The sequence below is a fragment of the Aplidium turbinatum genome, chromosome 10 (genome assembly GCF_918807975.1).
Source record: "Aplidium turbinatum chromosome 10, kaAplTurb1.1, whole genome shotgun sequence".
In the NCBI taxonomy this organism is placed as follows: domain Eukaryota; kingdom Metazoa; phylum Chordata; class Ascidiacea; order Aplousobranchia; family Polyclinidae; genus Aplidium; species Aplidium turbinatum.
The window spans coordinates 12211217-12499574 of record NC_137481.1 but is presented as its reverse complement, the minus strand read 5'-3'; the positions used below and the strand labels follow the sequence as shown (position 1 = coordinate 12499574).

Genomic DNA, 288358 nt, shown 5'->3' with positions numbered 1-288358 from the left:
GAAAGCAACAGAATTTCTTTGCTTACATTCATTAGTTACTTTAGCAATTATGTTTACTAACCCAACTAAAGTGATTGCACCTGCATCTGCACCTGCAAAAATGTATAGGCTACATTAATCAAAGTAAATCCAAAAGTGCCAGTGCATCAAAATCTTCTTCTGGCTTTGTTTTTACTTTTTTTCCTTATGACGTGACACAATCATTTAAGGCAGCGGTTCCCAACCTTTTTCTCTCACAGACAGGCTTTAAAGTGAAAATAGCCTTGATTGATTGATTCAAATGATTGATTGATATAGTGTAAATATAGCCACAGCCATCTTTCTAACATAAAACATTTTCAACACATACTGTTGTTTGTCGTATCTAGGCTTACACCTGGTGGTTGAAGATTTAGACTAAGTGGACGGGAAGGCAACGAAGCCAATCTTCATGTCCACCTTCAGGCATGGCTTTAAGTGTCCTGCCAAAGACACAGCCGCATGCTCTTGAGCGGTGTCGAACCGGCGCCCTTTCGATTGCTGTTCCAGCGCTCTCACCACTCGGCTATGCAGTCGACAACATATTATACTGCTACAGTGCTACTGCAGTAAACAATAAATTAAAACATGCAACAAGCAAAAGTAATCATCAGATTTAAAAAAACTATGATCTTGACACCAACTCAGTGCTTCCACTTTTACAAAGCTAGATTACCACTTGTATTACCACATTTGTCCTCAGATTACCACATTTTTTGCTGTGATTTTCTTCCCGATTTTAACCGTATTTCGACTTACTTTTACATTAACAAAGTGGCTATTTTTACCCACTTGTTGCCATGGTCACAATCAGGTATTGCCAGAGTTAGGATTAAAGTTACGAAGGGTTAAGGTAATGATTAGACTTAGGAATCAGGTTAGGGTTTTGATCTTTACTCAGAACTAAAAAAAAATTCCAAAATGCAAGTTTTTGTTTTCAACAGCTTTAAACTTTTCTCAAATTATGACAGAATTCCTTATCTGGCAACGCTATTATTTGGCTATATTTACACTATATAGTGTGAAATAAGGTCTAAAACAACTAGCCTACTCAATTTATTAACAGTAGCCTACCGGTTATTAACAGCTATTAAAACGTCCGAAATAAGTAAGCAAAGTACTGTACCGGTACTTGACACCGCAGCTAGAATCTGAAAGACATCTTGACTATGAATATGGTTACCCTACGTTCAAAGTCAAAATTCAGGATGCATTCCAAAATCAAACCGAAAACAGCGGAACATGCTATTATAAGTAGTTTTTTGCATATCTGTTCGATTTCGGAAGACAACAGTTTAAATGCTCTTATTTATTGATAGTATTTTATGTCAAATGTTCAAAATTTACAATTTTCACATTTTGGCAACATTTCCACACAAAATTTCTATATTACCACAAATTTTTCATTACCACATTTTTACCACAAGCATGATGAAAATTCCACAATTGTGGTAATTACTAGGGTTGCCAGAGGTTAATATAAAAAAGAGCCCAAGCTTATGCAAAAAGTAGCCCAAAAGTAGCCCAATTTTTTTGGGGGTTTTAAAATAGAGCCCAAATTGGAGCCCAAGCAAAGAAATAGGCTATTATACAAAATTCTTCAAGAACGCTTGATCATCAGTCCCAAATTATAAGTGTTTTTCCAGTTCTTCACATCTTTCAGACAGATTGGCATCCATTCAACTGTTTGTTAAAATAACTACAAACAAGTACCGGTTCCACACCAAGCAACACAAAAAATGGTTTACTTGCTTTTCGTGATGAGCTAACGCAGTGGTTCTTAACCTTTTTTTCCCCAGCGCCCCTTTTCAGAGATTTCCATAGTCTGGCGCCCACCATAATATAAGGGCTGTAGCCTACTAATGACATTTTCTTCCAAGACTATAAGGCTAGCCTACAGCCAGTAGTAATTAGTTATTAGTTAGTAAGAAAAAACTAGTTTAAGCCGATGTTAGTTTTAATACTAAAAAATCAGCACAGATGTGCCTTAAGGCTCTTAACTTAAAAGTCTTAAGGCACATCTCTGCTGATTTTTTAGTAGTTAGTAAGAGTTACACTAATAACCATTATTGACTGACTATTATTATGACCAGTCCTTATGGTTTGCTTGCACTGCCTGCCCGCTGTCCCTGCCAAAAGCTGACCACAAAATGCCATTTACTTACTACAAGGAAAGGGAAACAATGCCCATTATCAACAACAAAGGCCATGCACAACACCATCCGACGTCCACGCTTGTCGGATGGTGTTGTGCATTGTGCTGTATAGGCCAACATAGAATGCTCTGAGAGAGAATCACTACTTCCCTTGTTAAACACAATCTCTATACTGTATATAGCTATTCATCCTCGGTGGATTCTCGTACCCCCAGCAGAACTACTAAAGCAAATTTGCAGTGAGGAAAATATCGTTACACCTTCTGAATGTAGCGCCCCCTATAACGCCCCCTGAATATTTCCGCCCCTCTAAAAGTTAACAGCGCCCACTAGGGGGCGGTAGCGCCCAGGTTAAGAACCACTGAGCTAACGCATCAAGAGTGTTCCCCTCAAGACCATCAACAGTTTTGATAACCCACTTTGGTCGATTAACATACGGTAGAAACTATCTTTTTTTTTACTCAGATAAATTGTTAAAAAAAATTTCACTAGCCTTTCTTTTGTCATCTTTCTACATTTGTAAAAACTTTATTAAGGTGTTGCGACCATGCCATAACTGATTGTCCTGCTTTGGCGTCATGCACGTTATAGCGTCCGTGTTTTGTTGCTTCTACCTTTTTCTAGACCCTTGCTATGTTTGAAATATATTGTTTTTCGTTGTGATTGTCAGAAATAAAAACAAGCTGAACTGATGACCACTGCATTTTCATGAAAACCTGGATCACTCAAGTTGCCAGGATTGCCAGATATTAAAGCCTAAACATGCACATTTTTGAAAATTAGCATTTTTATACGTACCAAATTGGTAACCCTGCCTGACCGAGGCCTCCAAAAACGCTACTCCTCAATGAAATAACTATGAATTAGGTAAAAATCTTAAACATGATACAATTTTTACATAAAAAGTTATATTATATTTGTAAAAAAAGTAGCCCAATTTGGCGCCAACCAAAAAAGCGCGCCCAACGCGAATTTTTGGCGCCTGGAGAAATTAAAAGTAGCCCAATTGGGCGTAAAAGCGCCCAATCTGGCAACTCTAGTAATTACCACAAAAATAGAAGCGCTGCACCACAGACATCTTATTATAACTAGACTGCGCTTCTCGTATTTCGATTGAAGAAATTGAAAAAAGGCGGCGGCCATTGTTAGTGTCTCAAACTCGCGTGAAAGCTGCGCTGTTAACGATAACATTTCTGAGCTGGTTGCGCTTCTGCAGAAAACTAACTTGTTAACTATAATTTAGAACTTTGGTGTAATAGAGGTTTTATTCATCTATGAAATGAATAAAAGCATGTGTTAAATTGCACAGAATTATACATACAGTCTATAATATAAAGCAAAAACACTGCGATGCGAGAGCACGTATACGATACACTGAATGCATCATTTCCAGCAGTTCAGCAGAACTCTTACCGTATTCAATTTGGCGTTACAGCTGAGCTGATGATTAGCCTATTGTAAAAACAGCAACAAACAGTGTATTACATCAAACCTAAGCAAATGATACGCTATATTATAGCGGCTATAACGTAGGCCTATAGCTCAACAAAATCAAAACAAATTAAATATTCACCAATACTGATGTGATGTCGAAAGGAAGTAGTTTATTGGTGTTTGAAAAGTACTGTTTTGTTAAGCGTTTTACGAACCAATTTGCCTTGTATTTGCTTGCAGGTTTCCTTACCAATGTGGTAAAACCTAATTTTTAAATAACATTTGGACACAGTTTTGACTAGCGTAAAAATGTGATTATCGGTAACGGTGCATTCAAACACAAGATCCGTGAGATTAGTAAATATCTTGGAATGGTTTATATTTCCAAGCACAGCTACCGCAATAGCTTCCACAATGCCTGGATGAAGAGGTAATCTCCCAGCTGTGGTAGTTAGTAACCGTTTAATGCATAATTCAGTTTCTTCACAAATATATACAACACTGAAAGAAGGTTTAAAAAGTCCACTTCTATCTTTAAATGATAAGAAGCTGGGTTGAACAGGTAAAGTGTGTGAACTCAGTTCAAAGCGGCACCTTGCACATAACGTTATCTTTGCGCACATTTTGGCAGCATAAATTAACAAATTCTAACAATATGTTTGCGATTGTAGAACAGCAAAGGTGAAATCATATAAAGATTTCGTCATACTAGGTGAATTGCGGAGATATTTATTAGTTGTTATTTCACAGCAACTTGAAACTGAAGCTATTTCTTTAAAAGTTATTGTTGATGAAATCACACGAATTTACGTCATAATGCAACGTTTTGCTACAACGGAGAAAATCGAAAGCCATCAATCTCTATTGAACAGAATCCTGGTAAAAGCTGCGGTTGTGTTGTTGCATAGAAAACTATTTGTTTTGTCAATTATTTGTTCACAACAACTGAGTTTTTTAAGAAACGCAAATATTATAGGAGAATTACATTTTGTAGAAAGTTAAGTTGTGTTCAGTCGTGTTCTCATTGCTTTAAGAATTGGCGCTCCAGTTGTTTCAGGAACGAGGAGGCGACTGATTCTTAACTAATTAATTCATCTACTTCTACTTGTTTTAAAGTATCAGGTTTGGTGGCCGTGCTTAACTACTGTATATTTATCGATTCATATACCGCAATATTAAATCCGTTCATGCACGTCTTAAACCATAATAGTTTTGCCACCTTTTCCTTTTGTTGGTTTTGTTCCTGTATTTCTTTTTCACAATATCATTTGTTTTGCATTCTGACAAGGAAAAATAAATTGAATTGAATTCAAAACAATGAAAATTCATTACGGGTCCCTACAAAAGCATTGGCAAACGCGCGGAATAGGTACACTAATAATGGCTGACGTCTGAACCTGCTTTCTTCAAAAATCGTAAACGAGAGAAGTGACGATGCGCGGTCTAGTTATAATAAGATGTCTATGCGCTGCACCAACTTCGATTCGATCCGACCAAAATTTCAGTGTTGCCACAAACACAATGGTTCAAACCAGTGGCGAGTGGCGCAACCACAAAAAAGAATTAGGGTGGGGGCTAATGCAGAAATGTCGGTTAAATGATTTGCGACAACAGTGACAGTGACAATAGGCCAATGCCCATCCCTTTTATTATTATTTAAAGGCAGTCACGGCCCACAACCCACCGGTTTCCGATACATCAAGATTCGTTCTCTCAATCAAATTAGAAGTTGGCCTAGTGAACCCCATGCTACTAGCACCATCAGCATGGTCATCCCCACGTCCACTCTCGCAATCTTCTATAGATTTCGACTTTTTCGTCATGTATGACAAAATAGAATTAGCTTTCCATTTGCCAACACAAATAAATGCGAAAACAACAACTAGCACAAAATCAGTTTGAAACAAAACACTAATTTTGTAAACAGTAAATTTGATGTGGACATTTTTCCTACTTACAAAACATTCAAAATTAGTTCGTATTTTCAACTAAAGTCCCAGACGCCTTCGTCTCTCTGGTCACATGTCAAACACAGTTTTACATGTCCGTGTTATTCGGCATTGACGTACGGTACGTCGATATGTCCACCAGACATTTGATTGTCACATTGAGTGTATATTGTACATTGGCACAGAAAAGAACACTTTTGGGCAGGATGGTGGCTAGATGTTATCAGGACACGATGTTCTTCGCTATTGATTCGTTTATTGATTCATTCCAAAATAATAAGCTTGACGTTTAACGACAGAATCCAGGCAACAAGAACACCAAATGAAAAACGAACGACAGTCCCACCTCTAGAAATTAACACAACACTCTGTCGTCCTACATTACCAACTTGAATTCGAAAATTAAGAGTTCTTCTTGAGTGAGTGAGAATGAGAAAAAGACTCAGAAATCATGGTTGTGGTTACTTTTTATGTGTGATTGTAATATGGACCATCTTGAGTCTGATGCAAATAAATAAAATAAAATAAATAAACTTAAAAAGACCCTAATAATGGAATGATTGGAGGCTTCATTCTGACAGCAGTTGACATTCACGTCTAGCTTGCACAGTTATTTCATTGTTCACAGACTGGCATTTTTATGTCGCTTTATATGTAATCATGTCAATCCCCAGGTAGCTTATGCAGCATTTTATCCGCTTCGATAATTAATCACTTACGTTTTGCGTTAATGACGAAAAATAAAATGATTGACTGGTGTCCGACTCTGGAGTGAGAACATCGATCATGACCAGTGGCGTAGCCAAGGGAGGGGGGGTTTTGGGGGTTACAACCCCCCCCCCCCTTTGGCACGCGTGTGACGTCACGATATTGAGAATGATGCTTTCAGTCTAAAAAAAATTGCCTAATTTTATACAAAATTGCATTAAAAGAGCGAGTTTTGCCAATACCAAACATTCAAACATCTCAGCCAGGAATTAGCAACAAGAAAACATAGAGACTTAGCTTTATTTCCGAAAAATGGCGAAGAAAACATGATCTTATCCTTTTGCTATGCCACCGGACAGCACCATTTTACAGGAATATTCATACCCACATTTTTGTTGAAAATGCTCTCAGAATGCACTAAATTCAAAGTAATTTTTCAAAATTTTCTGGGGGAGGCCCCCCAGACCTCCCGCCGCTGGGTTGTCAAAACTCCCCCCCTTTCAAAATTCCTGGTTACGCTACTGATCAAGACCATTCACGAATCAAATAATCATGGATCATATAGGTTTTGTTTTTGCTGCTTTTTGCGCATTACGTTGATAAGTTATCTTGAAATAGACAACGAAAGATTGTCTTTCACGATATCAGTCAGCCTGTGGTTTTCGCCAGTAATTTTTGAACTTCTTCTTCATCGTGTGCAGTAGCCCAGAGCAACACGCAAGAACTGAATGAGACGATGTGAGAATAACTGTCTCGCGCGAATGCTCAAGTCAAGCGGGAACTTTAGGATGTGGTTTTTCTATTTTATTTTCGGAATTTCTGTTACCGGTATGTGGCCTAGTGCTGACTGCTGAGTGAGTTGTGTTTGATGCGACGGAGTAGCCCTATGTTGAAATAAATGTGATCAAATTTTTTGATTATTTTTTTATGTCTGGCTGTAGCGTCGGCCTTACTACTTTTTACATACTTTTGCAGTATAATTTTTTATGGTAGACTGCTTCAGTGCATCAGTTTGGAATATAATTGTTAAAACATGGTTGTTGATACAGTTTTAAACCCTGATCTTAAAGTTGAGGAAGAAAACACTTCTGAAAGGTAAGTAATCTATGTTTTGCTTTTTGTTGTGATTTTGAAGTTATCCCATTTAGTTATATGGTTTGCAGCAGAGGCGGATCCAGAGGGGGGCGATCGCCCCCCTAAAACCTAAGAAAGTAACTTTATTCTTCATTTATATGCGTACGATTTGGAAAACAACATATCGAAAGCGATGCGGAATAAGTCTTTCGCCATGTTTGAAGATTAGGTTAGGCTAAGGTAGGCTATAATAATAATATAGGCCTAGTGCAAAGCTATTATTTCGTCACAGAGTCTAATTACCAAACAAAAATACTAAAATTTAAAAAGTTTCTAAACTTTTTGCCGGCACTGTAGAGCATAGCTATAAATCCCTTAGCCTAGATAAGTTTGTCATAAGAGGATGTGAACGTGTTTGCCAAACGACGCAAAAATGTAATGCGTTGTTTGGCAAACGCGGTCACATCCTCTTATGACGAACGGAAAATTATCCAGAGAAACTCTCAAATTCAAGAAAATTAAAAAACTCTGACTTTATTACTCATAATAATAATAATAATGTTAGTTTTTATATAGGCAGTGGCTATTTGACCGGCTCCGGTCTTTGAATCTGAAACACTATTTGACCGGTCATGACGTCACTACATAAGCGCTTTTTTCTTTTTCTCTTTCAAAGCAAAAGACGAGAAACGCCGATATAAGTTCTAAATTCAACACGTTTTCTTCTACTAAGTCCGTGGCGCGTAGGTTACATCTCCGACTGCCATTCGAGAGGGGATGTGTTCGATACTATATGGTAATGGTAAAACCATTTTTTAAAGAAGTATTGTATATAACTAACTTGAAGGCAAAAATGTAATTGGTCGTTCGGCAAACACGGTCACTTATGACGATCGGAAAATTACCAAAAGAAATTCTCAAATTCCAGCAAATTAAAAAAACTCTAATTTTATTACTCACATTTGAAAAGACATAAAAAAATGGGCTGTAGGCTACTCAAATTAAAAATTGACCACAAAAATGCGCTTCGGGTCAAAATTTAGATAAAAAAAAAAGAATGCTTCCGAATAGTATCGAACTCATCCCCTCTAGAATGGCAGTCGGAAACGTAACCTACGCGCCACGGACTGAGTAGAAGAAAACGTGTTGAATTTAGAACTTATATCGGCGTTTCTCGTCTTTTGCTTTGAAAGAGAAAAAGAAAAAAGCGCTTATGTAGTGACGTCATGACCGGTCAAATAGTGTTTCAGATTCAAAGACCGGAGCCGGTCAAATAGCCACTGCCTTTTATATAGCGCTGTATCCATCGCAGAATGCGTTGCTCCTCAGCGCTTTACAAAGCAGACAGTGTCAATGCAGCCGTATAGAGGTGCAACTGAGTATATTATTACCCGAATCCACTCCATTACTCAGTGCCAAGCAGAAATTAGATTCAGTACCATTTTTAAAAAGTCTTTGGTATGACCCGACAAGGTATCGAACCCATGCCTACCGATTCAGAGGCGGGCGCACTAACCACTAAGCCACCGAGCCGGTTCATAGTTATAAAAGTTGAAAAGACATAAAAAATTGGGCTGTAGGCTTCTGAAATTAAAAATTGACCACAAAAATGCAGCAGCCTAACGATTGAGTCACTTCGGGTCAAAATTTAGTTAAAACTTAAAAAAAAAAAACGCTTCCGCATAGTATCGAACTTATTCCCTCTGGAACACCAACCGGAGACGTAACCCACGCGCCACCCAATCAGTCGAACATAATAGTCGAATTTAGAACTTATATAGGCACTCTTCTCGTCTTTTGCTTTGAAAAAGAAAAAGAAAGAAGCCACTGCCTATATAGTGACGTCATGACCGGTCAAATAGTGTTTCAGATTCAAAGACCGACGCTGGTCAAATAGGCTAGCCACTGCCTTCTTTCTTTGTCTGGTGCAGCAATAAAAATTTACAATCGAAAGCTAGCTTATAGTGGCGATTCTACGGGGAGTGAAGCATGACCCAGTGTTTTGACCTGGCCCCCACTGTTGTTGATCATTATGTTGAATGTATATTCATAACCTTTCCTCATTGCTCTTTATAACAATTCAAAACTTGTGAGAGGAATAAAACCTCGAAGTTATACAGTAAGTCTATAACAACCTCAATGTCTGTATCAATATTATGCTGTGACATTGGGAAAACAGAATTACGTGTTATTATCTTTCCGTGGTCAATTTTTAAATTGCTTTCAGGGGTCGACCTTAACTTTTTTTCGCACTGGCCAACCGGACCAGTGGCTCACCATTTGCACTGGTCCGCACGAGATCGCACTGGTCCGTCCCGTTTATTGATAAAAACAAGATTGTCGCGGGAAGCACGAGGCCAACCCAGGGAAAACGACAATAATGAATCAGGCCTCGAAATTTGTACTTTTTTTCGGCGGTCAAGCATGTCCTACTGGACTTGCCCTTTCAGCGGACATTTAATATCTCAACCAGACATTTTTTTGCATGTAGATTTTGCACAAAATCACACTACAGTATTGTGTAGTCGTGTTTGTAGAAGAAGATTTTCTACAACAGAATAACTCTGCATTGGTTGATTGGCGATGGCTTAATTAACTGACCCTGAAGTACACTGGAGCAGATTGCTTGCAAATAAATCAGTGCGTTAATGAGTCGTTTAATGACGCAATAAACATAATTGAAAACAACAATCCAAATTTCAAGACAAATGTGTCTAACCCTTCTGTGCAGAAATACTATTTCTATCAGTATCAGCGTGAATAAGGTCGCCACATTCGCCTAAGCACGTGCGGAACCCAGCTGAGACTTGCTTTTCTGTGACGTTTCTTTTCAACAAACGATCAATGTAACGCAATAATCCTCATTGTTGCCGAAAAGTTCAGACATCTTTATTTCAAGGCAACATTGCAAGGCGTTCAATGATGTAAAAATGGCTACTTTTGCCATCAGCTCGTTAACCACGCCACTCTAATGTGATCTTTAAAGCAATCGCCTGTACTATTATTGCTTCAGCTCTGTATTTTTTTGCGTTAAACAAACAATTGTAACAATTCAAATTTAAAATGTATTTTTGCTGCATTAGCTTTATTTTTGTCAAGAATTTTGCGGCGGTCATTTATGACCGACCAATGAGTCGGCTTCGGCAGACATTCGAGTTCATTCCGGAGGTCATGACCGCCGGATATTTCGAGGCCTGACGAATGGTGGCAATAACATGGAAATATACAATGGCAATAACAGTAACTTCACGTGTTGTTGCGATTCCCCTTTTTCTTTCGATTTAATATCGTCACGTGATGTTGCGATTGCTTTTTTTTTTATGATTTAACACGTGATGTTGCTGCCTTTTTACAGTTTAACACGCATGGATCACGTGTTTTCTTGTTTGAATAGAAGCGCAAACGAGAACCACGCACTAAACGATCAAACGACATAATGCGATGATATTTTCGCACTGGACAGTCGGACCAGTGCAAAACGATTCGTACTGGTTCGCGGGGAACTCACACTAGACATTGGCCAGAGGACCAGCGCTAAGATCCGCGGGAAACTCGCACTAGACATTGGCCAGAGGACCAGCGCTAAGATCGAACCCTGGCTTTGAAACAATCAAGAGTGAAACCTTCAGTCTCAACTATAAATGCAGCTAGATTGTTCAGGCTTCAACTTAACATGGCAAGGGCACATCAGCTCTTCATCCCTCCCTTTGTTAAACAACAGCATTGTTGAGGGTTTTTCAAGTTATAGAATTTCTCATAATTTGTGTTCGAAATGCTCTCAGAACGTACCAAATTCAATCTAATTTTTCTAGGGGAGACCCCCTGTCGTTGTTTGTGCCGGGCTGATCACTTGCCTAAATGTCAATGACATCGCCCCCCCTAACGTTAATACCTGGATCCGCCCCTGGTTTGCAGTGGCTTTCTCACTATATGTTATGAACATAGGCACCTAACTATTTTTTTGGACGTGGGGGCGAAAGCGTGTTTCATCAGCAGCAACGTAAATTCAGCGAAATGTCACGCAGATGGATGACGTAATTACAGTATGTCGTCACACTAGGATTGCTTTTATTGCCACACTCGGAGTTATCGCTAGGTTTGACCTACCGTTAATTATTATAAACAAAACTCGACTAAAACACATGCTATGCGTCTGCGTTGGCTAGCGGTTGATGGACTGCGACTCTTTAAGCTAAGCACAATATAAAGTTTACCAACGAACTAGATTTATTAGCATGAAACAAGAGACGAAAAGGTTTACTAAAAGGTGTACTGTAAATGGAATGAAAATACTAACTTGATCATACGCTTGAAAATATAGGCTACCTGTTGAAAGTAAAATCATTCATGTTTACATCAATTCAACAGCACGTCACCTTGAATAAATTTAAAAGTTTCTGACATCCGTAAACAGCCCTTGAAAAATAGTTACGGAGAGACGTTTGATTAAGTTTTTTTTTGTTTGTTTGATTAAATTTTTCGACTTGACATTGCTCCCTTTTCACTACAATATCGCAACTTATGGCTGACCAGCTTTCAAGTTTCAATTCGCCATAATACACCCGTTTTCGTGTTGCAGATGAAACAAAAAATGCGCATATTCCCCGCCTTTGATCGGGTTTCTATGGCAACGGTCGTGTGCGCCATGCAGTTTGCGCGAGTCCGTTGTTGTGTTGATTATGCCGCGTGTGCGCAATGCGGTTTGTACCAGCCCTTGTTACGTTGGTTAGTGGCATGGCGCCCTCTTTTATAGCTCGCCGCCAGTGGTTAGTGGTAACCTCGGGCCGAGACTTCAAGTTCATTTTCACAGCAAGCGATTCACTGCCGCGACAATTCTCTGCAGAGGTTTCGACTTTCGAAAGCGACATCGAGTCTGTTTGCGAGCGCAGCTAAACGCACGCTGCGTCAACTAGCAAATTATGTTGTTTTTGGGTGCATTCAACATTTGATGACATTGAATCGACGCAAAGTGGTAGATTTTTGCTATGTCTCAGGCAGCAAAATCAGTCATTTTTACATTGATTCAACGTCTGCAGACGTTAAATCAATGTAAAAATGACAGATTTTGTTGTCTGGGGTGGGATTGTAGCATCGCTACTCGCTCTAGTGATTATTTATCGCGAAGCTGTTGCGGTTTGCATTTAAAAATGTTTTCCTGCTGCCGATCGCTAGTTCATCTATTGTTTTATGTATCAATGCAGCATAAAAAGTTGCCCCCACACAGAAATATGCGTGGGGGCCTGGCCCCCACGGCTTAGGCGCCTATGGTTATGAATATTGTCTCTGATGTAATATGCAGATGTCCACTCAAGCATGACGTATGGTATGCTTTTCTTTTACCTCTTTTAAAACAAAAAACAAGAGAAAAACAGCTATAAAAAAGTGCACATATAACAAGTTTTTTCAATTGAATTGGTCGCTCATGCCTTGTTGAGTTGAGATTCCGAAAAATATTGATTGATTGAATCTTTATCTTCAGACTGGGAAAGCATTTCGCAGAGCTTAATCCTGGTCACGCGATATCAGTTCGATATGGCCATGAAATGCTTTTTTACACTAAATTCTAATTATTAAAGGGATGTAAGGATTTGTAAAGTGATTAAGACTCCAAACGAAAATGGTAGATGCCATACTCAAGTTTCACCCTTGTTTTGGATCATCAGTGGCACATATCCATGTATCTTAAGCCAGAATCGATCTTCTAAGTTCATAAATTCAAAGTGACTCAATGGTTCGGTTTTTTGTGGTTCACTTGAGAAGCCTACAACCCAAATTTTATGTCTTTTCTAATATGAGTAATAAAGTGTGAATAATAAAAACAAACCTGCATGTGATGTATGTTTGTTTTGACGCATTGCATTTTTGCTGCAAACAAGTTAATTTGGTGGCTGTAAAAAGTAACAATAGCCTACTTGTTTAAAGAAAATAGTTTTATCAATATTCAGTTCAGTTTTTTTTTCGTTTTTTTTTTTTTTATTTCTGACCATTACAACAAAAACAATATATGCCAAACATTACAAATATCTAGAAAAAGTTATAGAAGCAACAAAACGTGGACGTTATAATGTGCTTGATATCAAAACAGGACAATTAGGTGTAAATATGGCATGGTCACAACAGCTAATATGTATAATTTAATAGTTTTAGTTTTGCAATTTGTTTTGTTTTATTGCTGCCGCCTTCATATGTTTATTATGTATGCACGACTTGACCCAAAGTTACGGAGCCGATGTACAGCATGCCTGAGCGCATATTGAGGTCAAACGTCATGCTCAACTACCATGTGCATAATAGCCTCAGAGGCTCTATTCACAATATATGGTAAATATTATAGCCTCTGCAGATATTCATCATCATCATAATCCATCGTCGGTTTGTTCCCCACTAGTGGGGGTGGCCGATTGTTTCCGCGCAGCAATTGTCTTCATCCCTTTTTTCCATTTCACCCCGTCCCTTGCATCTTCCTCCTTCCGATATTGTTTAATGTTTTGTGACATTTAATTTTTGAAGTTTTGTTGAATTTAGCTAAACGTAAACTTTTTTATGTGATTGTTTCCATTCAAGTTTAGTGAAAAATCAAAATGGCTATTATTTTCACACATGTTGCCATGGTTGTGACTTGTGATCTAAAAGCATTGCTTTGTGACAGGTGTTGCCAGAGTTAGGATTAAGGTAAGGGTTAAGATTTTTTTTCTGAGATTACAATTCTTGAGATTTTTCCTAAGATAAAATTTTAGGGGAAAATAGCCTCCCCACGTCCCTGGCACTAATTAATCATTGTAATGTTCAGTGAGCCAGATTTGGAACATGATTACAACATCAACATGTCAAATGGCAAAAAAAATTTGTTGTGCAATGATTTTCCTGAAGCTGTGTCATGTTTTCAAGCTGCATGTTCATCGCAGTGAGTATTATTTTGTTTCTCATTAAATAATGCAATATTTTTGATTGGTTACAACTTACAAGCAGCCATAATTATGGATTTTTCCTATTTTGTCTAGTTTACTGATGTAGAATTGCATATTGTAAGCATGTTTTTTTATCCAAATACCCACGGAAAAGATTTGTCTGACTTTTCCAAAGTTAGGCAAAAATAAGGTTAGTTAAACAACTATGTTTTTGCGATTTTATCAATTCATAAATAGATAAATCCAATTTTTATATGACTATACCGGTAGTAGCCTAAACTTAGCCCTACGTTACTTACAATCAAATGGAGGTTTGGATATAGTGTAACTGTGGGTTGTAGACCTATTAAAAGTTAATACACTAATACTACCTGCGTTAGATTTTCATCAGGGTTAAAGCTGTATACTACTTTAGCTTATTTAATGGCCTTTGTACCCATTGCTACAAAGAACCTTCCCTCTCCACTATTGTCAAGCTGTAGTTGCAACTTCATATAACAATTAGCAATACCGGTTCGATGCAAATATATTCTGCGGTCATGAATGAGAATTTTACTTGCTATAATAAGTATGTTTCATTGTCTATTGTCCTTAATCCTATGTAATGTTTGTATTAAAGGTCTGAGAGATTTGGTGACACTTCAGCAGAATGTGCTGAACCTTTCTTTTACTACGGAAGAGCTTTGTTGGAGCTAGCACGTGTGGAAAATGGAGTGTTAGGCAATGCTTTGAAAGGAGGTAGCTTTGCTGCAATCTTGGCTGAGAGTCATTTATAAATCGTACAAATCGACAGTTGTAATTATTACTAGCGCTCTGTACGATATAATCTTTGCTAAATAGTTAAATTCTTCTTTTTATGACTGTTTTTCCTCAGTACCTGAAACGGAAGATTCTGATTCTGACACTGGAGAACAATTTGAAAAGGCTGATAAATTACCAGGTTAGAACATACTTAACATGGTGCAATCATTATGTAGGAATTGTAGTCGAGATAACGCAATAAGAATGTTGGCTTTGTGTAGGAGTTTTATGCAGTAAAAACTAATTGTATCTTCTGATAAAAATCATCAATATTCATCATGTCTTTCAAATGAAACATATATTGTGTATATGAGATAATTTTTGCAGTGTTGGCAAGATACATGCAAAGTTGGCACCATTTGAGAATGAGTGTGTGTGAAATGTTATTATTTATCATTTGAGATCATGAACGGGAGCAGCTGAGGCAAGACGTTGCAGCTGCAATGGCAAAAGAAGAGGATAAAGACGCACAGGAGGAGGATCTTCCTGACAAAGAAAATGTAGAACAGATACATGACGGTGAGCATGGCTCAGCACTGGATTTTCTCAAACGTGGCGAAATGCCCTATTAATACGATTAAACTTATTAAAATTGCTTGTCTATGCTTGTCATCTGCAAGGTGAACAGAAAGTCCTTGGACCAACTTATGAACGATTTATTAATAGAAAATTAATATAATTTCATCAAAAAGGTATCACAATGAGAGCTTACAATATTAGGAATAAATTTCTTAATTAGTTTCAATGTGGCCGCCCTTCACTTGGATAACTCTCTCAATTCTTTGTTGAAAGTCTTTGACCGTGGCACTTAGCTCATCCTGGGGAATTTAGGCCCATTCCCGCATTAGTGATTGCTTCAGAGCATCAACACTTGGCTCTGGGTGAGCAACACAACAGGCCTTTGCCTCCAATAACAAGAACACACAAAAGTCCATGAGATTCAAATCACACCATGAGGGAGGCCACATTTCCTTGCTCCAGAATTTTGAAAGTTGACGTGAGCATCAGTCCTGAGTTTCTTGACTCTTGAGGTGTGGGATGGTGCACCACCTTGTTGGAATGTGAAGGGCTGGCGTTAGCAGTGTGTTTTCATCTCTTCAAGGGTTGGAACCAAAATATCGTTGATGTGGCGATCTGAATTGATTTTAACTCCTTGTTCCACGAAAATCAGAGGAGTCTTTCAAGTTTTGGAGATAAGCGGCCCACACCATGACAGAAGACGGTTTTTGTCGACGGTAAACTGTTCTCACAGAATCTTTAATATCTGCTGAAGACTTTGCATAAATTCTATCATTCTGATTATTGAACTGAGCTTTAATTGTGAAGAGTTTTTCGTCTTCAAAAATGATCTCTTGCTCTACCATGCCTGCCTTCAGTTCACAAAGATCCTTTTCCACAATGGTTCTCATTGAGGTGTTGCTTACATTTATGTCTTTGGCCATTTGACAGATGGATCTGCATGGGTTTCTTTTCACCCTTTCTCAGACAGCCGCCCTTAACCACTTTCTTTGTTCGAGCAGTGCGAGGGCTTACACTCCTAGGACTCTCTTCAGATGTACCAAATTCCTTAAATCTATTCACAACATGGTAAACAGTGGATTTGGCAACTTTTAAGAGCTTAATGATCTTAGAGTTGGTTTTCCCCGCGTGATGAAGCTGAATGATGGCTTCTCTGGCTCATTTTAGACCTTACAATTAGTGCTTACAATTAGGCCTAAATTTTAGAGAATTTGGCAAGATCTTTAGCATATTAAAAGGCATATAAGTGACAGAATATGTTTAATCATAAAATGAAAAAAGTTCAAGGACTTTCTGTTCATCCTGTAAAGAGATGTAAGAGGAAATTAGCAATGTACAATTGTACATTGGTGGTTTGACTAACAATGAATTACACCCGACCCGACCATAGTTCGTTTCTAATACTCAGTCATGTCTACGTTCGAGTTTGCATTGCAATTGATAAACTCTCCTACCTTCATGAGAACGTTTCACTTGGTTGTTTTTTTTTCGTTTCCTTGCTGCTACCAACAATTTGATAATTTAGTTGCCCGAATTATTCCCTCCCTACTTTATTCAAGCGTTTCAGATTGAAACTACCAAGATTAAGTTTCAAGACAGGCTCTCTCAGTCTAAAGATGTGGTAGATAGTTTCAAACCATCTTTCAAGCTATGTTACTGAAAAATTTCCAAAATGTGACGCAAGTGTTGATTTCGTAGAAATAATTTGTTGAGGTCAAGTGCAATTCATTGCGAACATGATGATCTGTAAAACGTTTAAGCTTTTGATGTTTAGATGTAAAAGATAAAACAATCGAAGGAGAAAGCAGAATGTTAAAAGAAAGTAAAGTACAACCAGGTGCGTTGAGAAATGAGAAAGCGTCATTAAGTTTGTCAGAATGGCAATGCAAGGAGTGAAGTTGCCATTCCTGCTTCAGCGTTCAAGAGGAATTTGATAACTAACCAAAATTAATGCAAAGATCTAAGAAACAGAGATGTAGCTACGGGGGAGGGGGTTTGGAGAGAACTGGATTTTTTCAACCGTGGCAAAGGACCCTGTAGAATTGTAGATACTTTAAACTTATTAAAATTGTCTATGTTTGTCATCAAAAGAAAAATTCTACCAGCATTGTAATCAATTACCGTAGTTGCTAAAATTACTTCCTGCTCTATTCAAACCTTATCGCACCGAAAACTCCTCTCCTCATCTACTGTGTGCAATTGCTATAAGTTACGCGGGAGTTTCAGATTGAAACTACCAAGATTACAGTGAGCTTCTACAGAGGCTCTCTCAGTTTATAGATAACCATTTTTTTAACCATCTTTCAAGCGATTTTACTGAAAAATTTCCAAAATGTGACGCGGGTGTTGGTTTCGTCGTAATAGCTTGTTGAGGTCAAGTACAATTCAAAGCTAACAAACTGTCTTGTAAAACGTTTGGTCTTTTGATGTTTAGATGTAAAAGATGAAACAAGTGAAGAAGGCACAAAGTTAGAAGAAAGTAAAGTACCAGGTGCGTTTACAAATCGTCATATAGTTCGTTAGGTTGGTAATGCAAAGAGTGTAGTTGCGATTCCTAGCCTACTTAAGCATTCATAAGTAATTCGGTATCTAAGCAAAAATAATGCAATCATATAAAAGAGAAGTGGCTGAAGATTTCTTTTTTTACTGGCTCCATTTAACTACTTCACTACCAAGTTTTGCTGTATAAAAATGAGAATAATTTAATTCACACCAGTTGGGTGCAAGATAGCGCCTGTTTAACGTTTCGTAATTTTCCTTTTGATAGCTACCTGCTGGTGATTGGCCCTACTGTTTTGCTGTATGATAAATGACTTCTTTTGTTATGCCGAAGCATTTCACCGTGGCTATGAGATTATTACATGCACTCTGCAGAATCTAACAGTGACGAACCATCTACAAGCACTGGAGTAGTGAGCCATGAAGAAGTCGGGGAAGAAAATATAGAAGATCCGGATGAAATTTCCAACATGCAACTGGCATGGGAAATGTTAGAACTTGCTAAAGTTTTATATGCCAAGTAAGTTTCTGTTTTATATAAGAAGTGAAAATGTGTGAATGTTGCACAGAAAATACCAAGTTACTTTCTGTGAAACGTTAAAGTCACGGAATAGTAATTCAATTGAAGCAATATATTGTGCAATGTTTTGGCACCTAAAGTTTAATGAGGTATATTTTTTCAGAAAGCCGAAATCGGAAGAAAATAGTTTGATGACTGCACAATGTTTGTTGAAACTGGGCGAGCTTAGTCTTGAAATCGAAAATTACACTCAAGCGATATCTGATTTCCTTGAAAGTCTGACAATACACACAGTGAGTGTTTTTCTTTAATCCAAATTGAAAGTGATCCTTTTGAATTTAAATTCAAGTTCAACGTAATACTTCGAGCGCTTGGGTTTGACTGTGTAATAACTTACTGTTTTTTCTCCATATTTTTGTTTAGGAATTTCTTTCTGCACACGACAGACGCATTGCGGAAACACACTATAACTTGGGACTGGCTTATAGTTTTACAAAACAACACGACAATGCCATTAAGCACTACCAAGCTGCGCTTGCTGTACTAGAAAGTAGAATTGGTGGGTACATTGAGGTATTTTAGCACAGAACATCTTTTCTCATCAGTGTTAACTTGTATATTTCTCTGTATTGCTGTGATCTTTTGTGCAAAGGAATCTCTTTTATTTTGAAAGATTTCTTGAACGAATTAATCGACGAAAATGATCAAAAGAAAGAAAAGGAGGAAGATGTAATGCAAGAATGTGCAGAAGTTGGAGAGCTGAAAAATTTAATTCCAGACATCAACTCTAAGGTCTATTTGTGATTCCATTGTTTATCAAAATCATTCTATTGTGTAATACTGCATAGTGCATAGTGTATATAAACAATAATTAAACATGATTTTTGAAGTTGTCCTTTTATCAGTTTTTTTTTTTTGTTTGTTTGCTATGACAGTTTTGATCATTAATTGTTGCCATTCATCAGATTGAAGATGTGATCATGATGAAAAGACAAGAGGCAAGATTATCCCACTCCCCCATTGCTCAAAAAGGTGAAACATCAACCGGCTTCGGATCTACCCCAGCAATCTCACCAATGGCTACAGTGGTAATCGTGCATTGCTTTTTACACATCTTTTGTTCACCCTGAATTCTTATATTTAGACGGGGGTGGTGAGTTAACAATTGCGGAAGTTGTTTTTCATTTGCATAGTAATTTGTAATGTTACAGAGATATATTGGCAAATCAGTCCTTGTTCGTATTGACGTGGGATCAATATAAATAGGTCAGATACGACAACAACAAAAATTGTTATGTCGAGTTTCTACTGTAAAAGAGGTAACAAAAATAAAAAAAGTAACTCGCAAGCTAGAGTAGTCTTATGAACGAACAACATGCGTCTGGAGAGCAACGAAAGCGCTCCCGTGATTGTAATATTGTCGTTGCAGTCAGTGACGTAGCTGGAAAGAAAATTTTAGCGGGGAAAAAGCAGCTGTTGTGGAGGCAAACGTCATTCAACGTAAATTACAATGATATTGAAACTTTATTGTATAAAAACATATATTTGTTTGCGGTAGGCGCTGTTCCGAGAAAACTTAATCTAAAAAAAATAGGAATTTACTGATATGAACAGATTTTGTATATAATTTTTGAATTCAGATTTCTGTTCGTAAAGAAAGCAGCGGTTCCTCTACTTCGCCAGCACCGTCTGCTACGGCATCGAGTGATATTTCTCATTTGCTTCGTCGCAAGGTAAGACTGTGACAGTTGCAGAAATGCAATAGACGATGAACAGCTGGGTGTAAACATATCTCCATTTCAGCGACCACCTTCCAGCGAGGAAGAAACAGCAAACAAGAAAATAAAGTGCGAGCAGAGTGTGGCTACAAAGTCCAGTGACAGCGGCGGAGAACTGTGCCTGAAAAATGGTTCAGCCAATACGGTATGTGATAATTGCGGAGGGACTTCGATATTCTAGATTTGTATCATTATATTTACAATTTGAAAATGTGAGCCTATATCTGATATCTTTTAAGTGGGAGAATAAGATCTTTGTTCTTTGTCCCCATGACTTTGTAATATCAGAAAACATTGTTGTGTCAGGGAGTCATTCACTTTAATAGAACAGTAAAACTATTAAACTCAAAACCAACTTACTTTGATGAGTTCTGATTTTAATGTTTTAGGAAGGTTCTACAAAAGAAAAAGCTGCTGGAATTGAAAACCAGCCGCCGGAAATCCAATCTTGAGCTCATTGCCACAATCTGTATCCTTACAATTCTGGCAACTTTTCCTTTATTCTACATTAGTTGTTGCAATGGGATATTTTTGAAGCAAAGGCTTTTCTTACGTTTTCAATCATTGACCGAACTGTGCTTGTAGACTCGTCCGTCACGATAAGATCGATCGACGAAAACGTACCAGCTGTTAGAGTTATTGAACTGCACCGTCTTTCTGATGACAGGCACTGCCCCTTGTTTACATTGTCGTTAAATAAACGCTTACTTTTTTGTAACAGCCATGTTTGTGACACGTGGGTTATTAACGTTAGTTACGGCTACAAGCTTGAAAATAAACTTTCACATCAAAAATATTTGTGCTGTAGTTCTGGCAGCGTAGAGGCTACTACTTTTCACAATCGACGCAAAGATCTGGTGGTTCTCATCTCTTTCTGGATCGAGGCACACTTTTAAAAGTCAACAGTTGTAATCAGTTTACAGTGAAAACGTTTGTTTTCACAACATATTGTGAATGTGCTCGCTTTGTAAGTGACGCTTCGTATTAGATCTAAACGGCGATAACGAGGCAAATAAAGACCCCCCCCCCCGTTCGTATGCGTCAACTTTCAATCAGTAAAGCAAAGTCAGTCACACACTTGATTTTTAAGAGATGAGAAATGGTTTTTATTATTCTCTAAGCCTTTGGTACTAACGAAAGAGGGATTGCTAGTTTGTTTTCGGCCGCTTTTTTTCACTACGCCCACCCAATTTATTTCACCCTGGTAGAAGTGAGCACTTTGTGACAGCGCAAAAGAAAGTTTTGATCTATCTTCGAAAAATTACGTGCGCCTCAAAAAAGCGAGCATGCAAATATCCCGTTTTCGCAAAGTTTTCTTGCTTAATTATATTGCATTAACGTAAACGGTGTTTAAATCCACAACGTATAGAACGAATAGAGCTTTAGTTTGTGCCTTCAGCAACTGGAAAAGTGCAGTATTCGGAAGTTAAGACATTGCTTACTCAAATATATCAAGTTTAACAATGAAAACTGATATTTTTCATTCAAACCTTTACTTTTATAGTGTTCCTTCTTTCCGAAATTCTGCATCGTCGGAAACTACTGTAGCCTATATGGTTTCCATGTCATTAAGATCCGCAATTGAGGGCCAATGCTATAATTGTTATGGGCCGCCGTTATATCGTTATGTTAATACCCAGGGAGTATGACTTTTAAACTGTTTGTAAAACAAAGCTGATGTACCCAGACAACCATCTCTTGTCACACCAATAGCATTGCAAACGACGTTTACTTTTGTAGTAATTGCTCTGCCAAAGTAATGCACGTAACGACAATACTAACTTATTTCACGACTTCGGCAGATGAAAAAAGGCTATTGCAAGTAATAAAAACATTTAAGCGATAAGCAGAAGATAAACACCACTTATAACAATAAAATTGACCAATATTGATTTTTAGTTAGCTGATGGTGATACAGTATAACGAAAGTTACCTTACATCGACAATTAGCCCTTTGCCTTTTCGTCGAATCAATACAGGTAGATTTAATCATTATTTTTTTTTTAAATGGAAATACATTGTTGGCTATGCCAATTCTCAATTGCAAGTAATAAAATTATTGCTAACTGTACAACAAGCATGCAAAATCCACAGTGATTTAAAATAACCAGTACATACACACACGATAGCACACGTTTATAAAAAATGAAAAAACTTATCACGTACTAAAACCACAACACCCTTGACCTAGCCAAACAGTTTTTAGAACAAGTTCATAAAAGCTAAACCCCGGTTCCTCAAAGAAATTGAAAAAAGTTTCTTTGTGAGTATTTTCAATCTATTATCATGGGAGCATTAACTTCAATTCTTGTTTCAAAATGCTTTCCAAACAGCAACGATTAAAAAAAAAAGTATTCGTCATTTACCGCACACCAACGCAAAGTAATGCACTCTAATACGACTTTGCTGAAGACCATCGCTTTCAATTGAGGAAAACTTGGAATCCTTAAAAAAAGTAGATAAAAGATACACGAAGTGAAATTAGTCAGATCTAAACTATCCTACGTGTGGTTTGACTACTCTGCAACACCCTACCCGCTGGAGTTTGTAAACTCCATTGCAAACAATGCTAGCTGATTGATACTACATTGAAATCACATCAAAACGTATTAGCACTTCTCGTGTCTAAAATAATACCCCAGACATCAAATATGAATTCTTGAGGAAATCCAAAATCACCCAACTGATTGTTGAGAGTAGTTATGAATTCATCAGGATTTCGTTTATCTTTTCCACTCTCCCACACGGTGCTAGCTGCAGTGAAAACGTCATACGTCAGGATTGAGATAAATGAAGAAATTTGCCAAGCTTCGATCAAAAGTGAAAATTACACAACTCTACGCCAATTGCTGTTGTGATTTGACAGTGGAGGAGAAAATATTAAATCACAGAAAGATAGTGTTAAAAGCAGGGTTATTTTTTTGACGTTTTTTCGGCATGATTTTAAGTTTTGGTGAACAGAATTTAGTTGAACGTTACTACAGGTAGTTGCGGTACACAACTTTCGAAAACTTCGTCACATTCTGTCATTAGAATTCGAGAAAAATCTCAGATTTAATTGCATTAGGGTACGTACGTGACTTTCGAAACAAGCACAAAGTGATATTTTTCCATTTAACTATGTTAGCATTTTTATCAAGAAAATAAAGCACAACTTTTGAATGAAAACAACTTATTTAAAAAGCGTATCGACATTTTAATAACTACACACAAATGTGCATAAATACAGTAGTTGTTCGCACGTAAATTTTAATGAGACAAAATTTTGACTTACGTTGACCCAAAAAACGTGTTCAATCGAGTTATTAGCAACAAAAAAGGAAGTTTAATATACGTTAGATGACGCAAGAAAGCTATGAAAAAATATTGACTTCAATAACTTTAGCGGGTCTTAATTGTAACGATATGTGCATCAATACTCACACAACTCCATGTCACGAATACCCAGGAAATTGTCCAGCAAATCATCAATCTTTTTCACGGCCCTGTCTTCGCTTTCAGTTGGCTGATGATATTATCATTGTTAATATATTTCATACATACGTCTATAGAATAGTCTAGCTAGAATAGTAAATATGGTCATATAGTGAATAATGTTTAATAGAACAGTATGGTCATATGGAAAATAAGATTTATTGACGAATATACTCTTTAGCTCATGGAGCACAACGAAAGAAGGGCATTCAAACACGGCTTTGGGTTGAACAAAACTTATAACGTAGCTTACCATTGCTTCCAAGGTAGCCGGTCCTTGGGATCTCAACCTAAGGGTAGATTTTCCTGTTCCCACATTGCTGTTCGATACTGGTGCATTTACCCCACTTCTTTGTGAAATCATATCTGAAATATACTTGCTTTATAAATTAAACGTATGCAGAAAACAGAGCTTGAAGAATGGTCAGCAATTCGCCAGAGGATGCTATGAAATACTCAGCCTGCAAAAATTGCTATTGTAACATCGTTTCAATATCTAGGGACGTTGAAATGATGTAAAGATGGTAATTTTCGCTGGTTGTTCTGACAAATCCGCCCGGATAGCTCAGTTGGTTAGCGCATGACTTTGTAAACGAAGAAGCTTCAAGATCAAGCGGCGCTGATTTGACTCTCGGGGAGTGCGCTTGAACAACGCACGTTAAGGACTGCTCTCCATTCACCGGCATCTAATAGATGGAATAATTCCTCAGCAACAACGCTTTAACAATCGGAAACTTCACTCTGTCAATCTCGCTGACCTTGGTCCTGCGCCAGTGGTCCAAAGCCTCTACAAGTATGCGAAACTGCCAGGAATACGCTCCCAAAGAAGCTTTCCCAGTCCGAGGATCAAGTTTCAATTAAAGCTGCAAAGAACATAAAATGATGAAAAACGATATTAGTATTTTAATATAAAATGTTCCATATAGCAATATCGAGTGGTAAATAGAGGTGAGAGTTATTTTTCTGCGATTGTTTCGTTTTAAGAAAAAGCGTAGGCTATGAAAAACGATAATTTTTTGATAAAGCAATACAAAAAGTTGTAGGCATATTTCAGAAAAATTTAAATGTTGAGAATTTTGAACTCAATGCCGAATAAACCAGACATGTATAAAATAACCTGTATCGAGCTATTCAATTGCAGACTTTCCATAGAATATTGGTAACTTTCCAAACAAAACAAAGCATTATTAAATGTTTAAATACATCACCTCCGAGTTACAACAACTCACCAAATGCTTTTTTAGGTTCAACAAGTTTCATAGTGAATGTTGTTCCAAGTGGAATATTTTTAAGGAGCTTTGCTATTTGGAAGTGTCGGCAATTGACTGTGATTTGTTGATCAATTGCTTCAATGTGATCACCGACTTTTACAATCCCAGTGTTTGCAATTATTGAATTTTCCTGTTTACAAATGTTTCTTGTGTAGGTTAGTGATGTAAAAAATTTTATGGAAAAAAATTACCGTTGCTATATACTTGACAAACATTTTGCATTTCACCAATCTTCAAATAGCCTACACGAAAATACTGCAGGACAGTCACTTGCGAAGCACATGCAACATTTTCATGGTATAATTTATAACCCTGTGTGAAAAATTAGAACTGATGAAAAAGCGAAACGGATATATGACAATGATTGATGCAAAATAAAAAAGCTTTCAAATTCGGATACACGACTTTATGCCGCGGTCCGAATGACGCCATCCCAAGGCCGCATTGCATGAATGACGCGAGATTTAATTATTTCTTACTAAAATTTATTGTTCTTTTGAATACCGTACGGTAGTAATTTCATTTGTCACGGCAGAAATTTTCATTTTTTATAAAAATAAAACAAAAATATGAAAACTGTTTTTTGCACTTAACAAAATAAAGATGAGACTTGGTTATTTTTCACTAAAACCAATTGTTTTTTTTGTTTTTTTTTATACGGTAGTAGTTTTATTTGCATAGTAGAAATAATAAATAGTAGTAGAGGTAAAACTATGGCTTTCTCAGATTGATTTATCTATTTTTCTTTATCAGCGACAACATTAATTACACCTCCAGACCTAATCGCTCTTTGAAAACAAAAGAGTGTAACTGTACTCCTGTGTTCTTCTTGAAGCAGCGAGGAACGAGATTAACTGGGGGAAGCCAGACTTAGCCTACACTTCGAGTTCGCCAAACGTCCTGATTAGTGAAAGTTTCATGCAGACGTGTCCACTAAAATTGAAAAAAAAAAATAGTGGCAGCTTCGTCTTTATTTAGTTAAGTGGAAAAATTTGAAATTGCTCCCGAGGCAAACGACATTACTACCGTATTAAAAAAATAAACAACAATTAGTTAAACAACAACAATAACAATAAATAACAACAATAAACAACTAACAACAATAAACAACAACAATTAGTATTTTGTTTGAGCGAGGCAGTTTCTCAAATGTTTAGATTTGACCATATTTTTGCTGTGATACTATATGATTCTTTAGCATTTCTTTTAATAATGTATTTTTTCTTATAGGCTTGAAAAGGGCTATATGACTAGCCGAAAACGTTCGCTTGCTGTTTTTTGTTTTTATAATGTTAAATGTAGTGTTGTTGCTTAGTTATGTCTGTTTATGGTTTAAAAGAGTTACCTCTCTACCCAAATTGTACAATTAGTTTTAGTGAGAAATAACCAAGTCTCCTCTTTATTTTGTTAAGTGCAAAAAACAATTTTTTATATTTTTGTTTGTGTACAAAATGAAAATTGAAATTGTTATTGGGACAAATGAAATTACTACCCAATTCAGTTAATAATTAGTACGAAATAATCAAATCTCGCGCATTAGTAGATTGCGTCATTCGGGCCTTGCGTTATTCGTGCATTGCGACCAAGGGATCGCGGGATAAAGTCGTAGACCATTCAAATTCAGCAGCATCATCAACTTACTTTCATGCGTTTCACAAATGGGTATTCAATTCCATTGTCAGTGATAGTGAGGCCTAAAGCAGGCTCAGTTTTTGTCATTGTGACTGTCTTTTTTTCGCCTAAAAAGCAAACAGTCTATTTTAATGGTGTATTTGCAGTTTACTTGTTGACAATTCTCCGCGACAGCATTACCTGTGAACTTGGTTATTGTGATTATTACTTGTATCGCTTTTTCTTGTTTTTTTGCATGTTGGCTAGTAAATATGGACCTATTGGTCCGATGCAAATAAATAAATAGGCAAAATGAAAATATTGCAAACATATGCTGCTGCGCAAACCTGTCCATGCAAAAAATACAGTTGATGCTTGATTACAGGTACTTTTTAATTTTTAAACTATGTTTGTTGGCATAGTTTTCATGATTAATATAATAACAGTTAAAAAAATAGCTTCATTAATCATCATGTTATGTATGGCTCATTAGGCAATTAACAAAGTGCAGTGATTAAGCTTCAATGCATCAGTGTAACGCCCTTGCTAGCTAAATTGTTTGAGGTAACAATCAAAAAATATATCTGGAAAAGTGCTTGATAAAGACTGTTGAAATGCACAAAAGCAGACTAGGCTATGCTAAAAAGGTTAGGCTATGGTTAGGGATGCCCAAAGTAGAATTTCGAATCCTTGAGATTCGAATCCATCCAGATTCGAATCTAAAAACCGCTTTTTTATCGGGTAATTGGATTCGGAAATAATACGGAGAAAAGAAAAAATTATAAAAAAAAAAAAAATTTGAAAAAATACGCTTGCAAGTCTTGCAACAAAGCAGACTTCCCACTTTTGCACAATTTAGCTGCAAAATACCTGGCCATTCCAGCGGCAGCAACATCAGCTTCTTTGGAACAATCGTTTTCAAGCGCTGGGCTGACTGTTGGAAAACTCAAAACAAGGCTGACAGGGCAGCATCTGGAGGAGATAAACGTTCTACATTGCAATTCATCACTGTTGTGAACGATTGAGAACTTGTTAAAATGATGGCTTTGCAAAGCTTCTTTTTCATGCCGTTATGTGTATTTTCTCAATAAAAAGAAAAGGTTAAAATTTACGCCGAGGATTCTAGAATAGGATTCGAAATTCTAGATCCGAAAATAAATCCTAGAATAGGCAATTATTCTAGTTTGGGCATCCCTAGCTATGGTATGCACAAGGCTCTCTTTTACTTGCCTTTAACATGGACAAATATGAAATCCTCCAAACCTATCTGCCCTCCAAGTAAACGTTCCATGTCACACTTGTGAGTGTTTAAAGTACAAAAAATTATCTGCAATGCAAAACATACAGTATTACGGTACATTGGAGTGAAGTACATTTACAGTGTACAACTGTACATTTACGGTGAAGTACATTTATGGTACGGTACATTTTGAGTGAAGTATGAAATTACGGTACATTTGAGTAAAGTAGTAAACTGTGTCATATCAAAGGAAGCCAGAAGTACATCATTGTTATTATACATAACTGAACAGGGTACCATAAACTGTGCAATCATATAAAAATCACACATACAAACAACAGTTTAGCAAAACTTTAACTTGGTTGGAAACAAGTATTTGACAGTACCTCAGAGGATGGTATGTTAAAAGTATGAGCTATTTTTGCATACAACTCTCGAACATTTGAGAATCCACCAATTTTAGCAGTGGGGCTTCCATGTGCCAGCTGAGCAACAAAAAAAAATATATATTTATATATACAATCAATACTGAGAAGTATCAAAAAATACAGCAAAGTTTAAGAGAATATACATTCCCAAGCCTAATACCTCAACAATTCAACTGTGACAATATGGTGCTTTCGATGATTCAAGTTTTATCAACTAGGCCTACAGCAAAACATCTGGTTTAAAGACATGTAGGGTGATGCATTATTGCAGGCAATGCAAATATTTCCTTTCACAGGTTATATATGTTGTTAATAAACAACTTATGACCACAATTTCTCAACAATATAAAATATGAAGCAAAGAATAAAACTCTATTTCAACCAATTCGATACTTTTAAAAATATATGTCTGTCTGGACAAAACTACACACATCACTCGTTTGCTACTGTTTTGTGTAAGTGTGTTATTTTACAGAGCTAAACAAAAAATACAATGAAATGTACCTGCACATGAAAAAATAATGGTGTTTTTGGCTCTTCACTTTGTACTTTAGACATTTCATTATGAAGCACTGGTTCAGCATTGTGTTGGTCTAGCGGTGTTTCACGGTCGGTAAGTACAGACTTTTCTTTTTTTCCACGACGAAAGGGATTTGAAAAGGGCATTTTCGTAATAGCACAAAGACTGAATATGTAAACTCTGTATAAAAAGATGTACAAAACTTTTAACAGCAATTGATATAAAATATATAATAAGCCTGCATAGGCAATACGATGGTTTGATTATATCATATAGATAACTTTTAACCACAGTTCAAAATTGCCTTTGGGAATATTAGCCTACCATTTGTGACTTCAGGAAAGTGAAGTCAGGCTGCCCTCATAGCTCAGTTATCACATGACTTCATGAACGAAGAAACTTCAAGACCAAGCGGTGCTGGTTCGACTCTAGGGGTGTACGCTTGAGCAACGCATTCTAAGAAATGTTCTCCATTCAGCGGCACCTAATGGATGGAATAATACCCCAGCAACAACACTTCATTAATCAGAAAACTTCCCTCTGTCAATCTCGGTAACCGGCTCTGTGTTAAAAGCCCCTACACTACAAGTATGCAAAACTATCAGGGATAACCTATCAAGGCTTTATCACTCCAAGGATTCAAAACCAAACCAATCAGGTGCTAACCAACTGAGCTATCAGGGCAGACAGAGTAAAACCAAGGCCCACATGTAACGTAGTCTGGCTGTGCGGTTAATGGTAATGTTCTAATTCTTAAATCAGTATTAAAATCCCTTAACTAAAAATTAAAACTAATGCAAACACATCCCCAACTCTTCTGGACATAGGCATAGCCAGGGGGGCAAAAGGGGCTATGGCCACCCTCTAAACCTTCAAAGTTTGGATTCCGAAGTAGACCCTTTTGTTGAAAATATAATAAATAATATCGTTTTCGAAGACATCTGGCTATTAACACCCCCCAGAACTTGTTTTAGACACACAGAAAGACACCAACAATTTTTTTAAAAACAAATGAACAAAGTATTTTTAAGTCAAATTCCGGCTTTTTGCCGATTGTGTCATTTTACTATCGGTCCTAACTCCTGAAACCTGCAAATTTAACTTAAAAATTAAAATGTAGTTGCATGTTACAAGAAACAATTATTATGGTTAGATTGCTGGTTTATGTCTTTTCAATCAATTCAAGGTCATATCTTAAAAGTTTTCTTTGCTGCTTTTGGCGTACGTGACTTTAACATGTTTTTGAATTTTAAGCCATCTTCTTTTTGTTGTATGTTTGGATGGTTTATATCAAAAATATTAGGCTGTGGCTATATTTACACTATATAGTGTAATAATAGGCCTCAATAGTGTTGTCAGATAAGGAATTCAGCCCTAATTTGAGAAAAGTTTAAAGCTGTTGAAAATAAAAACTTGTAGCCTATTTTGAAAAACTTTTTTAGTCTTGGGCCAAGAGCAAAACCCTAATCTTATTCCTAACTCTAACCCTTACCTTAACCCTTCCTAACTTTAATCCTAACTCTGGCAACACCTGATTGTAACCATGGCATCAAGTGTGGAAAAATAGCCACTTCCAAAATATTAATGGGTTTCACCAGTTAATTTTTTTTTCTGCGCTTTCAACGTAATATGTATTAGTGTTTGTGCTGCGCGATCTGAAATGTGGTGGTGGTACCTAATTTTGTTTGCATGATTTTCCATAATTCTTTTTATATGAACTGTGCGTCTGAATTGAACAACCAATTACTTGACAAAAGCTTGGCACAGCGCCACAGCTTACTGTATTTTGCCTACTAATCAACCCTTGTAACTTTTTGCGTCTATAGGCTTCTAAATTAGGTGACAGTGTCTTAAAAGAAACACTGTGTAGTTCCGTTGAACTATTTCCCTCCTCCCACAATTTTTTTTCTGGCTACGCCACTGGCTCTGGACATACCGTACTAGGCTGCAACTTGGGCTGTGCCTGTGGCGACTGGTTGGTATCGTTGTGGGTAGCAACTGGCTAGTGAAGGTTTGGGCATGACCATAGACTTAACAAAGAAACAAAAGCATGATCTGCAAGGAAATGCAAAGAGTGGTTTTTCCTTTCTACTTATTATTCTCTTTCTAAAATGTTAGTCTTACAGTTTAGTTTCTCGTTTGCGTAAACTACTTTCTTATTTTCCTTAGACAACGTATGCTTCTTTAAATCTATGGTCATGTCCTAACCTTTACTATGCCTTTACCCAACTCAAGTAGCCAGTGTTGCCAGACGCCAATAAACGAATTTCCTACAGCCGCATCGGCAATTCTTTTTGGCAAACCAGGTTTTCAAGGGAAAAGTAGGAAACCAGTAACCACTCACCCGGAATCACTCCTGACTAAAAATTTACCCTTCCTAAATATTTCCCTGTTGATTTTATTTTTCTTCCGCAGACATTATTGAGTCTACGAACAAAGTATAAATTTTTACGCATTTTTATTGTAGACTATCGCACATTTGGTTGGTTTAGTTTTGATCATCGGACTGAGAAATCTTTTGAAAGATTATTCAGACCAGTAGTTTCGCCTGCTTGTAGAGACTTTTAACCACTAACGCAGGCCTGATCATCTTGTTGTTTGTGAATTATTTATCCACTGTGTCACACTGAAAAGAGAATTGTTCTAAAAACGCGTTGTTCAAGCGCAGCACACCTCGAGACAGAAGTTTGCAGTACAACTGTAGCCTAGAGGGTCTGAATCGGATTTTTCCAGGATCTTTCTGTTTTTCATGAGATTTGGTTCCTGTTTGTATGATAGAAGCCAGGTCCAAATCCTACATTTGCAGGACTTTTTTATTATTTTGAACATAAAAATGTAAATTTCAAATAAGCTTCTGGCAACATTTCCAAACCTAGAGAAAGTTTTGGTTTTAGCATGGAGTTTGGTTTGAGATAACTGTTAACTGGGCACTATTTTTAGAGGAACCCGAATTACACGATTTTTAGCCTACTTAGGCTCCCGGTAAATTAGTTCAAACAAAACCTTTATGTTTCACGTTCCTCAATCTCAATAAACAGGAATTTTATTGAATTTCCAAATTTCCAATACCGTACAAGCAAAACAGCCTATCAAATCAGCTTTAGACTAATTTGTTGAGATTTTGGCTTGTATGGTATATTGTAATAAGTGAAAATCAGCTTTTTGTTGGTTGAAACAATTTTTTTTCACATACATAAAAAATTGCTGACCCCAGATTTAGTTGACAAGTTTTGGTTTAATGTTCCTGTTACTGACAAATAAAACATTGATTGATTGATTTAAAGTTTATAATATTTTGTGGTGCAGTAGCCTTTATAATAAATGACTGAATGTCGATTAGCAACTTTGTCAAATAAAATTTTATTTATTAGACAAGTGGATTAGCAATTATTGATTTAAATTGCAGTTAAAGTTATTTTCTATCAATTTAACATGGATGATGAGGCTGAAACATACAAACTATGGAGGATACGTAAAACTGTAATGCAGGCAAGACCGTATAATATTTATAAATGTTAGATAGATATCAGTCATATGACTATTGACTATGATATCTACGTGGCCTATTTTGTGCAGTAGCCTATTGTATATATAATTTTGGTAGAGAGGTGGTTTTCTTGAACCATAGAAAAATAAAACCTAACAACCACACGGCATTTAACATAATATAAATGATAACATAAAAATGTAACTAAAAATTACATTTCGGCCATACTTACTCATGTTAGCCCTTTTCAAGTAACCAACTGACTAATGTTTTACATATAGACAGTGGCTATTTGACCGGCGCCGGTCTTTGAATCTGAAACACTATTTGACCGTTCATGACGTCACTATACAGGCACTTTTTTCTTTTTCTCTTTGAAAGCAAAAGACGAGAAGCGCGTATATAAGTTCTAAATTAGACAATTTTATTCAACTCGATCCGTGGCGCGTGCGATACTTCGCTGGCTTCTATTCTAGAGGGAATGAGTTCGATACTACCCGAAAGTGTTATTTTTTCTTTTTTTTAAATTAAATTTTGACCCGAAGTGCATTTTTGTAGTCAATTTTTAATTTGAGTTGCCTACAGCCCAATTTTTTATGTCTTTTCAAATGTGAGTAATAAAGTTAGAGTTTTTTTAATTTGCTGGAATTTGAGAATTTCTCTGGTTAATTTTTCGTTTGTGGCCGTGCTAACTACTGATATAATATATCTATATCTATATTATAGCCTACTACATAACTTTTCATTCAGGCACGTTTTAAACCTTTCAAGGTTTTGCCACCTTTTCCCATTCATTAACGTGCTGGTAGGTCTATATCGATTTTTCTAGTTAGTATCTTTTTCGTCCCGGACGTGTTAATGAAAAAAAATAAAATGATTGATTGATGTGACCGTGTTTGCCGAACGAAGCATTACATTTTTGCTCGCAACATGTTAGTTACATATATACAATGCTTCTTTTAAAAAAATGGTAATGGTATGTAAATGTAATGCAACTCAAATTAAAAATTGACTACAAAAATGCACTTCGGATCAAAATTTAGTTAAAAAAAAAAAAAAAGAACGCCTCCGGGTAGTATCGAACTCATACCCTCTAGAATAGGAGCCGGCGAAGTATCGCACGCGCCACGGATCGAGTTGAATAAAATTGTCTAGTTTAGAACTTATATACGCGCTCCTCGTCTTTTGCTTTGAAAGAGAAAAAGAAAAAAAGTGACTGCATAGTGATGTCAAGACCGGTCAAATAGTGTATCAGGTTCAAAGACCGGCGCCGGTCAAATAGCCACTGCTTTACATATATGAACAATTGAACATGATCTTATATAGAACATCAATCAGTTGAATACCTGAACATGATGGGTCTGTTACTATTCGGCGAGTCCGATTCGGAGAGTTCCCTATTCGGAGACAGCCTTTTTCGGAGAGTTCCATATTCGGAGATTTTTTGAAATTTTTTTTAAAAATTATTATATATTAATTATTATTAATTTTAAAAATTAATTACTTAAAAATTATAGGTTTACTCTAAACTGCCACTTAGGTTTTAACTTCATCTTTTATGGCAAACGCTATTTGGCAACTGTCTTTTTTTAGTTGACACGTTTTCGCTGGGACTTTATCTCATTAACCCCTATTGTTAATCATGAAAACTGTTGTTTTGATGTAAAGCACATATTTTGAACAAACCCAGACAACAAAAGTCATCATTTTTACATTGATTCGAACCTGGTTTTTTTTTTCGCTGAGACTTTTCGGTCATTTGTCCGAAATGACTTGAAAAAATTCGGTCATTTTTTATTTATTTCGGTAATTTTTTCTGATGAATATACTTCCTTTTAAGTAGCTGATACAAAAAAAAATTGCACTTCCTGACTAGCTACAACATTAAGTTTCGCTGAGAAACGTTGTCGTGTTTTATCTGAGAAAAGTTAGAACAGACAAACGTATCTTCAACGCTCATCAGCGAAACTCAACCTTGCAACACCCGGCCGCAGACATCTTTTATTGCACACCAGCACACGTTCAAAAATAACGCAAAACAAAAATACAGTACAACGGAAAGGAATAAAACAAGTAAGAATGACCAAATAAAAAAACACGTTACGCTCTAATGGTTCGCAATTACAAAGTGAATTAACTCCTCAATAATTTCACCGCTCATGTTGTAGCGTGCTGGCTTCGTGTTGTTGTGCCAGTGCGCGTATGCCACGTCATAATTGAATGTTTTGTATGATGCAGCATTTAACCTCAAACACATAAGTTCACTGGTATCTGCAGTTGAACAACGCAAGCGATTTCTTGTTGGAGTTTGCAACCGAGAAAGCAAACTGAATCCACGTTGTACGGTTGCGTTCTCTGCATTAAAAGTCAGCAAAGCATTAGCAATAGCTGCCAAACTTGGCCAATCCATGCCACGTTTCGTAGCTATTGTTAAAACTTTCCGCCAATTGTCACCTGGTTCGCAATCAATAATGTTAACAATTCAAGCATAGACAGTGTGTATTGTGATTTATGCGTGCTTTGACTGCTTTCTAATCCTTTGTGATTATAAGTGGCAAAGTACTTTATTCACAAGACCGCTTGCGTAAAATTTTCTCGAAACTTCATGGCGGACAAATGCGGCTGACGGATGTGCGAGACCTAGCGGACAAATATCGGTTTTTGTAGGTTAATCGCGGCCATGTTTGCGATGGCCGCCTTCAGTGTCGTGGCCTGAGTTGGAAGCTGTTTTAATTCGTATTCAGGTTAAGAAATTACGAAATCGTTTTACTGAAAAATATCATCTCTTTTTTCAATTTTGACAGGGTTTGAGGCTTCCCTTGCTTCCATTGAGGATTCGCCCCTGAGGCTACTCAATACTTACCAAAAACGAAAAAATTCCAGCTAAATTGAAATGATTTCCCACCTGCTCATTAAAAAGTTATAAACAGTTATATTTTTGTAGGGCTTTTTGCGTCTACTCAATGGAGTACGACGTTGCAAAAATCATCACACAAAATCATTATCTATCGATGTGGAGTCAAACATTTCACAGACGTTATCACCAGCTCCAAAGTTAACAACATTATGCAATATGCTGGGATAATTTCCCGACTGACAGATCAATTTTTTCCACAATTTGAAGGAAAGATTTGAAAACACAGTGGCATTTTTAGAAAGTTGAAGTCTTTGAGTGTGTTATTTTCATGTTTGCGTTTATCACAAGCAATGAGACATTGGATCAACGTACAAAGGGATACTTCGTTGTTTATCGAGGTCTAGTCAATAACATTTCAAAAGGGTTGACCACCAGCTCAAAAATTGATAATATTAATATATGCAACATGCTGAGAAAATGTCCCGATTGACAGAACAGACCAATCAATCTCTACCAAGCGGTTTGACCTTTCCAAGGCAACGCAACATTGCGTCACACTTGAAAGCACCACGTCAGTCACGTTTGGGAAATGTTACTTCTGTATTTACGTTATCACATACAATACGACATTGGATCAATGTTCAAACACTAAGTCTACGTCTTGTATTTCCGACTGACAAAAAATCGTAGAGTGGCGCAAGAAGCTTTTTTGCAATCACTGAAATCGATTTGCGTGCGTACATATTTTTTCTGACATTTTGACCGAATTGACTATATATTTTTTCGGACATTTTGACCGAATTGACTATATTTTTTTCGGACATTTTGCTAAAAAATTGGTCAATGACCGATAAATGACCGAAAAAAAAAACCCAGATTCGAACGTCTGCAGACGTTGAATCAATGTAAAAATGACGGATTTTGTCGTCTGGGAAGGCACTCAAAGGTAAACACTGGATAAAATGCAAGAATGCAAAAGAAACGATATTGTGGAATAAAGTACAAAATTCTCTAAATAAACAGAAGAATCTGACATACATCTCTCTGTTATCATTTTTAATGTAAAAATTCCTTTTTGTGGTCCCTTTGTCTGGAACAAATAAAAACTGTGCTGTTGAAATTTCCGATTGTAGTTTTGGTCTCAATCTCATCATCATGATTCGGAGTAAGATGTTTGTTAGGTGATTCACAAGGCTAATTGTTCTGTGGAGTGAGCATTCTTTTACTCCGTTTTTTTTTGGTAAAGTTATGAATATGGAACGTACCATATCACTAGGGTCTTTCCGGTGTCATAAATATGATTTAAGATCTCAGTGGTTAGGTCTAAACCCCACACATCTAAAGCTTCGAGAATTTCAATTATAAAAGAAACAATATTGTGGAATAAAATACAAAATTTTCTACTGTAAATAAACAGAAGGCGTCGTTGGATTTAGAATTTTGTAATAGTTGAGGATTCTAATATCTTCTAAGTTTGCATGCAGAAGGCGACGCAGGATACATGTCAATTTTATCTGAGCAAACATTAATAGTTCAAAAATAAATTTAATTTGCTTTTTAGTTTTAAGATCTCAATGGTTAGGTCTAAACCCCACTCATCTAAAGCTTCGATAGTTTCAACTATAAAAGAAACGATATTGTGGAATATCCTAGTATGCGTATCCTAGTCAGCTAAAGTTCTCTTTTCTACAAGATTTCAACATTTAGCGACGTTAAAACGATGTAGAAACAGCAATTTCTGCTGGTCGGGATAACTAGGCTACGGTATTTCAACGTTTAGCGACGTTAAAACGATAGGGCACACATTTGGTTATCTGTAACTACAATGTAAAAATGAACTGTTAGGCTAACTGGGTTCTTGGAACAAATTTTTAATGGTCGGGATAACTAGGCTACGGTACCCGATAATTTTCTTTCAATTCAAGCTGTAGGCCACACATTTGTTGATCCAAACTACCGGTAATCATTTTAACAATTCAAAAGTACTAACTTATAGACATAAACATGATTTTTTTTTTGTAACATCTTTTTTTTATTTTCCCTTCATAGCTTAAATTTTTCTGAAGGTGTTGCGGCCGTGCCAAATTTCTTTCAACCCAATCACTTACTTCGGTCACAAGCACGTTTTAACGTTTGCGTTTTGTCGCTTCTACCTTTTTCTCGACCTTTGCTATGTTGACGTGTATTGGTTTTGATATGATAGTCACAAATAAAAACAACTCAACTGAACTGACATGACGAATTTTCATTTAATTGTTCAAACATTTTATTTCTATTTTCTCTGCACGATTTCAACGTTTAGCGACGTTGAAGCGATGTAAAAACGGCAATGATAAATAGGCTACGATACCCGATAATTTTCTATTTTATTCTGCACGATTTCAACGTTTAGAGACGTTAAAACGATGTAAAAACGACAATGATAATTAGGCTACGGCACCCGATAATTTTTAAAAAAATTCCGAATAGGGAACTCTCCAAAAAAGGCTGTCTCCGAATAGGGAACTCTCCGAATAGGACTCGCCGAAACGGGCCATTCCGGAACATGATGTAATGTAGAACATCAGTCAGTTGGTTACCTGAAAAAGGCTAACATGAGTATGGTCAAAAACGTTTGTAGTTTTTAGTTTATTTTCATGTTATTATATTATGTTAAATGACGTGTGCTTAAATTCTTGAGTGACATTGATGTTATACAAGCCACGCATTTGAATGTTTCAATGAAGTCACCTGGGTCATTCTATTATAATACAGTCAAAATTTTGAAATTTTGTAACCCATCCTCTCAGAATTTCTTCATTTTTTAATATGTTAGAGCTACTGGGAAAAGATGAAGATTGGCATTTACGCTGTCAAAATCCATCCAGCGGTTTTCAAGATATCGACAGTTACATTTTTGCCACTAGAGGCGCTGTTTTCGCATCACAAAAACAAAAATGGCTTATAATTCTTATTTTATAAGATACAGAAATAATGAAAATATGTATTCTTATAGTTTTTGGGGCAAGGAATTCAAATATGTTATTACATTTGTGAAAAAAGCAAAGGGAAACACTTTATTTTATTGAACAAAAGTTTTGGGGTGCTTCATTTCAATGCCCCATATCTCAAATCTGCAAAAAGATTTTTTCCCCCAACCAATGCTAAACTGTCAAGAAAAGCTACCTGCTTCATGTGCAGAAGTATGATAAATACGTTTTGTTTCAAACTTCTGCAATTGACAAAAATGTTTCATTGCTACATTCACAATGTTTTCAATCAATAGACTTGAAGTGTAATACATGATCACATTTTATTCTATTTGAATTAAGGCACTAATGATACTCTACAGTATCTACTTCATCTTATATTCAACAGAGCATGGCCTTCTTTTCTGATGACCTGAATCATAATACAAGTTTTGTGTTTGCAATGCAAGAAGGATTGGCTCACTATTTGAAACAAAACTATCCATTCATTCAACCCATCGAGTAGGCTATGTACTTTTCAAATGGGTGTGCTGGGCAATACAAAAAACTTCAAAACTTTTTCAAGTCTGACCTATCATCAACAGGTCTTTGGATTTTCTGCAAATTGGAATTTCTTCGTTACAAGTCATGACAAGACTTCTTGTGATGGACTTGGTGGGGCAATTAAGCGAAAACTTTTCCACAAAAGTTTAGCTCAGCCATGCCAAAGTCAAATTCTGACAGCGAAAGATGCTTACAGTTATTGCAAATCAGCTAGATGCATTCAATCAGTTTTTATTTTTTATCCAAAGAAAAGCTCATTGATATTCGACTGGCTTTAAATAAAAGATACATACAAGGCCACACAATACCAGGCACCAGAAGCTATCATTTGTTTTCCTCATAATGTATTGCAAGCATCAGGTTTAAATTCACAGCAGAGGATCATTTGTTTGCAGGTTGTTTCAAATTTTTTGATAGCCATCAGCAAACTGAAAACTTCAATGTTGAGGAGTATGTTGCAGTGAAATACGACCAGGCATGGTGGATTGGTATTATCTTGAATGATACAGCAGCTGATGAAGAACTTTTAGTCAAGTTCATGCATCCCAGTGGGCCACGTCAAACGTTTCAATGGCCAAAACATGATATTTTATATGTTCCTAAGACAAAAGTTATATCAAAAGTTGCTGCACCGAGCATCAGCAGAGCTGGACGTGTTTATCAAATTACTGATGCAGAGTTTGCGTTTTTATCTTAGCGGAAGCTGTAATTTTCTATTCATCATCATTGAGTGCCCTCTCTTTATTTGAGGGTTGGCTGCCACTGTACTAATTAGCGAGAAATCTTTGTTAAACTATCGAATCAGGGTAGATCTCTAAGTGGTCAAAACTGGTTTTGACCACTAAGCGGTTTAAACCTGGTTTTAACTGGTGAAAACTAGGTTTAAACCGGTCAAAACCCAGAATAATATTTTTATGTAGTGAATGGTCGGCTACCTGGACTATGGGCTATTTAGGAAATATAAAAGCAGTTGTGACCATTTTGATATGCAGGCCTCGAAATAGCTGCGGCCATGGCCGCCTGAACTTTCATTAATGGCCGCCAATACCGACCTGTCAGGCAGTCACAGATGGCTGCCTGTAAAATTGGTACGAAAGATTATATTTATCTTGGATTTTTCTCTTGTTTCAGCACCGCCAAAAACAAGACATCAAACAGCGTTAAGACTACTACCTTAATTACATGTCGTGCTACGTCTTATGTGCTACGCAACGGGAGGGCAAATGTTGCACAAATTTTATGGCAAATATTTTTCATAAAAAAAAAAACAATGTTGGAATAAATTCTTGTACTTCAGTTGGCTGTGCAAATGGTTCATCGTTCTACCAAGCATTTTTTGGTTCATCAGAAACTTATTTTTAGAATTTGAATTTTCTCGATAACTAAAATAGTCACGCAATTGAGATATCAATAAGTAAAATACCAACTGGATGAAATATTAAAAATAAACAGAGAAATTGAATATTTTTTGTTCCAAATCCAGCATTTAGGTTATTGTTGATCAAAACAAAATATAGTTGAACATCATTACTAAAGATGGAGGGTAATATTTTTAATTCAATTAAAAAGCAACTTGATTCATACACTAAAGGGGTTTTAACCAGTAATAGGTAGTCAAAACTGCCCGGTTTAAACCGATCAACCCTGCGAAATCTTGCACTCATTATTTTGGTTTCCCCTTGACTTATTACTGGCAGTTTTTAATCCTGATTTATTGCAGTTTTGTGTATGCTCTGCATTCAATCTACATATCAAATCATAGATAGCATCACTAACTAGTGTGTACTGTGTAGAAGTGTATTTTGAAGTATATACCCATAAAATGTTGTTTTGTCTAATATTGTTTTTTTTTTCATGACAATTGCAAAATTTTGCAACAAATTACATTTATCTTACTTTTACACATAAAACAGATAGCCTGGATATCTTGTCACTCCAGAGCATTTACTATGATTGACATCATAATGCATATTGCAGATGCTGTGTGATCATGTATTTTTTATTAAAAGTGCATAGAGAATCAGCAGAGCCCTATTTATGGCATATGCATTTCGCTCTGCTACTGTAGAGCATCATTAGTGCCTTATTCAAATAGAATAAAATGTGATCATGTATTACACTTCAAGTCTATTGATTGAAAACATTGTGAATGTAGCAATGAAACATTTTTGTCAATTGCAGAAGTTTGAAACAAAACGTATTTATCATACTTCTGCACATGAAGCAGGTAGCTTTTCTTGACAGTTTAGCATTGGTTGGGGGAAAAAACCTTTTTGCAGATTTGAGATATGGGGCATTGAAATGAAGCACCCCAAAACTTTTGTTCAATAAAATAAAGTGTTTCCCTTTGCTTTTTTCACAAATGTAATAACATATTTGAATTCCTTGCCCCAAAAACTATAAGAATACATATTTTCATTATTTCTGTATCTTATAAAATAAGAATTATAAGCCATTTTTGTTTTTGTGATGCGAAAACAGCGCCTCTAGTGGCAAAAATGTAACTGTCGATATCTTGAAAACCGCTTGATGGATTTTGACAGCGTAAATGCCAATCTTCATCTTTTCCCAGTAGCTCTAACATATTAAAAAATGAAGAAATTCTGAGAGGATGGGTTACACAGTGTGACTGTATTATAATAGAATGACCCACCTCAGAGTTTTCTGTATTCAATGGTTGGCAGACCAAGTTTTTGTAGCCTTTCTGGATAGGATAACTCTCGAAATCCATAAACAAGTTATTTACTGTATTCTTTGTTTAGTTATGTCATGATCGGGGCTATCTGGTCACACAGCACGAACTGGATCAGTCATTAGATGAGTTTAAAGAAGAGTTTGGAGATAAACCAAGTGAGCGTAAGCCTGGTAGACAAGACCTCACAATACTGGTTGCTCACAACGATGACCCCACAGACCAAATGTTTGTCTTTTTTCCAGGTACAGTTGGTTTGGTTTTTCTAGATAGATTTAGTCTACTAACATAATTTACATTTTTAAACTGAATCACATGCACGATCCTTATCGCCTTTTCTGCTGGTCTTATATTTCACAATGTAGATATTAATGACCTGTTTTAGCCGGGTGCTGCGATTTCACTATGGTAATAGTGAATTGCACTAGCTTTCAGAAAACTGTTCCCCAGTCATGTGCTATGACGAATGGTGTTGAAGTCAGTGAGTCATTGTTTAATGTGGCTCTTTTGTTTGGCTTGAGACTGCTAAAGTAAGCAACCATCATGCTGCTAAAGGGGAAACTCAATCTATTGCTTAAAGTTTTTTAATTTATGTAAAAATGATGTTAAATCATGATTGTCCATTGTATTCGTGTGTTGTAGATATTTAAAAACGTACTAGGCTATGTTGTTTCAAGAACCACTTCACTGGTTTCGTAAGATGTTGCATGACTAACTAGCTAGCATATCTGTCTGGTGTAATGGTACAAGAGTTACCGTGGTCCAGAAGTTACTGTAACTTTCAGACTGCATATATGCAGTCCAGAACTCCAGTCCAGAACCCAACGAAGGTTGCCAGATTTGATGGTTGCAGCAGCTTCAACAAAAATACGATATAAGTTAAAATAAAACTTTGTGACAAAAATCATTGTTGTGTTCGAATAAAAAAATGTTTGAAACAAGGCATCACTTAGAATGTTTGAATCATGGCAGTTTTCTATACAGATCTCAGTCCTCAATAATACATCGTCCTGTGAACAAAATATGTCTGCAAATCTTCAACCATTTGCGGACAGTAGCTATTTTTATTTCGCTTAGCCTACGGGACTGGATTAATTTCAGAGAAAATTAACATTTTTCCTGTAATTTTGTTTTTGAATTGATGTTCTGTTTCGCGGTTTCCCCAATGCAAAACATAATAATGTTGCCCATAAAATAAAGAATTGCATGTTTCACCGTCGTCCGTTTTTTTGTCAAAAGTCAAAATGTGTGTTATGCGTCATCTGTCTTCTTACAAAAGTTTTCTTGCGTGCGTATATACGTCATCCATCCACAAGTGGTTAAACTTCTCCACATTGCCAATCACTTTAACAGCCATAGTTTTGCAATTTATTCTGAAGCCAATTAAGTTATAACTTATAGTATGCAAAAAATAGTTTCAACTGCATAATATTTTACCTATTTGCAAGCTTTCTCAAACCAATTTCGAAACAGCATGTCCCCTTGCAATAGCAGTAACTTCTGGACTGTTACAGCGGAGTGACAGTGCAGAAGTGATTGCCAAACCAGAAGTTACAAGGGCTGCCAGGTACCTCGGAAAAGGATATAAAAACAAAGATTTTGGAATTAAGTTAGATTAACTTGTTGCGCTCAAACTAATGCATAATTTTTCAAGTAAAATTAATCGATGTTTAAAACTGTCACTGTGACGTTTTAAAGGGTTAGAAATTTCATTATTTTTCAAAAAATAATAATATAAATTTGGTAACCCTGCTCACTTCTGGACTGGTGCTCAAACAGTGTTTGGTTGTATGTCTCCCTGTTTTGAAGACATTCATGACACTCTAGGTTAGACACAAGGGTTATCTACCTTGATTCTCGTGCATTAGCTCAAATCTGCACCAAATGTGAGGCTGGATCCAATTTATACCACAAAAATATTAAAATCCTAAATAAAAAACTTCTTATTTGCAGAGGAGCCTAAGGTTGGCGTGAAAACAATTAAGACTTATTGCCAGCGAATGCAAGACGAAAACATACAGCGAGCCGTGATTGTTGTCCAACAGAGCATGACTCCTTCTGCAAAGCAATCTCTTTTTGACATGGCTCCGAAGTACATCCTTGAACAGTTTCTCGAACAAGAATTGCTCATCAACATCACAGAACATGAGGTTAATAGCACCAAACTTAAGTTGATTATGATCTTCCTGGAAGTTTACTTTTATTGTGGAAAACTTTTAAACTGTGTGTCTTAAGCTTTTGAATATGGTATTTTTTGTGAATAAACGTTTAGTAAGAAAAAAATGGCCATAATTTTAACTTCATTTTGTTATTCTTGTATTTCAGCTAGTTCCTGAACATGTGGTTTTAACACCGGAAGAGAAAGCTGAACTATTAACACGATACAAACTAAAGGACCATCAATTGCCTCGTATTCAAGCTGGTGATCCAGTGGCGAGATATTTTGGACTAAAGCGCGGACAAGTTGTGAAGATTGTTCGGCCAAGTGAAACTGCTGGGCGATATGTAACATACAGGCTTGTGCAATGAATCATTGGATACCGTTTGCGATTCTTACAGCCTGTGGAGTTATCGGTGATTCCGAATGGATGCAAATCACTTTTGTAGATTACCCTTATGGCATCACTTGAAGAGACACTGGTATTCGTGGTGTGTTACTGCCTACCGTGCATGGTTTTAGAAGAAAAAAGTTTTATAATCAAAAGAATCAGATTGCAATAATGACGTCACATTTCCGTATGAACTAAATTTCAGTGTATCAACGACACAGCAAAACAGAAAGCACAAATTGGAGATTTCAAATTATTATCACAAGCATGCGATGCAAGGATTATATTTGTAACGTTCTTGTTCTGTTTTGAGCGATAAGTCATTTAAGCGGCCGGCTGTCGGATGACGTGGGGTTTGCAATTTTATTTACATTTAAAAATACACATAACTTCATAAACTGGCTGTTGTCGAGACAACATTTCGTTTGCACAAGTCAAGACTTAGAGCTGGATGGATGTGCATTGTGCAATCCTGGTTCAACACCTGGATAGACAGGAGGTTATATGATTGAAACTTGTTATACATGTGCATTGTGCAGGCGCGGATCTAGGAGTTCTTTTCGGGGGGGGGGGGGCAGAAAATTTGAAAATCAATTAAAAAGAAAGAGATAAAACAGGTATGAACAATAATACGACGACATATTATACGATATGTTATAAAATATACATTAAAACAGCCATTTTCATCAATTGTGAAAGTTTAAAACATACATTTTTCTTGAATATAAATTGCTATGCATGCAAAGTAAACTTGAAATCTGGTTTAAAACCCTGTATGCAGTGTCCATAACCAATTGGACATTTGTATGTTTGCAGGCATATACGGCAATTGATTGGAATTATAATGAAGATTAAAAACTAGGCTATAAAACAACCATTCAAGGTTTCAAATTGTTTCAACCGACGTCATTTGATTCAGCGTTGGTTTCAGCTGAGTCAGCAACAAATGTTGCTATTAAATTGTATTTGCAGTTGTATGAAAGAAAATAACGGAGTCTGATCGATGGATAATTTCAACCATAATAATAAAAAAATTATTTCTCATCCCCCCCCCCCCCCCCCCCCCTGGAATAAGTTAAGTCCGCCGTGGGACTAATATCAGCTGTTTAAAGCACATCAAACCATTTGATGGGGAAACGTACAATTTCAACAACTCCTCACAAAATTTCGGGGGGGCCCGCCTCCCCCCCATAAATCCGCGCCTGTACGTGTGGTAGGGTGCTGGAAACAAAATTCGCTTCTATTGGGCTTTTGTTGAGTTTAAGGAATGTCATACTTTACGTGTTCGAAACGAAGGTGAATTATCGGCTACCAGAATCTCTCAAAGCGCCTTGTATTCAAAGTACGTGCTCCTTGGCTATGTTCTTTGAAACAAGAGTGTGAGCTTGCTTGGAATTTTTGGAGAAGTGCAAAGTTCTCGAACGGCTTAAGATACACAAGTGGTGTAAAGTTCTTGGGTTGTTTTCGTGTTCAATAGGTCCATGGTTCTGCGCGTGGAGACACTGGTTTGTAAAATTGGTGTAGCTCCATTATTTCACAAAGCAGAAGGACTGTGTTGGCCTTTATGCGAAAGTTTAGATCTATTTTACCCAGCACCTGACCAGTGAACTAACCGTTACTTTTTCACTAAAATACAAGATCGTAATATCATTGCAAGCAAAGGTAAAACTAAAATCTTTTTTAAAAAGCGAACATTTACAATTTTACATGTGTTGCTTTGCACTGATAGGCCGACTCGGAATGAACACAATACACTGCTTTTTTTAATTCTTATTTTGCCTCAGCACCTCAGCAGCCTAACCTGACTGTTTTCTAAATAGGCCAGTAGGCTGAGCTTATGCTGGCTTCACATAAGTTATAAAAACAAAACACGATTCTATTGTGACTTTTTTATATACTTTTTTATGTTTATGAAAATCAATGCTTAAAAAGACTTTTTTTTTCAAAGTTGCTATAAGTTATTTGGTGGTCATCCAAATTGTTGTGATTTAATGAGATATTTTCTCGATTCAATTAGCTTATAATAATGTTTCTTCCAGTTGACAATTTACTGACCTAACACCAAGATGTGTTGTTTTGAAATGATTTGATTAGTTGTATTTTTTGTCACGAACCAATGAACAAGTTCTCTCAAAAATATATAAAATAAAAAAATGGGTAATTTGTAAAAAAAAAAAACTGATTAATAGCCTTACTTGATGCGGTAGGCACTTACACATAGGCGTAGCCAGGGGGGGGGGGGGCGAAAGGGGCCATGTCCCCCCGCCCCAAATTTTACAAGTTTGGATTCTGAAGTTGAGCCCTTTGTTGAAAATGTAATAAAATTTGTAGAAATTTATATCGTTTTCCAAGAATCTGGTTATTAACACCTTCAAGGACTTGTTTTAGACACACAGAAAGACACCAATAAATTTTGCAAATCATAAATCGCGCAAAATTTACGCGATTTACGTTTCTTTGAACTAATTTGTGGAAGCAATTTCAGAATGGCTAACTCTGTTGGGTTTTTGTGTAGTTATTGAGTTTTTATGTAGCTGCGTTTTTGGTGTTCTCTAATTTTAGCCGCAGTTTTTGCCTGTTCGTGTGTAAAAGCTACCTTTAATAAGTTAATAGCTGTTTATCTGCTAATAAATTTCATACAAATATTACCCTAAAAGTGTTTCCAGAAAGCGCTGTAATCAATTATTTGAGTGTAATTTTTCAAAGGTTTTCCGGAGGAGCATGCCCCCGGACCCCCCTATAATACGCGTGCCTTCGGCACGCTCTATCCCCCGCAGGTTTTATTGCTTTCCTTTCTCAACCCACCAGGATACGCCACTGCACATCAAATGGAGATGGGTTAAATCAAGCACTTTATTGTTCTCTTCAATTCATCAAATATTTGCCCCCCCCCCAAATTTTTTTCTGGCTACGCCACTGCACTTACACATAAAAAGTTTTGTAAGACAAATGAATCATTGGACTGGACCAATCAGAAGTTACACGAAAAGCGTTTAAACCAATCAGAAGTAGCAGGAAAACAGAGAAAAAGCGCAAACATTTGTGATATAAAGTAAATTACGTCAACGTTTCGTCGTCCACAGGTTGGCGTAGAAGGTTAAAAGGCAGCAGTACCGGTAGTCATTTCGATGACGTGTGATCGATTCCACCCAAACCATGACTGTTTTTTCCAGGGATATCTAGAGAAGGGGATATGAAGGCTCGCAGCCAGAGGTGGGCACCCGCTACTTTCAAAGTAGCGCGCTACCGCTACTTGGGCCAAAGTAGCGCGCGCTACCGCTACCAATTTACAAAAGTAGCGCGCTACCGCTACTCGGACCAAAGTAGCGCGCGCTACCGCTACTTTTGTCTAAAATGACACTAGGAACACTCAAGTCTCTAGTGACGCAAAAATTACCTTGAAAACGAATGTTATCATTCGTTTAGGGAACGTTCAAATATTACGTAACGCCTTCGAGGGGGAGGGGGGGGGTTATGCAAAGCGTTACGTTAGCGTCACATCGGGGGGGAGGGGGTTCAAGCAAAACGTTACGTAACGCTTTCGAGTACGGAATGGTAGTTTTTTGTGCTGAATTCATAGTGAAAAAGCGTTACATGGGGGAGGGGGGATTGAAAAAAGCGTTACGTTGGCGTTACATGGGGGGAGGGGGGGTTAAAAATTCGGAAAAAAGCGTTACGTAATATTTGAACGTTCCCTTACGCTGTCATTTTAACGTCGTTATAGAAAACACATTCTAAGGAAAATTAATTGTTACGCATTTCTTTCAAAAACACGAGCATTTCAAAATGAGAGTCACTAAGTCCTGCCCGCTTTCGCTTAAGCACATCTTTTCCAACAGAGAAAAGTCTCTTCACCGCAGCACTGGAAGGAATGAGAGTGTTGTATTTAATGAACAGATGTTTTAACTCGGTATTCGAAAAGCTCAAGGACTTGCTCTTGTCCAAAAAAAAGGCGTCCACAATAATTGCTGTTTTCTTCTGCACCGACGTTTCACGGGATGGCGCAAACACTCCAAAAAATACATCCTCGGAGTCATGACTGGTGTTGGTGTCACTCTTCTCGATATCAACCTGGCTTGATGTCTCCCGCAACAGTCGAATTACATCTGTCTTGACTTTTTCTCGCAGTGCGTCAGCATCATCCGTGTAAACGTGGTGCAGAAATTGTAGCCACGACGTCTTGAAGGAGAGATGAAGACATGATGCCATAACGCATTTCATGTTGTTGAAGCACTTGTTGAATCGTTTCTTCACCCCTTCAAGGACTTTCACTTTCAACTCCTCACAGGTCACAAGATCACTGATCTCGGTCAACTTCTTCCCGCAAATTGTGATGGTTGGAAGCAAGACTCCGTAATATGCCTTAGACTCGCCCTGGAGAATGTCTAAAGCCTGGCAGATAGGCTTCATCACACGGAGATATTCGTCGAAGAAGTTAACATCAGCTAGAAAAGACCGAAACTTTGCAACCAAGCCGATTATACAGCTGCTTGACCACGCCAGTATTGCAAAAAAAAAGCATTTTTTTCAATTTAAATTAAAAAGTAGCGGGTAGCGGGAGTGCGAGTGAAAAAAAGTAGCGTCTCTCCCGCTACCGCTACTTTGGAAAAAAATAGCGCCGCTACTGCAGACGCTACTCCAATTAAAAAGTAGCGCGCTACCGTTACTTTTACTAAAAAAGTAGCACCGCTAGTAGCGCCACTACAAAAGTAGCGCGCTACTGCCCACCTCTGCTCGCAGCGATTGCCTTATTCTCGTGACACTACCAGGGCGGTAGTTTGTGGTGCTTTAAACATGTGGTTTTTTTTTAAATCGTAGAAAGTTTTGTAGTGCAGCTGGTACAATGAGCTACAGTAAACAGTTAGCAAATGTTACGTAGAGCATATTTAAAGAATACTTGTTCACAAAGACAGCTAAAAAGTTACCAGTAAGCTGTTTTTTTTTAACAAAGCCTTTGCAGTAGGCTAGATTTAAAGCAAGTATACGGGTAGTTGAATTAACAAGCAACCATGAGCATGCTGTGAATATCCAGGCCTGATGCTAATAGCGCAATGCAAGTTATTATAACAAGATTTATTAAACTATTATCGGTGCCAATTGTCATTTTACGATAAACACAGGTTATTTACGATAAACAAAAGCCCTTCTATTGTCAGACGTAATAAAAGTTTTCGTATTCCCTTCTTTAGATAGGTTATCCCTGATTTTTTCTTCTGTAATTACCAAACAAAGTTGGATCAACTTTCTGTCTGAATTTTAGAAGGGTCACAATTTGAACGGTAGTCACACATATTCTGATTGGTTGGCGCTGTCATACTCATCAGGTCTTACAGGGATGGTCACAACGGTAAACCATAATCTCTTCGTGGGAAAATTGTAACATAAATTTCCCGGATTCGTTCGTCTGTATGCAATGATCGAAAGAAACACTCTTCTGAAAACGTCTATTCAAGAATTCTATTTCTGTAAAAATAGCCCCAAGGCTGTCGAAGAATGGAGGAAACACCGTACCCGCTAAAACTTGTCACTACAATACAAATTACTGAGATAAAGACGGAAATTTCGTCTAGTTGGTAAACACAAACAAAACCGTTTTAATATGCGGCCAACTTTTCAAGCAACAATTTTAAGAATGAGAGAATAGATTACACTACGATATTTCAAACACACGTAACCATCTTCTGTGACGTAATAATTATAAGCATTATGAAGCTATTCAAGCACCTGCTAAATTTGGCTAACACCATATCTCGTAATTCAAGATTTAACGATCATGTAATGTTTCACAGGTGTGACAAAGGTGATGCAATCTTTGCTTATTTCTAGCAACAGTCCATGACGTAAGACGTCAGGTTCAGTAGACAACGGTTCTATGTGACGCTTGATTTGAAGATTGTCCGTAACAAGGGAATTGTCATGTTTAAGTGGCTACCACTTATGCATTGTTAACTGATTTGATCTTTGTCCTCGGACTGACAAAGCTTCTTTGTGAGCTTAATCCTGGCAGTTTCGCATACCTGTAGAGGCTTTGAACCACTGACGCAGATTCCATCACCAAGATTAAAGTGCCTCTGACAGGTAAATAAATTCGCTAAATTTACCTAACTAAAAAGATGATACTAACAAACTTCCTTGACCAGCAAATCGTAAAAAATATCAACAGGCTACTAAGTTACACGCTTGCAAACTTTCGTTGACATCGGCGAATCTGGCACTCATTCAATTGCGAAAATAAAAACGGCAACACCGCTGTGACGTCACCGTAAGCGAGAAGGATACATTCCTTCTCTGTGGTGACTTGGTAAGGTATAGCACGGCTACTGCAAAACGTGAATGTGTGGGGCTCTGTTGGTCTAAAGCATGTGCAGATTAAGAATTATCGAAATGAAAAAGTGAATTTATTATTACTATCAGGTTTCGATCAAATAGGTTGAGTTTATTTTTATCAAACAGCATCTCAATTCAATTGAAATTGCAGTTTCATAGGGCTACAATTTTGATACTTTTTTATTTGTCCTAATCTGGCTATAGCCATTTGCAGTGTAACAACAGTATCTCACAAACAGTACCTTTAATTTATGGTTGAGGCAATGCCTACAAATTGCTGTTTAGTGACAGTGTCAGCAGTGTTGGGCGCGATAACTCATTTTTCAGTTAAGCGATAACGATAATCGATAAACGAAAAATGCCTAAAGCGATAACGATAAACAATAAATCAAAAAAAGTTAAGCGATAACGATAAACGATAAATTATCGCCGATAATGTCCGATAACGATATTTTTTTTTTCTTGATTAGCGCTCCCCCATCCCATGCAGCACGAACTGTTTTCATCAACATGCCGAAAAATCGAACATAATATACTGTAAAGGGACAAAACTTTTTGTAAGTTATGCATAAATAGAATCGCAATAGCGGCAGTGGGTATCGAATCTTCAACCTCTTGATCCAGAATCAAACCAGCACTGAGGTAACCTGCGTGCAGGCGCGGATCTATAGGGGGGCCCAAGGGGCCCGGGCCCCCCCCAAGAAATTTTGTGAGAAATTGTTGAATGGTTTGATATGCTTCTAAACAGCTGATGTTAGTCCCACAGCGGGCTTAACTTATCTCGGAAGGGGGGGAATTATTTTTTGTTATTATTAAGGTTGAAATTATCCATCGATTATACATTTTAATAGCAACATTTGTTGGAGCTGGCTCAGCTGAAACCAACACTGGGCAAAATGACGTCAGTTGAAACAATCTGAAACCTGAATCGTTTTATAGTTTTTAGTCTTCATCATAATTTCAATCAATTACCGTAGGCTATATGTCTGCAAACATACAAATATCCAATTGGTCATGGACACTGCATACATGGTTTTAAATCAGATTTCAAGTTTACTTTGCATGCTTAGCAATTTTTATTCCAGCAAAATTTATTGATGAACATGGCTGTTTTAATGTCTATTTTATAGCATATCGTATATGTCGTAGTATCATTGTTCACAGTGGCGTAGCCAAGGCCCTTTGGCACGCGTGTGACGTCACGATATTGAGAATGATGCTTTCAGTCTCTATGTCTCTAAAACAAAGTTTGCCTAATTTTAAGCGAAACTGCATTAAAAGAGCGAGTTTTGCCAATATCAAACATTCAAACATCTCAGCCAGGAATTAGCAACAAGAAAACATAGAGACTTAGCTTTATTACCAAAAAAATGCCGAAGAAAACATGATCTTATCCTTTTGCTATGCCACCTGACAGCACCATTTTACAGGAATATTTATGCCCATATTTTTGTTGAAAATGCTCTCAGAATGCACAAATTCAAAGTAATTTTTCAAAATTTTCTGGGGGAGGCCCCCCAGTCCCCCCGCTGCTGGGTGTCGCCTTTGGCGAACACGCCGTCGGGCTCCGCCCGCCGGCCGTCAAAACCCCCCAAATTCCTGACTACGCCACTGATTGTTCATATCTGTTTTATCTTTTTCTTACTTTTTAATTCATTTTCAAATTTTGTGGCCCCCCCCCCAAAAAAAAACTCCTAGATCCGCGCCCGCCTGCGTGCTTATAATTATACCTTCAGATACCATTCGGATGCTTTTATCAATTGAGTTACACTGCCGCTTACGTGCAGTAGGCAAAATAATTAAATCAAATGAAAACACCATAAAAAATTCCAAACTTTTGTATTTTGCTTTCTGCTAGGGCTGTTTACAGCAAAGTCAGCAATAATTGAAAAAATTCCCAAAAACGCAAAATGCTTGAAAATTTATCAGTAATCTTAAGCGTTGTTGGTAGTAAAAATGTGCATACTGTGAAATCCATCAAGCTTGTCAAATTAGCCGTGTTTGTTTAAGAACAATAACATAATTATCGTAATTTACTGATAATTTCAGATATTTTTTTTTTGTTTTTTTTGTGAACACCATCATTAAAGCAATGGCAGAACGCTGAGTTGTTGAGATAAGAATTACAATGCCTAAGCACTGTATTAGTGGGAATAAAAATATTTGATTGAGGTAGGCTATGTCGCATAGGTAGGCTACAGTAAATGAGAAAGGTTGTACTGTATTTAGCATAATTTTACCACGCAACTCGATCCGCCTATTGTCATGCAAAAACTACTACAAGATGCAAAAAAATGTGATGTCGGTCTGCATGTCAAATGCTTCAAGCAATATCATATTCCGCAATGACTTGTTTCAGTGATGTTGTGTTACTTTGCTAATTTTCATCTTCATATTTTTTGAACTTTCATTTCAATAAAATGCTCGATGACAATAATGACATGACAAGACATGAACAAGACATTTCCCGTTTATCACTTTGAGCGATAAGTAAAATGTAATAACGCGCATTACGCACAAGAAACTTGTGAAATTTGATAACGGATTTGCCTAGCGTCTTATATATAGAACGGCTTTTTTCTCAAAAAGTACAAACACAATTAGGAAAAAAATAATTGTGATATGTTTTTTAGGTCATAATTATGCAATATTTAAATTTTCCGAAAATTTTTGAAGTACTTTCACTTTCGGCACAAGTGGGTTAACTTTTTAAGTTAAATGGCACTTATGCATTTGGTTATTATTTTTGGATTAAAGTTATATCACCAAGCTAGAAAAAAATCGATCTTACAGTCTATAACCGATCTTGTGTTGTTATTGTGTGTGAATTTTGTCTTTTAATCTGAGTTTGTGACGTAACCGCACGTCTCAAGGCAAGTTCTTGCAATTTTAGTTAATCTACTCATCTAAAGATTTAATGCGCTTAAAACAGTAAGTTTCATGTTTTGACGAGAGAGATTTTATTTTTTTACGACAATTACTAAAAACTAACACTTCCAACGAAAAAAGAAAACACAAGAAAAAAATAGTTGATCGTGAGGTGGCGCGAAAGACCATGTTTTCGATGTAAAAGCGGCCTCGTATTGCGACACTTTCACAAACCACTTGCCAATTTCTTTCGCTTCGCTTCAAAGGAAGTTTTTCCGCCTGTGCGCTTACATTTTAATTGTAAAATTCACTCGCGATTGCCCATTGCAGCAAAACAACAAGAGACTTGTTGCATGCATTTCATTGCATTGCAATTTGCAACTCTAAAAATTATTGTGTTGTCAGGGCCGTCGCTGCAGGGGGGCGTGCCCCCTCCCCTGATAACGACCTGTGCACACACACTTCAGGCACTGCAGAAGAACTGGTTTTAATTTTAGTTTCATTAACTAGGTGGCTAGTAAAAATATTACTTTTCATGATCTTTCCACTTGTGTGTTGATCCAAAATAAAATTTATCGGCGATTAATTATCGGCGATAATCACATATTGCCTTTGGCGATAACGATAAACGATAACTGAAAAAATAATTAAGCGATAACGATAAGCGATAAAAATTTATCGCCGATAATTATCGCCGATGAATTATCGCCGATAATGCCCATCACTGAGTGTCAGTGACAAAGACCGTGTGCTTTCTTTTCACGCTTTCCCACAAAACAAGGTGCTGAGAAGAAAATGGTCAAAGTTTTCTTTAGTGTTCGAAAGTGGGATTTTTTTTTTTATTTATTTCTCGCGCAACGCTCAGAGTTCAAGATGGATACCAAAGTGGGATGGGCCATGCAAAACTAGTCGTAGCCTATATGTTCTCTTCACTTCACTGAAGATGATTTTGGTAGTGCGTTTGCCACAAATGCGAGTCTATGCCCCAGCCCAATGAATGTGTATGTTGCCATGAAGTGCCACAGACGAATAAACTTTTAAAGAAGGACGCTTCTAGTTGTGTTACAAATTTGACCGATTTTGAGGCACACTTACATCCTGCAGTTCTGACGACTTTTTTATGAGGAGCAGGAAGAACTGGAGGAAAAACAATAAACCGAAAGGAGAAAACGGAGACCTATCCAAAGAATAAGGATGCTACATTAGGTTAAAAATACCCTAAACGCTAAAGAATACACACTAAAAGAAGTGATTTTATTTCCGTGCAGGCAGTATCAGTTAGCTGCTTACAGGCATGTGTTGGAGTGGATACCGTATTACAAGGTGATGCTCTCGGAAGCAACAATCGGATTGTGCTGCCGTCATGCATTGTTTGGGAAATCCGAAACAATTTTCCAGATCCAGATGGCCGTTACACTGGATTTCAATGGCCAGCTGAAGACACATTATGAGAGAGAGAGAGAGAACTTTTATTTATTTTTAAGTAGTGATGATGAATTAAATATGAATGATGATTCGTACTATTTCTTAATTTTTCACTTCAAGTATATTTTAAGTTTTGTAGGAACGTATTCAGTACAGTTTTATTAAACTGCAAAAAACAATAAATCTTTGAAAAAAGCAACCGCTTGTACCAACTCCGACCAAACTGTGATCCACCAATTACATCTCGGAAACGTTTGTTTCATCTGTCGCTAACGACGCCCACTTAGAATGATGTAATACCACCAAAGTCGTCCCAGAGCAGTGAAATATGGAGTTTCGCCTGTGGTGGCGCTGCGGAGCAGGCGTTTGATATAAATTACGCTCTAACCAGTCGAGCTACAAGGTTAAGATAAAAAATTTCGCTAAGTATAATTCTGCGCTAGAAAATGCTTTAAAAAGTTACTATACTTGGATCCAACCTGTCAGGGGCACTTTAATAGAGTGAAGTTTCTGCTTGTATTAAAGACTTCAAGTGCTGTTGTGTGTGAATTACTTTATATACTAGGTGACGCTGAATGGAGAGCAGTCCTGAAATACGTTGCTCAAGCGTAGCCTACATCCCAAGAACCGAACCATCTCCACTTTTTCTTGAATCGAGCGCGTATTTCAAACAACGCTAATTAGACCTTTTAACAATTAATTTGTAAATTTTTGAAATATAAGACGCAATGCATCGTAGGCCTAGCCTATAGTTTGAACTTTGCAAAGTTTTTTCACATATTTTGCGTTTTTTTTTTTATGCAAAATGCTTTCTGCTGATTTTGTTGTATTTCGAATTATGTTTCTTGATGTAGATCTTTGTTTTGCTTCATTTCGACTAAAAAATCTTTTAAAACCGCAGCAGGCTCAGCCACAGCCAAGACAAATTGCTTAATTTTAAACCAAAATTTATCAGCAATCTCAATTTGAACTAAGCTAATGCCCATAAAGTTTAGAGAGAGAGATAGAGAAATAACTTTATTTGCCAATCCGGCTCCACTACAATACCACGGTACACAATAAACTTACATCACAATAACATACAATTCATAAACAAAGAAGAACGCTTAGTGTTTAATAATATTCTATTTGATTAGCTTGGAGCAGCGAGATATTTATTGTTATTTCATTTGATAGTATTTTGAAACACTTCTTAGGAACAACCCAACTGCTCTGGTCAAATAGGTTGGGACTTTTTGCAAAAAGGTCACACATCAATGATTGCAAACATTGCTGTGCAGAGAGCGTGACTGCTCACTGCTTTGCTTGGAGAAGTGCTGCTGCTCAGCTGCTGATATGATATAGGTCATAAATTAATTTCTTGCATTTTGACACATCGTCACAGGTGACTTTTTGACTTGGTTGTAGGGTACGGTACCCTCGTATCGGGAACTATGCGATAAGGATAGCTTTTTCTGGTGCAACAGACAGATTTCTGACATCAGCACTTGGCAGCGTTTGACTGCAAACTTTAACAGCTAACCTTGTCTTAAGAATTGTTGGCAAGAAGTTGCAAGAACATGATCGCCTATAATTGTATAGTTTTAAAATTTGCTACTGTTAACCTAACCCATAGAATTTCTGATAAAGATTATTCAGCAAAGATCATTGTGCTACATGCATGCACACAATATCAAGCCATTGATCAGACAGTTTTTCTTTTAAGCATCAACTGCTTGCTAGAATGATTTTGTTATTTTCTGAGATTATATTTATATTGAATAAAATTTTTGGAGTCCATCATGGAAAAACCTCGGTCAAAAATTTGGAAGACCATTTATCAGTAAGACTGTCCAGCATTTTTTTCAAATTTAATTAATTTATTAGTATTTGTAGAGCATGAAAGAGATACTTAAGTTTTTTATCTTTGTGAAACTTTCATGGTAAGCAAATAGCAGTATCATTTACGTATTTTGCAAGACTTTATTTCTTGCAGAACCGGTTTTCCTCCATTAGGACTCCTCAGTACAATTTAAAAACGAAATACATTGCCGTAATTATATCTTTAACCTTTAAAAACACAGTGAACAGTTGTAAATATGCAATACACCATCATGCATAAGTTTACAAATAAATTGGCCAGAGTTTATGCATTCAGTGTGGTGGAGAATGGTAACAAAGATATCGCCCATTTCGAGGAAGTGTCAGATCTTCTTAGTGTTTGTCTATATAATATTTGTATCTGTAGAATGAGTTTTCTGAGTTTTCTGTGAAGGTTGGTGTACACCAGGGATCAGTTTTGTCACCTCTGATATTTGCTATTGTGGTTGACGTTGTAACTGATGGAGTGAGGGAGGGCTTATTGAGTGAAATTTTGTATGCAGACGACCTGGTCTTGACAAGTAATAGTATGGAGGGAATGGAGAGAAAGTTTGAGAAATGGAAAGAAGCATTTGAAACCAAGGGTATGAAGGTGAATCTTGAAAAAACAAAAGTGATGGTGAGTGGAGCAGAAGGAACAGTTGTTGAGAGCAAAGTAGATCCCTGTGGAATATGTGGCAAGAGAGTGATGAGAAATTCAATGCAATGCAAGGAATGTGGAAAGTGGGTACATGCAAGATGTGCTAATGTCAAGAGAGCCGCAACAAGATTGGCGAAGTGTTTTGTTTGTGGGAAATGCAGTAAAGGAAGGAATGAAGTGGAAGGCCATGATGATGAGTTCTTCCATGGCATCGAAACAGTGACAGACTTCTGTTATCTGGGTGATCGGATAAATGGAAGTGGTGGATGTGAAGCAGCGGTGACAACAAGGGCAAGATTGGGCTGGGCAAAGTTCAGGGAATGTGGGGAAATGTTGCATGGCAGAAAATTTTCACTAAGGATGAAAGGAAAAGTATATCGGAGCTGTGTGCGGCCTGCAATGCTATATGGTAGCGAGATATGGGTATTGAGAGAGAGTGAACTGGCAATCCTGAGAAGAACGGAAAGGTCAATGGTGAGAGCAATGTGTGGGGTGAAAACGAGAAGGGAAAAAAGGACTGAAGAATTGTTGGATATGCTAGAGATGAGAAAGACCATAGACCAACTGGCAAGGGCAAATGGAGTAAGATGGTATGGACATGTGATAAGGAGGGAGGAAGGAAGTTTTCTTAGAAAGGCACTAGATCTAAAGGTGGATGGGAAGAGGAAACGCGGTCGTCCAAGAAGAACGTGGAAACAACAAGTGAAGGATGAGTTTAAAAAAGTCGGACTGAAGGAGGAAGATGCAAGGGACAGGGTGAAATGGAGAAAAGGGATTAAGACAATTGCTGCGCGGAAACAATCGGCCACCCCCACTAGTGGGGAACAAACCGACGATGGATTATGATGATGATGAGAATATGACTCATTTGAAAAGCTAGTACCTTAATTAAAGTTTCAGCTGTTGCATTCACTAACTCCAAACCATGCTGCAAATGTGCACTATGTGGTAACCATGAAACGCATAAGCCTATGACAAAAGAATGCACCTCTATTAAATGTAAGACCAACAAAAACTTCAGTCTCAAACATAAGTTAACGTGCTAAAATTATGGGATATACATTGCAAAGTGCATTATATGTCACAAACATTATGTAGGACAAACCATAACAAAGTTTTCCAAATGTTGGGCCGCACATTAGGGTGTTGCAGGCGCCCCGACCCTCTCGGATTTTGCTTACCTTTTTTGTGGTACTGTGTTTAGATCAGTAGACCACAAATATGAAGTTTCATAAATTTTCATCGACGTTTACCTCCACCGCCGAGGCCATTTTGAGGCCCACTTTTTGAATTTTTTTATGTTTTTTGCCACTAGAGGGCAGTGTATAAGTTTTGCAATATTGGGGGTATATTTAAAAGATGCTCTATGATGTTCTGAATAATGTTTAAAAAAAATTGGAGAAATGGGATAAGCATATCCAAAAATATTTAAGTTTTGTCACTAATTTTCTGCACAATACTGCCCCTAGTGGTGAAAAGAAAAATTAAAATATCTTAAAAACTACTCATCATATTGTAATGGAACTTGCATGCACCCCCCCATTTTCGTGGGTAAGGAATTTGATTTTAGCAATATTTTTGCAAAATATTACCACTAGAGGGCGGTAGTTCTAATTTTGAACTATTTTTCTGTAAAAAGGCGATATTGTTGCATTTCTTGAGCTATGCTATCTGAAGAATACAATTTCATGGCTTATGCCACAAAATTTATTCAATTGTAAAGAAACTGCATGCATGCATGTACTATATCAATACATCCAAACAGGCAATGTGAGTCTTAGTTAACACAATTTACGCAAAGGCAGTTGTGCATCTTCATTGTGTTAATAAACGACGTTTTCTAAGATTTGGTATCTTTCTTCGATCCTCCTCCACCACTTGAATATAGTTTTGCAGATTTTTTTCTTGCTTTGCTAGATGAAGAAAGTCGGATACTAGGTTTACCCCTCTCTCTGCTGAATCATTGCAGACTCTGAGTGCACTTATGATACCATTAGCACAAGCATAGCCATCATCTATTTCCCACTCTTTCGAGTGTTTGGCAAGAAAAGTTGTTGAAATGTGCAAAAGTTCAAAAAACATTTTGCTGCTGGCATTTGCATAGGAGCACAATGAGTTATCATTAACAATGTCTGCCAGCTCTGACTTACCATATCCATTACCAAACCTGTTTGTAACCTGGTCATGGAAACTTGCATTTAAACGCAGAGAGTTCTAGCCAAAGCTTCGTTTTCATCCATAGTGACTTTTTTGTCCCATAGAACTAAGGGGATCAGCTCTCCAGTTACATACCATGTGTGCCTATCTAAAGCTTTTAAAGCAGCAACACTGATAATTTTGTCTACTGCATCATAGCTTTTGATGTCACTTACCAGTTGCAAATCTTCTCCGGGTGCTGATGCAGCAATTGGACAGTTAAACCACCATCCATTAAATTAATACAAAAGTGCAAAAGTCAACAAATCGCTCTATTTTTTGTATTTGTGACTTGGAAATGATTCCTTGTGGTAGAAAGTCTTGCAGCATTACTATCTTATACCAATAGAGCTGCTTTCCCACCCACCTTGCTCGATGGACTGCACCACATTTTCCAATATGTTTTCTGCATGCTAGGCAGAGAAGTGGTTTGTCTAGCTTTATTTGAAGAGAAGTGCATGCAGCATAGTGATGGCCAGAAAAAAAAAATTTAAAACAATACCCAAAACATTTTTCAAGCCATCTCTCTGCTGCATTTTTTCTTCAAATAAAGCTAGACAAACCACTTCTCTGCCTAGCATGCAGAAAACGTACTGGAGAAGTTATACTTTCTCATGTGTGGGAAGCCCTGAAAGTCGAAACGTCAAGATCTCCAGACATTGAACTATTCAAAAGATTCCGGAACAAAGGATTCAATGCAACCCCACATGCTGCAGCTGTACTGCATACCAAAGATCCTCAAGAGTTGGGAGAATTTGTAACAACCCAAAGCAGAAAAGTGGAAGCACTTATAAATTTTGAGAGATATGCAAAATTATCAGAGGGGTGACTACAAAAAACTTTTAGACCTGATGGCGGTGTACATTGGAATCAACAGTGGACAGTACAACTTCATGAACTGTGGTGCAGTCCATCGAGCAAGGTGGATGGGAAAGCAGCTCTATTGCTATAAGATAGTAATGCTGCAAGACTTTCTACCACAAGGAATCATTTCCAAGTCACAAATACAAAAATTAGAGCGATTTGTTGACTTTTGTATTTAATGGATGGTGGTTCAACTGTCCAATTGCTGCATCAGCACCCCAAAAAGATTTGCAACTGGTAAGTGACATCAAAAGCTATGATGCAGTAGACAAAATTAAAAGCTTTAGGTAGGCACACATGGTATGTAACTGGGGAGTTGATCCGCTTAGCTCTATGGGACGAACAAGTCACTATGGATGAAAAGGAAGCTTTGGCTAGAACTCTGCTGCGTTTAAATGCAAGTTTCCAAGACCAGGTTACAAACATGTTTGGTAATGGATACGGTAAGCCAGAGCTGCCAGACATTGTTAATGATAACTCATTGTCATTGTGCTCCTATGCAAATGCCAGCAGCAAAATGTTTTTTGAACTTTTGCAAACTTCAACAACTTTTCTTGCCAAACACTCGAAAGAGTGGGAAATAGATGATGGCTATGCTTCTGCTAATGGTATCATAAGTGGGGTCTGCTACTATTCGGTGAATCCGATTCGGTGAGTTCCTAACCTCTAACCCTAACCTTAAAACGGCAATGATAATTAGGCTACGGTACCCGATAATTTAAAAAAAAAATTGAAAAAATCCCCCGTTAAGAAATCGGACTCACCGAATCCGACTCACCAAATCGGACTCACCGAAACGGGCCATTCTGTCATAAGTGCACTCAGAGTCTGCAGTGATTCAGCAGAGAGAGGGGTAAAACTAGTATCCGACTTTCTTCATCTAGCAAAACAAGAAAAAATCTGCAAAACTATATTCAAGCGGTGGAGGAAGATCGAAGAAAGATACCAAATCTTAGAAAACGTCATTTATCAACACAGCGAAGATGTACAACTGCCTTTGCGTAAATTGTGTTAACTAAGACTCACATGGCCTGTTTAGATGTATTGATATAGTACATGCATGCATGCAGTTTCTTTACAATTGAATAAATTTTGTTGTGCATAAGCCATGAAATTGTATTCTTTAGATAGCATAGCTCAAGAAATGCAACAATATCGCCTTTTTACAGAAAAATAGTTCAAAATTAGAATTACCGCCCTCTAGTGGTAATATTTTGCAAAAATATTGCTAAAATCAAATTCCTTACCCACGAAAATGGGGGGGTACATGCAAGTTCCATAAAAATATGATGAGTAGTTTTTAAGATATTTTAATTTTTCTTTTCACCACTAGGGGCAGTATTGTGCAGAAAATTAGTGACAAAACTTGAATATTTTTGGATATACTTATCCCATTTCTCCAATTTTTTTTTTTAACAATTCAGGACATCATAGTGCATCCTTTAAATATACCCCCAATATTGCAAAATTTATACACTGCCCTCTAGTGGCAAAAAACATAAAAAAATTCAAAAAGTGGGCCTCAAAATGGCCTCGGCGGTGGAGGTAAACGTCGACGAAAATTTATGAAACTTCATATTTGTGGTCTACTGATCTAAACACAGTACCACAAAAAAGGTAAGCATGGTGAAACCAAGATTTAAATTTCATGGGGCGCCTGCAACACCCTACCGCACATAGATTTATTTGGAACAGCTTTATAACTCTGATAAATCCACTGACAAAGCAGCATTAGTGAAACATACAAAATTCCACAACATTTAACTGAAAAAGAATCCAGCCCTGGCACACTACTTTGTTGTTATTTTCACCGAACAACCTAACAAACAATATTTACATATTGCTGAAGATAAATGGCTTCATAAAATCAAAGTCACCATTAATATACAGAAATTGATTCGACCAACCGCTTAGTGTGTTTTGTTACTCGCATGTCATCAGCAACCTCCGACCCCTGCAGTGTAGACTCTTCAACCATGCCAATTCACACTTTATTCCTTTTGACATTGTATCGATGTAAAGTTATTGCAATGGAATGTAAATTAAATTGTGTTTTTCTTTGTATTTGTCTTATTAAACTGTTATATACTTGATGGATGATATATGTTCATGTAGTTCTTGAATTTTGTACCAGTATATTGTTGGAAATCATGGCAGAACACCAGTTTAAGATTTAGGCTTGCAGCTTTTGATTTTAATATTATGTAACCATCTATTTAAAATTGAATTTTTATGCGTGTTGATAATATCGGAGTTTGCTTTATTTGTTTATTTTACATATTTTTCAATTTTTCTTTTTACATGTGCTAGCTGAAGATGCTATTACTATAGTGACTTCAATTGTTAATAAATTACACTAAAAGGTTAGATTCTTATGCAAATGCTAGCATTTGATGAATGCAAAATTGCAGTATCAGACTCAATTTAATTGTTTTTTTTAACAATGTATTGTGACATTTTTTCAGGAAGCAGTGCTGCAATTATGGAACGTGACAAGTATAAAAGAACTTATTGAACTTATCAAGGAGACTTTTTTAAGTTGTTCTACATGTGTAAGTGAATCTCAACATTTTATGCTATTTCAGCAGATTAATCTATTAGGTGCACATAATAACCTTAATTATTCTAGCACGTATATTTTTACATCTAGTAGATACGTCGCTAACTCGCTAACCATGAAGGAAATATCAATGATATGATTCATATGCTGCATGAAAAGGAGACAATAAAAAGACCACAAAAGGTTATCAAGTTAGCCGCCAACTTCAATATATAAGTAAAATAAAGAGAAAAAAATAACAAAAACACATTAAAACAAAGCGAATTAGTGTTAACAATTAAAAACAAATGCAGAAAAAAGCAACAAAAATATGCTAATCCAGTGTCAGCTACACTACAAAACTTTTAAATTTTTGTATTGACTAATCACAAACAATACCTTGCACAATAAAATAACCATGCTTTGCTCTAAGATAGCTTGTACACTGTACATTGCTTTTTAAACAAGATATAAACAAGATATAAAAAAATATATATATAAGATAATTTTTTTTACCTTTTTACGTTCTTTCATCTTTTACATTTTACATCCACTCTATATAGTTGAATTTTTCTTACATATATAGTTGTTTTTTATAGCTCTTTATGAAAAATACTACTTCAATTGATTTAAAATTGACTAAAAACATATAATTCAACAAACTTTATTTTGCAGAAGTATGTTCACTGCTTTACTATCACAAAGAATGGGACTGTGGTTGATTTCTTGTCTGGTAAAAACATTGATCATTCTATAATAAGGTATGTTTAGATTTGAAGTGATGTATATATATATCATAGGCATTAAGCATTTTATGATTATAAATGTTTAGCTTTGTGCATTACATATTTCCAGATTGTATAAATTTTTCAATTAGGCTATTTAATATTCTTACTTTTAGACTGTAATTTTTTGTTTGTGACATAATTTAATTTGACAACAACATTTTTATGTTTATACGTTTCAGTCTCATATTAGCCTGACTAACATTCAATAAAATGTTGATATCAAACTAATGTCAGTTTTTGTGAAAGTTTTATATATTATATAATGCATATTGCATATGTAGTTCATTGTAAACTTGGCTTGTCGATGTCACCTGCATAGTCGTTTGATGAGAGCATTGATGTGATGCTTGAAGGGTGGAAAGGGGTTCAGTTATACACTGCTCAAGAGCATGCGGCAGTGTCTTTGGCAGGACACTTAAAAGTGATGGTAGACTTGACACTTGGCTTCCTCGCCTACTCGTCCATTTAATCTAAATTTTCAGACTTTATCACTGCCTGCCGAAAGCCTGGAACAACAAAAACATTGTGAACTGACTGTGTTATGTTCTGCTACACCAAATTGCTGTTACAACTTTGTGTATGTCATTATAAAGTTCCTATCTTATTGTGAGATATTTTTCTTTACTCATTTCAGCAATGGAAATACTTTCCTTCATCGTAATTTCTTTGAAATGAAGTCACAAAACAGTAAAGATTGGCTTTTTGCAAACAGCTACATTTCACAAAATGAGCAAGGTATCATTAATTTTATTATTTGATATGTAAATAAATCTTGCTGTGTTGATCAATGATCACCTACAGTGAAAAAGTTACATTGTTGCATGGTTAACATTATCTCTAATTACAGGGTGAACAGAAATGTTTGGACTTTTTTTTCATTTTGTGCTTAAATATATTGAATGTCACTTAAATCAAATATAGTTATTACTATATTTGATTTAATTCGCTTTGCTTTGCTTTTTTGCTTGGCATTGAGCACTTTTTGTAGTATTAATAGTTTTTATTGTTTTTTGAATGTCACCTATATGCCATTTAATATGCTGAATATCTTACTAAACTCTCTAAAATTTAGGTCTAGTTGTAAGCATCAAAAAAGGTCTAAAATGAGCCAAAGACAAGTTCAGCTCCATTGCTCGGGGAAGCCCGTTGCCAAATCCACCGTTTACCACGTTGTGGATATATTTAAGGAACTTGGTTTCCTACATCTGAAGATCGTCCTAGGAGTAGAAGATCTCGCATTGCTCGAACAAAGAAAGTGGTTAATTAAGACTGTCTGAGAAAATGTGAGGAGAAACCTCAACAGATCCATTTGTCTAATGGCCAAAGACATGAATGTGAGCAACACTTCAATTCTAAAGAGCCATTGTGGAAAAGGATCCTCAGTTGTTTCCTTACAAGATGAGAAAACGGCAGTTCCTTACACCTGTACAAAAGCAAAAAAGACTTAAAAGAGCACAGATTTTTCTCAGAGAAGTGAATGCAGGCATGGCAGGGCAAGAGATCATTTTTTCAGACGAAAACTCTTCACAATGAATTGAAGCTCAGTTCAATAATCAGAATGATAGAATTTATGCAAAGTTTTTAGCAGATATTAAAGATTCTATGAGAACAGTTTACCGCCGTCAAAAACCGTCTTCTGTCATGGTGTTAGCCAATAGCCATCACCCATCATCTCCAAAATTTGGAAGACTCCTCTGATTTTTGTGGCACAAGGGTTAAAATCAATTCAGATCGCTACATCAACGATATTTTGGTTCCAACCCTTGAAGGGATGAAAAAGCACTACAAAGGTCAGACCTTCGCAAGTTCACATTCCAACAAGATGGTGCACCCACAGGCCACACCTCAAGAAAGACTCACGACGTGCTCGCATCAACTTCCAAAGATTCTGGGGCAAGGAAATGTGGCCTCCCTCATGGCCTGGTTTAAATCCCATGGACTTTTGTGTGTGGTTGTTATTGGAGGCAAAGGCCTGTTCCGTTGCTTACCCAAGTGTTGATGCTCTGAAGTAATCACTCCTGTGGGAATAGGCCAAAAAACCCAAGATGAGCTACGTGCCTCAGTCAAAAACTTCCGACAAAGAATTGAGAAAGTTATCCAAGTGAAGGGCGGCCACATTAAAAATAAATAAATAAATTTATTCCTAGTATTGTAAGACCTTATTGTGATACCTTTTCGATAAAATTTTATTTATTTTCTATTAATGAATCGTTTATAAGTTGGTCCAAGGACTCTGTTCACCCTGTATTACTTCAGCGCTTTTAAGTTTTTAATTTTTTTTTAGTGTACATAGCACGCATCGATCATAGCAATCAAGGTGACAAAGCCGGTTTGTTATTTTTGGTAAGTCAGCCAGTGGTGTCATGTCTTTTTTGGTATTTAATAAATTGCCTTGTTTGTTCAGTGATTGTTGTACTTGCACATATATCATACTACTTTTGATTATTTTCACATTTTTCAGATATGTGGCAGCAGCATATATTTCGACACTGCCAGATTTGACACTTTCCTTTGTCATGTGAGTTACGATACATACAGTACCGGTACCTGAGTATATGAGTATAGTAGTTAAAATCTTTTGTGCATGATTATTTAAATGTTACATATGAAATCTAATATTGACATGCATCCCAAGATTATGTAAAGCTGATAGTATCATTATATCATGTTTTTCTCAGGTAAACATAGTTTTTCAGCACCATTTTTTAAATATAAGAAAAGTTGAGTCAATCTACCAGCAGGATATATTTAAATTATTTAGTAATGAATAAACATCACTTTGTCTGTGACGTTTCATGCTTACGATCACTTGGTATTGTTGCAAGTTCTAGTATTCTGGCCATCTTCGGAAACGAAGGGCGAACATCATTGTTGCAAGTATAAAACTATGCCGGAATGCTGTTTCATAGTTAAAGAAGCATGAGCCATCTGATGCGTCAAGTTTCTGTTCAGTGTTTGAAAGCTAACACTCGCTTCGACTTCTTGTCCACTTTTTAGGAGTCAAATGTCTTTGCAATGTGCCATCATTTTCTAAAGACCGGCTGCATAGCCGAGTGGTGAGAACCCTGGAACGGCAATCGAAAGGGCGCCGGTTCGACACCGCTCAAGAGCATGCGGCTGTGTCTGTGGCAGGACACTTAAAGGCATGCCTGAAGGTGGACACGGAGATTGGCTTCCTTGCCTTCCCGTCCACTTAATCTAAATCTTCAACCACCGGGTGTAAGCCTGAATACGACAAACAAAACATTTTCTAAAGCACAGTTCGAGAAATACTGAGTCAAACTATCACACCCATTTCAAGATTTTTTTTATCTTTTTTACCTGTAGCCATTGTTTCTGCATTGGTGTCATTCACAGAAATCATCCCCTCAAAATGAACAGTTTATTGACTTTATATTAGATTCTTAAAATTATCCTTATTCCTGCTCTTTTGAAGCAGTAGGCCATGTGCTTCATTTTAAAGTTTTGTTAGGTTGTTTTATCGCATCGAGTTGATAAGCATGATTTGTCAAAGTATTACTTTCCTCGTCCAGGCATCAGGGTGTTACGCACGTATTGTCCAATCCAAATCTTCAGAAGGAGACTGTGTTGATAAAGATATTCCAGGTGAGAGCCGTTTAGTCGCAAAATCTGTTAAATTCAGTTTACCATGTGACAGTCACTTACTAGTCTGTACATTATGTCATTGCTTGATGTCTTTGTAACTGCAGTAACAACTCGTAGAACCGTTAGCAAATAATTTTTTATGCATTTTGTTTAATAATAATTTGGATCACAGGCATTCAGACAATTGTTCCAATATATTTTATATCTGTAAGTTTTGTTGCAATATCAAAAGAATTTAATTTTAACGTGGTTTATTTTTTCTGTTTGTAGTCGATTTTAGTCGCTGTGCTGACGCAATTTCTATAGAAAAGAAGCTCAATCAATATGTAAGTTGTATGTTTCTAAAGGTTTGTAAAAGGCGGTTTGACTCATTTCCTGTTTTTATCATAGTCATTCGTACAGACCAAAGAAAACTATCCTTCCTTGTATCTCTTGCCTTTCTTGAAAGATTATTTACTTTTGGCTAGTTTTATGTAATCTTTATTTTAAATTGTGATTCATTTAATGGGTTTGCCGAATTCCGTAACGTTTTGTCATTTAATTTTGCTTGAATACTGTAATTTACTGTTACCATATTGATGCTAGAGTGTTTACCAGTTGACATGTAGAAGCATTTTTTCCAAAATGGTTTGTTTTTTTGCCCGTCATCAAATCCAGTGTTAATTCGTATTGTAGCACACATCGTTTATCCAGGAGTAGCAAACTTTTCCACACAGTGAACTGCCTGCTCGAGTTACCACCGTCACGACAGAGCACTGTTTATATTTTTAGCTGTCCAATGAAACTTCATCCGAGAGTTGCTGTTACATGCATGTGTCGTATGACATAAAGCAGATTGTATGTCATGTTGTCGGTGAAACCATTTTGGATTTTCAAGTGCATCATCCGGTAGGAAACTTTAATAAATGCGTTTTCAGTTAAATAGCATCAAATTTAATTTCAGTTTGTGTGGATTAAGGAAGACAATTCTATCTGTTTGTGGCATAAGCACGACGTCATATTGTTTAATCGGTGGTCATTGCTTACTTATGGCAAGAGCTTCGACACGGAATGCGTTTTACACTGAAACTTTTTGCAAACGATTGGCTTTCTGTAGTAGTCTTCTTTGCAACTTAAATAAAAATTTGTGCTTTTCTGAAATGAATGGTTATACAGCACTACATCAATATGAAGACAACAGCAGTCATGTGAATTCTCAATAGCTTTAATCTATCTCTAGGTAGATGGCGGATTATTCAGCAAGGTATGCAATGATGCCAAGACTTTATATCTGAACGATCCGACTCCGGTGAGTTGCACAGCTGTTGTGGGAACAATTTATCGAAATAGACTGGATGCTGCCCATGCGATAGTAATTATGGACTGTCTTGTGGTTTCCATGGGCTGCGAGTATTAACTAATTATTTATAAGAGTTGAAATCTACAGTCTTGGTTCATTCCAGTTTACTTTTTGCCATAATTTATTGGGTTAGACTTTCAGTACACTTTCTTTATCAATTAAGAAATCAGTGGAAGACTATATGACCAAACCCCAGCACACATCCGATTGAAGATAAAAAGTTTCCTTGCTTCAGTTGTCCCACTGGGTCAAGATGAGGTCGCCGCCTATGTGCGGATCCAACTGTGGAAGAAGGATCTGGCAGCCGTGCTGACACCAGCCACCATTGAGCTTTCTCCCACAGAAGGCTTCCTCCCATAAAGCGTGAACCCTGGAAGTATTGGCGATGCCTCAACCGCTTAAGAACTGGTATTGAAAGATGTAAGACGTTGATGCGACACTGGGGGTATTCTTTGGGAAGCACAAGTTATAACTGTGGACAGGAGCAAACGATGCAACATCTACTAGAATGCTTTGTCCTAAAATCAAGATGCTCTGCACAGGATTTAGCCGAGTTCAACGATAGAGCAAGAGTTTGTGTGATGCTCTGGGCTGCGGCCGTGTGACACAGGATGAAGAAATGGAAGACTGCGTAGATCAAGCGCTGAAGACGTTTGGCATGCATTACATGGCATACGATATTATTAATGCGTCATTCCTGTATGCTTGGGCATTCTCAGATAGTAATTTATTTCTTTACTGCAGCGTCTGCAGATTTTGAATCAGTGTGAGAAAAACACTTATTTGCTAATTGGAAATCGGCTATTCTATGCAGCTTCAAAGCATTCATATATTTCAGTGCTGAAGATATTAAGTTACAAACTAAGATATCGATTATTAAAAGAATAGACAATTTTTTGTTGTTGATTTGTAATTCCTGATGAGGACACAAGTATGTGTCGAAAATGTTAGAGTTCATTTTATTTTAATTATGTTATATTTTTTTGTGTGTGATACATTATGTTAAACCCGTTAAAGTTGCTTTGTTTTGTCTGTCCATGGTTCAACAAAGCAAAATTTCCACCAAAGTTTTATCGATTAAACGAAAGTGTGCAATCCAAAACCGCTAATCAATAAATCTGATTGACACAAATGCATAACCTGTAAATGCCGAATCGCCATTAGTCACTTTGAATCTGCATTAAAGGTTTGAAGCAAATGTCTAGTTGTCTACTCATTGTGTTTTGAACGAAGTGTGAAGAGTACGTTAGGGCGTCACTTAAGCTCGTACTTCGTGAAGTGACCTGACATTTGCCACGATGCCTGTGATTAACTACGAACGTGCGTGTTTATATCTGCAGACTGATAAAGCACAGTTGAAATCCCTGTTTTGTGTTGATGTGAAATCGGCTCTTTGTGTTCCCATCGTTGACGAAATGAATCGAAAAACTCAGGGCATCATTTGTTTATGCAACAAAGCCAGCAACAGCGGGTATGCTAGTGACAATCCCAAACGGCACATAACATGTTTTTTACAGTGATTCAACGTGTTGAATCATTGTAAAAACGACTGGTTTGCTGTCTAGGAATCACTTAAAGACTTTAAAACTATGTAAATAGAACGGATTTTGCTCGCTTAGATACTGTTTTATGGTGGTTAGTGTTGTGGTATATAACTTTTTCAACGTTGCAATTAAAATTTGAAAATGTTTGCCGCTGCAAGCGAAAAATTGTAGAAAGCTCCACGTAAGCTAAGTCTTCAGAAGTAATCTTGACTAGAAGCTTTTAATTTTTCAAAATGCTTTAATGACTTTTTATTTGACGTAGAAGATGATATCGTTTTTAACGACTGTAAAAATAATTTGAACTGCTAAGTTGCATGGAAGTATTCATTATGCAAGCTAACACAGGGTTTCCCAAATAACTCAAATAAGCTAACACAGGCTATGACAGGGTTTCCCAAAGTGTGGTCCGCGGACCATCGGTGGTCCGCGACGACTGCACAGGTGGTCCGTGGCGATATGACAAGAAATTAAAAAGTCACACATATACGTTGTACAGTACTTACCCTGTCAAAGATAATTGCCGAAGTTCTTTACAACTTAAATGATTTCGAAAGCTTTTGCTATCCAGTAGAGATGTACCGATACCAATATTTTGGCCGATACCGATCCCGATACCGATATCACTTTTTTAGGCCGATACCGATACTGATACCGATATTTTGGCCGATACTTTGGTGTTACAAAAAGATGCAATTTTGGTACTTGCAAGGAATTATATCAAATGCTAAGTTTTACCTTATTTGCATAAAACTATTAAAAAAAGCTTTCAATTGGCGTAATTTATTAAAGATTCAAGAATCCAATCTCAACCGCATTTTTGTGTCATTATAGTAGGTTTTAGTAATGAAAGGCCACCATAATTGAGGACTGGGGTATAAGGGAGAAACATTACATCATAATTGGGATTTCTGAAAAATTAAATAAAGTGTTTGCGCAAACTCTCCAAATAGGCTATCATAATTGATAATAAGATGTAAAATGTAAACCAAGTGATTTGTGTAGTCGTAGCTACAAAAACTATTCGACAAGTAATGTGCAACCTAAGGGCGCTTGTCGTTTGGTTGAAAAGCTTTTGCCAGGCCAAGACCACCCAGGCAGCAAAAATGCACAATCCCGCATCGCCCCCACGCTGCTAAACGTCCAAAAAAACTGTGCAACCCGGCTGCCCCCAGCAAGCCGGCTCCACCAGTCCGCTACCCAACTTCCACCCCTCGCTGCAACAAACCCACCAAGCCCAAACAATGCCACAGCAGAACTAGCAGGTCCAAAACGAAAGCAATAGAACCACGAATCCTCACCAAACCAATCAAAACGGTCCGGCCGCGCCCAAGACGACAACCCCACCGCGAAGAAAGGAGCGCCCCTCCCGGCCACCAGCACAGCGAGCAACCGTGACCCGCCAATCACAACGGTGCAGCTTCCACACTAGCCATTTCAATTCTTGTCAATGTCAATTCTTGCTACAAAACAGCTGCCGAGAAACATATAGTTGATTGGATGGTCTAAATGGCTAGCGTGGAAGCCACACCGCTATGGCCAACGAACTGCAACAGCCCGCCGCACCAGTGAGCGCCCAGCCCCGCGCCGACAGCCGGGAAAAACGCTCCCCCCCCACAACGAGGCCGCCATTCCAGGTGCAACAAGACCACTTATTGACCAGCCCAGCGAGGATCCGCAGTCCCACCGCTCCCACCCACTCCGCCACGACATTGCCCAAGCTTGGCGAGTCCACCACAACGAAAGGCGGAAACCAAATCACAAACCAAAAACAACCAAGTTACATGGGTCCCCCAAACGTCCAGCAACGCAAAAACGATGCAAAATTACACATTTCCGCCACCTGGGCAGTCATGGCCTGGTTTTATCCTCTGTTGAGAGTAAAAAAGAAACACAAATGATAAATATTGGAGAAATTGAGTCTCCTTCACAACGTAAGAATCGAACAACGCAAAACTGCTGAAACAAAACGTTTTGTTTGAGTGAAAGAATCACTGTAAGCAAACAATGCCAAAAGGTGCGCGCATGAAGTCATGGGAGTGTGAGGTATCAAAAATTTGAACAGGTTTTTATTTTTCTACATCAATGTGACGTCAGCTACTACTTTAAAAAATCTATATCTTTGCTTCTGCAGAAAATCCGCAGCAAACGCCTTTTTTTACATGTTTAGTATCGGCCACAGTATCGGCCAAATTTTACCGATACCGATGCCGATACCGATACTAAAAAAATGGCCGATATCACCGATGCCGATACCGATATATCGGTACATCTCTACTATCCAGTATCGTAAATCTTACTTGTTGCACCTTCGTTGCAGTTAAAAAGTTGTTTACGAAAAATTAGTGGTCCATGGCCCAAAAAAATCCACAATTAATGGTCCGTGGCCCAAAAAGTTTGGGAAACCCTGTTCTATATCATTTTGCTATCTACTTAGGCTATACATTGAAAGGACTGTGGAGCTATGCTAATAGCTATGCTAAACAAACTTGATTGATTGACTACTGTGCAGCTGTTGCTCTTGAAGCATTAGATGCTTTTTGAAGAATTCGGGAAGTGACCAATGTAAGTTCAATGTACTCTTCCTCCAGGTATAACTTGTGGGACGTGACGAAGGTGGTAAGTACCATGCAGAAATGCTGGAATCGACTGTCAACCTTAATCTCCTTGCAAGAAGAAAAGCGATTGCGCGAAGGATCAGAGACGATGTTGACGATTGCAAAAAACTTGTTCATCCATCTTGGTTTGTTCAAGCTCGTGTTGATTTGTGGTGGATTAAGTAACTTTTACGGAGGTCTCGATTTCTTCTGTAAACACGTTGTATGTTGCTTTATTAAACAGATTGTCGATGCGTGCTTCCGTCCGTGATCTCAACGGCCTGTCGAAGCAACGAGTTATACTGCATGATCACAAACTCTCTGGAGTTAAGCTATTCAAATGAGAATCTGTTTATTCTGTATAGTGTATATACTTGATTTTTCAACATACCTTCCTGTCTTTCTTGCACACTTTTAAGTGATTTTCATAACTTTCAAGGAAAATTATTAACCCTATTTGAAACAAACAAGTTGTAGTTCATTCTCAGATGATGTTGGAATACTTTTGGGAGAAATCATTCAGGAGGCTCGGAATCTCACCAACGCTGAGAGATGCTCTGTGTTTCTTGTCCACAATGACACACAGGAACTGGTAGCGAAAGTATTTGACGGCATTGTCACAGGTGATGAGGTGAGTGACGTGCAAATCAACTTGCCATGTGGTGGGCTGTTGTAAGTTGATTTTTCTGCCACCTCACCATATGGAGCATGGCCTGATTGACGTTTGTTCATTGGTAGTTACTTGCTTTTATGCTGAGTTGAAGTTCTGAGTTAAGTTGTTGATGTTTTATAATTAACCCAGCTTGCAAATTTTATGATTGCGACGTCACGCCGACAGTCGATTGTGAAATTGGTGAGCCGGGAAACCTTTTATTCCAGCATGACTTTAAATTGCTATTTTCGTTCACAAGAATTATTGCAAATTTCCTGCAAGTGGATTTTGATCAGTTTCCAACTTATTTCAGTCACTGGACCCAAGACAGTATGATTTTGAGGTATTTTTGTGTTTAATTTTTCTTTGATTATTTTTGCATGCTTGTTTTAAGTTTCGGTGTTAATGCACTTACTTTGTAGTAGTCTACACATAAAATCATTGTGGCCGTACATATGTTGAAGAGAGTGAACAGGAAATTCGTTTGGTTGTCTTTCTACAAAACTGGGCGTGTGTGAAGCGTCAACGTTTCAAGGAAATGCGATAAGATGCATAACAAACTAAAACTCTTTATTCAATCAATATATTACGTCACAGAACATGAACGAAGTCAGGATTCCGCTCACGCAAGGAATTGCTGGTCACGTGGCCACGACAGGTAGGTAGTGCCGCCCCAGACAGCAAAGTCCGTCATTTTTACATCGATTCAATATCTAAAAGACGTTGAATCAATGCAAAAGTGACAGATTTTGCTGTCTGGAGTCTTCGTTGTGACTACAATTGCTGTGACTCGATAATGATGACACGCTATAACCCTTTTTTAACAGGCAAGATACTAAACATCAAAGATGCGTATTCCCACCCTCTCTTCTACCGTGGCATCGATGACACTACGGGATTTAAAACCAGGTGATTTTCAAGGTTATGCTCTTGTTGTTTACATGTGTTTTGTCTACTCGAAAATATAAAACCTTCAATAAGCAGACTCCACACTGTCTGTCAACTGAATTTTTATGCGGATAAAAAAAAATTGAAGCTTTCAAAATTACGATAAAAAAAATACGTTTTGGGATAAATAAGTCCAAGACTTGGCAACGGTTCAAGAGTTTGCAGTTTCACTATTGTATTAAGTTCAACATTGCAGGAGGCATCTGTCGTTTTCTGATAGGCATTAGGCAGTTTATGTTAAATGTGTTCAATCGCAATAATTTTGCATTAGTGACATTGCTTTCAACTCTTTTGATCCTGCAGTGCTGCAAGATTTTCACTTGACAAATGCTATATGCTCGTCAATGTTTGCACTTGTGCTTGTGCATAATACAAAATTGCACTCTGCTACGGTGGTGTGGCGAAACCTATCTAAAATTATACGCACTCGTTTTAACGTATTCACACCTCACGCACGTTAATTTGTAAAAACAATTTGCAACGGAACTCGTATTTGTCAATTTAGTTTTTCCACAGCAAAATAGAAGATGTAGCCTTGGACGACGTAGGGCTGTACCGCTGATTGCAGCGTTGGTGGCTGTGTGATTGGTTTCCTTATGTTTCAGGAACATTCTTTGTTTTCCGATCAAAGACCACAATGGAGGTGCGTCTTGCGTGATATCGATTTTGTTGTTTCCGTTTGTAAATCAATAACGACCGAACCCTTTTAGATCATGATGGGATTGAGCGAACTGTGGAAATCACGACAGAGTCAATAAACCGATAAATCTCTAACTCTATTACAAAAATACTACTAATAATCCATATTTTAAACAAATCTAAGTGCGTTACTGGGTAACAGGTAACGTGTTGCATAATTGCGCATGCCCGCTAGCGTATGTGTAACCTGCAGGTCGCTGCAGCAAATGGAGTGTTTTCACCAATCAGAAGGCAGGATTTAACGCGGCAGAAAAAATATCGCTGGAAAAAGTGTAACAAATCAGGTTTCCCACAACATTTGCCTTTAATGTTGAATTTTTCATACACATGCCAGCAACACATTTTGATAAACCTGACAAGCAGCTATATGAAAAGTTAGCATTCGAAAATTTGTACGCGAAGCTCATTTGCTAAAGTTCGGTTGCATTTTTTTTAAACTTGTCTTCTGATTCTTCCCTAAATCTATTTTTACTCGCTATAGACTTGTCGTGCTTTTACAGTGCTCCTTACGGCAACACTGGAGCGGTCGCTTCTGCTTTTTGTGATGTGTATATTTTGTCTGGTCAATTCTTCGTCAGTGCTTCCATTCTGTTATAATCGAATCTTAAACTTTTTGCGAATCTTTTTATGCAGTTGTTGTTGGGGTGTCGGAACTTTGCAACAAAATCAAAGGTAACATTTTTATCAACTTGAAGTTTCTTGAGTTTGAAATTATTATCCACTGGAATAGTATTAAAATGAATGCAAGTTGTCATTTACAAGTCTTGTAATATTTTTCATTCGAGTCAGTTCAATCCTGTATTTCGTGATTCGATTTAATTTAAAGATAATATCTTCGGTCAAACTAGACACAAAAGCTTTTTCACCCAGACGGCAAAGCAATCGCTTTTTACATTGTAAATAATTGTGCATTGTAAATATGTAAAAAAACGATTGATTTGCTGGCTGGGCGCTGACCCGAGAGAAAGTAATGTTGTTTTTGCATTCGTTTAACGTCATGTTTTTGATCAAAAGTCATTAACATTCGAGGCATTCTAGTAACTCATTTGCTCAATTGGCATGAAATGACCCATTCCCAATCTGTGCTTTTCTTCCCCAAGGTCCTTACTTCACTTCCTACGACGAAGAACTCGCTGAAAAGTTTTCAATTTTTTCCGGAATATCGATTTCTCACGTAAGTTGTACAACCCACTCTTGTCCGATCCATGATATTGACACTGACCATAAAGCACGTAATCTGAACTGAAATCTATGACGACAAGCTCTTTGTAATTCATCGCATCGATTGCTTCTTTATGTCGCTGCGGCATCAAAGTTTTGTGAAAACGCGAAATCCCAGACAGCAAAATGTTTTATTTTTACATTGATGTAACGTTTGTAAACGTTGAATCTGCAGACGTCTGTAGACGTTGAATCAATATAATGACGGATTTTTCTGTCTGGCATGACGTTCGTGCGGTTACGCTACAAAACACATGCGCTTCCTTCGTTGCAGTCGCTTCTTTACAAAGCAGTGGAGGAATCCGGATCGCGGAATAGCCTCGCCAATGAGCTTGTTACTTATCATATGAAGGTATGTGATGGTTTCTAAGACTCTGACGTGTTTCCTGTTTTTTCTTTGGTGTGAAGTTCTACAGAATGGCTTCAAACATTTTCTCACCTGCTCGCTAAGGTGTTAGTCCACTTAAATTCTTTTTTGCAACTGACTATTTTTAAGAATATTACTTCAAAATACAGTTCAACTGCATTGCCTATGCTCGATGATTGTAATAGAACAGAAACAGATAATTTTATTTTATTGTTGAAGCCATAGATACCATGTGACAGTCCTTCAGAGGCCAGTTGAATTATACTGCACGTGTCTAATTGTACATAAAACCAAACAACTACACGGCATTCAACATGATATGCAGAAATAGGGAACGCTGAAAAAACTACAAACTGAGCATCTAGTTCATCAAAGGCCACATCGGCTATGATACTGTGGTAGTAGTAGCAAAAATTAACTAAAAATTACAAACGTTTTCGGCTGTAATACATGTTAGCCCTTGTCTTATTGTATGCATAGCCAAAAACATTTTCAATTTTTGTTTCTTTCTGTAAATCATGTTAAATTCCGTGTCGTTGCTTGATTTTATCTGCTTATGGTTTAACAAAGTTATCTCTCTACCGAAATTGTGTCCAACGTTTCACAAATTATCATTTTTAATTTTTTTGGATTGAGGAAAAACTTCATTGTCGATGTTTATTATAAACAGACTCAATCTACACGAATATGTCACGTTTGAAGAATCAAACTCTGAGCTGATCAAATTCTTTAACTGTTTTCTCGATGTTAATTTTGTTGTTGGTTTATTCTGAGTTGAAATAATGTCCAGGTCGATAATTATGACATCGACAACAACATCCCTACGGTTGAAGTGACCATTGAGGAAATTGGGCCACATTTCGATGAATTCATTTTCTTACCAAGACTTGTAGACGACGATTTGAAAATCAAGGTAAGAAAAGTCGATGTAAACTAGATACTCTTACCGAGATACTTTGTGACCTTCATAAAAATATTTACGTAATAAACTTTAATCGATATGTTTGTGTTGTGCAGGCATGTATACTGATGTACCGCGATCTTGGTCTTATTTCTGCCTTCCGCATTCCAATGCGCACGCTCGTTCATTTCTTATTAATGGTACGGAAAGGCTACCGTGACCCTCCTTACCATAACTGGGACCACGCATTTTCTGTCATGCACCACGCCTACCTTCTTGCTAAAAACCTTCAACTAAGTAAAAAGTTGAGGTAACTCTCATGTAACACCCATTATGCTTTTTAAACAATCTTTTATTTAACAGCATGCTTGGTGTAAGCGAAAATTTCTGTATGTTCATATTCCAGCATTAACCTGCAACACTGTGTTCCAATAACTGTTGGTCAAATCTTCTTGGGTGTAAAAACATTAAATTGTTGTGCTCCGGCGTATGGAAGTCATCGATCCTCATCACCGAAGAATGGAAGAGTCTCGGACATAGCTGCTTGCAAACTTGTTTCAATTCGCAACAGTTTGTGGATCTACACTCTACAGGCCCAACAAAACCAGAAGTTTACCTCCAGGGAGTAAAAGTTTCTCTTTTTCATCGGTTCAATGTCTGGCCATGTTGAAAGAGGATGTAAAAGGGACGGCTTTTGCTATCTGTACTAAGGTTACGCGATCCAGTGCGGTTTTCGTTCTCTCGTGATGGCAAATTACCAATCCGCTATAAACATTGCTGAATGCATGTATGTTTTTATCCATATGTCATTTTGAGTAAAACTCTAGCTTGGATTATATCGGACGTATCCTCAGAAGATAGGTTCTGCGCTGTATGAATTTGTACCAAACTGCGATTTACTTAATTCACATGGTTAACACAGAACCGAATCACCGGGTGTTCTCAGAAAGAAATCGTTTCATTCGAAAGATTTCATGTCCATTATTGCACCGCAAGCTGCAACAAGACTGGCTGCGAATCGCGTTCATTCTGTCATCTACTAACCTTGTTTGAATGAGATGCCGACATTTGCATGAAGTCTCGTACAATAGATTTGTCCCATTGGCGTGAACAACATGTCATATTTCTTCGTTTCCTGTGCACTTCTACCCAGACAGCAAATCTGTTGTTTTTTTACATTGATTTATTGTCTGCAGACGTTGAATCAATGTCAAAAACGACTGATTTGTTGACTGGGTAGCTATGCGCTGAAGATTTCTTGGCGGACAAGGCACACTCGTATTTTTCATCTCAACACTAGCTTGACTTATGCGCCATTGCCACTTCCCTTGACAATGCAAAGGTTAAGGTGAATTGTCTCTAAGCTGCTTCTGGTTCATGTTGTGCTTCTGTACCTCGTGTTGTGCGTATCATGGGCCCGCAGCAAACAGGATGTGGATTGTCTAACATTAATTAAGCTGCTTTCTTAGTCAAGATAGGCTCTCAAAAACGTGTGACTGACATACTGCTGTATGGTTGGCACGGGGATTCTGCATTTTGCAATATTATGTATTTTTCAGCGACTTGGAAGTCATTTCCCTTCTTACAGCTTCTGTTTGCCATGACTTGGACCATAGAGGAACTAACAATGCCTTTCAAATCGACACGGTACATTGCATTTGAAATCTAATTTGTTTTTTTGCAGGGGTTGTTAGTTCGCGATTAATTGTCTTACAAATAATTAGTTTTAGTTTTTATATTCCAATAAAAGCTGCAATATATCGTGGTATGTTAAGAAAACACATTTTTATTGCAATGATTCTCAAACTATAAAGTTTGTCTTTGTTACGAATCTATCGACTGATAAGTCACAGTAGTGGCAAGTGCAACAATTTTTTTAACCTGTGCGCTGTAGACAATATATTGGTTGACGACTTTCCTTGTTCAAATTTTGTGCTGTGTTTTGTTTAATTTTTTGGTTTAAAAAATGATGAGAGGAGCAAAAGGCCACCAGCCGAGGGAGTTCGAGAACATTCTGCTTTGTGGTGTTTCCTCGTACGTTTAGATAGTCAGCTAGCAAAACCCGTCCTTTGTACATTGGTTGAAAGTCTGCAGACCTAACAAGAATAGAATTCTGCTGGCTATCAAAGTATGAGGAGACACTGACACCTCGTGATCACAGCTGCGCGAATAATCACGTTTTGTTTTCCAGCGAAGCGCATTAGCAAATCTCTACAGCTCAGAAGGTTCAGTCATGGAGGTAAGACCGCATTTCTGTTAATTTGTTATCATTTCGTGTATTGTTCTTATATTGCTAGCGTTGACATGGTGTGGCTGCGCGTTTACTTCAAGTTGTTTTGGTGTGCTAACCGCCACGGTTGTTTCAGAGACACCATTTTGCTCAAGCAGTCTGCATTTTGAGCACATCTGGCTGCAACATCTTTGAAAACATGAAACGAAAGGTATTTTATTATAGTTTGGCGATTTCATCACGTTCGTGACGTAGTGCCAGCTAAAACCCGGCATGGTTTATTGAAGTAACAAGAAAAAAATGTAAATACAGTATTATGTTATGTTATATGTTTGAGTAGACAGTTAGATGCCACAGTACTTCAGCGTTTAATGTTATTTTAACATTAAGCCTACCAAACGAGTGGGAAACTCCATAAAAAGTAAATTCTGATACATTTCTATTTTTGTTTTGTATGTGTGTGAATGAAATATAATGTTTACTGCCAAAAACTAAAAGTGACATTTGAAACTAAACTTTAATCTTTCGTGTAAAAATTTGAAGTTCTAATATTCTTACTTTTTATTCAGCATTTTACTCAAGCTCTCGACCAAATAAAGCAAATCATATTATCAACGGATATAGCGAGTCATCTGCAGATAATTCCTCAGTTGGAGAAAATGGTCGAGTGTGGAATGAACCTGTCAGACTCTAACGACCGAAACCACCTGCTTGCTCTCTGTATGACAGCCTCCGATCTCTCGGACCAAACGAAAGATTGGAACACGACGAAAGACACATCAGTACGTGCTACCGTGCCTTGTGCCGCGAAATATCGGTAACTCTTACTGGCACATCATAACGCTTATCGACATGACATAAAAGCGGTCACCATGCCTCATCTTTGCTTTTTATATTCTAAATACACAACTCACTTTAGGTAATACATTATGTATTGTGTTTCATTACAGAAATTAATCTACAAGGAGTTTTTCTGCCAAGGTGATTTGGTAAGTGTCGATTGGCCAAGTTTGTTTATAGATTAATGCAAATGCTTATGATTAATTGAATCTTTACCCTCGTACTGAGAAAGTTCTTTCTTCGAGTTATCCTGACAGTTTCGCATACTTATAGAGGCTTTGAACCACTAACGCAAGACCGGTTACCGAGATTGACAGAGTGAAGTTCGAAGTTATTCCATTCATTGTGTGCCGCTGAATTGAGAGCAGTCCTTGGAATGAGTTGCGCAAGCGCACACCCTGAGAGTCGAATCAGCGCTACTTCATCATGAAGTCAGACGCTTAACCATAACCAACCAATATCGTCACATAACCGTGCAAGTTTAGGAAGTCGCATAGACAGTTTGTACAGAGGTCCCATATCACAATATCATTTTTGCTTGCTGGAAATCTGACAAGACTATACTCTGCAGGAGAAACGAATGGGAAACAGACCGGCCATTATAAACGATCGTGAGAAGGCCTGTGTGCCGCAACTACAGATTAATTTCATGGTTCATGTCGCGCTACCAGTGTACAGGTTTGTTTGAATGTAGTTTTTAGTTTCTCTACGCCAGAGGGGTACGAAGTCCATTCGATTCTGAGTGATGTGTGGTTATCCTTGTTATCGTTTTGTAGGATCCTTTCTGCTCTCTTCCCTGAGTACGAGGAAGTTCACAAGCGAGTGGAGGAGAACATCGAGCGGTGGAAGAAAGTAGACGAGGAGTTCCGTTGCAGCAACCTCCCAATTACGGACTCGCTTAACTTTCTACCCGTCGATGTTGACACTTAGCAAAAAGCGGCAAGGATTTCCTTCTTGAACAAAGTTGGTCCATGAGACGCCGAGAAGCACTCCAAACACACAGCTACCTGTTTTGTACATTTTCTGCCTCGACTGTGACGTTAACTTTTCTAAGCCATAATGAAGTTGGTATTGCAGCTGAACGATGTAACAAAAAGTTATGTTTTGGTCGATTTTGTAAGCTGTCTATGTTCGCGTTGTTCTTGCATGCTCCTCAATATCTATGTTCACGTTCAGAGAATTATATCTTACTCAAGACATTTGATTGTGTTGCAAAATACCTTGAGCCTTTCTCAGCTAGCAACCAAGACAAAAACCCATCATTGATCATTAAGATTCAAACAGTGCCATTTCAACGTGACCTACTGATGCGCGTGGAAGGTTCACCTTGACTTTATAGTGGTTGAGAGCAGACCAATTGAACTGTAAGCCAACGACTACATTGAAACCAGACGAGTATGCTTGCAGCCAAAAGGCTGATTAGCTTTATATCACCACAACACTCGAAAAACAAAATTAAACACACAACCAATAGAATAGCGACAGGTTTAGCAAGTAGATTTTCAACCTACTGTCGATTAATTAAATACAAGATACCACACAGATTGTATCTCATACATGTTTCGCTTCGTAGACGGAGAGTCCGCCAACGCAAGAGGTGGTTTACTGGCAAAAATAATTAGGAGGAACTTAAACACAAATGTAGCGTCGTTTCTCAGTTTCACAGACGCTTCGTAATTCTGTCCACGTACAGCATCGGCTTGTTACTGAACACTTTTGATCGGCTGCAGGGTTTTCAACACCATGTACGGGTTCACCACTTTGTTGCACTTGTTGCAAGTCTGCTTGACATAAACCTACCCACAAAACAGAGATTTCTACGACTTGTCACGAAATTGATATTCATGTGATTAACAGTAAACATTTAAAATATACCAAGAGTAAAGATGCTGCTACAACATAAGGAAGTTCAACTTTGTAGGCTACTTACCCTGCTGGTTCCTCGAACGCACCACACGTTTCTACTCGACCAACCACGCAAGCAACGTGGACAGAAGAACTGACCAGTTTTTCTTTGCAAATCGTTTTCTTCCTTGGGTTCGTTCAAAACCACAACAACAGAATCGTCGTCGCCACTGGATAATGCGTGGTTCTTGATCTGCAGGGATAAGGTAGACATAATTGAAAGCGTGAATCCAAGGGCCCATTTTTTACAAAAAGTGTTCGACCAAAATAATCAAAACGCATACGGTATATCTCAGTTACATTTGTGGTGGAACTTCGATAATGATGGTATGCTTATGTATAGGCTAGTGGTAAAAAGTTATGCCTGAAAATTTCACTCGATGAAGATTCTGTGGGTAGGCTAAAGCCCAATTGCTGGAGTTGGGTTCTTTGTAAAATCAATGGAAACATTGACGAGCATTTTTTATGTGTAGGCTTTAAAGATTTGGTCGTTTTTTTCATGTTTCATCCAAGACCCTATCATTTAGAAGACACTGAAACAAATCGAAAAAGTGAAATTTGAACTTTTTTAAATTCACATATTCCATTTGACGTAGGCCTAGTGGTTGTATTCGACCCTTTTAGTGGTTTGTAATGTCAGGCTTTTTATTTACACCATAGCCTACTTCCAAGGGCGTCCGCAGGTTTTCGGTTAGGGGGGGTCAAGGAGGGTTCACTCTGCCCTTTCGGCCGGATGTAAAAAAATTTTGAAAATTTGACCATTACACCATCCAGACAATTTATTATTTTTATCAGTGTTTACATTTCTACGGATTTTTATCAAAATTGGCCAGAGCAAAAATTATCAGAGTTATATAATCGTTTTATTGCATACTATTATCGTGCTCAAGTGAACCTTGCGTAAGGTGTAATAATTATATACATTTGGGCTAATAATGCACTTTGTTTTGTCATAACTGTGTGGTTTCCGCAGCGACCGACTGCTAGTAGTTTCAAGAAGAGAAAGTAAAAAAAGATAACAGAGAAAAAGAAGCATTTCAATTACGCGATGGTATTTGGGAGTCTATAATCTTTAAAACCATAGCCTACACAGAAAAAAGTTATGAGTTGTGATTATATCACAACAAATTTGAAAATTAGCGTCAAGTATTCAGAGCAAATACTGGTGGCACCAGTGAGGAATACTATCGCCGCTTCATTTACGTTCCTTACATGGACTCTTTAATCCAATCTCTGAAAAGCCGCTTCTCAGAGACGAACATGCCGGCATTCATGTTATACCGACTGCATCCAGCGCAGATGGAGAAAATTGACCGTTCAGACTACAAAGCCCAGGTCAAAACCATACACCAATTCTACAACTTTGACAATTTTCAGCAGGACGCCATGTCGTGGTATGACATAACCATAAAAGGGAAATTTCCTCAGTCCGAAGACCAGGAAGAATTGGAATTTGTGGACTTAGTGAAAAATATGGAACTTTTTCCAGCTGTAGCCTACGTCAAGCGATGATAACATTACTGACCCTCCCCGCCACTACTTGTACGGTAGAAAGATCATTCAGCACACAATGAGGCGGGTCAAAACATGGCTCAGATCAACCATGTCTGACGACAGGCTATCCGGGCTGTGTGATGAATGTCCACAAAAGCCGAATAAACTCGGACAAAAATTCGTTCATCCAAAAGGTCATCGAAAAATTCGGCAAAGACCCACGTCGACTTCACTTTTTATTCAAGAACTGATTAACTAAACTGGTGGCTGATTGTTCTTTTCTGTATGATTCAATGTTACGAACAGCTTCATCGAATTCACGAAATACGAGATGATTTTATCTGAAACTGTGAATTATACTTCTTCAGATTTATGTGAGATAAAGCCACTGCCCGCACTAGTAATGTGGTTCTGAGAGTAGCCTACAGGAGCTCAAGTTGTCGAATTTTGCGATTACGGGTAGCTCGTAGGTATCTTCGTAAATTAATAGAGGAAGTGGGATACTCCCGAAGAAGGGTGATGATCACAATCGGAGAGCTTGACCAGTCAGTCATCACTCGTATCACCTTCACCCCTCCCCCCTTTCAGAAAATTGCCTATTTTTGCATGTTCTCGCTTTTTCATTTTTTATCCAACAATTTTCCAGGGGGGGGTCAGCTGACCCCATTTGCCCCTATGTGCGGACGCCGATGCCTACTTCTGATGATACAATCAATACAACAGCCATGCAATGGAACATGCATGATTGTTATCCACAATGCCGGATTGCCGGTAGCTTAATTGTTAGTAGGCCCGACTAATTGAATTGAACACTGGGCTGTCAATAAAGCGTTAGTGGTCTTGAGCTTAGGCTGAGTTGGCAGTAGCCTTGCGGGCTGGTTAGTTCACTGGGAGCTTTGCCATAAATGAATCCGCATTTTCCTTCGGGTCCATTTGCTTTGTTATACCTCAAATATAGGGTGATGCATTCGTAGCCAACTTGTGTTGTAGGCAGAGGTGGGCAGTAGCACGCTACTTTTTTGGTAAAAGTAGCGGTATAGCGGCGCTACTTTTTAGTTGGAGTAGCGGCGCTATTTTTTTTCCAAAGTAGCGGTAGCGGGAGAGGCGCTACTTTTTTTCAGTCGCACTCCCGCTACTCGCTACTTTTTAATTTAAAGTGAAAAAAATACTCGTTTTTTTAGGAACACTGGCGTGGTCAAGCAGCTATATAATCGGTTTGGTTGCAAAGTTTCGGTCTTTTGGGAATCTCGTTTTCTGGTGTGGAGCTGCGATGCTGCGATCCTGCGATCAAGGTGACACCAGCACCAGTCACGACTCCGAGAATGAATTTTTTGGTGTGTTGGCGCCATCCTGTGAAACGTTGGTGCAGAAGGAAACAGCAATTGTGGACGCATTTTTTTCGGACAGGAGCAAGTCCTTGAGCTTTTTTAATACCGAGTTAAAACATCTGTTCTTTAAATACAACACCTCCAATCCCCATTCCTTCCAGTGCTGCGGTGGAGAGACTTTTCTCTGTTGGAAAAGATGTGCTTAAGCCAAAGCGAGCAGAGCTAAGTGACTCTCATTTTGAAATGCTCGTGTTTTTGAAAGATGCGTAACAATAAATTTCTCTTAGAACAGGGGTTCTTAAACTGGGGTCCGTGGACCCCCAAGGGGTACGCGGACTAGTTTTAAGGGGTCCATGAAGGTCCAATGGAAATCTTAGTCATTTAGTGTATAATTTTAAAAATGGAATAAATTTTTCAAAAGAAAAGATGTTAACTTCGAACAACGCTGATGATCTCTAGTTTGGCATTTCCAGATAATTGTTGTCGCATTGTACTATTTGTTACGTACAGTTTTTTGTTGCGTACGTTGATTACGCCACTTTCCACATTGTTGCTTTTGCCGCTATTTGAACATTGCAAAATTTTATCAGTTGCAGCTAAGCTAGACGACGTAGACGTCAGCTAGGCTAGGTTAAGATTGTGAAAGGTTTATGCCTATCCCTTTTTGGTAAAGAGAGCCATGGCTGCTATAATCCCTTTTGCGACTACATATTTATGTGAGTCAGGATTTTCATCCTTGGTAACTATCAAAACAAAGAGTCGAAACCGGTTGGATGCAAAGGATGGCATGCGTGTTGCACTATCAAAGACGAAGCCACAATGTCATGTTTTTGTTGAAGACAAACAGCAGCATCCTTCACATTAATGGAATTAAATCAAAGATATCGAAAAACAATCTGCATTCCCTATTTTTTAAGTTTAATAAAACATAAATTTGTTACCTCAAATCAAATATAGTTTTGACAGCCTGTTTCACCTTAAAAGGAAGATCATCAGAAGGTCCTTATTCAAATGGAAATAAATTTTGTTACCAATTCATTTTAGTTTTATTGCGTCATGTCCAATTCATGCTGATCAAAAAAGTTTCTCGGACTAGGCCATAAAGGGGGTCCACGCAAACCAAAATTTTTTTTAAGGGGTCCACGTTAAAAAAAAGTTTAAGAAACCCTGCCTTAGAATGTGTTTTCTATAACGACGTTAAAATGACAGTGTAAACGAATGATAACATTCGTTTTCAAGGTCATTTTTGCGTCACTAGGGACTTAAGTGTTTATTAGTGTCATTTTAGACAAAAGTAGCGGAAGAAGTAGCGGTAGCGCGCGCTACTTTGGTCCGAGTAGCGGTAGAGGGTAGCGCGCTACTTTTGTACGTTGGTAGCGGGTAGCGGTAGCGCGCGCTATTTTGGTCCAAGTAGCGGTAGCGGGTAGCGCGCTACTTTAAAAGTAGCGGGCGCCCACCTTTGGTTGTAGGTTGACGAACGTTTCTAATTAGGCTAAGTTAAGCTTACCAGCTTATCGTTGGCTTGTGAACAGGTATCTGTTTTATCAGTATCGCTGGATTCAATGTTCTTTTTAACACCAGCCTTGTTAATCTGCAACAAAAATTAGCCATGAGAACAGGGATGACAGAGGATTCAGCGAATGTAGGTTATTACACTAACTACCGGTACTAAAATGCTTTATTTAGCCTACCTGTGGTTTAAATTGCGCACAAGAATCATTCTTTCCAAATTGTTCATCCAGTTGCTCGATAACTAAAAGAAACACATGAAGCTTTTTTGGCAAAATAGGCAACATGGTAGGCTAGACCGTGTAATTTGTGTGAAATTGTTACTTTTCATGAAATTTAATATCAGAAGGAAAATGATAAGCCTACTAATTTTAAGTTGCAAAACATAACTAGCCTACTGTCGAAGCTAGCAATGAAGCCGGGGTCATTATTGTAACAGGGGTCGCTGTAATGAAGAAATTGTGTGGTTTATGAAAACAATTTGTATTAACACACTGACCGTCGGTTGAGTGACTTCTCTCACGAACACTTCTGGGAATATGCGGGGGAGCGTCTGCACGTAGCATGGAAGTAGCCAGTGAATGTGCGGGATGGAAATCTTCGTTGCCAACGCCGACGGAAACATGCCGATGCTGAATAAATTTATTTGAACTATTTTAGTCGTTTCAATTTCATATAAAAATTAAGAGAAGCAAGGCACCATTAAACCAAAAGTATGTTTTTTTAGAAAAAAAAGTTTATTTCTTGAGCACTTTGTTAAAATTCTTGAAACATTTTACGTACCGGTAACGATAGTAAGCATAACCTTAAATATTGTTTTTCAACGTTTATTTGTACTTTTCAGATTTTGTTTTTGTGCCAAAAGTGAGTAAAACGCTTAGCAAGCCACACACAAAGCCATGTGCCTTTAATTGTTTAGACGTTTAGGCTACTTATATTTTTGAACCATGGCCTAACAATGTACGGTGCATATTTTCATCAAGCTATCAAAGCAAATTCCCAAGACCCAATGTGAGATATAGTCTACTTTAACTCATGATATAATGCCAGTAGGCAATTTACAACGTAGGAACCACATACTAAATGTTGTTAATTTTAGCCGCAATATTACGATGCCATCTGACTCGAAATGCCATTATAATGATTGCGTTCGGAATAATTTTTGAGAACAAAATCTTCCGATATCAGCTGGGTGGAACGGTTAATTTTATATTAATATATTTATTTACTTAATATATTGCTGACTGCTTGATCTATGAACCTTCACGTATAGCCTATAGGCCTACATACTGTATATATTGCTTCACTCAGCTAGTTTCGTTTTATTGTCAGTGACACTTCTTGTCAGATCATATTAACAATATTCATGATAAAAAAATGTTGTGTGCATTTTTAAGCTTCCAAAAAGAGGCCTAACTTTTTTGCTATTTTGGAATAACGTGATATTTCCACACTAATAAATTTCATCGACATAAGCAATTCTTTTAGTGCTTATGAAATATATCTCATAGTTACTAATTTTAGATCGCTACAACGTCTGGCAACAATTTCTGTGTAAAACAAGCAACAAAAGGATTTAATCTTTCCTCTAATTTAAAGTTATGTCTAAAATATTCACGACCATAGAAATATTTCAAAAATAACTTATTTGTTGAATGTTTGTGTGTGATAAAGACTTTCAGTTAAATTTCGGAAGAGATCTTCCCAATTTCACGCAGATACCTTTGCAAGGAACGTTTTATCTCATACTTTTCATTGAAATAGGGTCAGTTTAATTGTTAGCCAGTTGAGCGTATGATGTGTAGACTTCGGAATATTACAAATTCATCTTAGTTTTTGAGAAGTACATAGAAAGTTCTACTTCTTAAATCTACGTTTGAAACCCTGTGTATCAAATGCCACCTGTTAGGTCAATTAAAATGAGATTGAACGAGCGAAGCAAAGTATTGTAAAAACGTATTATTAGAAACCGTTCAAGTAATATTGAAAACTTACTGTTTCCCTCGAAGCATCTCTCCATGTTGCCAGGTTGCATTTGTCATGGATGACGCGATTGTAGCGAGGCTGTATGCGGATCCCTGGACCAACGTAATCTGATGAAAGAAAAGCAAGACTTCTTAAATTTTGTTATGCATCTATTGTTGAAATATGTTTGATATCAATCGTGAATTGTGTTTCAAAATTAAGTTTAAAAAATGGGAAAACATTTATGGTTTGAAATATACCGTAACAGAAAACACGTACCGACATGGGAGAGCCGTTTTGGTTTAGCTTTCCTGGGACCAAAGTAGGGAATGCGTGTGTCCGGAACTTGAGTTCCTTCAAAACAAAACTTGTTGATTGGTTTTATAAAAGTTATCTTAACAAATCTTTTCATAGTGGATGAAATGAGTGATCAAACACGTAACCCGGTACTGAATGATGAGTAACTTCGTGCTTGTACTAGGATTAGGATGGTAAAGACGTCTTCCGGGACACACTGTTCACATTTCGGATGCAAATGCCATACTTTTGACTGACGCATAATTTAAAGAAAAGGGTTCCACTGTCAGCTAAATTCTAGGCTGTGAGGTAAGGGGTATCCGGACAACTGCCCCCCGGACAATCAATACCAAGAGAATAATAAAATTTAAACATGACTTGACGTTTGGTGGCAACATCGTTACTCGTCACAACAAACAAAGGAAAGGCAGGCGGAAGGATTGCAAGGCCAATATCAGGCAGATGCTGACTTTGCTCTGAAAATTCCTATGCTTCTAGCTCTGGCTTTCATTCGACCAAATGACGTAGTTAGTGCGTTTGAAACACTTCAGGATACTATGCTAACAGAAGCTGACTCGATCGTAGATTACTTTGAAGATGTCTTCATAGGAAGAAGGCTACGCATTAACAGACGATGACCCAGTTTTCCAATCAGCATATGGAGATGCATGAGCGTGTGGTGGAAAATCTTCCCCGCACAAACAATTCGTTGGAAGGATGGCATAACCACCTTCAAGCTAACATTACTGCATGTCATCCAAACGTTTGGAAGTTTATGGACGCATTAAACAGCAAGCCGGCTTTAGCAACGGTAACAATTTATTAACCAAATGGTTGCAGGATTTCCTGCACCACCGCCCAAAAAACGCTATCAAGACTGTTCAGCTCGCATTGCAACCATTGTAGAAGACTACGAAAATTGCAATGTACTTAACTTTTTAAGAGGAATCGCTCATAATTTACATTTCTAATAGCGATGTTTATATATCTTTCTGTCGCAAATAAGAATCAAACCATTAGCGCTAATTAAGAAAAAACTTTACTGCACTTTTTGATGACATTGTCCGGGGGCAATTGTCCGGGGGGCAATTGTCCAGGGGGCAATTGTCCGGGGGGCAAGTGTCCGGGGGGCAGTTGTCCGGGAGTGCAGCTGTCCGGGGGCAGTTGTCCGGGGGGAAACTTTTCGGGGGCAGTTGTCCGGGGGTAGTTGTCCGGGGGGCAGTTGTCCGGGGGACAATTGTCCTAGAACCGAGGTAAGGGTAAGTACTGCTCAACTGCCGTATGGTTTACTATGCCTGGTTAACGTATAAAAGGCATGAGATTTAATCGGAACAGCTGCAAAAGTGATCAAGAATTGGCCAGCTAATTCTTATTAAAACCACATAGGTCTACATGGTGCAATATGGTATAATGTAAATGTACAGTGCGCTGTCACTGCACATTGAAAATAAAGACACCAAAGAGATGGATAAGAAAAGGAACCACCTTTTTCCACAGTTGGCTTCGCTTGACCAATCAAGTTGCTTTGTTTCTGAGGCGGGCATATGTGAAGGTCTGGGTTGACTTGCTTCAGAAGCTGAACAAGTTGAAGTTTTTGAAGAGCTTCCGCTTGCAATTCAGCTGGCCCTTTCTAAAACGGAAATAAAAACGTACAAAAGTCAAAATCAAATAAAACAAGTAAGCGCTACCAGACGTTTCACACCTTAGTAATTTTAATATTATTGTTAATTTATTGATTGAACATAAAAATGTCAAGTGGTGATTTCACCACGTCAAATTTTGGGATACACCAGCTTGCCAAGCAAGCATTTTTATTTACGGCTGATGTAATCAGCATATTTCACAAAAAAACTAAACGTGAAGCACATAATCGCTGGTTTAATCCTAAATATCCTCAAAGCAACGTCGAAGCAGAGAGAGCCGATAAGAGAGTAATAAAAAAATTGCAATAAAGAAAATAAATTAAACATACGGTATGGTGAATAGCTATGCTACATGTCCAATGGCGTAGAGTTTACTCTAATCAGTTGCGTCACCACATAGGTAGGCTATGCTGTAGGCTATCTCTATTCAATCAATCGATGGTTTATTTGCCAGAAACAGGAACAGTACATGGTCGAAATATGGATGTTGTATAAAATACAGTAGGCCTATCACTGCAAAAGTGGCACAATTTCCCACACTGACAGGGAGACAACGAAACTACCATACCGTAAAATTTACCAGTCAATTGCCACCCTACACGAATTGCTCACATTATTTCAATACAGAAGCAAACATCACGTAACATTTAAATTAAAATTGTAATCGACTACGCTTGCAGCACTATTGATTTTTTTTATTTCCAGAGGTCTACCGACCCCTTGGGAGAACGTCGATACTTTAGAAATCCATGATCGCATTGATTTAAGATTTTAAGGCAATCGTGACTACAAAAAGGTTACACTGTTCCACAGGATTGATTGTAATGGATTGAAGAGAGGTTTGGGAAATCTTTTATAAGGACTTAAGTAAAAAAGAATTAAAATGACTTACTCAACAGCTTACCGATGGTTATATGCTAATATGAGAGCCGTTGGCAAGCCACTATTGTTCTTTAATACAGACTTAGATTAAGATCAGAAAACAATCAATACCGAAGGCAAAGTTACAAGTCAGTTTAGGTTATCGTTTTTCTACTTGCACTGTAAAATCAATCTTCGTTCAATATTGGTCGTCGGCAAAACGGGTAGAATATAATTTGCAATGAAACACAAGTAAATCAGACAATTTGTGGCAAAATAAAAAGTTATTTTGCAATACTTTTGTCTCGCTCTTAGTCCCTGGTATTGTAAAAAAAACATAGATTAGAGAGCGGAGGATTTTGCATTTATCACTTGTCGAAAGTTGCTCATCACAGTTGTGCTTTTTATTAGAAACTTGTTATAGAAGTTTTAACGTTTTGTTAGGTGATGATTTGATCAAGCAAAATTTATTGAGGATCTTCAGAATTATTTTCAGCAAGCGTTATACATCTAGAATAGATCAAAATGAAGTGATGTGAATCTCTCCGCTAGTTAAGTAATTGACGACGTCAGCTTACCTGCCAAATATGGTCGTTTGGCGAACTTTGCGAAGGCAACATGGTCATATCAACCTTGCTAGAAAATACATGGTCTGTGACACTTCTAGGATTTGAAATCACTGTAAAAAATAATTACGTTTGCTTTCAGGCTTCGTTGAAGAACACTATTCTGAACAAAACGCAGTCTGGAAAAAGTTAATTAAACGCAAAACTAAAAACTAACAAAAACTGAACATCAGCTTTTGAGCAACGCCAGAGTAGATTTTTTGATTTTACGCAGTGATTGTGAGGAAAAATCTAAACCAAGCAAATAAAAACTCTCTAACCTTCACTCATAAGTAACTTCTGCTAGACATCTTCAAACTCAAACAATGAAACTGTGTTGAAGCAGCAGGAGTCAGCAACAAGCTCACACACAAAATTTAGTTGAAGCCTCACGAAAAATCGCTTTTCTCCCCAAGCAGTGTGCATGGTACAAGTAATCAAGTGTTTTATTGTGTTTTTTAATTGGTTGATTTGTTGTCAAGCAACGTTGGTTTAACAAAAAGTACATTTGTGTTACGCCTGGCATATTGCATTTGACTTGATTTTTTCAAAAAGTGTGCAGTTTCAAGTGCAAGTGGAGCAAATGCTTCTGGTGCGATTTAAAAAGCAACGAGGTGCAGCAATGTTTGCAACATGGTGCATTGGAGGATGTTTACTCTTTTTGTTACTGGGTAAACTCCACAATTCCAATCAAAGACAGAATTGTGATAAACTGTGTTTTGATTGGACTGTTTTACCAGGTACCACATGTTTGAGAAGTTTTATCAGAGGCGTGATTCTATAAAGACGAAATGGAAAAACAAGAAGAGAACTGAGTTTAAAGTAAACCAGTTAAGACTGGTTGTTCAATGTCCCAAAAAAATGGCTAAGCACACTGGTCTAACATTTCTGTCACAAAAAGCAAAAACTGGTTCATGCAGCAAGTATAAGCAAACCTTTGCATACTTTATCAACTTTCTTTGATTACTAAGTGGTTTTGCTTGTAAAATGAAGAAAATAACAAAAATAAACAGGTTGCTCGTAGTGAACACATGAAAAGATTTTCGTTGATTGTTGAAAAAATAATAGCATCTCTTACACAATGCTTACACCGATCAGATTCTGGAGCGTTGCAAGACCTTGGACGTCTGCACCGAGCATTAAACTTAATGACGACGATGAGGTATATCATCAAAAGAACTACTTCAATTTTCATATACAAACCCATGTTGTAGGCTATTGCAAGATTTAAGTAAATTACAGTTTGATAAAGTGCAATATGTGTATGAAATCAACGTTTATAATGAAGTGTTGTATTGCGGTGATGCCTGCGGCGACATTTGGCAATCGATTACCCCGAAGTTGATAGGCCATGGCAGGCTATAGGCTACTATTAGTTTATCACTTAAATTCTTAAAAAGAAGAAAGTGTACTATTCAAATACTGTAATCTATGCACAAACAAAGTGGACTTGATATACCACGAAGCGAGCTCCACTCATTCAATTAGTTTGTAGGCCTACATTGTTTATTTTTAAACTTAAAAACGCATTTGCCGCTTCTGTAATGTGTCTCCTTTGAGTTAGATGATGCTTATTAAAAGATAGCAGAAAATAGTTTTCACTTTTCAGTTATTTTATTTTTATGAAATCAAATTTAAACGAAGTTTCTTGTATTCATTTCTTCGTGTGTTGGCTGTAGGTCTATATTTTTATATTCTTAAAAAGCATCCGTATCAGCAAGCCACGCAAAGACATAGCCACAATTTAAAATGACATCGTCAACAGCGGTGGCATTCATTCAATGACATAATTATATTTTACAACGCAGTTACAAATGAAATATTCCTTTCTGTCAGTAAGCTACAGATTGAAAAAAACTAGAAAACATATTTTGAAAAATAGTCTTACGTTGTGACATCCCAGGAAAGCGACTAAGAAAATTATTTTCGCTGGGACACAGCAGAAGTGCCTTCCTGGTGTAGTGTTACCGTTTTTAAATTCTGGTCAATTTTTTAGCGCACAATCCGCTTATACGACCAGCTCTAAATATTTTAAAACTATATTTCCAACGAAATTAAACGCACGCAATTAATAGATCTATGAAAAAGCTACAGGATCGCTGGGTGCATAGGCGTAGCCAGGGGGGGCGAACGGGGCCATGGCTCCCCCAAATTTTCAAAGTTTGGATTCCGAAGTTGAACCCTTTGTTGAAAATATGATATAATTTGTATAAATTTATATCGTTTTCCAAGACATCTGGCTATTAATACCCCCAGGACTTGTTTTAGACACACAGAAAGACACCAATAAATTTTGCAAATCGTAAATCGCGCAAAGTTTAGGCGAATTACGCTTCTTTTAACTAATCTGTGGAAGCAATTTCAGAATCGCTTACTCTGTTGGGTTTTTGTGCAGCTGAGTTCTTTGTGTTCTCTAATTTTAGCCGCAGTTTTTGCCCGTTCGTGTGTAACAGCTACCTTTAATAAGGTAATAGCTGTTTATCTGCCTATAAATTTCATACAAATATTACCCTGAAAGTGTTTCCAGAAAGCGCTATAATCCATTATTTGAGTGTAATTTTGCAAATATTTTCCAGGGGAGCATGCCCCCGGACCCCCCTAGAATACGCGTGCCTTCGGCACGCTCTAACCCCCTGCCAGCTTTATTGCTTCCCTTGCTTAACCCACCAGGATACGCCACTGCACATCAGATGGCGATGTCTTAAATCAAACACTTTGTCGTTGTCTTCAATTCATCAAATATTTGGCCCTCCAAATTTTTTTTCTGCCTACGCCACTGGCTAGGTGTCCCCTTCATTTCTATGTTGAAGGAAGTAAAATTAGCTGCTCCCATGCAAAGAAAGAGAAAATCTGCTAAACTTTTGTCACTTTGCCATAGCTTAAGTATCTTAGAACAAAATTCTAGAGAATAATCAAGCAGTTTGTCTTGTTTAATTTTTTGAAAGTTTGAAGCGATGAAATAAAATTAGATATGATATTCAATAAACTAATCTAAGTTTATTCCATGCAAACTTATTCAGCATCACTTTCTCTTCGATCGCACTCACCCAGTTGCTCATATCTCTCCGAATTAAATATTGGATGTCAGTAGGCTATATGGAAGGAAAGCTTGTATTGCACTATTGCAGTGGTGATTGCAAAAGCAGGCAACTCTAAGTTGTAGGGTAGAAGCAAAGAAAGAGCGGGCATAGGTCATGGATTTTTTGATAAAAATTGACAAACTATTGATTCACCTTTGGTAAAGGTTGGAAACCACTGGTTTAGCTCATATGGTTTTTACAGAATTCCAACGAGAGCAGAGAAAAAAGTAGCAACAATTGTCGACTGAGGTAACGAAGTGAGTAGTCGACTATAAAAAATTCATGAAGTCTCATTGTTGCAACAATTGAAAGTCACTGTTAACGTAGAAGCGCACCGATATCCCTTGTAACAGGAAATTGAAGTTCAGAATATTGTTAATTCTGTAAAAGAAAAAGGCTATTGAGTTGAGAACACAACTCTTTTGTAGTCTTGTAGACAATAAGTCAAGAGATAAAAGTTTTGAAAAGGATTTGGAAGAATCAACCTTGCATTCCTTTGCTAAGTGAGGTCCTTGAAAAATGGACCTAAAATAAAGGTTAGAAAATTACAATAAGCTACTGTATGTTGAAGTTGCAAGAGGTAGGATTAATGTAAAAGAGACCAATTAGTACAATATACAAAAAAGCTGCTGTTTCATGTTTCCCAACTGGACCTACTTTCGATCCAATTAAAACAGCCTGCAGAGATTCCTTAAATAGCAATGATTTTATTTAGCCTAGCCTACTACATAGGCTACGTTACATTTAAAGTCACGTGTTGTGGGGTTGTTTAAGCCACCAGCACAATACTGTGAACAGCGTTGTTCAAACGCTTGTTACGTACCCTTATCTTGACCAAATCAGGTGTGTGTAATCGCTATGAAGTTTGTAGCTACACAACTTCACAGTATTTTTCTATACGCAACATGTCCCGAAGCAACAGAAAACGTTATACAGTGTGAACATGCGTTAAACGTTTAAGTCCATCCCTCGCTTGACAATTTACACAAAGTTGTGGCGATAGGCGAGTATTTTTACAGCACGATATTTCAATATAAACTGTATAAATGAAAATATAATTAACAAGTGTTTTCTTGAAATAATAGTATGCGTAATCAAGTAGATTTTGGAAGCTACATCGCACGATGAGGCATTTATATGACATCATGATAGTTGAATGTAGTGCAAGCAGATCAGCAAAATATATTGTAAATCTAAAAATCAGAGGCAAAATGACCACCCATCAGTCATGTTTATGTCATGTTTAAAATTACTTTCACAGGTACAGTATGGTGACACTTCTTGCTTTTGTTGAAACCCCTTTCTAAAGTAGAGCCAACGTAATAAAGTTTGCTGTCTAGCCAAACCACATAGGCCAATATGACACTTAGATAATGATGTCTACAAAATGTTTTTTGAAGCTTGAGGCAATGATTTCTTACAGACAAGAATTAGATTTTAAATTAAAAAATAGAAAGTATGTGCAGTTTTTAATGCAGCTGACTCCTGACTCACAAATAACAATCACGGCCAGTCAAAGAGCACAGGTTATTTCAAAGCAAAAACGTAGCAAAGCAAAAAGAAGCGAAATTATTCGACTCTAACAAGACATAAAAATACAACAGTGCATTGAAACAATACTGCTGTACTTGACAACCTGTATCTAGTCACTGTGAAAGTTTACTTTAGCCATCAGTGAAGCTTTTTTGCAAGCAAAGGTAGGCTATCTCTTTTTTAAAGGCACTGTAATTAAGTTGCTTTAATTCACATAGAAAATAGATTATTATAAGAGAAGTAAATTTGTCTGACTTATAAGGTCGGTTTTCAATCATCTATGGACAAAATTGATGTACTATTTTTACGTAAAAGTGAAATTTTCAAGAGCTAGCAAGTATTTGTTTTGATACAAAAGATGAGAAGTTTTAGTCAAGATGCATTAAAACAACGAGTTTTTCCGAAAAAAACCACATAGCCTAACCTTCAGACATGATTTCTGTCATAGTGCACATCACCGACCGCGTTAACCAGCCTTTAATAAAAGAAAAAGTATTAGAGATAAAACATAACTAACAACACATTAGGCTAAACATGTTAAATTGAAGGTGCAACGTTTATTTAACATTACTTATATAGTCTACAATTCTATATCACAGTGCACTACGTGAGTTGTAATCTAGACTTTGAAAATAAGAAGCATTTGAAAATGCAAATATCAGAAGATAAGTAACAGGATCGAAGGCTTCACGAGTACAAGCATTTTTTGAAGGCCCGTTCTTTTCGACATTTTATGCAACAGTCTTATAACAACTAATCAAGTCATACGGAAATGAATTACGTAATATATTTCACCATATTTCAATAATTTTGTGTAGAAAAAATGCAGTTTTAGACTTTATGAGATGAGATATTGTCTGTATCTGTATTAATAGATTCGATCTTGGTTATTGTGAATTTGTTGTATACTATGTATTCTATTTTTAGGGATGCTGTTTTGAATAGTAGTGAGCAAAAAAATAAGATCAAAATTTATTTGTTTGCGTTCTGCAATATAATCGATACACTGGTCTTCAATGGATTACGTTGACACACAAAATACATATCAATCGAATTTTAAAGATAAGAGATGAATGGTTCACAAAGAGAAAAGACCTTAGCTGCAAGTAGAAGGCGTTCTCTCAGCATAACACAAACCAACGAGGTATCAGAACCATTATAAATAGACAATTTTCCTGTCAGCAAAAGTTAAACTATATATATCGTCTCAACGTCGTTATATGTCGAAAGATTGTAGAAACAATGAACAAATAACAACTTTTGCTGACTGGAATTGCAATGAAAGCTTCACTGCAGCTTACTTATATTTTACCGCTGATATCCAAAGGACAAATTATGTAAACCAAGTTTTTAAATGGTGGTTTTATTTTTTTAAGTAATGCATATTTGTAACGTCAAACGGAGATGAAATTAGATTTGGCGGTAATTTGGTTTAATGGCAGTATTTCGAATAAAGAAGCCTTCTTCTTGTTATGAAATAGAATAAATGATTGTTTGTTCAAGAAATATGAGATTGTGGTTTCTGTTCCAGCCAGAACGCAGCCCAACAACTCCATATTAAATTTACAGAAGTTGCATCGGCACAAAGGAAAACTCCTAAAGGCTCATTCAACTCAAATTCCTCCTAAAGCTTCATCACCAAATCCACTCAACGGCCAATCTGACACCAGCTCCTTAGGTTTCATGATACTACAGTATTCTGTTGTGTATGCCGTTGAAGAAATGTTGCTGCTTGTTTTTTTGTTGCTTGCAATAATATTTTTTCAATTTGCGGCATTGTTGCATTCAACTAAATACACAAAGTGCACGCATCCTTATTCTACATTATCTTCACTGCTCTGAGCAAGAAGGATTACCACTACATGAATAATCAAAAGCCTGGATTTTAAACAATAATAAATAAAATTATTGTTTAATAATAAATAAAGTTATTGTTCAAAATCCAGGATTTTGATTATTCATGTGGTGGTAATCTTTTCTGAGAAAGACTTCTACAACCGTGAACAAGTTGTACATATTATGTGTGCTAACAACATTTACTTCGCTGTCAACGTTTAAAGTTTATTGCACTATTGTTATAACATTACTGCACTGTAGATTATTTCGTTTTTCAAAGTGAACATGTTGACAATTTATTGTCAAACTTTTTTGATGGCGTGTTGTACAGAAACAACTTGACACCTTGTGCGTGTTGCAGACTTAAAGAGGTTGTCCAAAGATGAATTCTTTGCAAGTTTTTTCATAAAAAAACAAAACAAAGAAAAACAAAAAGCAATTGCAGCATCTGTTTGCTTCCGGCTACTAATACTTTTGTTTACATGCATAGGCTCATCCTCTGTGAGTCAATTGCAAGGAAATGCGCTGGGAAGTTATTATCAAGATGTAATCTTGAGGGGAAATTTGGAGAGAATAAAGCAGCCCAAGCGAGCTCTCGTCCGGTTATATTTTTCTTCAAATCCTCAAGGTAAGCCGATGAAAAGAAAAAGCAACAACTAGCCTACTGTAGTTATTAACTTGAAAAGCAGCTTTCAAAACAATATAAATTATTTAGATTCATCCCTCGAAAGAGACGCATTGTGGAGTCAAGTTGTGCCAAGCTTGCGCAAACACTGCAGTGAAACTTATGATATAGAATTTCAGGTAATAGCTATATTTGTTTGGAAACTAATCTAAACTAACATTGAAGTTAAGCTATTCAAGAACAGGTGTTTTGATCGCTTAGATAAAGTTGACACCTGCACAAAAAACATATTGTTTTAAATCTCTTTTTCAACTTTATTTGTTGTCGCTCTCCAGCCTATATACAGCCTTCGCGTTCCATTTTGTGTCACCTGGCGCAACAATAACTTTTATTGCTACCACCTCAGTCTTAGGGTTGCTGATTTACACAAGAATGAACACAAAGATACAAACTTTATAATATTGTAGGCCTACATACTGTAGTTGGCTGTTACCCCACAACAAACCCAACATTGGCCTACGGAAAGCACTAGTAAGGATAAAATTTGTTTGAGCATTCTGTTTTTTTGATTGAATATTTGACATTTCTTTGCCATTCTGGGGTTTGCAATATGGCAAGAAGAACGAAACGTCGGAATGAGTTGACAAACCAACCGCGTAACTGCTTTTAATAATCTCAATTATTTGATATGAAACTACGGCATATGTTTTCAGGTGATTGATTTGAACGCTGGGCCTGATAATGGATTCCTGGTGTCTAAAGAAAGACGACTGAATGAAATTAAAGTTTGCAGAGAAAAATCTATTTCAACAAGCTTCGTGGTAAGAACTTCGTAACAGGTTTTTGCATGAAACGTTTGAAACGTGTATTTTTACTGAAAACAGAAATTGAATGAGATTTTCTTGTTTCTTTTTGATGCTATACAAAGGATAACACAATGGTACAACAAGTAGTCTATTACAAAAGTTTTTTCATGTATCTTATAAAACCTACATCAATCCTGGTCGAATTCTAAAAATTGGCAATGATTAGGCTGCTAGAAAAAATAGCCCACCCCTACACTGAGATGGATTTTATCAATAAGCGTATTACCTTCATGCATAAAATAACACTGGTCAACAAAACATTGGGTAGAAAAGAATGGCCAGTATAAAATCTGGAGATAAAAATATCATAAACAATCCGCTGGTTGATCGGAAAAAGATCACTCTACCGCCATTGCACATCAACTTTGTACTAATGAAGCAGTTTGTCAAAGCACTTGATCGTTATGGGGACTGTTTTGATCACATATTCTGAAAATTTCTTGGCCTTAGCTATGAAAAGAAAAAAGCAGGGATATTTGATGGGCTTCAGATTAGAACGTTGCCAAAGAACCAGCACTTTGTGACTACATGGCCACCATCGAAACTCGAACTTGAAATGCATTTACTGGTGTGGTATATAATTTCCTTGGGAATGAATAAGAAAGCAGACAATTACAGAGAAATGATTCAGGAGCTTCTCATCAGCCTGCACGAACTTGGGAGTAGGATGAACATTGAAGTTCACTACTTGCACAGTTGCCTGAGCGAGTTTCCAGAGAACCTTGGAGACGTAAATGAAGAGCAGAGCAGGCGTTTCCATCAGGGGATCAAAGTGATGGAAAAACGTTACCAAGATCGATGAAATTGCAACATGATTGCAGATTACTGCTGGTGTTCGATGATAGATGTCCCTTATGCACTTATGCAGTTCATAAGAAATCAGATACAAAAAGAAAATTTTTGATATTTTAGCTTGACTGCATTTGTTTGTAGGCTACCAAGATATGCTTGGATTTTTACAGCACTTTACAAATCGTTTTAAAGTGACAGCATTACTTTTTCTTGCATATGTTTAGTTTAAATCTGCAGATTCAATTTTGTCAGAAAGACACAAACTAAAAAAAATCAGCTTTTCACTATAGTGCCTTACCAGTGATGAGCACAATGCTTCAAATTGTACTTCTTTAAATATATTTCGTTTATTTAGTGCTTGTATACAGTCAATAATGACCGAAAAGGATGCAATCACAAAAGTAGTCGTGGAAAAGCATTCTTAAGGGAATAGCTGCCTCCCATTGCAAACATCATTCCATACACGGGTGCTTGAACGCGACATCAATTTTATAACTTAAATCTGTAAAAATATCAATTAAAAAAAGTTTTCACATCTCAAAAACGTGATGTGATGAACAAAAACTAACACCAGATTCAGCTTCCCCAAATTGTCCTAAATCCATCGTAAAACTCCATGCAAGAAAAATTGTGTTGACTAGTGTAATCTATAAAAAACGTTGTTTGTCGTACCTGTTTCATCGATTTTCTTTATCATTTATTTTGCAGTCACTGATCGGTCACAAGTACTGGTCTCCTTGCATTCCAAGCCGTATCGACTGTTTGCTATTTGAGAAGTTATTGAAAATTGTTTACGAAGCAAAGTTACCAAACTGTCGTCTGCTAGAGGAATGCTACCAAAGAGACGAAAACGCTAGGCCGCCGCATTACGTCTTGAAATCACCCAATGATATTTTAAGCTCTCTGGTAAAACGGATTGATTGTAAGAATGTTTATCAATTGACCGAGAAAGCCTCTTTTGAAGCATAATCCTGAGTTTTTCATACAAGTAGAGAAACTTTGAACCATTGATGGTTACTCGATCTCAGAGATCAACAGTGGGTAGCCTAGTTATCGCAAGTTAAAGTGTTGTTGCATGTAGAGCATTCCTTTCATTAGGTGGCGCTTTTATGAAGAGCTGTCTTTGAAGTTAGTTGCTCAAACTCACAATCTGAGAATTGCACGGCTGTTGTTGCATCTTGGCGATTTCTTTAAAATCGAAGGTACATCAGTGACGATCGGTGAGGGAAAGCAAGGAAAGCAGTGCTTACCTGAGCGAAAACTATGCAAAATATAATCTAGGTTTAACTTCTGATTATTTTTATCACGTCTATTTTAACTTGAAAATTACTGTATTCGTGACTAGAATTACTCGTAACGCTTGTGAGTAGTCTAAGTCCTCACCAGACCGCATGTCTTGCCTATAAATGCCAATTAACGCAAACGCTTCTGTCAGAAACAATCACTGAGGCTCCAGGTAAGCAACTATCAAACTTGCTTTCCCAGATTCAAAAATGTCAAAAAACGCCTTCGTTTTATCCAATCCTCACTCGTTTTGCAAAACATCACCAGTTGCTTAGCCAATCAGATGTGTTATGGTTATGGTATGGTTAATTTTGCTTTCCCAGTGACGTCAATGCGAACATTCGCTAGAGCGGCTAGACTAACTCGTCAGAATGGTCTCTCGTCACGGTACAGAGCACAGCATCATAATGCCGAAATAATTGTTGCTGTTTTTTGATGTCTCCTCGCCATGTACTTTAGCCTACTAGCTTTCATAGTCATGCCTTTGCCCTTTTTACAGCGTTGATATAACGTTACTTCGCCAATGAACGTTCAGGTGCGGATGCAATATTTAGTTCGTTAAGCTTCTATACGCAGAAGGCAAACTTATCCAGCTTTTTGTACAAATTGCTTGCGGTTGTAATGTTTAGGCCTAAGTGTTAGTTTTTGTAGTGTAGGCCTAACTGAATATCTGAGAATGAACATTCATGACGAATTAAATATTTAGACAACTATTATTCCATGTTTAACACTGGATTTTGGTCCTGCAACGTTAAAATTAAGATTGTTCACGACTTCTAAACATTAAATGGATGTATGATCACGACATAGGCGAAGCACAATTTGACAGATTTTTATGTTTGATTTGTTTTGGAAATGCTCTCAGAGCGCACCAAATTGGAAGTGTTTTTCAAAAATTTCTGGGGGAGGCCCCCCAGACCCCCCGCTGGAAGTGTTGCCTTCGGCAACACACCTTCGGGCTTCAACCGACGGTTACGCCCTTCGTGCCTACTACCTTGCTGCAGCATATTTTCAAGTTGCTTTCCCAACGGTTTAAGCCACCGAACGTCACTGAGGTACATATACAATCCAGTTAACGGGAGAAGGGGGGGGGGGGGTCAACTGCTATCAATAACTCTCCAATTGTACTGTAGGCTCCTCTTCATTTTTTTCATTTATTGAATCAACATTTGTTGGGTTTCTTCCTTTTAATCATGCAATTTAGCCGATATTGTATTTAACAAAAATTACTTTTTCTTGCAGACAAATGGGTGCTTGCAATTAAAGTCCAATGATGGGATTGGTAAAGTGGCAACGACCATAAAAGACCTGTTACGCACCGCAACTGCAAAAGCTTTAGAAAACAAAGTCATCCCTGCTGAACAAGCAAATCTAATTCTGACATCAGGTAAGAAAGATCAATAAATTTAAGCCAGCCATTATACAATATGTTTAAAATAACAATTTTTTTGGTGCTAAATGGCATTTAAGAAACTACATTTAAAAAATAATGTCCGTTGAAAATGTTGATGTTGCACATAATAAACTTTTCTAACTTTTTCTTATTTTTGTTTATTAATTGAGTAGGCCAAGCTAGTTGTTGTTAGATTGGAGATTTTGAAATAGCAACTGTAGTGAAGATCGGGTTGTTGAAAAAAATTTAATTTTAGAATTAAAATATGTCGGTTAACATTAATTTTTGTCGTGTCCTGACATGTTAGAAATGTGCAAAGAAGCCAGGTGTTGCTTTCACCACAAAGTCTCAACTAAAGATTTATTTTACAGTTTTGGAAGCTGAATTTCAAAGTGGGATATTGTCAGCAAGCGGTTATGACGTCACTAAGTGTGTGTGTTACGTGAGAACAATCAACGAGATGGACACGGACATGAACTATGGTCGGGTGCATAACTACGTCGATATACAGCAAATAAACAAAGACAAGGCCGGATTGTATGTGACTGAAGAGATGCTGGACCAAGCATCGTTGTCCAAGCTTGATTTCATCAGAGAGGTGCAAAAATTAAAATAGGCTTAGCGCTTAGGCTACTAGTTTGTACACGGCTACATGCTTTAAGTTTAAAATAAACTTCCTCAATCAAACGTTAAAAAAGGTTTACAAAAACAATAGCAATTAGGAAATTACAAAGGTTGACTAAATGTAACACAAAAGCAACTTATAATCTTACTTCTCGTTAGTTGTTTTGTTGCCTTACCTTGATGTGTGGACTCAAAGTCAAAGTATCTTTTGGGCTTTTCTTTTCGGGGTTTACGTTAGATTGGTTTATAAATTATGATGGACAAGCTTTACGCCCTAAATCATTCACTGCTGATTTGCAAACAAAAGTGCCATGATAGTGGCATTTATAACCTTAAGGTGTAGCAGTAGCCTATAGCTTTAAAGGATTGGTTTTCTCGAACTTGGCTGCATAAATGTTAACAGCGCTTCAGCTTTTTTAGGCCCAAGTGATTGCCTTCCTGGATCAAATGATATGCTGATGAAAGCTGTATTTTACTCAACCGTTCGAAATCGTAAATTTGCAAAGTAAAGCATTAAAATGTGGTCACAGCGGTAAACCATAATCTCTTCTTGGGAAAATTTTAACATAAAGTTCCCGAATCCGTTCGTCTGTATATAATGACCGAAGAAACACACACTTGAACTTCTTTTCAAACAGTGTATTTCTGTAAAATTAGCCCACGGCTACCGAAAACGAGGGGGTGCAACGCCTTACACCACTGAAAAACTGTCACTACAGAACAGATTACTTGGATAAAAGACGGAACCTTTGTCCAGCTAGCAAGCACTAAGCCAACAGTTAAAAGTGCGGCCAACTTTCAAACAATCATTTTACGAATGACCAGAATAGATAGCAATATCTCAAATTCACGTATGCAGTACTGTGACGCAATAATGAAAGACAATTATGAAGTCATTCCAACAGGTGTTTAAAGCTGATGTAATATTTCCTGTTTAAACAGGCCCAAACAGGCCCAAACAGGTTTGACACAATTCTTATGAACGCTGGTGCAATTTTGGCTCATGTTTTAGGAATTTCCATGACGTAATATCCAGTAGACTTGAACGGTTTTTATATGACGTTTGATTTGGTGAAAATTGTCGGGAACAAAATGTTGAAAGTTACAGACTATGGTACGGTAGCCTACTTAATTTTAAATCCCAGTGTCTAGCAGTTTACTTCAATTCGCGACTAATAGTGAGAGAAAAGAAAACACACGCTTGACTAACGATGCTTCTAATTAACTAGTTTCAAAGTTTGTAATTTGTGTTGATTGTTTTTTCAAAGATACTATTTCATTACTTTATTAAGGAAAATAGATTCCAGAACAATCTGATTTTGCAGGTGCAGCTTCCTGAAAAGGTTATAACATCAAAAGGTCAAATGAGAGTGTACAAGTGTGCCGTGACGTGGATGCCACAAGTTGGTTTGCAGAACGAATCGCATAAAGAGTACATAGATGACTTCTGCAGTCAATTGCGAGACGTTGTTGTGCAGATGACGAATAAAAGCGTCCGACCATTGCAGTTCGTAGCTTGATAACCTAATCTTAATTTGTACCGTATTTGACAAAACGTAATACAGTTGCTCGCGCTTAATAAGCCCACCTCGGGACCGGACAATTTTGGGCTTATTAAGCGGGTGGGCCTAAAAAGAGAGGGACGAATTTCTACCACTCCTATACGCATGATTGACTATGGCAGACTGTACTATGGCTAAAAGTTGCTAAATCTGTTAACAATAATATTGTACACACCGATCGTTTCTTTCCTGTTATATGCCATACATTTTGAGGAGCGCCAAACATTGTGTTTTTTACGAGTTGTGTGTGTCAGCAACGAGCCGTGATTTGTACAACCCAACGATCACAGAACATTAAAAACTGAGTTAGCAGTGTAACACTGTAAAGTGTAAAATTGTCGAAAGCAAGACGAAAATAGTAAATTGTGACCCTTTTTTTTCCACAATTTTAAGCAAATATAATCGAAATTGGGATTATTAAGCGGCGTCTTGGGCTTATGAAGCGTTTTTTGGGTTACATGCATGAATAGGAGTTAGTCAGGGCCAAACCAAATTGGGCTTAATAAGCGGGTGGGCTTATTAACTGTGCGTCTAATAAGTAGGAACTACTGTATTACTACATGGAGGCGTTATTGTCTATGGTCTGTAATTAAATTTTTCCAGAGCTCCAGCATGTGAAAGTTGTAAAAATCCTAATTTTGTGACCAAATTGTCTGATTTGGATCTGGAAACTACTTCAAAGTGTTGTGATTGTTTGAGAACTTTTACGACATAACGGCTATTTACTCTTTAATTCTTTTTTTTTTTTTTTTTTTTTTGAAAAAAGATTATGTTTCATGAAAACATTTAATCCATGACCAAATACCAATTGGCAAATTATGGATTTAAAAATGGAATAATGAATAATGCTCATGGTGTAAAGTTGATGACACCCACGCCAAGTTGGAAAAAGTAGACACCAGGTTTGATCGAAATGCTCACTAATTCTATTTATTAAAATATATTTGCTGACATGGCTTTTGTATTCAGAGAAAGAAAGGTTTCACATGAAATTATATGCCACTGCTTGATTGCTAAAGACCTTTACCAGCTTTCTAATGAACTCTGTCCAGATGTTGTGAAAGCTGTCCATGATTATATTTTAAAACCTTCCACTAAACCACTGATAGTTCACGGGAGCAAAGGTTCAGGAAAAACTTATCTCATAGCAACCGTTGCATCCGAGGTAAATTCTAACGCGATATATCCATTTCTTTAAAAAGTATTAGCTTGCTCGTCAGAACAGAACTACAATCAGTTAGAAAACTTGAATGAAAGACTATATCAATGGTAAACTGGTGACACTCTATTGAAATAGACGAATGAAAGTAATTATTGTTTAACCTTTGAATTAAAGACAACTTATTAGCCTACTCAGCAGAATGAGACAAATGGTCATGCTAAAAAGAAAGCAAAAAACTGAAGGTAAAAGATGTATCACTTAAAAAGGATGTTACCGTACCCAGATTTGATGTAGCTATACTTAACTACTGTCTGTGCAGATATTTGAGTGGTACAATGTCGCAAGCAATCCCATTTGTGCGGTACGATTTCTCGGTCATACGTACGTGAGCTCATATACTGTCCTTTTGCTGGACAGCTTGTGTTCGCAGCTTGAGAAGTGTTTTGGGATGCCACAGGAAACATTGAGCATGTGGTGTACAGGTATAGACACTAGAAAGTTATATGAAAAATATACAGTATACATTTTATTCACGTTTTGCGTTTGTTTCAGATGTTTTGCACGTTTAAATCACAGTAGGCTAAATAATAAAAGGAAATGAAAGTATATATGGTTGACTATGTTAACAGGCCAATATCAACAGCTCTACATAGGCCATTATATGTATTTTCAGCTTGAATAGTTAGCTCTGTGTAGCCGACTATCAAAAATTTAAAAAAGATGATGCCGATTATGTCTTAAAGCAATAGAGCTGCTTTGTGTTTGAAAAAAAGTTATTATTGAGTTTTTGTAATATTTATTTTTCTTTGTCAGACGTTGCATTTCAACGAAAGAGATTTTTATCTCTGCTAAGTCAAGCTTCCGTTTACCAGCCAATAATTCTACTTCTCGATGGGATTGATCAGTTGAAAGACAAAGAGGAATCAGAATTATTTCGTTCCTGGTTGTCTCTTGATCTTCCGGAGCACGTCAAACTTGTGGTGTCTATCGATTCCGACAGTCCCGTCTACCGCCATATGTTGACCGCTTTCAAGTAATTCAAAAAATAGTTTTGCTTTGCTTGCTTTTGGGTTGTGTTAATTGCAACTGAAAACGTGCTTGGAACATGGTTATCACAAATTCTAGTCATGCTTGCTTCTTGGGTTGTCCGGAACAAATTTATGTTTTTACAATAATTTGTGTCAAAGCGCAAAAAATACTTTGAAATATTTTTGCGCTGAGCCCTCGTCAGGGCCATTGACAGGATTTCTTGGGTCCGGTACAAATTTATTTTTCGGGCCCCCTTTATTGACAATGTTATGAATATAAAGGTTGTGTAGGCCTACAAACTTTTATTGATGTGCTGTTAAAATGAGGACGATACATTCAGTTCAAGGTAGAAAATTGAGAGGAATATCATTACCATAATTATGTATATATATCATTATATTCTCAAAGATTTGTTGTATCCACGAATTTCCCCAACGGCGCAATTACGCTTTAGGGATTTTTCCGTAAACCGCGAAATCCTTGCTCTCAATCACGATCTTCGTCGCTATGTTTAAGGTTGTTGAAGTTTGCGGCTGAAATTAATTTTTTGTATAAGTTAACGCAAGTAGCTGTGATTATCACCAAAAATATACATCTTCAGAACTAAAGAGTGGGTGAAGAAAAATATTTCGTGTTTTTGAAAAAAAAATCGTGGTTATAGAAATCACTATAAGGGGGCCCGGTACTTTACCATCTGTCGGCTGAAGTGGCTGTTTTAACTTCTGATAGCAATTCCTTTAGATCTGATGATATTAAGATCTTGATAATGTTTGAAGTCGCGGGGAATCTTTTAAATCCGGGCCCCCTAAATATTTCGGGCCCTGGTCCAAAAGTACCACTTAGACCCCCCTGTCAACACCCCTGGCCCTCGTAAATTTAAACAGTTGGCAAATCGTTTCGTTTAAACTGTTAACTAAGAAAGTTGCTTTGCTTTAGAAATGAAGTAAAACAAAACCATGAAAATTTGCTTTGAAACAAAAGGAAACGTTTTGAAATATATTTGTATTGAACAGTCCGACTTGTTTCGTTTGGGTTATTATCAACAAGTAACAACCTACAGTAGCCTACATTATCCAATAATTTATGCTGTAGAACAACCTTACAAAACTACAAAAATTATAGCTTAAGCTTTTCATTGTAGCCTACATTAAAAACTGGACTGTTTTACAGCATAAGCTATCGGATAATTTAAGTTGTGACTAGTTGTTAATATCTCAAACAAAACAAGTCGGACTGTTCAGTACAAATAACAATTCCTTTTGTTTCAAAGAAATTTTCTTCGTTTTGTTTTATTTCATTTCCAAAGCAGTTTTCTACCAAAGTACAATCAAAAGGTTATAAATTTTGTGGTTTTGTAAGGTACCTACCCTAACATACCTAAAGTACATACCTAAAGTACCTATTGTATAACATATTTACCTCATTTAAAAGCTGTTGTTGATGCATTTCAGAGAAAATGTTTCAATAATCAACATAAAGCCGTTGTCTCCTATGCAATGTGGCAAGCACATACGACACATACTGAACAACATAAATCGAAGAATCACATCTGGACAGCATGTTTTTGCCATACAAAGTCTCAACACAGGCAATTTGTTCATTTTCTAGTTCTACTGACATCTTTCTGTAATAGAAATAATAACAAACATTACATTTTCAAATCGTTTGGCCGTTTGCCTGATCAGAGCAGAGTTTAGAATATTTTTAAATCAGTGGTTCTTAACCTTTTTCGGCTCATGGACTTTTTTTTATAAATTTCGTGGACCTTCAGCCTTAGATGGAGTCTATCAGCCGTTTCGGTCTGCATTTCTAAACCCTACAGTAGACATTTTTATACAAAATAATCGTAATAGGCCTATATGCTGAAGAGAATTGATTTGTACAATTTTTGCAATCATGAAATTAATGCAATCTCTTATGTTCAGACACCAAGGATTGCCCGATTACACCATGCATGATGCATCTCATTAGCACTCACGCTGCAAGGTAGGTTTTTCCATTGCAATCAAAGCTATACCTTGCCATACATCAAACTTGCGCTGCCCAGTGTTTTTGTGGATGTATTTTCTAATTTTACTTTAAAATGAAGTGGGCTAATTGAATTTACAATGCCAGCTGCATTACTTTAAACTGAGCGACATAATCTTTGCAACGAAGTATGCTAACAAGGTCAATAAAGGATTCAAATTTGACAATTGGTGTCTAACATGCCCGTGATAATGTAGGTCAAGGGCCACATGCTGCTATGGTTATTGTTCGATTCATTGATGATTTGCCTATTAACATAATCATAAATGTCGTTACGTTAGGTTTCACAACTTTATAAGTGTAACCTGGTTGAAGCTTTTTTCAAATAGGCGACATCTGCAGCTTTAAAAGTCGCTTTCAATCTAAATAGTTATCTTTATTTTAAATTACGGAAATTGGAACATGATCTTAAATATTGCAAACAAGGCTCTAAACTAAAGTATTTTTTCTTGTCGTCCTGACTAGTCTACATCAACGCATGAAAATACTGTACATAAAGTTTCACTGTCAACTCTGAAAAAGATTTACAACATTGTGACTAAAACTATTAGCCTATCTTACTTGCAAAGAGTTGAGAAGGAGCGATCGTTTTGACGTCAGCACTACCTGACTACTCACTATAGAACTTGCAAAGAGTCACAGCAGTGCGACTTACGCAAACATTTTGAATTGTAGGCTACTCTTCAAAGCCACGATTGTGCACTTTTAAAAGTGTTAGAAATCTGCAATTCTTTGTTTCTTTGCTGAATCATAAATTATGAACACTTAAACATGACAATGGAATAATTACACTTTTGACAACATAACTTTCTTCAATAAATAAATTACAATCATTTTTCATTTTCTTACAATAGAAAGCTAAATGAAAATCAATGATGTAACTTTGATGAATTATTTAGTTGGAACTCATCAAAAGATGTGACTAAAGACACCATTGGACAAGACCAAACTGCTGCCATTCGCCACTATATGCTGCGTCTCCAAGAAAAATATGGCGTCTATCTCGTACGCGTAACGGCAAAATTGATAACAGTGAGTCAATTTGGACTGACAGAGCAAGAGTTGGAAGAAATTTTGATGAAACACGATTCCGTGATTTCCGATTTGCAATCAAAGTATCCAAGGCTTAAAAACATTTCAAAGCCCAACTTACCTGCAGAGTTTGGTTCTATACGAAGTGCGTTGTCAGTATCCTTGTTAAATCTCCTTTGTGAGTTGTCACCTTTTTTAATCAGTAAACTTTCGGTCAGCTGCCAAGTGCATTCATGGTCAAATACAGTAATCAAAGAGGTTATGACGTCCTTGTACCTGGCAAGTACTGAAGAAAAACAATCGGCTTTAAGCTCGTTGACCACATATTACTTAGACTACATAAGAAGAGGACAGTATCCTTCCAACCAAATAGTGCCATTAAAAACCGTCCACATCGCAGTTGGGCTCCCATTTCTGCTTCAACTTCAAGGAACTCGATCTGACGTCATGAGGTATTGTTTTCTGAACTTCTATTGGTTGTCTGCCATATTGAAAGTATATGGCACAGCTACGTTGTTGTTCTTCCTCGAACAAGGGTATTTACGGCACAACGATCGTGCAATTCTCGTTGTAGAAAGATCCATTCGCCTCTCTGTCAGTCTTCTTCAATGCACCACTGATGTTTTTGCGGGAGAGTTATTCAGTAGGACGGTTCCGTTTCTCAAAGTTTTTCCCTGTTTAAAAGAACTTGTTTCTCAGTGCTGTAATCAAAAGCACATTGCTTCCACCTTGCTGCCAGCAGGAATACATGCTCAAGCTCCAGGAGCTCCACTCCGAGTATCCTTTGATGAACCAGAGCTGATTGTCGGCGACATTTTAGCCTACCAATCCGAGGCCTTCATGCATCTTGTGTATTGTACTAACAATCGGTTAAAATTCTTTGACATGGTAAATGGAGATCCACTTCGTGAAATGGTGTTCAATGAGTCGATAGAATGGATGAGAATTACAACCAATAAGCAAGTATGGTACCTTAATTAGTAATATAGTCTTTAAGTTTAAAACAAAAGTTTTTACTTCTGCAGTAAAAGTGAAATCGCACCGTAAATTAACACTTACTGCATTTTCTATTATTTTAAACTTATAAAATAACAGTAAAATCTGCAATCTTACCACCATTTCAGCACTGGTTTGGCAATAAGCCTAAGTAGACGATGCTATCTATTGTGAATTCCATATGACTGCAAATTGTGTTATAAACAATGTGATTTTCAGCATATTCTAATTCTTTCTGGACACAAGTATGAATTGTACTTTCTGGAAGAAAAAAGTTGCCAAAATAAAAAAGTCTCTCTACAAGAAACATTTCAAGGTAACAATGTTTGTATGAGTTCTAATGACGTAGCAAGTTATAGACAGATCTTTTGAATTGAACTTAATGATCGTAATCTGTGGCCATCTAACACAGTCTTGAAAAATGATTTCTTCTTAATCAACAATCGTTGCTTTTTTTGTTTAAAAAATGCTTGTTAATTCGATATTGCTTCACTAAACAAAATAGGTCAGATTAATAAAGTCAGGATTGATCGTTGTTAGTATTTCGGTCCTATCGCAATGTGTTCACACAATTCAAGGTGAAAACTATTACATTTCTATACATTTCAAACCAGAATTATGCAAACTTGGTAACCAACCCAGAATACAAAGTATTGCTAACTGTATGCAAATAGAAGTTGCTTTTTTTAGATTGCCAACCGTTTTCGATCAAAGACATCGATGCAGTTACAAGCAAAAAGCTCATCGCAATTTGGGTGCGAAACCACAGTGACAAAATCACTTTGTTTGACGCCAAGTCTGCGTCACTTGTCAACGAACTGAGATGTCGTGATCAGGTAATCACAACCTCACTTTGAATCGTAATAAAAATACTGTGAGATCCATGTACTTCAGTGGCTGATTCAAGGAGGAGAAACAAATGGGGATCGCCTCCCTAAAACACACAAATTCATGGTGTATTTTCAAGCTTGGAATAATGCAGACCTACACATCATTGTGTTTTATTGAAATCACTCCCTACCCTGAAGGCTACTTTCTGGATCCAGCCCTGATGCAATTTACTAAAATTAAAGACTGGGAAACAAGTTTATTTTTTGTCGAATAAGTAGCTCATCAGTAATCCTATTCAACATTCAACAAAAATCATTTGCAGGTGCATCGCTGCTTAATTTCAAAGGACGAGCAGTTTGTCTACGCTGTAGTTCTACCAAGAACGATTGCTGTGTTCGACACAGCCAAAGGAAAAGTTCTATGCAATCTGGGACCGGCTTCCCTTCCATCAAGTAACCACATAAGCTATTTTAATAGAGAATATGTTACGTAAATGCTTATGAGTAAAATTTAAATAAAAATGTTAAACCACAAATTTTATAACTGAAATACTTTTAATTTTATTCTTCTCAATTTGTTCCAGACAATTGTTCACCTAATCAAACGTCATATAAAAACCGTTCAAGTCTACTGAATCTTACGTCATGGAAATTCCTAAAACATGAGCCAAAATTGCACCATCGTTCGTAAGACTTGTGTCAAACCTGTTTAAACCTGTTTCAGTTGGAAACCTGTTTAAACATGAAATATTGCGTCACACGAACTGCTGACGTGCCTTTGAGTTATCACAAATTTTTCTGATTCATTCTTGAAGTTGTTTGTTGGAAGTCGGTCGCACATTTAACTGGTTTATTTGGTGCTTGCTAGCTGGACAAATTCTCCGTCTTTTATCCAAGTAATCTGCTCTGTAGTGACAAGTTTTAGTGGTGTACGGCGTTGCATCTAATTTTCGATAGCCGCGGGCTAATTTTACAGGAATACACTTTTTGAATAGACGTTTCGAGGAGTGTTTCTTTTTCGGTCACTACATGCAGACAAACGGATCCGGGAACTTTATGTTACAATTTTCCCACGAAGAGATTATGGTTTACCGCTGTGACCACAATTGTTTATTGTGTTTCAGTGGGGCATATTGTGAACGTGTTTGAAAACTGTGAAGGCAAGTTGATTGGTGTCTACTCAAGTGGATTTGTTCATGTGTGGGAAAAGACTCAAAAAGGGCATTTCACTCATTTGTTTGAGCTTGATTCGCGGTGAGTGGCAATGGCAGATCCAGAGCAGGGTGGGGGAGCGATCTTCCAACAAAACACAAAAAATAACTTTATTCAAGGTCGGATTAATTACACCACATCACTGTGTTTTGTTGAAATCGCCCCTTAAATATACTGGCTAGACCCGCTTGTGGTGAGTGGAGAAACTGTTGTCAATTACAATTTTGATGACTAAATTAAGAAAAACTTATGAAAGCCGCAAATGGATTGATGTTAATTTTACAAAAGTTAAACAATCAAAACTTCTTATGACTTTACGTCAGATCTTCTCATTCACATTACGGCGTGATCCACACATCAATGTCATCAAATCACCAGTGGCTGGTTCTTGTAAAGCCCATGGAAATTGACGTTTGGAATCTGAAGATATGGAAAACTGAGTGCGAGTTTCGTTCTCGTCAGAACGAGTTGTTTGCGACAGCGTACTTTGTGAAAGCAGATAAATACCTTTTGGTGACTTTGGCTGGTGATGATTTCAGTCTTTACGTTTGGGACATAACCAGGTATGATTGTGAACTTATGGAAAGAATAGTTTCCGTTTGTTGAATCGATCAGCTAACGATTGCTACATATTAAGCAAGATAATTTGGGATATCGCATTTACAGATCTGTATAGGCTATTTCATAACAGTTTGCATTGAAAAATTGCCTTGGTTTAGTGACACTTTGTCAAGAAGAATGTTGTCGTCGGATCACGGAAGGTGACCAATTGTTTTAAGAGTAGCACATAGACAATTATCGGAATTTTAATCACCACTTTTGTTTGATATATGACCAAAGATTTCATTGACAAATACGATTTACTAGCACTCAGCCAACATGCGTTTCCATTCTCGATGGTCACATGAATTCTGTTCGAGATGTTGTAGTGCCTTCTTTGACAGACTTGTCTCTTTCACCATGGGTAGTAACTGCCTCAGTCGATAACACAATTAAAATTTGGAATTTGGAAAACCTTCCATTGTTATCAACATTGGCCATAACAGGAAGGTAAGTTGCGATGCATTGAATATATTAAACTCACATTGCAAAGCCCTGCAATGCTGTCAGGAAATCACAGAAGTATCTCGTATAGGCCGATGGAGGAGTTTAATGAGCATATTTTTTAGTTGAATGTAGAAATCAGATATTAATCTATCTGTATTTACATGGCAGTCATTTAAGAAGCTGAATTTGTGAGCGTAGAAATGACAAGATCAAGCAACAATGGTTCGACTCTCGGAGTGTGCGCTTGAGCACACTGCACACCCACACCTTTGAGTATACGTATTTCAAGGACAACTTTCTATTCTCCAGCATTTTGTGGATTGAATAATTAAATAATTCAAAGACACCCAAATTTTAACAATACAAACTTCTTTCTGTCAATTTCGGCCACCGGGCCTGTTCCAAAGCGATTCAAAGCCCGTAAAAGTATGCAAAATCGCCAGGATTAAACTTCCAAAGTCTTTCTCAGTCTGAGAATAAAATTTCCTACAATTAGGCTATAAAGTCCATTATTGTTTTGTGTACCGTAAAAGATAAACAACTTTGCCTGATGCACATGACAAATGATTATTCTATTTTGATGAGTTGAAATGCAAAATTCATTTTCAGACCGATAGTCAATGCATTTTGGATGGGAAATTACACAGTCACGTCTGATGAAAGTGATAAACTCACAATTTGGAGAGTTTGCAACGCAGATATTGCTTTTCAATTAAAGCATGTTGCTCCGGTCACCCACATAGTGCTTTCAACATGGATTTCGAAAGCAGTAACTGCAGATGACGCGGGCTACCAATATGTCTGGAACCTTAGTAATGGCGAAAATCTATTTAAAATGAAAGGTCGAAAGGTAGGCTACAATTTACAAAAATACGCTGTGTTTCGATAATGAGAAGCAATTTAAACCACATATTTTTACAAACTGATGTCATCTACCGCAGATTAAGTACCTTCTCATTACGCCAAACGATCAATTAGTGATTTCAGTCTTTCAACATCAACAAAGTGGCAATGAGACCATTGAACCTTCAAGGGTAAGCCGTTTAAACTTCCAAGTAAAATGTTTATCACATATGGTTTACTTATCTACTTTGCTTACATTTATCAGTCACATGTAGGCTATAGAGATGTACACTGTAGGCTACAGGCTACAGCACCCAAAATGCATGTAGATATAGGCTACTATGTTTCCTTTGTGTTTTGTGCAGGTCTGGAAAATTCACACTGGACAAGTTGTTTGTACTTTTAACTACATGTTGAAAGACATTCAAATCACGTCCAAAAACACTTTTTTAGTGGGAATCTCTCAAGATCAGAAAATCAATGCTGTTGGATTATGGACTGGATTGCTTGCCAAGGTCAGTACTGCATATAAAAATAAAAACTTTTTACAAATGAGCAGGGCTGTAGAATTAGAATAATTTGGGCCCGGTAAAAAGGAAATACCCCCGCCCCTCAAACAAGAGACCTCTAAACAAGGCAATAGGAATGAAGAGTATGCACTATGCAGTGTTTTCTTTCTTTTCTGATCTCTTGGAAAAATTTTGGACCTGTGATCTCGGGTCCGCGTTCAAAAATATTCCATGACCACTCTTGTCAACGTCACCGAAAGTTGGTTCTAAAACAAGGCTCCGTGCTGTGTGTGTCTGTTATGTTCGTCTGCTGCTATTGTTACAAGAAGGGCTTGCGGTGTAGCGACGTTCAATGGGTTAATTCAGTGACGCAGTTAGAAAAGAAATTTTAGCAGAGCAAAAGCAACTACTGTTGGGGAAGCAAACATTTTAATATTTTAAATAAAGTGTTTATTTAAAAATAAAGTTACTGAATGCAGCCAAACATTTATGAAACGTCATTCAAATTTTAACATATAATGTCAGTAAACGTCGTAATAGCATTAAAAAAACCATTTTTGGGGGCAAGATAATTTTTTTGGGAGGGGATGGGCGATTGAAATTCACGACTTTTGTAAACCAAAAATTGAAATCTACGAAAACTCTGACACCCAAATTAAAAAAAAAAAGAAACTCGAATGAAATTTAATCGATTCAACTTTAAAAAATCAAATCTGCTATTTTTCTACCAACATGATACGCCGTGATATTTCTGTATAAGTTAACAACAGTGTCTTACGTTTTGTAGGTTTTGTGCAGACCCGGTTTCATGATCACAAAGATTCACGCGTTGTCGTGGCATGATCATGTGATTTCTCTTGACTCGGGTAACTTTGTCACTGTGTGGAACATTGCGGAAGAAACGAGTCTTATGTCGCTCGACATGAAAGATACGATCATGGACAAAGTAATTATTTTACATGTCGGTTTACTATTACAAGCTTTTCACATGATTCTTTTCCTTCCAAAAACAACTTTGATTAATTCGACAAATATAATCAAACTAAACCTTGCCGAAGTTAAGTTTTTACCGGTTTGGTATAACAACATGGAGTAGCCTGCAGGTAGTCTATTATAATTCTTTGTCAATTTTTACTCACCCAGTCATATTGAAATTTATTATATTTTTTATTTGAAGAAGGATGGCACATTTATTAAATAATGCATCTTAGTAATGATTTTTATCATTTATTCACTCCTTTTGACATTGACATCCTATCATGGTATAAATGGGATTAAAAAATTTTACTGTCCACGCTCAAAGGTTGAGCAGTGAGCACCCGACTCAAGATTACTCTGCGCCGGTTCGGCTTTCGGGCTGTGCGCTTGAGCAACGCATTTTAAAACTTCTCTAAATTCAGCGGCACCTAGTAGATAAAATAATTCCCCGGCAATATAGCACTTCAACAATCGGAAACTTTACTCTGAAAATCTTTGTAACCGGTCCTGCGTCAAAAGCCTCTGCAAGTTTGCAAAACTACCAGTAGCCTAATAACCTATCAAGGCTTTGTAAGTCAAAGGATAAGTCACTCTGTCAATCTCGGTGACCGGGCCTGCGTCAGTGATTCAAAGCCTCTACAAGTATGCGAAACTGCCAGGATTAAGCTCTGCAAGAAGCTTTCCCAGTCCGAGGATAAAGATTCAATCAATCAATCAATCAATTTAAAAACCAACCAACGAAATGCCAAGGACACAGACGTTGAAGAGAATCTTTAGTAGGCTATAAATAATTATTTTCGCTTTCAGTTAATGACGGTAGATTTTGAATAGTACCGACTCTGGGAAACTAAACTTGCTACAACTGTCACTATAAAGTTCTGAATAGTCATAGCCAAGCCTAGGCTATTACATTTAGTCATTATTAGCCTATCCTGTCGGCTGCATTGCCGAGTGGTGAGAGCCCTGGAACGACCTTCGAAAAGGCGCCGGTTCGACACTGCTCAAGAGCGTACGGCTGTGTCTTTGGCAGGACATTTAAAGGCATGCCTGAATGAGGACACGAAGACTGGCTTCCTTACCTTCCCGTCCACTTAAATCTTCAATCAGCGGGCGTAAGCCTGGATACGACAAACAAACAAAAATTATTATACTGTTGGCTTAGGTTTGCATAAGTGATTCAGGTGCCACGTTAACCATATTGGATCCAACAAATAACGCAAAAGTGCTCGATGTGACCCACGGAAAGCTGCGCAAAGTCAACACATACGGTTACCCCCTCATCACAAAGTTGACTTGGGACGGAACGTATTTGGTTTACATTTGTGCCAAAAAAAAGCAGGTAAATGTATTATGACCTATCAGATAAAAGTATGACAAGAAGCTACGCCTTTTTTCTTCTTTTTGTTTTCACTTTCGTCTAAACTCTAATCTATAGGTATTAGTTTTGGTTTTGTTGAATCAGTTTTGTCAACAGCTATCGTATATCAGCATAATCAATTGCAACATGCGGATACTTTTAGATTATAGTCTGTCACACAGGCTACCGTTTCAATCAAAATAATATGAGTCTTACCGTAGGCTACCAGTGGCGTAGCGTGACTCATTTGATTGGGGAGGAAGAGCACCCCAGAAGCAAAAATATTTAACTTGACATGAAAATTTAGCTTGACTTTAGAAATTTTTTGGTCTATGTCTATATGACATTCGAAATTTACTCATTATCTAATAAACGCTTTTGTATAAAATCTTGCTATTTTCACTTTTCTAACTTATACTTAAATAGGCCTATACACTTTTCTTAAATATACAGCCTAAATTGCAAAAATTTAAGTGACCGGTGCAGGGCCGTTGACAGGATTTCTCGGGCCCGGTACCAATTTATTTTCGGGCCCCTTTCATCGACAATGTTATGAATATAAAGGTTGTGTACAAACTTTCATTGATGTCGTTTAAGCATGGTCATTTAACAAATCTTGCGCATCTTTGTTGTGGTTGTTAGTCTGTTGTGGTATTTAGATAGCTATGGTACTATTTTATTCGTATTGTGTATAATTGTACCGTACTATCGCCGCAACAGACAAAATAAAAGGTTTCTTTCTCTCTCTCTCTTAAAATTTCTTGAACCGGAACCGCAAAACTTACCATCTCTATCTAGCGGTTACTTTTTGGAATTTTTATTTGTCACATGGCGCTAGAGTATTACTTCCCGATTCCAATGATGTTTCATTGGTCATTCTAGACTCACAAGAAGAGAATTTACAGCAAAGTTAGTGCAGACAGTCAGACAGTTTTCAATTTGATTTGGGAAAGGTACGTGTTTGGGCCTCGGTCAAACATTTGCTGATTGCTGCAATCTGAAAAGTGGTTTTGCTCTAATATTTAGTGCAGAAACAGGGATAGCAATCTTCTTACCTGTGCCATTTCAATTTTTTAGTTTGAACAAATATTAGCCTGTTTATTTTGAAAATCGTGTTTCGAGTAATATTCGTGGTTAGGGAAATCACTATAGGCTACTAGACTAAATTCTTATTTTACTGTTTGGTTGCTGAAGTGGCTATTTTACCACCAGAAAGTCAAAGTGAGCCCGGTACCCAGAAAGGGGCCGGGTACTTTATCATCTGACGGCTGAAATGGCTGTTTTAACCATTGATGGCAATTCCTTTAGATCTGATTATATAAAGATCTTGACAATGTTTGAAGTTGCGGGAATTTTTTAAATCCGGGCCCCTTAAATATTCCGGGCCCGGGTCCAAAAGTACCACCTAAACCCCCCTGTCAACGCCCCTGGACCGGTGACCTCCATATCTACCACCCCTCTTAATAGTTCAAAATCCAAAAAATTTTTAAACCAACCTTATAGCAATTTTTTTTATACAATATTTGAAATTTTTTTGTAACTTTGAAATGGTTGGGGGGCACGTGCCCTTTAGACGCTACGTTGCTGAGTCTTACCCTCTTGTTTAGGACAAAGATGGTTGTTTGAGCGAAGCTCAGTATTGCTTGGTCATCACAAAGATAATCGGCAGTCGAAGCACATTTATCTATCCGCTAGAAAGCGTACCAACCGCCATGACCATTGCCAAAACCGGACAAGCCATTGTTGTCGGGTTCGAGGAAGGGAGAGTGATTGTTTTCAACATTGTTGGACAAGGTAATACTGATTAATTAAATGGTAGCAAAAAAAGACCTAGGCTAGCAACAGTAGGATGAAAATTGACACAAATTTATGATGTGATCCAATGTAGAACAAAGAGGCCTAGAAAAAAGTGGTTACCGGTACTCAATTGTTTTCGGGTCCTTACTCTATTCCGTAGGCTACAGCAGGCTATCATCAATATTGTGTTAAGCCAGCTTATTTTTAATCTTTCGACTGAGAAAACCGCTATGGAAGTATAGGTTAATCCTGGCAATTTCGCGTAAGCTACTTGTCGTGGCTTGGAACCACTAGCTCAGTTACAGTACCGAACCGAGTTACGTTAGTCAAGTGCATATTGCTTAGCAAACGAAGATGGGGACCTATCTTGACCGGACAATCCGTAGCCTACTCAGCACAATTGCATTCGATAGATTATTCAGACATAACAATTTTTAATACAATTCCTTGTCTTGACAACTTTTCTATGTATTCCAGATAAAAAGGCAGCAAGCCCTTTAGAGTACAAGGCAAAAAAAGTTGAACGCAAGAAGTTTTTCCCGAAAGAACGGTGCGATCAAGTTTGGTTGTCTGAAGAGCCTACGTAAGAACAATTGTTTATTATATTTTCAGAACAGAACGGAAAAACCGATCAAAATACATAAGCAAAGCGACAGTGGTAGCTTTCTACCAAAACTTTGCACTAAGTTAGTACCGGTAAGTTTAAGTTTCCATTGTTACTTTTCTTGGTAACAATGTGAAGCGAAGCTGCTTTGAAGCATAATTTGCTTCGTTAGACCAGCAATAGTTTACAACGGCTTCAAGCAGTAAATTAAACTTGTGAAAAATCCGTGTGTTATATGATTGCCAGGTACGACGAGAGTTACAGCGTGGATTGCGCTCATTCATCAACGAACCCCACAGAACGGCAAGGAAACTTTAAAAGCCAAGGACAAGAAACCACACAAAAGGTTGGTTTTGAATTTCCGAACAATAACTGCGGTGTATATCAGGCTAGTTAAAAAGTAAAAGGACAAACATTGTTTTGGATGCTTCACTGACGCTTCGAGCACTTTCTTCACCTTTCCCTTATATGTTCGATCAAATAATAAACACTCTCTGACGTCTACACTTGCTTCAACAGTTGGAAAAAGCGTAGGCTTAGCGTTTGTTGTAGCCATATGTGGCTACTGTTTAACTGAGCACGTCAAGAATATGTCGCAAGAGGCTGCTCGAATTCTCATTGTCAAGCCCTAACTCGAGACATGACATCACGATAATGCGATCGATTCAATGTCATTATTGATCCACGGACACGTGACTCGAAAAACCGTGCAGTTTCATACCGTATTTGTCTACCATAGGTTTCTGTTCACATGCCTCGCTCTGGAAAGTACGACTCTCACACAGCAAAGTCAAAGAACATGCGTCAGCTTGGCAACACAACCAGCAAAGTGAAGGTGTTCATGTGATCTCTGCTTCTGTTTTTTGCACTTGTAGCATTCGTAATAAAGAGAACAAATCTTTAGTACTATTGATCCATGTATTACTACAACAGCCACAGAATACGCAGTAGCATGCAAGGTTCAGATTCGTTTGGACAACAGGGGCGGAAGAAAACACCCCACCAGGACAGTAGCGTAGCCAAAGGGGTTTAAGAGTTAAAACCCCTTCAGAGACGTTTGTGACGACTTAAGAGGAAACTCTCACCCTTCTGGCTACGACACTGCACAACGGCAGTAGCCTACCATGGTTTCTCGAAAATCCAAGGACGCTAATCAAAACGACATCAACTGTAAGTTGTACAAGTAGCCTACACGTGTTGATATGTTTGTTTAGATTGATCTTGTTAATGGCAAGGTGCAGTGCATGGCAAAACTATAAGGTTATTCGGTAATGTAAGATTGCACAAAGCTTCCGAAAAAATTACGCATTGTGATGGCCAAGTCGACAAACGAAACAGATAAGTTATTCCTCAAAAGTAAAACACGGAAGTCATAGATTGTATACTGATTCAGTGGTCGGGCCGTGGACTGTACACAGCAAGTTCGCAAATTCGTTTTTGCGATGATTCAACGTCAGCAAAAAGCAGAGATTGTGTCAGGCGAGAAGTGGATAACAGTTTAATCTCATAAGTACATAGGAATTGAAGCCACAATCATATATTCGGTAAATATTAGCTGGTTAAAGTAACGAAAATAAGAAAGAAAAATCGTTTAACCTGAAAGTCACTGGAATTGTATAGCGCAAAAACACTAACCTGCTTTGAACATCACTGTGCTGGAAATCTACGATGCTGTTACAAATCATCTTGAACCAAATCATTTTTTTAAGTATTTGACGTTCACAAACATTGTTTTTATGTTTGGTGTTTTGCAGACCTGCTACACTGTACATTTAGAAACGCAGTGTATTTTGTTTCGTAAAACACCAAATACAAAAACATATTAAAAAAGTCAAGTGGTCTCATGATTTGTAGGTTTGTAAAATACGACACTTAGCAAGCCATATAGTAGATTTCGGGCATTATCCTGCAGATCCTACAACGAAAAGTCGTCAGATTGATTGCAAAGCAAGCAAATTACGTATATTTCGATAAATGTCACGATGGTTTGAGAAAAAATGCCAGTTGGCGCGTCGGTTTAAGATACAGTACTGGGCCACTGAAAAGAAATGCTGCAACTTCGCGAAGTACTACACAGCACAGGGCAGAGATTTATAATATCAGTAACTTTGAACTTGTTTTGACGTCAAGATGAAGCTGTACAAAACAAAAATATTTCGTTTTAACAAGATTTTATTTTTTATTAATAGTTTTGAAACGATTTGGCAATTATTTAGCTTGCGAGTGTTGAGCACAAAAGTGTTTCCCTCCTGTTTTCTCAACATAAAAACTAATTGTCTTAACTTCGTTTTGATCAGTTCCAATGTACAGTAATATTTGGTGCTATGTCATGGCTAAGCAACAACATGTAAATGCAAAGTATTCGGGCGGCGAGGGAATAATGCAGCAAGAGTATGAAGACATCGTGTATTGGCCTTTTGATAAGCCTCGTCAGCAATGCTCCGTATCTGCGACACAATCTGTTCGACCTCAGACAGCAAATCAGTCGTTTTTTACATTGATTGAACGTGTACAGGCAAATTTGCTGCCTGGGCTACCGCTTACACCGGTCGATTAGTACAGCTTAAAGCTATTTGGCGTAGCCTACACTGAATGTTGATTAGAAGTCTAGCAAAAGAAAAAAAACTCATTTTACAAACAGTCACTGACAAACGCATCTTTTAAAGTGAACTTCAGCCTCCCACGATTGAAATGACGCCATCGTCACCAAAACAAGGTTGGTGACGTCACATTAGAGTTCGTCGGATGGCAGGCTCTCGTATGACGACACTGAACCTTTGCCCACATTTCTCCACAGTTGCAACAGCGGGGTCATGATGTACTGCGCATAGTCAAAGGAATGAATTAAGAAGTAGTAGTTTTTCATCATTTTTCAGCCCCAGATCTCTTACCGGGATTTAATAAGCCTGCTGTCCCTTAAATATCTAAAAGTGAGCGAGAACCTCATTGAATATTTTGCAAAATGACTTTAAATGTATTTCAAAGCTTGAATTTCATTACTTTCCTACGACGTTAACGATTTCAAAGACCCGCTTAAATAAACATTCTATGGATCCGCAATGGTTTCTACCCCACAGAATATACACCAGTTGGCATACAACAGTAGTAGCTGTAACTTGGTAAATACAATCAACAAGTATCTTGAATATATTTACCGAATGTTATTCCATTGTGAGTAGAAACTGAGTAACAAAGTAGACGCTGAAGTCTCAACCAGTTCTGGTTTCTCGATGTTATTGGGAATTTAAAGGAACACAAGGAATATTCATGATATGACCGAATGATCAGCAACAAGTACGGTAAATAAAATCAGCCAGGTTTGGAGAATTGTACAATATTTCGATAAAACTTTGTTCACATAAATATACTGCAAAAGCCGCCTTTACAGTGGCGAAAGCTTTATCTATAAACTACATGAGTTTCCGAACCTGGCTGATATTATTTATTTGTTGCTAGAATCTGATGGAAATATTATAAAATTATCAGCAACATTAACAGTGAACCCAGACGGTATCAAAGTGTTCGCCAGCAACCACTCACCTCAGCGTACTTTTGATCGTGAAATGTCACAGTTTCGCTGCTTGATTTCATTCCGAAGAACGATTTGGTTTTCGACTTAAAAAGAAAATAGTTTAAGTCAACGTTGAATTCAGTGTCACTATCTTCTGTTTGTAACAAACAACCACAGTCCAGATAACAACCAAAAAATAAATTGGCAACACTACAATCGTCTTTTGTTCACAGACTCTACACGGCGTAAATGCAAATTATATTGAACTCATAATTTCATATTCACAGAAGTAAGTTACTTTAACATGCGATTTAAAGTCCCGAAATTATACAAAATATCTAAAACTTGTGTTACAATTAAATATTCATCACTATGATACTGCACAATCACTTGCACTGTTCCTGAAACAAAATAAATCTGCAAATCAAGTCAAGGCCAAACTATATAGTCGGTACTGCAGATCACCACGTTTTAATTCCATGCAATGAGTCAGCCGAGGCTTGTTGGGGCCGGTTGTGCTGGTGAAAACAACAACTCAACAATGATTGTCTGTGCGTTCAACATCAACACATGCTTCCAACCTGAGCCATGCAAACCACCGATGGTGAAAAATAATTCGTCAATAAAACAAGATAGTTGGGTCGGCATCACAGCTAGCAGTTGCCCTTTTGCTTTGTTTTAACGTTAAGTGAGGTTGAGACAAAGTAAAAAGGGCAAGTTAGCTAGCTGGGATTCCACTGGATTATCAGTAGATTTTTAGCGACGACGATCGATAAGCCAATAAACAATTAATTGTGTGCCGCCCAAGTACATTGTGTTAGTCGTAATTGGAATGGATATTTTTGCTACTTTGCATTAAAGGAATGCATCCAGCTGACAAATCACGTCACCTCAATGCGATGGTCCTTTACATGCATTTTACAGTTTTGCTTCTCTGTAGGGCAATTTTTTTTAAGGGGATTACATGTAGGCATGCTCCGAATTACAAATTAATGTGGCGGTGAGAAACTTTCACCATTTGTGAAGTTTTAGCTTGTCCTGCCAGTAACAAGTCCGAACACGAATTAATTATTATTCACGTCAGCGTATTGCAAACCGCATGTGTATTTTAAACCCACACTGTGACCGTGCCAACGGCAGTCTTTAAATTGCAGAGGGAGAGATTATCGCAGTGTTTTCAAGGACGATCTTGCATAACTTGGTAGGCTAAGTAAAACATCACGGCTCTTTAGGGAATTTGTAATCGCGAGGAATTGACGCTTGAGCAAAATTACACCATTCAGCTTTATTCTACCAATCACAAATTAGACGTTTTACAATATAATAACCTGGTCTTCATGAACAGCATTGCCCATGCGTAAGTTGGTCTTATCGCCGGAATATTGTACGGTTGGCGTGGCAATGGTGTTGCTTCGGCCAAACAATCCTTTCGATAAAGAGGCGAACGGGTTCTTAGATGGGGCGGGTTTCTTGGTGGCATCTTCGGCCGGTCTGCCCCACGAGAAAGCCCGCGTGAACGGTTGGAAGACTTTCTCTATTGACTCAGATGGTCCTATTTGACCTAGAGCAGGCCGATGTTTCGGGGAAAGCTTAAGAGTAAACGAAGGATGAGAGAAATAAAAGAAAAAAAAACTTAATGCCATGCCAACTTGCCAAGGTGCAGGAACGATGCACAAGTCTCCAAGTAATCAACATTGGTTGGTTTTTGTTTTTACTATGGTTTTAAAGTTGTTTCACGATCAAAACCAAAATGCCAAGCAATGCCTCGGCCTTAAAAACTTATGTGCCGTTGCATGATCGTGCAGTGGAGCATGATAAAAGCAGACAAGCCGTCTGCGTATGCTCACAGGTTTTACCTTTAATTTCTTCACTGACGATCTACTGCTACGTTTCTGTCAAAAAGTTGAATACTAAAGTGAAGAGTTTTAAAAGCCAGGGGGATATTCCAGCTGGTGATTTGATGAAATCAGTCGCTGCTTTAAATGGAGACGATGCAAAAGAAAATAAACTAAATCAAAACTACAAGATGTTATTGATAGTACGAAGTGTTCATTTCAGGCGCATGACGGCGCTTCATTATGACAAGACATTCTCAATCGTGCTCTGAACCAATCAATAATCCAAGTCATTTTCAAACCACTTTTAATGTACCGGTAATTTGTCGTTAAACTAACAAAATCGCATTTAGAAAAAGAAATTACAAAATATTCCAAGGGTCGCTGCGACCAAATGCGCAGACATGGATTGGAATAAATGTGACTGGGATCATTGATTGGTTTTCCTCATAACAGTATATTGTGATACCTTGTAGGAAAACTTAATGGAATTGCCGTTAATCTGTGGTTCCTCGGTAAGCTCAAGGTAGTTGATTTTCCAAGCGACTTTCCATTGGCCAAGAATATCTCCGGTGTAGGCGGAAATAACCATTCTACAAAGAGCGGCGTGGTGATTACAAAGCGCTTGCCAAATATGGGACGTAAATTATACTATTGTACTTCACAACAAAACTTAAGTAGCAGTTGTTTCGGATAACCTAAATATCGTTAAAAAGCAAAAAATGTATACAAAATATAACAAAAACAAACCGGTTGGTGATCAATAGAACTGATCGTCTGTCAGGTTTCAGTGGCACGTGATCAACGTAGCGGATGGTTTGAGGGAGTTTCCCTAGCTCAATTTCCTGCGGAAATATTTCGGTGATTCGTTGATCGAAATAAGATAATCGAAAAGATTACGTTGGCTGCGTAGAGAGAACGTCTGCTCGACTGTGACAAGAACATCGGTTCGACACCGCTGAAGAGTACTTTTTACGTCGTAGTAAGACCGAAATAAGATAACTAATGACTTTTTTTGCTTAATTGCGGACACCATAATCAATTTTATTCCGTTTACTTAATCAAAAATCTAAAAGTTCAAAGACCAGGCAAAATCATGGATACGACAAAAAAAGAGAAGTTAGATTAACCTCAAGTATGGCGGCCCCTTGAGCTCGCTTGAGGGAGTACGGCTGGATGATCCCGGTGTGAGGGTCGATCCAACGAGCTGGCCGGATCCTTTTCACTTCCTCGCTCATGTCTGCCACCCTGTGGAGAAAGAAAATTACAACCAGACTGTTGACAACTTTGAATAATGCGAGAAACTTAAAGATTATCATGTCACCACCTTCGCCACACACAAATTTACAAAGCAGACTAGAACTGACTAAAGAAAAACACTTGTTGAATTTAGCTTGCAACTGACAACATACAGCTTTTTAAACACGATTTGGATTAAATCATATGAATTGGTTGTCAAAATGACATTGGAATCAGTTTGCTCTTGTCATAGTTCAGTCCTCGCCCAAAACGTACAGCGCCAACAGATGACAGGCAGGGATCCGTTACAAAGAAAATATTAACAGACTTTGATAGCTAGGTGATAGAATAATTTGATGCATCAAAATCTAAACAGCAGCGATTCTCCGCCGCGAGAAAGTTCTATGAAACTCGTCAGTTATGAGAATGATTAGAAAGGCGAGCTTAGACGCTGCACGGATCCGGATATGGTCGGCAAAACTCACGTGCTGGTGCACACTGCAACACAGACAAGTGCTGGTAGCCAAAAAGAACTCCTTCTTTCAGCAACAAGTCATATTATGAAACACAATGCAAAAAACAAACTTAAAACAAACTGAATATTTACTTTTGAATTCCTTCGAAGGTGTTGCTTGCAAGGTCGACGACACCACTGACAGGGCGGGCCACCACTCCAATCAACCCCTTTCCAACCCCCTTAAAGAATCCAGCGGCCCCTTCTTTCTTTGCCCCTTCGATAGGCTTCGTCACGACACCGGTTACTCCACTGAACACTCCCTAAATGATAAACAACATTAGATTTGTGTCTAGCTCGCAAATCAAACAAAGCAATTTTAGCATATCATGAAAAGTGCGACCCCCACCATCACGAGTCCTTTTCCTCCCCTGGCAAGTCCTTCCTTGATGTCAGCAGGTTTACTCTTGTCCTCTAACCTCTTTTTCTTGAACTCATCATCCATCGTTATCGTGGCGATGCCCTTACCGAGTGCCCCCGTCACCTTAGACACCGCTCCAGCCGCCCCACCTGAAGAACGATGACGAAACATGCATAACACACATCTCAAGTCCATAACGGTAATACGCAGACAGCAAGATCTGCCCTTTTTACATTAATTCAACGTTTGCAGACAATTTTGCTGTCTGGGTTAGTAAGCTGGAGTGTTTAATAAATATATTTTTTTAAATATTAATCACATATACTTAGTTACCTACCCACTGTGTGACCGAGCAAGCTGAGTGCGCCGAGTCCCAAACCTTCAAAAAACTCTCCAGGTCCTTGTATCATGCCTTGGTAGGGTTCGTAGAATAAATCCGTGACCCCCTCAGCAATTCCTGCAAGGAGCAGATACTTGTTGTGTGAATGAATCTGTGATTGGCTAAGCAAGTAAGCATGCATTATTGCACTTGTTGCGTCAATTGTGGTGGTGTTTTTGTTGGAAAAAGTCATGCGGTAAAAAGCGAGCGTTTTTGACCTACTTATGGAAATACGAACTTAGTTATACGTTACAGCTGCACCATGTTTTAAGAATGAAAAAATTCTTTATGTAGGGGCGACAACAAACTGTAATTTTAGAAAACAGAGCTGTGTACGCAACACATACTCACCCATTACCAGGCCGTACGGATTCCCGATCACATCAAGCCCGAAAACTAAGACATAGAGCTGCTTGACAGCCTGGCCGGCGTAATGTCGGGTCACTGCATTCGTGAAATCAGAGCTGCTGAAGAACTGATACTTCCTCTCGAAATAAGCCAACCTGCAGAAAATATACATTACCTGGGCACCTGATAAGAAACTCCATAAGCGGCGTTCGGACCTATGGCCATGAAGATACCTTTTTATGCCAAGTTCAAGTCACTGGTGCATCTTAATTGCAAAATTTGCGAGATTTAGCCAACGAAGTAGCAACAATGCAACATAGACAGTTGAAAGTAAAAAAATCGACTACTTTTTATTAATCGTAACCTTTGTTTATTTTTATGCATAAATAAACAATAAATTTCGACTAAAAAAAAAAAAAAAAAAAATAGTATTTATCGAATGAGAAGGTATCCACAACACATTTAAATGACTCACTTGAAAACCACGTCATCAATATCAGAGACAGTCACTCCGATAGACTGGAGGACGACGGAGAGAGCACTGAACGGAAGCTTCACAACCTCCGCTGCTGCTCCCTGGCCTTCATGAGACTGGTTGTTGGCGATTGAGTTTTGCATTGAGAAGGAGACGTGAACCTAGAAGTTGACTTTCGATTACGTTGATGTAATGTTTGAAAATTAAGAAAAATCTCTCTGGCGTCCTACAAACTGATAGTAAATTTTCAGGAGGGTGAGTTTGCGCATCTTTATATTTCGAATGACACAAAGACGTCGTCTGTCAACCTAAATTAAACAAAAACGATTCTTTTCAGGATTGACTTGAAAACAACTTTCGCAAAATCTTGTTTCTTGTGGTACACTAGTCCGAACCTTGATTGGCGATAAATGAAGAATGTCAAAGAAATTGACAGAAGAATTGGAGTTATCCAAAATTTCCTCGTGAACAGTCGCCAAGGAAAGATCTTCTTTGAAGTATTTCAGCTCCTGAAAAGGAAGGTTTCTAAATTCTTTGACACAATTGCATAAGAATTGATCACTTGGCCCTGCATTCGAACGACAGAATGATAAATATTACAACTTTCTATTTTTCAATATAATTAATATTCTACTTGAATAAGAACTTCCTGAAGACCTCAACAAGTCTGAAACAGGCTGTGAGGGTATTTTTAGAGAGAAAGAAGAATACTTCCTCTAATTCGGCATTGGGCACTTTGTTTGCACTTTAAACAACTTGTTAGTACGACAAGGCCGAATGGAAACACATTCGTGGCATGAAAGTTAACAATATGTGTTCAGGAAACTGTCGCAAAACAAGTGTAGAATCAATTCACCTGTTCCGGTGTCGCTGTCATTTGTTCAGCGCCGAAGACCGGCACTAGCGCGCTGATGAATCCCATGTCGAGCTTGACAGCGAACTCTTGCACCAGCACCTGCATGGGAAAGTCGGTTGAAAGTGAGCAAAGCAACAAAGTTGAAGAAAATACAAAGTTGACAATTCGAAACCTCACCTTGAAATATTTCATGTGGGTGAAGGTTTGCTTCTCGCTGTTTCGTTGCATGATGCTGACTTCAACGAACGGCTTCGGGCAGCTGTCGATGGCGATCGACTTGGGGAGGGGAACAGGGTTGAGAACCACAGGAAAGATGGCGCCAGAAAGCTGATTGTCTACTTGTAACTTGTTGATCTACAACAAAGGATGATTTGTGTAAAAACGGGGATTTTGCTTTCGGCAATGAGACAGAACAATCAGTTACAACAGCAATCATGATGAAACTTTCCACAGTCGACAAGCTCATGAATGCAGTACCGTGGTACGCTATTGTTTGGGCTGAACGTGTTTCTCCAAACTTCATCGCCATCAGGTGAGGAAAAGCCGCATGTTTAAACGTTTTGTCTACACTGTTATTACGTAACCATCAGTAACAGAAGCCATGTTTCATCGCCAAGGCCAAATATGACCGATCAAGCACTTACTTTTGCGTGCACGGTCATCTGATGAGGAGTTGACCTGAATTGGAGCCACAAGCCCGGAGAAAAAGAGCGCTGCAGCGAACCGTTGGTCGGCTTGACAACTTTCATCTGCTTCATGTTAAACGTGTATTTGTCCAGAGGGAGATTTTCTACGAAGCAATATTTCATCATCAACATTCAACATAGTGCAGCTACTGTTTTATGCATGCAACCACCCCAGACAGCAAATCAATTATTTTTTACCTTGCTTTAGCGTCTGTAGATATTGAATCAATGTAAAAAACGACTGATTTGCTGTCTAGGTACTGTCAAAGCATGTCGTGATTGAAAATAAAATGGTCGCCGGTCTGCTGCTCAGCATCACAGATATAAGGTGGCCAGAATATTAACCCTTGTCTGTTGCACGTTGGCCTACACTGGCAATCGGCCAGCGCAATTAACAGAGGTTATACAATACAAGTTAAATCTTGTTGCTCATACCAACCGCGCGCTTAAAAAGCATACTAGATTTTTATCACATAACGTTCAATTAACTACTTAGCACTTGGGCTATGGAATTAAGTTTTTTCACGCCATCCATTATGAAGACCAATAATCGAATTTCATAGGATAAAAAGAACAGTAAAAAAGTAGTTGAACAAGACTATGATTGGTTACCTTCAGGGGAAGCACCTCGCAGCTGCTTCTGGTAAGCAGTTTCCAGCAGCTGGCTGTACTTGACTGCCAATGGGTTCCATCGCTTCTTCGGCTTTTCCTCCCAAACCAATCCTGCAGTGTAGACAAAAACATTGAATCATTGTCTGGCAAAACTTACGTCAAACTTACAGATACAAGAAATGCCTGGTTTCCGTGCAATGAACCGTGACTGCTACAACTGAAGACACAACGCAAAGTGACGAAAAACCTGAACTGGTGATGGCAACGAAAGCAACCTCCCGGTGTGACGTGGAATCAGTGAGAGAGCACGAGACCCCGTGGAGGGAGAGATCTATCTCAATGCTTGCTCGTTCCAAGCGGATGGAAGCCTTGACAACCTCCGCAAGCTGCTCGTCTTCGGTGAAAAGGAGGATTCGTTGGAGCCCATCAACAAAGAGGACGTAATAGATCTGCCGCAAGATCATTGTATGAGATATGAGCAAAGAAGTGGTTAAACACGAACAATGCAATGCAACCATGACAAGAAACGACAAACGTTGCTTTCTTGCACCATCAAATATCCATTAACGAGTTGTCGTCAGTACCAGCACTAGCAAGTTGGTTGTTCCATGCGCATAGACTTTGGTTACAACGTTTAGTTACTTGTCAGCGATTTAAATGAAATAATTCAGCTCTGTTGTAGGAACTACAGTTCAACAACGTCGTCAAAACGTAGATTAGCGGATAATGATAATTTACAGCACATGACAGGGGTACCAATCTATTGAGTTAGTTATTTCGTTATCCTTTACTTTTTTAACGAATATGAAGAACAAATACCATGCGTGTTATAATAACACTGGCAACTTGTCACCACGAATGAATATCACACAACAGACACCACCACCTCACGTGTATGTGCTGTGAAAGTGCCATACAATCTGAGTCCGAAACGAGTATTATACAGCATGTCGCTATAGAGTTGCTTGAAGCAAAATCCTTCGTTGTTTGACAATACACGGTAAAGTTAGTAGAATACGCCTAATTTGTCAGCTCAAAAGATTTGAAAAAAAGTGACGAATTAGACGAATTCTACTGTACAAAGATCTTGCTGTAAAAAGTCTAATTTCTACGATAAGGATAAAACAGCGAGTCATTTCCAATAAATATCGTCCTTAAGCAATTAAAGCGCAGATGTTATATCATTGCTTCAATCTATAACAACAAAATCATATCAGCATTGCCAGCGCGTGCAATAACATTAGCTTTAGGTAAATGTAAAAATCCGACAATCGGGGAATTGTATTTGATATTGAAAGTTGCAAGAACCAACATATCATCCACCAATTAAGCAAATCGATCAATTTAGCAAATAATTTGCGAAATAACTTTTTTGCTTATTCGCTAATCTTAATCTTCTGATTATAATCGCTGATTACTGATCCACAAAAACGCGCAAACTGATCATCGATTAACTAATCAGATGATTAGCTTAACCGCAGTCTTAAAATCTCGGCTGTTGGTGCATCCAACCCTGAATGCTTCACCAACAACAGCATCCCAGCGATTTAACTTTGAATCAATAATCCACCATTGAGATGACGAAACAGATGAAACTACAGCATAATGAAATAGTTTGCTGATGACTATCTAGCCAGCAAAATTGCGTTTATTACATCGGTTTCAAGCTACCAGCAGGGCCTGATTAAGGCTCACGGGGGCCCGAGGCACAGCTAAGTTTAGGGGCCCCTGTTGGCAATCGCTTTCAATGCAATACCATGTAGTCTCTGCGAATGATGAAATATGGGCTAACAAATAGTTCAAGCAAAACTAGGGTATAACTTCATAAATATTAATTTAGCCAATTTACCTACAACTTTCTAACAGGATGAATACTCTTATACTTGTTACAAAAATTGTTGGATGAAAAATCTCTATAACAGATTGGAAATTGAGCTCATTTCAATTTCATACTGGAAACACTAGCAAAATATATGCTACATTTGAATTTGAACTACGGTAGCAGAGTTTATTAATTGATCCTTGAAACCAGTGCTGTGTTAAACCCTTTGTTGGCCCCGGGGCCAGAATAATTTTGGGCCCTCTATCGTCAAGCAGACCTATAATATTGTGTATATTTTCACTGCACCGACATGGAAATGTGGTTCATTTCAATAGACTTTCTCACCAGTTTAGAAAACAACACAAGTGTAAGTAACCGCAAACACAGGTCTTTCATTTCTCAGCTACACCTTTGCTTGGAATGAAAGCCAAAAGTGTTAACAATTTCTAATAAAAAAAATACTGGCAATGGAACATATCAAACATATCGGTCACGACGCGGTAATACCATCGTACAAAAATTTGACTGTTTGAACTTTGCCGCCCGGTACCGCGCAGATAAAACCAAAACTGTAAAAATTATCAATTTCCATTCAGATTTGGTCATCTGGTAACATGATTGTTTTTCTCCATTTTTATTTTTTATCTGGCAACATTACTTGTTCTGTCAACCAAGGTAAAAACATTATAATAATTGTAAACAAAAGCAGTGTAAAGTGTTTTGAGGATCAGGTGTTACATTATTTTTATTCAACATTATTTCATTCCAAGGCAAAGCTTTCATAATTTTATGCAGGCATTCAAGTCTAATTAAAGTTTTTAGAGTATGGTAGCCTAGATTAGTTGCAAGAATAAACAGGTCCCTCGTGTTAAGAATGATTTTTGTTTTGTATTGTACAACATGTGATATGCCAGGCTTATAAGGTATTTGAAGATAAGAGCAATTTCATGTGCATATATTCAGAAAAAGTAAATACAGAAGAACGTTTCTGCTAAAAGTACAGGACAGGTTTTTCCTGCTCACAACATCACTAGTCAAGGATATTTATAATTATGGTATTGTAAATGTTAAAAATGAAATGATAATTAAACTACCTGAAATACTATTTTGCTTACACCTAACAATTTTTTAAAACAAAACACTTTTATTGGTGAAAATAAATTGAATGTGTGAATTCACAAAGGGCCTAACCCCATTTTTTTATTTTACTTTTTGTGCTTTCCGATTTCTTTCAATGAAAAGAAATTGAATATGTGAATTCAAAAAGGGCCTTCCAGTTTTGTTTTTTTTATTTCACTATTTGTGCTTTCCGATTTCTTTCATTGTCTTCTAAACTAAATGATACTTAAAAAAACAGCCAAATTTTTTAAACACATCGGTAAACACATAAAAAATACCCTATCAATTTTCACATTGATTTTGAAATGGGCCCAACTACAGCAATTGCACTTCAATCCTCACTGAGTGAACTTTTTAGGTATGATGCTTCTTACCAGTATGTTCAAGCATATATTATAACCATTATCGAAGTTTCACCACAAATGTAAATGACCAAAATAATCAAAACAGTTGTGCCAAAAACAATTTGTGGCAATTGGGCCCTTTTTGAATTCATATATTCAATTGCATCAAACCTTTTATATGTTAAATACATTTCTGCAGATCATGTTACTAACGTTATCGCATTTTAACTTTGTTTTTAGAGATGTTTTGTTGTAGTTAGGGCCCAAATTTGTATAATAGGGCCCAAATTTGAGATGTTTTAGTATAATAAGGGCCTAAGTCATCTTCTTAATGGACAAGTACATGCAGTGAACTTTAGCAACTCAAAAAAAAACTTTACTGAAGTCTCTGAAACACAAAAATCTATTATTTGTGGGCCCCTGAGATGGTGGGCCCGAGGTCCGGGCCCCCTTTAAATGGCACTGCTTGAAACCTATAAAAGTATTGACGCCTACAGTACTAAGGTAAAAAAAATTGGGGGCCCCCAAAACCAGGGGGCCTGTGCCTCGTGTGCCTCATGGTTAATCGGGCCCTGGCTACCAGACATTGAAAAGATGAAAAAAAAGGTAACTTTGCTGGTTGGGATGACAACTAATGACTGATGGACATTGTTTAAAGAAACGAGCATCTGATACCACCTCGTGTTAATGCAGATATTGTAGCACCAAAACGGAGTGGCAATACCAGAGTGACACCCATAACTAAGAGTACCCATCACCAGAGGGACTCTACCTAACTAACCACCATAGATGAGTGCTGTGCATCTCAAAGTGAGATTTATGTTAGTATCCAAAAACATGCCAAGCCTTCCCGACCATTTTCATTGATACGAGTTAGAACCAGTGATTGTCCACCATCCCGTCTCGCACTGCAGCGAGACAGATGAAGCAATTACAATTACTCCGCCGTAACAGAGAAATTCCAGCCAGTAATTTGCTAGTTCAGGCAAAATTGTTGAGAGTTCATAGCCGTATACCACTCAGTCGGTCTGAAGATGGTCTCATTTCATGATTTAGTAGAGGAATTTAAGATTTCCTTTTTTTACCAAAAGATTTTATTTTTGTCTCTGCTCGCGGCGCTTTGCTACGCAATGTATATTTTAAAATTACTGCACATTAATTGCATTAATTTACAATGCACACAGCCAACCAGCATTACATACACAGCGCGAGATTACAAATCTCAACACTTTTGCGCAAACTGATAGAAAATCACTGGTAATTTGTACAGTATGAATCGCAAAAGCTTAAATGCAAAAGCAAGACCATTTTTTTGTGACGTGGCCAAAAGGTGCGAGAGTTACTCAAAGTATTTTTTGCTTGTGGAAAAGAAAAACAAAAGTTTTTAACAACTTATACTTCACCGGTGAGGCAACATTTTTTAGTTTCAAGTGTTGACGCATCACAGTTGAAATGTTTGATTGCATGAATGCAGCGTCTGACATATCGGCATCATTGTTAGAGAAGCCGGATGACATGTTAGACCATGAAAGAATTACATGCTGTGAATCACCATTCAAATATATACCTTAATACCCTTCGTCATGTTTATTTTTTCACGGATGGAAGACACAAACTTTGGCTGTGTCTGAAGAAAAACGATCGAAGGTTTTATTGATCTCAACTAGCAACATAATTGCTGGGCGTGCAGTTGTTCTCTTGCGTTATATTGCGTTCTTCATTTTTTTTGCATAGCAACATAGGATCCTGCAAATTCTCTCTGTCGGCTTCATGATGTCATACGATCAACGGAAAGGAGACAGGTTTATTTTCCAATCAACAGCTCGGTGTACCTTCTTTTTGAAGCAGGTCGGGTTTCAGGGCAAAAGTTAAAAAAACGTATGAAAACAAAACGTGAAGAGAGTTCAAACAACGAGCAATTCCACTCAAGAAGCTGATCTTTCCTTGCAGGAGAAAAACCATGATTAAACTTTGATTACAGACTAGACCAGTAAACTTTCACTTCTGTTTCTCGTAAGTTGTTGTTGTTTAAAAAGCATCAACAAAGTTTGTAGAAAATGTTCCAATTCGCTAAATTGAAAGAGATAAATGCGTCAAACTTAATTCTTCAAATACGAAGTGATAGCTGGAAAAATCGACATTTTACATAAGAACGTTCGAAAACCTGTTTCCAAAGATGGCCGAGCAGTATCAAATATGGCACTGTGTATCACGTAAAAAGTCATACACAAGCATACCTCAATCCTGGTTGCAAACGCAGCCAGTTATGTGTAGCCTATATATTAGGGTATTTACAATTACAGCTATTTTACTTTGTGGCCAGAGTGACAACATATAGCACAATAAAATTACAGACGCCACAATAATAAAATCATCACTAACTTACAGTTTTATTGGACTCGGACACTGAAAAGGTTGAAAATTGTTCTTGGAAGACATCCATGGTCATTTCCTTCTTGCTCGACGTCAACCACGTGACCTCGCGACGCATGGATGGTTCCGTCCATATGAAATGATGCGTGTCGCCGGGCTCGATCGGTCGCTTCACTTCATCTTTACCTTGCCTGGATGGATACAACGGCACATAAAAAAACGGACATTTCATTTACAACAGCCATGAAATGTGAAAGCATCAAAAACCCAACACAACATCAGCTCATTCAATCTCCTTTCAGATATTTTCATTCGTGGTTTCCAAACATATCATTTGCATGATGGTTAAAGATATACAGTAGATTTAGATCAAGAAAACGGGAAAGCAAATGGAAGCCAAACGTCGTGTCAGCCTTCAAGCGAGTCGTTAAGTATCTCGTCAAAAACCTGCGTAAGTTAGAAAGTGAACTGGCGTCCAATGTAGCGTCGATTAGCAATGCAGTCGTTTTTTGCATAGATTCAACGTCTACAAACGTAAAATCAATGTAAAAAACGTCTGATTTGCTGTCTAGGTTAGAAATGCAGCGAACCCAAAATTTTTATCCGCACACCGCACCGCAACTGAATCACCTATCCGGACACCGCACCGCACACCGCAATTTATCTGGAACTTTGACACTGCACCGCACCGCACACCGCAAATTACAAAATTTTCAAAAAACATTTTAACGCGTTATTTTTTAGAAAGTCAATTGTGGCAAAAAGCACCCATGGCATATAACTGGTAACCTACCGGTACAGTTGTGCACTAATTGACTATGCTAACCAGATCATATTCTCTTATCAGCAATGCAACTAAGTTCTAAGACATCATGCTTTTTCAAATAGAATGTTCCTGGATCCAGTATCAGGACTTTTGAACACTTTTTGTAAGCAATAATGCAATTTTAATGTCAGTGGTTGCTGGTTGTATGAACTACACAGACAGACAAGACGTCAAGAGTAAAACTTATAGCCTGAACTCACTGGGCTAACTATTATAGTAACTAATGCAGTAGTTGCGCTAGGCCTATAACCTGGTAACTGGGAGCTGAGCTTATCAGCTAGGCTACCGGTATCAACCAAAAACACTCGTACAGCTTCCCTCACAAGCCAGCCCCAAAACCCTGTCAATTGCAACAAGCCATTTGCATAGCTTTCCAGCTTAGGGTTTCCGAAGGAAAAAAAACTGATCCGTGTTTCCAATTAAAATTTGAAGTTTTATAACTGGTTTTCTTGAAAAGTTGAAAATTTACGAAAGTTTAATATCTTGAAAGTTCACGCGGCAAGCGGCGCGGCTTTGTCATTTCAACCTTCCACGCGGCGCGGCTTGCATCACTAGTCTGGGTAACCATAAAGAAACAAGAAAACCGTGCACGCAGCTTGAAGTTACCAGCATTGAAAAGAGAGATTGCTCGTATCGTTGACGATCAGCACCGCGCTTCCTCCTTCGAAGTAGTTTCGGATGGAAACCTCAATGGACATCTCAGTGACCGCAACTTCAACAAACACAGCGTGGTCTCCAAGTCTGAGCAGAACTCCGCTGTCCAGTTTGTTGTAGCTGTCAAACATGCATCAAAAGTTTACATTGAGTAGACGTCTGAAGATGCGTAATTTACATGAAAAAAAAAAAAAAACGTGGACTTACCGAAATTTTTTAGAAACAGACTCCTTTGCGCTTTTCAGCCGGGCTACCAGGAAGCTTTCTTTTTGTTCGGGCCAGAAATCGATCTTGCGACCCGACTCGACGCTCAACCATCCGCTCAACTTCGTGTCAAGCTCAGAAAACTCGATGTCCAAGTCAGACTTATTGTGAATGGAATAGAAGGATGTGAAAGTTATCATCTTTGTCAGTCGGAAGCTGGTCAGAGCGATTTGTGTTCCTACGAAAAATATTTGGTTAGAGAAAGAAAATTCATTAGAAAGATGGTCATGTAACAGCGTCTTGCCTTCAGTGTCTCTTAATTGACTTCACAGGCTTGCGAATAATTGTCGCTCAATTGAGGACATTCGCTATTTCTTGAGTCGTTATCGTTATTGGGAATATGAGCTTGACTTTTACTTCAATTCAAAGAAACGAAAATGTACACCAGAACAAGTGCAGCCTACCGATCATATAGTTGAACTGTTTGGTTTTGCACGTGATAGCTCCTGAGCTTCCAACCGTGTCGAGTGAAAACTTGTCGCTGAACGAAGAATTACAAACTCTTGCTTGCAGTGTGTTCTTCGATAGGAAGGACTTTGAAGTGTAAGAAAACAACACCACATCCTGTGAAGTAATGAAATGTAGAGTAAGTAACTAAGTACGGCTGCTACTGATTTCAAAACGATCAAAGTGGAACAACTGTAAATCAATGATGAGATTTCTTTCTTATAGAAATACTCCAGGTTAATGCGGTAAATGAACATTTGAAGATGAAAAAAACAACAAGAAAGCCACTCCCGTATTCACGTTCGAAGATGTACTTGAGTGTTCCATGATACGCAGCAGTATGCCCTCGATGAGTATCGAACCGAGGTCCTTACCCAGACAGCAAATCAGTTGTTTTTTCAGTTTTTTTTTTTTTTAAAACAACTGATTTGTCGCCTGAGATAAGATCGTCAGCCACACGCTCACCGTCCAATCGCCCCGTCGCGCAATGGAATTGTTTGAAACGCATTTCAATGAGTAAAATTTAATCAAAGTGATTCTATTATGTAGTAGAAGTTATTGCAGGCACCATTGCTTTTTCCGGGTGCGGTATAGCCTTGCTGGCATCCCCGTCTGACGGCTTGTAGTCCAATGGCAGCCCTGTTTTGTTGAGCATCCAGTAGGGAGAGTACAGAGAAGTGGTGATCACACCGTCAATCGTTTCTATGCAAACAAAATATTGATTGTGGCAAGATATGTTTAACTTCAGTAACAATTAATATAAATAAAAATTGGACAGAGCTGACGAGTGCCCATTAATTTGGTGGTTTATACTTTATAGTTCGAGGTTTTGACTTCCTCAACAATGACCTCCAAACATAAGAAAAATTTTGTAAAAAGTTGATTTTTGCCTTGCAAAGCATTTTCGCTGATTGTCAAAACGAAAAGAATTTTGGTAAATTTTGTTGTGGCAAGTTTTGTTTCAATCTAAACCGTATTTCAGAACAGAGATCACAAAATGTAAGCCTTCCAACGACACATCAAATGTGATGCAATGCTTCAACATGTTCTTGTTTATTGTATAAGGAAAACCTTCATCGATTTTTTCGTTTCAATGCAAACACAATGTGCTACGAAATACAGCTTAAGCATTTGAATACACGGTCATTCTGCGCAAAATAGATTGTATAATACTGTACAAAAAATTCAAATGATGAAAAAACATCGTACTGATCTGTTTCGCCAGTGTAAGCGTATTAGAGTCATTTTTGACGTCGTTGAAAACCCACGCCGAGAGCTCAGGATGGGTACCACCAATCTGCACCGTTGCGCCCCAATCCATGTCCCTGTATGTGAACTGAAGAAACAACGACGGTTTAGAAACAATAAAATCAATAGAAAAGTTAACTGACAGTTGAAGCAACTTAAATGCATTTCAAAAGTGCGATAATATTTGAAAAAAAAAACATGCCAGGGTGTAAAGATGAAAAAAAAAAGAAACTGATATCTACAATAAGTTTTCAATCGAACTGACCTTCACTTTCAACTTGCTTCTGCCGATCTCAGCGTCGAGAGCTTGCAATGAATTCCCCGGCTCAACTGGCTTCGAATCACCGTCGTAACCAACCCCGATGACGCTGAGAGCGACGGGAAAGGGCAGGTAGTTAGTGAAAGTGACGGTCGGTCGAAGGTGCACGTTGATGCCCGGCTCGTCGAACTTAACCTCTGCGGAATGAAGCAGCTGCATAAGTTAACCGAACATCACTGTCTTACTGTACAAATATTCAAGAGAAATTTTCACGTTTATGAACGATAAAGGCAGAAAACTTCGAGCAAAATAGTTTGTAAACTAGAAGACAGAGGAATTAGAGATCTAAAAGCTGAGAAAAATGACTGGTTCCACCGTCAGCTCTCCTTTTTGAGATGCCTTCTTAGTATTAAAAACAAGCAGCCATGATACCTTCAGCGCGGGCCACACTCCTTTCTTCTTCAAACTCCACAGTGAGGAATATCGGAGTGGCAGGGAGCTTTTTGGGTGCGCATCGTAATATGCATTCAGAATGAAAATTGGTTTTCAGAGCGTCAAGCGCCTTCTTCCACGAAACTTCAAGCGTTTCATAGCCACCACTGTGAAAATATGTTAAACGAGCAATCAGTGATTGAATCTTTAACAATTTCCGATTTATTGGGATTTTTCATCATTGTTTTTTTTTGTCTTTTTATACAAGAAATAATCGTGATTAAAATTTCTGACTCTCCAGCGTTTTGAATCTCCAAGACTTTTTCATGTCCAGTACGCGAGATTTACTTCAGTTTGAATTAGTCCTATTTTCGTTTACATACGTTGAAACAAGGCAAAAGAACTGGGTTAATTAATCGTACCACCACTGAAACGAACCAAGGAGCTCATTGAGCAGTAACCAAGAGCTCCCACAAATAGTCAGCCAACCATCTCAACTTACGTGTCAACCACAGGAACAATGTTGACAGCGTGATCGGCAACGAGCTGAGGCGGGATGGAGAAGTAATCGTTTGCGTCCATTGTACCGAGCAGTGAAGCGGAACTGCTGTTAGACTTCTTATAAACTTCAAGGTTGACAGGGAGATGATTGTAGAGCACAACGTGGGAACGTAACTTCACAGTGCGAACACCTAAAGAAAGACAATAGATGATCGGTTCACTTCAATTCTGGACCGATGGCATGACAGGGTTCAATTTTTGTCAATATTTTTGGTGTCTGGAACAAAAGAGTCAATACTTGATGCAAGATGTAGTATTTCAGTACGCGAGTGAATTGGAACAGACCGTAGCATTTTGTAAAGTTTAAAAAAAAGCTTATGCAGTTGTCTTGAGCAATGTTGGTAGTCTGATTAATTGCACCTAGCACCGTCACGGTCACACAAGTCTCTTGAATGTTGAACAACAATATGCCAAGATTTTGTGCTGGACTTTAGACGAACGCAATTGCACCAAAAACATAGCGCACTGGTGCAAAACATTTGTGAAAGGAACAGTTGAAAGCACATGTTAGCAACAAAATATTGACCTAACATTGCACTGTAAGGGAATCTTTCTTCGCCCACCTGCAAAACTGGTCACGTCCGCCACAAACGGCAGAGTGCCGTGCGCTGACGTCATCATGTGCATGGTGGCACATGCTTGCGAGACGTTGATGCTGCAGATGTTCCCGGATCCAATGTGGACGTAGATGACCGCACCCTCGCTAGTTATCTTGCTTGTTTGGTTAGACAGGATGGACCAGAGGTTCGAATCCCCGGTCTCGACGTAATCCAGCAATAAATTCTCATTGGCTTGCAGAAGATAGCTGCAACGCGAATCACCACAAACTCTGTGTCAAGACTATTTTCTAATCATATTGTTGTTTTCTTTGCAAAAGACAATTTTCTAAATGAAACGTTGTTTTTTTTTCTCCATAATATTACATGAAATGCTATCAACATTTAAGTGAATAAAGTCTTTAGTTAGTTGAATAGTTTATTTAAAATTTTACTCTCTGTGGTGTCACTTATTATTGTAGTGGTATATTCTTCGTTCACCAAAGCTGATAAAATACCCACCCTTTATCGACTTTGGGTCTGTCGCCGACTTGCTGAAGAGCTGGACCAAGATCAACATGGATCTCGCAACCAAGTCGATTGTTGACGACAATCGCCGCGCCACTGCTCTGTACCTTCTGCAGCGCTGAGCGCTTATGTTTCTTCTTGACGCCAAACCGCTTGCTCAGAGCCGCGTCCTTGAACGCAATCCCAAGCTCTTTGAGAACCTAGGAAATAAAATTGTTGAGTATTTAAAAAAAAAGTGAGCAAACCTAATAAAGTTTTTGTGATAGATTTTTTTAAATAAAACATTTAAAAACCATAGAACTGTTTAAGCATCAGATTTGTTAATAATTATGCACAAAGCAGACCTTCAAAGCTGCAGTCGACACAGTTGTTTGCAAGATATTCTTCGATTCAATGTTTATTGTCATTAGCGGTGGCAGATCAGAGTTCTCATCATCTTCGGGGGTCTGAAAGAAAAGCCTTGTGCTTAATCAACTCTTCAACAATAGCCAATACTTTACTTTACCATGACGTCACTTTGCATCGAGGTGACACGAATCAACGATGAGGCAATGCGGACATATACTATTACCACAGCTTTGAAACCTGCAAAATAAGTTAAATAACATTAACGAAATTGTTCTTGATACCCGTTTTCTTTGTTGAATGGTGGTGACCAGTTTCCACGGTTCGTGCTTAGACACCAGCGCGGCAGGATCGACTTCGGTGGGTTCGATGAGGGGTTCCCACACCGACCGGGCATCGTTGAAGTAAGCGACGCCAAGCGTGATGACAAATTGTCCGTTCATTTCCCCGCCGCTCCAGTCACTCACATGACCTGTATGACGTAGCTTATGCTGACGAGATGAAATCAGTGGACGAGTTAAACAAGTAACTTAATAGGTTACGTAACAATCCGTAGTAAAACAAAAGTAAAAATCATCTTCTATTAATACTATTTCAACTTTGTAAACCCATCGTGAAAGTGCACTACCATCGCTCACTTTTTATTGTACACTCAGCAATGAGCAGTGGCACTGTGTGGTGGCCTGAACCAGCTTCCAATGTCACTTGAAGCAAAGGAGCGCACAGCTTCGCGCTTTCCTGCTTTGTAGTTTCCGTATCCAACGTTGATTCTGTGAAAGTTGGACGACAAATTATTATTAAACGAACTTTAAGAAACGTTGACCAAGACACGTTGAGGGTCTCACCTTCCACAAGATCGACAGACGAACCGGAGCGTTCCTTCATGAACCAGAAGTTCATGGCAGAAATCTGAACAAGACAAAAAAACTTTTAAGAAAAATAGAATTTGCGTTTTTAATAAATTGAGCTAGGCACCATCGAACGCTGCATCTGTATGCCCATTGCCCAGCTATGTAGTTGCAGCGTCTAATGGCGTTCAGCGCGGCTATTGCGTTAGATGAGCAACACTCGCAAACATTTTACCTATTACATGGCACTGTCATATCAGACGATATTCACCAACAAGGTAATCAACACAAACTTTTCAAGAAATGGAACTTTGAGCAAAACGTTGTCAACATTCCTCAATATAAGAATTCGATTTTTCAAGAAATAACAGATTTTCACCAAAATCGATACTAACCTTTTTCGAAGTCCAAATCGTCAATGGTTCGATTTGCTTCTGAGCATCCATCTTCTTCGTGTCTTCCTCCGTAGGAGGAGGAGTGAGCTGGGCAGCGATGTCGCTAATGGTCTGGATTATGATCGGTGATGCCTTCAATCGGACGTCACTAATGGAGATGTCAAAATCCTGTGGAATAGGTTCTGATATTTTAACAATTGTTACATGGTTAACTGCATCCACAGTGGAAGAAGCTGGTGATGTAATATCCTCCTCAACGTCATAGTGGCAGAATCGAATAGTTAGACATAAATACATGCAGGAAGCATTGAAATCAGTTCTTCTCTGAAGCTTCTAGATGGAAGACACCCCACCACAGAGTGACTAACCTGCACTTTTTCTGTCAGGAGACCAGCAAGAATGATGTTGCAAGGAGCGAGTATCTTCTTGTGGATGGAGCGACTTGAAGTCTTATTCTTCAGCACAGAGCTGAAAGAGGTTGCGTCCAAACGCAAATCTGATAACTTTGCAGAAAGCTGAAAATATAAATTTACAACAACAAAAAATCACTCAACTGGTGATGAAACAACGAAGTACTATTGCGAAAAGAAAACAGACAATATCGCAGCACTGTCCATTCTTAGGCTTTATTTCTAAAACAACAACTGAAAGACGATACTGTAGCTTAACTATCCAAGTCATCCTTACCATTTGTTTTAGTCCGTCCGGAGTGATATCAAAGTCCAGGCTTAGCTTCAAGCCGAGTAGAATGGCTTGCGCATCAAGCGACTTCACATCAGTGACCAAAACGATCTGAGGCTCTTCCAACTTGAAACGGACGGTGACGGCCTTTGATCTGAGACGGAATACAATCTCACTTGGTTGCGAACGAAATGTGCACTACCCCAGTCAGCAAATTAGCTTCTTTTTACATTGATTCAACGTCTGCCTACGTTGAATCAATGTAAAAGGACTGATTTGCAAGATGGTTCAAACACACAAAGCACGATTGCTGATTTCATACGAAACGCTGTTGTGGTGCGACATTACATGCAGTGTCGTATATTTCATTGCATTGGAGCAAAATATGGAGTAAAGTGAACCATCGTTACTCACATGTCAGAACTTGTAGGTTGTTTCAGCTCATGGCTGGTCACCTGGGAAAACTTCGACACCATTTCATCAATTTGCAATTCTGTAAAGAAAAATATTTTGCATCTTGTTTGCCCAAGTCAGTTTTAGTCCTTCTTCCCCACTAAGTTATTGAATGATAAACCGATAAACCGCATTGAAGTAGATTGTCAAAGATTGCAAAATCAATATAAAAGACACTGTTTTGCACAAGAAGTACACGTCAATGGAACCAACCTTCAGTAACAAACACTGGTTCTTCTACAGCTGGTTTGCTTGGAATGGAATCAATGAAGAATGTTGCCAACTTCATGAAGAACTCGACACTGATGATGACGCTGATACTTGATATCACTGCGTCCACAACTGTTGCTCCGTCGCTTTTCTGGATGACTTTAGCAGAAACCAGTTTGACATCTGGCAATTAGAAACATGAAACGCATCAAAACAAATACTCAACTTGAAGACTTGTTGCGGTAAAAAGAAAAAAACTATTCAAATACCGTACTTGACGTGTTTGACAAATTTTTACTTATTCAATGCTAATGAAAATTTACACACACACACACCCACACACAAACCTTGTCCTGCAGTTTTGTTTCGGATTAGTTTTGTGATGCCATTAACACTGATGGTCCTCTTGTCTTCAAGGGAGAGCTCTCCAAAGATGAAGTCGACGGTAAGAGACTGGTCGTTCCTCATGCAAACGTCTGCCTTTATGTTTTGAAGGTCGAGGGTAGAGAGTGGTTCCTTCCTCTGGTCGTCAAGGAACAATTCGATGATTAAATCCTTCATCACGAAGTTGACCTGGAAACAACATTGAAGTGAAGGGGTTGGCACTTTCGACTGCTTCTTTGACAGTGCATCCACAAAGCGCCAGCGTCATTTTTTCAAAAACGTCATTTATCAAATCAAGTTCAAATTAAAATATAAAGCTTTATTAATCAACTGAAATCTAGCGACAAACATTTTACATTCAAAATATGTTATTTAAAAAAAGTCAATTATTCATTGAAAATTTTCTGTATGAGGAATGGAGTTTTCGCACTGATGTACAATGTTCCCCGTACGAGCTCCCAATCCGCACCACTTCAAATCACTAATCAGCATACAATGCTTCACCTTCTGGTTTCAAATACGGTATGTGGTTTCGAATAAAACAGCTCATAACATATGAAAAACCTTATTTACCTTTAACGTTTCCCACACTTTACTAACAGGTGAAGCTTTCCCTACTTCGGCCATATCCTTGTCTTTTTCAGCTGAGGTCTCTTTCACTTGCGTTTCTGCTGCAAGCATTAAAAAACAATTTCAAGTGAGTTTTTATCGACAGTGTCCAGTGTCCACCCATGTACGTTGACTGCTTTTTAACACACTGATACATCTCATTTCGCAGTGAAACGTCTTATTAATGGAATTGTTACATTTTCTCGTGTTTTTTCTTTCTTGAATTTTAACACAAGAGCTCGTACTATCAAAAGTTAGATTTTAAGATTCCACATTTCATTATAGGACGAATCGGGAAGTAACATAAAGCGACACGAAATCTTCAGCTAAAGGTGAAGCAACACACACTCACCAGGCTTGGGTTTAATCTCTTTTATTTGTTTCTCATCGACTTTTCCTTCGTTCAAATTCCTGTTGATGACGTCCATGATCGAAACAAGGTCTGGTTGGCTGAGCTTGATGCTGATTGGTGGCATGTGCCCGGTGATGCTGACGTCAGGAACTTCGTGATACCAGGAAGCGGAAAGATTCCGAACGATCTGTGAGGTTACAAAGCATTTTGCATTAATTTGGCTGCGTGTCACCATCCACTTGTTGATATAATGCATTTGTTGAATGTTTAGTAGGTGATATCACATCAGCACATAGTAAAAAAACACAAGGTGATTTGAAGTTTGGTGCAAGATCTGACATAACAACTAATAGCGATAAGTCTGTGCGGCTTTATAGTGTCGGTTTTCACTGTGAGGTGACACAGACTAATAGAAAAAAGTTATGTTGTTGACTATTTTCACATAAAAATCTACGTGTTTGTGAAGACTTTACCTTGACGGAGAGCGTAACTTCTTCCAAGATTCTTGTCTCGTTTGTCACATTTAAGCTTTCATCAAGCGTACAGCTTGAAACCTTCATGTTGCGCAACAAGACCATCATCTGATCGGTGACCGCAAAGTTGTCGAGGAGACGAGTTCCCAGGAACTTGTTCACCACCTGCCAACCAAAAAGCATGAATGAAACTGAAGGTTTGGGTGGCACAGTTTACTTTGTTCGACAGCAAACAATCATACCATAGTAAACCGAGTAACACCAAAGGGTTCAACATCAGCGTCAAGTCAACAGAAACACAAAAAAAAGAAATCGAACCCATTCAGCTTTCATGGAGCTCAGTAACATGGAATCTGAGTGTGATCACAGCCAACAAGTAAAACCGTATTTTTACAATGATTCAACGCCCGAATACGTTAAACCAATGTAAAAAGAACAGGCTTCCGAGTTAGATAAAATATATTCATATTTCGAATGAGATCTTCATGGAAGCCGAAAACGTTAGATTTATTTCTGTGTTGTTTTTTTTTTTTTTTTTCTGCATACATTTGAGGTATAATTGGACTAGTAATATATTTTCATTATTACACGATTGTTGCCAGCTTTAATAAAACAGGCAATCGCAACAACACGCCAATTGATGCAATAAAATGTAAGTTGAAATGCAGCCATGAAACTGAGAGTTAAGATAACGTCACACCATGTCATTTTACCGTTATTGTTCCGAGATCAGCGGTGACCGCTTCACGAGATGTTGAGTGAGTAGGGATGAGGACAGTCGGCGCGTAGATGACAACATCCAACTGGACTCTCGGATTTGAAACTTTCAACGACTCCGCCAGCTCCTGCGCCTTGGCGGCAGCTTTTTCCTACAGTTACTTGGAGTCAGATAAAATCTTAACAAGATGACAATGGTAAAAAGAAAAGCAAGGCTTCACCTGCGCAACTGCTCCAGCAGTAGCGGCCACGTCCTGTATCTCGGAGAAATGTCCACCATAAGCAACGAGACCTTGAACGAATTTGTTGAGGAAAATGACTTTTGTTGATCCAAACTAGAAAGAAGATAATCAACTTCAATATCATTGCGCTTGCAGACGTTAACACGATGCCAAAAATATCGCATTTATTCCAGAGACTTTGATAGGGGTAGGAAGACCCTTTTCAAGTTGACTTACTCGAACTTTAATGCTGGTGTCAACGTTCTTTATATTTTCAAATGCTATCTGGCCTTTCGTAGCGTCGTTGTAGTTGACCATGTCAAGAGCAAGGACATCTTGCGTTCCGACCGAACAGATGATGTTCTTGTACATTGTTTCCTCTGCAGCGTCCGTCAGCAGCAAATCGTGAAGATTGGCATTCACCTTCAGCGAGGCAGCGGTGATTGTGACGCAAGCTCTGACGTTTCGTATCTGAAAAAAGCACAGCCGTTTAATGAAGAGGTAATTTATCATTTGACATCTAATCACGTAAAGCGACAATGGGTTTCTCGACTTCTTTAGGTGTTCAACCCAGTGGTGGTCTGACCTGAAGACCATTTCTAGTTTTTCAACCAACAAATTGACGCAAGCCAAGATCTGTTTAAACTTTTCATATTGCATGTGCATAAAACATTCCTATATGTAAAAATTTTCTAAACGATCAACTGGTATTGGTAATGTCAATGGATATAAGTGTTTGCCGAATCATTAAAATAAAATCGAAACTTATCAAATGTTGTTGCACATCAACAAACTAAACAATGTTAATTGGTGACATGGTACCACAATGCAAGTGATCGTACTTGAAGGTCTGTGATCAGTTTTTCCTGGTCCATGACCGCGATTTTGATGCAGTCGAGGTTGGCTTCAAGCAACATGTTTATGATTGGCTGCTCAGGAATCTTTTTTGCTGCGAGTCCTTTGCGGGATTTATCATCTTGCATCACATCAGTAGCAGAATAAAACTCATCCACTGTAACACATATGTCAAAAAGTGAAAAGGAAGCACACTTCGGAAATATGAAGCCACAAATCTAAACACAATTTATGAAGACAAACTTCCAATAAACAACCTGAGTTGGGCAGTGCAATGCATTCTAAAGTCCAAAAGTTCACACGTAGCGTTCCATTAAACTAAAGAAAAGTTCATAGTTGAACAGATAATATGTAGTAAAAACAATATTTTTAGTGATCTCACCGCTAGGAGCTTTTTCTACACCAGAACGTTTGGACTCTTGCTGGCCTGCTACCTTCTGTGCAAATTTTATCAACTGCATCAACGCCTGAGCGTGCAAGGACAAATTGAGGGTTCCGAATCTGCAAAGTTAAAATGGCAACACTGTTTCACTGCAAATTCTTCGAAGCCTCTTACGTTAGATGACATGAAGTTTCAGGACTTCAACACGTATAAGTATGAAGCATGAAAAGAAAACGTAAGCCGTGAAATAGATCTTACTTTATGACTAGTTTCTGTTCAGTTTTGTTGTGAACAGTTTCAAATTCCGGTGACTGTCGTTTCGCTTGGATGATCGAAACTTGCAGGAGATGCTTAGTGCCAGCGGATGCGGCTGAATTGACGAGATACAGTGGACTTCCTGTGGGCTCAGTAAACTAAAAGCAAAACATCATCTTGATGAAGAAAAGCGCCACATCCGGTCATTGAAACAGTTCTTCCAGATGACTGCTATGAGAGTTTTTTTTTTATTAAAATCGGTTATAATGTCATCGCATACCTGCAGCACTTGCAAGGATATTGACTGCAGGAATACTTCCATGGTGGTATCCCATGTGCGGCCGGACAGACCAAACGAAAAGTTGCAAATTTTTAATAATAGCAAATCGACACTTTCGGCTTCCAACTCCTCAGTGACTGTGACGGCCATCTTGAAAAGCAAAATAACGGATGTTATGATTACGTTTCAACAATTCTCGTGATTTTTTTTAAAGATTCGGCGGAATCATTTCTTCATACAAAAAAATGCTGGTAGGATTGCAATATCTATTACAACCAAAAGTACCTCTTTGACGCAAAACGACAACTTGATATCGGTCATTTGCGCGTCTGGAACGTTGTGATTGCGAGGCAGCGTCTTAACCGGCGTCAAACTGGTAGTTCCCCCTTCCGGATCGTCAACGTCACTCCTGCAGGCAACAAGGTCTTCAGTATGATTTTACAATAGATCAAGAAGCTGCGCATGTTACCATGGGTTCGTAAAATATCCTCGCAAAAAAACCCATCTGAAGCAGACAACCAAGGAAATGCAAACAGTGAATAGAGGGCTCCCTTCTCAGGCAAACGCATACGTTTTTGGGTTAGTGCATACTAGGAAAACGAGATAGCGTGTTTGAACATATACTTGGACAGCGCTTAAACACATAGCTGGAAGGAAACAAAAAATGAATACTGGGGTAATGGGCCTTTTCTGACTGCGCTTGTCCTCTTTCTGGCCCAAAAATTAATTACAACTCAACAATAAAATAAACACGTTTTAAAATGTTTCTCACCAAAAATCCGATTCTGCAGTATAAAATTCATCTTCAGAAACGGTTGCTGACGATCGCTTGGAGATAACAGACGTTGTCGAACCTGTCAAAAGACCTGTCTGACCTGCTAGGGCTTTGTTGAGGACTTTGAGATCCGCACGATTCCTATCCGTGTGCCACGTCTCTTGTACCTGAAACAGTTTTGCTTTTAGATAAGTTCAATTTCAATGTCAGATACAACCTAGCAACCACTATGGTTTAAAAAAATCGCCTCTTCATCAAAATTGCAAGTTCAATGTAACTATAATGTTAATTTAGGTGAGAGTTGTTTGCCCATTATAAATTCTCGGTATGATATTTTACCTTCAGCACAGTAGCTTGCTCTTCGACTGAGGTAGTGGGCAGAGGAATGCTTTCAACCAACGCAAGAAGGTCACACAGTTTCAAATCTGACATTTTCAATTTCAACGACGAAATTTCTGAGTCGATTTTCAACCTAACAAAGCAACAAATTGAAAAACATTAATGGAAACAACGTAACCAAATTAGTATGGCAAGTAGTTTGATTCAAGGTATACAAGATCGGATCAATGAAAGATGAAATGGGCAGAATGAAGTAAAGAAAAGGGTAAAGGCAATCGCTACATGAAAGAAATCGGTCATCTTCGCTAGTGGAGATTAAAGTGAAATTAAATAAAGATCGAATTAACCAATTAGTTAGTGATTAAATGGTTAGTGATTTAGTTATGTTTAGTGATTATACCCAAGGCTTTCAAAATAGAAATTATTGCATTCCTTCTTATGTAACCTAGGGAAGTTGGGTCGAAGCAATAATGAGCTGATATGATGAATTCGGCCTCAACAATGACATGAAACTAGACAAGTAAAATCGCTAAAAAAACGAAACCGAAGCACATCATTTTATTGTGCAGCTGGCCAGAAAACTGCTGCGTTTGTGCAGGTTTTGTTGTGATTACATAACGTCGCAGTTTCACTTGAAATTTAAGTGTTACACAGAACATACAACACTACATACATACTTTGGCAAAGCTGAGTCGTTCAGGACCATGCATTTCTGCAGCAGCGCAGATACGTTGAGTGGTTGCAAAATAAGCATTGAAGAGTTTTGCTCAAGACGAGCAGACCTCCAGTCCTCGCCTAAATAATATATAGAGATGACCAGCAGATACTTACATTATCAAGTTGTTTTAATCCAGTCGTTGGAGTTTCTCGGCAATCAAAAATCACAAAGATGTTGTGCAACTACCGAAGATTCCCCTAATCAAGCACTGAAGAACTTTTAAAAGTTGTTTCAAATATAGCTAAGATTTTCGAACAAGTGTACAAATTGTAGCCATCATCATATCTGTGTTAAAATTTTCGGTCAATGGCTGTCACGATTTAGAAACTAACTACTTAACCTCAAACTTAAAAAAAATAAAAACTATAATCTAAACAGAGATACTGTAGAACTGTTTGATATATGGCCATTCTTCTACGTCATAAGAAACGCACAAACCTTTTCTCGCAAACAAGAGTTGAATCTTTTTGAGATCAATTTGAAAACTGTCGTAAACGTTCGAGCGCATCTCTTCAAGATCCAATGTTTCGTCCTAAACTCAAAGAAAAGTTTCATCACCGTCTGCTTGTGGCTGGCAATTAAGCAACAAGTCGACAGTTCAATTTCGACAAAGAATTTCACTTGAGTAGCAAACACTTAACCTACTTAATAAACTTTGATTTCCAAAAAAAAAAAAAAAACTTAACAGAGCAACCTGCTACAAAGTTGAGTTTGCTACAAATCTACTGATCACGTTCATAAAATGGCTAATTCTCACAAAAATTGTCGTTCTTAAACTGCGTGCAGTTTGGGGCTGAAGTTGAATGGGCTAACAAACAAGAAAACAACTAAAATTCTTTTGGTTGGAAACGATAACTGACTCATATTTCCAAAATAAGAAGAGAAAGTGTTGTTACATTCCGACTGGACACAGAAATGTCAAAAGCAAAATCACATTTCTTTGGATCGATTCAAACTGTGATTGACATTGAGTTTACGTAACAAAGTTAAATTTTGTTATCTTGGTGAGCACCTACCACTTTCACTTGTTTCGTCCATGCATGCGCTGGAGCCTTCTATGACGTGCAAAAACAAATTTATTTCAAACTGAAAAGTGAATGAAACAAAGTTAACTGAAGTTGCTGCAAGCGATGAACGAAAAACAAAGCAATCTAAATAAAAACAAAGCAAGAAAACGTCAGAAGTCGCCGTTAAGCAGTGAAGCAAGATGGATTTATCATTGCATCAAAAGCTTTGGCGGAAAACAAGCTAAAATACTGAAACCATAAGAGATCAACAATTCAACATGCAAGAGGAAAAAAATTCTGCAAACATTTGTGCATTGTAGGCTGATTTTTTTTTTTTCGGCAAAGCAACACATGCACGAAAGTACGCTTTGCATAAAATAAAACGCGCCTCACGCCATAAAAAAACAATCTAGCAAAAAAGACTTATTGTTGCAAAACCAGGAATAAAGGATTGTGTAAAAACATAGGTAGCATATCATCATGCATTTATATTAAAGCACTTAAAGTTGTGCAAAATAAGAGGTTGACAAGCTTAACCAGAAAGCGGGACTAAGTAGTTTCGTTAGAGTATCCCAGCAGCTAAGAAGCCATAGGTTTCATTGAGGAGTTCGTGGTCACCAACAGCAACGATGCTCCTTCCTGGCAAGTCGACTTACATTATGTTTCATCAATGGCACTCTTCCCTTGTTAACACTCTGGAAGGACAAATCTCCCAAGTCAACCACCAGGCAAGCGACGTCACTAAACAACGGAAGATTTGACATGAAAAACTGGGTAGCATCTATTCTATAAAGTCAATTGTACGTTCAATTTTCTTCATAGCCCTTGTTGGGTCCGCATCGTGTCAAATCCTGACAATTGTTTCATATACAAACAGAACAACGCATTGCGGCGATCAAACATCTGCAGAGACTAACCCAGCTAGCAAATGAGTTATTTTTTACATTGGTTTATCATATGCAGACGTTGAATCAATGTGAAAATGACTGATTTGTTGGCTAGGCAGAGAAGTATGATGATTTACCATACTACATAAAGACTTTAAAAAGTCTAGCACTTTCTCTTAAAGTAAAATAAAATCAGCCACGTTCGCAAACTTATCTAACTTATTGATACGGTTTCACTACAATAACGGCATCTTCTTTTATATTTTGAATTCAAACAGCAGTCTTCTGCGTCGATGCTTTATGGGAAATGATGTGATATTGTAGCATGACCTTAAGACGCAAGCACAAACAGCATACGGTACTCAGTGTGTGTTGTAACTTTGACATTGCTATTACGTGAACAGACGTAGTTTTGAGTAAAAGCCTTCTAATCCCAAGAGTGTCTTAAAATTAGTAGAGTAGAATTCATTCAAGGATCCTACAAAAGGACAGAGATGAGAATGAAAACAAAGTGTGCCTGGTGATGCTGCAAAAATCGATCAAGTCAATAAATTTAAAGCAGATGTCCTAACCTAGAATCCACGGATACAAAAGGAGTCTACAGAAACTTTATAGCAGCGTTAACCCATTAATTTTAAGAATACAACTTAAATTTAAACAATAAAACTTATACATTGTATATGGGCTGGGGGTAATTTTGAAAAATTTTCACTTTGGGCCCTGTGAGCAGACTTAATCAAATAATCATGCTATGGCAAGAATCCATAACTACAAACAGGTCGAAAACCACCGGAAGACCTGAGTTAAAGAAAATACTCAGCTCAGGTGGTCAAATGCAAAATTACTCTTCACGAGCTTGAGCTGTTGGCTACATACTTTTGATAAATTCCACCTTGTGGAATGACAACGTAAGAAGACGACAAATCGATCTTGACTTCCACAACGCTCTTTGTTGCCATCACGTGCTGAAGACCGGTGGCTGTTTGCTCTTTGATGTCGTCATAAGCCGAAGCGGCAACCGCCCGAAGCCTGAAATTGTACGACGACGTTTTCAACCAGGTTCAATCAATGTGAAAATGACCGATTTTACTGTCTGGGTTGCAAACTCTATCCTTTTGTGAAACAACCATCGCTAGCTGTATATGACCGGTAGCGCCAGGTTTTGATGGACATGAACGCAGATGCGATCACTTATCAATGAGAACATCGCTTTAAAAAGCAAAAGCAAGCGCACAGCCGCACACGATCAGACTGGTATCTGCCACAATGCAACGTGACATCGATACAACGTCGGATATGAGTGTGAATGTGAGTTAGGAACAAAATTAATTTCTTTCACATTGTAACATTGATAAAACGTTGACTGAATGCATCAATGAAAAAAGAAATGATTTTATGAGCTGGTGTTCTTTTCTCAACCATAATAAATATCATTCTTACTTCAACGCCATGAAATGTGACTGCTCTAGGAGTAATAATACATCATCTCGAAAAGCGCCCATCAAATAGCTACATTGAGAACGTCTCAATCACAGGAGGCAACGCAATGTTTAGAATGCAGCAACAAAAGAGACTGCTCCACAATTTATTGTTTAAGGGGGCACACCTCCTTAAAATACAAATTTTTATCAAATGTTCTATGTTAGTTGATTTAAATAGTAAATTTAATAAAGATTTAGACTAAATAATTATTTTTGTCATATTCGAACTCTTTATGCCTTAAAATTGCAATTTTAGAAATGTACCTGGCAGTTCTGAACCTGATTTTTGTGAAAAAATACTTAAACTTACTACTTTTTTATGTACCTGGAGGCCACTAAGTCACCACTTTTGACTTCAATTTGAAAAGTATGGGTTAATGTGCAGCTGTTAATTGAGTGACCTAAAGGTAGAGTGGCCCAAGTCAACTTGGACCGAAAATGAGTTTTTGCTTCCATAGGAACAACAAAAGATGCGAAATTTTTTTGGGAAAATTGGGAAGTTCTATCGTTAGAAAAAAATATGACCCAAGTAAACTTGGTTCATCACTGAAAAAAATTACAAATCCAACAGCGGCCCAAGTCTACTTGGTTTGTATTTGTTATCAAAATTAACCAATAGTATAGTGGACCACATTTACTTGGTTTGCAATACGTGAAGAAAATTACAAAAGCAATAACAGCTGAACATCTGTAATAACAGTATACTCTTCCACAACTTAGTAAATTGAGTTGGCATGGTAATAATGACACTTGTCGGAAATCCAGCATTGCAGTACTGTTCCACAATAAGTCAATGGGTATTTGTCTCTGCATTGTTGTGTCATAATGCATACGAACGAGCAAGTGTGTTCGCGACGCTGAAATTCCACGTGCAACTGCAAAGAACAAACGCTAGGAATACTAAGGGTCATTGCGCACCAAGATTATACTGTTATATTACAGGCATACTGTTTTGTTTGTCGTATCCAGGCTTTCACCCGGTGGTTGAAGATTTAGATTAAGTGGACGGGAAGGCTAGGAAGCCAATCTTCGTGTCCACCTTCAGGCATGCCTTTTAAGTGTCCTGCCGCAGACACAGCTGCATGCTCTTGAGCGGTGTCGAACCGGCGCCCTCTCGATTGCCGTTCCAATGTTCTTACCACTCGGCTATGCAGCCGACACGAAGACCTACACGTGCAGCCTACAGGCATACTGTAGACACTAGACAGTGTCTACTGATTAGAACCTAAGCATAGTTGTACTGTATATGGCGGAAAGGGAAAGATCTCAACTGCTCAGTGTTATTAAAGACCACGTACTATTGAAGATGATACAGTCATTGATGATGTGGTCTGCGGTCTGTTCCTCGGCACCACATTCACAGCAGAGGGAAGAGGCCATTCCCCATTAGTGCATGGTTAAGCGGAAAATCCCGACGCCCGTACGAAGACGGTTGAGGCGCACCCATGCCTGTCTTTGTAGTGTCAGGCCAATGGGGCGTGTGTCGGCGTCGGAAATGAACGAATGGATTCTGGTAGTACTCGACTTCCTTTAAGAGTTCCATTTATGGTCCGCCCAAGTAGCCGCAGAGATGTCTTGTTCATCAGCTTCGTTGATGAGAAGTTGAGCGGCTGGCACGAATGGGTGTCTTGATTTCAGTCGACGGGGTGCTCGTTTGGGAGAGCAGAGATCTTGTTGTGGAGAAGGTGGTTAGGCTCCAGTGCCCTTCGACAGAGATACAGATTACAGAGTGGCTTCTTCACGACGAAGCTCAGCAGGTTGGATGCCAGCGACAATGGGGAGATTTTCCAATAGTGTGGGACGCAGGCATCCGGTCACTGTGCGCAGGGCGCTGTTTATGGCAATGAGCACTGTGCACCAGACAGGTGCATGATCTGCTGAAGAGTAGACAAGGGCTAAGGCTGCTATACGCAAAGTGTCAGCCCTCGCCCCCCAGCTGGAGCCTGCCAGGCGCTTAAGTAGCGCAGCGCGGGAATGTCAGTTTCTTACGCAGTGACACCAAATGGTGGCAGTACGTGAGCGATCTGTCTGGTGTCACCCCAAGATATTTTGGTTCGTGACAGAAGGACAGGGATTTTCCGTTGTTCTGAACATGTAGCTCACGATAAGCTTCCCGATTGTGCAGGTGGAAAGCTGCTGCCACAGTTTTGGTTTTGCTGAGTTTCAGTCGCCAGTTTTGGAGATAAGCTAAAAGGGTTTGCATGTCCTGGCTCAAGGTGTCTTCTAGATTTCCCACGACTTTGTGAAGTAGAGAATTGCCAGGTCGTCCGCATAAGCGCATTTTGCGGAGACTGTGGTTGGCAGGTCTTGGGTATGGATGTTGAAAAGAATTGAAGCCAGGACCGATCCCTGTGGGACGCCGTTTTTCAGACGTCTCGGTCTGCTTCTCCGTGAGTTGCCGGTGGTGAGGGTGAAGCTTCGATTCCTGACAAGTTCCATAATCATATGAACCATATGATTATGCCGAAATCCAGCTTGCTCTTTTGGAAGGAGCGGGTTGATGATTGAGTTGACGCGGGCATTGATCAGCCAGACTTTTTGAAAGGAACACAGAGTAGGGATATCGGACGATAACTCCTTGGGTCCTCTAGTGACTTGTGAGGCTTAGGGATCGCAACTACTAAAGCTTTTCTCCAGATTTTTGGGATTGTGAGGTGGTGTGCTAAGAAAGCTTTCACACAATGATAATCTGGAACAAGTAATTGGAAGGTGATTCGGGAATGTAACTAGAGACTTATCTATAGTGAAAGTTTTCCAATTTAGCGCAGGATTCGTGTTGAACTTTGAACAAGCTAAGGCAGTGCATGTTGTAGCATACATACACAAAGCAATATGATTGACAAAATATCATTACCAGTCAACATGCATAACATAAAATGTTATGAGTGTATAAATTCCACAACATCAACAAAATAAAACTTAATTGTCATCTCTCTGTTGGTTCTTTATTCGCATTATACAATAGCTGATACCAACAGCCCATACTGAAATTTAATGTGATTATTGTATGGTTACAGGGCAAGGACAGTTTTTATAAGGTTTATCCTTGAACCGCTGGAATATTGCTTTCCATTTTCACTCCATGCTACCGGGTTTTAAATATTGTCATTTACACTTGCATTGAAAACTTTACCGATGCTGATGGTGCATTTTGTTGAAACATTTTTCGATATAAGCGACATGCAGAAGAATCATCCGGCAACCACTGCAGAGTTCCGATTCCGTGTGACTTCAAGTCTTAAACTATAATGAACGTGGGCACTTAAAATAAAATCATTTACTGCAGTAAAAGCTACTGATTTGCGTGTGGTTAATACAAGCTGTGTCCTCTGCTACTGAACGTCAACTGATACTTTTTAATCCGAATGCTCTTAACTAGGGGTGCACGCACCACTAAGGGGTGCGAGACCTGTGCCTAGGCGGTGCGGGGATGCTGAATTATCAAGGTTTGTTATAATATGACGTAAGAAACAAAGTTGTTTTACCAGGTTTCAACAAAAATTTCGAACTGTAGGTGACTACGTATTACTTTTCAGCCAATCCTAGGAGGGTGTGCGAGAACTGGTTGGTAATTTTAAGGTGGTGCTGACAAGGCAAAAAGTTAACTGCTGCTCTAGACGCTGCGTAGGCGCATCAGCAGTTTACAGAACATATTGTGACTGACAGTCATTACATTTTAAGACTTGAAGTCACACAGAATCAGAACTTCGCAGTGGTTGCCAGATGATTCTGCTGCCTGTCGCTTATATCGAAAAATGTTTCAACAGAATGCACCATCAGCATCGGTATTGCGACTGACAAGTTTCGATAACGGGAAAGGAGCGCTCAGAACTGACGTCAACCACTTTTTGGCCATTCCTCTTGGGAAGTCTTTGTTTAGCTCTTTTCTTATGGGTTTCTCTTAAGCTTCACGATAAACCACACGGTGCAAAGCACCTAGATAAATTATATAGGTCACCACCGTTTTAAACGGCTAAACTTTCGCTACCGTCGCCCACATGGTTCGTCGCCCAAGAGGGTTTCGCCCAGATGCCGTGTACCATTTTATTTATGGTTGCTTATCATTAAGTTTTGATGATGTCATGAGTTAGATCAGCATACTGAACTTTGAAGTAAAAACGTTTTTACGGAAATTTTTGGTACCAGTTGCTTGCCAAACGATTCATTATATTAAGCGTAAGTCAAATTTATCCTGCCCCAATCCAAAAATATGCGTTGCAATTATCCACTGGATAAAATTTCATTAAAACATGCATTTATTTATTTTTTTTTATTCGAATTTTTTTAGATGGGCCAGTTTACTGTTGGGAAATTATGAATTTTTGCAAAACCAACTAAACTTGGGTCACTTTTTTCGCTAAAGAAAGCAAACAGTAGAGTGACCCAAGTATAAAAAAAGCTAATAAAAAAAAAACGTGACGTCATATGACGACACAATTTTCCGAAAATTTTTTTGTAGTCATATGAATTATTCCCTGTACTTCACTGGATAGATTCAACTTCACCTTCATAGTAAAAAAAGTGCCTAACTTTGAAGTCGATTTACTCAAAATGAAGATTTTCGACTTGGGCCACTCTACCTTTAGGTCACTCAATTCTTCTACCACTCTTTCATGATGTAAGAATAACATATGCTGATTTTTTCAAATTCATATTTTTCGTTAGCAAAATTGCAACTCTGAACTCCGTCCAAACCACTTATCCAATTTTTCTGAAATTTTACAGCAATGCTTGGGGGGGGAGGGTTATGAGCCATTAATTAATGGAGCATTTAAAAAAAAATGTCTGCGAAGGCTAGTAGGGCTAAAAAATCAGGTAAACTTATTATATTTCAACAAATTCAAGACTGTACACAGTTTACAAATTTCATAAGCTTTCCAAAAATATATAGATTGTGTGGGTTTAAATGTATGATGCATGAGGAAGAATGTAAAATGCGAGGACGGCGAGAAAATTTTTTCTAAGTAGGTGTGCCCCTTTAAAGTACCATAACCATTAACCATGTTTTCGATTTGATGCTTGGCGAGCAGACACATGAAATTTTAAAAGTGTGCTTTTATAAGCTTTGATTTGTTATCTGCGAGAGTTAACTGTTGTTTTTTCTAACTGGTGCATACTCATAACTCACTGTTGTAGCTGCACGTCTTTTGGAGGCTTAGCGAAATCTATGAGGGAATTGATGGTTTTCTGAAAAAAAAAAAACATTAAACAAGGTTTAAACGAGGTGTTTTCTTGCACCAGTCACTACTCCTATTGTTCATTTTCATCATTGTCACCCAGATAACAAGAGTTACACTTTTTACCTCGTTTCAATGTCATCAGACATTGAAATGGTGTAATATTTGCAGGTTTAACTTGTCGAATATATCAGCCACATGTTTGGTGAAAATAAATTGGGGACTTTGCATAAGATTTTACATTTGTACGATTAACAAGTTCATCTATAAATATAGATGAAAACAACTGCTGTGAACATAGTCTTTCAGCCAGCAAAATAGTCTTTCAGCCAGCAAACAACTGCTGTGAACATAGTCTTTCAGCCAGCTGTCATTTATAGTTTCGACATCCAGTGACGTCAAAAAGGTGTAAATGGCAAATTTGTTTTTTTAATCGAAGACACCAGCAATACTAACGGCATCATAGACGATCTGCAGTGGTTTGGCATCCACAACAATCCTCTGGTCGCATGCTTCGTCCAACGGTTTGAGCTCAAAGAGAACTGTAAGTAGATGCCGAGTCTCAGTTCTGAAAAACAATCACCAACGGTTAATAAGAAACTGTTGCATCCACCCACAGTGAAAACTGTGCATCCTGCTGCAACCGCGAGCAGTCGGCACAACGGTGGAGAATGCGTGCGGTATGCTGAGAAAGGAAATGAGACAAGCTGACAAACATCACACGATGTTTAGAACACGATGAAATCAACCAGAATCAACTTACAGAGAAAGGTTTGAAGCTCCTGTGTTCGATGAAACCAAACAAGGTACTGAGTCGTCCTGAGCGAGTCCGTCGACTGCAAATGAACTAATGTGGGCAGCGACTCTAAACACAGGAAGTAAATGGGTCATTTACAATTAGCAACATGAACGAGCTTTGCTTACGGGAACATGACACAATGATTCATAATACATAATAGACATTCGCTCAAATCCAGCTATTTTAAAATCCGTTGCTTAAAGTTTTGTAAAAGATCTTTTTTAGGCCATAAAAAAGTATTGTCTTGCTTGTGTTACAGAAATTCAGAAACTGCTATTTACCTTAATCCTTGAGCGGACGGTCTCTGTTCAACGACTGCAGAAACATTGGTGAGTCCGAGACTTAAAATATCTTTGTCCGACACTACTTTGTCACTAAGTTCAACCGAAACCTAAAAACATGAAGTATTATTGTAATGGGAAGTTTGCCAAAGTAAGACCTCGATGATGTGCAATACACACTAGACTTGACTGTCAACTGTCTATCGACACCAACCAGTCACCGCATCATTCACAAGCCAACAATAAAGCACTCGTGTAAGTCTGGGCTGCTCTCGCCAAAAGCGGACGAGCCTGAACACACGCAGAGATGCATCGTACATTAAATTTACATTACTACTCCCAATTATGTTTGACCAGTTTTAAAAATAAAAATATAATGAAGACAAGAAAGTGCAATTTCGTGTTTTAGAATTTAAGGCAAGATGGTAACACACACAAGAAAGGTATACAGCAAATTTCGCAGCCTTAACGCAACCACGGAATGGCCCGTTTCGGTGAGTCCGAAACGGTGAGTTCCCTATTCGGTGAGAGCCCTATTCGGTGATTTTTTTAATTATTGGGTACCGTAGCCTAATTATCATTGCCGTTATAGGGTTAGGGGTAGGGGTTAGGGATAGGAGTTAGGGGGTAAGGGTTAGGGGTTACGGGTAGGGGTTACGGGTTAGGGTCTTATTTCAACGTTTAGCTACGTTAAAACAATGTAAAAGCGGCAATGATAATTAGGCTACGGAACTTAATAATTTTCAAAAAAAATCACCGAATAGGGCTCTCACCGAATCGGACTCACCGAATAGTAGCAGACCCCCGCAACCAATCAGACCTGAGAAAGTCACAACAACGTGATAAAAGTAACTTCAATGTTTTGGTTTCGTCGTGTTCCGTTCAAGTGAGCTGGAAGTCGAGGATTAGTTCAGGCAAACAGAAAACGAGATCAACAAAACTTGCCTTCTTAAGATCGACATTGAGCTTGAGTCCGACGTATGATTTCTCAAAGCCGGATGTGTCGACTATCTTTTCGTTCTCTGAGTAGCCAATGGCGAGGAAAAAGCTTTTCTGTTCTTCGGGTGTCATGACACTGTCCAGGCCTGGATTAAAACAACAAGATGAGAAGGGTGGCATTAAAGGTGTTTACATTGGTTGTCTTTGGCACATGGTCAATCAGCCATTCGCACTTTGGTGCAAATGACAACTACACATTAAAAAAAAAGTTAAAAGTTAAATTAATATCATAATGAAAACTACACATGGAAGATGGAGAGACTATGTAGCAAAAGATACGGAAACAGAAGAAGTCAAAGAAAAAGATGCTGTTGATAGACTGATGTGGATGACAGCAATCTGCACTGATGACCCCACTTGAAGTTGGAATAAAACCAGAAAAACAAAAACAATATGCAGAGGCGAAGCTTTCGACACTTAACATTAATAAGCATAACAGTTAAGCGTGAACATCTGTTGTGTTGAACGAGTCAATGAAAACAATATTATTTACAAGATTCAGACCTCTCACAGCAACATAATTGGAATTATGAAATTTTTCGCCTTCTTCTGCATTTTGAAAATAATAACCGGATTTATTTCCGACGTTTAGACAGTTAGCACAACTGACACTCTGGGTCTACAGCAGATCTAAGCCAACAAATTTTATGATTATACTGACACATGCCTGGTGAAAGACATCGTTCCAAATTCCTTGTGTAATGTGTAGCGGTTGCAGAAACGCTCACCTTTTTTCTCTGCTTCTCCCGTTTGTGTCGCCTTCTTTTTTTCGGGTTCCTTCTCTTTTTTCTTACTAAACCATCCACCGAACCATCCTCCCTTATTCGATTCATCTTGGAGTTGGTGGACGGACTGCTTGCTTCGAATCTGACGACCAGCTTTCGCAAGCTAAAAAACATGTTCGATTATTATCAGCATGGTACAAAAAAACAACAAAGATGCTGACTTTCCACAGGTTAGTAGTAGCCTGCAATATATACTATTCGAGAGCATAGACTCTGTGGCACAATGTGAAAGTGGTTCCAATACAAAATCATGTTGAAGTAATTTATCTCACATACACTACCTCGACTTCAGCGGTTTGTCGAGCAAGAGTGATATTAAAAACATCCAAATCGTTCTCCATGGCAATCAGCTTGTCTATAATAATCTGAAATAATAAAATGGAATATGCATGTAAAATAGCAAAAGATGCTCACTTTGCCAATCAAAAAAGTTTTGGTTTATTCAAACTAAAATTTGTGCCCAGCTAGATATAATAATTGATACCGTAACTAGCTACGCGTTCGTACTCATAACTGGTTAAATATTAACTTTATTGTAAAATATAATATGTTAAAATAGTCATGTTATGACATTTTAAACCTAAGAAATACGGTCCCCGTTCCATCTTGGTAATCAGTTTAATTTAACCTAGCTCGCAAAAGCTGCCGGTCATCAGTTCAACGTCTATTGATGTTGTAACCATGTAAAAATTGGAAACCTCTGGTAGCTCGGAATGTACCAGAAAAATCAAGTCGACAGAACACGGGTGCAGCTACAATGTAAGAAATCGTCTACGGACCTCTGTCTTTCCATTACGAAACACGAGTCTAAACAGCAAATTCAAAGTAACTAACTTCAAGGAAAGGTCAAGCAAACCAATCAAGCGGAACGTAACCTATTCTCAATGGGTAAGACTCTTCGTACTTTTACATCTTATTGCTCTTCAAACCAACATTTAATCAACGGACATCCGAGGCCAGGACAAACAAGCAGATTGTTAAACGAAATAACGAATTAAAAAATTAGCTGAATTCATTGTGGTATGCTACTAAATTACATTTAAGATTGTTTGCCATAAATACATCACTTCGATTGTCAGAGTCGGTGAGTACAGGTTTATGTATCAATTCAATTAGATTTAATACACTGATACACTGATTTAATACACGAATACAATTTAATATACTGATGTAACCAGTAACCACAGTTACCAGATACTGTATTCTGATGAAAAAAAATCTTAATCATGATGGTACCACCGGTGGAATAGCTAGAAACAAACCGATAAGACACAGCCTGTCAGGTATTTTCTGGCAAATGGTTTTGCATCTAAGCATTCAGTCATTTTATTATGAGCTTTGTCGCTATGACACGTACAAATCGTCGCTTTGAATATTTTTATAGATCTTTAACGTCGACACCAGGCCACACACCTGAGAAGGCTTTTTCTGAAGCAGTTTTTCTTTGTAAGCAGCTTTGTATTGCCTGATTTTCTGCTTGTGAGCTTTGATTTTTGTCCATGACCATTTTCCAGGAAGGACAACCACTCCGGTTGACAACACACTTTTGTACGCATACTTCCACCTACACATTGTTACAAAAACATATAGGAAATAATGATAATAATTTGTTTACCTTAACTTTGATGTCGCGTACAACACCCAAACATGAGTATTCTAATAACATGTTTAGAGATACACTAAAAGGTGGAAAAGAAATGATTAAAGAAGAATGATAATCAAGATGTTACACATGAACACATGAAGGATGAAAAATACGAAAGTTGCAAAGAGATCAAAACGAAAGCTATTGAAAGAATAGGGTAATAATCATTAGATGGACATCTCAAGAGTACAAACCACTGGCTTTTACTTGAAATGAATCACCATACAATTAAATTTGATTGCAGCCATTGTAACGTCAATGCAGAAGTTGTGATCGTTCTCGGCGCACGAGTTGGCCACACACCAGCAATTGCAAGATGAGTAGGCCTCTAGATAGCTTGAAATGAACTTATGTGTTGGCTATTGGTGCTCAGTGTGGATCGTGTGTGATGACATCGATAGCACGAAACCCAGCGTACAATAAACATGACTTTTGTGAAGGAAGGAGCGTTCTTTCCTGCTATCAGCACAAGGCTTAAGCACTCAACTGACTGGTAAAAGCGGCTGTCGATCCCTCGTGGCAAGAATTAGTAGTGCGATACTGAAGAGCTCTTGGGCGAAACACAGTGTCTATCGCTGTCAATTCTTGCTACAAGCGGCTGCCGAGAAACAAACATTACTTTTACTATTCATAACATAACTCTCATACTGCCTACAATTTCAAATACAAAGGGTAAATCATGAAGGTCTTCCAAAGAAAAACCTATTAAATTTATAAGTTGTTTGACACGAAATTCCTTGAACATTTAGTTTCTCTTTGAAATTAAAGCAATCGCGTTATGTCTTAATAACGGAAATATTACGTCAGAAAGAACATTTACAATTTTTGCTACAACTGTTGCGTGCGCAAACAAACAAAACGAAATGATATGCACCGAGAGAAAACGACACCAAGGAACTTAGTACGGGCAAGCAATTTCGCAAAAGTTCCAAAGAAACAAACGAAAACAGTTTAGGTCAAGCTGTAACCCATTAGAACGACCATCCCTCAGTTACACAATTTGACTGACGAGGGATCGGTCTATGTCGGGTTCGCGGTGAAAAAACATTGTAGCACTAAAAATTATGTACGTTAAACAAAATCGATAAGCTTTAGGAGTAGAAGAAAGTTTAGCAACAGATGCAGAATATAAACTGCTGCATCAACAAACTAGAACTGCGCTCATGAGATGAGTCAGAAAAGTCAACAAAATGATTGTGCAGACAGGGCGTGGTTTTAGGCATAAAGTTAACATGGCCAGCCTCTATATTCAGCTTATAAGCGAATTCGTTCTTCAAATGTTCGTGAAAATGGCATTGCGATGCATGCGCATCAAAAGCTATTTCGTACTTAGTCTCACTGGTGAAGAAAGGCATACAAAAGAGACATGAAAAACTGATCATTGGTTAGACGTGTGCCTTACCTGGCCAGCGAAAATCTTTTACAAAGTTGTAGATTGAAAAGAAACCCATTAGAACTTAGCATAGAGTTGCAAACTATATTCCCAAGTGCACAAGAACAAAAGTTGTTAGAAAACACGCGCAAGCTTTTCAAGAAATCACTCGTGTGTGACAATCACATCACATGCGCAACAAGAAAACAAAAATATTTTGCATCAGGGACGATTTAAATACCATGACACCTCTTCAAGGGTGTCAAAACGGTTTGACAAAAAGTCACACCGCCGGGGATGAACAAAAGCAAGAAAACGTCGTTACATAACATTTCATCAGTTTCTTGGCTTTGTGCCCACCGAAACAAGAACGATGGTGAACTGTATCAAGTACAATTATGACCTAATTTAAAATTAAAGAGGCTTACCAAAGGTAGTGCAAACATACCACCAGTTATGAGTAAATTGTTCTGCCAAATGCCTATTATCCACACCAGCAAGGCATTACGTTGATTGCCTTGAGACTTGACAGATTGTTAAGTATATACCAGAAAAGCAATTAAAACAAGACAAAAAGAGTTAAAACTGTCTGAATTAAAACAAGCAAAAAAACAGCCAGCATTAACTTCAACGATGTGCTTTGAATAATTAAAATAGTGGCAAATGTAGCAGTTTTCTAGCACGTCACATGTGTTTTTAATCATCGTCCGCGAACAAGTACTCTGCACTGGTTGCAGTGAAACTTCCAAAACACTAAGTTTCGACCTACCATGATGACGCGTTTCCTGAAAGCGGGACGAGAGGCTTGTATTTACGAAACGGGGTGTTCACCACCATACGATCCATGCTCTCGACAAGCTCCATGATCCCGTGGTACTGGTCGTGCAGCACACGAAGTCCGATCTCCTGGAGGAGCACAGAAAGGACAATCTTTGGAGTGGAGAGATCGCTGAATGGATGAGGATTAAGCCGCAGACGAACTTGAAGAGTTATAGGCTTTACAACTAAAAAAAAAAAACGGATTCGGGTTTATAATTGCATTTAAGATTTATTTTTATCAATACTGTTTCCTTTAATGTTGTTCAAATACACTGCTTTCGCAGCACATAACAATTTCATACTGTGTTACTTTCACACACAGGCAATAGGCCACACACCTTCAATGGCGTTTTCTTTAAGTTTATATTGATCAGTAGCCTAAACATAGCACAGTGAAATATTTGTGCTAACTTACTGTAATTAAAACCAGTCGGAACATGAGAAAGGCTAGAAATTGTGTCTTTGAAGAACTGTAGCTGCTTTTCTCGTGGGGAATCTGCGGCACAAAAACTTCGCAATTAGACAAACACTGGACTGGGTCGATCAAATCTGAGTTGGTTAGTAAAAGCATGGTTACAAAATTGGTGACCACAAGGTAGCAATTTCAGTAACAAATAAGCAATATTTACCAGACAAAAAAACTTGAGGTGTAGGATTCCAATACACAGACAAACACTGAAGATCAACCATCTTGTATATAATTTTGATGGATTCGTCAAGCAAAGTAGGAATCCATTTTTCATTTGTGGTCTGAAATTGCACAAATATAAAAACTAAATGTAATATCTATTTAATCGTATCCAGGTTGATGACAAATCCTAGAAAATTCAGATTAAGGCAACAACAATGAGACAAAGAACCCCACCTTCATGCCTGTCCAAGCATTTTATTGAGTATATACCTTGCCAAAATGCTTGCTCAGAACGGAATGGCCCGTTTCGGTGAGTCCGATTCGGTGAGTCCGATTCGGTGAATCCGATCCCTTAACGGGGGATTTTTTCAATTTTTTTTTTTTAATTATTGGGTACTGTAGCCTAATTATCATTGCCGTTTTAGGGTTAGGGGTTTGGGGTTAGGGTTAGGGGTTAAAGGTTAGGAACTCACCGAATCAGACTCACCGAATCGGACTCACCGAATCGGACTCACCGAATAGTAGCAGACCCTGCTCAGAATGTATGTTTAACCGACCTTCTTACGAACTTCATGCCTCAGCTCTCACCATTGGCCATGCAGCTGATGGTCAAACAGCAATAAAAGAAAGTTAAATCCTAGTTCTTTTAAATGGGGTCTGCTACTATTCGGCGAGTCCGATTTGGCGAGTCCGATTCGACTAGTCCGATTCGGCGAGTTCCCTATTCGGCGAGAGCCTTTTTCGGCGAGTGCCCTATTCGGCGAGTTTTTGAAATTTTTAAAAGGAAATTATCGGGTACCGTAGCCTAATTACAATTGCTGTTTTTACATCGTTTTAACGTCGCTAAACGTTGAAATCGTGCAGAAAGGAATAAAAATAAAATGTTTGAACTACCGTATTATTAAATTAAAAAACGTTAAAACGTGCTTGAATTCGTCATGTCAGTTCAGTTGTTTTTATTTCTGACCATCATATCAAAAACAATTGCGACCGTGCCAAATTTCTTTCAACTGAATAACTTACTTCGGTCACAAGCACGTTTTAACGTTCGCGTTTTGTCGCTTCTACCTTTTTCTACACCTTTGCTATGTTGACGTGTATTGTTTTTGATATCATGATCAGAAAGAAAAACAACTGAACTGACATGACGAATTCAAGCACGTTTTAACGTTCGCGTTTTGTCGCTTCTACCTTTGCTATGTTGACGTGTATTGTTTTTCATATGATGGTCAGAAATAAAAACAACTGAACTGACATGACGAATTTTAATTAATAATACGGTAGTTCAAACATTTTATTTTTATTCGTTTCTGCACGATTTCAACGTTTAGCGACGTTAAAACGATGTAAAAACGGCAATTGTAATTAGGCTACGGTACCCGATAATTTCCTTTTAAAAATTTCAAAAACTCGCCGAATAGGGCACTCGCCGAAAAAGGCTCTCGCCGAATAGGGAACTCGCCGAATCGGACTAGTCAAATCGGACTCGCCGAATCGGACTCGCCGAAACGGGCCATTACGTTTTAAATGGCAGTCAAGATCTTAACCTTTAGTAGACTTTACACTTAAAAATGATTTTGTAATGATAATCCAGATATCAACCCATCAAAACGATAGTTGTCTCAAATGAAATAAGGAAACGATTTAGATATGGATAGTACAAATTAGTACATATGATAATATTCCTTACCTCGAAACTGAGACTATGGAGAGTGACTCCAAAGGAAAATGGTTTATTCTTAATGGTGACCTGAAAAGTATAACATGCCAGGGAAGATTTTGCACGTCTTGTCGACGAGCATGTTCAAAGAAAGATGTATAGAATTGAACTAAAGTGACATACCAGAAAGTAAATAATGTAGTAAAAACTTTGCAAACCATGTTATTTGTGTTACATTAAAACTACACACCTAACACGCCAAACAACTGTCAACAAAAAGACAATTTGTACTGATTTCAGAAAATTGAATTAAACAAAATTATCTTGCACATTTAAAACATGATAAATTGATAATTAAAACTATCTATACAGACTTCATGATGCAGATATTAAGGACCTGTTTTAGCCTGATTCCCTAGTCATGTGAAAGTTCCCTAGTCATGTGCTATGACGAATGGTGTTGAAGTCAATGGGTCGTTGTTTCGTGCGGCTCTTTTGTTTGGCTTGAGGCTGCTGTCTGTGAGTTTCTGTGTTGTTAGGCGTTATTACTGTGAATTTTTGTTGAATCAGTTGATTAATAGATTAGGTGACGCATTTCTTCCCTTTCAGCACGGTTGTTGATCTTTGGACTCAGTCTACTTATGAAAATAGCCTCTTTGAAGCGCCATTGTACCACGTCGTTTTCTCCGGAATGGCCCGTTTCGGTGAGTCCGATTCGGTGAGTCTGATTCGGTGAGTCCGGTCCCTTAACGGGGGATTTTTTCAATTTTTTTTTTAAATTATCGGGTACCGTTGCCTAATTATCATTGCCGTTTTAGGGTTAGGGGTTTGGGTTAGGGGTTAGAGGTTAGGAACTCACCGAATCGGACTCACCGAATAGTAGCAGACCCCATTTTCTCAGGCAATGATTGTATATTCAAAGTCGGCGAGGCACTGTTGTTGATGATCAAATCAAACTTTTATCTGAGCTAAGGTGTTCTTTTACGCGGAAGTGGAGTGGGCGGATCGTGCTGCCTAATGCCTATGTAGCTTTCCCTGCATTTCTTGCATATGATCTTGTAAACACAGTTCTTGGTGGTACACAACTACACATGTTGTCGTTCCGTAGTGGGCAATCTTGTAGCCGGCAGGGTTCGGATTATTGTCGCCCTTCAAACACGACAAAAATAACGTAATAACGCCTAATAACACAGAAACTCAACAGACAGCAGCCTCAAGCCAAACAAAAGAGCAGCATGAAACAACGACTCACTGACTTCAACACCATTCGTCATAGCACATGACTAGGGAACTGTATTCCGAAAGCTAATGCAATTTGCTATTACCACAGCAAACTTGCAGCATCAGGCTAAAACAGGTCGTTAATATCTACATCGTGAAGTTAGCAACGATCATGCTGCTAAAAGCGACTATACAGACCTTGTCTTCATAGCGAATATGAATGTTGCGAATATGAATCTGAAGATTTTTTATCACTTGTGTTGCTAGCTTTTCAACAAAACTGTCTTTTTTCTCTTCCGGTGGCCCTAAAAATTACAACAATGGTTAGCAGCAATTGCTGTGTAGGTGTAATTGGTAGTGAAAAGAACAATTAAACAGTAACTTTCAAATACACTGAATTTCATATAAACAGGAATAACCAGAATAAGTGTACAACAATGCACATAAGTATGGCAAAGTGCTCTTCAAGAACAAAAACAAAGCATATATTCCAAATTGCATTCTTCTGATAAAATAAGGTCAGTTATTAGTAGAATTTAATTACTACCTGCTTCATATTATGCTGAAACAAACCTTGCTTTGCTTTTAACTGTTGCTCTTCAATGGACTTGAGCTGCGCTTGTTTAGCATCTTGTTTACGTTGAGCTTCTTTTTTTGGATCATAAGAGATCTCTGCATTAGGAACGGCAAGCAAATACAAGCCGTCTAAAGTCGCTTCAACAGCTTCCTTGTAAAGATTTTTCCATGGTATTTTCAAAGTAAGCTTTCCTGTAATATAAAGGATATTTTCACACAATTGTCGATTTACTTATTCACACGCTGTACAATACATACCAATAAATTTTAACATTTAACAAATATCCATCTACATATGAACCATAGAATTTCCAAAAAATTGTTTACAGATAAAGTAAAAATAAAGGAGATTAGAGGCCTGTATTATAGCATAGACAAACGTGGTGATTTCCCATTTCATTTTCCTGTGACACCAAAACCACATCTTTGAGGCAGCTGATAAACCATTTAACTTTTAGCATGCATAATTTTCAAACTGCAATTACAATGCTTTCTTACCAACATATCCAAACTTAACTTGCACTGGCAAATTTAAATCTTTCTGTAAAACAAGAAATGCATTACAATAAACCAGTAACAGTAACACTTTTTATTGTTATTATTATTCTAATTTTAATTATTCAGAAATCATTAGTATTAAAAATTATCACAATTCATCTGTCACTGTTTCGATGCCATGGATGATGAGTTCTGCCATGGCATCGAAACAGTGACAGACTTCTGTTATCTGGGTGATCGGATAAATGGAAGTGGTGGATGTGAAGCAGCGGTGACAACAAGGGCAAGATTGGGCTGGGCAAAGTTCAGGGAATGTGGGGAAATGTTGTATGGCAGAAAATTTTCACTAAGGATGAAAGGAAAAGTATATCGGAGCTGTGTGCGGCCTGCAATGCTATATGGTAGCGAGACATGGGTATTGAGAGAGAGTGAACTGGCAATCCTGAGAAGAACGGAAAGGTCAATGGTGAGAGCAATGTGTGGGGTGAAAACGAGGGGTCTGCTACTATTCGGTGAGTCCGATTCGGTGAGTCCGATTCGGTGAGTCTGATTCGGTGAGTTTCTAACCTCTAACCCCTAACCCTAACCCCAAACCCCTAACTCTAAAACGGCAATGATAATTAGGCTACGGTACCCGATAATTTTAAAAAAAAATTGAAAAAATCCCCCGTTAAGGGATCGGACTCACCGAATCGGACTCACCGAATCGGACTCACCGAAACGGGCCATTCCGGAAAACGAGAAGGGAAAAAAGGACTGAAGAATTGTTGGATATGCTAGAGATGAGAGAGACCATAGACCAACTGGCAAGGGCAAATGGAGTAAGATGGTATGGACATGTGATAAGGAGGGAGGAAGGAAGTTTTCTTAGAAAGGCACTAGATCTAAAGGTGGATGGGAAGAGGAAACGCGGTCGTCCAAGAAGAACGTGGAAACAACAAGTGAAGGATGAGTTTAAAAAAGTCGGACTGAAGGAGGAAGATGCAAGGGACAGGGTGAAATGGAGAAAAGGGATTAAGACAATTGCTGCGCGGAAACAATCGGCCACCCCCACTAGTGGGGAACAAACCGACGATGGATTATGATGATGATTGGACACCAAAAAATATTCTACTATAAGCAGCAAATCTTTTATAATGTAATAATATGCAATAGCCTATGTTTTGATCTATATTTAAATTACCAATGCATCTCCTTTAATGTGAAGGTTCTCTAAAACAGCATCACCTGAAAAAAAAACACACATGGTTGAAAGACACAATCTCAAGCACTGGTTAGATAAATCTATTATTAAACTCACGTTGCCATTTTACTACCGACTGACACATATTTTTTAGATTTCTTTTTTAAAATTGACTACTGTGTTGAAAATAAAGAGCATGCGTACCTCCCCAAATGCCAAGTTTCAGTTGTGATGAGTCAAGATTTTCAATAAATTCACCCAGATACTTATTCATCAACTCAACAACGATTGATTCAAACACCATTATTGTAGAATAAAATGTTCCACCAGGAACAAAATCCACAAAAATAAATCAAAATGTCTGCACCATCAGCCTACAATAACTTTAGGCTATAGTTTCAAGCAAGCTAGATCGACAAATAATTATAATTTTTATGACTTCAGTGTGCTATAGGGGCCAATAAAAAGATAATAAACTTTGCTAAGGTTGCTTACCGGTAATAGAATATTATTTTACTTTAGAAGTGCCAAAACTACATTACATTTTATTAAAACTTGTAAAAGTATAAGTGACAAACTGACAGCATTGCATTGCAAAAAAATGCCACACAAAGCAACGATATTCTGACAACGGCCAACAACTATAGGTAGTGGCAACTGGCGCATGCAGGGGGTTCATTGAGCAATGGATTTAGTATTTGCTTAGTTTATAACAATATTGGAAGCTGTTGTACAAGTCTCCGCCCTGATCATAGATATCATGATGTCATAGATTGGAATCAAGCAAAAATACAGGGTGAAGTAGCTGTTTTGTTTCCTGACCACTTTCCCTTTGCTTGACTAGTTTTTAACCCCTACCAAAACCCTCATCTAACCCTGAAGGTAAGGGTTAGAAAATAGTGAAGTTAAGGGAAAGTCACAAAACCATAAACAGCTTTCGCTTGGTTGAATACTATTCAATATTCACACACTTCAACCTATTGTTTCAGATCAGTGTTTCAGATTCAGGTCAAATAGTGTTTCAGATTCAAAGACCGGCGCCGGTCAAATAGCCACTGCCAAAAAATAAATAAACTGCACTGCCTTTTTTCAGAAAAAATCATTCCACAAACATATTTGGACAACTGCATTCATCACAAACAGACAGCTTTTCCATTCCTGTATTGCATAACTACAGTATGCAGCAGGCGCGTTTCTAGGAGTTTTGTTTGGGGGGGGCCAGAAAATTTGAAAATGAATTAAAAAGTAAGAAAAAAAACAGATATGAACAACCAGTGACGTAGCCAGGAATTTGGAGGGTTTGACGGCCGGCGGGAGAAGCACGACGGCGTGTTCGCCAAAGGCGACACCCAGCGGCGGGGGGTCTGGGGGGCCCCCCAGAAAATTTTGAAAAATTACTTTGAATTTGGTGCATTCTGAGAGCATTTTCAACAAAAATATAGGTATAAATATTCCTGTGAAATGGTGCTGTCCGGTAGCATAGCAAAAGGATAAGATCATGTTTTCTTTGGCATTTTTTCGGTAATAAAGTTAATTCTCTATGCTTTCCTGTTGCTAATTCTTGGCTGAGATGTTTGAATGTTTGGTATTGGCAAAACTCGCTCTTTTAATGCAGTTTCGCTTAAAATTAGGCATTGTTTTAGAGACATGGAGACTGAAAGCATCATTCTCAATATCGTGACGTCGCACGCGTGCCAAAGGGGGGTTGTAAGTCCGCTGTGGGACTAATATCAGCTGTTTAGAAGCATATCAAACCATTCAATAATTTCTCACAAAATTTTGGGGGGCCCAGGCCCCTTGGGTCCCCCCATAGATCCGCGCCTGGTATGCAGCCTTAGTTTTCTCACATTACAATATCAATGCTACAGTTTTCTTTCAGCAATCAACCCAATTTTGCATTCCAACATTGATTGATCTTTATCCTCAAACTGGGAAAGCTACTTTGAGAGCTTAATCCTGGCAGTATACTTGCAGAGGCTTTAATTTTTTTTTTATATATGCACCGACTAACAGGCTTTTAAAGCTATTGGTCGATAAATATTGGTATACTGTCAGTGTCAGGTCTCACAACTCGGCATGATGCAAATAACAGCACAGAAATCTCAAGCAAACAAGTAACCTAGACCTCAAAACTAATATGAACATTAGAACATTAGTAAAATACGTAGCCTACTTCGCTGTATGTTTGCGAAAGACAAATTTATTGAGAAACTAAAGCCTACCACTAAACCAACCACTATTCATTCCTTCAGCTGTTTTAGTTTGATGTGATTTAAATAAACTTTTTACACTGTGTTACAAAATCATTTGACAGTGTTTTACTATTGATTTGGGCTAAAAGTACGCTCAGAATGAGCAATTTTAAGACATTTTTTTGAAAATTTCCCCTCCAGACCCTTCTAAGAGATGTTACATTACTGGGTTCACTGACATGTGCTAATAATACTTATTCTCCTCCACCTGAAATTCTATGCTGGCTACATCCGTACTGGCTACCACTAATTAGGCCTATTCACTAGGCTATTGTATCGTGTTTGTGGTTGTTTCAAATAGGCCTACTGTATGCGAAACTGCCAGGATTAAGCTCTACAAGAAGCTTTCCCAGTCCGAGGATAAATATTCAATTAATCTTATCAGTCATAGAAACGAGTATTGTACTTGTAGAGGCTTTGAATTACTGACGCAGGCCCGGTCACCGAGATTGGCAGAGTGAAGTTTCCGATTGTTGCGAAGTCTTGTTGCCGGGGAACTATTCCATCCATTAGATGCCGCTGAATGGAGAGCAGTCCTTGACGTGCGTAGCTCAAGCGCACACCCCGACAGTCGAACCAGCGCCGCTTGATCTTGAAGCTTCTTCGTTCCAGAAGTCACGCGCTAACCAACCGAGCTATCGTGGCGGATGGAGGTTGGGGACCTCAAATGGACAGTAGCCTAGGACCTTTCATTTTCTAAATCTGGCCCTGGTTGTTGAAAACTTGTCTTGAATCTGATTGGCAAACAAAGTTATTTATCTCTTTCAACAGATACGGTACCTTACTGTATGCGCTGATGCCGATCGTATTAAGTTTTTACTTACTACTTTTGCAAAATCGCAACCGCAGCAGTGTTGCCATTTAAGCTTCTTGTTATGTCAACAATAACTATCAAGATGCACACCTGGTATTTGTGCGACATCAAGTCAAGTCAATTTATTTTGTTTTAACAGCGCCATATATTAACAAATAATCAGAGTAAAATGTAATTGTCAAAACAATGCATTGTACAACTGTTGGTTAGATTATGGCGCAATCAGGATGGTAGCGAAAGACCATAAGCAGTCATCTAGTCAGCCACCACCCCATCACAGTAAATCTAACTACACATTCATACACACTAGTGTGCAGAGGCAGGCACACTACTTCATTGAATAAAAAGGGTTCGCCACTGAGATTGAAAAACAACTACTGTTGGTTTGAATCTGCATTCTCAGACTGAGTAAGCCGAGGATGAAGATTCAAACCAACGACCAAGAATTGACCAACCAACAATATAATTAGTGATTGTGTGCTATAGGCTAATAGGCTACAGCACTTGCGAAAGTTTTCCTGAAATAACGAAGAAAAAACGTGGATACCACCACCGAATTGCAACAATTTTTATGTGAAGCATACAAAAACAAATCAAAATTAAAACTGAATTTCTTCGTAAAGTTTGAGTGACAAGTTTTTACGTGAAATTGAAGTTTCATGTCATTTTTTTTTCTTTTTTCATGACCACAGAAGAATTTCAATATCTTATTTGTCGAAGGTTATTATTGTCTGCCCGCCCAGTTAGCTCAGTGGCGCTGGTTCGGCTCTCGGGGTGTGCGCTTGAGCAACGCACTTTCAAGACTGCTCTCCATTCAGCGGTAACCCGGAATACCCCGGAAACAACACTTCAACAATCGGAAAACTTCACTCTGCCAATCTCGGTAACCGGCCCTGCGTCAAAAAGCCTCTACAAGTAGGCTATGCGAAACTACCAGGAATAACTTATCAAAGATTTGTCAGTCCGAGGATAAAGATTCAAAACCAAACCAAGGTATGTAGGCTACAGTATGCCACTGTCACTGTGTAGACTTTCAGAAAAAACATCGAAAATTCATCTAAGGTGGCCCTACTTTTCCGTATGGAGCTTATATAGGTTACTGTAGGATACGAGGCAAATTTGACCTCATACCTAATTAACACTGAAAAAAAGATAAATTTAATTTATTAAGTCCGCCCCTATAGCTCAGTTGGTTAACGCGTGACTTCGTGAACGAAGAAACTTCAAGATCAAGTGGCGCTGGTCCAACTTTCGGGATTGTTAATTTGTCGTTTCGGGGCTATCAGCCTTTAGTTTTGGTGATTTCTATTCAATGTTCTGGCTTCTGTTCTACTTGCTTGACATCATGCTTGCTGTGTTATATCTTCGCCTCCACACCTGGATTTAGAATAAATCAGTAATAGCTACGTGGAGCACTGAAGACTGCTGTGTCCTGGTCACCCCTCGCCACCATCGTGCCCAGGGGTGTTGCCGTCATGACGACGGCTGTATATAAGCGGGCATCTCAATATGCAACGCACCACGTCCGCTCCATATAGCACATAACCGAGTACCCCTTCCCTGAATTCGCTACTGTTTTGATAGATAGGCTACAGCAGGTCATGTGTGAGATCCATACGAAGGCTATAACTGTATGCTTGAAAATGCTTTCGCTGTAATCAATTTTATGGCTGAGGACATAGGCCTACTGTACTTTCAACTAACTCGCATCTTTGATTGGAATCAGGTCGTTGGACGTCTTGAACTTCAGGCTTGCAGATTCTACTAACCGGTCCAAGTGCCGTTTTGTCCATACTTCAGCTTTAACCTAATTTCTGCAAAGGATTCAATTTTGCAGACAAAAATCTCAAAATTTAGTCTGTCCTTTTGCTCTTGAGTTAACCACCAGGAATGAGTCTCATTAGATGGTTAATTCCAAAACGAGTGTAGCCTAATAATTAGTCTATTGTAATTAATGTATTTTACTACAAAACCTGTAAGGTCGATGAATAAACTGACATCATGGGGAAAACTTAATTCCCAAATGAACTAGTCAGAATACCAGTGTTGTACGTTGACGCTGTCAATTTGACGGCGTCAACTTTTTGTTGACGCTGAGGCTAGCGCCGTCAGTTCATTTTTTAGTTGACGGAAGTGATAACGCCGTCAACTATTTTGCCGATTTTAAGCGTCAAGCGCTATGTGTCATTTTTGTTTTCAAGAAAAATCTCGTTTCACAATGAGAGTTTCAAAATGTATTCTGGCCAGCACGACTCATCCGAATTACCCGCTTTCGCGTTGGTTAGAATGGCTTCCTGGAATACAAGCGGAAGAAATTCGCCAAATGGTGATCACTCATATCGTGAGCAGTAGGCTAGGCTATCGAGAACGAGGGAACAGAGAGAGAAAGCAAAAAATCAATGAATGTCATCGCGGAGGTTGAAGCAACATTATTTCAAAAGCTTTATGCCCGTGAAAAGAGCGATTTTGGTGCAGTGGACCTCGTTAAAATAAGATTTATGTATGCTAAGCCTTCACAGTACGCTTGTAACAGTGATACGCTACCTTTCCGAGTATAAACGTTTTCAAGACTTGTTTTAGAAATACAACACACCAATACCATTCAGCTCTGCTTTGGAACGCATGTTTTCCCAAACGCAGCAGATTGTCAGACAATCGTTTTAAAATGCTTGTGTTTCTACAAAGAAATAACTAATAAGCTAAAGCAGCTTATTACAATACAGTCTCAAAACATAAAACCTGTTCTTTATTTATAGCTATTGTTAGCCTACACTTGGTTGAGATACTTCTGTTTTGTGAGACCCTGGCTAAAATAGCGCTGACGCCGTCAATTTCTTTAAGAGCTGACGCAGTACTTTACGCCGTAAAGTTTTTAGGCAATTTGCGCTGACGCTGTCAATTTATTTCATTGACGAGTACAACACTGCAGAATACCTACATTGAATTTGTCAACATCGCAATAGCTCAGCAGCTTACTGGATGACTGGTCTTTTACTGCTTCATGTCTGTTGTGGAATCTTGATTGGGTGATGTTTTATTCGTAGCCTATTGTTTATAATTGTACCGTACTGTTCTCGCAACAGATGAAATAGAAAGTTTTCTCTCTCTCAGTGGGTGAAAACTTTACACTTGACAACACAACCTTTTTATTTTAATATTGGTTCACCCAATTAGAGAAAAGTGGAAAAGTGAAAGCTGAAGTTTTTCGAACTAATCCACAAATTCATCAAAAAATTCCAAATTCCTTTGTTTGGCCAAGCACTGTGGCAATGAATTTATTTCGCATTGATGAAGAAATGATAATCTGAGAATACGTTAAGACATATGGAAATGTATGACACCAAGCATACGTACGTTCCGAAGTTTAGAGGGAAATTTGGGGATTCAAAGATCAACAAAATAACGAAATTGACAGAATTTGTACAATAAATTATTATTTAAGGCACCTGATTCAAAATATTCCAAAATGCAACAGGTTCATCAACAAAAACCTTTTAACACTATATGTTGTAAACACAACAGCACCATTGACGATGAGAACGAATGGCATTAACAACCGCCACTAAAGTTCATGTGGAAATACTCAAAATTGTTAGAGCAGAACAAGCATATAGCGAAGAAAAATTTCGATATAAGATTATTTGCAACTTATCCCGGAATAAACATAGGCTAAAGTGGAGTCTTGTTCCCCGACAGCAAAATCCATCATTTTTACAGTCTGGGTTGACCATTACGCTGCGTATCTAACGTTAATCGATGCATAATTGCAAAGCACTTATTGTGCTTTTTAACACATAATCCTGCAACAAACACTGATGGCATCGGCATTACTGCAATACAGTGGAAACGACGTTGAAAAATCACTATTTTATACAAGATATTGCAACAAAATTGACTTGACATTGGTTTTAGCGCATTGAACATTAACAGCTGATTTGGCAAGTAACGATCAAAAACAATAATTGCACAAACATGAAGTGAGCATTTAATGCAAAACTACTGCTTCCACACTCCTAAACGTATAGAACATACTTTAGTCTGAAAATATTGAACTTTTGCTTTGCACGGTGCGATTTTCAAAGTAAACACGATACTATGTTTGTTAAACCAGTTTGCTTTAGTCACGATCAAACAAATAAAAGAACGGGTATAGGTTAATGCGTTGAAGGATAACTTGCGCAAACTTTCGTTGACGGAACACACTCAAAGCAAAGTAACAATCACTGATCAACACTAACATTTTTTTGAGCTTTGCAGATGACAGAAACAAACGCCCCTTTTTTAATGATTTAAATTATTTCAACACATGGAGTCGGCTGAAGAAAAAATGAAAGATTAAAGTATACAAGGTATTGCACAACTAAAATAATAGGGATGCATGAAATGGACGGACAATAAAGAAAATCTCATTAATTTAAAAAAATAATACAAACACCAGCAATCCAGCACAAGTGGCCGCGAATTCCATAAGCACTGATATCAAGAAGAAAATGAATATGATTCTATTGCTCCTTTTTTTATGGAGACAACCTAACAAAGGAATTTAAATTACAAAGCTAACGGTTAACTTGGGAAGAAGAAGTACGTGATTGTGCAAGCAATCTTAAAGGGAATGTCGCTTATCAGATACCAAAGTTGGCAGATCCTGTTTGAGATCGAGGCTGTGGCTGAGGTGGTTTGGCAATTTGAAAGTTTTTAAACATATCTTTTTTACCGGAAGAACCAGATCCAATGCCTGGAACTAGACCAGCAAAAGGATCGTACGATTTCTTTTCTTCCTCTGCTGATCCATTACTGAGTTTGGGTTGAAGGTTGACTGGTGCGAGCAGGCCATCAGAAGCTTGACCAGTGTTGCCAAACGGATCACCAAAAGGATTTTGAGAAGCACCAGTTTGAGCCGAAACAGCAGCTGGTGGCACCATTGCCCCGGGACGAGAACGAGGAGCAGGACTTGGAGCAAAGCCCCCCATAGGCACTTGTGACTGAGGGGGAGCGTTAAATGGGGCACCAAATGGGCTCATAGCACCAGGAGGTCTATACATTGGCTGCTGTACTCCCATGTAAGCTGGTTGTTGTGCAAATTGTTGCTGGCCTGGATAATAGCCGGCGGCTTGTTGTTGCTGGTACATTCCACTTGGAGGAACACCTACACAAGAGCATTCCTTTTAATTGTGAAGAGATGTTGAATTTGCTCACGAAAACTACGTTGCCTTTATGCAAAACAACATTGTTTTGAAGGTAGCATTGAAATATTTAGAAGCAATTAATTTGAATTGAACTGTTGCGCAACAAACAATGCTTTCAATTGTGAACAACTGAAACAGGAAAGCCATAGCAGGAAATAGCCAATAATACTAAAATTGGCCAAAGTGAAATTAAAACAGCCTGTCGTCGAGATTAAGTTTGAAATTGTGCAGCTGATATGAACACATTACCTTGTCCAAAACCAGCCAGAATCTGATCCTTTGTGAGCTTTGCCCCTCCATTGGCGGCAGGTTGGAGAGCGTCCATGCTCAAGGCAGCAAGGTCGTCGCTATAATCAGACGTTTGATTGCTTGCAGATTGCTGTATCTGTGACAACAGACAACTTGTTTGACATGTGCAAGACTATTTTATGATTTTAATTTCATGTTTTGTCCAAATAACTTAAAATCGAAAGTTCTTTCTTCAGTGCCTAATTCCACATTATTTCATATGTAACGATAAAATTTAAGATGCTCCATTCACTGTGAAAGAAAGACCAAGCACATTTAATGAAAGATTCATTGGCTACGCACAATTACTCATGAAACAAACGTACGGCAAGGACTTTTACAAGATGAATAAAGGGACAATATGTGGTTTGGTTCAGGCTATCAAATCAGGACGTTGACGGATATACGTAAATTACTTAACTTCATAAAACACAACATTTGTTTGAATAATAACTTTGTTCTCTTACTGCCACGTTGAACATATCTGGCTGTTGCTGCTGCTGCACGTTAGGCTGATTTTGCGATGTTTGTGGGTTTTCAGGAAACTGGCTTTTAAAAGCATCGAGGTCCGACATCTAAAAATAAAGTTGTAAATCTAGGGCGAGTTGATAAAGTGTGCATCAGAAATAAAAACAAACACCTTATCGAAAAATACAACAGTCTGTTGTAAGTGAAAATAACTGTTGAATACTTACCATAGAAATAAAAAAAAAAAAAACTTTCCGAATAGTTAATTCTGACAGTATCTGTGAACCTTTAGAATGCCTGTTACAAGCTCGGTCATTGAGGTTGATAGTTTAACATTTGCGCCTGGAGAAAAGCTTTGTTGCCCCAAAATTTAAAACTATTCCTCACGCTGTATGTAGCCTACCTCAGAATGTAGAATTAATGGCATTTTTAGCGCAGTTTCCGAGTTAAATTATCATACCATAGCAATTAAACTGGTTATTTATTTCCACGTTTAAAGGAAGTGTCATTCACTGATTGACTTATGCCAGCCGACTGATTGCAACAAAGCCTGGTCGGGCGCATATCTGTTATTGAATGCTGCTTGACCTGATGAAAGCTTTCAAGTTCTTTTTGAAGCGTTAAGAGATTTCCTTCTTGTGGCGATGAAGCTTGGATCGACTGGTCACCTGATTGTTGGCTTGTCGAAGAATCTCCTTGAGTGCCCTTAGACGATTGAAAAACATTAAGTCACAAACGCCGCATTTCTTTACAGGAAACACTGTGGTTTGATTTGGTATCGTTTGTAGCGTTTACAACACCACTCTTGTCAAATTGAAGAACTTTTAAGTTTAGCATTCGTATCAAGAAGTGAAAAAGTAAGATTTGTACATAGCAACCCCAACAAAACAAAGTTTTGATTTACTATTGTCATGGAGATGAGTGTGGGAATAGTTGCACAGGCAGAGTTTGCTTAAATCAATACATTCTACACGGCACTGTCGTTAGAAAATAGTAAATACTGCTGTGCTACCTGCTTTGGCCCAAGCAACACGGACAATTCTGCATACTAAGCAAGAGATCCGATTTTATTGAGGAAAACACAACCAAGAGTGTGTAACTGCATACCTCAACCTGTTGTTTGGCGTCATCCACTTGTTTCTTCTTCAAATCGTACACAGCTTGAAACAAGTCGCGCAGAGACAGAACGACTTGTTCAGAAGCCTTGGCAGTTTTGATTGCAAAAAATTTATGTTTTTCTTCTTCACCCAAATCACAAATATAACCAAAGGCACGCCGGTCAGTTAAGTCTCGAGCAATGAAAGATATTTTTTCCACTGGATGCTCATGCAGTATTTGCTGAAAATATTAGACCATCTGTTTAATTTATATTCATTTGATACATTCATTTATCTAGGCTATTATTGTTTTAGTAAATGTCTTGTTTGAGCAAATTTGTATAGTGGATGAAGTTAAAGAAAAGTGATGCTGAATGCTTTATAAACAAAGAAGCATATACACAACTCTAGTTGTGCACTTGTGCTTGCTGAATATCTGTACCACAAATACTCACCCCCGTCATTAAATTTATTAGTTTCAGGCCATTGAGGGAAATGTTAATGATGATTTTCGGCTTATGCTGCCCAGATGCTGTGACTGCTGCCTGAAAAGAAATAAAGTATATACAAACATAGTCAATTGGTTTTGTAATTCCATGGTGATAAAAGAATCAGCTTCCGATTCCGATGGACAAACAAATTTATGAAGCAGTACAGATGCCGAAATGAGAAAAGTGAAAACAATCATACACAATGTCATACATTTTATTTAAGACTGAAAAAAAGTCTCTATTGGTTGTTGTATAAATGTATACAAATGCTACAATAAAAATTAAATGAATAAAAGACAAACAGATGTATATGTCTTCTTATTAAGATGACATAGAAAAATCAATCACACATTTACAGATAGCGTAGTTCAAGATACATTACACAAACTGCCAAGCTGATGCTACAATGTTGTAACTTGTCATATAAACCAATCATAAGTTCAAGTTTGTAAGGTGTAAACGTGCTCCAAATTAATCTCAATCCACTAAGTTATCAAATCATTTCAATTATACCTTCAGCTTTAACATAGAGTCTTGGCACATTTTGTCTCCTCTTGACATAGGAACATCATCAACACCAATTAGTTTAGCTTTAAAGCTAGTGCCATCGCCTCGAAATCTTGCAGCTGGGTCTTCAACTACATTTGCTTCTACAAAAGAAATCCCAAAAGTTATGAGTATTACAAAGTTATCAATTATATATTATAATAACCAATAACCATGCATACAAGTTAAAAATGTCTGTAGAAAATTTAGATTCACAAATTTTTGAAATTGGCAAAATGTAGTGCTATTATAGCAACAGGTCCCCAACCCAAGTGTGGACCATAGATTATTTCAACTTCAATAATTAATTATGAAAACCTGTTATAATTATTTTATGATTTGTTTCAGACTAAGACATTATTATACCTACAAAAAAAAAATCATAAAACAAGTACCGGTATTAGAATTGACAGACTTAGAAAACTGAAATACTGTCAGATATATAATAATAGAGTCTGCATAAACTATCCTTGGATTCACACCATCAAGACACAAATAAAAAAAAAATTAGCTAGGTATGATATATATTGAATGATAGGAGCTGATGTACAAGTCTCCACCCTGGTTATAAATGCCAGCTATGACATTCCTATACCGGTACATCAAAGATCGGAATCAACCAAGACATATAGGGTGAAATGTGTGAATAGTAAAGCAGCTTTGCCCTATATTTTTGGTTGATTTCAATGTGTGACGTCATGTTATTTTTGACTAGGGCAGAGACTTGTATATGTATACCATCTCCGAATGATCAAACTAAACATATTTTTTAATTAAAAACCAATCTCCCACTAAAACTGGCAGTTATTGAAAGTAAGAACTAGCCTACATGTCCATCCCAATAGCTCAGTTGGGTAAGCCACTTTTAAGAGTTCGACTTTGCACACAAAAAAGCACTGTAAGATCAAGCAACACTGGTTTGGCTTACGGACTGTGTGCTTGAGCAATGCATTGTAAGGACAGCTTTTCATTCAGAAGCACCTAGTGGATGAAATAATAACACTTTGGGAACCGAAAACTCCACTCTGCCAATCTCCATAATGTGGGTCCGTTCAGGTGTTTAAAGCCTCTGCAAGCATGCAAAACTACCAGGAATAAACTTTCAGAGGTTTTCTCAATCCGAGGATAAAGATTGCCAACCAACGATATAGCCAAATACGACACAAGAAACCTACCAGCTGGTTTGTCATTTAATGTGGTTTCATTTGTTAGTGATTGTGGGGGAGCAACAGCTTCAACTGGTTGTGCAGTATTTTCTGCCATGATTATTTTGTAATGAGTATATAAATGAACAATAAACTTTTACAACTGAAACTGTGATGGAGAGCCTATTAGAGCTACAAAATTATAAATGCAGGCACAGCAACATTTAAGCTAAATCTAAGATAAAGTAGGCTATCCTGTTTGCAGAAATTAAAAAAAAAATGATTAGAATAAGTTAGGCTAGCATAGATAACTCATCAAAGTGTAAATTGTTACAACTTGTATAATATCTCATCTCATGCATATTGGCTAAAACTTTTTTCCAAACTTGCATATTGTTGGATGTATAGCCTAATAGGCCTAGCCTAAATACATCACCAACTACAACAAATAGGTTGAAAATTTAAGTCGCTTCATAAGCCTGATATACTCATCACATTGTCTTCTGTAACTTTTTATGTGAAAATAGCTGGCTTTGTGCTAGGAACCTGTCGAAGAAGTTAAACATTAATCTATGACAGCATACTTCATACAATGCAAACATTAAGTACAGTCCTGGTACATTATTTAATCAATGCATGATAGCAAGGCATGTACGGTAAGCTACAGCGACAAAAATCACTTTAGCAAGTTCCTACGTTTTTCCTCAATAGACTACATAGCCAACCAGCAAATACTTACAAAATTCAACTCACCACAGGCCTAGTATTTCGCGTTTCACCTTGCTTATTTTCCAGAAAGAGTAAGCAACAGCAAACAGACATACGGTAGCCTGTCTTCTGCATTGCCACGTACGCAAAAAACTTAACCTGCTGGCAATTTCTGCCTAATTGATAAGAACCTGGATAGTTTTGTCCTATATATCAGTAGGCTACACTTGGACAGTGCACTGCATTGGTAGCTTACACGCCGAAAGCAGGCACACTTCCGCCCTGTTAGCTCAGTGGTTACGCGCCCGCCTCAAGATCACGCGGCGCAAGTTCGACTCTCAGGGTGTGCGCTTGAGCAACGCATTTTCAAGACTGCTCTCCATCCAGCGGCACCTAGTGAATGGAATAATTTCCCGGCAACAACACTTCAACAATAGGAAAACTTCACTCTGCCAATCTCGGTAACCGGCCCTGTGTCAAGAGCCTCTAAGTATGAGAAACTACCAGGAATAACCAATCAAGGCCTTGTCAGTCCGAGGATAAAGATTCAAAACCAAACAAACCAACTTTACTAAAGGTGAACACTATAATATAAATTAATTTGCAAATTAAGAATATAATTTGCAACATAAGAATTTCTAACTGGAAAAATGCAACAAAAGAATTTCAAATTGGACTTTGTCTCACTTTTATGCATGTACTCTAAAAGGTCGTCGTTTATATTATAGTGTTCACATTTTTCTTAAATTTTTGATGTTTTTGTATCTGCTTTACGCGGATCCCCAATTGACTTTACGTTGATACGGGTTTAAAGTAATCACCCCCTTTTTTTAAAAAAATTACTAAAGGTACCGTAAAAAAATCCCTACTTTGAAATTCGACCAATCCGAGTCGCGCTGATCAGTAGGGAAGGCACTTTAACATGCAGATATCCAATCCATGGACCTCTGTCCAATCCAACCACGAACCAATGAGATGTTACGTTATCTGTCCAGTTGTGACCATTCCAGCATTCAGCCAGAGAATTCATTATTAGAGAGAGAGAGAGAGAGAGTGAAAACTTTTATTTTGTTTGTTGCAACAATAGCACGGTACAATTATACACAACATGAATAGAATAGCACCATAACCATCTAGGTACCACAACAGACAGGAAGCAGCGGAAGACTATATCAGTCATCGAGTCAGCTGCTTCCCTGTTCTTAATGTGACAAATGTCAAGCATCGGTAAATTACGTTTTAGTTATTTTTCCAGTTTCCCTTTAGTTAGTTTGCCGTTCACTACGTGTTTGCGCCAACAATTAAAAATAAAATTGAAAAGAAATTGAAAAAAATTACAAGTTTCCTGAACTTTTTACTTTGAGTCTTCATAGGCAAGTTAAAAAATGAATTGTGGCAAAAAAAGGATTATTACTTTGAACTTTGTTTGGTAATCACAGAAGAAAAAAGAGCTATAGCAGAGGTGGAACCAAACCCACGTCAATGTAATGACTACCACCGCCCTAACCCAATGCGCCAAGTCAACCCATGGCCAAGCATTGATTTATTTTAGCTAGAATTTGCGTTTTTCTTTTATTCTTCCTAAACGCAACCTTGATGACGTCATGAACAGCGTAGCTTCTGATTGGTTCGTGGTTTATTAGAAATCTGCTTGTTAAAGTGCCTACCGATCAGGATTGCCAGGTTGGCATATTTTATGCCAAATTCCACAAATTTGGCCTTATTTAAAGTGGTTTGGCATCGAAAAATGCTGTTTGGCATAATTTTGGCCTTTTTATTGTTGTTGGCATCAGGGATGCCAGGTTGGCATTTTTAACGCCAAATTTCACAAATTTGGCATTTTTTATGTTGTTTGGCATGAAAAAATCCTCTTTGGCATTTTTTTAAATTCTTTTTTTTGAATAATACTCTCAAGAATGAAAATAGCTAGGTTGTGCAATTGCAGCAAGTGTAGGCGGTTTCAGTTTTATCCATTTTCACGGTCCATTTTTTTACCAAATCCATTACTTACCGTACTAATGAAGAAACCTTCGATTTTGCAGCGTTTTGCCTATTTGGCATTTTTTTAGGTCATTTGGCATTTTTTGACCAGTTGTTTGGCATTTTTTCCATAAGTGGACCTGGCATGCCTGCTACCGATCAGTAGGGTAGGCACTTTAACAGGAAAATATCCAATTCAACCACAAACCAATTAGATGTTACATTGTCCGTCCATTACTTTGAACTTTGTTTGGTAATTACAGAAGAAAAAAAACAATAGCAGTAGTGGAAATCAAACTAACATTAATGAAATGACTACCATCGCCCTAACCTAACTCTTTGCGCCAATTCAACCCATGGCAAACGGATGACTTAATTTAGCTAGGATTTGCGTTTTTCTTTTGTTCTTCCGAAGTTTCAACATAGGGAATTTTTTTATGGTATCTTTTGGAAAGTGGCTAGCAGCTGGTCACGTTGCTAACAAGGATGCCAGACCTTGGTTTTTCCACCTAGATCTGGGTTTTTTTGACCACATCTGGGTTTTAAGTTTTTTTATTTCAAATTTAGGTAAATCTAGGTTTTTTTGGTTTTTAACTTTGTACAGAGCTTGCACGGTATTAAGGCACTGGGATCTTCGATAAATGGTCCACACTGCAACACAAAAATGATAAGGTAGCCTACTGGTAATGTTTTTTTGCATCAGCTACTGCAGTCAGTGAGGTAGCCTACAGGATGCTAAAGAAATGATCCAACTTTATGAAAATGTGGATGACTAAAAATTGGAGTAGTACAACTATTTGTGTTACTGAACATTTACTTATTGTGAATTTGAGTTATTCTTTTCAACATTATGTTCAAATGAAAAAGGCTAAGCAGGGTTTATTGCTAAGTACCAAGTTATCGTAGTTGTACACCAAGCAGTAAGCAGGCATGATGATTCTCCTCAGCCGCAGTCTACAACTCACACAGCAAAAAGTTTAGTTCAAAAGTCAAAACTAACCTTATTGGTTTTGTCTAGTCAGTTTTAGAAATTTTGGTTAAACACGCACTGAACCTTGCTAGCTAGACGCTTTACCATAAAGGTAATTTTGAACCAAAATCATTGCTGTGAGCCCATATAGGCCTACCAAGCTCTTGTTTTTGTATATAGTTATATTACATATATATTAACTACCATACCAACATAAGCATGTATATTGTATAATTAAATCAAATATAGTTATTAATTACTATATTTGATTTAATTTGCTCTGCTTTGCTTTTTTGCTTAGCATTGAGCACTTTTTTGTAGTATTGATAGTTTTCATTGTTTTTTTTATTGTATAATTATATATATATAGGCTACGTGTTACTATTTGTAGCTTTCTGAGGCTTCTGTGTAATGATTTAAAAATGGTGCTGAAAGCGCACGCAGGTTTTTTTAACCGCTTTACTACATATTTTCTGGACCTGGGTTTTTTTTGCCTCATCTGGGTTTTTTTTAGCACACAATCTAAGTTTATTGGAAATTTGTCGCTGGCATCCTTGGTTGCTAATGCTAGAGTAGGTAGGCACTTTTTGGACAGTTTTCTGTGCGAACCAGCTACCACCATTGCGCCGCGGCGCATTGGTTAAGAAAGTTAGGACAATTTTCCTTATAAACTCAATTCATTAGGCTACAGTCATTAAGATCCTTCTTGCACTCAGTTCAGTTGCAGAAGAAAAAAGAACATTAGCAGAGGGTGGCAATCGAAATGACTATTCCCTTGCCCTAACCTTAACCCATTAGGCGATACATTTACTTAATTTTCTTTGTATCAAAAATCTTTCGAGTAGATCAGTCAGAATATCACGTGCTGAGTCGCATGACTGAAATCAGCTGATTTGCAAGGAAAACTGTCTTATGTTAAAGTGCCTACCACGTTGCTACCCTATCACGAAAGCATGTTAAGTAATTTCCTGGCCATCATCGCCAACACCAGCTAAATGCAGCAATCGCTTTAGATCTGCCAAATAGACGTCCACACTCCACAGTCTCACCATTCTCCCATGTTCTTCTTCGAAAATCATCGAAAGCTAAAAATTTGTCCTTAGCAAATGCACTCCTTAGGCCTAATGCTTTTTCAACGGCATCATCTTCTTTTTCCCAAGTCTGTTTAGTTGATAGTAGACCGCAAACGCAGGCCCATCGAAAAAAATGCAAACTATGAGTAATAAAGTTAGAGTTTTTTATAATTTTCTGAAATTTGAGAATTTCTCTGGATAATTTTCCATTTGTCATAAGAGAATGTGACTGTGTTTGCCGAACGATGCAGAAAATTAAAAAAACTCTAACTTTATTACTCATATTTGAAAAGACATAAAAAATTGAGCTGTACAGCTACCGCAAAATGACTTCGGACCTTTTTGCGTACAGCAAAATTTACGCCAGTTTGTAGCTGTGCGTTTTACATCAAATCACACCACTAACAGCAAAGATTGTGAAAAATGTGACGAAGATTTTAATAATGACAAAATATTAAGAATGGTCGATTGTTTTTATTGAAAGGTTTCATTGTATACAAAATGTTAGTTTTTCTTGAAAATTTAGAAAGGTCTGAAGTCATTTTGCGGTAGCTGTAGGCTACTCAAATTAAAAATTGACCACAAAAATGCAGCAGCCTAACGATTGAGTCACTTCAGGTCAAAATTTAGTTAAAAATTGAAAAAAAAAGCGTTTCCGCGTAGTATCGAACTCATTCCCTCTGGAACACCAGCCCGAGACGTATCCTATGCGCCACCGAATCAGTTGAACATTATTGTCGAATTTAGAACTTATGTAGGCACTCTTCTCGTCTTTTGCTTTGAAAGAGAAAAAGAAAAAAGTGCCTATATAGTGACGTCATGACCGGTCAAATAGTGTTTCAGATTCAAAGACCGGAGCCGGTCAAATAGCCACTGCCATAAGATAACCACTTAACTTTATCATCTCATCAATTTCTCTATTAACTTGGATGGCTGATCTGTAATTTCTAGGGAAAAGATTTCTTAGGACTTTGGTTTGGCACAGCTCAAAACTTTTTTTTTCAAATTTTCTTCGAAGTTACTTTCGCCATTTTTATTATGCTTTGTAGTAATATTTATAATTTAGTTATATCATATATTTAATAACATTATATATTTAGATATATCTGCAAATGCGCAAAATACAGTGCTTAAGTGCAACCTATTTCGTCCCCTGAACACTTCGTCCCCCGATTTCGTCTCCTGAAAAGAAAAGATCAAAAAAAATACAACAGAGTCGAAGTCACAGATTGGAGTTGCCGCAAACATTTTAAAATTTTTCCCTTGAAAAGATCAAGAGAAAAAATAAAGAAGCGCCAAAGTCGCGCTGATCGGAGTTGATGAAACAGTTGACCATGCAAAGTTTCTTGAAATAATATGGTGGTAGGTTGATAAACCGAACCTCACTTTCGGGTTGGGGTTGTCGAATTAAGATTGTAGCACCCTCATTATAAAGAATCACGAGCTACCACACTGGAATGATCTATTCACTTCCAACTAATTTTTCTAGACAAAGTTACAAAGAAAAGTCAGCACTTATTTTGTGGTGGCCCATAAAAATTTACCGATTAAATCAAGGGGAAAATTTTAAAATGTTTGTGGAAACTCCGATCAGCGACTTTGGCTGTGTTTTATTTTTTCTCTCAATTTTTTCATGGGACAAAATCGGGGGACAAAATAGGTTGCATCCCAGTGCTTAATGCATGAAGCAATGCCGAAAAATTTATAATAAAAATTGCCATGGACAAGTTCTGCACTGCCCAAGCTTTCATGTTAGACTGTTAGTGGATAGCAATCATCAAGTGCAAAACTTACTCAATACTCAAATAGATCAAGGATTATTTTATTTGGTTAAGTTTTGTGCTTGATGATAGTTATCTACTCTAACATGAAATTTTAGGCAGCGCAGAACTTGTCTGTCAGTTTTTGCTGTAATTACATATACCATATGATATCATATATTATCAGAGATGGGCAGTAGCGTGCTACTTCTTTTGACCCCACTATTAGTACTGCTACTTTTTTGGTAATGGTAGCGCCACTACATGCTTTTTGGAGTAGCATGCTACTTTTTTTCAATGTAGCGGAGTGACGCTACTTTTCTTTCAATCGCACCGCTAATCCAATATATAAAAATGATTTGTTTTCGGAAATTTTTCATGGAAACAATTCATTAAAAAAGAAATCATTTGGTCATTGCTGGAAACATCAAACCACGTTGGTACCAACAAGAGTGATACCAACACCAATCACAACGCCGACAATAAATTTTTTTGGTGTGTTGGTGCCATTACATGAAACGTCGGTACAGAAAGAAAAGGCAATTGTGGAGGCCTTTTTTCAGACAGAAGGAAGTTTTGTTTGACATAGCACGAAAGCACTTTCTTTGCAAACACATCAAATTTGAAGCAGCTCATTGGTAGTGGTTTTTTGCTGCTTCAAGGCTAGCTGTCTTTTGTACTGCATTATCAATTGTACTTTATGTTGCTACAATGAGCAGTAACTTAAATCGTTATTATTTTATTCTATGTTTTTCAAATAAGGATTATTTTATGCTTTTTAAATTGTGAGTAATACAATTTAATCAAGTGTTTTGATAGAAGTGTTGGAGTTCGAAAATTTGTTTTAAAGTAAAAAGTGATGTGGCCACTGGCCAAGTTTGCTGAACGAAATTGCTTGAAACGTTTACCAGTTCTATACAACTGTTTGTTCTAGTTAACCCAGTTTTCTTCTGGCATTATGCCTACTTCAAGTGGGGTCGCCGGTGCAGATTGTAGTCCTCCACATCACTCTGTCAGAAGCATCTTTCTTCTTCACTCCCACTATTTCCATATCTTCCATCTCACAATCTCCCCATCTTCTTTTCGGCCTTCCTCACTTTCTTTTACCAACTTTCAATTGTTGTATTCTTGCGACATATATACTAGCCTACCTTAGTTCAGTTCAGTTTATTTTTTGTTTTGTTGGCGAAAAAGAAAGACACAAAAAGCAAAAACACAAATAATTCGCACAACAAGGATGGCAGCGAAAGACCAAAAGGTCACCAAAGTCAGCTACCACCCAAACATTCAAACAAAAGACCCAAAATTAAGAACTTTATGTTGCTACAACTTAGTTTGTGTGGATCCATTGCATTTTTACTGTTAAAGAGGAGATTTGAGGCTGCACAAATTAACCATAATGGTAGTAATTTCTAAAAAAGAATTTTATCAATGTATATATATACAGTTTTGATATTTTCATTTTGCCATTTTTAGTTCTGTTGACGCCAAGTTTTTGTTGCATAAGCAATTTTAGGTTTTGCAAAAAGATATGTTTAAAGGAATGATATCATGCTCGAGTGACATACAGTGATCATAAACCTAGTGCTGGTGACCATACAAAAAAATGGAAAAACCAAAATGTTAATGTACATTCGATTCATGATTTAATTCATATTTTTGAAATCAGTTTCATTAATTAATAGGCTAATAATTTATTTTACACTAGTTGAGTGCAAAACAGCATCAATAAAAAGTGTCCCTAATTGGCGATTTTCAGCCAATTCTTGTAATACTTCTAAGTTGTGTTCTGTTAGGGATTGAATTCTATATATAAAAGTTTGTGCTCAATTTAGTCAATTTAAATAGTTAAACAGTAAAAACTAAGTTTATTTGATGTTACAGTCTATAACCCAACCAAAAAAATTGCATTTGCAAGCAGGAAATTTTCTCACACAGCATCATATAACAAGTCATTGTAAATATGTTCAGTTCATTGGGCATTGAAAACTGGTCTTTAATAATTGCAGGTTGAATGTGTCACTGCTATTTTGAAGTTTTATTGTTGGTTTTCATGATTTATAAAATGTCGATTTTCATATATTTATGTATTATATAATATTCCAATTTTTATTTTAATGTTTTCATATTCCATGTTTGTGAAAAGTTTGTTGACAATGATCATAAATTAGTACAGCCACCAAATCTACTCATTGGTAATAAAAAAGAGCATTATATATATTATTTAACCCCAGCTAGCAGCTCAACAAGAGTACTGTACTGATAAGCATGCAACTTACCAAACGTAATTGTAATTTGGACCAATTTTTTTTAAATTACAATTACACGAATAGTACAACAAAAAGTCTCATTTACAAATATAATTACATGAAAATGTGTAACTAATTGTTTTCCATTGTAAATGATGATCCAACTCTGCTGCGTAGCTATAAAAAGTTGCCATTTTTACATTGCTTCAACGTTGTAATGATGACAGTAACAATTTTTCTGGCTGAGTAATGTTGTCATTTTTGGCTTATATTTGTGTTTTGCATTATAGTGCATAAGTGCATACAGTATATACTGTATATAACACTTATTGATCTGATAGCTTGAGGTTTTTACTGTTTTCACAATAGTTTTCCCTTGTTTTTAAAAGGATTGTTACATAAAGAAACTTCTTGAATGAAGTTTGTAAAACAATAGCCACTTAAAGGCTGGGAGTGGTTTTAAATCTAATTGTTCATTTGTCTGACAATGTTCTTTTTATATGTAGTAACATGAGTCTGGGCACTGCACCTTGGTGCCTAATGGTATAATGAGGTTATTTGAGAGAACTGTTGACGTTAAGTGGTACTAATTTCGTCGTGATATAAATGCCTGATAACATTTCAATGTCAGGGTTGGTATATGTGATATTATTTACATATTATATATATAGAATTAGATCACATCAATCAAAAAAAACTAAGATGGAAAAGTCCTGGGCCTAACTTAGGCAAGGATTCTACAGCTAGTGTCATCAACTTTGCAGCGAAGTAGCTAAATGTTGAACATGGCATTTTGTTATTTTTTTCTTATAAACGCCAGAATCGATTTGCTTTGAAGTAGTTCATACTTCAAAATGTACCAGCACAGGAAAATAGCTGTAAAAGTTTTCATGACCGAAAACAGATTACAGGACAAGATATATGTACAGTACTGTAGAACAGGTTCACTCCAATAATGTTGACACAGAAAACAAACGTTGTGGTACCATCACTGGCGCTGACTTACGGGGTGGCAGCCACCCCGTTTAGGTTACATTACTTACTGCAAATAAATGTAGCCTAATTTGAACGGACGTTTAAATCTTTTTTTGATCATCGGTTTTCGCTTCAAGTCAACGTAAAGCAAGAGGTGAACCAATACAGTATTGTGAAGAAAATGATTGTTTTTGTCACAAGCATCATACTCGCGTAACATCAAGCAAGCTTCCTGAAGATTATGCAACAAGTGGCTACGAGTTTTTTCCTTGTTGTTGTTGCGATCGTTTTATTTGTTACTTGTCATAAGTCATTGTTACATTTGTTAGGTTTACAATGGGATTTACTAATCAATAAAATACGATCTTTCCATTGCCTCCCTCAAAAATCTTTTTTGAAAAATTTTAAACTGCTCATAATATCGCTATAAATTATGCCAGCTATAAAATACTTGGAAATAAAATTATCTCGATGATTGATAGCTCCACCCCCTAAATGAATAAATGAATATCTATTTTCAAATTTCATTAAAAAAAATGCAATTTTAGAAACTTTTTGAGTTTTATTTAAAAAGTGCACTTAGTAAAGTAGTAGTTTTAACGTTCTGCAAATTTACACGTTTATATGATTCTATTCGAGGAAAGCTACACCCCCTGCCAATTCCCAATAATAAAAGCAACCTTTTTCAATTGCTCAAGATTTTGCATTTTGAATTATTTTCCTATTTCAATTGGAGTGTACTGTCATCCACTTCATGCTTTAATTTCTACTTTGTCATCTACTTCGTGCAGTAATATTACGTGTCAATGCGTGACAAACTGTGAGGCGGGAATTTATTGGTCTGACATAGGAGTTGCTTGTTACATCATAGAAAAAATTACAAAAAGTCGTCCAGGAAAAGTTTTCGCCGACATTCCAGTTTTATTCAGCTTAAAGATGCCACCGAAAAAGCGTTCAAAATTGCAGCCCTCCATTGAGTCATTTTTTGTTGCGTCTAGTCAGGATTTCAGCCAGCATGAAAGTGATCAAACGCCTGAACGAAACGAAAGTGTGCCACTGCCAAAAGGCGTTAACACGAGCAGGATAATCGCTGTTGAAGGGAAAAGCTATCAAAAATCGTAGGGAGCGAATTCCCGTGGCTAGAATACGATAGATGCAAAGGTAGAGCATTCTGTCCGATTTGCAACTGTTTGATCTATTTGCAAGCAATGAAACAATTTCATTAATGCTTCCAAACGTGGTCTGCATTGTGAAAATATACTTATCGTTGCCTTCCACCACCTGCAAGGCGGAGCGATCGTTTAGTGCACTCAGGCGCATAAAAACCTACTGGCGATCTACCATGACAACTTGACCAGTTGATTAACAGTTGGATTGACAGAGCTGCTGTTTGCAAAAATACTTTTGCCAAATGTTAAGTGTCAGAGCAGCAACGTAACAATAAAATTCACGACATACCTCCTGTGCTTTGTTTTAAAGTTGCTTTGTAAATTATCGAGCTACAAATCAGGTATGAAAAGACAATTGCATCTACGAAACACGCTTAGTAAAAATCAAACAAAAACATGCAGTTTGAAAGTTTTTAGGTTGCCATATTGTGCTATCCGCCACCCCGTGCAAAAATAAAAGTCGGCGCCTATGGGTACCATACTAAAACGGAAATAGTATAATCTCAACTGACCCTTTCACTGCATGTGCAGGATTGACGTGCATGCAACATGTAAGCATTACCGTGAATGACAGTTAGCCTAGTTGAAAAATGGTGCTATGCTGATTTGTTTTTCGAAGCATGGCATCGGCAAAACCGCAATGAAAGCTGGAGAAGGATCAGTAAGCAATGCAAATTGCATTTTGTCTGAAACCAATCAAGGTAATTCAACACTACACGAAGCTTCCTCTGACCTACCAGGTGAGACGCTGTGTGGGTGTGACATATTTAACTGTGTTTTTTATTTTCATTGTAACAGTTACAAATTTATAGTTTTGTAAATTATTGAGTGTTATATTTTATTAGCTTCCAAACAAATACGTTTTTCATTTTGCTACGAGACATTTTATGACCTGAAACGATGATATTGAATTCGGACACGATGTGTGGAAATTTACCAAAGAGTTTCTAGTTTGTGTTAAGAATTACGCTCAAATAGTACACTAAATGAAACGTTTAATTTAAATAAAACAATTTTCACTTCTACTTTGAATGCTCGATGTGATCTGCAGCAAGATTTTTTGTTTGTATTTTTCCAGATAGCAAAAAGAAGCTGAACCACCAAACACACACGCCGTCCTATCAAAAACTCTTGGAATCTCTTAAAGATGATCACAGATTTCAATGCGAATTTGCTCTCGGAAAACGAGTGGGATTTTACTCTCTAAGAGGAGAACTAGGGAGTGGAAACTTCTCTCGTGTGAAAGCCGGCGTGCATGCTCTTACTAAAGGTACCGAATCTTTGAGCTGTCAATATAAAGTCTTTCTGAAATAACAAGTTTGTTTCAGAAATCAACCGTCTGGAGGCAATGTCAAATTGTTGGCACATGGTAATTTTTGCGTGGTTTTAAATACTAATAGTCAAGAATTTGGACGAACACGTGAACGGAACCGACTAACATTTCAATACATGTTTGTTTTTATTACAAATTTACATGAAGATCTATAACCTGGCCATTTGTTTTCGTCGACAGAGAAAGTAGCGATCAAGATTTTGGACAAGAACAAGATGGACAAGAAAACGAAACGCTTATTGTCGCGTGAAATTTCCAGCATGGAAAGACTTCATCATCCTCATATCATCCATCTTTATGAGGTAATAAGTTCATTGTAAAAAAAAAATGGTATCAAAGTTGTATGCCACGTGATTGGCTTTTGATTTCAATTTTACATCATTTATTGACCACGCCGTCTTTGCTTTACCTATATTTTGTATCAGTGGTGCATTCGTCATCCGCAATTTCCTAAGTTTATGATTTTGAACGTGGTTAAAATATTTCTTTCCGGTGCTCAATGTTTTTTCAGCACCGCCCTTAATAAAATTTTTAAAAAATGTGCTTAACTTGTAGAAAACCTACATATCATATCATATATCTTTGGAAAGAGCATGAAAATTGCAATCAAAATATGACACTTGTAGATGAAAAACGTTTCTATGAAAAAATGTCAAAGGAATGCAAAAGTGTTTCTATTTGTTTTTTAATTTTACCACCGGTAAAAAATTTAATATGTGTCAAGGGAAAACGTACATCATTCCCAACGTTATGCTGGCATTGTCGCCATCCCTTACCCATATAATGATGAGAGATTTTCTTTCACAGAGGGGTGTATATTAAAAAAAAAAAAATTGAATTTATGTAGGCTACTAGAAAAACTTGATGTATTTGCAATTGTTCTTTAATTTTAAGTGAAACTACACGGAAATAGCAAAAATCCTCTCCTAGATCACTTCTCCAGTATATATTGATTATGCCTGCGAAAATTCATGCCATTCTGACAAGAATTAAATGAGTAGTTGAAAACATCAAAAAATGACTTTCGAAGAAAACAGCATTTGAAAAACACCCATCAAAACACAAGCTACATTTATCACTGTAAGTTTTGACATACAAAGACATTGAAGAGTCAAAATTTTACCATATTCAGAAACCTGGTGAAATTTATTGCTTTTTATACAAAAAAAAATTGACAAATAAATTATTTCCATCAGGAGTGTTCCCTTAATCAGGCAGCTGCTACTGGGCCACCAGTTAGCCTACCAAATGTTTGGACGTATTTTTAAGTTTGTAGCACTCTTGCTTTCCCCGTATGACAAAAATAAACCTTCGATTACATCCAGGCACAAATATGCTATTGACTCCTGACTGTGAAACCGCAAAAACAAAATTGAGCGAGGTATTACACCATTGGGTGTTGGTTGTGTACATAACTAACATTGTTGAATAAACATAAAAATAACGAAAGAACCGATTAGATCATCCACTCTTGACAAGTATCTTAATTTTTACCTTAAAAAATAAACAACAACTTTGTATATGTTGATTTTAGTTTATGAAAAGACCTACATAACAAAGGCTAATGTCTTAAGCAATTTGCTATCACATAAGTTCTCGGTGTTTCGCCGCAGGCCATTCACACGGAAACGAAGTTGCATCTAGTGATGGAGTACGCGAGCGGTGGTGATCTCTTCACGAAGCTGTCAACACAGGGGATGATGACCGAATCCGACGCGAAAATAATATTTGCACAGATCTTGTCAGCTGTCCAACACATGGTTGGTTTGTTCTTGCTTTTCAAGGATTGATGAAAGTTTCTGGAACTACCTTTAAATCACTTTTTTTTTCTGTTACCAAAAAAGTGATTGCGTTCTTGGAGTATATTTTGTTCTTATGCTTGGTTTATATCGAGTTATTTTCTCGATCTCTGTAAGAAAGTTCGTGCAAATTGAATCCTTTATCAACTCTTTATTGCCGTGTTTGCATAACTTCCTCTTATACCACTTTTGCAACATAAGGCGCTTTTATAAATGCAACTTACATTTGGACTTCGGTTCAGATTTCCAGTACTGTACCACATACAGTATTTTGCAAAGTCAGCTTTGAATATCTCGGTCCATGTCGATCCGACTTCACACGACAGCATTTTTTTTTAATTAAAACTGTGGCACTGGACTTTATGCTAATTGCTAACCATAAAACAAAAATTCTATACAATTAATGCATGTTTCGTTTCACTATCTCTTAAGCTCGTTCGAGAAAATTTTAAAACGTCCCAACTAAAGGACTTATCACAATTATCTTTTATATATAAGTCCTTTGGTAGGAATCTTTGCCGTTTCCTTTGCCAGCACAGATTTTAATGCGTCTTGACGTTGCCAAGGTACTCCAGCCCTTTTAATGATATCTTTAACAACATTTGGTAAAAGGTCGTGTTTTGACCTGTAGTGTAAAAATGTAGTTTTGCTGCGATTCGGTTAGGCTGCAAGAGGCCATTTAAATAAGTTTAAGTCGGCTTTAGTTTCTGTGAAGGTCATCATTGTGATTGTGAAATAAAATTTTTGATACATGTTGACTGGAAAGTTTTAAAAAATGATGTCATCCTTCAAGGCGACTACTTAAACTCAATACGACGCGCTTTGTTCAAAACATGTTATGTCGCTTTAGTGTACAATTAGAGATTATACAAATAAACAAACTATATCGATGTAATGTGCTAAAATTGTTTCATAGACTCCCACTTCAGGTGCACAAATGATAGGTTCTGGCAATCGGAAATATTGTTTACGGAAAAAGAAATTGAAATTGTTTGACGTGTCTGCGAGATCTATTTTTATCAGACCTTTCAGATAAGCGCAACCGCCTTACTTTCCCACCCTACTGACCTTTGCCTTTGTTCCAAATTGATAGCCTTTCATCACAATTGTTGCCAGTCATCATGTGAAGTATCATTGTTACGTAGTTGTTTTGCCAGCTTTAGAAACAGCGCCGGATTAAGAAGCTGAACAAAGCAATTCGTATCGTCCAAACCTTAATTGACGGTTGTGTCAAAATTCACTTAAATGTAATCGCTCTCGTCGCGCTAAGGTTGCCAGACATTAAAATCTGTCATTTTTTCATTGGTTCAACATCTGCAGACATTGAATCGATTTAAAAATGACGGATTTTGCTGTTTGAAAAGTTTGTTTCTACCGCATGCTTCCTCTGTTCCCAGTCACAACATTCAGAATATTCCTGTTTTGAAAACATTAGTCTGATGTTTTATATGACTGTGAAGTATGATTGTAAACCATCAGTTTCAAATACAACTTACTCAGTGACGGTTTTGTGCTTTTTCAGCATCAACACGGCGTCATACATCGCGACTTGAAAGCGGAGAACGTTTTTTATTCCGAAAAGAAACTTGTCAAAGTATGTTGTCACGGTCTTTATTGACGTTGTTTCAACGTTTTCAGAAGTACATTATTGTTGTAAAACACGTAATTCTAATCCAAGTTCCTTCATATGCATTTTATTAAAAATAAAAAATGTATTACTCATTCCCAGACAGCAAAGCAGTCGTTTTTTTACATTAAATCAATGTAAAAAACGACTGAATTGCTTTCTGGGAAGTTATGGTCTGTGAAAGTTACTTGGTCAGTAAAATCGTCCGTTTCCAGGTTGGTGACTTTGGATTCAGCACCGAAGCCAAAAGCGCAAAGCAAGCGCTCACCACCTTCTGCGGATCCCCGCCATACGCCGCGCCCGAGCTGTTCCGCGATTCTTTTTATTACGGAGAGCGCGTCGATATATGGGCGCTGGGGATAATGCTCTATTTCACTGTGACAGGTGGTACTTTAAATTAATTGCTTGAATAAAAGCTCTTTGCCATGTGCTCTTTTTGATTCAGACTAAACACTTCTAACGTTCAGATATTGATGCTATATGTCACATGAATTTTGAATTGAAGACTTAACTAAGTCAGTGTTGTCTGAGATTTTGCTGTGTTTTGAATGTTCAGTCTTAAACTTTAGTCACAAATATTTATTTTATCCCACTTATCCTGGCAGAATTCGTTGTGTACATGCTATCAATTCGTGCGGACTTTGGTAGACTTGCTGACTGCCTTTGCTAGGCGTAGCGAGCGAGTGCGCATGCTGTCGCTTTTTTTTATTGAAATCGCTGACGCATTCTGGCACTTACACAGACGTCAAAATCTGTCATTTTTACATTGATTTAACGTTTGCGGACGTTAAATCAATGCAAACTTGACGGATTTTGCTGACACACAGCGCAATTTTGTTAATAGGTCACCTTAAACATTTCATCCTTCGCTCTTTGGTAAACAAATTATGATTCATTCTAAATGCAATAAATTACAACAGCTATCTTTTATCGTAACAGCATGTTATTTTCAGTTTGGTATCAACTCGCTTGTTTTTCCAGGTACAATGCCTTTTCGCGCCGAAACTGTCGGAAAATTGAAGAAGAAAATTTTAACCGGTCAATTTGTCGTGCCGCCTCATCTATCGAGTGATTGCAAGAGCCTCATACGAGGAATTCTCATGCTAGTTCCTGCCGATAGGTTGTCGATTGCCGATATCAAAACGTCAAGCTGGCTTTCGAATGTGGCATATCCTCAATCGATGGGTTACTACAGGTTAGTCGTGCAAACTCATGCTTTTGTTTTTCACCTGATATGGAACTGAAAATAATTACCAGAAAGTGCACAGGCCGTCGTATTTACTTTTAGTCTGTTTATGACAACCTCTTAGTCTTCCCCGAAAAGTAAAACAATTTGCTTCTAGTTGATCGGCGAATGCGTGGTCTCAGGTAAAGGTACTTAAATTCAGTATACCAAAATTTATATGTGTGAAATGTATCATAGTAGTGTTTTGAAGTTTGATTTACGTTCATCCTGTTCTCATTACGAACAAAGAAAGAAAACAAAAATATAAAGAAAACTAAAATATACAGTAGATGAATCACGTCGAGTTAGCGCACGAAGACTGTGTTTAAAAGTTTTGTTGGACATATTGTTACGGACAATTTTTAAATCAAACGTCACATAAAACCGTTGTCTACTGAACCTAACGTCTTACGTCATGGACTGTTGCTAGAAATAAGCAAAGATTACATCACCTTTGAAACATTACATAATCGTTAAATCTTGAATTACGAGATATGGTGTAAGCCAAATTCAACAGGTGTTTGAATAGCTTCATAATGCTTATCATTATTACGTCACAGAAGCTGCTTACGTGCGTTTGAAATATTGCAATCTATTCTCGTCATTTTAAAATTGTTGCTTGAAAAGTTGGTCGCATATTTAGCTGTTTTGCTTAGTGCTTGCCAGCTGAACGAAATTTCCGTCTTTATCTCAGTAATTTGTATTGTAGTGACAAGTTTTAGTGGCGTATGGTGTTGCGTCCCAATTTCGACAGCCATGAGGCTATTTTTACAGAAATACAATTCTTGAATAGACGTTTTCAGAAGAGTGTTTCTTTTGGTCATTGCATACAGACGAACGGATCCGAGAATCTTATGTTACAATTTTCCCACGAAGAGATTATCTTTTACTGTTGTGACCACATATTCATATTCACATCTGCAGACTTGAGCCGACCAAGATTAATCTGAACAATTGCCGTCCGGAAGAAGCCTACGCGCTCTACTATCTTGAAAAACTTGGTTTGGGTAAAGACGAAATCCAGCAATTCAATTTTCCGTCAGAGTATCCATTTTCTTGGGATTCAAAAACGGTACGGATTTGAACCAGTGGCGAAAGACCATCGGGTGTTTTGCAAAAAGTCTTGGCTTTCACTGCGCATTATACACTTATACAGTTGCCATTGCGGTGAAGGTCTTGCATAGTAATTTCACCAAAAGTGTTTTCTGGTTCAAGTGCAATAATCCTGTGCATGTTTGGCCGTGAGCCTGGTTGTAGACCAGTAGTTTGCAAATTAGCCTACTTTTCATGTCAACAGCAAAGCAGGCCAAGATAGCACATAATACGATTGGATAGGCTATATTGTTTTCCAGCAACGGATTTCACATTTTTTAAATTTCACTTGGTGTTCCGCTAACTTTTTTTCAATACCGGTACAAACAGTAGGCCTATTTCATGATGCAAAAAGAGTTGAAAAAAATTGCGGTAGATCATAACATAAAAGTCACTAACTTCCTGTTTTGTGTATTTCAACTGTACCGGTTAGCCTTGTGTCTATTGTTATGATTTCATTCGCTCGAATTTTAAAATACAAACACTTCATCATTTACCTTTGGGAAACACTTTTCATCCGTCGCATTGCCACGCGTGTGCACACAAACAGTTATTTCTGAAAGGTCTTGGTCAGTTGCGTAATCTCGAAGTGTGACATCTGCTCCTATTGTGTAATGCCTAAGCCCATGCATTCGGTACGGCAGCTAGCTATAATTTTGTGCTTTGCAGGAATGTGTCAGCAACCAAACATCACCACGAAGGCACGTGAACGGGTCCCGAGCGCCACAGATGAATATCTATGAACCTGTTGAAATAAATGAGAAAGGTGCCTTGGTCGGCACTTACCGAATACTGCTGCTTCGTGCACATAGAAGATTCTGCGGACCATCGGCGGTCGAAGAACTGCGTAAGCTACGAGCGGTCACTCAACGCAGCCTAGCAAAATCGCTCGATGACGATCAAAGCAATTGCGAGGCATCTCTGTGGTCTTGTTCCCTCTGCGAAGTTAAACCTAGCAATGGTCATGTAAAATACGCAGGTACTGAGTCGCTTCAGCCTGAGCGAGAAAAAAGGGAACGTATCGACACACCCCAATCAAGTCATAAATCTGTTTCCTCACAAAGGACACCTGACAAAAAAACGAAAGTTGAATCCCCTCAAAGCCGCTCCCGATTCAATCCATCTCGCGGAAATTCTGCTGTGAAATCAAAGTTTTGCGTTATTTTATGAGTATTCACACTTTTTGTCATGGCACTTTTAAAAATATATGCTTTTTTGATAAATATTCTTTCATCAGATTGCTTTTATCACGTTAAGCATACATTCGATATCTTGTGTTGCGATTTGGAGTCTCCAGTACCACCAACCTGGGTGCCATTCATCATCATCAAGTGCTTTCATACAGTTCAATCTTTCGATAACATTTCTTCTACACTTTTATTGTTTTTGTCAAAGCTATTTTATACCTGTCTACTGTGCAATATCTACCTTTATGTGTATTTACCTAATCGTGCGAACGCTTTTTTTTCTAACCAACCGCAATTGTATTGTAGTTCAAATAGTGCTTTGTTGGTACTTCGTGGCTAAAGTACCGTTGTAGGCTACTTTGGTGGATTCACGAAACCCTGCCGAATGTTTCATCGTGGAAAATACGAATCCAGTTCATTGCATCATCGATCGACCGTTGCGAGTTTTCATGTAATTACTTAATATCTCTTGACTGAAGTAACTTTTGCAACAATATCATGGACTTTGTTTAAATTTATCAGCACTTCCGCCCGAAATGTCATACAAACTCATGTGCAGAAACATTTCAATTCGCTTCATCATTAATTTATGCTGTTGATACAGATCATGCACACTGACAATGGAAGTTCAAACTCCCCAACAAACTAGTCCTTTAGTATCTTATATTTAGCCATACATTCGCTAAAGCTGTACTTATCTCATCTTACATCCAATGCGTCGTCTTCTATTGGCTCTAAAGATGTGTATTGTATAAATATTAGATAACCTTCACATTTTTATTTCCGGAATTCTGTAATAAAGTATTTAGTCCTTCAGCAGATGTCTAACATACGCGTGAGGCTTGTAGTCAAATACCATGATGTAAGTAAAGACAATCAATTTTGCTCAACTTAATTTAAGGATCGTGATGGGCGTTTCCATAAACTTGTACGCAAAGATATTCTTGCAATCTACGCTACTTCTTCCTAGCTAGAAAAATCCGCTTTTTGGGTTGAAATCAATATCAAAAGGGAGGATTTTGCTAGTTGCGAATTACTCATCCAAGTAGGTAAACAGCCGATCAAACCAACACAATTCTTCAACCAATAATGACACAACGCAACAGCTTGAAATGAGATTTCTTTGAAGATGAAAGTAATAGTATATACACGATGTAGCAGTCTGCTGAAATTAAGCGTTTCCTGTATTCGTCAGTCATGCCTGAATAAGACTTAATAAATAGAGCTAAAAATCGTAAAACTAACGTTGATAAAAGCTACAATCGTACTCGAGATTACCCGGACAGCAAATCAGCCGTTTTTTTACATTGATTCAACATCCGCAGACGAATGCAGAAAAAATGACTGATTTGCTGACAGGTTACAACTCGCTTCACAGGAAAAATCTGAGGCTAAAACGACAATTTAAGTTGAATCAAAAAACAAAGCCGACGCCTTCAGCCTGGGGCACGGTAGTTGCAATTCGCATACAAATAAAGATATAATGACACGCCAGAGAATATTGGAAGCCACCTATAATTAAGGCTAGGAGGACTTGCATGATAAAACTGAGCCAACGAACGCAGTCACAGATTCCACATGAAAAGTGGTTTTGAAGCTGGGAGGTAGGATGTTGGGCTGTTGGCCTTTGTTAAATTACTCTACAAAATACGCAAAACTATTATCCTCACGAAAGAATAGAATTAGTGAATTACTGTTCGTCCGAATAACGTACTGTGAAATTGCAAAGCCTGATCTGAAATTTGCTTTGATAATTGAGTTATATGGTTACAAAGGAATCGTCGCATAAAGAGTTCTGAGTAGCACAAGTAACAGCTTCAATTTACATATTTTCGCAATAAAATTTTGAATTTTCGCAATAGGTTTAAAACTTCGTTTCAGAATTTTGCATAGAATTACTGATTTTCAATGACGCATCAAAATTTCAAAACAGTTGTCGACACAAAATTTTGGCTAAAACGATCGAAATTTTGCTAGAGTGAGAAAATATTGTCTAAGTTACGACAGATCGGACTTGAACATACACTAAACTAACATAAAAATAACAAAGTAACGAAAGATTGTCAAACAATAAAGGAGAGTTCACGCAAGAGTAAAATTTCTTGTCATTAAAATCTTGAAACCACGTTTTCGTTCCCACACATCCAATCGGGTAGATTAACTCGCTTTCGATCTGAAAGAAAACACAAACTTTTGCCATCAGGAAAACAACTTGCTAACGGAGCGTTCCGTTATGCCGCATTGCCATCCAAAGCCTTTTACATGACACTGTCTGTCAATTGCAGGAATAGGTACAAAACGCTGTGGGTAGCTAGGTGGACAAAAACAAGCAAAATATGATCTCACCTGCTTGGAGGGCGTCCTGGGGGAGGGGGCGGTGGAGGAAGGGGGTCCACGTGTGACTTGCTCTTTGAGGACGAAGCAAATGGTTCAGAAGGCCACGAAGATCTTGACGTGGAGACCGAATCAGAAGGAGGCAGGGGTGGCGGTGGAGGGGGGTTTATGGAAGGCGGTGGTGGTGGAATGGGAAAGTTTCCGATATTGGGGGGCGGGAAAAAGGGCATCGAGGGGTTGAATCCCGAAAAGGAAATAGGCGGTGAAGAAAATCCGCTGAAAACCGCATTCCCAGGAAAAAACATGACGTTTTGCTCGGAGTTGGTTGGCCCACTTCCTTGGTGATAGAAGTTGGAATACTGGTCGGTCTGATTCCATTGCTGCGGCCATTGAGGCGAAGGGCTTGGTGATTCCTTGTAGGAACGATCTTTAACGCAGTAATTGTTCTGTTGGAAGCTTCGATTTTGCTTCTGGTTCTTCCAACCAGCGGGACTGGTTCGGTCTTGCACGTGACGATGGTTGCGTGGGTTGTCACGTGACGACGACCTACGCACATAAACATGAACAAGTCAAATACTGACATTCATTGAAAAAGCACAAAATACAGAAAACCATATGCCAGAGGACAAGTTGTTTACAAAACCGAGAGATTGTCAAAATAACAAGAATAAGTCACAGCATACTAAGAATGAGGTACGTTGAGGTTGGCTGCTGACATGTCCATCCTTCAAAAGTTATTTGATAATATCAAGCCATGGCTCATGGTGGGAGGCCAACTGCTCGGCAGAAACTTACATAGGAAATTTATCCTTTTTTGCATTGATTCAACGTGGAAGGAAGTGATTTGCTGACTTGGAAGACTAGAAGCTTATGTATTGCATTGCAATTAGCACAAAAACTAAAGCAAGCAAATCAAATTTCAAATAAAAAAAAGTTCTTTCTCACCTTCTTCTTGGAAGAGCATGAGAAACAGTCGTCTGGGCATTTGGAGGAGGAGGCAAAGTTTTGGAAGTTGAAGCTAAACAAACGATAAAGAAAAGGTGAGACATGAATGCAATGCAAACTTCGTTCGCTACAACGATTAAAGCGCTAGCCCGATGATCGACGGAAAGTGATGGGTTGATGAAAACGAATATCACTCAACACTAAAGATGGTTCTGGCGCACTTTCTTTGAAATTTTACAAATACATTAAATTAATTATGGCAGAAACGAGCACTTTCAACAAAGTAGGCCACACGACACTAACTTGGTGCAGACGTGGATGACGATGTTGGGATTGCTTTTTCGTTTGGCGGAGTGGTTTGCTCTTCAGTGGATGCACTCTGTGGCGATTTGCTTGGGACATCAGAGAGGCCTTTCATTGCCTTAGTCGTGCTTGGTGACGGAGTTTTCATCGTACCAGCGATGTCATTTTCTTGGCTTGATACCGCCACGGGAGCTTGGTACTCAGCTGAAGCTGGCGTCAGCTGCGGTTGAACATTCGCCTCCAAAGAAGATGCGACAACTACATCTAAAAACGTCATCACTCTTTATCAATAGTTTCTACAATCTACAATTCTACATACATCAAGTTATTAAGTAATGTACACTGCATTAACCCAAAATTTTGAAAAATGTTTTCCTGCTAGTATTAAAACACAGGTTTTAGGTTTCCTACTATTAAAACAAGTCATACCAGGTACTTTTGTAGATGACATTTGTTGTCGCGCTAACTGCTTCTTTGTTTTTGGCCACATGGTGGGTGATAAAACAGGAGCTTCCTCTGATTGCGCTTGAGCTTCGGGCGAGCGTAAACAGGTGGTGTCTTTTGGGGCACTTTCCTTAGACAAAGCGGCAGTCTCAGAGGTTGAATGATCAGACGTCCCTGATTGTTTCGCTTCCGACATAGCCTCGGGAGTAGATACCGAAGCGTTTTCATTTGGAGATTTACTGGACTGAACTGATGTGGAAGTGATTGTCGTTTGAGATGCCGCCAAGACACGATCGGCGGATGTGGTCACTGTCAGGTTGGGGTCTTCATCAATCACCAGCTCAGCATCATCAGGACTCTTTGGTAAAGATTTTGCAGAATTGGAAGCAACGGTATCAGCCACAGCTTGGTTTTTAGATGAGTTACTCTCAGCACTATTGGAAGGTGGAGGTCGAATTGCTTGCTCTCCAGCGACGGGTGCCACCTCGGTGGTTGGTGTCAATGCTTCTGTACATTTCTTCGGGGAGCTGTGAACCTCAGATTCAGGAGCAGAATCTGTTGCAGAGTCCAACAAGCCAATTTCGCCGCCCTTTCTGGCAGGAGAAGAATAAGGATGAAATCGTAAGGGTGACGTCATTCCAGTGTAGGAGACCGTGGTTGAGGCAGAACTGTTATGAGTCGAACCTCGGACGACGCATTCGCTGGTGGTCGAAAATGAGTTTTGAAAATTTGTTAAGCTGGATGAGAGCTCCTTGAATCCAACTTCGGTCGGGGTTAGTGGAGAAAAACTGCCATGGTAACCAGGAAACTCCGATTCATGCTTTGAAGCCGAGTGTTTTCTGTTTATCGGACGTTTGTCGCTACTTGCGCTCCTCGTGCCTGTGTTAAACGATTGCCTAACCTCTGTGTATTTGTGGCTTCCAGTTGCGGAAGTATTGCCGGCTGAAGGGATCTTGATAGACAATGGTTTTGGTGAAGTCATTGCATTGGAAGTGAGTTGAGCGACGATGCTTGTACTCGTCGAGGCAGACGTGTCTTGCGTCTTGTCTTCTGCAGCGGGCGGTGAGGCAAAAGTCGTTTTTTGTTGGTTGCCAACAGACAGCGCCGACATCATCAGCTGTTGCTTGCCACTAAACATGGACTGAGGATTTATGTGAGGAGACGAGTGAATGTGAGGATAAAGGGATGCCACCTGCACCGGAACCTGTGGAGGTTGTTGACTGTAGCTAACTTTACCAGGAGCTGCAAATCCAGCAGCACCGATTCCCTGAGGTCTGTACTGATGAGATAAATACGAAAGTGCTTGCGCAGAGCCAAGCATTGGTGAATACAATGGAAAGGCACGGGCTTCAGGACTGAAATCTGACGACGAATTACCTACAGTGAATTGTGAAGATGGATGAGTGAAAGGGCCATCTGGCTCAGATTTAATATGTATCGAACCAGGAGCGACGGTCGACAAATGCAAGGGCGCAAAACTCTCGTGGTTCTTCGTTGCTTGGGTATGACTAGCAGCTGGCGCTTTATTGCTGCTGGAAGCTGTTGAAAGTGAAGTGGGTGTTGAGTTTTGAGATGCTATTGACGAAGGAACATTCTCAACAGTTGGTTTGCCTGACGTTGGATGACCTTTGTAGACCAAGCTCTGAATGTTAAAATGACGCGGTTGAGAAGGCGAAGACAATCGTGGCACAGACGCAGAGTGTTGCGTCGTCGCCTGAGGTGCTGGCGTCCCAGGCAGCTGAGCGGCGACTGTGTTTGAGGATTGTGGTTTCGAGATGCTATATTTCGTAGATGCTTGTTCTACCACGGCAGCATTCCGCTTGCTTTGATCTTGATGGAGATAAGGGTTGTAAGCGCCCGCAGACGACACATTACCGATCACGTGACTCTGGTATTGACCTGATGCTCCGTGCAGTAAAGGCTTCGTGTTGCCAAGTGCGCCGAGATTATTCCACGCTTGAGAAGAAAGCGCTTGTTGCACTTTATTCTTATCGCCAACCGCTTGTGTAGACGTTCCTTTGAACAAAGGGGCATATGAAGGCGTGTCTGGGGGTGTGACCGGTGAAAAATCTGCTCCACTGATGAGATGGAGAGGATCGATGACTTTATTCCCGGTGGACACACGTAAAACATCATCCGGATGGATTTTTGACGATGCTTTTTTCTGCTTCTCCGATCTCCTTTTCTTCGGTTGAATTGGCACAGCGGCACCACTAGGATTGCTTGATGTGGATGACGTCACGAAAATTTTAGAAGCTTTGCTTTGTCTTCCTTCGCGATAGTTGTCCAGAACCTGCAAAGATATTTCCAAGATTATCAAAAATAACAACGAACTTGTTTCATTGAATTCATACTTAATACCACATTTGTTTTTTTTTAACGTTGATTCAACGCTTGCTGCTAGTTGAACATTGTACAAAAGTAAACGATGTGCCTTCAATGCAAAACAATGCCAGCCAGAATGACTTTGATATTTACCAAACGCCTTATCGTGAAAACCAGGAATCACATTGAACAAGTAACTCACTTGCTGAACGATTTCCATCGCTTCGACTGGGAGTTCCGAACGTTTGTTCTTGTCTTTCTTGTGCTTTGTCGAGCCGCCATGTTGGGTGGAGACTTCCAAGCGGGATGACGCAGCTGAAGCCTGGCTCAGGGATGTCTCACTTGCAACATCCGAGGAATGGATACGACTTGAAATGCTCTGGTATATCGCGGAAGTGGACGGGTACATGGATGCGCCTGATGACAAATGTAACCTTTGTGGTTATCAACTGATGTTTTTTGCACAGAATAATGCGAAAGTAACATCTTGACAGTAGAAAAACTCTTGCTACAGTCATCAATGCGAAAACCTTTTACATGGAAAAAAATGTCATACCCAGGCTGGTCGCGTTGCGTTGATCTTGTTCATTATGATGTTCCAACATGAGCAACGCTCGTCGAAGCAAGTTGTTGACAGAATTGACGTCCAGCACACCATCTTGACTGATCAGAGGCTTCACATCATCAAACAGTTTCCCTTCAACCTAAAAATCGAAGTGAAATGGTTACTGCGAGTGGCTACAACATACAATATGACACACGAGCGGAAACTTGGTAACATCAAAACTTTTTGTAATTCTGCAAACAAAAATATGGAAATACTGTTTGACTCGATGTATACGTTTATTTGTATCAGGTTCAAACTGTCAACCTCGGTGTCCATGTCTACATTTGGAGTTCAAAGCCTGTGCAAGCATGCAAAACTGTCAGGTTCACCATTCTCTTGAGCAGACTATTCAGCCCACGAATATACGTTTGCACAGTTAGTTCAGGTGACAACTACATACCAAAGAATTGTTTTCCATCTGCACGAGCTGCAAACTCGTGTAGAGCTGCTTGAGTTCCACCTGAAGATGTTCGTTGCGGCCTCGCTCGGCGGCGATCAATGAGAAGAGCTTCCTCGGGTCATGAGATTCCATTTGCAGCTTCAATGAACAAAACAAGTTATTTAAGTGTCAGAGCAAAGCGATTTTTTTCCAAAAGTAAAATTCCTATCAAATATTCATCCGCGTGATACCGTCACAACGTTTCGGTAAAATAATTTAAGTTATAGTTTGGAATGGAGTAATAACAAGGAAAAGTACGATAAGAAAAGCCACAAAAAATGCGGAAGGCACGATGAAGGATGACCTGACAAAAAAGAACTTAAAAATGGCAGATGCCAAAATGGAGTCGCTGCAGTGAACTGGTCGATCATGATGTTTCGGGATGAAGACCGTGCTTCTTTGAAGTAAAAGGAGTCAAAAATCAATTTAACAAGTTTTACATTTTTACCAAAGACACAAATAACACAAAGAAAACTTCCAACAAATGGATAGCACACACCATACCAGTACACCTACTGTACCTCATGCAGCCTTGCTTGAGCCAAAGTTGCGCTGTCATTCGTTAAATGTTTTATGTCGCTGTGCAATGCGTTAAGCGTTTCATGCAAGCGACCTTGCTTTTCTTTTTCAAAGGCATGCTGCTTCCGTAGATTGGCGGAAAAATCATCGTTCACAGAATCGCACATCAATCGCAACACTCGCATTTTCCAACGTTCTGTTCAAACACAATACAAATCCTTCAAGTAATGTAAAATTGGCAGGAAACAATGACGCAGCTAAGATGGCGACGAAGAGATCAAACTAAGCTGTAACTGTGCGCAAAAATCAGTTTCATTTTTTTAGCGATGACAACCCCCCTCAAAACCTAGGGATTGTAGATCATAGGGATGCGAAACTACATCCGCTTTTGGCTTATCTGCAACACTAAAAGGGTTACGTTTTTTTTATTTACAAAATAATGTACTTTTTATAGATTATATAAGAAGAGTGAAGTTGGTTTGAAAGCAATTTAAGGTTTTTAGTTGAAAACAAGCCAGCAGCAAAGCGTAAAAAATGTCAAATTGGCAATTGACCCTTCTAATGTTAGCGGAACAACGGAGTTGCGCGTCCCGTAATGTGCTGTCCCTATCAAAACCTTAGCCCAGTGGCTCAACCTTTCTCGGCTTACGGCACCCTGCAAACAACCAAATAATTTGGCGGCACCCACAGTCAAACCAAAAATTTTCTGCATTAAATAAAAATAATTTTGAAGAGTTTTTGCAAAAACAGAACTAACTAGTAACTACAGCTCTGTATCGTATCATATACAATTTAATGAAGTTCATTTCAAATAAAGTTAGTGCGAAATTTGCGCTTGAGTTTTAGCCCAAATCCTTTCAACGTCTGGGCGCATATATGATAACGCAACTCTAATAACTTGCGTCACCCTTGCGAAACGTAAATGGCACCCTTGAGTGCCGCGGCACCCCGGTTGAGAACCACTGCCTTAGCCAATGAGCGGATATTTACAGTTACGCTTTTGAGTGTAAGACAAACGATGTTCAAAACATCAAAAATCCGTGTCAGATCGTACGCCATATTGGCAAGACATGAAGTATTACAGGATTATAGGAGTCTTTATCATCGGACTGAAAAACCTTCTTTGCTAGTTTAATCTTGGTAGTTTCACATACTTGTAGGGATTTTAAACCACTGACGCAAGCCTTGTTACCGAATTTGTCAAAGTGAAGTTTCCGCTTGTTGTCTGTGAATTGTCCCATCCACCACGTGCCGATGAATGGAGAGCAGTCCTTAAATGCGTTGCTCAAGCGCACACCTTAAAGTCGAACCAGCGCTGCTTGATCTTGCGCATTGTTCGTGCACACAGTCGGTGATTAACCAACTGAGCTACTGGGGCGGGTCCTATTGTAATGGAATATTGTCGAAGTTTGACAAATTGAAACACACTTAGGTGAAAAACTGCCGTTCATCGTGTGGTTGGAACTTTGTCATCCAATGTGGCGACAATGAAAATGTATAATTTGTGACATCACCAACTTACCAAACATGAAGTCCAAGGCGTAGAGTTGCTTTTCTTTCAAAGCAGCAGACCTGATGGAAGGACCGGTGGTCACGATAGGCTTGCTCAGAAGGGAAACGTTCACAAACTCTCCTGGATCTAAACGAAAAACATCAACTTGATGCTACCAGCCGAATACAGTATCAGAATATTGATTCTTTCTCTCTTTTTGGAAGAAAATGTGACAACTACATAATTAAGATAAGTCAACAGCAGGTGCGAACGAATGCGGATAGTTTCCTTACCATACAGCGAAACAAAGTAATGACAGCATGCTCACAAATACTTTGCTATAATTTTTAAATTTTTGGTGGAGCTGGAGTGGTTTGGAAGTTAACTAGTGCACGGTTTTACGACTGCAAAAACAATTCGTGTCGACTACAAATATCTGTTTCGAAAAGCTTTACTTCGTATGACGTATCTGAAAACTTTTAATCTCAAATTCAAATGTAATGAACGAATAAATCGCAGCAAGATATCAAAAGTTTAAAAATGCACTTTCATCTATGAAAAAGAGTGCCACCACAAGCTGTTGAAGCAATCAATAAATTTGAAGAAACCTTCAAGCTTGAACATTTAAAAATTCCATGGTCACGCTGAAACTTAGAAGGCACTACGCTTTATGCATTGCATTGGTTTAGAAGTGTCGTTTCAAATCCACAATACAAATCACATGGGATGCCACGTATTCCGAGACGTACCTTTGACATCACTTCCAATAGTCTTCTCGTGAAGGAACTGGATCGCGTCCATCTGCACGACTTGATTCTTCTTCGCACTCCCCGGACGACTCTTCTTTACGTCCGGTGTGGAAGATCGAGACTTCTGCGAGCGCAATAAAGGAATTGTATTGAAAGTTGTCGCACTTAGAAACGCGATTAATACAATGAAATTCTCGCTTACTTTCGGCGGTGGCTTTCGACAACTTCGCCGAACTCTTTTAGACTTCAAATTCTCCGTTTGTTGTTCACTTGGAGACGCAGTAGCGGAAGGGTTCTGAAAAATCCAGACATGATTTAAAAGCAATCAATCAAAGTCCGGTAGATGTGATAAAGTATATATTGTGAAGAAACTAAAAAAATCTCAGATTTAGACAAGTTTTGATAATAGAACGTTTTAACAAGTTTTGATCGCACTGCAGCACAAAGCAAGGGCAGTCATCGCGGTAAATTAACTTACTTTCGTTTTTGAGGCAAGCTTCTGCTGGTCGTCAGCGACATTTTTTTTCTTCGCCCTGGACCGTTTGTTCGATGTCCTTGACTTCGGTGTTAGACGCTTAGCACTGGATGTGGATTTTGAAGGGATGGTATACTCATCAGAAGAAAACTCTTCGCTTTCCATGCTGTCCGTTCCATCGACGACGCGGCTTTCGCTGGCGAAATCGGAATCGTCGTTTCCGTCACTTTCCACAGAAGTGCTGCTTACTTTTCTCTGCTTTTTATTGTTCTTGCTAGGTGTAGGTGGCCCCGGCGTGGACACTCGTGATGAGCTGTTAGATTCGCTCTGAACAAACATCACCACAAGTTAAACATACAAGAGCTGCCAAGGATTTCGCTGGTTTCGAAAATCGCGCTGCCAATTTTACATTACTTTTATTTAAATTCAACGGCGTGTTCAACAAGAAAATTTTTCTCGATCAAACCAATCAAAACTACGTGACGAAAAGATATATACCGAAAATCTGTCTTAGAATACAAAGTGTGAAGTTACTTCTATATTTCAGGTAAAGAACGTAAGCTTTTACAAAATAACAAATGGTCACTGTGAATCGACAAAAAACATTTGTAGCCCATTCACATTCGTTTAAAATACTTGCCTTTCTAACTCCGTTTAACTTTTTGTTGCCCGGAATTAGTCGATCCTTCAAATCTTTACAAACAGCATCGCCTAAATAAGTGAAAATTAACAAGTACATAAAATAAACAAGGTGAATAAAAATTAAAAACGGCACAAAAGTTTTTCTTTGCTACCAAACGAAATCTAAACAATAGCAATCAAAAACCAATACAGTTATATTTTGAGCAAAGTTCATTCAGCTAAAAATAAGTGTCAGACCACAGGGTCAGCTAGTCGGTTACTATCGCCGCCAAGTTCGGTTCCATATGCACATTGCACAGGGATGCCAGCTGAACATTGAAAAACACGAGAATATCGTGCTTCAAATTGACATTTCTTTTGTCGGGTAATAAAGAGCATTCACGACACTCCGAAGGATATCGGTTCAACACCGCTCTTGAGCAAGCGGCTGCGTCTTGGCAAGATACTTACCCTGACAGAAAATCAAACGTTTTTACATTGATTTAACGTCTGCAGACGTTTGATTTGTTATCTGGGTATGACATGCTTGCAGGTAAAATATGTATATTGGCTTTCTTACGTTGCCAAAATCTTCAATGATCAGGCACTTGCCTGAAGACAAAGAAACTACTCACAAACAGATAAATAAAAACAAACTTCCGAAATCAGACCATTCATCATCATGTCAGAATACCTAGTTACTCGGTTTCAAGAAAAACACCAACCCATCCAATGCAACAACAATTCAATGGTTAGTTAAATCAACTTCTTTTGAACTTGCAACCAAATACCAGCATTTAGCGTTATGCGAAGCAACGACAACAACAATGAAAAAAGCCAGCGGTCACTAAACCAGGATATTTTTGATGAATATTACACCAAGGCTACTGATTGCAGGTCACCGGTCGAGTTTTTACTTCAGTGAAAAACTCGCAACAACATATTGTGACGTGAGCTGACAACTTTGCAAATGTGTATATTTGGAGTCAAAGAATGATAGCATGATCAGACTTTGCAATTTACCTGCCGAAGGTCTTGTATTTTCTTTTCCCTCGCTACTGTCAGTGTCACCATTTCCATTGCCGATTCTGAGTGTTCGATTCTGAAGATTTATTTAATGTTCATAAATATCCAGTATTCTAACATTATTCTCATCAGTCACCGCGACCTAATCGTTTCTAAGTTAAGTTACAATCGTACAGGGGGCACAATAGACCTTGAGCAACAGAACCTCACATAATATCATACTTTTAGTTCTAATTGAAATTTTATATGCGTCTAACTGAAAATGATATAATTGCGATAGTAAAATCAATTCTTAATAGAAGAGCTTGGTTTGTGCACAAATAGCTTGCGAACAATGCTCTACCGCTCTATCTTTGCAATAGAATTTAAAATGAAATTGAACAAAGTGGGTTAAAAACTGCACATACATTGATCATCTTGGTAGATGGGCTATTGTCTTTAGATCTGCGGTTTTCGAGCTCAAATTCTTCTCTTAATTTTGGGTCTTTTTGAGCGAGAAAGTAACGCTCTAACATGGTACGATCCACCACCTGAAGAAGGAATTGAACTGAGTACCTCGGGTGGTTTGCTTGAAAGGGTGATTCACAGCTGGTTCACACAATGTCGACATTTATTCACTGACGACACTCATAACGTTTCATGTTTCAAGTGAATTGTTTTCTACAAAGACGCAGCAAATAGTTGGATGGAATCACACATACGGTGTCGATACTGCAGCATACTGGATGCTAAGGAAAAAGCGATATGATTTTTACAAACCACCATGATTCTCTGCAATAGCTTAATACTACCGTACATCAGTAAATCAAACATAACAGAAACGCAGCCAATACATTTCTTGAAACTGATGTTGAGTTAACAATGTAATAAATATAGGTAAAGCACATCCGGCGCTGATACCTGGAGATAATATGTAACTGGGTTTGGTGTCCACGATACTGATCCTCGGAGGGGTGAGAGCACTGACACGCGCAGGATCGTTCCGATATCTACACAGTAAATAAACATCTAGCGATTATTTCATGATACAAATGTTTTCTATAAGTCTCATAAAGGCTTACCAGAGTTGATGTCACATTTCTAATTAATCTCAATAGAAGATCACCACAATGACATGATGATCTATCAAATGAGTTAAACTGTCCCAATGCATTTTAAGTGATGCATTACACATAAAATATCTTTACATGTTTAATTTTAGATAGTATCCAAATAAATTGAAGCAGTTTGAAGTTACTTTCAATTGAGTGTTAGAAACACATACATATTCAGCATGACAACTCACCGGATAGGTTTCTATCGGTGATCCGAAAATTGGTCTGCACAAAAGCTTTGGATGATACAATCCTGCACCCTTCCTTGAGGTTCGCGAATCTAAGCTTCAGTTGATGATCCACCTCGGGTCCAAACGCATAATTGTTGACGAAGATAACCCTGGAAATGGTTGACAAAGTGACAGTGTGAGATAATTCTACTGAGACACGACAAAAGCAGAAAACACAACAACACGTTAGACGGTTTCGATTCAACTTTTATCTTTGTATTGAGAGTATTCACACGTTACCTGAAAACAAAAGGCTGCGCGAGTGTGCGTGCTTTGATTCCTTTGTCTTGTAACTAAAATGTAACATTGACTTACGTTGCACCAGCGATGCGTTCCCTCCATTCCTCATCCAGAAAGTCACCAACCTCAAGCTTGTAAGGTCGGTACTTCTTTCCATACCATCTCATCCACTTCTTAAACTCGGTATCCATGTTCTACAAAGAAAGTTAAGGTTCAAATACCGACATGCGGAAGGACACCAGACAGAAAATTCAACGTCTGCAGACGTTGAATCGACGTAAAAATGACGGACTTTGTTGTCTGGGACAAAACAGACGAAGCGGTTAGTGTCACAAGTGTGAACAATGACTCTCATTGACCACTAACCACCCAGACAGACGTTGAATCAATGTAAAAAATGACGGATGTTGCTGTCTGGGATGTTCCTCAAACAAGGGATTCAAAACAATAACACAAAGGCCACAGATACGACGACCAATCACAATCATCATGTACTCCTTGATGAGGTTGTAACAATCAAGTCACATACTCTTGACAACAAGTGCTAGTTAGAAAAGTTACCGCTTTCTTACAACAGCAGACGTGGATCAAGTGCTATCGAAAGAATCAATATTCAATTACTTGATGATGTAAAAACGTAAGATTTATCAGATGACTAAGGTTGAGTGACAACACACAGCTCTGCCAGGAAGTGATGGACAAACACGCTACAACCACAAAGAGTTTCATATATTCTGCATCTTTACGTGTGGAAAAACAAAGTGCAATCTCAAAAACAAAGCTAAGTCAGCAATTCGTGCTTGGGTTTAGTATTACCACGATTGTTACGCATAAATTGCGAAGCAGGCCTCATCTTTGATGTACGTCGTTAAAATTTTCAGCTGTATATAACAAAAATCACCAGGAGTACTTACTTGTGAGTATTTAGCAGGAAGAGGGGCTTTTTCGATGCCCAAACACATCTTACATGGGGAGGCAGCAGCAACTTGCAGTACTACTTGACCGACACCTGCGCAGAAGATAATGTGTGCTAAACAAGTATTGCTACTATCTCTCCATGTCAACCAGGCATGCATAATTGCATATTTAAGCAATAAAATGCATGAAGCAAACAACGACATCACAATTTCGTCAATTTAAAGCAGTTTTGCGCTGGATTTAGGTGCAGCCAAACGTGATAAACAGCTTTGAAAGGCAAGTTGTAAGTGCAAACAACTTGAGCGTAATACAAACAACAGGAACAATATACGACAGAGTAGAACCCATCGCACACCCATGCCATATGCGCTAAGCAGCGATCAGGCGTTAGTTTTAAACCAATTGTACCAAGTATCGGCTGAAGGTAGTATACTGGAGGTAAATAGATGGTGCGTTGCCATTGATTGTACTCAACCAGACAGTAAAATTTATCATTTTTTGATTGATTCAACGTCTTCAGACGTTGAATCGATGTAAAAATGGTGGATTTTGCTGTCTGGCCAGCATGACACGACAGGAATCGCAAGATTTTGACAACCCAGCCAGCACAATCAGTTCTTTTTACATTGAACCACCAACCACAGAGGTTGAATCAATGTAAAAAATACTGACTTTGACAAGCTGGCATAAAATAACAGTTGGTTAATGGTATTCACCGCTTCCAAGGTCTAAAAATACGTCATCTTCTGTTAGCTTGAGTTGGTTGAGCATTTGCAAGACCAAGTCAAAAGATGTTTCTCCATAAACCTCAGGGGAAAACGGTTCGTATTGATTGAGCTTGTCAGGTTCCAAGACACTGTGATTATAAACCTTAAAACAAATACATGTATCAGTTTACTTTCGCCCAAGAACAAAAGCATTGTTGTTGTCTTTTAATCGCAGAAAAGAATTTGTGTTCAAAGAAAGATTTCATACTTTTTTAGAACGAGTAAGTAATGGCTGGGAACGAAAGAAACAGATCATTTTTGACTACAACACTCGGTTTAAAAAAAAAATGAAGTAGAAAAAAAAATTAGCCGTTTAACTCCAAAGATATCAGTGTACGTGTTGTAACAAATATCTTTTTATTTACAAAAAGCCAGTGTTCCGCTTAATAAAAAACGTGATGCTTGCAGTAGCAGTTTAGTTACTCACTAACACAAACTGTCCGGAGCGTAAACAAATCAAGCTGTACAGACCTCATTATTGCTCTGTGTATTCTACAAACGAAACTTGTGACGGTGTGACTACTTGCCCAAACAGCAAAATCTGTCATTTTTACATTCGTAAAAATACGCAAATACGTAAAACAACATAGTAAAAATGACGGATTTTCTGTCTGGGCACTCATTCGACACCTACAAGACTACACTTCAGACATAGCCCAAGCCAGCAAAACTAGTTTTTTTTCTTTGCTTCACGTTGAATCAATGTAAAAAAGGACTGGTTTTCTGGCTGGGGTATTCAGGAAGGATAAAGCTGCGTACTTGTTGCAATATGTGTTTCAACAGGCCGGCAGATGGCTGCGTTTGAAGTAAGGCCGACTTGCTAGTGCCTTGCCACTAAAAGAAACACATCAAAACGAATTAAGTTCAATCCAAAAGCTTACAGTACGTGAACACTGAACAATAATATTCTCATCATTACAAGCTGTGAATTACATAGCTGCAGTTTTTCATAAATAATCAACAAATCATGAACAATGAAGAAGCATTGATTCCACCTGTTGGAGTGTTGGTATATTCTCCACAGTCCATACACATTATAAATAGATAGTAGAACGCGAACGCCTTTATGCTGCACATCAATTCCACTGCCAAACTTACAATTCTTTTTAGAAGTTGAAGACATGTGCAAACGCAAGACAAGTAAGAGGTAACAACATCTTTCTGTATTTATAAACTCAAATTCAAAACCCAGTGGGCACATCAGACGTTTTTACATTAGTTCAATGCATGTAGACATTGACTCATTGTTACAGCGTCACAACAGTGTCAGCTCAAGTTTGAGGAGCCTGCATGACAAACTAATACAGTAATGAAGCTATTAGGGTTGCGACAATGATTCACTTACCAGAATAACCTTTGTTTGATTTAAGTCTCTAAACTAATGACTCTCTAGCAATCTGCAGTATCTTGACGTCGCCGTACGTTGAAACAACGCACCAGATTGATCAACAAACAAGATCAATGACCAAAACTGTTACTCACCAACTGTAAAATTGACTCAATTGCCCGGTTGTACTTGTTACACAATTCCTTCATGCTTTCAAAGCTGAGTAAGAAAACGGCGCATTAGTGGTTAACAGATATGTCTTACCTAATGCAATTGTTTATAGACCACCCTTCAATTGAGCTTCTTAGGTGAAAAGTTAAGCCGTAAATCAGATTTAAGACAACCAGAGACTGCAGTGCTAAAGTTTGCTTAATGCTATGCCACAGTCTACTTTCCATAGTCAGGGCCTTTGTCATTGTTCTATGATTTCTAGGCAAGATAGTTACATTTAGTGTTTGGATTACTAGTGTTTAGCACTAGTGTTTGGATTTTGGTTTAGGTTTAGTTTGAATTATTTAGGTTTAGTTAGTATTATTCCTAACAACAATCATATTTGCAGCAAACCTATTGGTAGAAAAATGGTATATATACAGTATAACGAAAGAAAATGAAGCAGGCCTGGAACAAAATTAACATTGCAATATTTAAACAGACGCTATACTCCGGAAAAAGTTAGTGAAGCATTTCTTAACTTATGGGATATTGGTAGAAATATCAAACAAATGTTTTATTAGGATAGAAAAGCTGCAATAACTCTGTGCAAAACACATTGCAGTGCAAAAACAATACTAAATTTTAATACACTGATGTTCTTTTAGAAGAGAATGACTCACTTTCGTGTAAAACAGGCAACATCCAAATAGACTAATCATACACAAGGCTGACATCAAAATATGGCTACACCACATGGTGACTGGTGAGGAATTAAAATTCCTTAACAACCAATGAAAATTATGTAGAACCTGTCAACTTACTCTTTAGTATCGTAATCTGCGAGTATGTGTTTCTTCATTGCCATTTCAAGGTCTGGATAATCTTTGCAAACCCATCTAAAGTTGATGATTAACACAAAGTTTAGCAAGTTTTTAAAAATCAGTAGAATGTGGACTATATACCTGTGTAATTTGTTTTATGGACTACTTTTTCGAGGAGCAACCACCTGCATTGGGAAGTGGGGAAACCAGGGTTGTCGGTATTTTACCCGACCCAAAAAAAACCGGGTGGGTTTTTTTAAAAAAACCCACTTAAAAAACCAAAAAAAACCCATAAAAAAACCCAGAGCATCATATTTGTCCAGTTTTTAATAGAAAATTAAAAAAATGAACAAAAACACTACAAGGCACTTAAAACAAACTTTAAATTAGGACTTTAGGATGTGATTGTGCAGTAAATTTCCCAGAATAAACTGAAAACGCAGTGGATATTGTACAGTGCACAAAAATCAAGTAATGCCACTTTGTGTATACTACGCTAAAACTCATTTATGCAAGAAGGCCTTATAGGTAAACTGGTGAAAGTACTACTCTATATTGTAGTCTGTATATATGATGTGAAATGCAATTTAGGAGGTTATTTACCAATTACAGATTCTGGATCCTAACGCATGGCTGTTTCAGAGCATTTGCCTAAATGGCCATTGGCCACGCAATTGCTCATCCATTAGTCATTACTATATAAAATATATATATAAATGATAAAAAATATTTAAACATGATGGCATAAATGCTCCTTGCCTTCAAATCTAAAGCAAATGATGCAATAATGTGATTTCTATTTTCTACCACGGTAGCATCAACTTGGTATAGAAATCATTGGATGATGCAACATCCAACTTGATCTTGAAATTAATGGATGATGCAACATTCAAGCAACAACAGCCCTAGTGCATTATTTTATTGAGTTATGCAAGCATGTACTGTGAGTGAAAGGCACTTCATTCGTAAAAAGTAGTTTTGAGGTGAAATAAGCATGAATCTTCCTTTTTTTGCATCTTTTTTAAAAAAAAACAATAAAACCCAAAAAAACCCAGGTTTTTTTAAAAAAAAAACGGGCGGGTTGGGCTTTTTTAAAAAAACCCGGGTTTTTCTCAACCCTGGGGGAAACTGAAAATATTGCACTATTGCAGTGTGCATTGTGGCTACATCCACTTCATTTTCACCAGAATTTGTGAAAACGGATATCTATTTCTTAATTTTGTTTGTCGTATCCAGGCTTACACCCGGTGGTTGAAGATTTAGATTAAGTGGACGGGAAGGCAAGGAAGCCAATCTTCGTGTCCACCTGTCTACCTTTCATTTCTTATGTGACAACAACAGAAGATAGTAAAAAGTTTGGGTGATTGCCCCAAACTTTTTATCAGATCACTATCTTTTTTATCAATAGTTTCCAATTTTCTATGTGTAACGCTCATCTAATCGATGCGAAAGCAGAAACACAGTATTATAAACCATAAAACAACTCGTAAACTGTAATTTAACGCTAGAATAGAGCACATGCTACACATAACAAACAATGTATATAAATGTTAAAGTTAAACAAACACACAAGAACGTGGTTGTATTCCACTACAATAGTTTACCAGACAATTCTGACAATATTAAAAGACATGCTTGAAACAACACAGAGCAACATCACACTAACCTGATGGTGTCAATGATTTCAAAAGCTCCATCCCTCGTATCCTGCAAAAGTAGTTGATTAAATGAGATAATTGAATGAAGCACAGCAATTTCCAAAATAAGCACACATGCCATGTACACTGATGTTTAGTGAGAATAGAAATATTCATTCCGGACAAATCTGATTACAGATACAGCGTATAAACCATCCATTGTTTACTTTGTTTGAAAGCTTGAAAAACAATGGTGGGCTGGTGGCAGTTATTATTTCCTAACACAACTACATAAAGTGGAAATTAAAAATGATAAAAATACCCAGCTTTATTACCATCAACAGAAAAAAATGGCACATTCTCTTTCAATAATAAGATAACACTAAAAATACATAATTTGTGAAAAGCTAGGACACGGCATGTACATTTAAACACTTTGCATCCGACACAACAAACGTAGCCTTTAAATATTCAGACCCTTTATCACTTATATAGATATATCTTTGATAAGTAATTGGATTAAATGGATTACCGGTACCCCTTCAAACTGTTTTCTATGCAAAACAATACTCTTCAGGCATCAATTTAGCTGTTCTAAAAACATTGTCACAAAAAATTCATCAACATATCATACAAACTCTATGACCATTTGTAAACTTTTGAAATGCTATATAAATAACAACATCTAGACATACATGTCTTGTCAAAGGCCACTTGTATGTTGCAGGCTCTGCACCAGCTGGACTTTTTAACCGTAGGAGTTTTCCTTCGTTTTCATGTCCACGATTCATTTTGAATATCTATTAACAAATTTACAATATTAAAGTTAAAACTGCTAAAATAGTCACACCTATAAATTATGCCAGTTTTTCTCAATTCTTTTCTTGATATGACCAAAGCAATTTTTCATAAAACTTGTGCACCCTTAACTCTTTAAATATTCTTTTAGATTTTTTTTTCAAAGACTGCACCATCCAGGAGTCATTGACTGAAAAAAATGAAAGTACTCACTCATAGGGTGATTTAAGTGCTGACTTACTTTGTCACAAAATCATTTAGGCAATATTTCAACTAAAATGTACTTTAGAGGGTAAAGGCAGACCTAATAAGTACTTAATAACAACACATGCCTCCAAAACTGTTGTTATATAATAATAATATACAACTTTTTTATTTTACAACTTGGTAGGTCAGACAATACTTTCTGCATGAAAGCTTGTATTAAATAACGAATAATTCCCTAAAATTTCAAGTCATTGTTCAATAAGAAAACTTTTGAGTTTAATTTAAACACTTAAACAGCCAGTTAAAATAATACAATGAACAGATAAAATGACACGTTTGTGTTCAAATAAAATTATAAGTTTTACCAGTTTTTGTTGCAATTGACACATTTAGGTAGCTTTTTGCAATAACCCAAGAACGTTTCATGTTGCATTGTTATTAAACCTACCTGTGACATGAAATCGTTTCATTGTTTTTTAACAATATACTGTGGTGTCGCAACCTTCATGCACTTGATAAAATAGCCTACTATTCACTTAAAATGAAAGTCTATTTTATTCTATATGAACAGCTAACTCCATTCTTAATAAATTATGCTAAAAGATAGTGCAAATGGCAGCACTTTAAAATAAATCAATCAAATTTCACTTAAAATTGATGCGCTTCTTGCACTGGATTATAAAATGTACTTAACTGATCAATTTCTGTGGTTTTATTACTGCTGTATGAGGCAATTCATGATTGTTTAGGGATAATAGATCCACAGAAGAAACAATACGAAATGAAAAACCAGATCAGCACATAAGGGTATACCTTGCCTTTAATTCAACATGCATACAACATTTACTGGAGTGTCATTCATGTTTAAACTAGTCGATCAAACTGCATTTGTGTCTTTCAAGGAGAGATCAAAATTAAAAACATCAATGTTGGAGTTTTTTTTTTTGTTTGTCGTATCCAGGCTTACACCTGGTGGTTGAAGATTTAGATTAAGTGGACGGGAAGGCAAGAAAGCCAATCTTCATGTTCACCTTCAGGCATGCCTTTAAGTGTCCTGCCAAAGACACAGCCGCATGCTCTTGAGCGGTGTCGAACCGGCACCCTTTCGATTGCCATTCCATGGCTTTCACCACTTGGCTATGCAGCTGACAATGTTGGAGTCACCAATGGCAATTCTTAGAAACTTGCTGTTTTAGATAAGAAAAAAACTGTCAATTTGCTTGGAAAATCCTATTTTGCACATAAATAAACTTTGTTGATTGCTTTGCTATCCGGCTGATAAAAAAACAAAGTGCTGCTTTTTAAATTAAAAGTATTAAAACCTCTGCATTATATATTAATAGTAAAATTCTTTCTTTTCAGCAAAGAAACTATAATTTTTTAAACTGAATCAATTTTAATGTGATTGAAGTTGTAAGTTGCTCAATAATGAGGGTACAAATAATATACAGGTAATTTTTTTGCATTTTCAGAATAATAAGATTTGGTTGTCTTAAAAATCAAAAACACAATATAACAATACATGCAAGTCTTAGTAGTCATAGTCAACCATAACATCAATTAACTGGTAGTCAGCACTATCTGTCTAGTAGATAGAATGAAGCAGTAGACAGTGTCTACCACTTTGAACCGAACATTCTATCTACAATCAACTGCCAAAATGCAATCACATAACAATATAACCATCCAAGTTTATCCAGATAAATTAAAAAATAAATAAAAATAGTTTATAACACTCCAGTTAATTACAACTAAGTAAAAAGATATTTATATTATACCTTGCGACTTCTTACATCCAAGGTAAACAAAATCTTTACTTAAAAGTTAATTTAGAAGACTATGTTCTCAAATAAACTAAACTTGAAATAAAATCTTATATATTTATTTTAAAACAGCACAAATAGTGCTTTCCATACCCAGATCCGTTAACAAAATCACTCACCTAAAAAAGAACAAATTTTTGAAATTAATTTGCTTTAAAAAAAGTCAAAATGCAAAAGAACATGCTAGAAAACAATTGCAACCTTAGCAGTTCACATACATATGTTCACAATTTGCTTTTATCACTGAGATGTTTACTCGATTGATATTTTAACTTTGATGTCTTGTATCAGTAAGATGGGCAACTTACAAGATTCTCAGAAGCAAATTTTTACATGTTGTTCATTTCTGGCTATTTCATAGAAACTCCTGGTTTAGCAAAGCATTCATGCTAAATATAGAGATACCGTACTTCAAGTTACCATAACTTTAGGACCATCATGAAAATACGCTAACGGTATCTCTTAGGGATGCAACCTAGTTCGTACCCTCAGTTCGTACCCTGAAAAGATCGAGAGAAAAAAATAAAAAAATCCGTAGTCGCTGATCGCAGTTTAATAGCACAAAGCCGAAGTCGCTTATCAGAGTTTCCGCAAACAAACTCGAGGGTTAGGATTAGCGGAAACTGCGAAACTACGGAAAAATAATTGGGAAAACTGAGATCAGTGAGGGTTAGGGTTAAAGAGCATAGATTACTTGATGGTTAGAGTTAGAGTAAAAGTTAGCAGAAACTGCGGTTAGCGGAAACTGCTGAAAAATGTTTGCGGAAACTGCAATCAACAAGGGTTAGAGCATAGATTAGTCTATGGTTAGAGTTAGCGGAAACTGTGGAAAAATGTTTGCAAAAACTGCGATGAGCGAGGGTTAGCGTTAGGGTTACGGTTAGCGGAAACTGCGATCAGCGACTTCGGCTTTGCGCTATCTTTCTCTGGATCTAATGTACTCAGTTGCGCCTCTATACGGCTGCATTGACACTGTCTGCTTTGTAAAGCGCTGAGGAGCAACGCATTCTGCGATGGATACAGCGCTATATATAGACTAACATTATTATTATTATTATCTTTTCAAAGGGAAAATTTTAAAATGTTTGTGGAAACTGCGATCAGCGACTTCCGCTTTTTTTAATTTTTTCTCTCGATCTTTTCAGGGTCCGTACTGAGGGTACGAACTAGGTTGCATCCATCTCTTAAGAATGCTATGCTGGTGAGTTAATATGCTGATATGTACGGTACGGTACCGTATAGAAAACACAGTTCCAATGCAAGTGCTTTTAATCCTGTATCTATCTGCCCACTCATTTAATCTATCAATTCTTTAGTTTTTAAACACACATTAATCGTTTAACCATATTTTGAGGAAATTTTCTGTCATATGTTTCAATGTACCATAATAAACTTGGAGGCTCGTCAACCGGGGTGACTTTGTTCACCGGGGTGACTTTGTTCACCGGGGTGACTTTGATCATACTCTGTTTTAACTTTGTAATCGCCAATTTGAGTAACTGGACTTCGCTCAAATTCCAAGGATGTGGTCTGAAGTACTTGAGCGAAGTCCAATTACTCAAATTGGCGATTACAAAGCTAAAACAGAGTCACCCCGGTTGACGGTAGGTACCGTATTTGTTGATAGTAAAAATTAGCATTTTCACTTGTTTCTAAACCTGCTTAGCAATGTGAAACCACTTTTGTTTCTGCGTTAGTCAAATACTGTTAATATAAACAAGACCATCACTACAATAACTAGGCTTACTGGAGGTTAATAAAGTAGATTCAAGAACAAAGTTGACACTCCGATATAACAAAATTATCAAAGTATTCTATATAATTTGTCTTGCGAAACGTGTTATTTGTATATATTATAGCGCAATCTCAATCTAAAACTATGCTACAGCATAAACAACGTCAAAACCCATTAGACAAAATTTCAAACATCACAAAGAATACCAGGACAGAAACGAGGGAGTGTCTTCCGTTTTTTGTTGTTCATTTTGCAGCCGCTAATTGGCGCCCTTTGTGTCACATTTAATTTTTTTCAGATTTGCAGAAAATATGGCAGAAAGAACAACAGGTCATAAACTGCATTCCGGGACTTCACTGAGAAATTCTTATATTCTTACTTTACTAAAGTCTGACTTTTCCCAGTAAAATTCCGACATATAGTGTACAGTTCAGTTTATTTGTTTGGTCAGCCAGGTCATATACAACAGGTCATATACTGCATTCCGGGACTTCACTGAGAAATTCTTATATTCTTACTTTACTAAAGTCTGACTTTTCCTAGTAAAATTCCGACATATACTGTACAGTTCAGTTTATTTGTTTGGTCAGCATAAAAACAAAAATATACAAAACACAATAAACACAAATAATTCGCACAAAAAGGATTATGGAACTTATCAGAAATCGAAGCTTCACCCTCACCACTGGCAACTCACGGCGAAGCAGACTAAAACGCCTGAAAAATGGCGCCTCACATTGATCTATCCTGGGTCCACTTCTTTTTAACATCTACACTTGCCAACCACGGTATCTGCAAAATACGCATATGCTGACGACCTGGCAATTTTTCACTTCATAATGTCGTGGGAAATCATTGAAGACACCCTGAGACAGGGCATAAAAACCCTCTCAGCTTATCTCCAGAACTGGCGACTGAAACTCAGCGAAAACAAAACTGTTGCCGCAGCTTTCCATTCACATAACCGGTAAGCTGATCATGAGCTGAATGTCCATAACAACAGAAAATCAATGTCCTTCTGCTCCGAACCAAAAAACCTGGGTGTGATATTAGACAGGTCGCTCACGTACTGCCACTATTTAGTGTCACTGCACAAGAAATGCTCATCTCGCGCTGCGCTGCTTAAGCGCTTGGCGAACTTAAGCGCTCGAAAGTCTGATTTATGCCCGCGTCAACCCAATCATCGACCCGCTCCTTCCAAAAGAGCAAGCTGGGTTTCGGCGCTGAAAATCCACCGTAGATCAGGTCACACGCTTAACCCAAGACATCGAGGATTGCTTTGAGGCAAAAAAGAAGGCCGGAGCTGTCTTTCTAGATCTCACAGCTGCCCATATGACACCGTATGGCATCGAGGCCTTAGGCTACTTGGAAGCTGCTTCGCCTGCTTCCTGACCGACATATGGTTATGGAACTTGTCAGGATCGAATCGAAGCATCACCCTCGCCACCGGCAACTCACGGCGAAGCAGACTGAGACGTTTGAAAAACGGCGTCACACAGGGATCGGTCCTGGCTCTACTTCTTTTGTTTGTTTTTCATATCTTTATCCTGCATTGCGGGAAAGCGGTCTTGAGCGCTATGCATCGGTGTACGCCTTCCGACGTACACCTGACCCACGCTGCAGCCGACGGCAATGTATGTTTCCGGTTGTCTACTCTACTTATGACTTAAATTTGGTACTACCCATTACTCGAAATCGATCACTGGGTAGAGGCAATTATTGTAAAGTTTCTTGTCCAGAGAAACAACAGCAAGTGCGGGTGGCTGGATTCGAACACGCAGGCTCTCGACTGCGAGCCCAACGCGCTAACCACTCGGCCACTGCTATGGCCATCTGCAGCATCTACACTCACGACTTGCCAACTACGGTCTCCGCAAAATACACTTATGCGGATGACCTGGCAATTCTCCACTCCACAAAGTTGTGGGAAAATCTAAAAGACACCTTGAGCCAGGACATGAAAACTCTCAGCTTATCTCCAGAGCTGGCGACTGAATCTCAGCGAAACCAAAACTGTGGCAGCAACTTTCCACCTCCACAATCGGGAAGGTGATCGTGAGCTACACATCCAAAACACCGGAAAATCTCTGTCCTTCTTCCCCGAACCAAGGTATCTTGGGGTGACACTGGACAGATCGCTCACATACCGCCACCATTTGGTGTCACTGCGCTCGAAACTGACATCCGGCGCTACGCTACTCAAGCGCCTGGCAGGCTCTAGCTGGGGTGCGAGGGCTGATACTTGTCTACTCTTCAGCAGAGTAGGGGAGGGTGGGGTGGTTTGAACCACTTTTCTCAATATTCCTAATGTCTGCTTCAGGATTCAATTTTTCAGCAATTTTTTTGCATGACATCCAAGTCTAGGATGTACTTGAGCAAGCCCAAAGTGAATTTGCAAATGAAATTTATTACAACGAAAAATATAAAGTATTTTCAGAAAGTTCTCAAGTGGTTCAAATCACCCTTGGGTTAGGGTGATTTGAACCACTCAAAAGGGTGATTTGAACCACACTGGGGTAATTTAACCCACCTTTTCAAAGTTGGATAAATACACATTGTTTCACAAATAATCAATGAAAAAGATGTCTCAAACATTTACAGCGGTATAAGTACAAAAATAATAAAAAACATGCAACACAAACAACGACCAGTAACTGTCAATCAACTGTCTCGTAAGAGTAATTAAGCATTGTCAACATCAATATGTTATCATTCCAAATTGAACTCTTTCAGGCAACAATTGAATATAAAATGGCTCTCCCTTCTTGCAGTTCCTCCCGCTTTTTGTGGATTGAGTAAAACTTTTACTATGTCGCTTCGTGGAAAAGACCCTTCATCATTTTCTTTGAATGTAAATGATGGCTTTCCACTCTTATTTGTAGATGGAACCTTTTGCAAGAAGCGAGCTTCAGGCTCCTCGTCGATTGTGCCCACGTCATCTATCTTGCCAATGTAATGACGTGTGTTCTCTTTGGTATTAAATTTAACAACAACAAAATCTCCTACAGCAAGTTCTTTGGGATTTTGCTCTTCATTTACACTACTTCCACTCTCTGATGCTGTGTCTGACATATCGTCCAAAGGAACTGCATCATCCTCATCAGAACTTGAGCTTTCATTAAGAGCTAGCACACGTTTTGTGGGGGGTTTCTTTGGCTTTGGTCTAATAATTTTTTGTTTTCTTCTGAGCAATTTTTCCTGCTTTGCACGTCTTTCTTCGTGCTGAATTTTTATTGCCTGTTTTTCTGGAGTCTCTGTGAGAACCCGACTTTTTACTCGTTTCCTTTTGCGTTGAACTCTTGGGGTTTTGCTTGATGGTAATGGAATAACTTCGTTGGGTGGTATGAAGCTTTCTGAGGCGTGATATTCCTCGAGATCTTGCAATGAAGATACGGGTAAATGTGTCGCACCTTCAAAGAAATAAGCATTATCAGTTGATCGGTTAGCAATAGTGTTGGGAACTGCGGCCATAACATTAGCTTCATTCACTTCAGGTTGATGGGAGGTACTTGTTTGGGGATTTGGTCTATCACTCAGAAGTGATGGGGCAAAATCTGTGTCTGTGAATATACTTTTGTTAAAAGGATATATTCCTGTAGAGGCAAAGCCAGAAGTGATATTCCTTGGCGTCATAGCGTTTAAAAAAGCCTCCTTAACGCATTGTGGAATGTCATAAATCCGAAAAGTTTTGTTGTTGTAGGTTCGCATCCATCCATCTACAGCCTGGTTGTAATAGCCTTTAAATGGCCCAAACACTGATTTATCAAGCGGTTGAAGTTTGTGAGAAGTGTGAGGAGGCAAAGTCAGCAATTCAATGCCACTTTTATCAGCAAACTCCACAGCCTCCCAAGAAACGTGAGACTCATGGTTGTCGAGAATTAAGAGGACAGGTTGAGAGGGGGAACAACCACTATGCTTCACAAAATGTTTCAAGTAGACCAAAAATTTTTCTTCGTTAATCCACCCAGATTTGGTACCTTCTCCAATGGATTCTGCTGGTCCATGTCTAACAAATTCCTCCTTATATCTTACTCTTGGAAAGATAAACATGGGGGGAATGGCAACACCTGAAGCACTGACAGCACATACAACTGTTACAAGTTCTCCTCTCTCTGCAGATGTCACAGAACCAACTTGTTTTTTTCCTTTCGTTGTCACGATATGATTTGGTCTTTGCACGGTTGTGACACCTGTTTCATCAAGGTTGTATATTCTACTTGCAGCAAAGTTGTACCTAAAACACAAAACGATACAATGAAGCCTTTTTCAGATCATAAGAATTGCTAAGTACAAAGCAATGTTAGGCTATTGTTACGAGACCTGTCCATAACTCTTCCAAGGTTGTCGAAAAACTCCCCAACAGTTGTTCTGTTGAAAGCTGTCGCTCTTCCTAAAGACGTCGCTTCTGGTTTACGACATGTCAGATGGTGTCTCTCCTTGAAACCTTCAAACCAGTCAATTCCTGCAAAAGTTTATGGGAAAAAATTGAGAGGTGGTGTGTGTTGAGTAATGTCGAAAAAACAAACCAATGTGATCTACAATGTGCTACCGTACACAATTTTCCACACAGAATTAATAAACAAGTTAATCGTGTCTGATTAACGAAACGTCGGAAAATAAATGCAGATTATCACTAAAAACACCTTGTGATAGTTTTGCTTATTTTACACCAGAAGAGCGTATCATGTTATTGAATTAAATGCCTGGTGAACAGTCTCATTCAATTTTTAAACAACATAGGCTTAAAATAAAACAAACCTGCCATCTTAGAAACCACCCAGTTACTTGGCATCTGAATGTTGTTCTTGTCAGCCAAACTGAAAGCCAACTCACGGCATTTGGTGCGTGTGAGTCCGTGAAATCTATCGTCCAGGTCTTTTATGTGCTGTGCGAGCAGACTTTCCAACTCCCAAGGAAACACCAGACTTTTTACCTTCGTTCTATTATAGCCAATGTTTTCTGAGAGTCTACCATTATCAGATCCAGGACGATTGCACTCTTTGTAATAGCGACCTAAAGTGGTCCTGTTAATATGTCTTCTTTTGGCAACTTCTCTGATCGACATTCCATTCTTTATTTCCTCCAAAGCAAGCAACATCTCCTCACGAGTGGCTGATGCGTGGCTTGTAGTTCTAACATGTTTGCGAGGCATAGTGATGGAAATAAAAACTTAAATTCAACTAATGCTTGTAATTTACTGTGGCCAATAGGAATACCCTGTGTAAGCAATTCGCAATATTACTACAGTTAACATAGACTGTATAGCCTATTTATAAGTAGCCAAATGCATACTAAAGCACTAGACTTACAATACATTGACTACTACAGACCGCAAACTATTTCAGAAGAAGCTACTAAAACTTATTTTCTTCTGGGAGGTTTGAGCCACCGGTTCAAACCTCCCGAATCAACTGGTTCAAACCTCCCTGTTGCCACCATTTTAAGAAACTTGTCTAATCAGCTATTAAATCTTTCACTTACAGAGCATTTGCCAGCATCATTAAACACCTTTTAGATAGGACTACTCATGGTAGTATTAACTATTGCCTAAGTAAAACAGCGAAGATGGCATGCAGCTACAAACTGAAATTCCTAAAATTTACTTTTTGCAAGGAAAACAAGTTCTAACCTGCTTGCGCTAAAATCGCTGCTGCTATCGCTCTAACGTAGACATGCTTTGGAATCACTTTACTTCCTCTGTCTACAGACATAGTTACGTCATTTCTACTTTTATGGTATCCGCAATAACAGCCATGGTTCAAACCTCCCAGTGGCTCAAACCTCCCCACTATCCCCTACTGTGCACCTGTTTGGTGCCGCAGTGCTCATCGCTGTCATAACATCGACACTAGTGCGAATTATTTTTGTTTATTGTGTTTTTGTATATTTTTTCTTTTTTTTCTTTCTTTTTTGCCAACAAAACAAAAAATAAACTGAACTGAACTGCCATAAACAGCGCCCTGCGCACAGTGACCGGATGCCTGCGTCCCACATCATTGGACAATCTCCCAATTCTCGCTGGCATCCAACCCGCTGAGCTTCGTCGCGAAGAAGCCACTCTGTCCCTCGGTCGACTGGCACTAGAGCCTAACCACCTTCTCCACCACAAGATCTCTGATCTCCCAAACGAGCACCCCCGTCGACTGAAATCAAGACACCCATTCTTGTCAGCCGTTCAACTTCTGATCAACGAAGCTGATGTACAAGACATCTCTGCCGCTGCGGCTGCTTGGGCGGACAATAAATGGAATTCTGAATGGAAGTCAAGTAGCCTACCACCAGACTCCATTCGTCCATCCCCGACACTCGCCCCATTGGCCTGTCTCTACCAAGACAGGCATGGGTGCGGTTCAACCATCTTCGTACGGGCGTCTGGCTTTTCCTTTCAACCATGCACCCAGTGGCGTACGCAGGATTTTCTCAAGGGGGGGGGGGGGGGGGCATTGAGAGTAGGCTAGCGTAGCCAGAAATTTTGAAAGGAGAGGTTTTGATGACCGGTGGGCGAAGCCCGACAGCGTTTTTGCCGAGACGACACCCAGCGGCGGGGGGTCTGGGGGGCCTCCCCCAGAAAATTTTGAAAAATTACTTTGAATTTGGTGCATTCTAAGAGCATTTTCAACAAAAATGTGGGTATGAATACTCCTGTAAAATAGTGCTGTCAGGTGGCATAGCAAAAGGATAAGATCATGTTTTCTTCGGCATTTTTCGGAAATAAAGCTAAGTCTCTATGTTTTCTTGTTGTTAATTTCTGGCTGAGATGTTTGAATGTTTGGTATTGGCAAAACTCGCTCTTTTAATGCAGTTTTGTTTAAAATTAGGCAAGTTTTTTTTAGACTGAAACCATCATTCCCAAGCATAAAGAGACTGAAAGCATCATTCTCAATATCGTGACGTCACACGCGTGCCAAAGTGGGGGTGTAACCCCCAAGGCCCACCCCCCCCCCCTTGGCTATGCCACTGGCCATTGATATCCCAGACGTCTTCATGATATCCCAGTATGGTTTTAGTTTAGACTTTATCCATTTCTCTCTCACTAATCACTATAATGGGCTTACAGAACACTATGTTACATTGGCATACCTGGGGTGGGGTAGGTGGATAATTGCTTTGACAGAGCAATGCAAAACATATTAAATGCTTTAATCTACGTCGTTAACTACTAAAACATTTTTAAGGGGGAGGGGGGCCATGGCCCAATGCTCCCCCCTGCGTACGCCACTGCATGCACCAATGGGGAATGGTCTCTTCCTCCTTCTGTGAATGTGGTGCCGAGGAACAGACCGCAGACCACATCATCAACGACTGTAGGCTACCATTGTAGCGATCCATTATATCGTCATATAAGTTACCCTTTCTTTTACTAAAGTAAACTACTTTAACTTAAATTTATTTCCTAGTGTTTCTGTAATTTTCCATTTACGTAAAATATATATTACCACACCATCTTCACGCCACCTAACGGAGTGGAAGGTCTGCGTGTCATGGATGATGAAACCAACGACTGGCTGCTCTCTAGTAGCCTTCCAGTGTAGTCCGGGAACATCGTGAATCTGGGGTGGTAAAAGGATAGACCCTCGGCCCCAGAGGCTCACACGACGACGACGACAACACATTAATTTATCCAAATTGCGAAAAAAGCAGACAAACTGTTGATCATTTGGTTTTAGACTGTCCACGGACTGCACTACCCGGTGGTTTCAACACAGTTTACCAATGCGGAAATCTGGCGGAAATATATTAAAAAACTGGCTAAAAGATAACGAGCTTCAAGTGTGAAAACGCCAAACGAAATTACTATTGGACAGATAATAAATGTTAGAATTTGTTACATTGTTAGGATTTGCCTGTACCAATAATGGAGCCAAAATCAACAATAGGACGTTTTGAGTACCGGTACTTTTGGAAACTGTGCGTTATTTCTAAGCTGCTGGAGATAATGAAATCCAACCACATGTTATTTGGAAAGGAATACATCGGCGTAAGTTTTGTGAAACAAATATAATTTAATTAAACTGAACTGTAGCCGGGTTGCTTATAGTAATTTTTCGTTTTGTTTTCGCACTATCATTGATAAAAAACTTCATCTTTTAAGCACACAAAAATTGATCTTGATTTTCAAGATCACGTTGTTTTGGTGATCTAATCTTGATCTTCAAGGTCATATGCTCTTGGTGATCTTGCCCATCTCTGGATATACATTTATTAATTTAAAAAAACTTTCAAGTTTTGTTCACAGTTCAAGTTTTGTTCAAAGTTCAAGTTTTGTTCAAAGTTCAAGTTTTGCAGCACATAGAGGTAGAAAAACCTGATCACTGCTGTTTATAAGTTCGAAGTGGTAGGCCTACGCCGTATATTTGAAGTAATACATTCTAACTCTTGCACAAACGTGCTTTTATTCTTTGGATGTCCAGTTCCAGCAATTCTATGAAGCAAGTTCGATAGATGTTCGGGCAGTTGGAAGGAACAAGCTTTTTCCAGGGATTCTAGTGAGGTTTCATCAAAATAAACAACCAAAAACTTCTCTCTTGGATTTTGATGCAGTTCCATCAACTTGAGCGCAATATTGAATGGGTTAAAAGTCGGGTTCAACAGCGGTTGATTTTCGAAAGACCTGAATGAAAAATATATCTGTTTTATATCGTCTGCACCTTGCATTATAGCCTAAGTATAAGCCTAAGCGTTTTAACCATACTTGAAGTAGGCATCATATTCACAAACCATAGCCTAAACATTTTCATGCGCTGTATCGGATTAAATCACTGATGTTTTAATTAATTTCAGACATGAGATGACGTTTTAGTGGAAACTAATGCTGAAAGAATATCACCAGTAAAAAAAACAAGTTTTTGCCGAAGCTACACCGAAGAATCGAATAGACTGTAAACAGTGAATAACAAATAAAATGCAACAAAATCACTAAAATCACTTACCCTGTGGTTACTCTATTATTTCTGTTATCCACGTTCTTGGTAACAATGAGAAGAATGTAATCTGCTTCGTTGATGTCTCTTTCCACGTGCCTGATGACATCGTCGGTCTCTATTTCTATTTGCCTCCACAAAGAAAAGTTGACCTCCATTTTTATCGTTGTCTTCAAATAACAGCACAGCTTGTCGGCCGCTTCAATATGAGGTGTGCGTTCTGAACTAGGCGTACTTACGATAGCGAATATCTTTGATTGTTTTACGAGTTTCCCTAGAAATAAGAAAGAATTTAATTCTATAGCATTCTTTATATCGGTAGACATATCAAATACAGTTACTATTTTCTAAACCTTTACAGCCTGTTTCACCCTTAGGACTGGGGATCATCTGAAGGTCCTTATACAAATAGAATAGTAATTTGCTCAGTTTGGCTTTTTTGCTTGGTATTGAGAACTGTTTGTAGTATTAATAGCATTTATTGTTTATCAGAAAACATAGGTTTAAACCAAGAACAATTGTAAAAAATAGTGACTAGTTTTTAATGTTTTAAAAATATATTTTTTCAAATGTTTACAATATAAAAAAACTTTTTTTACGATGATAGAAATTTTTACCCATCCAGCATTGACAGCTGCTGACCTCAATGGAGTGTCATATGAGAAATTTATTCACGGAATCAAGCTCAAATCAACGAAGACAGTTTATGACCTGACTGGCGTATGAAGATCATCCGTGGTTAGGATACAAAAAAAATATTGTTTTTATTGTGTTAATACAAACATCCTCGCATTCTTGTATAAACTACTCATTTTTAAAAGTATTATCCCAATCTACCTCGTTTTTATATTTGCGTAAGCACAAATGAACAGCACATAATTATTATCAACACTGCAAAATTCTTATGGTGTGTAGGCTGCAATACTGTTCAAATTCAAAAACTGATCTACAGTCCGAAAACAAGAAGTTAATCTGTTTTAGAATATTACTTCAAGGTATTGAAACAAAGCAGAAATTTTATTTGTGTCAACCCACTCTGAAACCCATTTTGCCGCAAGCCCGTGAGCCCATGTAAGTTGAAACTGGACCCAGTTTGACTTGCTGATGAGTTTGCTGTAAGTTGGGCATAACAATGCTGTATAACAAACGTATGAGCAGAAAAGATATATATAATACCTGCACGACAATGACAAGTATTCTAAAAAACTAACTTTTTCTCAAACCTTGAGGCCTGGATTTCTTTACAAAAACCAAATAAACACGAATGAAAACAGCCAGAAGTGCAACTATCACAGCAAGTCCAATCCCCAGAGCCAATAAACGATGATGGGGTCCTTGAGGAGCAGCATTAGTTGAAATCAGAGTTGCAGGAACTAAAACATTTATACGTGACATAAGTAAGTTTTTAGAACATTATTCCAATAAACCTTTTTTCAATATTGGATTACACAATTTTTTACAATCATTTAAGAAAATCATCTTCAACGTTAGAAACTTCTTGAACCAATAGGAATTAACCATGCCTACATGCAATGTTCTAAAAATATAAATTCAAACTTCGTTTAATACTTTTGTGCAGTAGCCTATGTGTTAACTTGAATTTGTGCATTATAAATCTAACCATTTTCGTCGCCAAGAGTCGTCCTAAGATTAGTTAGTCACCAGTGGCGCGAGAAGTATTTTTCTCTAGAGGGGGGGGGGCTGAAGCTGCCGCAGTATTGTTAGCTTCTGGGGGGCTTCGCCCCCCAGACCCCCCTTATGTGGGAGAACGTTTAAAACTGGTAGTATGCGTTTGGTCCCCTCCTGTGTCGCAAAACACACATATTGTAAACTGTAACAAATGAAGAACGGCAACAACAAAGCAGCTGTTCACAAAATTAAAATGAAAACGAACAAATTAGAAAGTGATATGAAAAGGACAGTTTGTGGAAATGAGTTCTCACACGTTTCCGAAGATCGCTTTTCGCTCAGGTGTTTTCTCTATGAACTGTGTCATGCGTTTGACATCAACATTGTCCAAAATGTTTTGGTAGACATGCATCTACGTAAGATGAGTAAGTCTTTTTTGTGTCATTGAGCTTCGCAACCACGTTTTCAAGCGTCTTAGAGCAGAAAAAGAACGTTCTGATGATCCAGCTGAAACTTGGAGGCAAAAGGCAGAGCTCCACGAATTTTCGCGTTTCTTTGAAAAGATTTAGTGTTTGAAGGTTTAGTTACAATAGTATCTCAGCAACCTTTTGAACGGAGTTTGCAATTTTTGCACTTATACAACATGCTGCGGGCAAGGTAAGTTCCGTTTTTAGGCGATCTTTTCTGATGGCATCGGGTAAGCTGATCTCAGTATCAGATCTTTCCTCACTGTTTACACAGCTCAGAAATCCCATCTCTCTGTTGGCTGCTGTAAGCAGATCAGCCTGGTCGAATTTTCAATCAAGCTCAGCTTGAACCAAATCATGGGTTTCGATTTAAACTATTGCCGTTTCCACGCTCCTTCTTCCGCAGACGACAAAGCATCCGATTCCTCTGTGTTACGGCCAATCTCTGTACAAATCAAACGTCATATAAAACCGTTCAAGTCTACTGAATATTACGTCATGGAAGTTGCTAGAAAATGTGCCAAAATTGCACCATCGTTCATAGACTTGTGTCAAACTTGTTTGGACTTGTTTGGGCCTGTTTAAACAGGAAATATTACATCAGCTTTAAACACCTGTTGGAATGACTTCATAATTGTCTTTCATTTATTGCGTCACAGTTACTTTCTACGTGAATTTGAGATATTGATATCTATTCTGGTCATTCGTAAAATGATTGTTTGAAAGTTGGCCGCACATTTAACTGTTGGCTTAGTGCTTGCTAGCTGGACAAAGGTTCCGTCTTTTATCCAAGTAATTTGTATTGTAGTGACAGTTTTTAGGTGTACGGCGTTGCACCAGTCATTTCGATAGCCTCGGGCTAATTTTACTGGAATACACTTTTGAATAGACGTTTCGAAAGTGTGTTTATTTTTGGGTCATTGCATGCAGACGAACGGATTTGGGAATCTTACGTTACAATTTTCCCACGAAGAGATTATGGTTTACCGCTGTGACCATAAAAAATAAAAGACGATTCTCTGGCTAGTGTTTGGCACAGAAGCACTTAGAAGCAAAAAATAAAAGACGAGTTCTTGTTAGCTGGTAGGCCAAGAAGCACTAGAAGCATAAAAAATAAAAGACGAAGTTTGTAGTTGGTAGGCTAAGAAGCACTTAGAAGCAAAGAAATAATAAAAGAAGATCTTATTGGTTGGTAGTCTAAAGAAGCAAAGAAAATTAAAAACATTTCTTCTCGGTAGGCAACTGAAGAACTTTAAGCTAAAAAGTAAAGACATTTCTTCTCAGTTTGGTACAGAAGAAAAATAACTTTGACATTTATTGGCAAGAAAGAAGATTAAAGGCAATCCATCTGTGCTTGAAGATTCAAGTGGAAGAATCCAAGCAAGTTTTGTGGACGTTTGGACTTCACATACTCGTACAGCTACGGTATCGTGCATTTAAATTCTTTTTGTATTTTTACGGTCTTTGCAGTTAAGTTTTTTATAACTACTGTAATTTTGTGTGTTTGTGTAACTTAATTTTTTAATTGTTAAATTTAGCCCTAACATTTAATATGTCTACACTCGGTGGTGACAGGGACTCGACCGCCGTCGACTCGTCTGAGTTTAAGCCTGATGATGTTTTTTGCGGTCGGGCAGGCCATTCTGGGGAGGGGCCCATTAACGATGAGGCTAAATCAGTTCGAGAAGCCCGGCATCTTAGACGGGATATTTTGACTCAAATTGGGAAACTTTCTGTAGCCCTAGGTTCTTTGAGTGATAAGCAGGAACTGTTAATTTTTAGATCTAAGTTATCTACTTTAGAAGAGGAATTACGGCATTTCCATGCTCTCTTGAGTAAAATTTTTAACTCTGCAATCTTAGCAGAACTTCATGATAGGGTAGATCCCGAATTTAACTCGTTAAAAAATAACTTCGAACAAAAAGAAAGTGAGTTCTCAGATAGGTTGGATGCTGACATACATCCTGAGGATAGCGCCTCAAATGTAAGCACTAGGATGTCTGAGAGCTCGTCACGGATAGTTGCACAAATTAACCTACAGCTAAGACGAGAGGAGCTCCAGATACAAGCCGAGGCCGAAGCAAGAGCTGCTGAGGCCGCCGTGAGAGCTGAGGCCGAAGCGAGAGCTGCTGAGGCCGAAGCGAGAGCTGCTGAGGCCGCCGCGAGAACTGAAGCCATACGAGTTGAGGCCGCCGCGAGAGCTGAGGCCGTACGAGCTGAGGCTGCCGCGAGAGCTCAGGCCGAAGCCAGAGCTGCTGAGTTCGCACTCAAAGACGCTCAGTTGAGGGCTGAACAACGTAAAGAGGTAGTTTTAGCTGAATATCGTTCTGAGTTGGGCTCCCGTCGTAGCTCTAGGAAGGGCTCTTCTAGGCATTCCAGAAGTGAACATCAATCGCAGTTTAATTTACCTAACCTTTTCCAGACGCCTGTTCAATCTGTAAGTGGACCAGTACAATCCACATCTTTTCAAGATGTTTCAGGAGGTCTCGGGGCCGCGGCTAAGGGTCTTCCGAAGGCTGTAGAGCCAAGGTCTGTGAATTATAACCGATCTCCTCCCCCAGAGCGTACAGGTCACGGGGCCGCCATTAGCAGTAATGCTTGGCCCCCTTCAAAGTTTTCTGCGCCGCTAGTTGCTGATCGCCCAGCTACACGTAATTTGGGTGGTTGTGAGAGGCGTATCGTGTCTCCTGATTTTAACGTGTTTGAGGATCGTGATCAGGCTGTGCATGTGACTGAGCCCACTCAGCCCCTTAAGGGATATAGCTTGTCTTCTCCCGCTAAATCGAGTTCTCAACAACAGGATTGCTTTTTTGAATACCAAAATAGTAGTACGTTCTTCGATAAGGCGGCCTTGATTGGTTACGATGGTAATAATATGCCATTTGTCTTCTTTAAAAATCGTGTTATGGCCTTGATGGCAGCTTCGCCCTTTAAGGGAACTCGTTTGACTTTGTTGCAAGCAGCTTGTGTTAGAACAGCTGCACAAACGATTGCTAATTTGGTTTCTGACACTCCTGGCTTGTCAGAGGAAGACAGGATAGAAATGTCGTTAGCTCGCTTGTCCCAACGTTTTGGAGTTCGTGAGGTCTTTTCGCAGAACCAGAAATTAGAAAGTATCGCTATGGTAGCAAATTGACTTCTATCTTTTCCAGTGATTTGAAAGAGTTTAAAGATGAATTGTCGCAGTGTTTGCTTTACGCGAAAGCTTATGGTCAGCGTGATAAATTAGAAGGACGTTTTGTTTTGGATTTGGCTAAGCGACTCCCGTTTGACGCTAAGCAGCGTTATCTTGACTTTTTAGGTGATCAGTATGGTAGCACTGAGGAACCTACTTTTCAGAGTTTGTTTGATTTTGTAGTACGGGAGGAAACGCGCAAGTCGACTGATTTTAGCATTATGCTAATGGGCGATTCTGGTGAGTCGCAGCATTTTAAAAAGTTTGGCAAAGGAAAATTGCCTTCATGTCCGGTTAGGCAGACGTCGGTAAAACCCCATGATAATGTGATTTCAGGGAGTTCGCAGTACTCGACTGCTGTTGGCGCACCGCGCGGCGGTGTGGCCAGACATAGTGACATACCGGCGTGTTTTTGTTGTTCGTCACGTGGTCAAGTTGAATATCATTTTTTGTCTAATTGTAAAGAATTTTTGCGCTTGACACCTAAACGTCGGAGAGATGTCATTGTGAAAGCTGGAAAATGCTTGAATTGTTTGCGCCAGCATATGGTTAGAGACTGTAATCATGCAAATAACTGTCGTAAGTGTGGACCTACCAACGATAGGAAACACTATTTTCTTCTGCATGATTTTTATGTGACGTCACGTGATTCTCTGGATTTGGTCGGTAAAGATGATGCTGGTGCCAGAGTTCCTGTGCGTAATGTTAAGATTGGAAATGTTAAAGCAGCCTTTAACCGCGTTACTGCTGCTCGTGTTTTGAATCCAATGACTGGCAAATCGAAGTTGGTGTATTGTCAGCATGATCCTGGTTCGCAGTTGACCTTTGTTTCGAGTGACTTGGTGTGCGAACTTGGTCTTAAACCGTATGATAAAGCGTCGTTTAAAATGGATACTCTGGCTGGTCAGAAACCTACTTGTGCTGACCTTGTTAAACTCAACATCCAGTCGTTAGAGACTGATGAACTGTTTTGTGATATAACTTCGGTGGTTAACCCAGCTTGGGCTGACGATGTTAAGACTTTACCACATAAGCAGGATTTAAGTAGTTTCCGTCATTTTCATGACGTGAATATGTTTCATTTGAATGATTGTAGTACTGTAAATGTACTGATTGGCAATGACAACGCTTATTTGATGTGGGCAAAAGAAGAACGTGTTGGTGAAAATCGCAGTGAACCGCATGCTTTACTCACTCCTCTCGGTTGGTTGGCTTGTGGTGGTAAGTCACCCTTAGTTGAAAGCGTTGCTAAAGTGTGCAGAGTGCAGACGTCTTCAGAGTCGGATGTCATCTCTGGCTTTCAGCGTAAAATTGAGTCTCGTGATATGGAAATAGCAGACCTGAATAAAGTCATTCAGGATTTGACTTTGCAAAATGAAACTTGTGAATTGTCTCGCAATGATATTTTGGCTAGAGAACTTGTCGAACCGAATATTGAGTTGAAAGATGGTCGATTTGAGATACCTGTTCCGTTGAAGGAAGATATTGATCTACCTAACAATTTTGTGTTGGCGTCAGATAGAGCTGCTGCTTTAAGAAAGAAGGCTTTAAAACAACCTGAACTTCGTGATTTCCTTACTGACACCATGAAAGATCTTAAATCTAATGGCTATATTGAGCGTGCTGGTGAAGCAGGAAATGTCAAGGGATTTGAATGGTATTTACCATACTTTGTGACGTCACAATTAAAAAAGCGCATTGTTTACGATGGCAAGTCTGAATTTCGAGGAACTTGTGTTAATGATGTAATGTTTTTGGGTCCTGACTTGTTAAACCCTCTGGTAGATGTCTTGGCTAGATTTCCGCTTGGTAGATTTGGTCTCATGGCTGATGTGACTAAATGCTTCTTTCAAATAATGTTACCTGAGTCGCAAAGGGATTTGTTTCGTATATTGTGGTTTGAAGATGATGACCTTGAAAATGGTAGGATGGTACCATTTCGTTTTTGTGTACACCCTTGGGGAATAAAGAGTAGCCCGTATATCGCTTGCTTGGCTATAAAGAAAATGATCGAGCAGAATCCCAGCAGTGCTGGTGAATTGACTCTCTGCAATATTGCAAATAATATGTACATGGATGATTTTATATTTTCGGCTGATAGCTTAGAGGAAGCTCAGCAAATCACTCATGAATCAATTGCTTTGTTTGATAGCCGTGGGTTTAAACTTGTTAAGTGGAGTGCTAACAAGGAGGCTATGATTGTCTTGTCAAATTTGGATAATGAGATGCTTTCACCTTTGATTCGTGACATTGACTTTCAGACTGAAAATATGACTTTGCCATCAGCGAAGACATTGGGTTGTGTGTGGCAAACCGAGTCTGACGAGATGCGTATCGCATGTTCCTTAAAGCCCTTAGCTAAACACACGCGCCGAAGTATGCTCAGTCAGCTTGGACAAAATTTTGATCCGCTAGGCTTTGGAGCGCCATTTTTTCTAAAAGCACGCCTTATACTTCAGCAATTGGCGATAGACAAGTTTGATTGGGACACCGAGGTCCCTGATAGCTTTGTTAAAGAGTGGGAGTCGTGGCTTCGCTCTTTGGACCTGCTTAAGGATTTTTCGTTACCGAGATGGTATTTTGCAAACTCTGGTGTGTGCAGTCCGGATGATATTGTTTCATATCAATTGCATGGGTTTAGTGATGCTTCGAGTCAAGCTTTCTCTTCTGTTGTTTACTTACGTAGACTGGTTAACGGAGTTCCGAGTGTGTCTTTCGTTCTGGGTAAATCTACCATTGTTGTAAAAAATCAGTTTTCTTGGCCGATAGCTAGGAAAGAGCTTGTTGCCGCTTTAAATACAGCAAGACTCGTGAAGCAGGCCTACGAGGCATTGAAGATGCCCGACTGCAGTAAGTATTTTTGGTGTGATTCTCGGACTGTGTTGCAGTGGGTTAAGAACCCTGATTTACGTTTGAATAAGTTTATTACGCGTCGAGTTGAGCATATTTTATTGTTGTCTGGAGCCCAGGATTGGCGTTTTTGCCCTACCGATATGAACCCAGCTGATGTTGGCACAAGGCCAAATCTTATTACAAAGAAAGAGTTTCGAGAGTTGTGGTTAAATGGTTCTAGTCTTCTCTATCAGTGTGAAGAAATTCCATTTGTAGAAAACCCCACTCCAGTACCTGTCCATAGCCTATATCTTCGTGACGAAGAAGGGTCGCTTGACGTTGCACAGGGTGGCCTTCACAGATTGATCGAGGCCGCACCTTCTTTGTATGTTATGAAAAAGAGAATTGCTTATTTGGTTGCTTTTGTTGAATTTTTGTGCTGTAAAACGAAAAAGCGTAGCTTTATGAAGCCAAAACTGGACGCCTCTTATCTTAATAGAGCCTTAGACTTAACTGTGAAGTTTGTTCAGAAGAGCGTGTATGGCGATGTGTTACATTTAATGACCAAACGATCGCCGGATGCACTTTAGGAAGTGATAAAGCGGGGTAGTGTTGGCGCTTCGCAACGTGAGAAGGAACGCTTGAAGGAATTGCGTTCACTTAAAAAGTACAGACCTTGTGTAGATGATGCTGGTGTAATCCGCATTGAAGGGCGCTTAAGTAATTCTCCCGAGATTTCTCTAGAAGCAAAGCATCCGATTGCTTTGCCTTCGAAGCACCCCTTCACTAGGCTTGTTGTACTGTCGCATCATAATCGAAATGCGCACTGTGGAGTACAGCACACTTTGTTGTCTACGCGACAGAAGTTTTGGATCGCTAATGGTAATGCTTCCGTGAAGAGGTATCTTAATGATTGTGGTGTATGTGCGATTGAGAAAGCTCGGCCTATAAGGCAGCTCATGTCTGATTTACCTTTGTCTCGCACAACTGCCCATAGGAAACCCTTTTTTGATTGCGGCTTAGACTATCTTGGACCATTGACCTTTGTTGAAGGTAGGAGTCACAAAAAAGCTTGGGGACTCTTATTCACATGTATGGCATCTCGCGCTATTCATGTTGAGCTGGTCACGTCATTGTCGCTGAGTGATTTTTTACTTGCCTTTACAAGGTTTACAGATTTACGTGGGCAGGTTAATGCTATCTATTCCGATAATGGAAGTACCTTTCAGGCAGCATCTAAGAAGTTACCCGAGTTGATAGAATCAGCTGAATTTCACAACGCCCTGAGACAGAGAGAGATAAACTGGGAATTTATACCTCCGTATGCTCCGGCGCAAGGTGGCGCCTGGGAGGCAATGGTAAAACAATTTAAAATCGCATTTTTTCACATTTTGGACTCTTCAATTCGTAAGCCCAATTTTATTGAACTGCTTACGTACACAGGCAGTGCCGTTCGGATCGTGAACGAACGCCCTTTGGTACCTTTGAGTGACGACCCTAGGGATTTTACTGTCATCACCCCTGCCTCACTTTTGACCCCATACTTAGACCCATACTGTGCTGTTGGGCAACCACATGATCGTGACCAATTAAGAAGGGATTATCGGTTCAATTTGTCACTTTCTCAGCAGTTTTGGAGTAAATGGATCGATTTTTACTTGCCAGGTCTTCAGGGCCGGAAAAAATGGCTAAAAATGGCCGAGAATTTGGAGCCTGGTCAACTTGTAGTGGTAGGTTCTCTCCAAGACATTGGTAAACGTGGGAAGTATCAACTTGGGAGGGTGCATGAGGTAGTTCTACAAATTAGGAAAGGAAAGCCTGTGGTTCGTAGAGCCAAAGTTGCCGTCTGCAACTATGATGAGAGTACGGGGAAAGTGAAAGTAGACTACGTGTTGAGGGATATTTCGTGCCTCGCCCCCGTAAAGAACACCTAAGTGTTAGGGTTTGAGCCTGGTTTTGTCTGCGGTGGCCGATACTTGTCTGAGCCCGGAACAGTCGGTTATTATCGCAACTATTGTATATAGCGTCATTTAGCGTGTACCTATGGTACCAATTTCATGTATCGTCGTGTTTACTCTTATTGCTGTTCATTCTTTGCATGCCCTTTGTATTTGCGTATTAACTTAAACGTGAGTGATTCAAAAAATTTGTGTATCGTGTGTTTTATTCATTGGCTCACGATTGTCCTTCAATTCTTTTTTTTTAGTTATGCCATGTTAGACTGTCATAACTAGGGGCCGCTATGTTACGGCCAATCTCTGTACAAATCAAACGTCATATAAAACCGTTCAAGTCTACTGAATATTACGTCATGGAAGTTGCTAGAAAATGTGCCAAAATTGCACCATCGTTCATAGACTTGTGTCAAACTTGTTTGGACTTGTTTGGGCCTGTTTAAACAGGAAATATTACATCAGCTTTAAACACCTGTTGGAATGACTTCATAATTGTCTTTCATTTATTGCGTCACAGTTACTTTCTACGTGAATTTGAGATATTGATATCTATTCTGGTCATTCGTAAAATGATTGTTTGAAAGTTGGCCGCACATTTAACTGTTGGCTTAGTGCTTGCTAGCTGGACAAAGGTTCCGTCTTTTATCCAAGTAATTTGTATTGTAGTGACAGTTTTTAGGTGTACGGCGTTGCACCAGTCATTTCGATAGCCTCGGGCTAATTTTACTGGAATACACTTTTGAATAGACGTTTCGAAAGTGTGTTTATTTTTGGGTCATTGCATGCAGACGAACGGATTTGGGAATCTTACGTTACAATTTTCCCACGAAGAGATTATGGTTTACCGCTGTGACCACTCTGTGTGTTTCGAAATCTTGCTGGAGTTTTGCTCACACGGGGATCTTTTGGCGTCTTTAGGTTATTGGCAGACGCAAAGACGTTCACTGCTTCCATAAGCTTGGAAACGGATTCATCTTTGCTGAGATTTTTGATCTGTGCGCGGAGAATGGTGATGGATTCCAAAGCTGAAGAAGCAGAGATCTTCTTGTTTTGGAGCTGTCTTGCGACGACTTCTGCAGGCTGTAAAACTTCATCGCTGCAGGTAATCGCAAAATAAAACTGCATCGTGCATGGTTGTTTTACCAAGCTGAATATTTTTGCATGTGCGTCTCCTCTCATTGCACTATCTTCTGTCATGTCGGTCAGACATTGCAACAGGGTAGGGTAGCACTTAACAACACGAGCGAGGGCAGAAGCACGAACGCACCAACGAGTGAGACACAAACCCAGCTAATTGCAGTTAACTTCATCGGAACCAAAAAGCGAATTACAACTGCAACACTTTAAACAACATCTGTGTTATGTATCTTAAATTGTCAGAATTTTCTAGGGGGAGCTGAAGCAATTATCGAAAATTCCAGGGGGGCTAAAGCAATTATCGAAAATTTCAGGGAGGGCTGAATTAGCTCTAGGGGGGGGGGGGGCTGTAGCCCCTTGAGCACCCCTACTTCCCACGCCCCTGTTAGTCACAGTTGTATTGATTGTTCAACTGTTCCGTGGCGTAGCCTACTGCATAATGATTAACCAACACCACCTTGTTTAAGTGATGATGGATTAACGCATAGCTTTTTACCTGTGGTAGCTTCTAGTTGGGTTTCTTGATCAGATAGTTGCTGTTCCCACAAATCTAAAAATGTAGGACTACATTTCAGTTGTCAGTTAGAAACATACCAAACTAGTAAATCAGATGAGTTATAAGAGTAAGACTATTTTAGGGGTGTCCATGGGCTGTGGAGTCGGAAGAATTTTGGCGTGGTCGGAGTCGGCCAGTTATTAACTGAGGATTCGTAGACGTATATTTTTCGCCCGACTCCACAGTTCTGATTAATATCATTTTCATTCAACAAAGCAATATGCAAGTTTAAAGCATTTTATTGTACTATAGGCTATATATCGCGGGGTATGACTATATATGTTGTCAGGCTGTAAGTTATAGCCTATGAAGTTAAGCCTGGTCTACAACTACACTACAAAATATTTTGAGCTGAGCGTGGCTCATTCTTTGTTTATTTAACACAAAGCTTCTCTCGGCAACAGCGGCCGTCGGCCTGAAAATGTCTGGTCATCGCGAGCTTTTTTACGATCTGGAGAGATTCGCTTGACCAAGGTTCTGGCGCAAAATTTAGTTTGAGCTCAGGTCTTGGCATTTTGTGGAACTTTGGTGGAAAGTAGGGCTACCAATTACCATATGTCCTCTTTTAGGAAGATTTGTCCTCTTTTTTCATAAAAAATTAATTGTCCTCTGAGGACACTTGAAAATGCTCAAATGTCCTCTTTTTTGCATTGCTATCATTTTCAATAAGGTTTAATTTTTATGTGACCTTGGCGAAAGCTAAATACCCAGCAAACATCACAGTAATGCGCCAATACTGTATTTGTGTCGGCGTGTATCGGGTGTATCGGTAACGTTTGCACTGTATCGGGCCAATACCGGCAACGTACAGTATTGTATCGGCAAAATGGTACAGTTTGTCTGATACAAAGCCTGTATCGGGTCGATACAATGTTGTAAGGGCAAAACTGTTCAGTTTGTGTAAGGGCAATCCGGTATTGGCACAGTACAGTTTGGTAATGGCAAAACTGTACAGTTTGTGTAAGGGCAATCCGGTATTGGCACAGTACAGTTTGGTAATGGCAAAACTATACAGTTTGTGTAAGGGCAATCCGGTACTGGCACAGTACTGTGTGGTAAAGGCAAAACTATACAGTTTGTGTAAGGGCAATCCGGTATTGGCACAATACAGTTTGGTAAAGGCAAAACTGTACCGTTTGTGTAAGGGCAATCCGGTATTGGCATAGTATAGTTTGGTAATGGCAAAACTGTACAGTTTGTGTAAGGGCAATCCGGTGTTGGCACAGTACAGTTTGGTAATGGCAAAACTGTACAGTTTGTGTAAAGGCAATCCGGTATTGGCACAGTACAGTTTGGTAATGGCAAAACTATACAGTTTGTGTAAGGGCAATCCAGTACTGGCACAGTACTGTGTGGTAAAGGCAAAACTGTACAGTTTGTGTAAGGGCAATCCGGTATTGGCACAATACAGTTTGGTAACGGCAAAACTGTACCGTTTGTGTAAGGGCAATCCGGTATTGGCACAGTATAGTTTGGTAATGGCAAAACTGTACAGTTTGTGTAAGGGCAATCCGGTATTGGCACAGTACAGTTTGGTAATGGCAAAACTGTACAGTTTGTGTTAGGGCAATCCGGTATTGGCACAGTACTGTGTGGTAAAGGCAAAAGTGTACAGTTTGTGTAAGGGCAATCCGGTATTGGCACAGTACTGTGTGATAAAGGCAAAAGTGTACAGTTTGTGTAAGGGCAATCCGGTATTGGCACAGTACTGTGTGATAAAGGCAAAACTGTACAGTTTGTGTAAGGGCAATCCGGTGTTGGCACAGTACAGTTTGGTAATGGCAAAAGTGTACAGTTTGTGTAAGGGCAATCAAGTACTGGCACAGTACTGTGTGGTTAAGGCAAAACTGTACAGTTTGTGTAAGGGCAATCCGGTATTGGCACAATACAGTTTGGTAAAGGCAACACTGTACACTGTAGCTACAGTTTGGTTGCAAATTATTGGGCTTGTTTTTGTGTTGATCTGGCTGTTTTGGGCTTGTTTTTTAGATTCACTTGCTAGTTTTCAAAAACCAACCTGGCATCATTGGTTTTCAGTTTACTACTAACGGGAACACACTTCGCGTGCGAGTTAAGCCAGGTGGCTACATTCGTGCGTGGTAGAGAGAGAGAGAAAGAAACCTTTGAGAAAGCTTGCAGTCGAGTTTAGCTGTTTGTCGTGTGATTTGCGTTGTATGCTACAGTAGAAACTCCTGCCGCGTTCCACGCATAATGCCTTTGGCCAACGCAACTGTTCAGTTGGCGCTCCCACTCTGTTTACTTGCTTGTTATGTTGAGGTGCGGTTCAGGTTGATAATCTTATTGTCTGAAGTACTAAGCTTAATTCATTTGTTTATATTTATTTAGATGTTCCATTTAGTTTGTTAAAGCTAATATAAGCTTGCGTAATCAAGTTTGTATTAGTTCACGGCAATTTAACGAACTAATTGAAGATGGATAGCAAGGTTATAAAGCCCAATTTGTTCAGCGCTGATCCCAACTCTAGTCAAGCTAGTAAAGAGCATGGGCGGATCCAGAGGGGGGCGATTGGGGCGATCGCCACCCCTAAAACCTAAGAAAGTAGCTTTATTCTTCATTTATATATATACGATTTGGAAAACAACATATCGAAAGCAATGCTGAATAAGTCTTTCGCCATGTGCAAAAGTTAGGTTAGGCTATAAGGTAGGCTATAATAATAACATAGTATAAGGCTATTATTTCGTCGCAGAGTCTAATTACCGAACGAAATTACTAAAATTTAAAAAGTTTCTAAACTTTTTGTCAGCACTGTAGTGTAGAGCATAGCGATAAATCCCTTAGCTTAGATAAGTTAGTTGACAGAGCAGGTTATTGGCAACTTTGACGGTCAGACGTGGAACTAAAACCATTGGAATTCTACCTTGAATTTGCATCTAGAAACAGCAAAGCTCAATTTTTTTCGATGAGACTTTAGCATCTCGACACCTAACATCATTGCTACCAAGAAATTGCTCAAGTATCGACCCGATAGCATTGACAAAAGTCATTTTCAATGCCTACAACGGCTTGTTACGTCATATATAGCCTATAGTGTAGAATCAGTGGAATCTGCTCAAGGTTCAGAGATCCAACTGTGGAAGGAGAAGTGGGAAAATAAAACTGTTCCAGCGACTGCTGCAGTCTTACCGATGACTGCGGAAGAAGCTTTACAACAGTGTGATGAAAATGTGTACACAATCGTACACTCTCTTCCAGGGCCGGATTAAGGGTTTATGGGGCCCTGGGCCGAGATGAAAGTGGGGGCCCTTATCAAGTGACATTTTTCGCTAAAAATTAATGGTGGAGTGGGGCTACGACACGGGCCCAGTTGCATGTATCTGTGGCACCGAGCCCCGAACAGCGGACCAGTGGCGCAGCCAAAATTTTGGGGGGGCCAAATATTTGATGATTTGAAGAGAACAACAAAGTGTTTGATTTAAAGCCATCGCCACTTGATGTGCAGTGGCGTATCCTGGTGGGTTGAAGCAATAAAAGTGGTAGTGGGGTTAGAGCGTGCCGAAGGCACGCGTATTCTAGGGGGGTCCGGGGGCATGCTCCCCCGGAAAATTTTTGAAAAATTACACTCAAACAATGGATTATAGCGCTTTCTGAAAACACTTTTAGGGTAATATTTGTATGAAATTTATTAGCAGATAAACAGCTATTAACTTATAAAGGTAGCTCTTACACACGAACGGGCAAAAACTGCAGCTAAAATTAGAGAACACTAAAACTCAGCTACACAAAAACTCAATAACCACACAAAAACCCAACAGAGTAAGCCATTCTGAAATTGCTTCCACAAATTAGTTCAAAGAAACGTAAATCGCGTAAATTTTGCGCGATTTACGATTTGTAAAATTTATTGGTGTCTTTCTGTGTGTCTAAACTCTAAAACAAGTCCTTGGGGGTGTTAATAGCCAGATGTCTTGGAAAACGATATAAATTTCTACAAACTTTATTATATTTTCAGCAAAGCGCTCAACTTTAGAATCCAAACTTGGAAAATTTGGGGAGGGGCATGGCCTCTTTCGCCTTCCTGGCTACGCCTATACAACGGATCACCTTCTTGTTTGCCCTCGGCTTGCCACCCGGTGCAGTAGGTGGGACCTGTCAGTGTATAACTCCGTTGCGGAAGAATGTGTCAATCTGTGGTGTATCAACGAACTTTAGAAGACTCGATAGAAGAAGAACTGCATCATTATTCATATCTAACTGACCATCTTGTATCAGATAATGTCTTCAAAACAGGCAAACCATCTAGGAATTTTAGATGGACTTGCCAACGATAAGTAGATGAGACGAGCCATGAGTAAAGGCTTTGCAACAATTCAAAAAGCTCAGCGGCAGAACGGCATGTTTCTACTGGACATTTAGGCTATCGATTAAATTAAGTGAATGTGCTGTGCAAGGGACATAATGAGCTACACTACATTTCTCGCGCAGAAGAGCTTGAAGACCGTTATACTTGCCACTCATATTGGAAGCATTATCATAACTTTGACCCGTAATCCGTACCATTTTCGGATATAAAAGTATCACATAAATATGTTTTTTTGTTAAAAAAATGAAGAAAAATTGTATAACTGGGGTTTGGCAGGGGTGCTGCAGCACTGCAGCACATATGGGTGAGCCGCCCTTTCTTGTTTGAGATGCACATTTAAGCAGTAATCTCCAGTTGTGCAACTAAAAAAATTAGTAGATTTTTTTCTTTGAAGTGGGGGCCCCCAAAAGTGGGGGCCCTGGGCTTCAGCCCAGTCCGCCCCCCCTTAATCCGGCACTGCTCTCTTCTAAAAATGCTATTAACCTTGCCAGTCAACGCAGCATCAGCCGAAAGAAGCTTTTCATCTCTTCGGTCGTTGAAAACCTGGCTGAGAAACAACATCGGCGAGGAAAGACTAAATGGATTGGCCTTACTATACCAGCATCGGGACATTTTAATTGACACAGACTCCGTGATAAATCGATTTGCCAACAGTAGAAACCGCAAACTTGACTTTGTGTTGTAGTCAAAATACGACACCTGTTAGTATTACCGTACCGGCAAAGTAGCTTTTTATTTTCGATTTATTTGTGAAGTCCAGAAATAGTTGTTTCTGTTATTGTTAGTTTCTTTTTTGTCTGGTGCAGCGACCGTGCATAACACGTTTTCAGGAGGACTATATCTTTTGGTCGTCATTTAATTATGTTTAGCTGCCATTCTATTGTACAAATTGTAGTGTTTCGCTGGTCCAAAATAAAAATTTACAATCGATACCTAGCCTATAGTGGCGATTCTACGGGGGGTGGAGCATAACCCAGTGTTTTGACCTGGCCCCCACTTTTGTTGCTCATTATGTTGAATGTATGCATAACCTTTCCTCATTGCTCTTTGTAACAATTCAAAACTTGTTAGAGGAATAAAACCTCGAAGTTATACAGTAAGTCTATAACAACCTCAATGTCTGTATCAGTATTGGGAAGACAGAATTACCTGTTATTATCTTTCCGAGGTCAATTTTTAAATTGCCGTGAAACAATCAAGAGTGAAACCTTCAGTCTCAACTATAAATGCGGCTAGATAGCTCAGGCTTCAACTTGACATGGCAAGGGCATATCAGCTTTTCATCCCTCCGTTTGTTAAACAACAGCATTGTTGAAGGTTTTTTTAAGTTGTAGAATTTCAATTTCTCATAATTTGTGTTCGAAATGCTCTCAGAACGCATCAAATTTGATCTAAATTTTCTAGGGGAGACCCCCGTCGTTGTTTGTGCCTGGCTGATCACTTGCCTATGACATCGCCCCCTCTAAAGTGAATACCTGGATCCGCCCCTGGTAAAGAGTGGAAACATTGGCATCGAACATTCGCGAATTTTCTTGCAGCATTTCCAGCTGAACCAGAGATCAGTGATGACGATGAACTGCGATGTTTGATCGTCCACGTTGATAAGGATGTTTACGATTACATCAGTGAATGTAATACTTAAGACCTTGCAATAAGAACTTTAGAAAGATTATACGTGAAACCAAATAATCTCATATTTGCCAGACATTTGCTAATGACGTGCAAACAACAGGCAGAACAGTCACTAGATGATTACGTATTAAACTTGAAGCGGCTATCTCGAGATTGCAATTATAAAGCCAAAACCGCGGAAGTTTGCCGCAATGAAGCGATTCGTGACGCTTTTATATCAGGGATATTGTCTGCATCAATACATCGGGTGGATAACGTGACACAGTCATGCCTTCTAAACACCTTGCTTTTAATGTGAGTGGGCGTCGTCAGCAGTAGCAAACTGCGCCTTTCTACGACAAGTTCCATGTCGCACTTCTCACGCCATCACGGCTGGACTGAATAATAATGTTTTTGTTTGTCGTATCCAGGCTTACACCCGGTGGTTGAAGATTTAGATTAAGTGGACGGGAAGGCAAGGAAGCCAATCTTCGTGTCCACCTTCAGGCATGCCTTTAAGTGTCCTGCCACAGACACAGCCGCATGCTCGAGCGGTGTCGAACCGGCGCCCTTTCGATTGCCGTTCCAGGGTTCTCACCACTCGGCTATGCAGCCGACTAATAATGGTTTTGATGCATGATTCTGTAAACATTACTTATTCTGAGACAATAAAATATCTGCTTTTACAGGTGCTGTTATGCGAACACCGAACTTGGATGGTGCCACTGAAAGTGCCATAGAAAAATGTATCAGCACTTGGATGCGAAATTTTAATGACCGCGAAGGGGAACGGAAAAGACGAACCATCGGTTGCTCATATGTTCAATAAATTTTCACATCAGAATTTTCTTGTTTCTGTTTGAAAGTACGGGTTAGGGTTACTGATGCAGGCTTGGTGATGGCATTGTATATGCCTGTACATTTGTAGGTATTGGCATGGTGTAGGCGCAGGCATAGTATCTATTAGAGGTACAGGCAGATAAATGGCATTGCCCTGGTCCATTATTGGCATCGTATAGTGATATTCGCTGAGTAATGACATTGTACAGGCCAGAACGAGGGTGTAAGGTACAAATACCGGGTAGGTAATGGCATCGTGCCGGCAACTGTAGTAATACCGTGTCGGCCCAGTATAGAACTTGTTTGCACTTTCTTACCGGGCCTGTATAGATTACCTGTATCATGCCAATAAAGGGACCCGATATAACACCGCATTGGCCCTATACCGGCCCGATTAGGGTATGTTAAAGGTACAAATACCGGTTGGGTAATGGCATCGTGCCGGCAACTGTAGTAATACTGTATCGGCCCAGAATAGAACTTGTTTGCACTTTCTTACCGGGCCTGTATAGATTACTGTATCGTGCCAATAAAGGGACCCGATATAACACCGCATTGGCCCTATACCGGCCCGATTAGGGTATGTTAAAGGTACAAATACCGGTTGGGTAATGGCATCGTGCCGGCAACTGTAGTAATACTGTATCGGCCCAGAATAGAACTTGTTTGCACTTTCTTACCGGGCCTGTATAGATTACTGTATCGTGCCAATAAAGGGACCCGATATAACACCGCATTGGCCCTATACCGGCCCGATTAGGGTATGTTAGCTGGGTAAGGCTAAGCAAAGATACCAAAAAGGAAAAATATGCTTTCTGTGAGCTGTGGCAGAAGTAGGCTATCCTTGTTTAAGAAAAGTGTTTAGTCTGTTGACTTTGGGGTTCATAATACATTGCTTGCTGTGGATATGGTGGATACATTTATTTCTGTGGCAAACGAAGGCAGTGTTACTCGATGGCGATGTCAGATGTATTTCTATTGTTCGACGCTTGTGCATGGCTTTGGAGCAGGAGTAAATATTAAACTGCTCCAGATCCGGAGCTCTCTTTTATCATAAATTAGCTACAGCTCCGAAGCTCATTGATACCACTGCTCCGGAGCTCATTGATACCACTGCTCCGGCGCCAGATGCGGCTCCATTAGACCTACTTCAAAAACTGAGGTCGAAGGATGAACGTCAGTCAGTGGTCAGTACCATCGGTTGCAGCTATGAACACGTAACTGCTCTGCTGTCAAATCCCCAGCAACGTGGTTAGTTAGAAAATATGGCACCAGAGAAGCAACAATTCTTAATTTTGTGAAGGGTTGTTGATAAATTATGTGAATTCAGCCAATGGTAGTAGCTTAGCATCTTATGAAATACATCGAAGCCGGAGCTATTTTTTAAACAAGTGGCTCCAGCTCCTGCACCTTTTGAATTTCACGTAGAGCTCCGGCTCAAGCTCCGTTGAAAATGTACGGCTCCGGGGCTGCAAAGCCCTGCTCTCGTGTTGCCTATTTGGATGAATAGACCACTAAATTCATTTTCCGAGTTCACATCCTTTGATTGGATGCTTATGCTGTCTTACACCAAAGCATAGGATAATGCTTTTCAGCGGTGTGTAGAAGTATGTGTCAGAGAAAAATGTTGGTATTGATCATGTTAAACTGTTCGACCAATACCAAAGCTAGTGCAAAGGCGACTGAAACCTGATAGCTAGCTTGCATTTGTTTAAATGATGAGACATCAGAAAATGTACAGAATAGTTCAAATATTGCAGAACTATAGATTTTGTTTAATGACTTGTTAAAAATCGAGCAATTCTTCATCTGCAATAAGCTATGGCTCAAAATGCAAAACACATGTTTTCTTTGGAGAAAATCAAATGAACAGCAAAATGTTCATTGACTGAATCTGACAAATAAATATGTTATGTTTTTTATTTGTCACTTTTGCTACATAGGCATCTAAGATCGCATCTAAGAAGCATCATCTAAGAAGATGTAAAATTTGTTTAAACGTAAAAATCCACTGGCATTTTACTTGCTTATTAAACATGTCCTCTTTTTGGGTGATGAAAATGGTACTACGACAGTTTATCGAACGACAGTTTATCGAACGACAGTTTATCGAAACGACAGTTTATCGAACGACAATTCATCGAACGACAGTTTATCGAAACGACAGTTTATCGAAACGACAGTTTATCGAACGACAGTTTATCGAATGACTGACGACAGTTAATCGAAAACCTAACCCCTAACCCTAACCCCCAACCCCTAACCACTAACCACTAACCCCTAACCACAAACTCCTACCGTAACCCTACCCCTAACCCTTAACCCCCAACCCCTAACCACTAAACCCTAACCACTAAACCCTAACCACTAAACCCTAACCACTAAACCCTAACCACTAAACCCTAACCACTAAACCCTAACCACTAAACCCTAACCACTAAACCCTAACCACTAAACCCTAACCACTAAACCCTAACCACTAAACCCTAACCACTAAACCCTAACCCTAACCTTACCTCTAACCCTACCTCTTAACCCCCAACCCCTTAACCCCCAACCCCTAACCCCTACCCCTTAACACCCAATCCCCAACCTCTAACCCCTAATTCTAACCCTAACCCCTAGCCCAGTGGTTCCCAGCCGGGGGGAATTCCCCACTAGGGGGGAATTTTGCAATTTTCATGGGGAATTTGGTTTTAGGATTGTAAACCTTTTTAAGCCTGGTAAGTTGGCCTAGACTGGAGCATTAAAGAGGAAATTATTATTAGATTAATTCCCGATTATTTAAGCAACTGTGCACTGACATGGATGCAGACCATCACGAAGGCCTACTTCTTTTTCATTCAAATACTCAATGGCTTTCATGAGGAAACGTAACCAATTAAGCGAGTGCTTGAGCTCAGAGACTAGCTTAAATTATTTTTTGACCTTTAAATAAAATTGGAATGTGTTTCATTGCTGAATGATGACAGATGGATTAGACTCCTTGCTTATTTGGTTGATATGTTTAGTCCATTGAATAAACTAAATCTGAAAATGCAAGGGAAAAACACCAATATATGGTAGCCTATATATTCAATCGCCATTTCCGTTCAAAGCAGATTGCACATCAACAGGGGTTATCTGTATCCATGAGTCATTGACATATTGATACCATGGGAATTTACAAACTGTAGGCTACTGCCTCATTCAGGCTCAAGGCCGGTTGGAAAAGAGTGATTGATTTATGTCAATGTCATTAGAAGATTGTCTTAAGGTACTAGAAGGCTCAGTTGCTCAGTTGGCGCTGGTTCGACTCTCGGGGTGCGCGCTTCAGCAACGCACGTTAAGGTTTGCTCTCCAGTCCGAGGCTTTCCTATAGTCCGAGGATAAACATTCAATCAATCAATCTGTCCTGGTCGCAGGGAGACTACGTTTTGTCTAGCCTCTACCTTTCGACCACCCTGGCTTGGGTGGCCCTTCCAAGAGCAGATGCCAGTACCGCTCAGCATTATTTAAAGATGCTTTGGAAGCTTTCACCAGCAAGCTTGATAATTGAAAGAGAAAAGTTAGAATGAACAATTATTGAACATGTTACTGTGTTTAAAGAATTATCATCGGTGCTGTTTGTTGACGGCAAAGAACAAGTTCTTCCAGAGTTGGAAAAAGAATTGATTTTGCAACATCTCACAGCATTAGAACTGGAATTCATTCGATATTTTCCTGAAACTTATGACGATAATCTTGATTTAATACGAAATTCATTCACATTGTTGATGGAAAAACTTCCCGATGAATGGCAGGATGAATTTTTAGAACTCAAAACAGATTTATCAATCACTGGATTTTGGCCATTAATGTGTAATTCCCATTCCAAAGTGGCAAAGAAATATCCTTCCATTTGCTTCCACATATCTATGCGAATCAAGTTTTTCAACTTTGCAAATGAAAAGAAAACAGAGAAACAGATGAGACGTGGAGAATGCTATTCGTTGTGCTCTTTCCAATACTCTTCCAGCATTCATCAGTTGTCGAAACAAAACATCACAAGCTTCACAGACTGTTAAATGCAATGACTCTTATATTTTGAATGTATTCTTTGAATAAAATACTTTTCAGCAACGTCCTTCATGAATTAAATTATTTTAATATGAAAAGGAATATTACAGGCTAAAAAGCTTATTACTAGTGAAAATTTAGTTTATCTTCCAAGACTTAGATTACAATAATAATATAAACGAGTTTTTGACAAACTAAATTTATAGGGGGGAATTTAAATTTGAATATCGACTAAAAGGGTCCACCGGATAAAAAAGGTTGGAAACCACTGCCCTAGCCCCTAACCCCTAGCTTCTAGCCCCTTCGATGAATTGTCGTTCGATGAACTGTCGTTTCGATAAACTGTCGTTCGATGAACTGTCGTTTCGATGAACTGTCGTTTCGATGAACTGTCGTTTCGATAAACTGTCGTTTCGATGAATTGTCGTTCGATGAACTGTCTTTCGATAAACTGTCGTTTGATGAACTGTCGTTCGATAAATTCTTTCGATAAATTGTCGCGTCACGGATGAAAATATGGTAGGCCTAGTGGAAAGGCAGTTTCAGTTTTCTGGAAGGATGGTAGCCTACTGTGTTTCAGTTAATAGGTTAGTTGGTGTGTGTAGATAAAAATTAAAAAGTTAGGTTTAAAAAAGTCTTACATAGGCCTACTTAGCTGTTAGTTTGGTTAAGGTGGCACTTCACTAGGCTTTTGGTATGATTAAAGTTGGCCTTCCTGATTAAAGTTAGTATGATAGCCCTACCTCTTAGACTGATTCAAACTATCTTTAGCTGTTGGTCAGGTTCAGGTAGCACTTCACCAGGCTTTTGGTCAAACTTGGGTTGGCCTACCTGCTAGGCTAGCCTTGCATTGATTGCAGTGTTCAACTGTACAAGTTATAGGATAGCTCTAGGTCTACAATACTATTCTAGATTATTTTCAGTTGACCTATTGCACTGTGTCAGTACAGTGATGGATGCGTTTGATTGATAAGTTTAAATCAATTGAAGGCGAATTTCCAGCCAGATGACGTAACCAAGCAGAAAGTGAAGTTGTTAGCGCTTGAATGCACACGGTCGCAAGATCAAATTTGCCAGTGTAGACAGTTTTTAGTCAGTCAAGGCTGGACATTGCAGGCGTTTGCGCTTTTCTGGCTTGTAGTGTAGACCAGGCTTTAGGCTGTATATTTTGTCTGCTTTCCATCAGAAATTAGCAGATCCAGAAACTTTGTTAAAGTGAAGAATAAAAATGTCATCACATTATTACCTGACTTATTCTCACTGCGTTATGCAATAAAAAAGACAATCGGTACCTTTTAAGTCATCGGTTTGACCCGACCAGGAATCGATTTCAGATCTACCAGCACCAGAGCCGAAGCAGAAACCACTCGGCCAGTGAGTAAGTGCTCACATAAATATGTAAACTGAACAACCTACACATTTTCTTTGTAAACTTTTGCATTTCTACAAATTTGTTTTCATCCAGCTGTTGGTAAAAAGGCAAGAAAGAAAGATGTTGCTTTCGGCGTCGCAGAAAAGTTCAATTAGCTGCAAATAAGTTTGAGCCTCATCAGGGTTCAAGAAGAAAGAAATGAATAAAAAGAAGCCATTTACAATTGCGAAAAGATCTCGAAAGCGGTTGTTGAATTCACCAGCAAGAAAACGGATGAATGCGTGATTGAATCACTCCTCACTGAATACACTGCAGTCGACTTGGCAATTATGACGCAACAATGATTCTAACGCTTCTCGCCTGGCTTTTCTCCGTGAGAAAATACTGTCTTCACTATTTTTTTTTTTTTTAATGCAAGTTGAATTTGTATGATTTCTGTGTGTCTGCCAGCCAAAAATAACACGTTGTGTAACAACAGGCGCTGGCCGTACAAAAACGTATCGCGGGCAGGACTTTGGACACCCCTGGCCTATTTGAAAAGTAACGAGACTGTCTAAATAATTTTGCAACTTGAAAGTAAAAATACAGTAGCCTATTCAGTTTAAATTCACACAGGTCACACTTTCCAGTAAGCTACTTCTCAAAGGAATTACTTTGAGCCTTTTTGTATCATGGTTGTTTCAGCAACCAGGGCCGTTGAGAGGATAATTTTTGCCCGATACCAATGAGGCTCTCGGTCTCGGACGACAAATCAAGACACTTCTAAGAAAAACGCACAACCTCCAAAGAATATGTGGAGGTTTCTTTTCGGCTCTTTGAAAAATTACAGGCCCTTAAACTCATCCCAGGCCAGGGTCTAAGCGTAGCCTACCCTCTGGACCTTCCTGTCAACGCGAATGTCAATAACTGTGGAGTCCTGAAATCGAGTCCTTCAAAACACTTCCTTCGAGTGTGAGAAACAAAATAAAAATCTTATTGAGCGAGATTTGTTAAATTCGGTAGCTTTCGGCTACTCTTATACCACAATGCTTTTGAAATTCTTCTATTCTCAATCGATTATGAGGAGCAGTATTGTCACACTAAAGCTTCCATGACTTCCTTCCTACAACTCTTCTCATTTCTCGTATTATACAATTCAAAGATCAAAGTATTTTGTATTTGTATACTACTTTATTTTTGAAAACATTTTGGTTCATCGTTTAACCTCATATAAAAAAATCTTCCCCAACAATTCCACTAATAGGTGTCAAAGAAAGCAATCAGCATCTGTATCTCTTTTGTTCTGAGGGTCTTGTTTTGTAGGAATAAATCCTTGGTGAATGTTTTGCTTTAATAAATCCACATCTATACCTCGCCACATGATGGCTCTACATTCTACAACAACAGGTTTATTTTGGTTTCAAAATTTCTTAGCACAAGTGGCTCCTTTTGTTCATCATTCAACAATTTTGGAACTATTTTCAAACAAATCCTACTCTTTCTAAGATCTTTCATAGTTCTAGTCCATTCCCACATAACGTTCACGTTTAGCTCTTCGTGTAATCATCTATCGAAAACAAGCGACTATCCCTACGCACTTTTTTTTCAGTTCCTTAACCGTTTTGTTAGTTCTGCTTGTAGATCACTTCTCTGTCCAAAGTTTTTCTTCCACATATTGTCTGCCTCTTTTTAGTTTTAGAGCCTCACTTATTTACAAGCTGGATAGATAGCCTAGCCTGTGTAGCCTAGCCTACACTGTGACAACGACACTAACTAACGAAACCTCTTTTACCAATTCTTAGCTGTGCTACTGATCAATTTTACTTTGAGTAGATGAGACAAAATTTTGACGAATTTTGACTTTTTTCAAAATTTTGTTTTCTATTTGATCTATACAATTTATTGAAAATGATCCTTAGCAATTGGAGCGGATTTTGGTTTGTATGTGAGGACGAACAAAGCTCTCAAACATGTTTAACTTTATGGACATAAGCAAACTCTGTAATAACAAAGCATTTGAATTGCGATCAGACTTGAAATAACTCACTTATCATTTCACAGATGTAGGCTTTGTTGATGAGAGCGTTATCTCGGCATTCTGCAAAGAAAGCAAAAAAAGTAGGTTCGCACTTTGCAACTGACTGCATATTCAGTTTAAACGAGTAATGTAATGGACCACATGCAGGAATTAATTTGTAGCATGTGTGGGGCAAATTTTATTATGATTTTAAGTCAATCATTATTATAACAAGGTATATTTAAACTTTACCTGTATCATGATAAAAGGAACACTCAACGAAATTTATGCTAAGGCACCTGCAGCTAATAAGGCCCGCTAATTTTCAAACCTCAATATTTTTCTAAATACTGCATAATTTTGAACGAAACTTGGAATGAGGATACTTTGGGTCTATTTAAACAACATATCTATGAAACAAGTTTCTAAGTAAAAGGGGTTGTAAAATATTAAAAAAATAAAAAAAAATCTCAAGCGGGCCTTATTAGATGCACGTGTTGTGAATAAGGCCCGGTTTGAATTAGCACCAAAAGTGATGGAAAAGGTGTATTTTTACTATAACCACACCACAAAACAAATTCTAATCGACAACACAGGCACATAACTAATAATTAAATACACAGAGACAACTATTCCCTCCCCCGCCCCATGCTCCATTTTTTAAAAGGCGACATGGTGTTTTTAGATATGGTAGGGATGATAAAGTATTTTGATTCTGAAATTATGATATTTCCATTGCAATAACAAATTGGATTAATGGTGTAACAAGAATTGTTTAGGTCACTCAAGTCTTTAACCCCCACTTTCTTAACCAGGGGTGCACAATAGGGTGGAGTGAAAAAACTTTTTATAAAATTTTTATTAGCTTGGGGTTGGAAAACTTGCCAATTACTACTAAAACTAGTTGAGCAAAATTAGAATGTAATCTGACAAGAGCTTGATCTGCCACAAGCCACTTGAAAATTTACCATTGGGCCATTCGGTGTGAATTCACACAGTCAAGAAATTCAACCTCTTCAATTTTTCTTAAATTTTACACACCTTTTCATTATCTTATATGATGAACACCTGCAAAATTTGAGTGCAATTTATTGAGAAACACGAGAGTTATAAAGCATTTAGTTTGGGGGGGTCTGCCGAGGGGGCAGAATTTTTTAATTTTTGGCCTTGTTTGAGGTCCTATTACTGCTTAAGTAAATTAGGTAAGAACCTAATTTTTTTACAGGTGATAGTACTGCTGACAAGTATTGAAAACACAACACCGTTCACATTGTCACTCTAAAAGGTCAGACGTCAAAGACATCCAAATGTGGCCCTTTCCAGCTCTCGGCTAAAATTTTCTAAAATGTTATAACCGTGCCAAGACCCTATTTTTGATTAGTTTTGGCTGAAATTTAGTAGAAATGTTGTTTACAGGATTCTCTATAAACTGAGAAAATTTCAGTACAAAATATTAAAGGGGTTGGGAGGTATTTAATGTGAAACATTGGTCAAAATTACAAAAAGCAAAAAAGAGGTCCTTTTAATATCCCGATTACCCATGACCCCAGTAAAAATGTACTCTGAAATTTCATAGAGAATCTTGTAAACAACATTTCTACTAAATTTCAGCCAAAACCAATCAAAAATAGGGTCTTGGCAAGGTTTTGAAATTTTGGAAAATTTTAACCGAGAGCTGGAAACGGCCACATTTGGATGTCTATGAGTGACCTTTGACCTTTTAAAGTGGGAATGTGAACGGTGTTGTTTTTTCAATATTTGGCAGAATTATTATCACCTGTAAAAAAATTAGGTTCTTGCCTAATTTACTTAAGCAGTAATAGGACCTCAAACATGGCCAAAAATAAAAAAATTGTGCCCCCTTGGCAGACCCCCCAAACTAAATGCTTTATAACTCTCGTGTTTCTCAATAAATTTCACTCAAATTTTGCAGGTGTTCATCATATAAAATAGTGAAAAGGTGTGTAAAATTTAAGAAAAATTGAAGAGGTTGAATTTCTTGACTGTGTGAATTGACACGGAATGGCCCAATAGTAAATTTTCAAGTGGCTGGTGGCAGATCAAACTCTCGTCAGATTACATTTTAATTTTGCACAATTAGTTTTAGTAGTAATTTGCAAGTTTTCCAACCCCGAGCTAATAAAAATTTTACAAAAATTTTTTTTCACTCCACCCTAGTGCACAATGTTACCCCAGGGGCCCTCATTACCAAAATTAGCCTAGTCTGATCATCATTATCAGTCTTGCTTTAATTAGAAAAAAAGTTCAAATTTATTGGTTTTACTGCATCAGCATGCACATATCTTTCACATAAAATGCAAAAAAACGGAAGTCAAAGCGGTTTGTTAACTGCAGAGCAGTCTAAAATATGTGAAAATTAATAAAACCACTCATTTTCAGTCCCCCCAAACTTCAACTTTCCGTAACTCAAAAAGTTCTCAACTTTAGGCTGTGAAACTTTACCAGTTAGTCTCAATTCACCATAGCAGCAATCAGAGCTTCCAATTTTGTTTAAGAGATTTGTAACAACGGAGATCCAGGAGGTGGGCCTTATTACTGGCCGGGCCTTATTAGCTGCATATGCCTTACAAGTGGTTTTTAATGAGCCTTTTTTTTACTCAAGATCTTTCTTTACAAAGAGAAGACGTGACTGTTAGCACTTTTATATTTCATTTCAGTTGCATCATGAATCAATAGCAAACGAAAAAGCAGAAAGTTTTACATTTTTTCGGTTACTGTTTTATTGAATACCGGTACTCGATCAGCCCAACCTGGAATATAAATTGATTTTGCAGCTCTCAGATCTTCTATCCTTTCTTCATCATTGGGCAAGGGCAAACTTGATATGGTGAAATAGTATGTATGGCCTGGATTAAGATCCAAATACGGTTCCAAACCGAATTGATCATAGTTGACGATCGTCTTAAAAATGGTAGTCAAGCTTTTATACTTGTTGCGTGCCAAATATTGCAAGAATTGTTGCAGACGTGATTGATTAATCAAGAATGAGAATTTGCATCCTCGAATTGAATAAGTCTCTCTGGGGCAGGAAGCTTAATTGATTGTTGCAACATCTCATACTCAGAGCCGTTGAAGGGACAATTTGGGCTCAGTACCAAGGAGATCCTCGAGCCCCAAATCAAGGCACTTCTAAGAAAACACCGCAATATCCAAAGAATACGAAAATGTTTTTTTAGTTTTCAGGTTTCTAAAATGTATCCCCGGGCTCGGATCTAAAAAAATCCCTCCTGGCTCGGAACAAAAATACTCCTGCACGCCCCTGTCAACGCTACTGCTCATGCTTATGGAAGCTTTCAACCACTGACACAAAACCGGTTACTGAGATCGACAGAGTGAAGTTTCCGCTTGTTATAGAAGTGTTGTAGTTTGTAAATTGTTCCATCCATTATGGGCCGCTGAATGGAGAGTTTTCCTTGAAGTGCGTTGCTCAAGCGCACATACCAAAAGTATTTATAGCTGGACCGTTTCATCTTGTCGTTCTTTTGTTTTGTTTACCAACTCGGTCATTTAGCGACAGAGCCATAAGAGAAGACTGGTATTCTAAAACAAAAAAACGAAAAAAACTGGTATTCTAAAAACTCAAAACCGTAAATAATCAAAGTCCTAGCTTTGCAGGAGGAGTTGGTCGTAATCAAGTGTAACCAAACATTGGCTACATCGAACGACAGCTTGTCGAACATAAGTTTTGTATAAAAGTTGGCAGAAACGTGGTTTATTGAAAAAAAAAACCTTTTGGTTTTGATCTTCAGATGTATCGACGTTAATGGTTCGAATCCAAAATAGCCACGAAAAGTCGCTCATTGACCTCCAAGCGCGAATAAGGTATCCATCCTCAGAAATGTCAGCCGCTGTAAAAAATCGCATGTGAAAACAAAAAGTACCAGCGAAGTTTCAAAAGATATATTGAAGACCCCGATCAAATGAAAATAGAAGAGGCCATCCTCGACTTTACCCTTGTTTGGGATCATCAGTGGTGAATATCCACGTGTCTTAAGCCGGAATCGAACTTCCAACTTGATGGAAATTTTGAACGACCTTGGCATGAATGGGAATAGAACCTCTGTTGAAATTGTACTACTTGACCAGTATGCTGTTCTTAACCACGTCTTATGACGATAAGGATGTTGTTAACTGGCGTCTTATAACTCGTAAGACTTCAGTAGGCTACGGCGTCTTCCATTTCGTTCGATCGAGACCATTAATGAGTTTGCAAATCCCTACATCCCCTTAAATAGGCCTATATGTTTCTATATCAAGATATCTTACTGTAGATAGACCATGTTATGTTGATGGCGATCATCTTTTTTTCATTCTCTTCGTGAATATACCAATTGCTTGAAAGGATTTCCGGTCGCTGCGGAGATTCTCCTCTTTTCAATGTCGAGTCGTCTTTAAAACACATACAGTAGAACAACATGGAGCACCACCACAATAGGCCTGAAGTAGGCTGACCAATGAAATCAAAAACAGTTCGGATACAAACTCATCTAAATACTTAACTTCAATCTGCTATTTGTTGATTTTACAAAATATATTATTATCTAGGGCCTAAATCAAATATAGTTATTACTATCTGAATCCTTAACAGCCTGTTTCACCTACACAGAATCTATTTGAATAAGAACTTCTGATGATCCGTGTAGGTGAAACAGGCTGTTAAGGATTCAGATAGTAATAACTATATTTGATTTAATTCTCTCTGCTTTGCTTTTTTGCTTAGCATTGAGCACTTTTTGTAGTATTAATAGTTTTTATTGTTTTAATCTAGGGCCTTAGGTTGTTAACAAGGTTTTATTTTTCTAGTTCAATGAATGAATTACATGCTGGGTGTCATTATTAAATGTTTGTCAAGCGGCATTGGGAAATTTTAAGTTTTGTAAGTTTATTTGTTAAATAAGGCCAACAGAACGTTTTTAATTAGCTTTCATTTTGGAGGACCCTTTCAATAATGCCATTGCCACTTTTTGATAAACATTTTTCGGCCTAATTGGACCACGCGGTAATTGATCATCTCACATTGGTCCCAATACAATTAGCCCGATTAAAAGTTGATTGCAATTTTATTCTCAAATATTGTTGTTCATTAGTAGACAATTTAATTAAGATAGTGATTTTTTATTTCGTTTGAAATGTCGATCAGATAATGCAGGAATTGCTAAAATATACGGTCGCGGTACGGTACTTCTGCCGATGCTGTGTTTGTTCAGTAATTTTTGCTCCTTCCCAGGCCCTAACATGGAATTGCAATTGACTCCCGTTTTTTTTTTGAAGGAGTCCTTGTCCCTAGTCCGAACGCCATTCGCTCAGCCCGTAGGATAACAGCTTATACCCCGAGAGCAGAGTGTTGAGCGGTTGTGAACGACGTCGGAAACGTACGTAAACCCACCCTTCTGCTGAATGCCAAGCAGGAATGAAGTTTAGTCCCATTTATTTTTAAAAGGTCTTTAGTATGACCCGATAGAGAATCAAACCCACATTTACTAACGCATAGTCGAGAATTGTGCCGATGCTGCAGCTATTGATGGGTAGCCTATACTAATGCTCATGGACGTAATGAGGGGGAAAGGGGGCAATTGCTTCACCGAAATATTTTAAATAAACATTTCAACTTGTGTTACAGCATCTTTTGACAGAATTTTACTATTGATTTAGGCTGAAAATGTCCTCAGAATGCGCAATTTTGAAGTATTTTTTTTTTCAAAATTTTATGGGGAAGCCTCCCAGATCCCCCTGCGGGTGCTTCGCCTTCGCCGGTTCGTTGCAGCGCTCACTGACATGTGCAATAATATTGATTTGCCTCTTCCGGAATTTGTGCTTGCTACGCCCCTAGTAATGTTGTTAATATAATTCGGTTATGCAATAGAATGAGTTTCGTTTTTTAGCAGCATGATCGTTGTTTACTTCAATGCACATACAAACGACCTGTTTTAGCCTAATGCATCATCAGGCTAAAACAGGTCGTTAGTATCTACATTGTGAAATAATTTAGTTTATCTGGAGTGCAACCAAGCGGCAAAAGTGCAAAAGCTTGACGACGGTTGTTTATTTTGAAGTACAATCTATTTTTTGAGGTACAAACTCTGAAGCTTAAGTGAAATACTACTTGACTATACAATTAAAAGTGACCAATCTCTTAAAAGCGATGTCCATGTAAAGCGGAGAACAGGTTTGTAAAATATTCATGTCTGCGGCAATAATTCTGTTTGGTCTGACTTTTATTTGTTGTGAATAAGCTTCACAAGTTCTGGACGTAGTAGGCCTATAATGTATCCCGTGAGGATGTTAGATCTACACAATGTAGACGGGTAGGTGCGGGACCCATGGGACAGATTTTTTTATTTGTTAATAACGACTCCAACATAGCCTAAATGCTACGTCTTCCATTTTTTCATAGTTTGTAGATCCAGAGACTTACGAGGTATTATGCAAAAATTATTGAAATGTTATAATTAGTTATTGAGTTATTCAAAATTTTATCAACGTTGTTGCTTGTCCCATGGGTCTCATACCTATGGGACCGATGGGGCAGTGTTATGGGACCGATGGGACATATCTGAAATTGCACAAAAGAAGTACAAAAAATGATTGAAAAAACTGAAATTGGTTTATTTACATTAAAAGTGAAAAATCAACATGAAAGGTCAAGTTCTTTTGTCAATGTTCGTAAGCAATTGCAATATCCATGTGAAGATTGTCCATACAGACGAAATTCACTGAGAAACGTAGAATGCCCCTTAGGCGTGTTGTTGTAGACAAGGATAATTTTTTTACTATATCTTTTTGAGAAATTAAGGCTACATCCTCATTGTTTGGAAAGACAAATTAAAAGGCCTATAAGAGGCCGATGGCACAACTTGTCCCATCGGCAGTGGCTCCGAGAGGGGGGGGAAGTCGGGCCCGTTTCCCCCCTAGCAAAACATTGTAAAGGAAAAACGAGTAGTTTTTTGTTTTTGCACTTTTGAGGGGGGCCCATTTTTAGTACTAAAGTAAAAATGTATCAACTAAACAATCAACAAATTCTTAAATGAAGTGCGTAGTTCCAAGTATTTCTCAATCATTGTAAATGTCACTCTCGATGCTTCTCCTCAAGAACACATCATTTTCGTGTTAAGGTAGGCGATGTTGAACAGCTTCAAGACGTAAAATTTGAAGCTGAAATGATTTCTGTATCACTGAACGGTTTCGATTGTATTGATAGTTTCAACTTGAAAACTGATGCTGTTTTAGCTACGCGGGAACTATTTTTGCTTGACAACTGAACCTTAACTTCAAAATCTGCGTTGGCCAGGCATAGGAGGTTGTATCCAACATAAGTTATCTGGGAAAGTTAAAGGCATCAGTCCAAGCACGATTAAAGAAAGTAAATCCTGTATATTTTTTGTTTATGGATCATCATCAGTCATCATCTCCGCCTGCAGCAGATTGCGCATCAACATGAATTATTTGCTTCCAAGAGTGGCGATTTTGAGCCAGCTCGCCCAGTGTCGCCAAGTTGAGTCCGGTCCATGATTGGATGTTGTCTTGCCATCGTTTTGGTTGTCTGCCACGTTTTCCTTTTTCTTCTACTTTTCCTTCTGTGCAAACTTTGCTGATTCCGAATTGTGACCTTTTAGTGTGGCCGAACAGTTTTAAAATTTTTGATTTTATTATTGCTGCAATTGGATGTAATTTTGTCATAGTTAAAAGATCTTCTGTTTTCGTGTGGTCAAGTAGCCTTTTGGTGGTCATGCTTCTCATGATGTGATTTTGGAAGGTAGTGAGTTTTTTCTTTATTTGAGTTTTTTGTTTATGGATGTTGTTGCTTAGTCTTAATCTAGTTGGAATTCATAATGTTTCCTACAGACAGCGTTGTTCAAATGTCTTATCATTTTTGGAGTAATTGATTATCTGTAAGCTTGTGGCATCTTTAAAGTTATAGCCCAGTCACAGGAAAAATTCTGAAAAATCTAAAGAAAGCTGTCCTATCATCTTGCAAAGAAAATTGACTTTGAGAGGGTAATCAAGGCGTGGCGCAGTCAAACCCAATGCTTTACATTACCCTTTTGCAATTGAAGCTCTAAAGCCGTTTCTTAAATGCATGAAGTTGGAACCAAGAGCTTGATCGGAAGCTGCGTCAACGCTAAAGTAGCCTACAACTAGCAGTTTTAAATTTGTGACTGCTTTGCATTATGTGGGTTACGATCCTAAACAAGATTTACTAATGAATTTAATGAAATTAAAGCAAGATGTAATCTAAGTAAGAGAAAGCTGAGAAGAGTAGGCTACTACTCGCAAGCTAAAGTTGCAGTGGCAATTATAAATTTACAGTAAAAGAAAATGATTTTCTTTTCCTGAGGACAGAACGCTTATATAACTCCACTTAACTAGCTGAATCATTCAAAGGAAATGTATTTTACCGTACATTGCAAAGGGGATTCGATAGTTGTTGGAATTGACAAATGTATCAACAAACTCAAACATATCGTCGATGAGTTTGAAGTTCCATGAAAATTTCATCGTATATCTGTTGTGCAGTTGTGGGCATGTAGGACAAATTTAAACCATTTGTAGGCTACAACAATGACATTTTTCAAGAAATTTTGGATGAGTTGGTACTTTTGACAGAAAGCCACACAGCAAACTTCAGCTGCAAACTAGAACGAACCACCCCATATTTCGAAAGGTTTTTCCAAATAGTGTTGTGATGATTTTTTTTGTGTTCCGGTAGCTACCTCCAACGGTTGCGCTTTGAGAACGTGGTTTTAGCAATTGGGCTACTGAAATTTGTAAAGAATTGTTTGCGCTCCAGTAGGCCTATGATTCAAAACTGATTGAAAAGCCTAATTATACGTGTTGTGCATCAATTCAGACGTCGCAAAATTTTATCATTTGATGCTGTGATCCGTAACTTTGCATTGCAAAAAGTCCAAACAGGGTTTAATTAAATCAGGGATGTCCAAAGTCCGGCCAGCGGGCCAACTCCAGCCCACGAGACGTTTTTGTATGGCCCGCGCCTGTTGTTGTACAATGTGTTATTTTTGGCCTGCAGACACACAGAAATCATATAAATTCAACTTGCAGTTTGCAGAAAAATTATTGTAGCTGTTGGCCCGCGAACACTTATTACCAAATCTGGCAAGCGTGGGAAAAAGTTTGGATACTCCTGAAGTAAATGGTTGGTTGAACTATTTTCGTTGCCTGTAGGTTTATTGTGTGTTTAAAAAGCTTTCTAAACAAAATAGTTTGCCTCAATGACATTTTTGCTGCAAGTGTAATCCAATGATTATATTATTGATGATTTTTACATTGAACGAAGTTCTTTTCATGCTGAAGAAAGTAGGCTAATTTCAGCTTAACACGAACATGCAACATAAGATACAAATTAGTTGTATATTTGCTAAAGAATATTATGGGGCCCATTTTTCGTATTGTTTCCCGACCAGTGCTGACTTCTCTCGGAGGCCCTGCCCATCGGCCCCGCAATCAGCCATTTTGAGAAATGTTCTTCTGCTGTCCATACTGTTGACATTTGAAACTCCATTAGTATCACAAACCTTGCTTCTTACATCACTGATTAAAACAACTATATTGTCAATCATTGTTAGCCTATTTCTAATATTTTCTACAGATTTTTTTTTAATCCTATAGCTAAAATTTACTTTGGGGTCTTAAAATTAATATTTTGCCGCCATTATTTAGCCTACACAGTTGAGCTAGATCCTTTTTCTTTCACGTGCGCAACCTGAGATACATATCGCAGTGGTTTTCAACCTTTTTGGTGGAACGGAACCCAATGAAACATTCCAAAAGCTCGAGGAACCCCTGTTCAATAATTTAATTGCCTTATGCAAAAAACATCGTTTGATTAATATAACTAAATCAAAATACTCATGTTCAGATTTATTTATGTACAATACATGTAAAAATACAACTGTAAAAAATTACATTTATTCTAATAAATAATTCAATGAGAAATGATGATGATGATCTCTAACACGGTCACGGCGATTTAACCCACCGGTGTACAAACGATTAAACTGTCTGAAAGAACTCCTTGAAGCGAAGAAAACATGTCAGGTTAAAGGTAATTGCACCACAAGAAAACAACGAAAATTCCGGATCGCAGCGAACGTGTTAAAGTGTAGCAAATTTATTAATAGTCGCAAACCTAATCAATATTTGAATAAATTTAAACAATATGCATATTATAATAAAATAGACTCTCGGATTTGAATGTAAACTTGCGGAACCCTTAGATTTACTGGCGCAACCTTAGGGTTCCGCGGAACCCCGGTTGAAAACCACTGCTTTAGAGGCTATAGTGATCTATACGTAGGCCTACAATACGTACCTTTCAGAAACGAAAAGCAGCAAATTGGTTGTTTGAAGTTGATATCTTTTTGGATAAGACTTGCACTTGTACAGTTTTTGTTGCACTGAAGGTGAACATCTCCACCAAATACGACGGTTACGAAACATAACAAAAAACAAACTTTCATTTTTTTCATATCTGGTGTCATTTGTTGAAACTTACGTCTGCAATTTAAAATACGATAGTTTTTTTTACTGTTAGGCTGTAGAGCTACTGCGGTTTTACAGCTCACTGTACTTTATTTATGACAGCTAACTTAGCTTACCATACTTAGGCTATTTTACAAAGCTTAGGCCTACTTAACTTATTTACAACCAGTAAATCGGAAAATAATACTTGCTATATCATGACAGAATTCCCTTCAATTACGAAAAGAAAGAAGCGGCTAAACTCAAAGGTTAAAGTATGCTCTAGATCGAAATAATATACAGTAGATCTACTAAATACGGTACCGTACAAAAAATTTTGTACGGTCGCAAAAAAAAACTTTTAATATCTTCATTGACCTTGCTTTGTTGTTAAAGCTTTTAAGTTGCAAATTTCCATTCACTACAACCAAAATGAAAGGTTATGTTGCAGTTGCTTTGGAGATAACACAAATTGCAAAGTCTTGTGCAGTAGGCTAAATTCAAGATTGCCAAGCTGTAGGGAAGAGGACATTTGGTTACGTGGCCCTTCAAAATAAATTTACGTAGTCACTTTGTATTCGACCAAATTCATCAAATTAAAACTTGCCTTCTGTAGAAATTAGGGTTCCAAATTTCTAATATTTTTTTTCATGACCACACAACTGGAATTAGTTAATTTAATTATCAACTTGTTAAGTGGGCAAATTATTTACTTCGGAATAGTGCATAGCAGTAGCGTAGCCAGGAATTTTAAAAGGGGGGGGTTTTGCCCACCCAGCGGCGGGGGGTCTGGGAGGCCTCCCCCAGAAAATTTTGAAAAATTACTTTGAATTTGGTGCATTCTGAGAGCATTTTCAACAAAAATGTGGGTACGAATATTCCTGTAAAATGGTGCTGTCCGGTGGCATAGCAAAAGGATAAGATCATGTTTTCTTCGGCATTTTTCGGAAATAAAGCTAAGTCTTTATGTTTTTATGTTGCTAATTCCTGGCTGAGATGTTTGGTATTGGCAAAACTCGCTCTTTTAATGCAATTTTGTTTAAACTTAGGCATTTTTTTAGACTAAAAGCATCATTCTCAATATCGTGACGTCACACGCGTGCCAAAGGGGGGGGTTGTAACCCCCAACCCCCCCCCCCTTGGCTACGCCACTGGTGCATAGCATTTCTCGGTTTTTGAAGAGCAAATGAAGTACCGTATTTCTATCTTATAAATGCACTGCTAAAAAACACTTGTGCCCTATGCAATTTGTTAAGTAAAAAATATTTATTGAGGAAGCAAAGCGAGAAAATTTCTTTTTCGGTATTTGAAATGAACGTGACCAAGTGACCCCTGGATTCTGTACCGTAGCCTACTGGTACTGGGAGTAACAATGATTGACACAGCTGAAATTTGCCGGACTTATAACCCTGTCATACTTTTCTATGTCATAATAATAATAATTAATCGTTTATAAATACGTTTTTACCTAATTAAATTGGGCTAAAGTAAAGTTTGAAATTGTTACGCGATACATCTAGCCTACCTATCGTTATTTCACAAAACACTATAGTACCGTATGTAGACTACTTGAGCACTAAACGTTGATCGACCCGTGGTATTATAGTGCTTAAAGTCTACTCACTAGTGTTCTGTCAGAGTTTCCCATTAACTTCACATTTAGAAATGTTTTATTAAGCTACATCAGCTGCCGACTTAAGCATTAAACGTTGATAGACTGGTGGCATAGAGCTCGTTGAAGCTTTTCAAAACATTTCAAAATTTAAAGTTGATGGAAAACTCCTCACAGCTTTTATGTTGCGCATAGTTATCACATGAGTCAATACAACGTACAGTAGCCTACATTGACGCACAGTCACAGTTTTGAAAGAAAATATTTTCCGATCTATTGCTTGCTGGTTAATGCTGTGATACTGACATCTTTTTCAATTGCCTTGCCGAGGCATTGACGGCCTCAGATGAATAATTAGACCAAGTATTCCCATGATGTGTTGTAACTTATAAACGATTGTTTCTGCCTTGTTAAATTGTTTCTGATGAGTTTCTGTGTTTGCCCGGTGCCGCTTTCCAAGAACTTTACCAGTTATAGAGATATGCTTCAGTTTTTGCATTCTTATTACACGGCCGGCCGAGAAATTTATATTGTCTTGTTTTAATATTTTTAAACAGAGATCTGGTTTGATGCACTTGTTGCTAAACTTGTTTATTTGTCTTCTTTACAAGCCATGAAATACGTTAATTTTCAGTCAAATTTTAAGCTGCATGTTGTCATGGCCAGTGTATAAAGATCGCCATGGTTTCTATGAAATATAAAACGCACATTTCAATCTAATGCAATTTAGTGCCCATGGCAGCGATGTTTTTATTTTAGCATAACCCACGCGATTTTTTTGGGTTTGTGAGTGGTAGTGTGTATGGAAAATTCCTTATAAATTCGCTATAGAGTTAAAACACGCAGGCCTGTGAGGTTAAAGTGATGTGACTGACCTAGGAAAAAGTTGCATTTTTGTTGGTTTACAAGGCACATGACCAAGTGTCTCCCCGGGTCCACTACTACTGTAGCCTACTTGTTCTATCTTTATTTCAGCTTCAGATACATTTTAACTAAAGCGCAGGGGCGTTGACAGGGGGTCTAGGTGGTACTTTTGGACCCGGCCCCGGAATGTTTAGGAGGCCCGGATTTAAAAGATTCCCCGCGACTTCAAACACTGTGCTGCGTTTGAAAATTTTTTTGCAAAGGTCAAAGATGTTTTAAGTATTTCTGAATCAATTTTTTGCGCTGAAGTCAAAAATGCAACCAGTTTTTTTCAATCAGGTCAAGTTTTTTTTTTATCACATATTTAATTATGCTAGCTTTGGTCATTATTGTGCACAGAGAAACTAATTTCTGTGGTAGCTTAATTGGTCATGCATTTGTCAATTTTCGCAAGATGGTATTTTTATTTGAATGCAAGGTTTTTGCAATGACAGCCATTTTAAATACTACAAAAATATAATGACACAGTTGAAATAAAGGCACTTACAACTAACCAAGAAAGTTTCCTAACACATAATTTTGTTCAACGGCGATCAACCTAACAGCAGAAGTTAATATGTACACTATAATAGACACGTAAACACTTAACATCACAAATGTGTTTTAAATGCAATGTGTGAAATAAAAACGAAGTGTTCAAAATAGCTTAACACAGAAAACGTTGTTCGGCACATGATGATATTCCGACGACAAATACAATAACAATATAAATACAAATGATTTATGCTGACAAAAATTGTTGCTTCAAAGATTTTCTTCTATGTGTGGAATTGGGAAGATTTCTTTTTAAGCACCAACAGTAATCTGCAAGCATGTTTACGTCCCAGTATCCTTGGTACCTTTCTTCCATCTGGCGAAGGTCTTCGTGGAACCTCTCTCCATGTTCTTCGCTGTAGTCACCACAGTTGTCAGGAAAGTAATCCGAATGCGAACTCAGAAAGTGCATTTTCACAGACATCCGGGCTCCAAGGGTTGAAAGCTTTCAAGCAGCTCTTTAACCTGTGCTTCGTAATCAGGGCTTCTATGCTTCTATTCTTTGATGAGATTTAAATCTCGTGTTAGGTCATTCAGCTCAAGCTGAGTAAGAGGCTTGGGTTGGCTTGTAGTTTGCTCTGCATCCCATGTGTCTTGTTCACTTGCTTCGCTCTCTGCAGATGAAGAACACTCCATTTCACTTATTTTTCCAGGTGGTTCTGGAACAGGCATACCGGGGCCACGTAATACTGATTTCATGGCTGAAGGAACATCAGGGTACTTCACATATTGTTTGTTCTTCCAGTTTATTCCTGAAATGAAAAAGTACACTGTTACTCTTAAATCAAACAATAAATGAAAATGCCTCCATACAGTACAAGTATCAGCATACCTTGTAAGTTGGTCATGCGAAAATAACAATCAGTGACATGGTCTTTTCCTTCACTCCATACCATAAGAATATCAAAAGGAAAGCTCTTTATTTTCATTAGGCTCCATATTCTCAAGCTTTCAACGAATGCTCTACAACAAGGGTCTCAAACACGCGGCCCGCGGGCCGCATGCGGCCCTCGAGGACTTTTGGTGCGGCCCGCGATGCCTTTTTAAACTTTGAAATAATTCATAATCACAGTAAATATTTTTCTCTATAGAAAGATAAAATGCTCAAAAAACCTGAAAATGCCCATCAAACTTCAGACGACTTTTTAACACTACTGTCGCGCCATTTTTGCGTACGGGAAACTCGTATTGTTACATCGCAATCACATTGCTTATTCACTCATTGTGTCATAATTGCAATAGTGTAGTAAGTTTGGCACTTGCTGAAGTCAATTCTTGAACAGTTTAGTTCTTTCCGCGTTTTTGAAAGTTGATTGCAAGATTTTAGCTCGTCCGTCGTTTCGTTTGCGTGTTTTTTGTTTTTCTTTTTCGTTTTTTTTTGCGTTGGTACAACGTTTTTCATCTCTTTGTTCTTACTAATTTTTCTTGCAATCTAACGTTCTTGGTGTGTTCTTACTGCTGTACAGTATCTGTGTTATTGCGTTTTCACTGTGTTATTTTGTTTATTGGTTTGTTTTGAATCTTTACCCTCGGACTAACAAAGCCTTGATAGGTTATTCCTGGTAGTTTCGCATACTTGTAAGAGGCTCTTGACGCAGGGCCGGTTACCGAGATTGTCAGAGTGAAGTTTTTCGATTGTTGAAGTATTGTTGTCGGAAATTGTTTCATCCATTAGGTGCCGCTGAATGGAGAGCAGTCCTGAAATGTGTTGTTTAAGTGCACACCTCGAGAGTCGAACCTGCGCCGCTTGATCTTAAGTGGAGCGCGTAACTACTGAGCTAACGGAGAGACAATTGACTTCTTATTGTGTGGTGCGGCCCTCGAGTCGATTTACAAGTGTTCATTTGGCCCTCAGTGCAATTTGAGTTTGAGACCCTTGCTCTACAACATATGTGCGGAGCAAATGTCTTATCCTGATCGCCTAGTTTTATTCCAAAATACTCATAATATGCTTTCTTAACAAACTGTATAATTTTTGCTTGGCGACTGTGCAGGGTGACCTTGCCACACAACAGAACCTGTCTGCATCATTTTTGCATTTTATCATTGTACTGTAAAAACAAAGCTTATCATTATTACACAAACGTGTCAAATGTACTGACGTGGTAAAGTATTGAGTGCACATAAGTCTTTACATAGCTAATTTCCAAATAAAATACAATAACTATCATCTTTACTGCACACTAACGCAGCCTGTAAAAACCAGTTCATATGTTTAACTTTTCAAGCATCGGGTGCATTCCTCATGTTCTTCTCATTGTGATGTCACTGAAGTTTCATCAAAACTTAATTCATTTGCTAAATCATTTTTATGACATCACAAATCTCAATCGCAAGACGCTGAAAGCAGCAGTTGTCGAAAATTTGAAATGTAATTTGCCAAAAAACTAGACCTGATGGAAGAAAACAGATAACAGTTTTGGATTCAGCATCAAAAAGTACACACCGTCAATCAGGCGCGAATCTAAGAGTTTTTTTCGGGGGGGGGGGGGGGGGGGGGCCAGAAAATTTGAAAATCAATTAAAAAGAAAGAAAAAGCTAAACAGATATGAACAATGATACTACGACATATACGATATGCTAGAAAATAGACATTAAAACAACCATTTTCATCAATTGTGATGCAGAGGGACTAATATCAGCTGTTTAGAAGCATATCAAACCATTTGATGCGGAAACATACAATTTTTCACAAAATTTCGGGGGGGCCCGGGCCCCCTGGGCCGCCCCCATAAATCCGCGCCTGCCGTCAATACTTTAGTAACCTTAAAATTAACGCAGCACAGTGTTATCAATATCTTAATATAATCATATCTAAAGGAATTGCCATCAGAGGTTAAAACAGCCACTTCAGCAGTCAGATGGTAAAGTACCGGGCCCCCTTCCGGGTATAGTGATTTCCCCAACCACGATTTTTTGATAGCAAGGATTTTGCGGTTTACGGAGAAATCCCTAATGCGTAATTGCGCAGTTGGCAGTGTTGGGCGCGATAACTCATTTTTCAGTTGAGCGATAACGATAATCGATAAACGAAAAATGCCTGAAGCGATAACGATAAACAACAAAACCAAAAAAAAGTTAAGCGATAACGATAAACGATAAAATTATAGCCGATAATGTCCGATAACGATAATTTTTTTTCTTGATTAGCGCTGCCCCATCCCATGGGTGGCCGGTCGATTGGTCGAAAGACATTTGGTCGACAGTCATTTGGTCGACAGGACGTTTGGTCGACAGACAATTGGTCGACAGACATTTGGTCGACAGGACATTTGGTCGACAGGACATTTGGTCGACAAGACATTTGGTCGACAAGACATTTGGTCGACAAGACATTTGGTCGACAGACATTTGGTCGACAGACATTTGGTCGACAAGACATTTGGTCGACAGGACATTTGGGTTACAGTTAGGGTTAGGTTAGGTTAGAGTTAGGGCTAGGGTCAGGGTTAGGTTAGGATTAGGGTTAGGTTAGGGTTAGGTTAGGGTAAGGGTTAGGTTAGGGTAAGGGTTAGGTTAGGGTAAGGGTTAGGTTAGGGTAAGGGTTAGGTTAGGGTAAGGGTTAGGTTAGGGTTAGGTTAGGGTTAGGTTAGGGTTAGGTTAGGGTTAGGTTAGGGTTAGGTTAGGGTTAGGTTAGGGTTAGGTTAGGGTTAGGTTAGGGTTAGGTTAGGGTTAGGTTAGGGTTAGGTTAGGGTTAGGTTAGGGTTAGGTTAGGGTTAGGTTAGGTTAGGGTTAGGTTAGGGTTAGGTTAGGGTTAGGTTAGGGTTAGGTTAGGGTTAGGTTAGGGTTAGGTTAGGGTTAGGTTAGGTTAGGGTTAGGTTAGGGTTAGGGTTAGGTTAGGGTTAGGTTAGGGTTAGGGTTAGGTTAGGGTTAGGTTAGGGTTAGTTAACCCTAAAATGAATCGTTCTGTCGACCAAATGTCCTGTCGACGAAATATCTTGTCGACCAAATGTCTGTCGACCAATTGTTTGTCGACCAAACGTCCTGTCGACCAAATGTCTGTCGACCAAATGTCTGTCGACCAAACGTCCTGTCGACCAAATGTCTGTCGACCAAATGACTGTCGACCAATTGTCTTTCGACCAATTGACCGGGTACCATCCCATGCAGCACGAACTGTTTTCATCAACATGACGAAAAATCGAACATAATAGGGACAAAGGAAACAAAACGTTTTGTAAGTTATGCATGAATAGAATCGCAACAGCGGCAGTGGGTATCGAATCTTCAACCTCTTGTTCCAAAATCAAACCACTGAGGTAACCGCCGTGCTTATAATTATACCTTCAGATACCAGTTGGATGCTTTTATCAATTGAGTTACACTGCCGCTTACGTGCAGTAGGCAAAATAATTAAATCAAATAAAAATGCCATAAAAAATTCCAAACTTTGTATTTTGCTTTCTGCTTAAAAGTCAGCAATAATTGAAAAAATTCCAAAAAATGCAAAATGCTTGAAAATTTATCAGTAATCTTAAGCGTAATTGGTAGTAAAAATGTGCATACTGTGAAATCCATCAAGCTTGTCAAATTAGTCGTGTTTGTTTTAGAACAATAATATAATTATCGCAATTCACTGATAATTTCAGATATTTTTTTTTGTTTCTTTGTGAACACTATCATTAAAGCAATGGCAGAATGCTGAGTTGTTGAGATAAGAATTACAATATGGGCACACTGTATTAGTGGGAATAAAAATATTTGATTGAGGTAGGCTATGTCGCATAGGTAAATGAGAAAGGTTATACTGTTATTAGATTGAATCTGTATTCAATTTTAGTTTCATTAACTAGGTGGCAGTAAAAATATTACTTTTCATGATCTTTCCATTTGTGTGTTGATCCGAAATAAAATTTATCGGCGATTATCGGCGATAATCAAATATTGCCTTTGGCGATAACGATAAACAATAACTGAAAAAATAATTGAGCGATAACGATAGGCGATAAAAATTTATTGCCGATAATTGTCGCCGGTAAATTATCGCCGATAATTATCGCCGGTAAATTATCGCCGATAATGCCCATCACTGGGCGGAAATTTGTGGATACAACAAATCTTTGAGAATATAATAATATACGGTATAAATGATATTCCTCTTAATTTTCTACTTTGAACGGCATGTGTCATCCTCTTTTTAACAGCACATCAATAAAAGTTTGTACACAACCTTTATATTGTCGATGAAGGGGGCCCGAAAATAAATTGGTACCGGGCCCGAGAAATCCTGTCAACGTCCTTGCTAACGCTTCACTGCTGTCCACGTGACAATAGGCTGAAGCCAAGCCATCGATGAAAATATGTAGCAATCGCTTTTTTCTTTTCTCGCATGAGCTTTTTTTCACACTTCTGCAAAACAAAAAGCGCTTGCTGTTGCCTTATGCAGAGAAGGCGAACTCCGTTTTGGGTTCGGTAAAAGCGTTGAAAGAAAGCAAAAACCGAATCAGGCTATTTTCAAGTAAATGTCGCAGAATAACATGAAACTTGTCGATTAGTGTACAGAATTTTTAGTAGGCCTACTTTTTGCTGTCAAGATATGTTTGAGAAACTGCCTCGGTAACTCGGAAGAAAGTTTTCATCGATAGCTTTTATTTCTGTCACGAAACATCAGCGCAGTTGCTTGTGTATCTAACTAAGTGACAGCTCAACTTCTCGCCTTGAGCGCAATTTCAAAACACTAGCTTCCATATTGATACGTAAACTGTCAGCTCTACAAATAGCCTTAGGATCGTCTACTCTACCCGGTGGATTGCTGGTAGCTTTTTTTGTAAATTTCATATATCTTTCGAAGCAGCATAAGCATTTTTCTATGAAATATGTTGTGGTTTGTTATTTTAGTGACCTTCTGGAAAACACATAGAGTAGCCTATTTTAGCCCATTAGGCCAAAACATCAAAACTAGGCCTACCACAAAGGGAAACACTTTTTTTCTTTCCAAGATTTTATTTCCAAGAGCCGCCACTGAAAGTCATGTAAAAGCACTCTTGAATAACAAGATCGGCCCTATCACTATAAAATTAAAAAATCTAATGTAACCTACCTTACTATAAATCTAAGCTGACTTGTCCGCATGTTGTAGCCTATGTGCTTTTTAACAACAACGCGGCTAATTGTAACTGGCAACAACACAATTGGTGCTTTCTTCTACATGGAACGATAGGCTTTGAAATGCTGGAGATGAATAGGTTTTACGCAGTAGGTTTTGTTTATCTGCGTTGCGGTGTATTTGATAACAACAGCGACAGGTGAAATTTGATCTCAGGAATCGAAGTTTTGAAAGTGGACACACCATCTTATTCACATAGGCTCCCCGTATCTTTGTTTGCTCTTTCAAATAAATTAAGCACAATCTTTTCAATGTTTTGTGTGTTGTAAAAGATGGGCAGTAACTACGGTAGTTACAAAAGTAACTACAGTAGCAGGCGCGAATCTAAGAGTTTTTTTCGGGGGGGGGGGAGGGGCCCAGAAAATTTGAAAATCAATTAAAAAGAAAGAAAAAGCTAAACAGATATGAACAATGATACTACGACATATACGATATGCTAGAAAATAGACATTATTAAAACAACCATTTTTATCAATTGTGATGCCGAGGGACTAATATCAGCTGTTTAGAAGCATATCAAACCATTTGATGCGGAAACATACAATTTTTCACAAAATTTCAGGGGGGCCAGGGCCCCCTGGGCCCCCCTCATAAATCCGCGCCTGTACAGTAGCCTAGTTACTTTTTGAGTAACTGTAACGCTAGGATAAAAATAAATAATAATAACTAACTAACTAGTAACTGCGTTACTATTTTCCAAAAGCAACGAAACGCGGTAACTATAGTTCCTATTTTAGCACGTTTTCAACAGGTAGGTCTACAAGTTACTTTTATATTGAAATTTCAGTTTCTAATTGGCGTCCATTTCTCTGCACGTGTTTGTGTCATGCTTTATGCATGTTCGCTGCGTGCATTCTTCTCGCAACTGCATCGGCGCAGCACTGCGCATGCGCGGTGCTACTTTTGTTTTGTGGTCTTGTGGAGAAGGGTTGCTATATTGGCGAATCTATCGCCAAAATCCAGAAATCTGGCGATTTTTTAAGACGTTTGGCTTCATATTTACGGTTTGGCGATCTGGCTCTGTTTTGGCGATTTTTGATAACTGATTTGGCTAAATTAATTGTTTTTGGCGATTAATCAATATGTAGGCTACCAAAGACAGGCAAGATTGATTCATTGAATCTTTATCCTCGGACTGGGAAAGCTTCTGCAGAGCTTTAGGCTATCCTGGCAGTTTGGCATACTTGCAGAGGCTTTGAATGACTGACGTAGGCAGGGCCGTAGCAACAAAGAACGTGGCCACCTCCGAACATAAGCCCGGGGCCCCTTACAACGCATAAACTGGAACGTGGTATTTATTTTACACAATATACAGGGTTCATATTATGTATAGCCTACATAGTAGAGGGCAAGTTCTTCTAATTAGCGAACTAACGCTTTGGTTAGTGGATTAGCATTTCCGCTAATATTTATAAATATCAGTGACGTTCGGTGGCTTAAACCGTTGGGAAAGCAACTTGTAAATATGTTGCAGCAAGGTAGTAGGCCTAGGCACGAAGGGCGTAACCGTCGGGCGAAGCCCGAAGGTGTGTTGCCGAAGGCAACACTTCCAGCGGGGGATCTGGGGGGCCTCCCCCAGAAATTTTTGAAAAACATTTCCAATTTGATGCGCTCTGAGAGCATTTTCAAAACAAATCAAACATAAAAATCTGTCAAATTGTGCTTCGCCTATGTCGTGATCATGCATCCATTTAATGTTTAGAAGTCATGAACAATCTTAATTTTAACGTTGCAGGACCAAAATCCAGTGTTAGACATGGAATAATAGTTGTCTAAATATTTAATTCGTCATGAATGTTCATTCTCAGATATTCAGTTAGGCCTACACTACAAAAACTAACACTTAGGCCTAAACATTACAACCGCAAGCAATTTGTACAAAAAGCTGGATAAGTTTGCCTCCTGCGTCTTAACAAACTAAATATTGCATCCGCACCTGAACGTTCATTGGCGAAGTAACGTTACATCAACGCTGTAAAAAGGGCAAAGGCATGACTATGAAAGCTAGTAGGCTAAAGTACAGTACATGGCGATGGCGAGGAGACATCAAAAAACAGCAACAATTATTTCGGCATTATGATGCTTGTGCTGTGTACCGTGACGAGACACCATTCTGACGAGTTAGTCTAGCCGCTCTAGCGAATGTATGCATTGACGTCACTGGGAAAGCAAGACTCACCTGGTCTCACCATAACACATCTGATTGGCTAAGCAGCTGGTGACGTTTTGCAAAACGAGTGATGATTGGATAAAACGAAGGCGTTTTTTGACATTTTTGAATCTGGGTAAGCAACTTTGATAGTTGCTTACCTTGGAGCCTCAGTGATTGTTTCTGACAGAAGCGTTTGCGTTAATTGGCATTTATAGGCAAGACATGCAGTTTGGTGAGGATTTAGACTACTCACAAGCGTTACGAGTAATTCTAGTCACGAATACAGTAATTTTCAAGTTAAAATAGACATGATAAAAATAATAAGAAGTTAAACCTAGAATTCAGTCATTACACTTTGCATAGTTTTCGCTCAGGTAAGCACTGCTTTCCTTGCTTTCCCTCACCGATCGTCACTGATAAATATTAGCGGACTTGTTAGCGAAAGTAAATTTATTGGAAATCCGTTGATTTCTTTGTTGAAAGCTAACCTTTACATTAGCTGCGCCCACCGCGGTGCATACATAGGTCTACACTCTACAGTGACAGTGTGTAGGGCCTACATATATTTCATAATTACGCAAAACGCTTCTTTCCAGCCTTGTTCTGCCCAAATTGTAGGCTACTGGGTCATAATCCAGGGATCTGGCAATCTTGTTTTCGATGGTAGGCCTAATTGCAAGAGCAGAAAGCCTGTCATCTGTCATGGTTGAGCGCAGGATATTCTTGATCAGTTTTATTTCTGCTGAAGGTCCTTTCAACGCTGGCGACAGTAACTGGTGTGGTCGGTTAGAAGAATTCTGATGCAAATGCAAAGATTCGGATATATCTCCTGAAGGCTGTTCTAGTGTTCTTGCACGTTAAAAAAATGCTTGCTGTGACAAGTCCTCTCCCTTTCTCGATGACATAAATAAAACGATTCAATTCCATTATTAGTTCGTTGGCATCAATGTATCCCATTTTTCATTTAAATTTTTTACAGTGATTGTCCAGTTCCATTGTCCGCCCTGTTAGCTCAGTGGTTACGTGCCCGCTCAAGACCACGCGCCGCAAGTTCGACTCTCGGGGTGTGTGCTTGAGCAACGCATTTCAGGACTGCTCTCCATTCAGCGGCACCTAGGGAATGGAATAATTTCCTGGCAACAGCACTTCAATAATCGGAAAACTTCACTCTGCGAATCTCGGCAACCGGCCCTACGTCAAGAGCCTCTACAAGTATGCGAAACTACCAGGAATAACCAACCAATCAAGGCTTTGTCAGTCCGAGGATAAAGATTCAAAACCAACCAACCCAACCATTTTCTCTGAGACACTTCTTCAGGCTGCTACCGTTGTGCATAAATTCGAACAACTTGTTCCACTCCACAAATTGGTCAAAGCGCGAAGAAACAGAAGACATGGCCTGATCAGTGAGAACAAGAAAAAATTGCGATTTGAATTTTTCTGCAGCAGAAAGACGACTCGAATCATCAGCACCTTCGTAACCAAACATTCTCTTCCTACGTCGCACCGTGATTTTTGGAAACACCTGCTCAATACCAATAAGCTCTGCTATTTTGCGTGTATTTGTGACCACGTGGTTATATCCTGTATTTCGATAGTCTTCCAAAAACTTTGTCGGAGGGGCCCTCATTCCTTGCGGGGCCCCCTCCGATCGAAGGGTTCGGAGAGCGGTTGCTACGCCTCTGGACGCAGGCCTGGTCACCGAGCTTGGCAGAGTGCAGTTTCCGATTGTTGAAGTCTTGTTGCCGGAGAACCAGCGCCGCTTGATCTTGAAGCTTCTTCAAGAATAGGCCTATCTGTCTGCCCCGTTAGCTCAGTGGTTACGCGCCCGGCGCCCATTCAGGACTGCTCTCCAGTCCATTCAGTACTGCTCTCCAGTCCATTCAGTGGCACCTAGTAAATGGAATAATTTCCCGGCAACAAGACCAACAATCGCAAAACTTCACTCTGCCAATCTCGGTAACCGGCCCTGCGTCAAGAGCCTCTACAAGTAGGCCTATGCGAAACTACCAGTAATAACCTATCAAGGCTTTGTCAGTCCGAGGATAAAGATTCAAAACCAATGAACCAATATCTTTTACATATTTACAAATAGTTTAACAGTCAAACGGTTTCGGTTTAACTTAAGCCCTCATCAGAAATCTGAAAATATTTATAAAAATGCAATAAATTTCAACTTCTTGAAGGTAACTAACTAAGTGACCAGAAGCATCAAGAAACACGCAGCGATTAGAAGAAATTGCTTTTAATCGCTGCGTGTTTTTGATGCTTATAGTCAGTTAGTTAGTTACCTTCAAGAAGTTAAAATTTATTGCCTTTAGTCAGGGCCGGATTTAGACTATGAGAGGCCCTAGGCTATTCCATTTGTGAGGCCCCTCCCTATTTTTGAGCTCAGAATTTCTCTCTAAACAACATCACATGTCATTGCTTAGGCTAATGTTAAAAATATGAGTGCATTAAACTCTTCGTTCTTTTCATTTTCCACATTCATGGGTGCAAATTTTTAATTAAAAGAATAAAAATTTAGTTAAGGTAGTTTTGCTTTTGATTATAATTTTTTTGATCAAACAACCGTTACAATAATTGTAAAATT

The 288358-nt window shown here is 38.4% G+C and overlaps 12 protein-coding genes and 1 pseudogene across 15 annotated transcripts in view; 5 read left to right on the top strand and 8 right to left on the bottom strand.

The window, feature by feature from the left end:
• Positions 1-32, bottom strand: part of LOC145778968 (gem-associated protein 4-like) — a 4779-nt gene extending 4747 nt beyond the window's left edge. Inside the window, exon 1 of the mRNA XM_082590552.1 lies at positions 1-32. This exon is cut by the window's left edge and continues 4747 nt beyond it. Coding sequence (XP_082446678.1) covers positions 1-32 — 32 coding nt within the window.
• Positions 33-7238: 7206 nt separating this feature from the next.
• On the top strand, positions 7239-21266 carry LOC145778505 (protein HGV2-like). 2 transcript variants are annotated; one of them, XM_082589997.1, is made up of 15 exons: positions 7239-7360; positions 14130-14243; positions 14867-14985; positions 15122-15187; positions 15451-15567; positions 17342-17404; positions 18002-18058; positions 18442-18586; positions 18750-18879; positions 19010-19145; positions 19260-19378; positions 19552-19674; positions 20227-20319; positions 20390-20509; positions 20754-21266. In XM_082589997.1, exons 1-15 carry the CDS (start codon positions 7299-7301, stop codon positions 20814-20816), a joined length of 1527 nt encoding a protein of 508 aa, XP_082446123.1. In that variant the 5' UTR covers positions 7239-7298; the 3' UTR covers positions 20817-21266. The 2 variants fall into 2 exon arrangements, with proteins under 2 accessions (XP_082446123.1, XP_082446125.1); XM_082589999.1 differs by lacking the exon at positions 17342-17404.
• An 814-nt stretch (positions 21267-22080) lies between these two features.
• On the bottom strand, positions 22081-29120 carry LOC145778214 (PDZ domain-containing protein GIPC1-like). Its single transcript, XM_082589671.1, has 8 exons — positions 28893-29120; positions 28347-28445; positions 27951-28047; positions 26751-26848; positions 25068-25239; positions 24092-24204; positions 23788-23869; positions 22081-23118 (listed from the first exon to the last, which is right to left on the bottom strand). Exons 1-8 carry the CDS (start codon positions 29052-29054, stop codon positions 22964-22966), a joined length of 978 nt encoding a protein of 325 aa, XP_082445797.1. The 5' UTR covers positions 29055-29120; the 3' UTR covers positions 22081-22963.
• Positions 29121-32274: 3154 nt separating this feature from the next.
• LOC145778176 (DNA-directed RNA polymerases I, II, and III subunit RPABC1) lies at positions 32275-44447 on the top strand. The gene is made up of 4 exons (XM_082589611.1): positions 32275-32397; positions 41527-41701; positions 43410-43606; positions 43782-44447. The coding sequence occupies exons 1-4, from the start codon at positions 32341-32343 to the stop codon at positions 43983-43985; spliced, it is 633 nt and encodes a 210-aa protein (XP_082445737.1). The 5' UTR covers positions 32275-32340; the 3' UTR covers positions 43986-44447.
• Positions 44448-56332: 11885 nt separating this feature from the next.
• LOC145777972 (cGMP-dependent 3',5'-cyclic phosphodiesterase-like) lies at positions 56333-81652 on the top strand. Of its 2 annotated transcripts, XM_082589346.1 has the most exons (29): positions 56333-56447; positions 62651-62737; positions 63400-63485; positions 64147-64247; positions 65797-65855; positions 65974-66030; positions 67046-67118; positions 67389-67444; positions 67890-68006; positions 68338-68406; positions 69798-69928; positions 72590-72741; positions 73084-73226; positions 73561-73590; positions 73845-73905; positions 74075-74156; positions 74801-74838; positions 75528-75566; positions 75995-76068; positions 76390-76467; positions 77273-77395; positions 77500-77693; positions 78943-79030; positions 79575-79622; positions 79750-79824; positions 80183-80395; positions 80564-80602; positions 81025-81131; positions 81230-81652. In XM_082589346.1, exons 1-29 carry the CDS (start codon positions 56349-56351, stop codon positions 81381-81383), a joined length of 2673 nt encoding a protein of 890 aa, XP_082445472.1. In that variant the 5' UTR covers positions 56333-56348; the 3' UTR covers positions 81384-81652. The 2 variants fall into 2 exon arrangements, with proteins under 2 accessions (XP_082445472.1, XP_082445473.1); XM_082589347.1 differs by lacking the exon at positions 73561-73590.
• A 220-nt stretch (positions 81653-81872) lies between these two features.
• LOC145778904 (uncharacterized) lies at positions 81873-92363 on the bottom strand. Its single transcript, XM_082590492.1, has 10 exons — positions 92342-92363; positions 92034-92134; positions 90437-90581; positions 88934-89008; positions 88685-88782; positions 87189-87321; positions 86872-86933; positions 86688-86771; positions 82384-82551; positions 81873-82249 (listed from the first exon to the last, which is right to left on the bottom strand). Exons 1-10 carry the CDS (start codon positions 92349-92351, stop codon positions 82157-82159), a joined length of 969 nt encoding a protein of 322 aa, XP_082446618.1. The 5' UTR covers positions 92352-92363; the 3' UTR covers positions 81873-82156.
• Positions 92364-97742: 5379 nt separating this feature from the next.
• On the top strand, positions 97743-122063 carry LOC145778966 (NACHT and WD repeat domain-containing protein 2-like). Its single transcript, XM_082590551.1, has 30 exons — positions 97743-97817; positions 98177-98351; positions 99000-99137; positions 99225-99313; positions 99848-99955; positions 101501-101698; positions 103319-103463; positions 103841-104067; positions 105419-105600; positions 106625-106820; positions 107137-107299; positions 107631-107850; positions 109298-109434; positions 109772-109832; positions 110774-111869; positions 112122-112218; positions 112593-112738; positions 113056-113185; positions 113857-113986; positions 114268-114507; positions 114812-114994; positions 115601-115841; positions 115933-116025; positions 116200-116349; positions 117131-117289; positions 118484-118660; positions 120286-120472; positions 120953-121058; positions 121326-121425; positions 121819-122063. Exons 1-30 carry the CDS (start codon positions 97743-97745, stop codon positions 121924-121926), a joined length of 5457 nt encoding a protein of 1818 aa, XP_082446677.1. The 3' UTR covers positions 121927-122063.
• LOC145778628 (intermembrane lipid transfer protein VPS13A-like) lies at positions 122063-173948 on the bottom strand. The gene is made up of 74 exons (XM_082590157.1): positions 173826-173948; positions 173622-173665; positions 172439-172481; positions 171938-172132; positions 171563-171669; positions 170174-170233; positions 168482-168602; positions 168268-168348; positions 167803-168037; positions 165430-165580; positions 164298-164381; positions 163960-164119; positions 163178-163317; positions 162233-162342; positions 161916-162017; positions 161609-161720; positions 161104-161162; positions 155371-155523; positions 154264-154348; positions 153039-153132; positions 152560-152677; positions 151883-152015; positions 151644-151710; positions 151541-151553; positions 151054-151177; positions 150769-150918; positions 150492-150646; positions 150234-150352; positions 149839-150008; positions 149234-149467; positions 148997-149110; positions 148772-148927; positions 148059-148223; positions 147586-147772; positions 147198-147295; positions 146588-146813; positions 146244-146423; positions 145992-146070; positions 145584-145731; positions 145265-145411; positions 144897-145064; positions 144499-144562; positions 144292-144423; positions 143938-144125; positions 143653-143754; positions 143303-143508; positions 142808-143049; positions 142186-142375; positions 141684-141850; positions 141258-141448; positions 140954-141080; positions 140313-140446; positions 139702-139861; positions 139241-139475; positions 138986-139153; positions 137567-137744; positions 136748-136807; positions 132143-132344; positions 131896-132006; positions 131242-131387; positions 130775-130951; positions 130598-130696; positions 130137-130250; positions 129742-129902; positions 129270-129421; positions 128877-128996; positions 128528-128688; positions 128272-128441; positions 127556-127673; positions 127176-127270; positions 126895-127018; positions 125919-126179; positions 124620-124694; positions 122063-123900 (listed from the first exon to the last, which is right to left on the bottom strand). Exons 1-74 carry the CDS (start codon positions 173923-173925, stop codon positions 123811-123813), a joined length of 10107 nt encoding a protein of 3368 aa, XP_082446283.1. The 5' UTR covers positions 173926-173948; the 3' UTR covers positions 122063-123810.
• A 5868-nt stretch (positions 173949-179816) lies between these two features.
• LOC145778254 (uncharacterized) lies at positions 179817-186153 on the bottom strand. The gene is made up of 8 exons (XM_082589710.1): positions 185939-186153; positions 184731-184867; positions 184182-184271; positions 183737-183967; positions 183218-183334; positions 182629-182736; positions 182123-182258; positions 179817-181833 (listed from the first exon to the last, which is right to left on the bottom strand). Exons 1-8 carry the CDS (start codon positions 186024-186026, stop codon positions 181310-181312), a joined length of 1431 nt encoding a protein of 476 aa, XP_082445836.1. The 5' UTR covers positions 186027-186153; the 3' UTR covers positions 179817-181309.
• An 11175-nt stretch (positions 186154-197328) lies between these two features.
• Positions 197329-205871, top strand: LOC145777933 (serine/threonine-protein kinase NIM1-like). Its single transcript, XM_082589295.1, has 9 exons — positions 197329-197532; positions 197871-198062; positions 198306-198427; positions 199739-199885; positions 201447-201518; positions 201767-201935; positions 202533-202746; positions 203701-203848; positions 204538-205871. Exons 1-9 carry the CDS (start codon positions 197391-197393, stop codon positions 205036-205038), a joined length of 1707 nt encoding a protein of 568 aa, XP_082445421.1. The 5' UTR covers positions 197329-197390; the 3' UTR covers positions 205039-205871.
• A 286-nt stretch (positions 205872-206157) lies between these two features.
• LOC145777932 (uncharacterized) lies at positions 206158-225349 on the bottom strand. The gene is made up of 26 exons (XM_082589294.1): positions 225217-225349; positions 224551-224591; positions 222885-222959; positions 222066-222129; positions 221343-221417; positions 220533-220686; positions 219813-219907; positions 218974-219092; positions 218620-218768; positions 218235-218323; positions 217742-217864; positions 217332-217410; positions 216328-216398; positions 215691-216014; positions 215415-215507; positions 215213-215336; positions 214494-214610; positions 212974-213167; positions 212414-212551; positions 211963-212110; positions 211609-211823; positions 209067-211374; positions 208638-208901; positions 208335-208407; positions 207402-207935; positions 206158-207228 (listed from the first exon to the last, which is right to left on the bottom strand). The coding sequence occupies exons 1-26, from the start codon at positions 225310-225312 to the stop codon at positions 207213-207215; spliced, it is 5778 nt and encodes a 1925-aa protein (XP_082445420.1). The 5' UTR covers positions 225313-225349; the 3' UTR covers positions 206158-207212.
• Positions 225350-236798: 11449 nt separating this feature from the next.
• Positions 236799-274463, bottom strand: LOC145778770 (uncharacterized). 2 transcript variants are annotated; one of them, XM_082590346.1, is made up of 9 exons: positions 274289-274463; positions 268225-268347; positions 267688-267806; positions 266709-266859; positions 263968-264018; positions 249697-249750; positions 239217-239378; positions 238015-238279; positions 236799-237695 (listed from the first exon to the last, which is right to left on the bottom strand). In XM_082590346.1, the coding sequence occupies exons 1-9, from the start codon at positions 274455-274457 to the stop codon at positions 237404-237406; spliced, it is 1386 nt and encodes a 461-aa protein (XP_082446472.1). In that variant the 5' UTR covers positions 274458-274463; the 3' UTR covers positions 236799-237403. The 2 variants fall into 2 exon arrangements, with proteins under 2 accessions (XP_082446472.1, XP_082446473.1); XM_082590347.1 differs by having other exon boundaries at positions 239229-239378.
• Positions 274464-278002: 3539 nt separating this feature from the next.
• Positions 278003-287395, bottom strand: LOC145778965 (uncharacterized; annotated as a pseudogene).
• Positions 287396-288358: the final 963 nt, after the last annotated feature.

What these genes read in the sequence shown, in the direction of transcription:
- LOC145778214 (XM_082589671.1), bottom strand. Translation starts at nt 29,054, where the DNA reads ATGCCCTTTTCAAATCCCTTTCGTCGTGGAAAAAAAGAAAAGTCTGTA. An exon ending in CATTATTTTTTCATGTGCAG is followed by an intron (nt 28,446 to 28,892) that starts GTACATTTCATT and finishes TTTGTTGCTCAG; the next exon opens with CTGGCACATGGAAGCCCCAC. An exon ending in CATTTGTGAAACGCATGAAA is followed by an intron (nt 25,240 to 26,750) that starts GTAAGTTGATGA and finishes ATTTGTAAACAG; the next exon opens with GAAAATTCAATAATTGCAAA.
- LOC145778628 (XM_082590157.1), bottom strand. Translation starts at nt 173,925, where the DNA reads ATGGTGTTTGAATCAATCGTTGTTGAGTTGATGAATAAGTATCTGGGT. An exon ending in AGTTAAGTTTGGATATGTTG is followed by an intron (nt 172,133 to 172,438) that starts GTAAGAAAGCAT and finishes TTTATATTACAG; the next exon opens with GAAAGCTTACTTTGAAAATA. An exon ending in GAACAGAAACTAGTCATAAA is followed by an intron (nt 150,353 to 150,491) that starts GTAAGATCTATT and finishes TTAACTTTGCAG; the next exon opens with ATTCGGAACCCTCAATTTGT.
- LOC145777933 (XM_082589295.1), top strand. Translation starts at nt 197,391, where the DNA reads ATGCTGATTTGTTTTTCGAAGCATGGCATCGGCAAAACCGCAATGAAA. An exon ending in TGTCAGCTGTCCAACACATG is followed by an intron (nt 199,886 to 201,446) that starts GTTGGTTTGTTC and finishes GTGCTTTTTCAG; the next exon opens with CATCAACACGGCGTCATACA. An exon ending in CAATCGATGGGTTACTACAG is followed by an intron (nt 202,747 to 203,700) that starts GTTAGTCGTGCA and finishes TCACATCTGCAG; the next exon opens with ACTTGAGCCGACCAAGATTA.
- LOC145778770 (XM_082590346.1), bottom strand. Translation starts at nt 274,457, where the DNA reads ATGACACCAGATATGAAAAAAATGAAAGTTTGTTTTTTGTTATGTTTC. An exon ending in CTGCTTTTCGTTTCTGAAAG is followed by an intron (nt 268,348 to 274,288) that starts GTACGTATTGTA and finishes TGTGTTTTAAAG; the next exon opens with ACGACTCGACATTGAAAAGA. An exon ending in AAAATCAATTTATATTCCAG is followed by an intron (nt 264,019 to 266,708) that starts GTTGGGCTGATC and finishes CTTTCTTTGCAG; the next exon opens with AATGCCGAGATAACGCTCTC.
- LOC145777972 (XM_082589346.1), top strand. Translation starts at nt 56,349, where the DNA reads ATGATTTTGTTATTTTCTGAGATTATATTTATATTGAATAAAATTTTT. An exon ending in ACTACGGGATTTAAAACCAG is followed by an intron (nt 74,157 to 74,800) that starts GTGATTTTCAAG and finishes CTTATGTTTCAG; the next exon opens with GAACATTCTTTGTTTTCCGA. An exon ending in TTGTTACTTATCATATGAAG is followed by an intron (nt 76,468 to 77,272) that starts GTATGTGATGGT and finishes AATAATGTCCAG; the next exon opens with GTCGATAATTATGACATCGA.
- LOC145778254 (XM_082589710.1), bottom strand. Translation starts at nt 186,026, where the DNA reads ATGGCAGAAAATACTGCACAACCAGTTGAAGCTGTTGCTCCCCCACAA. An exon ending in ATTAAATGACAAACCAGCTG is followed by an intron (nt 184,868 to 185,938) that starts GTAGGTTTCTTG and finishes TTTCTTTTGTAG; the next exon opens with AAGCAAATGTAGTTGAAGAC. An exon ending in TCTGGCTGGTTTTGGACAAG is followed by an intron (nt 181,834 to 182,122) that starts GTAATGTGTTCA and finishes GCTCTTGTGTAG; the next exon opens with GTGTTCCTCCAAGTGGAATG.
- LOC145778966 (XM_082590551.1), top strand. Translation starts at nt 97,743, where the DNA reads ATGAATGGTTCACAAAGAGAAAAGACCTTAGCTGCAAGTAGAAGGCGT. An exon ending in ATGATATTTTAAGCTCTCTG is followed by an intron (nt 101,699 to 103,318) that starts GTAAAACGGATT and finishes TTTTTCTTGCAG; the next exon opens with ACAAATGGGTGCTTGCAATT. An exon ending in GAATTACAACCAATAAGCAA is followed by an intron (nt 111,870 to 112,121) that starts GTATGGTACCTT and finishes TGTGATTTTCAG; the next exon opens with CATATTCTAATTCTTTCTGG.
- LOC145778904 (XM_082590492.1), bottom strand. An exon ending in GAGAAGTCACTCAACCGACG is followed by an intron (nt 86,934 to 87,188) that starts GTCAGTGTGTTA and finishes TGTTTCTTTTAG; the next exon opens with TTATCGAGCAACTGGATGAA. An exon ending in GCGTTCGAGGAACCAGCAGG is followed by an intron (nt 82,250 to 82,383) that starts GTAAGTAGCCTA and finishes TTTTGTGGGTAG; the next exon opens with GTTTATGTCAAGCAGACTTG.
- LOC145777932 (XM_082589294.1), bottom strand. Translation starts at nt 225,312, where the DNA reads ATGAATCGTGGACATGAAAACGAAGGAAAACTCCTACGGTTAAAAAGT. An exon ending in AGTGGCCTTTGACAAGACAT is followed by an intron (nt 224,592 to 225,216) that starts GTATGTCTAGAT and finishes CTACTTTTGCAG; the next exon opens with GATACGAGGGATGGAGCTTT. An exon ending in CAGTTACATATTATCTCCAG is followed by an intron (nt 217,865 to 218,234) that starts GTATCAGCGCCG and finishes TTCCTTCTTCAG; the next exon opens with GTGGTGGATCGTACCATGTT.
- LOC145778505 (XM_082589997.1), top strand. Translation starts at nt 7,299, where the DNA reads ATGGTTGTTGATACAGTTTTAAACCCTGATCTTAAAGTTGAGGAAGAA. An exon ending in AAAGGCTGATAAATTACCAG is followed by an intron (nt 15,188 to 15,450) that starts GTTAGAACATAC and finishes TTATCATTTGAG; the next exon opens with ATCATGAACGGGAGCAGCTG. An exon ending in TGTACTAGAAAGTAGAATTG is followed by an intron (nt 19,146 to 19,259) that starts GTGGGTACATTG and finishes TTATTTTGAAAG; the next exon opens with ATTTCTTGAACGAATTAATC.
- LOC145778176 (XM_082589611.1), top strand. Translation starts at nt 32,341, where the DNA reads ATGGATGATGAGGCTGAAACATACAAACTATGGAGGATACGTAAAACT. An exon ending in TACGTAAAACTGTAATGCAG is followed by an intron (nt 32,398 to 41,526) that starts GCAAGACCGTAT and finishes TTCTTTGTTTAG; the next exon opens with TTATGTCATGATCGGGGCTA. An exon ending in AATGTTTGTCTTTTTTCCAG is followed by an intron (nt 41,702 to 43,409) that starts GTACAGTTGGTT and finishes TCTTATTTGCAG; the next exon opens with AGGAGCCTAAGGTTGGCGTG.